The following is a 288358-nucleotide window of genomic DNA, read 5'->3' as shown; positions in this document are numbered from 1 at the left end:
GCAGGGAGGAAATTTATAAAATGTTAAAAACTTTACAAGGAGAGCATATCTTAAAAAAAAAAAAAAAAAAAAAAAAAAAAAAAAAAAAAAAAAAAAAAGAAAAAAAGCCAGGAGCACAAACTGAGTTGTGCCAGAATCTGTTTGCTTCATGCAAGAAACACGGTCTCTGCAGGGCTTTGTGCTGGTGAAAAAGGAACAGCTTGGAGATGAGGATGGTGCTCATCCCCTGTGCACATACTTAAGGCATCAGGACGTCCTGTATTTCATATTTTAATTTAGTGTGTGTACACGGCCTGTTTAGGTGAAACAGGCTCACCCTAAAGAGCAGAGTGAGATGCTGGAGCAGGCAATAAACTCATTTAGAAGGAGAAAGGAGGCAGCTGGAGAAGAGGGGAGCGGATGTGTGAAACTCTGAATCCAGCGGTTGTTACCCCAGCATTCTTCAGGAATTGCCGTGGTCTGTATAATGTGGGTAGTTTGGAGCACTTATGCAGTAAATATTTTTCCCCAAGTACTTTTCATGCTCGAGTTTTAGGTTTTCAGAGGGATTTTTTTTTATTTTAAAATGAAAATAATTATTTTTTTTTGAAGGAAGATCAATGACTTAATGAAAAAAGTCTGAGATGCAAGAGCGAGGCTATCGCTTCAAGAGTGCTTCCAGATTTACATAAATAACATTCCTGCTGCATAAACATCTTGGCAAAGGCAGAGCATCTAACCCCCCTCCTACTCTATTGGCCTCCACTAAATTCTGCAGAATATTAAAACCCCTTGATGGTAACGTGTTCTCGGCCAGAAACAAATCATTAGTTTGGATGAGGGCATCAAACTGCATCTGCTCCGTTCCCTGAAGTTCCAAGTGCAAGAGATTTAGGAGGGAGGGGAGAGGATTTCTTTGATAGAAGGATTTAGAAAAATGGCAATTGATAGAATTTTAAAGCAGATACAGAGATGAGGGGACGCATCTTTCCCAGAGACACATGGGAATGGTCTGGAGTAATTAAATGTGGAGATGGGCTCAAGCTGTGCCTTTTGGAGGTGGATCTGAACACTCAGGAGCTTTTGTTCTGCCCACTACACATGGCTGAGATGGACTATTGGTCAACTTTATCAAATGCCAGGAAGGGGTAAATCCAGGCTCAAAAAATGGAAGAGGGGAGCTGTGAAATACTGCAGGGGACTGACTCCACCTGGCTGGCAGGGAGCTGCAGTGATGGAAGGTCTCTCCATGCTGCAGGGCCATCTCATGGGCCTGGATGTTGCCCTCATTGCCAAACCCCCTGTGGAAGGCAGAGAAGAGGGATGGTAGAGATAAAGCCAGTTTTTAACTCACCTTTGAGTTTTCTTACACAGAATGTATTATTCTGGCATCAGTTCTGCACTTCCAAGAAAACACCACATTACCAAAGCTACTCAGAGTAGCTCCTACCCATCAGGGCAGCAAGAGATTGATTCCACCAAAGGAACTCTCTTTTACCAGCAATATTATTGAAAATTAGGGAGACTTGAGGGTCCTTTTTCTCTTTTCGATCCAGTCTGTCTCTATGTCATGTTTTCTCCCTCCAGAAGGAAGCAGCTTTCTGCCTCCTCAGAGGTTCCCCTCTAAGCCCACAAGAACATCCTGCGTGGATCTGCAGGGACAAATGATTTCTTGAAACACCCTGGTCTTAATCAAACCTAATCTCTCATGACAGGGCAGAGCAGCCTGGACATCCATTAGATTTAGCACAGCTACTCCAAGCAGTGCTGTTATGTCAAAATTATGCAACCTAGGCTTTGATAGGCTTTGGGGATTTTCTCAATGGTTCCTTATGAGCCCGTTGGTGCCCCTCACATTTCAATGACCACAATATGAACATTAAATGTATTTCCTTTCCCACAGCTGGATGCTGTCCCATCTGTTCTGAGACAGCCAAAGTGTCAAGTAAGCCAGGCAAGGCAGACAATTTTTCATGCAAATCTGTTGACTTTAGGATTTTTAAATATATGTCTTTTTAATAACCCACAGATTATCTCACCAAAAAAAAAAAAAAAAAAAAAGGGGTCATTTGCAAGAGTTCCTCCAGCAGTCCTTGGCATTGCTAGCCAACATTGCAATGCACATATATTATCCTCAGAAGAAAATCTGGCAAAAGGACAGAGAGAAATGCCATGTACAGTCACTCTAATGGCTTAGCCTGGGATGTTGTATCCGACAGTGCTCGGCCTGGATGCTCCAGAGGGATGCACAGAACCCCCTAAACAACTGCACCCTCCAATCACTCTCCAGCTGTGCAGCACAGGTGGAAGGGAGAAAAAAAAAATAAAAAAATTAAAGTATTGCACCAGCCCCAGGCAGGGGGATCAGGATTTGTTACAGACTTGGCCTCCTTCCCTGGCACCTTCACCATCTCTATGCCCCGTGTTCCAGGGTGGGCAAAGCCAGGCACCTCCTCTGACAGCCCTGCGTGGTCAGGAAGCAGCAGCAGCACCCACAGTCAGGTTTCAAAAAGATTTGCACAAAGCCAAGGAAACAACCAGTTAAATCAACCCTTGTCAGAGGTGACCTGCTCAGTATAAGCACAAGTGATTTAATTCCAAAATCAGCCAATGTCTCAGAGCAGGAACAGCCTCTGCTCAGCACACACTGCCTCATGTGCTCATCTGAGCTCTTGGACAAGGCAGGGATGTGAACAAATGAAGTGACTTGTGCCCCTGAAACACCACACCAGAGACACAGGAGAGCCTTTCTCACCTCTGGTTTTCAAACCACCTTTTCAATTCCTTTTGCTTTTAATGAGATGCTTCACAATAAAACGGGCTGGAGGAAGCAGCTGGCGAATCATCCTGTGATGAAAGCCAAGGATGTTAATTGCCTTCCTGCCTTACTTCATATGACAAATTTGCCATCAGACCTCCACCTGGCAGGAGAGGAAACCCAGAGGAGTAGCTTCCAGCCTCTGGATTTCATGCTTTTTTCCAAGAAAAACGTGCTCTGGGGACTGCCCAGAGCACACCTGGTCTTACCTGGAGTCTGGGGAAGGACCAAAAGGAGAAGCAACAGGAGAACAGCAGAAACCAAACCTACTCCAGACCTACACATAGCTGTCATTCTTTTAAAACTTAGGTGTATATTTGACTTACCCAGGTGCAGGTCATTTCTCCATATTTAAGGTGTGATTTATCAGGGTCCAGAATAACTCTGGGAACCTCACACAGCCAGGACAGCAGGACACCACTGGAATAACAGGAGGAAAAGGGAACTTGCTGTATTGGAGACCTCTAACTCTTCTAGCAGCTTCTGCTGGGGCAGCTCTGCAATTACTGAGGAGGAGTTTGCCATTTTAGCACCAAAATTGCCATGGAAGAGGCAGTCATGGGCTCTATGGGGAGCCACAAAGCATCATGCAGACCTAAAGCTCTGTTTTAAAAAGCAAGCCATTGCCCTTTCCCTAACACACATTTTACCTGGGAATGGAGAAACCACAGGTCTCTGGACAACTTGGGAACTTTGCCACTTCCTCCAATTCCCTCCTTAAAAAAAAAAAAAAAAGAAATAAAAAAATTTAAAAATCCAGCTTGTTTTCTGAAACTCTGCTTTAAAGAGCTGAGTTCCTAAACCCAGAGTGCGTGATGCAGAACAGCTGACTTTATGTAAGGCTGTTATTAGAAACAGCCCATTGCTGAGCTGGGATTTCGTGGGATGCACCTCGTTCAAAGCCTGGGCAGACACACCACGAGTGTGGGTCCATCCACACAGCCTGGCTGAGAGTGAGGAGTTTGATGCCTTTCAGTGCCTGGGGCAGATCCTGACTCAGAGATTCCTCCACGTTATTTTCCATGGGAGGAAGCAGGAGTTATTTTGCAGAGGGTCTGAACAGACAAGATGCCAGTTTCTTGCTGGTAAATACCACTTCCAACCTCACTCGCAGGCTCCAACAGATGTTTCTGCTTTTCAGAGTAATGGAAATTTTATGGACCATTTTCTCCTCCTTCTCCTGTTCCCTGGGATGGAGCAGCAGATCCAAAATGCCCTGGGAAATGCAGTGGTCTCCTCCTGAGACACACTTCAGAGCAGTGTCTCCAGCAGATCAGGGAGACAGAGTCAAACCACTCAGTTGTGGGTTGGGTTCCTCTGGAGAACCAGACATCCTCTGCCACCAGGCAGCTGCACAAAGGCTCCACTGTCCAACAGTTTTCACTGGAGAAGCTCAAAATCCTCCTGAAGGATGAGCTGCTGCCTCCCAAGCTGGGTAGAAAGCCCAGGGGTATGCACAAAAGTGGGTTAAAAAGATTTGTGAGGTATGGTATTATTTTTATGCCCTTGTGTTGGTCATCATTTGTTACAGCTGGAGAAACTGAGGCAGGTGAAGTCATTCACTGAATCAGAGCAGAGCTGGGACTGATTCCACATGTATGAGGTACCAGTGTGCTCATCACAAGACAGCACTTCCCCAAAAACACAGAGTGATGGGACACAGAGAGGGAAATTTTTTTCAATGCAGACGAAATGTGGGATAAAAGGGTCTGATGTGCATCCTGAGAATCCACATTTTCCCTTGCCTCCCTCTCATGTCCCTGGGCTCAGCCAACTGTGTGAGAACCCCAGCATCCCCCCAGATTGCTCAAATAAACCCTGTGTTGCAATGCTCCTTAAACAAAAACCAAAAAAGAAACTTGGGGAATCCCATTGACTCACAGCTGTATTAATTATTATTTTTTTTTAAGGGCCCAGGATTTAGTGAATAAGAATATTATCCCATGGGGATTGAGAACACAATGGAAACAGGAAACTTTTAAAAAGCATTTCTGTGCAGATATTATCTCAGTGCTGTAGGACACAGGATTTACTTAATTGCAGCCAAGGAAGTTTTAGATTACGCTCTGCAATGTCTGCACGAACGTCTCAGCTATCACAGGGAAGGCTCCTTGCATGGCAATTTCCTTTAAGATATGTGCCTTACCCTGAACACGTTCACTGGAGGGGATTTGGTGATAATGCAAGAGGGTTTGGAGCACTTCAAAGCCTGAAATGAGATTCAGGGCATCACAGCCCATGATAAAGAATATGAAATTGCTTTTCTAGCAGATGACATCCTGCTTTCTCTTAGTGAAACACAAGCCTCTATTCAATGTCTTGGAGAAGTTTGAGAGGCTAACAATCCTGTTTTGGGTTCTTTTTGTGTGCATAAATATGACCAAGACAGAGGCAATGCCTCCAGGCACCTCCCCAGCAAAATCCCTCTTAATTTTCTATGCTGATAGTTCCTAGGATTCCAACCCATAAGAAGCCAAATCTTTCTTCACTTAAATAAACTTATAACAGTAAGTCTCCAACCCTTTTATGTGACACACATCATGATTTTCAGAGATGGTCTAACTCCCCATTATCTATGCTTGATTAGGTCCACTTAATGAAAATGGCCATCCTCTTGAGCACTTCATTTTCTGCAGGGGCCCTCAGTACTTGAGCCTTTAACAACACTTGAACCTAATCCCACACCCCATTCCTCAAAAAAAAAAAAAAAAAAAAAAAAAAAAAAAAAAAAAGGAGAAAACTAAGTAGAATACTTGTCTGTGATGGAAACACCACATTTGATTTGGGTAACCCTTTGTTCATTCACTTGCCAATTCTACTGAAATCTGCTGAGGAGCTGGATTGGAACCCTACCCTTCTCACATTGTTGAACTTGGTTTGGTGGGTCCAAATACCTTGGGAGAGCAGATGGATAGAAACAAACCCATTTGATATTGGGTTTAAGGGAAAACCCAGATTGCCTCCTCAGTTCCTGCACTGGAACTTTCATGTGCTGTTTTTTGCTCCAGCAATGTGGCCGCAGGGATATCATGTCCACAGGGTCATTCTGCAGGTGTCCTGGCAAATGGACAATATGGAAAGAATAACCAGGTCTCTCCATGCCAGGGACTTCTCCAAAACACCAAGGAGACACTGGCACCTCCAGCAAATCTCTGCTGACAGGTGTTCAAAGGAACCAGCAAGATCCCGTGTCAGCTTGCCACAATGGAAGACCTGATCCTGGCATTGGAAGATTCCAACTCCAGCCTTCAGAGACTTGATGCCTTGTTAAGGAAACAACACCAAATTAAGCAACCCAGCTTTCTTGGATTTCTGTTAATTTAGGAAGGATGCCAGGTAATCCAAACAGCAATGAGATGATGGCTTCAATAGCCCAAATTCTGTGCACACAGAGCTGTGTAGTACAACATTCCAGATACATTCCATATACAACGGGCATAAGCTCCCAGAATCTCCAAGGCAATCACTCCACATCTCTAGACGGAACAGTTTAGAATTCAACTAAAACGCCCAAAACTTTAATTGTACAAGAGAAAATGAAAAGATGCTTACATGTGCTTGTTTTGGAGCAGAAAGAGAGTGCTTGCATGCAGTGAGTCCTCCTGGATCCATTACTACATCTGCTCCACCAGATTTCCCTGCAACTGTTCCTCTTCTTTCCCAGGAACAATAAAACCCATGAGCTGCAGGCCAAGTGGCCAGTGTCCCACAACCTGCTCCAGCTACTGAGTTTGAAGCTACTGAGAGGTTTTGACATGATCCATGTCCTGGCTTTCGAGGTATTAAAAGAAGAACTATCTTTCAAGTAACATCAGAAGAGTAAAAAATTATTAATTTTTAATCCTAATTAATTCTTTCTTGCTGGAACAGCAAGATGAGATGTTTGTACAGCTTCTTCTGTGCCTTTAAATGTACCCTTACACCACAGGGAGGCTTTGATTGTCCCACAGAGACCTTAAAGTCTGACCAGGGTTATCTACTGATAGTTGCCCAAAAAGATCCTTCCAAGGAGCTGAATCTCTGAGCTTCATTTCAAAATGTGGCACCACCACACCCCACCACTGGTGGTGCTGCTACTGAACAGCCATTTAAATAAATCAGAACAGCCAGAAAAGAGTGTTTTTCTATGACACAGCCCAGAGGTTGTCTGGAGCTGAAGGTCACTTCCACCAGCACTACAGCTGGAGCCTCTTGTTCATTTTAAGCTTGTCCAAATGTTGCCTCCTGTCACCTCCTGGCCTCACATCCTCCCTCCCTCCAGCCAGCACCAGCCCTGGCCCAGTCAACCCCAGAAAGCCAAGCCTAGCACCAGCCCTCTGATGACTTCACAGATTTTGGTGCTGTCATGAGAGCATGAGTGGTAACCCACAACTGGGAAGAAGAGGGGATGTGAAACCTTTCTTCTGGCAGAATCTCTATTTCATCAACTTGGACTGCTCACAAAACACCACCTGAGGGACTAAAGTCAGCATCTGTTTTTTGCAAACTCAACCTTCTGCAAAGTTATGCAAACAAGAAAAGACTTTGAGTGGGGATGTAACAAACAAGCTCATTTTTTCCGAGCCTCAAAATAAACAAAAATTTGCTTCTTTTTCTTCATGTTCCAAACCAAGATTCAAAGAGATCCTCTTTCATCCATCATCCAGTTAATCCATCCTTGCTGCTAATGTGAAGAGATATGTCCTATGGGAAAGCACATGCAGCTTTTTAAGAATATTGTGCTTTTTAAAATTTATTTTTAAACTAAATCAGAGATTCCTGAGCATTTCTATGGTGACCTGGACAGCCATGCTGCCCTGGCTCATGGTTACGTGGCTTCCATCAACATTCTCAGTGGCTTTAGACCAGAAGGAAGACACAAAGCTATTCCCCTTCTCCACTGAACATTGCCCAATAGTTACCTGCTTAGTTAAAACCATTCTGACAATTTCAGTGGATAAAAATCCTTTTCAGTTTCTGCACCAACATAAGTTTGTTAAAGTTCGTCTTAAAACTAAAAGACTTTCTATAACAGCAATCACTGAAATATCTCAATGCTTGAGCCCACAACACCACATCTATTATTAATACAACCATCATTTAGAGCTACAATCAGAAATGGTAACAAAAATTTGCCACAGTAGTTGTTCATCTGCAAATCATATGTATTTCTCCAAAATAAACGAAGCGTACCCTGCTCTCTCTTCCTTCCAGCCCCTCATCACAACCCCCACAACCAACCTCAAGCAGAACAAGCCATAATGCAGAACAAAAACAAAATAAAATTGAAACCTGATAAGGCCACATTCTCAGGGAGAAGCCATGTGTGAGATATTTTTGCTTAATTATTTCAAGCAATGTATGGCCCCTTGGCTGTCACCAAGGTTGGTCTGTCAGGGTAATATCATGAGGAACTATTGTGCAGAGAATCATTAGATACTTCAAATCTTTGAGACCCTGCTAATCAGCTCATATTTCATATTATTTTACCAACTTTTACACAGAAATAGAGCCCTTACTGGTTTGTATCAAGCCCTTTTCTCCTCTTGTAGGTGTTAGAAGGTTGGGAGCACAGGTGTGATCCTTTGCCAGTTTGCATGTACAGACATCACTGCTGCCACTGGTCCAAAAACAGGTTTTCAGTCTCACCCACAAAAAATGCAGTGTAAAGTCAGATTGCAGATAAACAGTGACTGTTGATTATGGCTAAAGAAATAACTCAGCAGGAGGGAATTCCAGTGCCCGGGCTCCAGCCAGTCACGCCTCAGTGCCTTGTGGATCTGGCTGAGAAGACAGGTGCTTTCAGCCCTAAATTATCCAGGATATTGAAAAAGCACCCACTGATGATACTAGAAAGGGAGCTGTTTGCTTTCCAAATAGTTTCCCTTTGAGCTGAGCTGGGGTTTATTATCTGGAGGGAATAATGACATGATTTTTCCTCCATTACACAGTGGAATACATAATACACATTGTGTAAGGAACCTGCTGGATGATGTAACTCTGCTTCCACGAGAGCTCCAGCACCAGAGAAGGCAAAGGAAAGTCTAATTCAAACATACCAGAACACCTTGCTGGCTAGAAAGTTTCCAAATAACTTTATACATGCATTAGCAATAACAAAAAATAAAATCCTAACCCCAAGACAGAGCTCATTAATGAGGTTTAATATTTCTAAATGAAATAAATGAGAAAAGTAAGGATAGGGCTGGTGTCCTGAGTGCTGCAATACAGGGACAAATCACTTTATAGAAAATAAAGAGAAGCTGCAGAAATCCCACGAGTGAGAATTTCAGGCAAGCACAGAAATCTGGCAGTGCTTTTAGATGGAGACACAGAACAGCAGAATGGAGCTTCAGATGGCACAAAGACCCATCTTAAGGAAAGAGAAAAGAAACCCAGAGCAGCACTCACTGCAAGGGCTGACTTCAGATGATCCATTCTGGGGAGGAAAGTGCTGGCCAAGGGAAGCAGGGATTGTGCAGTTGTTTACAAACACCATGTGAAGAGGTAGAGCTCGTCATGGGAGCAGAGCAGAACATCCCCTGCGGAAAGGGAGGGGGTGGGAAATGAAGAAATTTGGTAACTTAACTTCCTGGAATAATGCTTTTTAAATCTCTTAACAAGGCATAGATCATGACTTGTAAAATGTGAAAATGATGCCTCTGACAGTAAAGGGAATATGAACATCAGACTGATTCCTCCTGTGAAGTGCTATGGCAGAGATGCAGCAGCAGCCTGGGGAGCTGCACGCATTTGAAAACAAAGCCAAACACAGCTGCCCTGGGTAAAAATTGTATCCTGTGTTGTATTTTCAAACCAAACATTTAAAGAGGCTGCTGGTTTTGGAAGTATTTCGTTTCCTTTGCAACACAGTAGCAATACCGGCATTCCCAACAATACAAACAAGAAATCATGATCACAGAATGGTTTGGGTTGGAGGAGACCTTAAACCCATCTCATTCCAGCCCCTGCTATGGGCAGGGACACTTTCCACTATCCCAGGCTGATCCAAGCCCTGTCCAGCCTGGCCTTGGACACTTCTAAACATGGGGCAGCTACAGCTTCTCTGGGCAACCTAAAATTAAAGCTAATAAATGGAACTTGTAGTTAGCCAAAGAACAGAAGTGTGTCTCAGGTAACAAGTCGGAAGTTTAGCAGCAAGGATAACCAAACCCAAGTTTCAGCAGCAGGTTCAGCTCTGCCTGTGTCAGAGCATCCCTCCTGCAGGCACAGGCAACACCCTACAAGCTCTTGTGCAAAGGGATATCCTTCATTATTTTCCATCTACTGAAAAAATCAAGATGTGCAACACCCAGTCTGATTCCTTTCCAATATAAAGTCTAAAAGTCTTCTGTGTTGAAGTGTCCAGCTACTGATCTTACTCTTACTACTAGGAGTTGGAATAGCGGTATGATGATTACTATATTTTTGGAGACTTCTTCATCCCTCAAGTTGTGACTTTCAAACTACTTAAATCCCACAAATAGTCCCATTAAAATGTTTATCCAAGACAAAGATTAATCAGTTGTTTCTTCACTTTGTTTTTAGGGCTCCTCTTAAATAGATTCCTGTCTACCACTGTTCTATCAGCTCAAGCGGTCATCCAGAGGGGACTGGACATCCAGGCACTTACATTCCAAGCTTCACTCCTTGTTCCATGTACATGTCCTTTTCTTGTTTATATCTCAAAAGATGAATTTCTACCCCAATGTACATTTAGTTTGTTTATGAGAAGCTGCTTCTGTCTGCATGATTTTCCTTGTAGAAATTTAGAAGAGGTCCTGCTGTAGCTGCTGAACTGTGAGGGGTTTGAGACGGAATGACCAAAGCCATTAAACTTTAACTGACTGAAACCAAAACACCCCACTGGAACAGCAGCAATAGTGCTTGAAGGAACAGATGGAGCCCCTGGAGTGCAGAAAATATCTTCACCTTGTGACTCCAGTGGCTGACTGTATCTGATGGAGTGAAAAACAAAAAATAGTCAGGTATGTTTGTCACCAAATAGTCCTGGTTCTGCCCCTTTCCCAGAGAACTGAGCTATTTGTTTCTGGCTGAAAACACCTCCTTTATCCCTGATTCCCTCCTTCATCTGCTTGTTCAGAGGCTTAAATCTCTGCTTCACTCTGATTGCTCTTAATTTTTCAGTCCATTCCTTTAAAATTGATGTGCTCTTACCAAACTGTGAGAAAAGCTCAAAACTTGGCATGAGACACTGTGGATGGTCCATATTCATAACTGGCTCATAAAAGTGACTACAAAAGGAATTATTTTACCAACAGTGCAAAATCCTTCAGGGTATTCAAAAGTGGAACTGTGGAGTGTTGCAAGAACAGGCTGCCAGGGCAGTGGTGGAGTCCCCATCTCTAGAGGGCTTTAAAAGATGTGTGGATGTGGCACTTGAGGACATGGGTTAGTGGTGGCCTTGGCAGTGCTGGGTCAATGGGTGAACTTGATGACCTCAAAGGCCTTTTCTAACCTAAATTCTTCTGTGATTCCATGAAGATCACACCGTGAATTTCATCAGCCTTTGAGCCATGATGGTAACATGAGGTAACAAAATCCACAGCTCACCCATGCTCTGAGCATCCAGCTCTGGAATTGCCCTTCCCTACATCTCAAGAGTTTGTAATAAAACCAGAAAAGTGATGAAAACAGGCTGAATGCATAGAAAAGTGTAAATGAATGACAACTGGAGGTAAAAGCATGAAGACAAATGGAATGGAAAAGCTGAAGAGACAATGCATTCCTTTCTCATTAAATCAAAAAATTAGGGTAAAACTCATTAAATAATCAGTCAGAAAAGGAAAGTGTGTTTCCTGCTCAACAGTAATTTCATTGTGAAACTCATTGTCTGGGATGTTTCAGATCCCAGATTATGAGGGATTTTTGCAAAGAGCAGAGGAAGCAATGGCAGATGCTGCAGTGGGATGGAGATGCAACAAACCAGCAGCAGCCACCAGGAGGGATCAGATATGCTTATTTCATTCTTTTCAATAATGTGCAAGATTTCAAAACAACTCTATTATAAAAACTATTAGCCCCATAATCAGGTGGTCTGGTTCTTGGCTTTCTACTTAAGAGTACTTCAGAAAGTAACATAGACATTTCCAAAGTTGTTCTCCTGGAATTTAAGTGCCTGGTACAGAACTCCACATATTTATATGTTCAGTGAACTATTCCAGGTCTTCTTTCCTACCTGATACTTTTTCTAGGGCAATAGAAGCATTATTTACCTTGACTTTCTTCAAAGCTTTGGCCACAACTCCTTACGCCTTCTCAGAGTGCTGATCTGCTCCACCTCCATTCCTGCCTCCACCTTGTGTAACGAGAACATCACGTCATTTAATATTTCTGGATTCAGGGAAAAGAAAACCACATTTCCTAAGATCCCACATGACAACACAGCTAATTTAGTGATAATGAAGATGACGCACAGGAGGTTGGAGGGGGCCAGGAGGTTCCATCTGCCAGGCAACTGCTCAGACTGACTGAGAGCTGCTGGTTTGAAATGAAGCTTTGAACACTTGAGAAGGATCCACTTTATTTGCACCTGCAGAAAATTCGATAAAAAACCAGAAGTAGAGCGTGTTGCATGTATTTGCCATCCCCAGCCAAGCTGAGATCTCATTACCAAATACTCCACTGGGATTCTCCTGTGGGCAGCTCCCCATCCTTTGGGACTGATTTCCTTTGACATTTAGAAGACACTCAATATGGATCATGGGACTTCACTCTTACAAAAGGATTAATTTCACAAAGACCAGAATATAGCTTGTATTCAGTCCCAACCATCTCTCTTGCCCTGCCTGACCTTCATCCACCCACACTCCATGTCTCCTCCTAGGAGACAGTCTGTAAACACCAGGTCGAAACAGTCAATAAATATCAAGATAATTAGACACTTGCGATCGAGATAATTAGACACTGTTGACCAACTGATCTCACAAGAATGAGAAAGGACAAGCTCACATTTGCCAGACATGCTGAGCACAGGCTGCTGAGAGGGTGACACACATCACAGGGTGGGTGGGAGCATTTTTTGTCTTTTAAAGAGCCTCCCAAACACAATTACCTGTGAGCAGCCCAGACAGGCAGGTCCTGTCTTAACACACCAGCACCTGGACTTCAGCAGCTGGATGAGGCATGTACTGCCCTGGTTTGTATTTATGATTCTGAAGATTTTGGTGGAAAGCTGTTGGATGTGTTACAAAGGTTTATTTGTGTAGATATTGTGTGTTCTTTTTGTCTCTATAATTAATTCTAAGTTTTTTCTTGGTTTCTTTAGCAGAGGAACTCAAACCAGCTTGCCCTTCTCAGAGGATCTGCTTCAAAAAGAGTGATCCAGGTGTGTCTCCTTATGAGCATTGTTATCTCAGTGCTGGAGCAGTTCCTCCATCCTCCCACTCTGAAGTACCAAACCTTGTGCTGCATCTTCCTTATATTCATCACCAAGGAAATACATGTACAAATTCCTTGTCCAGTATTTGATTTATTTTCAGTTTGCCAAGCAACTGGCAAGAAAATCCCTCTTGGTCTTGAGCTGTCTGCAATATCCAGCAAGTCTTTTTCCACCTTCCAGCACTGAGGCTGAGCCTGTCTCTAAGGTCTCTGTCCTTGTGTTACAACTGGACATAAAAATCAAATTCACAGAAGGTAACCGAAATTAGTAACCAGAAATCATCTTCCCCACTATGCAAAATGCAAGAATCACCTTTTCCAAAATCTCAGCAATGCAATCTTCTTCCAAACCATGGAAGCTCTCTGCTGTTCCCTAATCTTTGCCTCCCTTGTGGAATTTTTGGATGTTTCAATACTTCCAATTCATGGGTCTTCCTATAGGGTGGGAAAAAAATCTTATTTAGAGCTCTCCACTCTCAACTGAAAAAGGTTAAATGATTTAAAATTTTCTCACATCTTGGCCATCTCTCTCAGCCTCCCTCTCCTTGCCTGTGATTCTCACTGGCCTACAGAAGAGTTACCAGAAATCCTCATCTTGACTCATATTTTGCTGTTACTCATCCTTAATCACATTACACCTAGACTACTGAAATATCTGCTTAAAATATTCCAGGAACTCTCCAGCTCACTTAAGCACTCGGGGTCTGGAATAATTTGGCCAGAAATGTCTCATTTTCCAGGAAATGGATGATGTCATCCCGTTATCTGTCAGCTGCACTGCACTGCCCATCATCCTGGCCTTCACAGCTCTCTGCTGATTTACTCTCCTCATCCACCCACTTCACCTCAAAAGACGCAAGAAGTGACGACAGTTTGGACAAAATTCTGCCATCTTCAATATTTTGCTGAAGCCATCAAAATGTACCCCTGTTGATGATCTTTGTTTTCCCTGGAGCAGAGGAAGAGTGAGAACTGACCTCCTTTGGGACTCTGGAACGGTTGTGGCCACCCCAATCTCTTTGATCAATTCATCCAAGAAGTTTGTGCCAAGAAGGGCTTTGCTAAGGTACAACTCACTTCTGAAAATCCAGTTGTGAGAAAGGCAAGGCAATGGGAACAGATCAGTGACAGCAGGAAATGGGGTCATAACTCCTTATCTCAAAAGGTTATGCTTTTTTTGGAATAACTAACTAACTAGACTTTACTCACTGAATTCAGGACAACTAAACCACAATTTTACTCACAAGGAAGCCAGATGTTCTGGGCTTTCCTTACCTAGTAATAGCAGCAGCATCTGGATTCTTGCAAATACACAAAATGACAGGGAATAGTGGGGAAGCCTGGAATTTATTTTTTTATTTAATTTGTAGGGTTTTTTCTCTACAGTAGTGTGTGTGTGGAGAGAAATAGATATCCTTTGATTAGGACAAGAAAGCATGACATGCTCAGGCAACAGAAGAGATCCTGAACTGTGGTTTTAGCAGAGATTAAATTAAAATACAGCAATATATCACCAAAGAAGTAAGAACAAAAGGAAGCATCACCAGGCAACCACACTGGGTCAGTGGGGCACCTACCCTACTGCTGGCCTTGCAGAGAGCCTACGCAGCACAGAAGGAAAATCTTGGGAAAGCCCCGGGGAAGAACCAGAATGGGATAATTCATTAAAAAAACATACACTGCAAGCACACAATGATCAAGTGTAGCGAGTTCCATCAGTCATAGCTGCAGTCCCTGACAGCCGAGCACAGAGGGAACCAGCTCCAACACACGTGGCAATGGGATTACCAAAGTGCTTCCTTAAAAATGCTGTTTAAGACAACTGCACAACTATCAACAAACAGAGCATCACCATATTTCTGAATACACCTAAGGCTCACATTAGGACAAGCTACCCAGCAGCTGTTCTTCAGGACAGCTTGCCTAAATAATTATTTCTGGGTGTATTGCAGATCTCAGTTTTTTTGTTTTACCCTTTTGGACCAAATTCCTTATTTATCCTCCTACTGTCCACAGCTTCTCTGGAAAGGTCCCCTGCCACTTGAAGCCAGCTGGTGTGACTGTGAGCAAAACACAATGACTCCTATTCTGGATCAACTTTTACAGTCCCGCCCTGGAGGTCTTTCTCCTTTATCTCCAACTCTTCCTTACTTCTTTTCAACATCTGGGTAGCTCTCCTGAGGCTCCAGAAATAAGCACACATTTTACATCCTGTTCCTCCACCCCCCAAGACATATTGTAATGAATACAGAAAACACATGCTCCAGGATAATTTGTTATCTCATGCAGAGCCATTAGCATCAGCTTCCTTCCCTGGATGGAGTCAAGTCAAGCTCGGAGACAAATTTTCCAGGTTGCACATGCCACATGTCTTCTTGTTCCTTCCTTCCTTCTCCTCCCATTAGGGACCATCCTTCCTGCTTATCAAGCCCAAGAAAGGAGAGCCAAACTTAGGAGGTCTCCTGAGATACTGATCTGACTGTCCTATAATGCAAAGCAGCTTATTAGAGTCACTGGAACGACTCAAAAGCCATATAAAAGCAACACAGATTTCACTCATTCCCAGCAACACAACAGCACCTTGCAATTCCTGGTAATAAAAACGTAACGGCACTGGCGGGACAGAGTCTGGAAGTGCTCCAGCTTGTCTCAGCTGAGGAACAGAGGGATTTCTCAGGGCTCTCATTGCTTACACCAGACACAGCAGGCACGAGGGATGGGGGAGAAGAATGGAAATCACCTACTCTGAAAACCTCAGGGATAATTTACGGTGAACCCAACAGACTCATAGGCTGTACACAAAGAAACTGAGCTCTGACACACTGGTCAAAAGGCTTCCTGTCCTCTATTTTTTGCCAGAAGCTACAAAAACTGCTAATCTGTCCCAGTTCCAGCTCAAGGGGCTGCTGGCTGTCTCATGCAGCCAGAACAGGTTCAATGCTTTCAGCTCTTGAGGTCACCAGATCAAGCCAGTGGCCAATACAGGCGACAACAAAAATTTCCAAAGCTGGACTATTCTTCTTGTGAGTTGGTTTTATTTCCAGCACAGGAAAATCCTTCCCAATACAGGGAAGCTCCTGACAAAATCAAAGTGGCTGGTAACAATTTGCTTCTTTCTTCTCTCAGACCCAAGTCCAAAGCCCACCAGCAGTGGTGGGAAGTCCCACTGGCTTCACCAGGCTTTGGCACAAAGCCTCAGCACAAAGAGCTGATGGGGATGAAGTTTTGGAAGCATGGAGGTGGCTAACAGATCCCAGAACATGACAAAGCACTTAGAGCATTTGCATACAAATGCTCTTTGCTTGTTTATTGCTTCATCTGCTGCTTGTAAGTCCTTTTAACACACCCTCTAATTCTGTTATTACAAAAAAAGAGTGCATGCAAATAACTGCCTGAAGTGAACTCAAGCAGAGAACAATCCATTAGCCACTGTGCTTATATTCAAAAAAGTGTTAGAAACCCTCAGTAAGGAATAGTGGTTTGAGGGGAAAACCCTTGGTATTCAAGCAACTGCTGCAAACACACAGCCCTGAATTACACGAGCTAGAAGGCAGAATTCAAAATGCAAATATTCATATTAAAACAAACTGCTAATTAAGAGCAGGCTTCGTTATAGAGATTATCCATCTTTAAAGACTCTACCAGACATGCACATCTCCAACACAAACCAAGAAGATACAGAGAAATAACTCCCAGGCTGAGCCCCATTCTCTTCTTGTCCTTCCTGACCCTACAACGGCCATTAGACACATCTCGAATGTTTAGTCTGGAAAACTCGGGGTCAGCTTTCATGGGGAGCCATGAGAAAGGAGCAGCTGTGGCAGGGCCAAGTGACACTGTGCCCTGTCCCCTGCCTGGGCGAGGACCCCGGGAGCGGCTGCCAGCAGCGCTCCAGCGCCGATTCCCAGGCCTCCAACGGGCTCCGTGGGCTATTTAGCAAAAACAACTCACTCTAAAAAATACCAGAAGTGACCCTGTCCAAGGATTATCTACAAAATCTCTCCTGCTCCTTGTATTTTTAATGAAATAAAAGTATTTTCAATAGTGGGAATGTCAGGGTTTGGGCCAGATAAACAAGTTAGAGAGACCGAGTGCCGAGTTTCACCGATGCAGACTGGCATAAAATTAGGAAAAAAGTGCAGGAGTCACTTGTCAGATTTTAACCCTGGAGAAATAAACTCAAATGTTGACGTAAGAAAAAAGTATTTCTCAAGGCATGGCCTCATATAATTTCCATTATTTGCCTTCCTATTGCCACCTGTTATTTTGAGAACTGTTTAAATAAAAGAAACACAGCACCAGCCCTATCATACATTATATTATTTCTCTAAATATGGCTCTAAAAATGGCTTTTAAAAACATACAGTTAATTCAGTGTAGAGAAACTTGTTTTACTGAAATAACTTGACAGCCTGAACTCCAAGAGATTTTTCCAAACTTCAGAGATTACCCTGCTGTTGAACATTGGGTCCAACACCTTCATACTCATCATGCCCAAAAGCAGGTGGACATCTTTTAAAGACACATTAAGTTGCTCTTTGGAACTTGTGTTTCAATACAATCAATCCAAAAGGGGACAATGAAGATTTGCCACATTTTTCTGAGTTGTATTAACTACAAAAAACTGTTGGTATCAGCAACAGTTGAGCAGAATGAATTATGGAGAACAAATTTTGAATAACTGAATTCAGAACAAGACTTGCAAACCTGATGGCCACTCAAACATTAATTTGTGACAAGGGCAACCAGAGTTTCTTTTGGGATAAAGTGTCCACTGATGCAATGTCAGTTTATTCACAGATGCACCTATTCTACATCCATAATGTAGAGATAAAACTGCTGCTCTTGTTTTCAGCACCCTGCATGTTCTCACATCATGCTGAGAATAGAGAATGACCATTTTGCTCCTGAAACACACGTACAGGACTAAGAACAGGCATGTTTTCATCTCTGTATCTGCTGGGGGCTTCTGTTTCAAAGAAGAGAAAAGAAGTCTTTCTTCTGAATGCATACGATCATCATTGAACACATTATCAAAACTGAAAGCTGAATACAAATTCCTATTTAGAAGAACATTAGAAAATTCGTAAAGGCACAGGGAAATAAATCATTGCATTCAGCCAGTTCCCTCTTCTCTCACCTCCAAACAGAGGTTTGATTCGTGCTGGCTTTTTTTTGAGATTAGCTAACAGTAATATTTCCTTGTATGGTAGAGATTCCTACAATTACAGCTATAGAGGACTTAGATCCCACAGCAAACCTCCAAGAATGAGTAATGGTCTCATTTTCCGTTTGCAATACTGAGCAAGAGCCAAGGGCAACCCACTGATACCAGAGGATTTGGACCATGGGTTTCAGTTTTGCCTCCTGCTCTTGTCAAAGGCCTCTGCTGAAAGCCTCCTATAAACAGGACTTTATAAAAGCGGCTTTTCAAGGTTCCATAGAAATTCAAATGAACTTATTTCCTTTGTCATGGATTTCTGAGTCATCTTTTCTAAGGGAGGGGAGAGGAAATATAATCAGAAAAGGGAATTATTCCTATTTTACTAGAGGGAGCAGATCTACACTAGTCATCCTTTATCTTGTCATCTTCCTGACCACAGTATTGTGAAAAGCCCACAAGCAGAAATGGCAACAAACATCAATGAAATACTGTGCTCTTTATATCATTAAGTTCTGCCATGAGGAGGAAGGGAACCCATGGCATCTTTCAACCCTGCCTTTGTTACTCACACCATGCCTTCTGGAAGGCACAGTACACAAAATGTTATGCAAAACCAAGCCATTCCTGGTAGCTTAGCAAGAAGCATTCATTACACAGCAGAAAACTTTCGTTTCAGTGTGTCCTTGTTGACTGAGCTGACAAAATCCGGAAAAAATCTGTCACGAGGCCAGAGCCGTCCAGTGGTGGGGGCAACAAACAGTCCTGCTCCCCTTTCCCACCACCTTCTTCAGTGGGATACACTGTAATTCCCAAGAACAGAAAGTTGGAAGCATGGGGAGATGGGTTGTACCTAGCCCTGGGTACTACCAACATGTCAAAATGGTGAAGTCACAACCTCCAAAACATGCTGCTGCTCTTCTGCAACAGGTGGTGAAGCTGCTCTGTGCTGAAACAGGGGTTATGGTCACAGCTTTTGAACTCTTCTCTTTAAGAAACATTTTATGGGAAATTGTATTTATGGGAGCTGGCTATCATTACACCAGATCTTGGAAAAGCACAGTGCTTTCTAGTGAAAGCTTAAAAAAAATAGCTAAATCCCCAAAGCCCCCCTTTTTCCAGTAACTGAAAGGAAGACCCATTTGAATTTCTAGTCTGCACATTTCCTTCACTTTCCATCTAAAAAAAAAGAGCATTTAGATACAAGGGTGTCAAGTGATATGAATCATCTTTAAAGCATTCAGTTTAATTAGACAAGGATAAGGAGGTTTAAACAAAGTCACTGAAATCTAATTCTCTGTATGAACTCCTATCATACAGAAGAGTGAAATCAGTAAAAGTGGAAAAGCAAAGGTTTAATTGAGCTTATTTGTTACAGTCACTACTCTTGAACAAAGTGGATTTTATGGCCATGAACCTCTGTGGGAGCGTAAGTCAAGGTCATGGTGACAATCCATCATTTTGGGGAAGAACCCTACTGTAACCTCACATCTGTGCATGGCAGGAATAAAAGGCAGCTGTGAGCAGCTACTCTGAGAATAAATCCTACTCAAAACCCACAACATTATCTATGCTGGGGTATGTTCTGGTAAGGCAGATGAGTCAAGGGAACTTCAGCTCATCTCCTGCCTTCGGAACAGATGCCACCACCCTGACATGGACAGCCAGCTGTGGAGCCAGACTTCGTTTACACACTACAGTAAAACCCCTAAGTTTCTTAATAGTACACAAAACAGACACTCAAGGTTTCAATTCCAAGTAGATTTTTTTTATGCAGAACAGTTCACGTTGCAGATTCAGTAATAGATTTGGGAAAAGGGGATTGGAGAGGACATGGATGAGGACAGAGAGAGCCTCATGTCATGTCTAAGAGATATGAGGCTTCAAGCTGTGCTTTTTCCTCTGCATGGACTGAAAAAGACAGCACCTAATTGCTATCTCAATTCAGTATCAGTCCAGATTTGTTTCAACAAGAGTGTTCCCTCCAGCACCAGCTCTAATGCAAGGAAGAATTTAACATCATTAGAGCAACCATTCCTGCTGACAGGGGCAGTGCCGCTTGGAGCACTTGATGGTCTCTTGACCCTTAAGGTAAGGGAAGAACAAGAACCCAAACAAACACCCAAATCAAAGTCCATACATTTTTTGTGTTCTTCTCTGGGCAACCAAGTGGCATTGCTTCTTTGTTACTTCACAACCAAGAGAATCCTCCAGAGAAGGGTCTATAGTGCCTTATCAGAATCAAAACAGCCTCAGGGAAGACCTGGTGGGTCTGCAGCAGTGAAGAGCATGGCAGCAGCAAAAACAGTGAAGGGAGCAAGGGAATCTCTAAGTCTGATTTTAAAGAGGAAGTCTGAACAGGAATCATTTATTACCCCCATGATTATACAAGAAAATGATATTATCAGCGAGATGAAAGACTGTACAGAGAGACAGCAACATTCATTACTTCCCAGCTGAAATCAGGACTCAACCTGGAAACAAAAGCTTCAGCTCCTCTGCGGTTGGGTAATTAAACACAGAAGGGACTGAAGAGAAAAGGCTTTTCATTCACCATCATACAGACCTTAAAGGTGCATTCAAACTTCTTTCCTGAAGCTGAACTTTCATCCAGCTACCAGGATAAAGTATTTGGCTCAAGTAGATGGAAGTCTGGCCTTCCATCTCCCACTGAAGAAACAGGACTCATCCACATGGAGGTTTACTGTAATACTTTGGGCTGTTAAGAGTTAGGGTCATTTCAGTTTTGGAGGTTTAGAGCAACATTTTTGTCTGACCAGCAGCCTTACCCACAGCAGAAAGGGAAGGTGAACTGTGGCACTTTTGCCAGAGGAAAGAGCTATTCCAACTCATCGGTGAGGTACAGTTCTCACTGAGCCACGGGCACAGACTCTTTGTAGTGCAACACACAAAGTATTACACAGTCCAGATGTAGCTCTTAACAATGACAACCAAATTCTCACTGGAGGGATAGTTTTGCATGGCATAATTCACTACAAGTGAAAACTATGCGAGCCAAGAGAAAGATATAATCTAATTATTTCTGGTTTCTCAGGGCTGAAGGTGAGAGGAAAATTTAAAAGCAAACAAAGCTGCATTGCTCAACGTGGAATGCTGCAATATAAAGAAGTGAAAATTAAGGCCCTGCACAAAACATGTCAATTTTCGATAGATATGGCACTAACATATATTAATATTTTTGACAAGCCAAGAATGTCAGATTTCTAAGCACAATATGAATCACATTAGAATTAAGAACAGCTGAGCCTGCACAACAGATTATACAAGTATTTATGAAGCACAGGAAATACTCAAAGCCAGCAAGTTCAGCTGTATACCAATATAACTAATAACTGTTATGCTCCATGTATCTGCTAAAAAGCCACTTTATTGACAAGATAACTTCAAATTAACAAAATACCGGATAAAATATTGACCATCCAGGCAAAATATAGGAGGCATTAAAAATGCCCTTTAAAAGCCTGTTCTCATTAAAAGTTGTTCTCTTACCAAGACTGAAGGAAGATCAATGAATCATGAAAGCAATTCAAGTTGAGCAAAGTTCTTCTTTGCTCAAAATGGCAGATTTAAAAAAATGCTGGCAAAATGGCTGGAGGAAAAAAATAATCAGTGTGCCCAAGCTCGGGAAGAAGAAAACACAAACCGCAAGATTCAATTTGCAGCAAAGATGATCTGAAGCTATTTATCAGATAAGATTGAAACTGTCTCTATCTGGACACCTTTCAAAGAACTCTTATTTGGAATCATGAAAGTGTTTTCGACTATTGGCTGAAAACAACTGATGAGACTCCTAAAACAGCCCCTTAATTTAATTTATTTGGACATGAATAAATTAAAAGCAGAGTTACAGGATACAGTACTAATAATGCAGATATGTCATGGTAACATTTTTTGTGCCCTTAATCAGTTTGATTCATTAAAATAGTAACTGGTTGTGATGTGAAAGAGCTTTGCTAAGTGTTAGAGTCTTAAAAAAACATAAGATAAATCAGTGATTTGGAATGAAACACTGGAATTGAAGTCAATGAAAATGTGGGGTAAGATATTTTGGTTTTATAAAAAAAAAAACCATTGAGTCTTTAGCCAAGAAAGCTCAGAAATGTCCTGAGCAGTATCACAAAAAGTGACATCACATTAGATTTTTTTCACTTGGACACCTTTCAATTCACCTGCTGCAATGGTCTCCTCTGGAGCAAGGAATGTCTCATTCCCCATCTTCCTCAGTGAGGTGTGGAGCACAAGTTGTGAAAAGGGAGAGAAAGTCAGCACTGATTCCAAAGACAAGAACTGGAAGGAGGTGGGTGCCCACAGAATCACAGACTGGTTTGGGCTGGGAGGGAGCTGAGAGTTCATCTCATCCCACCCCCTGCCATGGGCAGGGACACCTCCCACTATCCCAGGCTGCTCCAAACCACCCAGCCTGGCTTGGGGCACTTCCATGGACATGGCACCCAAACACAAACACACCAGAGCTCAAGGTAAGGTGCTCAGGGAACCAGAAAAGACCAGAAAAAGGCCCATGAGCTTCAGTCATTTGTTCACAAGAGCAGGAGACATCAGGACTGGGCTCCATCCAGCTGGGAACCTGCTTTGAATGACCTTTTGGGGTCAGCCTCAGAGATTGTGTAACAGTTTTGTTATTTTTCTCTCTCTGTGGCACAGTTTTAACAAACCTGTAATCACAGCACTAAAAAACGGGAATGTGAGTACAAATCCCCATCCTTAATTGCTTTGCCTGGTTCAGAGTGGGAACTTTTAATTCAAGTCTTCCACTCATCAGGAGGGTGCCTGAACCATCAGAAAACACAGTGACTTTTTTTCTGGCTCACTAACCATTAAATAACTCACACAAAGTTGAAAAGGAACAGACTCAAATACTCACACAGATTATTTTATATTAAGGACGTTCAAACTTCTAAGCCCAGCAACCCACATACCAAACATTTCTGTAAGATCAAAAGGCACATTTTCTGCTCTCTCCCTCACACAAATCCCACACACATCTAAACTTCATCCTCTTACCAAACATCCTGGGCACTTTATTTTCAGACTGACTGCTCTCTAAAAATTATTTGGTTTTGCTTCCTAGCAGCTATATTAAAATCCATTATGAGATGAGCAATATCCAAGAGAGCCAGGGGATGGATCTCAAGTTGGGCAGCTCGAGACAGACACAGCTTGGAAGTGATTTTCAGTAACCCACATCCTGCAGTCAGGTACTCTGAGGTTTGAAAGCATTAGATGAAGCTGAATTGAAATTTCTATTACTCTATGGAAAAGCTATAATCAGGTAGGAACAGATGAGAACCTAAAAATCCCACTTGTATTGGTTTGTAGGTGGACAAGACGTGGACAGTAACTTTTCCCAGCATCACCTTTGACTTATCATGGACGAGGGCAGATCTGACAGTTCCAAATCCACAGCATCCAGAGATGCTATTCAAACTCACCACCTTGTATTTTAAACACACTGTGAATGCAGACTGCAAGTAATCACACACTCAGGAAAGAATATATGAACCTGGTGTTGTGCTAATGTATATAAAATTTAATCTCTAATGGCTTCAAAATTAATTAAGTCTTTAAAATAAAATAAGTTTACATTTCATTGCAGATCTACTTCAATCTGCTGTATTAGAGAATAAACAGACCTGTTAAGTTTCTCAAGATATGGAATAGAACATCAAACTGAAATTTCTCACCAACTAGGTATCAGAGTTTAAGTAACTAGTAAAACAGGCAATGTTTTCAGGAGAAAAATAAAATTGTCTGCTGGTTGCTTATAAAGTTGGCTTGAACTACAGAATCCCTCCTAGTGCTCTTTCACAGTGTTTCACAAATACCTTCCAAAAATACTCTCCTCATTAGACCATAAAAAAGGGAGCAGGACTGCAAGCTGACCATTCAAAGCAATTATTTGCTCTTTCACACCAGATTAAATGTTGAGTAACCACCACCTTCAGTGGAGTTAACAATGGTCCAAGTCAGAAATTAGGACAGAATTTAGTAGAACACTTCCATTAACTTCCAGTTACTTGTGACAAAACAAGAGATGATCTATTTGGAGTCTAGTAAGACTGCAAATAAACTCAATTTCTGCTATTCAGAATAGAAGAGTTATGGCAAATTTTGTAGTCTTTAAGAAAGAATAGATGGTTTTGCTGTAGATCAGTTACTTACAGACCTATGTTTTCTCCTAGAAGTGTTTACTCTTGTAATGTACTGCCTGTAAACTTCTTTTCATTCACCTTTCTCACTCCTTTTAGGACTATTTAATGGATGCTGAGGGTTCTGTAAAAACACTGCAACAGATCAAGTCAAAAGTGAGGGACATACAGACCCTGTAGCACCCACCATTCTCAAACCCACTTGTTTTAAGAGTACACCAACTCTACCATGTGAGAAACCAGCAAGTCTGAAGAAGGCTCAGAAATACTTCCAGGCCCTTTACAAGCACCTCTGGAGATGCTCAAACATCCTTCTTGTAAACATGACAACATTCAGAACTTACCTGGGACCTCACAAACAGCAGCCAGCAGCACTAGAGAGCCCAGATGTGGAGGAAACAGCTGGAGCTCTGACTTCTTCACTAGACAGCTGGAGACTTCCCAATAAAAGTCAGCGCAGCTTTCGATCCCAGTTTTTTTGCTGTTCCAGCTGCACGTTGTGGTGCCCTGGGGAATAAACTGGCTGAAGAACTCCTGGTAGCATGGTTTCATAAAGCAGTGTATACACCTGCTTTGTTTCTTATTGCCCTGGGATTAAATCACATGCTGAGCTTGACTTTGGCTAATAAGTCAAGGAGTAGAATCCTACAGCAGAGACTCAGTGTGCCAGTGATAAAGCAAAAAGCACATTTTAGTCAATTCCAATTTCCAGGAATGGGATAAAACCTTTGAGGTGATGGTAGCCCCAAACCAAAGCAAATGGGAGAGACTTGAGCAAAGAGAATTTAAATGCTTCACTCCAGCCTGTCTGGGAAAACACACAGCAGAGCCTGTTCTTTGCTCTGATAATTTCTCTTTCAAATACTCTAATTTTTTTTGTTATTCAATATGGTAAAACCCCCCCATGTTTTGCCATATAAAATAAGTACACTTCTCTATCACCCACTTCTACCAATATATATAAAGATTGTATATTCTAAACACATCATTTGTCAACAGTTTGTAAATCAGGTTTTCCCAAGTAGTAACATTAGCCATTAATTGTTTTAAACTTCACAAGTGAACACTCAAACAGGAAATATGATACATAAACAGGAACAAAGTCTTTAGCACAGCATTCAGTAAAGTCTAGCCAAAGTCTGGCCAGTCTGCTAGAAACCATCAGCAGCAGCTCTAAACACAACTGCTGGTTGAACAGTAAATGTTCTTCCAGTGATGTTTGTGCAGTTTGCTACTGAGCCACGAAAACAGCATTTTTCCCCTACTACCCTTTAGCAGTTATGTCTTGAAATCTAGTCTCCTTCCTCTCCAAATTTTTAAGAGCCCAAAACTCTACTGCAACTTTTGGTTGTACATTTTTCTCATGAATGAACTCAAATGTTCCAGTTTCTATTTGTGTGTCAGGAATATTCATACGACACCCCCCCCCCCTTTTTTTTTTTTATTAGTTGTAAATAGACAAATAGACCCTAAAATGCATCCTCTGTTTGGTAATTTTTGTACCTCGGTCAGTGCATGAGCTTGAGGAGAAAAGTGAACCTGTCAGCAAATGCTGAAGCGGCTGTGCTGGAATCTGAGCAGGGAAAACCCAACCACTCCCAGTTTAGGATCAGTTTGTTCCCCCTTCCAAAGCCCAGCTCTAGAATGAGTTTTGTTTTACTGGGAGGGTGGTGAGGCCCTGGCACAGGTGCCCAGAGCAGCTGTAGCTGCCCCTGGATCCCTGGCAGTGTCCAAGGCCAGGTTGGACAAGGCTTGGAGCACCTGGGACAGTGGAAGGTGGCCCTGCCCATGGCGGGGGATGGCACTGGAGGAGCTTTAAGGTCCCTTCCACCTCAACTATTCGATGAGGGTTTTGTCCATATTTACTGGTAAAAAAAATCACATTACAACTCATGAGACATCTGAACACCCATGTGAGGGAGCATTTTGAGTCCCAAATGCATTACAGAATCATGTACCCCAGAGAAGGGAACAGGAGTAGAAGAGACAGACAAACATTGAGAGAAAACGTGTAAAGTGGTATTATGTTATTAAAACATTACATTAGAAATAAACAGAACATAAACCCAAAATAGGTTTCAACCAGGTTTAACTTTTTTCTTTTTCTTTTTTTTTTTCTTTTTTTTTTTTTTTTTTTAAATTCAAATTGACCCAAAGCAAAAAAACTTACATTGCAAAGGAAGAACAAAATACATGATGGTATTGGTAACACAGCATTGCATGGAAGATGCACTTATGGACAGGTTTTTTCCTCCAAACCAGCCCATCTTGGTAAAGATGCCACATCTTTTCTTTTGCCTCTGGGTATTTATCTGAAGAGTTTGTCCAGATGTGTTCTCCTATGATTGCCAACCAGAGCCTGAAAAACTGAATTTTCCACGCTATTCCAAGGAAGCCAGAGTTATTCCAAGCATGAGTGATAGTGAATTTAAAAAAAGAAAAAAAAAAGAAAAAAAAAAAAAAGAAAGAAAACAAACCCAAAACAAAACAACCCACTCAAGCTTTTCAAACTAACAAGTATTGTCTATAATGTAAATAGTTTAGAAATATGGTAATTAAATAATCTAAAAAACACTCTTACTCTGCTGTACATTTATAAACATAAATATTTACAAAAACTTTCTGCTTTGTTTTAAAGGATGAGGTTTGCAGTTTGTTAATGATCAGAGTCTTTTACTCATATTGATTCTTTGGTGTGTTTGCCAATTTTTTAAGGTTTATTAAAAGTGTTCAACCGTGAATTTTAAGGTAACGGAACGAGGCTACATCACAAGTCTCTATTGTGGACTTCTCCTTCCACGTTCTAGTCCGAATGAAAAACAAAGGTCAGTTTGTTCTTCAAAGTATTTGTGCACAATATTGAAAATAATAATTTTTAAAAAAAGACCAAATTCCTCTTTATTGAAATTTGGGTGGGATTATAAATGAATGATCCTACTTTATTCTGCACTTGAGCACGTGGATAACCAGAGATAGTGCACAGGACTATCAGGAGGTTCAGATCCACTGTGGTGCTTTGCAAGAATTCAGGTGAGAAACCAGCTACAAGAGCATTGCAAAAAAAGGGTGAGGAATTCCCTCCACCCCTGGGAGAGGAGAGGATGAAAATTAATTTAAAAGAAAGGCTTTCTACTGGCCTGAAACATATGTGTGTTCCCTTTTAGATGTCAGTTACTTAAAAGAAATAACCAAAAAACAAACCTCAAACAATAAATAATGGAATTACACATTTCTTCATTAAATAGCATTCTTGTTACCAACAAAGTCTTTCATAATTTTCTTCAGTCACAGCAACAGACAGAACAAATAATTTGCCTTAATATAGATTGCAACTAAAATATACTCTAGATTACCTTAGAAAATATTACTGTAAAAATTCAGTGGGGAAGGAGACATTGGTTTAGACCAACTTACAAGTGTAGTGAACAATACTAAGTCTGTTTTGTATTGGTTTTTTTTAAAGAAAACAGTTTTAAGATCCTGGTTTCATGTCAGAAAACGGAAGATTTGTGTTAAAACCTGCCAGTCTGCCCTGTCTCAGCACTGGAGAGCTCAAAGATTGGAATGGCTGATCTTCCCTCCACAGGGGCCAGGAGACTCAAGCCACACTCGAGCTCCTGCTCACACCCCACAGCTTGTCCCTACTCCACAGATACAACCAGGAGGAAGCACTACAAGCTCTACAACCCAGTGTTAGGCTGGACTTGCTTACTCACATTGCTGAGACATGAACTTCTGGTCACTGCTGCAGCAGCTGGACTTGAACCGGTACAAGCTGGAGATAAAAAGGTTCAACACCCCATTCCCAACCCTCTGAGCCATGAATCTCCAAAATCCCTTATTGTTTGGAAACCTGATGCAATGCCAGGCACAATAGGGACAGATAATCCTCCTTGCTTGCCACGGTTCCGGTGCATCCATCAGCAGTGATCAGGTTCACTCTCAGGGAGCTGCAGTCCAGGGTTACCAAACATTAAAAGGAACTAGCAGAGTTAATTAATATGAGTTTACCTGCCTTAACCTTGCTTTTCCTATTTTTAATACTAACTATTTTGAAAGTGACAGTGTGAAACTTAAAAGCCATCATCATTCCTTTCATCTCCCACTCCAGTTGGTTCAACTGGTACGAAAGCACTCCTACTATCAGAGGGGCTCTTTTGGAGCCAGGCAGATGCCAAAATAAAAGTAGAGAACACTGGTAAGAACCTTATGCTGAGTCTGTAATGCCTTGAAAATAAAGAGAGGGAAACAACTGCACGTTTTGGCCCAATCTTTTGACAAGAAATTAATTTTTTTCCTACAATTAGAAACAAAACTCTGCAACAGATCTTTTGATACCTGGTTTCACATTCAGTAGCCAGATTTCAGCACTCCTCTCAGTTTCTGCTTTCAGATTAATTGCAAAATTTGAACGTTCAGTGTCAGTGGGGCTTTTCTTCTTAGTTAATAACTTATGTGCACTTCCAGCTCTCTAACCTGAAACAAACTGAATTTCAGAGCAATCAAAACAACCCCCGCCCCCTGCACTGCTTTTAAAACAAAATAGTTTGGCCAATTCACTTTCTTTTTTTTTTGAAGTGGACACAATTTGGCTTGAGAACCCGTAGATAAAATCTCAACTGAAAGTGAAATAAAGCAGGTTATACATTCATGAAATTCAGGGAGTAATAATGAACAGCAACTGCTGCATAATTTCTGTAATGTCACATCGACACTACAGGGAAGCAGCAGCTCCTGCTCTCACAAATAATGCACTGAACCTAAATGAGGAATAGTGGGGGAATCACACATCAAGGGAAAATACATCAGAGAGATTATTGCACAGGAGGCACTGTATGAGCAACAGAATACATTGGCTTCAAAAAATTTAAATTTGTTTCCTCTTAAGTTAATGTAAAAAATACAGAGGCTATGCCTCTCTGTAGTGTACTGTCACTGGTAAAAACAGACTTACAAACAGCCCATTCAACAGGGAATGTTGGGGAGGAGGGCCTGAATTTCCTGGGCATCCCAACTACAGTAATTAGGAAAAGAAAAATACAAAAAAAAAAGAAAAAAAAATTTAAAAAAATAAAGAAAAGCCAATGTATAGACCCTCAAATTGAACAGGGTAACTGCATTCTTTTTCCTCAATTTCCAAATTATATTCATACAGTACCCAAGGACATGTCGATTATCCACTCTTCCCTCTGTCCTGCAAAAACAAACAGCTGGCAGAGACAGGGGTCCTAACAGACAGGGCTCTGGAGGTCTATCTGTATCCTTTTGCAGGACTGGTGCCTTGATTTCCAAACTTTTTATGTTCTTGCATCATTGCTCAGCATGCCAACTCAAGCCAACCGCTTCCCTCGAAGGGGCTGCCTTCCATCTCCACGGCAAGTCTGCACACATAATGTGAAAACAAACAAAAAACCAACAGCAATTCCTAAAATGCAGTATTGTATAGAAAGCTTGGACCTTGTAAACTTGGACCAAGAAACCAAAAATTAAGACCTTCTAGCGTGTGGTATAAAAAACCCAAGGAAGTGTATACCTGCCTTCTGACTTCACAGAAAAATCAGAATTTGCATAGGATATACTTTATGCAAGGCAACAAGCCTCTTCAGTATCTGGAATAGAACTAAACTTGCTTAGAGTTCCTCTCTTCATGGATATCAGATATCATCAAATTTGTGTTTTAAGTAGTCTTTCATGACCTTGGCAATGGGTAGTTCATCAAGTAGTTTGAGGTTTTGAAGGCCTATACACTGACGGATTTTAATTCGGCATAGATCTTGCAAGTTTCTGGGCTGTCCTGAAAAGACAAAAGGAACAGATAAAAATAAAATGATCACATTTTAAACGTATTTTAAAGACATCATTTACTCTGCCAAATGACAGGGGTTTGCTGTTTCCTAAGAGGGAGAGGGAAGGGAAAAATTACAAGAGAATTACAAGTTAACACCTTTTTAATGAACTCAATGAAACCAAAGGGTGAATCCTAAAACCATTTTTACATGCACATAATCTTACTGATGCCAGTGTAAAGTGATTTTCACCCATGTGAGGATTCCCACCAGGTGGCAACATATGCTTATGCATTACAGAACAGCAGAACTCCACCATTTAACTTTTGTGGATTTTTTTTTATCCTTGGGGGAAAACCCCCTCAGTCTTACAAAAAAAGCCCTCTTCAAACAATGAGACAAAAAGTTCTAAGTTCAGCAGTAACAGGACTAGGAAGTTTCCTCTCTGAGGAATCAGAGAGTGAGGATTTATAAAAGTTATTCCAGGATCTTATGGCAGAGTTAAATAATGGGGTTTTCTTTCCCTTCTAATGAAAAGATAAAGCCTTCAAGCTTTGGATGCAGCCAAACCCTTGTCAAACAGAAAGGGATGAAAATGTGAATTAACCACTGTCCACAGAGGAAAAGCTTTACTGACATCACACAAACTCCAGCATTCCTGGCAAGAGTTTTCCAAAATAATCAATTCTATTTCAAGCTCATTCTTACTAGGAAACTACTCAAAATCAAACACCTTGAGAAACAGTCAGGGTTTGGTCTCTCTATCAAAAATAATCTTAAAATTTAATCAAGTCTTGTATCTGAATGTACCCAGCAATGGATCCCAAGGAAGAAAGAAAGAGAAAAAGAGCAGAACAAGAGACATTGAGAAATTCTGCCCCAATAAACCCTTCTAGCTTTCAGCACTGGTGCCTTTGGGCCTTCCTAGCCCAGAGATTGCACACAGATCTGTGTCTTTAATAGCTTGCCCTTAGTAAATCTGTCTAGTGTTTTTTGAACCCATTCATACTTTCAGTATCCAAAACATCCTGTGGCAACAAATTTCACAATATAATTAGGCGTTGGCTGGAAAACTACAAAGTAATTTTATTTATTTTAGATCTCCTTCCTGATGGCTTTGTTGCATGCCTGCCATTCTTTGAGTTACAAAGAAAATAATGAATAATTGTTCCCACGCCAGTCATGATTTTACATACCTTTATATAAACCTCCATCCTCCACTCATGCTCAGTACCTCTTCCCAAAGCTGAAAACTCCAGTTAATAACCCCCAACACGGGAACCACTCCAAACCTCTGAACAAACTGCCTGCCTTTGTGCTTTTTCCTCATTCTGCTACAGCTCTTTTGGAGTTATTCCAGTAACACATCAAAGCTGTGCTAATCAATATTTTGATCATCGACTTAACTATGTAAGCCTCTTTTTCTTTCTTTTTTTTTTTTCCTTCCTCCAAGCCAAGACTTGGTTATGGGACCTGATGACTGTCAAATTCAAAATACTCAGCACCCTGAACAATGTAGGTGCTTCTGTTGGTATCCATAGAAATGGGCTGACAGACAGGTAGGGATTTTTTAGACACTGGGATTTATCTTAAGCACTAAAATTATCCAGGGCAAGCCAGCAGAAGTAATGCATGAAAATAGTCTCAGTCTGCTTTTAAAGAAATTAGGTTTGAAATTAAAAAAACATGAAAATTTGAGTTTCCTTTATGGAAGTTGAAAATACTTTTATTATACTTATCACCACCTAAATGTCAATTTATTTTTAGTTAAATCCTTCATCCATGACTTAGAACACAGAGCAATGGTTACTTTGCCCACCAGTGGTTTCTTCTTGGCAATTTTTTTTTCCACCTGAAGGAAAGAATTTAGGCAACAGCAGAATGTTCAAACTTCAGGGAAAGAAAAGTTATTTTGGTAAGAAACGAAGCAATCTTACTGGTGATAAAAGAAATAGTTCTGATTCTTTCAAATAGGGCTCAGAATGGATGCACTGCTTCAAAAGTTCACTGCAAACAGCAGCACTACAAATGATAAAGGACTAGAGGTCTTTGTGTATTTTCTGTAGTAGAGTACACAATAAATCAGCTATGAGACACTGATTTCTGGTTTCAGAAATAAATGCCTTTTAATTAACATCCTATGTGGTTTTTGGGAACATAAAGGAACAGACAACTTAAAATACCCAGAAGAAATTGGTCATCAGTTAATTCAAAAAGACCCGATTATCAAATGTATGACATTTTCCCCCTGATAAGCCTAAAAAATATTTCCTGGGAATGTGTTAACAATGGACATTTCCAGTGTTAAGCACCAGTTGCTACATCTAGTGGCTGCTGGTGTCTTAGGTCACGCCTTGCAAATTCCAGGGTTATTAATGCATTTGTGATTTATTAGAAACGGTGTCTGGAACACTTACTCATTCTTGGTTGCATCTGAATGAAAAAGAAAAAAAAAATAAAGGATTACGGACCGATGTCAGTGAACCTTAGTTTGGCAAATGAAAAATGTTATTAGTAACTTGGCAAAGTAAGACAAGCTAAATGATGAATAAAGTTCTTTTTAAAAACAATTAGGAAGTAGCGACTTTGGTTATATCCTGCACCACAAGTTTGGGAAGTTACTTAGGCAAATATGCTGGAAAGGAAGAGAATTAAAAGAGAAAGAAACAAAAAAACCCCACAAACATGAAAGGTACAACTGGCCTAATTACCACTATCATGCAAAACAACCACATAAAAGTTCTGATCACCTTAAAAACATCCAGCACATCCCTCAAGGGCCACCTTGTTGCTGTAATTCTGGATTTGCTCATTTGTTCATCAAATCATTACATATTGCAGTCAAATTATTTTAAAGCAGTAATCAAATAAATTAAAAGTATTAATTACAGGAAAAAGATGCATAGTTCATCTTTTGCCTTCCAGAGCTTGTGCTCTGTGCTGGAAGGGAAAGCAGAAATCCCCACCAGTGGAATTCTGGTGTACAGTGTCCCAAACCTGTCAGAGAAGCTTCTTCCAAACAGAAGAAATGTAAACTATGAGCTTAAAGAATTGACAGGAATTGCTTTTTGATTTTTTAACCTAGATGCAGCAGACTTCAGTATATATAAAATTTAGGCATTTTCCTAAATTAGCCCTTCAGCTGCTAACAAAGTAAGTTTCTGAGCTTTCTCCCACTAAAATAATTATTTTACTTGAATAACAAAATGAGCCTTTTAAATTATTATTAAAAGATCAGCCTTTGCTGGCAAAGCAAAGGAAAAAAACCCCATGTTTTAACAGCAAGAAATTACTACAATTAATCTGAATTTCCACTCAAAACTCCATTCCTTTTCTGCAGCATTAAGATTTTTCTGGTATGATATCTGAGTTTGTTGTTCTGTCCCAGAGGCAGACAAAACTTCCATTTAGGATTTGCCACCTGGCCAAAGAACTGTGGCACTGTTAAAACTGCTCTGCATTTATACCTGTGTCTTCCCTCTGCAGACAATGCTCCCCAAGAAATAAAACACTAATTCACCCAGTAAGTCTATATTCAAGGACCATTAAAGGCATATTTGTGATCACTCTGACAACACTGGTTTTTGGGGACTTTCATCCAGTTCTGTAAAGCTGGAAAAGGGGAATCCCTACCCATTTCCTCCACTGCAAATGCAGAGCAAAAAAATACATGTAATCATACAATGTAAAAATTATGAATTGACCTTTCTGTTACCCAAGACAAAACTTGGGAATAACAGAGATTAATACATTGTAGGCTGCAATAAGATCCCCTCTGATGTATTGTTCTAACTACTAAAAGAAAAGTACTTTTAAAGCAAACAATCAGTGTCATTGGTTTGAGGAGGATAGGCTGTTTCTGAAGAAATTAAAAAATGAAAAATAACATCAGTGACATATTTCAGAAGCCGCCCACAGTTTTCTCTACAATATTAATGCATCTCTCTAAAAAACCTTAGAGTGGAATTTCTCAAACTGGAGCCTCTGTCCCTCCTGGGAATTCTGAAAGGCTGAAAACAGTAGCAAGAAACCATTTGGTAATTTCTTTTTAGCTACAAAGGGAACTTAAAAATAAAAATCCTCTGAAACATTTTACAAAAATATGTCGAAACCAAGCTGATGTATGCTGGCAACAGCTCAGTTCCTCTAGAATATCAGGAAAAGTATTTATTTCTGCAGCAAACCCTTAAATCCATCCCTTATTTCACAGCGGTGAAAGAATGCAGCGACTGCCAGCAATTAAAACTGAGTTCTGAATTTGTTGGCTTTTTTTAAGGGGGGAAAATGAAAAAGATAATTGAACTTATCAGGTGGAAACTCACACCCACCAGCCAGGAAACACACTGGGGAGGATGCACAAGAAGGGGATCACAGGGAAAGGTTGGGATCACCCAGGAAATGACTGAGGCTGAGCCGAACGGGAATTCGGCTGCTCAGCTCAGGTCTCAAGTTCTGGAAATGCACTGGCTTGTACTCTGTAAAAAAACAACAGCAGAATAATTGGAGAGGATATCTGGTTTTCCAGCATTCAAAACCTCAGAAAAAGCTAATATCAAAAAAATCTATAGGTCTAAAAGATTAGTATCAGACAAGGAGGGATGAGTGTGGAATTACAGAATGTTCACCGAGAGCGTGAACAGATTCCTCCAGCTCGACAGGACACGGAGAGCTTTGATTCTATTTAACTGGATATTATATAAGTTATTTTAAAAGTTCTAATTTAATACTGTGTTCAGCATGCCTCTGCTAGAATGTCTGAGCCTGACATATGTTTCCATAGGTCTCTGAAAAATAATTCCCCACAATGAGTTTTAGATGTCTATTAAATTTCAGTCTATCTGGCACAGAAATTATGTACTATTTTGGACTGAAAAATCCTATATGAAAAAGCAGAATGCCAGTAAGGCTCAATGTTATACTTAACAGGTATATTTAGCAATGAAATTAAGATTTGAATATGCTTGCAAAGGTATTTTTTTTAAAAAAAAATTGTGACATCTCTGTAAATTCAGTCTCGCTGAAATTGCTATGGAAATTCAACTAAGAATTTCAACACCATAATGTTTATCTATTTTTAGGAGACAGTAAGTAAAGTGCTCTGAACATCAAGACAAGCTTAAGATGCATTGTTATACTATTTTCAGATTATTTTTGCAGAGTAGAGCATAGGAGTACAAATGGGAGTAGAGCACGGCTGTACCTTAAATGCCACATATAAAATAGTCTTTAATTTTTTTACAAAGGCCTCTTTAAAAATTCTTTCAAAGTAAATTACTGTATATACCTACACGATATGATTCAACTACTTAATATAGTCAGCTGTAGAGTAGAAAATTATAAAATAATCCCCTTATCCTAGTTCCCAGTTTAACTGGATGACAAAGCAGACCTCAATCATCACTGCAAGATTTCCAGCAGCACCCAAGGAAACAAGTAAAGCCTGAGATTCCAGTAAAGATCTCCTATGTTATTACAAACATGAAAATACCATTTCCTTTGCAATTATCCATGAAACAAAATATGTAAAAATCTACTTAATTCACTACGACACTTCTGTACTCATAGAAGTTAAAACTATGTTGAGAGAAACTTTTTAAAACCTTCTTCCAATTAAAGAAAAAAATTCTAGTGAAAAGTCATCTTGATTAAGCCAAGGGATAGAGACAAAGGATGTATAAGGATTTCCTTAACAGAACTTCTGTCTCATATATAAATTTAAACACAAAATTACACTCTCGAGTCAAAGCCAAAGATCTGCCCTTTGAAAAATTTAAAAAAGCAATGCAGCTGAAACATTTGTAGTTAAACTCACTGGGTGACCTTTAGATGTTGTTCCAGAACTGAAGTGAATTCTTTGATACCTGTTGCCACATCACACTGCTCTGGCCAGATCATTTCCTGAGTTCTCTGTCTGGACACAGAGCAGCAGCTCCTCACAGCCTCTCCTGCTCCTCAGCTGAACACAGAGTCAGTTAAAGGAGGGTTATGGGGAGGGGGAACTTTCCAGGCTTTTAAAAAATTCCCTTCCTTAAAGATCCTAATTGAAATTTCTAGTACCTTGAAGTTTTTTTAAATCCTTATGTATTTTTCAAACACTTGCGTTTTTCTACTTCCCACATTAGTTTTATAAGTTTTAATATTCTCAAATCCCATTCAACTTCAAAATAAATAATTTCATCCTGGGCTGTGATTGCAGACTAATTTTATAAATATATACACTACCAATAAAAGTCTCTATGTATGTCTATCTTCATATAAATCATATACACCCATCTCTATTTTAATTTGCATTAGTGCATTCCAAGCTTAACACATTAACACTCCTGAAGAGGCAGGTTCACACCATGAGAAAACTGAAACATTTACACTGTTCCAAACCAACTCTTTATCAAATGATCTCAGGTACTATGGTGGCTGCCAATAAATGTTTTTTGAAATAGGAAAGTGTAATACAGATAAGGAGAAGGAAGGTCATTAATAAAATCATTGAGCAGTTTTCATTATTTTTTTTTCCCCAGGGAGACTTTGCTTATTTTTGTATTGTAAAAAAGAGAGAGGGGGAAAAAGAAAAACACACAAGTCTGAACAGCAAGTCAACAGCAGACTCACGGTCAAAAACTCTGTCGTTCCTAACTTCCAGCTTTGTGCTTAAATACTGAAACACAACTATAGAATAACTTCCTCTTGGAATTATTCTAGGAGCAAAGGAATCTCTACCTGTAACCAGGAAGAATATCAGACCTTCAGGGTCAAACCCCAAAATCCAATATCTTCTTGCAGACTCTCAGGGCCAATACTGAGTATTTCTGAGAGCTTGGTTTCTTGCCTGTCATTCCCAACCGGGGACCTGGGCTAAAGGCTGCCATTATTACCGATTACAATACCTACCAAAACAAAAAGAAATTCACAAATGATGTTTTCTGAGAAACTGAAACTGTACAAAGTATGTTTTCCAAGTATAAAAAAATAAAAATAGCTACTCACATCTTACATGTAGACTACTAAATAGTAACCCATTTGTATGCAGCATGCAACTGCTTTCACTTGAAAAAAGTTTTGATCGGTTTGATAACTATAATTTATAACTATTAATCTTTAGCCTTAAAAATGTTAATCTACTGTAAAAAATAAAAACTATTTCCTGATTTACTATCAAATATACTCTTCAAAACTTCAGATGCAGATATAAAACTTCCAGCTATGGATTTCTGTATAAAGCACTCAGTATAAGAGTCAAATAAACTGAAATTCCCGTTAAGCCCCATGAACAAGGCACAGTTGCCAACCTCAGAAGAGTTTCAGGAAGAATTCCAGTAGAGGAATTGCCCAAAAATTTTGTAAAGTTTTTTTCCTAGAAAATACATATTGCAGCAGACTCATAAACAAGGTTCTTTCCCAAAGTGCTACAGCACGAGATCTCAACAATTCCCTGTACAGTCAGACTTAACTGGAAACTCCACTACCAAAATGCCAGCTTGCTCTTTATCCATCTCATCTCTTACACAGCATCTTATTAAAGTAATTATTCATGAAATGCAGGGAAGACAGTGTTTGGATATTTATAAAAAGGGCAGCAGAGTTTGTTTACAGTGGTTTGTAAACATATATCGATAATTATTTTTGCTCAGAAGCACAGAGCTGAAACTGTTTTTGTCAGCACTGTTTTCCCAGTCCTCCCTCCAACAGCACAAAACTGGGATAGTTCCAACAATGGGCACAAATTAAAGCTACTTTTTTTTGGTAGCAGAATTTGCTTCTCACTTAACATTAAACCCTTAAGATACGGAATCTGCAAGCTGAATGTCACAGTACCTGTTTCCATTGGTCTTTAGACACTGAGGAAACACGGAGCAGCCTAAGCTTTCATGCTTACTGATACATCCTAAGACTGGAAAACTGCAAGTCTGGATATTATATCATCTCCTAAAATCCCTGACACTGCAACTATACAGTCAGAGGTTTCCAAAAAGGAAACCAGAAAGAAATGTGTTTGAATGAGAAAGGGCAGGCAAATTAAACCAAAATTTGCTTAATTGCTTGTATTTCTCATTATCAAGTTTCACCTTTTCAGAGATTCTCTTTCAATTTCAGATATGAACAAAAACAACACCACAAATCATGTAGAAAAAGAAAGGAAATTCCAAATGCTTATTTGTGTCAGTTACTGACAACAGATTTCAGCTGATTCACTTCCAGCCCACACTGAGTTTCAGTTTCTTTATGGAGTATATAGATTATCTAATTCTCATTAAAAAATTACCACATTCAAAAAAATAAAAGGAGCTGTAGGGGACAAAAAAAAAAAAAAAAGGATTTATGAAATACCCCATCATCTGCAGTGCAGAGATCATTCTAGCTGGATGATAATTTACCAGGCCATCTTAACATGTTTGAATTGGCAAACTCTGCTAAAAGCTTATCAGCAATTCCTAACTGCTTTAGGCAATACTATGAATATGAAACGTTAGTACAGCATTCCATGTTGAGAGAGGAAAACTTTCAGTAGATCTAGTACACCAAAAGCTGGTAATCAAAAGTGATTTGGATAATTAGGAGCCCAATACTTTTTCTAAATATCGAAAGTCACGATGAGTTAAAAATCTCTCGTATTTCAAAGACATCAACAAAATCAAATCAAAGCTACACAGCACATGAAACCCCTTCAAGGTGCAGGAATGAACTGTGGCATTTTGTTGTCTGGTTTAGGGGAGGGAAGGAGGGAATGTGGGAGAACACAAAGCAGCCAAAGCTCTTTTCTGCCCTAGTTGTAGTGCAGATGAAAAAGCCATCAACTGCCGAGGATTTGTATGGTAATAAAAAAGCAAAACAAAAGACACTAAAAAAACCCTAAACAAACAACAAAACCAAACTCAAAAATCTTACGTGCTAAGGCCAGAAATAAAATAGATTTTACAGTTAATAAATGTTTCCCGTAGATATTTAAAACAAAGCTAATTTAAATGAGGTACACTTAACATTAGCACCTTTGCCGAGTAAGAGATTCCCAGTATCACAATCCCTTCACCTTCCCAGAAATTTGCTAGTGCATTTAAATAGCATCAAGGGGCAGAGAGGAAGAATATATATCTTTTTTTTTCCTGGGGCTAAATTCAAAGAAGGCTTTTAGAGGACATTGTGTCCTGTGATTAACTTCTCTTACATACATACTTGTCACTTCTTGTAAGAAATCCAGACAGGGTCGGCTACTTCCAGAAATACTTATTGAAACAGCCAGTGGGGTCTGTCCTTCATAGTTCCTTGTGTTAGTGTCTGCTCCGTAATTATACAACATTTGTGCACAAAGCACATCATCTCTAAGAGCAGACAAGTGTAAGGGCGTCTGTCCGTCTTCCAAGCGCCCCAAGTTTGTATCGGCCCCTCTCTGGAGGAACATTCGGCAGTACGAGTGATTGCTTTTGATCACAGCGTATCGTAACAGGAAACCATTCTGAATGTCGATGTTGGCATTGTGGTCCAGGAGGATTTTCACACAGCTCGACCTCTCCCGGATAATGGCCAGCTGGAGTGGTGTAGTACCTTTATCGCTGAGTGGATCAACCTCAGCCTTGAACTCCAGGAGGAGCCTGACAAAGGAGTCTCTGCCGTAGTGAGCGGCGACGTGCAGGGGAGTCCAGCCGTCGTTGCTCTTGGCGTTAATAATGTCACTTCTGTAGTCGGATTCCAGCATCAGGCGCGCGATCCTCGCCCGGCCGTGCATGGCCGCGTAATGCAGGGCGGTGAAGCCTCCGATTAAGTCCTTAACTGTGGGATCAGCTGGAGTTAAAATAAAATTTTAAAAATAATTAGAAGGTGTTATGGTAATCCGGTGCTGGAAGAAAATTTTTTTTTCTTTTTTTTTTTTTTTTTTCTTTTTTTTTTTAAATTCAAACAGTAATTGTTAGTCTTTCCAGGCATAGCATGACAGGATTTTTTTTTTTTTTTGTACTTCAAACTAATTCTTGCTTTTGTGAACATGCTATTTTTGATACAAAGTTAAAATTGCATTTAAGAACGAGTTACAAAAAAAAAATAAATTTCTTTCACATACATATGTTTCCATTTGACAAATACTTTTCCACATCTTCCTAGCACTCTTAGGAATTAATTACTAATTACTCACATCTCTCTGTCCATCCAGTTTCCCCCCAGCTCTACAATATTACATTTTTTCCCTCAATGTTCAACTTTTTATTTTCCCTTGTGTTGCTTCTTGGTCTTAAAAAGAAGCATGTGTAGAAACATCTGCTGTCCCAAATTGCGGATGTTTTGTGGTCTGGCAGCATTGTATTGTTTTTAGGGTGTAATGCTGTATTAGGTAAAATGTTTCTCTGTGGTCTGCAGGATTTCCAAAGCATGTAGGATATATGTTATTTTAGATTATCTTGATAAAGTTTCTTTTCGTAGATGATGAATCTGTTTAGAATCTGTTCTGAATTTATAGTTTCGCAAAAATTTAAGAATGTAAAAAACCCACTTCTGAAAGGAATCAGATAAACTGTTAGTGCAGAGTACAGGTAATTACAGATTTATTTCCCCTTCACGCAGCACAAACACTGAAATTGATTTATTAATTTAAAAATTAAAATAATCCAATCAATTTACCTAATTTCCTCAGGATACCCAAATTTGCATGGCAAGTGACTAATTAATTACCCAAGGCAAGGTGCCATTTCTCAGCTAGAGAACAAGCCAGGCTGTGAGGTTTCTCCTTCCACCATGCATGGGTGCTGCTGTTGGACATTAAAAGGTACAAACCACAGTGTGGAAGTTTGAACACTTTACCAACCTAAGTTAGATACCATCTGCACCAGAAGACCTGCTCTAAGTTAAGTTCAAAATACAATATTAATTGCAGGCTACCCTAGACTGAACACACCTGAACACACAAAGGTGCAAACACAAAACAGGAATAAGCTTCCCAACCCACTGTGATCATATCCAGGTAACACCAAGACAGATATTACACCAAAATGAAAAGACTGGAAGGAAGGAGTAGAGAATACAGCTGCAAAGATGATCCAGCAACTTTAAGGATGTTTTTAAATGGAAAGAGAAGATGGAGAGGAAGGAAACAAATGAACTAACAAAAAAAAATCCAACATACAGAATGCAGCCTGGCTACACAGAAAAATAAGATGTGAGAACTGCCTCTAGTGCACAGAACAGGAATAAACATAGAAATAAGGGGTATATTAAGGAAAGTTTAGTTCCTTGCTAGTGACAGCTTTCCTCATCTCCTGTGAAAAGCAGAAGTTTCAGTGCTCTGAAAAGTCACACTAACCTGAGCTAAAGGAATGAATGAAGCACCCACAGCCCAGCAGGAAAATGCAGCCAGTGACTGAATGGGTGCTCCTAACCTGCACTGTGATCATGCAGTAAAAGGCAGCAAAAAGATCAGCACAACCCACACAAAGATAATATTTCAAAGTGATGCTGCTCCCAGGGTCTCTTTCTTCACAGTGCTCAGAATATTCTACTTTGACTTGTGAGTGGTGATAAATAAAGTGGGTAACAGGCATGAGAACAGGCAGAGGGATGATACAATCTGAAGGGCAGAACTGGGGAGGAAGATGGACATAATGGGAGGGAGCCAACAGCAAGCAGAGCCTTTCCCCACCAATGATTTTTTAAAGAAATTATGTTTGAGTGGTACCTTCTCCCTCCCACACTGCATAAGGCATTCCAGGCATCATTTCTACCCCCAAATGAGGTGCGGGTCACTGTCACAACCCTGTTTAACCAATGTCATTTCCAAATTCAAGCAGATATGGCCCAACTTTTATATGTGCCCCTATATGCACTTTTATACTGGTTGTTGTAATCCAAACCTCACAATTTCCTTGCAACATAAGGATACCTTTTACCTGTAGTTTTAAGCACCATTCCACATCTTCCTTACTCCCAAAATGCCACTGCTTTTGACCACTAAAGTGAACCAAAACATTACTAAGTCACGTAAGAGAAGCTTCTTAAGAAGGATAGGAAAAAAAGCCTCACAGTTGGGCAACCAAGCAACACAACCAACCAATCTTTCCATAACAAACCCCCTAAAAAAGAAACCTCGTGAAAATAGACCGTAATTCCCATTAAGATTATGGATTTCTAGTGAGCCAACAGTCTGCCTCTGGATTAGAGAAACTATTTTAACAGGAACGAAACATCATTTGCTATTCCACCAATGTCCTGCTGCCACCTCCTGGAAAACGTCTGAACTTCACAAGGGCTTTTAGCAGAGGATGGACCCGCATGAAGTTGCCTACAAATTCCATCCACTCAGTCCCTGTCTTAGCAAAACTAACATCCCAAAGTCGATGGGGCCTAAAGAACTTGTGCTGTTCTGGGGGTTTTGTCGTTTTGGGTTTTTTTTAATGCTTCAGTAATTGGTATCATGTTGTAAAGTAAGTTTCTTTCCCTGGAACATGAGCAAGGTAAAAATTAATTTGGAATGACTCTCAGATTACCTTTTAGAATCTGCAGAGGGGTAAAAACTACCTGGCAGTTTTAGCTGGAAAGGGATCCAGTCAGCACTTGCCAGCAGTTCTCTATCTCATCTCCATCCTGACTGTCAAACAGTTCTTTCATTCCAAGCTTCCCATGAATATGGGGAGAGCAGAATGTAGAAACATCAACAACTGCATTTGGTCACTTCTAATGTTCTTAAATATAATGGCAGAAACCTTGAACAGTTTATCAAGGGTACCAATTACTGAAATCAAGCTCACTCGAGATGGAAGATTTGCAGCATTGAATGATACTGAGATTATTTTATTTCATGTGAAAGTTGGGCACCTAAACTAGTTATTTAAAGTCCACTGTTAATAAAACTCTTTCTAATACTGTGATCTAGAGGATATATAGATTTATAAATAAAAGACTCATATTTCAGAGTTTCAATTTACAGCTCAGTGGGACAGTTTTCCTTTTTCCTTGACACCTTCCTTAGGTCACTCTATCACAGTAATTTGGGAAGCCAAGAAAGTAGTGCTTCAGCAATGTTTCTGGCTTCATTGAGTACTTCTATTATTTCAAGCTTATTTCCCTCAGCTAGGGCTTAATTCTCACCACAAGGTTGAGAAGCATGGCTACATGCAGCTTCTGTTTTGAATTTCCTAAGATAACATTGATACAGAAAATGTCCAGGAGAGCATTACTGTTCACAGACAGAAATGCTTTAGGAGCTTTGGGGGGCTGAGCATTTGGCATTCTCTAGATCCTCCCAGATTCTGCTTGACCTAACTAAAATTTAGGTACCTTGAAGCCAAGACTAAAAATAAATAAATACAGCTACTTGGCTACTTTCTCTTACTATTTAATTTCTAGGAGCTTTAGTGAATTATTTCTTCATTTTAATATGAGTAACCAAAAACTGCTCAGTTAATACTGAGAAGGTATTACCAAGGGACAGCTAACTAGACAGTTTCAAGATTTCAGCTTGTTGTAACTTTAATAGTGGTGGGTGGAAATTAATAAAATATATTCTTGTCCAGTGTTGGATTGCCTGTCTCTATATGTCATATTAAAAATTTACAAAGTACACTAAATGGAAAAAAGGCTTCTTACACAAAATCCAAGATTACTGAAAACTACACTCCTTGTTTTGGTCTTGCTTTGTGACTCCAGATCATTTTTATGGCTGGGAAGAGATGGCTTCATTGAATCTTCACTTTAATAAAATGACACAAATACACTTAGAAAGTCAAAATCACTATTTCTTACAAAAACTAAGTTTCTCGTGGTTATGATGAACTTTCTGCAGTTCACCAGTTGCTAAATAATATTTGTTATCTTACCTATGCCCTCTGTATCTAGTTGGTATTTCTGCTGGCTTCATCCTTTAGCCTGGACTGTTTTTTTCTGCATTTTCCCCATCTATCTGCATCTCCTTCCTCAGCAGATAATAAAAAGCTTCCTGCTGTTCCACCACCTCCACTCAAATCAGCCAATCTGCATGCACAACACTGTCCTCTGGCTCTTTTCTTTGCTGGTGAGCAATGATGGAAGAGAAAAAGCAAAAGCAGGAGGCGGACAGGTCATGACTCCCATAAGAATTTACTTTTTATTTCCAGGTCAGTGACCAGATTCCTTCTCAGCCTTTTATTAGCCCAACTCACCCTCTATCCCACCAGCAGGCTGTGCTGGGAGCCTTCCAGCACCTCAGATCTGAGGCACAGCACTCTACCCTCAGCAACAGGCCACTGTGGTTTTCCCAGTCCTATTTTCCCCATAAAAATATTCCCAGCTCTGCTAAGCTCCATCATCCCTTGAGACAGCCACAACCACCAGCAGCCACCTCTCCTTCCCATCTCAATTCCTTCTTTCCCCCAGAACTCCACAGGCTTCCTCTCACTGTCAATTTATTACCAATATACAGTTCAATATTTCTATTTTACCGTAAGATTCACAACAGAAAAGGACTTTTTCCTTCACCCCAGTATCTTTTTCTTTTTCTTCAACAGGGATTAAGCACCAGCAGCAAAACAATCCACTCCAGGGGGAGAAAAGCAGAGACAATGTGAGGAAAGGTAGACACAAACCTCTCCCTAATGAGGGTGGCATGATTAACTCAGCTTGTGAGAGTCAACTCACTCGCTGCTTAATAACTCATTTGTGACATTATTATGTGATAAATACTCATTATTTTTATGCCTCTGTTTTGAGGGAAAACGAGGCAAAGCAGCAGGCAGTGCCAATTTTGGGGAGTGAGGCTCAGCTTCAGGGAAGCTGCTGTGGATGACTAAACCTCACACTATTTGTTACTCAACTTTCTCATCCCAGTGATTCAACTCTAAGCTGCCTCAGGACAAAGGTGTTTCATTACAGGCAGTTTTCATGAGGCATCACATTCAGCTGGTACTTAGTATGGGAAAGAGTAACAACAAAAATAAAAACAAACCACTGCATCAGCAGCTACGTAATATGAAAACCTATAAGATGAAAATGCATAGTAATACAGAAGGCATTGGGGGTTTTATATCATCTTTAAACTTACAGATAAAAAGTTAAAAGCAGTGTATGTGACTTAAAGCCTTAAATTTTTGATTTATCAAACTGAAAGCTTGAGATTACCTGTATATATTAGTTTTAAAAAGTGGAATTTAAAGTTATATATATTTGTGCAATTGAGTAGCATTTTTCCCCTCTTCCAAGAAGAGCATCAGGGTTTACCCTTTTTATGTAGGTACAATCTGTAGTAGGTGCATCCACAGAGTAGAGTTACTCAGGCTGTATTTCACCACTGCTCCTAAGGAACAAATCACTGATTGTGCCACTACCACAGCTTGTTAGTGCCACTCCACTTCCAGGATGATCCATACAGCTGACAAACCCAGTGACAGACACAAGGGGCCCATATGGCTCAGATACACACAGCATCAGAAAGATCATTTCAGTTTCCTTGGGATTGAAAACCTCATAATTCATTTGGTAAGAACAGTGCTAGAATAGAGGATGCTGCTCTTTAAGAGCACTAATCAGAACATGGAGAACATCAACTGATTTCCTCTCCACTACCTCTTTAAAAGATTAGAATGATCTCTTTCTAAAACTTCAGGTGGCCTCGGAAGATGATAAAGCAATGAGAAATCCTGACTGTACCACCTGAGGGATAATAATCATCACCCACATGAGTATCACTTAAATCAACAAAACTCAGTCAGTTCTTGAGATAAAGTTTCATTGTGGCTGGATGCAGGAGAGCTGTAAACTCATCTGGATTAGCTGACATTAAAGTCCTTGCACAAAGAGGACTGATTTCATAAAATTTAGCAGATGCTGTTAAAGCCTATATTAAACTTAGTCTTTAATGCAACTGGTTAACCTGCTTTAGAATTCTGAAACAAACTTCCCCAGGATTTCAATTCAAGGATCTGCCTTCCTCTAATAATAACCCCTAACAGAGAAGAAAAGCCTGTAGTGAGTGCTGTGAGTGCATTTTATTTTATAATGAGTCCTTCTGCCCTATTTTCATAATGCTTATTCATTCCTTGAACAATTCCTAGGCAATGCTGTGGGGAGAAAAAGTTATTAAGATGTATAGCTAATCTATGATGTCATTCACAGAGCATGCATCAGAAACAAACACAGATTAAGAACAAAAGAATAAAAAAACAACTACAAAAGATAACCAGAAGTATCTTTGATATCTAATCAGAAAGCCCTGCGGTGGAAATTGGGATAGAAAGGTGCCAGATGAGCATAAATATTTTTCTCTGTGGGTAACTCACCTCCATGCTCCAGAAAAACACGGACACATCTCTCCTTGCCTCTTGCTGCAGAGAAATGAAGCAAGGTCCAGCCGTTGGCGTCCCGACCGTTTGGGGAATATCCCTGCTCCAGCATCTTGCGCACGGTGTGGACATCGCCGGCGGCCACGGCAGCCTGGATCTGCAACTCTTCCTGCAGCTCAGGGTTCCTCCTGCAGTGGTGGTGTAACATCCTAGCTGAGTCTGGCCTTTACAGGAGCCTCATGAGCTCACACGAGTCACCTGCAATCAGGGGGAGGCAGGAATCGATGAGGATTGGGATCAGAAATGGGGCGTGCAGGAAAAAAGAGGATTAATGAAATGCGATGCTTGAGGCTTCTCTCTGTGTGCTGAGGAAAGTGATGTTACACAGAGGATAAACCCCAAATGATCTCACTGTTATTAGCAAAATCACAGCACACGGTGACATCACTGAACTGCAAAAGAAAAGGACACTTGCACATTATAAATAGTAAATGTCTTCTTCAGAAATGACAGCATCAAACAGAAGTTCAACAATTAAAGCAACTGAGCAATGAGTAAAATGAAAAATCTCCAGAACCCACCATTCACTTCAAACTCCTACCTATGGTTAATATCACTACCTCCAGAGGCACTGGTTAAATGGATGGTCCAAAGTATGGAATGGACAATCCAAACTGTTGCAGGAAGCACCACTGCACTGATACAGTAACTGAACTATGCTGCTCTTTATTTTTCTAGAAATATATCCCTTGTAAGCTTCAGTGAAAATATCTTACCAATAGAATCCTGTGATCTACAGCATGTGAGTATTAGTAACGCTAATGTTCAAACTGAAAACTTTAATTATCTTTATTCCTTTTTCACCCTTCTTTTCTTAATTAGAGTCCACTGTTTGTATTCTGGCTTGAGCACTTCTTAATTAATACACGAAGGCTGCAAAGAACTTCTACGTTCCAAAAATCAAATACAAGGATAATAATATATGAAACCTCAACATTTAAGTGCAGTTACTACAGTCCTGTCAAACACCATGAGAACATATATCAGAATAATTCAATTTATAATTACCTTGATAAAGCATATGAGAGCTGGGCCAAAAGGGTATCTAAAATAGCCACTGTAAAAGAGCCTAGAAACAAGCACACACTGAGGAAAGAGAGAAGTACTGTGCTCTGTTTGAAAAGTACCATCTGCAATTCTACTTGGGGCAAGAAAATGAACAGGTATTTAGGGATTGCAGCACACCAAGTTAAGTGATTGCATTTTCACATACATTGTGTATTATATCCCATAGTCCTAAAATGGAAAGGAATATCAGAAGAAAGAATAAAAACAGGGTATGAGAAAGGTAATGCTGAGCAATAGGAGCCCCAGAAAATATTCAAACATGGATGGATGTTAAGAGAGACCTAGAAGATTAAAAAGAGGAATGTATTTAAACTCCTGCAAAGCTAATCAACATTAAAGTACAAAGAAAAGTTCTAATGATGAAAATAAAATTCAAGCAAAACTAAAAATTTACAGTAATTTTTTGGTTTGTTAGGATGTCAACACACATCATCACCTAAACCTTCTTTCAGGTATCACAAGGATTTCCAAATCCTCCTGATCCACAGGTCATTCAAAAGACACTGCAATCAACTCTCCATATCCCACTGGACACCTGTTTTCCTGTGAACCAGATATACCCACAGTCAAGAGAAAAGTGAAAACATCAATCACTGCCAACTTTGCAGACAAAGGCACAGCGTGTATTTGCTCTTCTACAGTCTCCTTGTGCCCATGGTAAAGTAGTTATTTATCTGCTTTTTGGAGAGAGAGAAACTCATAATTAACAGGTGCCCCAGTGACCCTACTTACCCTGCAAATATGGAAATTACACACAGCAAATGCCTGTCTTTGACATTTATAAATGCTTCAGCTTACCATGTATGGCAACAATCACTACTTCAGCATAGGGTTATTAAAGAAGACTTTTTAGCTCCATATGTTATACATGGCTTAGAAACTGGCTTTGTTTTGTTTTATAGTGTGAAGTTCATTATCTGAGACTGGGAGGAAAGGGGATTTGCAAAGCAGCAACTGCCAACTCAATAGGTCAACTTTTGCAGCATATTCCAAAAATCAGACTTGGTTAATCTGATGACAATGGAACTATTTCTATTGACTCTAATAAGCTTTTGCTAAGCTCTTTTCTAAACTCCAATTAGCACTTCAGAACACGCTCACCTATAAGACAGAGAGCTTGACTTCATTCTGCCTCACACCACTAACAGCACTGGGGATGAAATTCCAGCTGAAGGAGTAAGATCCTCCTTTGGATTTGCAGGTGAAAACTGACAGTAGAAACTGATGATGAGTCAAGCAAAACCCTTAAAAAAATAATAATTCAGACTATGCCCCTTTTAGCCCTAGTTTCTGAATACCTACAAAAACAAGACACGAAAACTTTTTTTCCAAACTGAGAATATCTGATCAAAACTTTATGTAAACAAACTTTATGATGTCATTTTTATAGTCCTTTCTTGTAAAGGACCAATACCTGCAAGCCCTCACCTGGTGCTGAAAATGAAGGTCAGGCTAGTTGCTCAAAATGCTACAGGAAAGAGATGGGATGACTAAAGAGATGAAGTGAAATGGGATTTCTCATTTGAAGGGCCAGCAGTATTCCCCCTGCAACTCTCTGTGAAGACAGTTGGTTGAGGAAAAGCAGAGCTCTCTCTCTCACACTTCTCAGCTGGTGGGTATATTTGTAATGCAGCATTATAAAAAATTGGCATTGGCTCCATATGTTGCATGTGACTAGCAGAGCTTATTCAAATTAGCTGGTACTAAAGTACATAAGTACTAAAACATACAAAGCAGAAGACAAAGTCAGGCAGCTCCTTTTATCACTTGCACAGTTTCTGTAAATATCCACTCTTCCATCTCACCCCTATGGCAAGCAATGAAATTCAAATGACAAGAATACTTAACCATAACATTAAAGGTTTCAGGATAGTTTTAGGTACACACCAGCTTTGAAAACATTTTTGCTTGTGCTCCATAGATCATTTAAAACTCCTGTTTGCAAAGCCCCATTTAAGACATCAATCTTTGGAGAAGAGAAGGGGAATACTGGAAGTAGCCCTTTGGCATTTAATATTTAATGTTTTGCAACTGTAATCAATCTCATTCAGAACTCAGCATGCATTTGGGTTGTTACATATTGGCTTTCTGCATGCAAGTAAAAAAAATGAAAGGAAGCACAGGGGGAAAAATATACCTATATATTCTTGGTTATAATGATTTTATAGTGCCATGAAAATGGAGGACAACAACAGTTACTTAATTGATTTTTCAAGTACAACAGGATAAACTCAATGTGGTCCTGAATTACCTTATAAGAGGTTGTTACTCTTTGATGGATGTCCCACTCTTCATTGTCTTCACTGTTCATAATCTTCTGTGCCCATGTGTGTCAAACAACCTGCTACCCCTTAAAAAAAATGGTATTTCTTGTTAGTTGTAAAGAATAAAAACGAGAGGTTTACTTACTTTTACTTTGTTCTTGTGTGAGAATGCTACATTTTAATGCAGAAAAGACCCAAAGTGTGTTTTCCATCATTATCAAAGAGTCCTCTAGAGGTTAGGGTGGGCAGAGTTTGCTTCTGCCATATGAGGAAAAGGCTACAGAGAATATTTTATGGAAGACAAGAGAAATGAGAGATGTGCTTCCTCTCTGGAGTAAATCTTCAAGAAATGGTCTACACCCTTTTCTAATAATTATGTGTATCTGCTGCTCCTGTATGGAACAAGAATGGATGCAAAGGTTACAGTAGGTATTTCTGCCTCACTGATCAACATCTCCCTGTGGGAGTCAGATGCCAGGAAAAACATTCAGGATCCATTTAGTTCTTCCCAAACTACTTTTGTGGGGTTTTTTTATTTGTTTGTGGGGTTTTTTTAATTGTTGTTTTCGTATGGGGTTTGGGGTTGTTTTTTTAAATCTCCATCCCATCTCTGCTTCCCTAAGAATAAAACCTGTGCCCACAGAGCATTGAGTTGTGTCCTTCAGCTGGATTTGCAGAGCCACCAGCCTGTCTCCTCTCTCTCATGTCAGAACTCAAGCTGGCACATGCTGAGTTCCACAAACAGGTAAAGCCACCTCCACAACACAAGGAAACCACCAGCTCCAAAATCTTCACCCTTTTCTTCAGAACTATCTTTTTAGAATCAAAGTTTACCAAATGCCAGTTCCAATCTCTGTGCAGGTTCCTCCTTCAGACTAAACTCCTCCTTATCCCCCCTGTCACCTGCAGATAATGGGATCAGTCCCAGACCATTCCTCCTGTACTCATCACTGTTATTTCAGTAATTCTTTGTACACCTTTATCTGACCTTTCATTTCCTTTGGCTGCAAACTTTTACTGAAAGGCCTCCTTATCTCATCTGAGCGCTGCAATAATATAATAAACAATAAAACCATTAAATACTTAATTGTACAGCTGATCACACAAACCCAACTGTGACTGGTTTCTTCTGCAAACAAGTTGCACCAGGGCAGTTCCATGAACTGTGCTGCTCTTTGATTAAGTTGAAATTTCTGCCACTTAATGCAACATAAAATCATGCTTTTGCAATGATAGCTCAAAGAGGATGAAAAAAAAAAGCCCTTTTTATCCCTCTTATGCACATTTTCCAAGAGCTTTGCTTCCCAAGATAAAGCATACAAGGTCTTCAGATATGCTTACAGCCCTGCACAAAACTGTACTGCCATGACCTAATTTGCTCACATTTCTAGCCTTGTTTTTTTGCATAGATGATCAGTCGTTCACCTTTTTTTTTTTTTTTAATTTTTGCATGATTTTCACTTTAAAACCCACACATTTTTTATTAGCTGATGCAAATTAGAATTGCACTGACTTCACAGACTACAGACAAGGTAACAGATTGCTCCACTAAAAAAGTAACAAGCTTTTTCCCCCCAAAGGAAAATTAGCTGCATATGGCAAGAGTAAGAGCTGCAACTTTAATAAAAATAAGTCATATTTAGTGAGAGTAAAGATCCCTCACTCAATGACTTAACAAAGTTTGATTAAAACACTAATAATTATAGTAGAAGCAGCACTAAATAAAAATAATAACACAAACATCCTCATTATCTATTGATAATGTCTCATGTTGTCAAAGAGATCATAAGACTTTTCCACATCAATGTGTCACTTCTTTAAAGTCACTGCAAACACTGTGTGGAAAATTAATTCCAACATATGTATACACTTACTTTAAAGAAAGTTAAAGGTTGGTACAAAAAGCAAGACCTCAAAACTCAGTATTTTGCTCATTCACACGGCCTGACAGAAAGACCTGATTCCTAAACTCTGAGATTAAACATCCAAGAGCAGAATAAGGACCATAAGTTGCTGATGTCAGCCTAACTCTGTACAACAAGGGAAGTGTACCATTACACATGACATTTAGTATCTGGCATAGACCTAATCACTGTAGATCTGAGTTGCCTGTGGTTGAAGTATTCCAAGACGTTTAAATCAAATAAACAACAGAAAAAAGGAAAGCCCTGTGGAATAAGGATAATCACATCAGCCTTCATTAGTCTCACAACTCACTTCTCCTACCCGTTTCAAAGCTTAAACAAGCTAAATGTGTTCTCACTCAAATGGCATTTTAAAAATGGTCAATATATTTTTGACAAACTAAACAAAACCACCACCTTCAGCTGTCACTCACGCTCCTATTCCAGGAGCTCTTCAGACAAGAGGAGCAGGGCAAACAGTCGTGTTGTCATTTGCATTCTCACATCACAATCGTGGAGTTTGCAAGCAACACGTGAAATATCAAAATTTCACAGAGCCTTATAGCCCCAAATATATTTTCTGCTGAATGTCCCATGCTACAGCCCAGACAGACCCCAAGCAAAGTGTTCCTGTGGCTGAGATGAAAATCACCAAGCAACACATGCGACTTGCTGGGCCTGAACACAATGAGTTAACAGTGCATGAATCCAAAACATCAGAGAGGAACTGCTGCTTCAAAGGAAAGAAGCCTTCACTCCTCACAAGCTGTCATTAAAAGTTACACGTTCCTCATGAGAGCTCCCTTAAGGCCAGCTGGTAGCTCGGATGTAATAAATTTAAAATAACCAAAAGAGTTAATCTATGAGTGCCCCACCAATCTCAGGTGGTCACAGAACTAGAGGTGGTGTTGTTACACACTAATAAGCAGCTGTTGTGTTGTTACATTCTGCAGGTGGGTGAAACTGAAGCACAGAGGTGTCATTTTACTACAATTATTCACCTCACGGAGGGTTGTGAGGTCTGACTTCGGGCCTGGTGGAAAATCAGAGAGATCACTCAGCTCAAGCAACTTCAGGTCTGCAAACCTGAGGGAAACTTCATCTTCAAAAAACACAGCAACTACTCAGCACCCTCACCCATACATTAGCAACCTTAAGCACAAGCAAAGCCCCATGAATAAAACCCTGGGATTCCTTCTGAAGGCAGGATCTCAGTGCTGATGCTAAAGCAAGGCCTTTACAGCTCTTTTTTCAGTAGAGAATGCTGCATCAGGTTCACACAGCCAGAACCTCCTCCCTCAAGATGTGCACTGACAAACTGCAGGGAGCTTGTGCTCTGCAGCATGCTTGGAGATCCTCGTGTACCAAATAAAAAAATACCACTTCTCCTGCAACTTCCAGCAGTGCTATTACCAAGTTTTAAACAGCAAAAGTCAGATGGAAGCTCAGCCTTTTAAGTAATTAATTTGTAGCAAGCGTTAATTGCTAAGATTTATGTATTTTCACATGGCTTATTATCATTAGAGAACCCAAACACCAACATTGCATGGGATGACAGAAGCAGGAACCAATGGTGAGTTCAAACCACATTAAAGGAGTCACTTCAGCCCTAATTCTCACAGCACAGCTGATAAACCAACTGAGTGCTGCTCACAGAGTTTGTGTCATTCAACAATCTGTAGAAGTACATTTGATATGTATTTCTATTTAATACAGCCTAAAGGCATCCAAGTGGACAAAATTTGTTGGATGTCTTTAGGGGACAAAGCAAGATTTTCACTGTGATAATATCACTCTGTAAGCATTGCTGGAACAAAACAAAGCCATCCCTCAGACAGCACACTTCCTTTAAGGGCTGAGAATTCACAATGAGGAAAAACAAACCCAAAATGAGCCTATAGCCTGAAGACTAAAGCCTTCTCTAAAGGGCTGCTATACTTGGAATATGCTGCATTTCTTCCAGGGATCAAGAGCAAGATTCCAGCATATCACTGATCTCTGTGCCTTGTTTCAGCCATGTGCAAATTTCTGCCAGAAGTTAATTCCCTGATTCCTATGAACTCAATTCCAGTCTCTGCATCTGAATCAAACTCTGCTGCACTGGCATTTCACACTAGGAAGAAACTTCACAAATCAAATGAAAACTTAGGTCTCCTGTTGTGAATAAATCCCAAAGATGCCATGAATTGTCAGCACCAAGAGGTTTCCTGTTGGAGCAGCTACAGACAGCCCTGACATGAGAGGCACTGGGTGGGTTGGGAAAAGGGAGTTATAATAAACTAAATTCAGATGAAACAGCTGTGCCATAACTGCACTGGCAAGTTCGTACTGATGCACATCTGTCTCACCTATTAGCAGGAAAATCCCTCCTGGAATCACACTGGCCATGTCCACATGTTCTGCCATTACTCGTGGGTTATCAAAAGAACATGGAAAATTTCTTCCCTGCATTCCCAAAGAGTAGCTCAGAATTCCTTGCACTTGTGTTACAGAGGGATTTTCTATTTAATCTTTACACAGAGAGCAACTACTTTTTGTCTTAATCTAAAGACATCTGTATTGGAAAAATGCTCCAGCCTTGACCAAGGCCGTTGGCAACAAACACTGCTCTTTCTCCTGCAGGCTAATGGTCAAAAACAACCGACTGCCAACAATGAACAACGTTTTGGTACAGCCAGTGACATCTCTGAAAACACGACACAGACCAGAGGGACCTCTGTGGAGGGCATCTTTGCCAAAAAAAAACCCAACTCACCTACATTTGAAACAGACTAAAATGGCTTCAGGACAGACTCTGTGTGAGAAGAAACGTGCAGAAACTCCATCCTTTGGAGCACGCTGACAGTAGGATGCAGAAAAAGACTGGCTGACATCATTCAGCCCCCCACTCTCTCTGCAAGGATCCATCTCCTCATCTCACCACGTAAGACACGCAAATTCCCCCTACGAACAGCTCTCCCCCGAAACAGAACCTCCCTCCTACCAGCAGGATTGGTTTTGATGACTCCTTTCATTTTTTTTCCCCTTAAGCACCCAACAGCATCGTCTTCTTCTGTGATCTCAGCCCAAAAAGTAAGCACTTGTAAGCAGACACCATCCAATTAAGTTAATTTCAATTTTTGCAGCTCCGTTACAACACAAACACAAAAAAAGTGACCCACTCAGGAGTGAGTTATGACTAAACCAACAAAATGCAATTACCACGACCCAGCCCAATGAAGATTTTAGAATCAAAACAGAAACAGAGGCAGTGCTGAACTCATAAATTTATGGAAAGAATTCAAAGAAAAGATCCTTTTAACGACCTGGAGGAAAGTAATTTTAAGTGACATCCCTGAGACACAAAAACCCCATAAAGTAGCAATCCATAATCAAAATAACACTTGCAGAACAGTTTTGGAAAATTATGAAGTGTTACAAGCAGAACTGTACTTCAAATGGGATTCAGAGCTTTCAAACTTTAAAAGGTCAACCATAAGTAGGTTTTAAGAGAACAAAGAAATCTAATGCTACCTATTCAAATCCAAAAAAACACAAGAGGCCCCAATCCCAGCCAAACGATGTGTCTAGGATGACTCTGATAATCTAAATGAATCATCACCTTTCTGAGGGTTTTGTGAGTGCTGTTTTCTCTCTTCTGTGTTATTTTGTTCTTTGGAGTCACTATTTTTAATTCTCCTTTAAGGCAGCTTAAACCTAGGGAAAAAAAAAATAAAAGTAGAACTGAGCCACACAATGACATAAAAGAGAAAAATGAAGAACAGAATTGGTTAATACAAAAGCAATAGCCGGGCAAAATAGGAAGAGCCTTCACAAATTTGGAAGGAAAGAGGTTATTCATCAAAATCAGGATCTCTCCTGGAAAAGGAGGACACTCTCTCAGGATACCAAGGAGTTTAAGGCATAATCACGGCAGGACCGCTGCCCTGTCAAGGCAGCTCCTCCAGGGAATGGAAGTAAAGATAAGTGCTAAAGAATGGGACAGGAAGTAACCCAGAAAGCTGAGCTGCTGGGAAACCAAACCTCTCCCTCGCAGGAGTTCACGCTCCAGGAGCCGTCAGCCGCACACACACACACACCACACTCACACACACAAAAAGCCGGCCAAGCCCCGGCGCACAGCCCCAAGGCCCGGCGGCCGCCGAGACACCCGGGGCGCCGCCGGCTGCCGGGGACGGGGACCCCCCTCCGCGGGCAGCCCCGGGGGCGGCCCGGAGCCCGCCGGGGGAGCGGGCAGGGGCGGCGGGGGGCTGCGCACCCCTTCCCAGGGGGAGCGGCGGGGGCGCCCCTCACGGCCCCGCACCCGCCGGAGGGGCTGCCCGGTGTGGGCGAGGGGAGGCCATGGGGTCGCGCACCCCCCTCCCCGCGCCGTGAGGGACCCCGGGGCAGCCGGGGTTACCTGCGTGACCCTTGTGCCGGTGCGGGGCGGGCCGGGGGCCCCGGGCGCGGCCGCCCCCCGCGCTGGCGGCGGCGGCGGGCGGGGGGTCGGGGGGGGGGCCGAGCCGAGCGGGGACACTTCGCTCCGGGCCGCCCCCCTCGGCTCGCGGCGGGGTCGGCGGGCGGGGACTGACCCGCGCCGCGGCCAATCCCCGCCCGCCGCGCCGGCCCCGCCCCCGCCCGCGCGCCGCCGCCGCGCCGCCATTGGCCGCCGGGCTGACGGCGGGCCCGCCCCCGCCCGCGCGCCGCCGCCGCGCCCCATTGGCCGCCGGGCTGACGGCGGCCCCGCCCCGCGGCTCCTCCCCGCTGCCGTAAAGCCGCGAAAGAATTGGGGGGGGGGACGTCTTTGCGACAGGGGGCGGTGGTAGCGGTTCCGGCGCTGTGACGGAGCGGAGTTTGGGCCTCGCAGTCCTCCGGGGGAGAGTGAGTGGCGAGCATTGCCGGGCAGCGGGGCGGGGACGGGCCCGTGCCTTCCGCCGCTCGGGGTGACTAAGCGGGGCCGCGGGCGTGCGTGTGGGGGGGCGAGGGGCGGGGCCTGGAGCAAGAGAGGCGGGGCCAGCTCGTTAGGGGCGGGGCCGTCTCATTAGGGGCGGGGCTCTGCGATATGGGCGTGGTTTAACCGCACCGGGGCGGGAGGGGCTGAGGGGCGAACCCGGGGGGCGCTGAGGGGGAGCCCGGGAAGGGCAGAGAGGAGAGTCCTGAGGGTACTGAGGGACGGGCGGGTGAGGGAAGGGTTGCCGGGTGGGTCTGGGGGCTGCGGGGGTCTCTGCGCTGTGCAGATGCCAGGCCGGGAAGCCGCGCTGGTGGAAGGGACAGGAGGCCTCGGCTGCCCTCAGGATGGGGCTGTGCGGGCTCTGGAGAAGCGGCAGCTCCGAGCTCGCTCTGTCAGCCCCGAGTGTCGCCTGTGCCGGGGGTCCCGATGGCCATGAGGGGCCAGTCCGGGTCTGCCCTGCCGGCGGTGACTGAAGGCGCTCGGCTGAATTGCAGCCAAAGCATCCGGCGTGCTGAGGTGTCACGGTTAACAGGGATTGCCCAGCTAGGTCTGTTTGCAAACTCTGGAAGGAAACGAAACTAATTTAGAGGCGTTTACAGTATACTTCAGCACTGAGCAGGAGCTTATTCTTTATTGAGAGATGAGCCTACGAAGTCGCTGCAGGTACAAGGAGTCCAAAGGGTATTTTTATCCTTAAATGCTACAATCATTTTGTTGTAAGGAGATCCAGAGCCTTCAGATTCATACCCGAAGTCATGGACTGAGATTTCATTTTGCTGTATCAGATTTAACTCTTTAATGAAAATAGGCTGGGGATTTATGTAGTTTTTCTCCCAAAAAGAGCCTTAAAGCTCATCTCATTCCACCCCTGCCATGTGCAGAGACACTTTCCACTGTCCCAGGTTACTCCAGGCCCTGTCCAACCTGGTCTTGGACACTTTCAGGGATCCAGGGGCAGCCACAGCTTCTCTGGACACCCTGTGCCCCACCCTCACAGGGAAGAATTTATTTGTAATTTGAACATTATTGATACCTTTTTTTTTTTTTTTTAACTAACACAAATGACTTAAAATGACACGCAGTAACTTGGAGATGTAAGTAAAGAGGCATATGTTAGAGTTTGATTTTAAATCATTATTCATTGTGAAAATAATATATAAAACCCCGTTTATTTGGGTTTCTTACTTTTTTCATAGTTTTCTGTGTTTTGCCTAATCACTCTGTATCTAAGGTTTTTAGAGCTGTTTCCTGTTGTTCATGCAGGAGTCTGGCTCTGTGAGGTGTTGCCTTAATTGGTTTTTAGATGTTGTCATGAATAACTCAGATAAATAATACAAATAAAGGTTGGAGTTTGTCACTGCTTTTCTTTACTCTTCAGCTTTGAGCTTTTCACTCTCGTGCTGTGTCTGAAACAAATTTAGCCCTTGTCTGATATTTTCTCCCTCTTTGAAGTAAATGCCTTCAAAATAAACCCCCTCACTTTTCATTTCCTTCAGTGACTTGTGTTTGTGATCTGTTGTCATGTGTGAGTGAGACATATCTTAGAGATGCTTTTGTAGAGTTTGCAAATTAATGGTGTAACATGAATGTTTATGGGAGGATCCAGGAAAGCACAGCCCAATATCATGTTAGTGAAGGTGAAATTTCATAGTGGATGTCCTAGAAAAGTTCTGATTCTCTTCTGCCTTCACCACCACGCTGGATTGTGTGAATTTGTGCATGAGATCTCTCCATTTACCACATAAAGTGATAATTCAAGTTGATCTCCTACACAGAAGTAAATGTGTTGAGATGATTTTACTCTATTAGGTATTCATTTAGGAAGAAATAAAACTCAAGGATAGGAACAATAGCTGTATAAAATATTCAGAGTGATTTCTGAAGGAAATTTTATGAGGTTTCAGGTCATAAATTTCCACCTCAAGTAGAATTCTGAAAAGATTCTGCAAATGGAGAGGAAATTTATTGCCTGAAATACCAGATTTATTCTTAACATCCAGCAAAATGTGGAGTATGGGAAAGGATGGGGGAAGGGTTCTTGGTGCTATCAGGTGAGGAACATGCTGTAACATTTTGGAGTTTTTCAGGTCAGCCCTTGCTGAATGTGTCTTTAAAAATACCACACCAGAGGGAATTGTAGATCATTCCTGCAGGCAACTGCATGCTCTCAGATTTGAGCTGCTTTTCTGAAGGAAATGCTTCCTGATGGTGGGAGAAGTGATGAGTTGGGGTAGCACATCTTGGTCTACCTCTAATCTTTTGTGCCTTTGGGGAGCCATTTTATCAATACACACTTCAGTTACAATGAAAAAATCAGGTTGTAAAAACGAAGGTGTGATTTCCAATGTTTGATATTGTTTCTAAAACTTGTGAAGATTATAAGCTAGGAAAAAAAAAGCCTCATATACTGACTTTTACAATTTCATCGTTTTCTAATATTCTGCTAAAAAGAAGTAGTAATTTTAAATATTTGGTCTGATGACAAATTCAGGTAGAATTGATACATAGATGGGAAGGTCTTTAGCAATGAATGTTGCCAGTTCAGAGGAAAATTTTCAGCTGAAATTTTATGCCTTTTTTTGAGGCATCTGTCACAAAAGAATTTAGATTCTAGTAGTTTTAGCAACGTAGAGAAAGACTTAATCCAAGTCCTCATATCTTTAGAAGTAGCCCCTAACAATAGTCATCTTTGGGTTTGTTAATTCCAGCAATGAATTTTGGTGCTGGTAATACAATACTGGAACTGTGAACTCCTTCCCAGCATGGTAATTCTTCATTTTAATGTCTCACTGTGACAGTTTCGTGCAGCTGAATTTGCATTTTCAAAATAAATTTAATAATGGTAGCATTAACTCTAAAAATGTGTTGTTCCTTTATATCTTCTGGTTGCTTGCAAAGTAACAGCAAAATGTTTTATTTATAGGTGACTTAGAAGAGAAATGCCCAGTGGTGCTTCTATTTCTCTTACTGGATGCAAGTAGCTTGGAAGCTGATTTGGAAGTGAACAATCAGTGAAGACACACAATATTCTGGAATATTACATGATCTCATAATGAAGATCTCTCTCCTGCAGCAGATGTATAAGGATGTGCTGGCAGGCATTCCCCTGGCCAGGGAAAGCCATCATTATTCCTCTTTAATTAATCTGTGTGTTGAGCAGCCACCAGAAGGAGATGGATCCTGTCATCAGAAGCCTCTGCCCTCTCCTGCTGGTGGCGTTGAGAACCATCAGGACACTGATATGTCAGATGTTGTCCCTGCAGCAGATGATTTATCCAACAGCTTTGCAAACATGAGCTCCTCATTCTGCCCACGGGAGGTGATGCTGCTCCAGCTCACCTTGATCAAAATGATGGTGGCCAAAGCAGAGTCCCAGGAGATTGAGCTCCACATGAGACAGAAGTACTGTGAAATCTTTGTTCTTCTTCTGAAGGAGGCAAAAATTGACTCAAAACTGGTAACTTCTGATTTTTTTTTTTTTTTTTTTTTTTTTAAGAAAGGAGGAAAAATAAGAAGGGATGTACCTTAGATCTTTTTCCTTTTTTACCTGTCTCCAGATTCAGCTGCTGGGTTGTGACGATCGGCTGTTGTCTCACATGGCCTCACAAAGTTTAGCATCCCTTGTGTATTTCCAGCTGAAGGAAGAGGTGAGTGTGGCATCACTTCACAGCTCAAAAAATATCTCAGTGAACCTGTGCCTGCAGGTTGTTCCATTTGACTCTACACCAAGTTTTTATAGCATTTGTATTTTCTGAGAAACCTTATTAACTGTGTGATGAGCAGCCTGTGAGGAGTATGGAAGGCAAGAAGATCTGATGTGCAACAGAAATATGGAGTGTCTTTATATATAAAAATTGGGAATTTTATGAAACTCATTTAAGGTAAAATGGGTGTAGGTGACAATAATCTCTTTAAGGTTGTAATACAGATATTTTAAAAAAGCTATGATCTAAACTATCAGTATTTTCTACAGTTCTTGGTATCTCTTGTGTGATGCAGTAGATAAAAATAAATAATACCTTCTTGGAAGTTAATCACATGCTTTGCTGTATCTTCCTTTTGAATATCCCATTTACTTGAGGGTTTTTTTATAATTTGCTGTGTATTTAGTGAATATGTATTGCAATCTCCATAGTAGCATCCTGAACACAGATTTATTTCATAATTATGTTTGTAATCTTTCTTGCCAAGTTGTCTGGGAATTATGAATTCAGATCTGGTCTGTCTACAGAATTATCTGATTTTGGGTAGCTCACATGACAGTAGGTGGTTTGGCTTTCCCTTTTTGGAACCTACAGATAATTTCTATTGCATGCACATGTTGCTTCATGTTTGTAATTAAAAACCTAATTAATGGCCCAGGACAGACATTGTTTCTACCTGTGTTTTGTCTGTGCCTACATTTGAATCCTTTTAACGTACAACTTCAAATCATTGTATTATGATTTAATGTAATTTACATAACAACTGAGCGCATACGTGACTGGCTTTTTGAATTACTTTTCTTAGGACGCCTTAAACGTCCCGTGGCTCAGCTTCAGCCTGAACGCGCTGCTGGGATTCCCCGGGAATGCCGGGGTGGCCGCTTGCCTGTGGACTGTGGCAGCGATTCTCAAGGAGACGCTGAAGGACGCGCCCGTGCCCAGAGCAGGTACCGGCCCTGCTGCCGCGGGACCGACACCCGGGTGCCGCCAGGAGGAGCAACTCACCCGGAATTCCTCGGGAATAGTTCGGCTCCAGGGCAGCTCTTCCATTCCTTATACACGGGGTGATGAAGTGCTGTTAAAATGTAGTGGTTTGAACGTATTTATATTGTGGAAGTAGTCACAGCACCGATTTATTTCTTATTTACTGATTTATCTGTGTCAATAACGTGCCTCTCGTTGCCGCAGGTTTTGTGAAGAAGCTGTTGGCTCCTCTCGATGCCGTGCTTGAGGGGTTTTATAATGCCATCCTGCTCCATCATTTTGACAGTCACCACTACACTTCACCTTATTCTGAAGCCACAAACAATCTGATCAGTTTTATAGATCTGCTTGAAGCGCTTTTGGCTTCCAGGATTGAACTGGAATTACCACTCAGGTGCCAGAGAATTTTATTTTTGAAAGTTTCTTACATCCTCAACATTATTAGCTCGTCAATTCCTTATGTAATCAAGAAGAAATTCATTTTGCTCCTTAAAAAATGTGTCCTTTACAAGCCCAGAGAAGATGCTAAAAGTGGATCACTGTTCTTACAAACTCCATCTTTGGGTGAGGACATGCTTGCACTGAGTAATGCTGTCCTGCAGGTTGTGAATTTGACTTGGCTTAATCAGCTCACACTCAGTGGAAAGTCCAGCTACTTTGGAAGCAGTGAAGCTGCTCCTGGACATGATTCTCAAGGTGCTTCTGACCAAACTGTTCTCAGAGCCTTAAGTCTGGTTGTGCTTAAAGCTCTGGAATTCAAGATTCACAACTCTACAACAGAGGCAGAAATCAAAGGTAACAGTTCATTTAAATTTTGTTCATTAAGCAGCAAGAGTTTTAGAGCTTTCAGATTTTTGTAGTCATAGCTCATTAAGATTGTAAATAAGTTTCAGCTGAGTTAGTGGTGGTGGGAGGGAGGAAGGAGAAGACCCACCCAAGAAACTGCCCTTGCTGTGTCCTGCCTAATTAGTTGTCTCCTTGCATTTTATTAAATCCTTAGCCCTGCAGTATGTTGGGCTTGAAACAGCTGCATTTGGGATTGAAATTTTTTTCCTGTTACGAACATTAAGCCAGCTTGAGAACACCAGGCACTTCTTCAGCTGGAAAAGAAAAAAGTCCATAGCACAAGCATCTGCTCTATTTAGGGTGGGGAACTGAAAGGAACTGCAGGTAACACTCTTCCCTTTTCTAAGGTGGAGGTAGAACTTTAGGCACCATTACGCATTTATGTTATTGAAGGTACAAGGTTTGTACCTTCAAGCCAAGGAGTGTTTCTTCTTCACTCTAAGAGAGCACTAGGGTGAGGCTTTTTGCCCCAGAGACCTTCCTGGAATCCCATCTTCCCACTGCCCTTTTCCCACTGAGAGCACCTGATGCACATCTGATGCTCTTTGAATGTGGATGTGCAGATTCTATGATCAAAGCAGTGTGCTATCCCTGGATTACAGCCCTCATGGGAAAAAGAAATGGAAAAGCACTTCAGAAGCAGCATTTCTAGTCAGACACCAGTGAGAATGGGCATTCCTGTATTCACTGATTATATGGCCAAAAGTAATTTCTTTTTAAACAAGGATGAAATTTTACAGCACTTGAAAACCATTGAGGCATTTTAGTAGAAGTTCCAGATGTAAATATTGTTTTCCGTTTTGTATTTCTATGCTAGGTAGCAAGCCTAAAATCAATTTTTAATTCATATGTGCAAAAGAGCTACAACTTCCATAAGACAACTTGTGAAACTTTTTCCAGATTTTTGGAAGATGTTGTATTTGTGATGTCAGTTGCATTCTTAAAGATTAAGTATTTGTAAAGATTATTTTACTTGTGATCCACCTTCTGAAAAATGTTTGGAGACTGAGATTATATAAGAACAAGTGAAAAGAAAAAATGTAGGCTATATCCATTTTAGATGTCTCTATGAAAATTCTTTCTCAAAGAAAAACATTCTCTTTTTCTTTTTCAGAGTCATGACACAAAAATGAGTTTTTTAAATAGGTTCAAACACCCCAACTGTCAAGAGGAATTTCAATTTGAAAGGAATGAGACTTCCTTGTTTTAGTGACATTACAGGAAGTGTTTAAAGCAAACACCTAAATGCTTTATTATGCTGACTTCCCTTCCGGGAAGCTGCTTGATCTTCTTGCTATTAACATGGATTAGAGTGGCTTAACTTTAATTAATTTCAATTTTGAGATTTATAGGGAGGATTTTCGGTCTGAAGAGTAACAATTAATAACAAAGATAATTTGATGTTCCCATTATTTGCTAGAAGGAAAAATGAATCTTAAAGTCAAATGTTAAGGAAAAGCACGTAGTGATGCAGTAAATAAAATTTATTTCAATATTGCAGGAAAAATTCCTGTGTTCTAAACTTTGAATGGGTGTTACATCAAAAACTGTTCTGTAGTATCTCATTAGTATTGAAGGTATAAGTTTTTTAACCTAAAGCAGAGAGTCTCTCTGTCTAATGAATACAAAGTGATTTTTATGAGTAAGCTACTGCACTGAAATGGCAAAAATTAATCTATAAAATTTGATGCTGTGATAAATCAGTTTAGCTAAGAAAAAAACTGGATTTGTGAACTTTTATGCACTGTTAATTTAAAAAATAAAGTCTGTGTTGTTAGGCAATAAAACATGTACAGCAAAGTTCATGGTTACTTGTTTTTTTTTTCAGGAGACTTTGAGAGTTCCATGTCCCAGCTGTTGGTGTTCTGGAGGAGTCATGGAAAGCCTTCCCCACAGTCTCACCCAGTTGTGCATCCCTGTGAATGGCTCTCCTTGGTTTTCATGGAGCAAGATGATGACATGTGGGAAGCTGCTAAAGCTTTGTTACTCATCTATTTAAAATTTGATAGGTCAGTGGACTTTTTTTTTCTTCTGACAGAACTATGAAGGTTTGTGCTTTAGTGAGGTTATTGTGATGTTCCCACTGGTTGCTTTTGTTGGAAGGGAGATTATTTTTTAATAATTTAAAACTTCCCAAACCTCAGGATGATCTAATAATGTGTGGTGTAAGAGCTGATAATTTAAGGTTTTTTTTGGATGGATATGAGAGTTGTGAAAGTTGCCTACTAAATAATTTATCATATCCTGTAGTTCAGGATAATTAACTTCATGTCTAAAATAGTGGTTAGACAGATAAAAAGCAAGATTGCTTCCTTACAACACTGAAGCTTTGACAAGAATTGGATATTGGAATTAAACTTCAATAATTCAGGTACTCCTGGCAAAGTTTTTAAGGATTGGCCCTATGGGAATTCCAGCTGCTTGCTAAAAATGGTTATTACTAACAACTGAAAAGTGTTCTTCATGGATTTGTCCTGGATGTACAATGCTTCATTGTTGTTTAAATTACCATACAAGATGTTATCTTGACTTACACAAGGCCCTCGAGCTTCAAGTGGGAAGATAGTGCAGGTAATACCTTAAATACACACAGTTCTCAGACACTTAACTACAAGTAGGCTCCTCTTCCAGTGTGTGTAACACACTGAGTTAGTCTGAATTCAGGTTAACAAAAATATTAAAATAAGACCGTTTCATATTTATATTAAAGTACAGTTTGTGTGTTGTAAGTAACTTTGTTAATTGCAGCAGGTTTCCTAAGGAGTGTCCTTTAAGTGCCTTGGCTTCCTGTGCTGTCAGATCTCCTGGCCCCACCTGCCTTCCTTCTTTCTCACTCTGATACAAAAACTTCTTTTTGTTCTTACTTTTTCACAAAATCAAAAAAATACCAAGAATCCGTCTTCTCGATATTGCTGCTTTTTTTAAAAAGTGTAAACTTCCCCTGAATTATTTCCTGGCTTACTTTTCAGGTTACAGTGTGATGCTGCTGATAACCTGAGCCAGAAAGAGGAGGAATCCTGGAAGTCCCTTGTGCATGCAGGTGGATATAACCCACATTGTATCTTTCTATTTTTTCTGGAAAAGATTGCCTTCGATTCCACAGTACTTCTAGATTTTTTGATTTCATCAGAAACTTGCTTTCTGGAGTACTTGGTCAGGTACCTAAAGCTCCTTGGGAAGGAGTGGCATCAGTTCGTAGGTGTCTGTAACCATTTCGATACCAGGCACGGCACTTCCCACCCAGTTTGTTCTGTCGAGCCACCCCACGGAGAAGAGCAAAGCTGCGTGACTGGGGAGAGTTTGCAAAACGCTGTTTGTGAAACAGAACCGCAGACTGAGATGTCTTTGGCTCCTTCTCACAAGTGCCCGGTGTTTACAGCCCGGCAGGGTGATAATGGGGCTGCGGAGTGGAGCCGCTCTGACTCACTGGCCGGCGCTGATAGCGCTTCCCCGCTCGGCTCTCTTCAAAGCCTGGTTAATTATGACAGCTCAGGGGACTCGGAGGTGGAATCAGATGGAAAAGGGTGCTTGGTAAACACAAAACAATTGCCTTCAGACAATGAGGATGAGGTGAGGAGGAGGGGAACTGGTTGCAGCTGTAGAGGTGATGATGGGAATGCACCAGCACCTGAAGTGTCGCCTCCGAAACCGAAGGGGTGTCATACATCATCCTGTTGGACTTGTATGGCACCTTCAAGTGACATTGCTCCCCTAAAAGTAATGCTTTACAAATCAACAAAGTGTTTGGAAGAGCTGCAAGAGGCTGTTTCTAGGTTGCAGAGAAGGAATCTTTTCCCATATAATCCATCTGCGTTGTTGAAACTGCTGAGCCACGTTGAGAAGATGAGTAAATCTGTGAATCTGCAATAATCCAAAGTGTTCTTGTGGGGTTTTTAACAAGTGCACCAGGGAATATTTCCATGAGATTAATGACGTCTAAAACTCGTGCCTCTTGCACTAGTCAGTGCATTTAACCTCAGGCAGGGTAAACATGGATTTGGCTGGCACCCTAAAAATCTGGAATTGCATCCAGGGATAGGATCCATGACCTGAGGGTCCTAAGCTCATTCATGATGTGTATGTCAATGTACAGTATATAAGGATTAGTTTGTTGGATATTCAACATTTTATAATAAACAACTCATGTGAAAACATTTCAAAAATATATGAAAGTGTTGTTAATTATACTTAATGTCATTCTATTCTTGAGTTCATTGCCAGATTGGTAATGGTTTATGGACTACAGGGCAAAGTTAATGCAACACTTGACTGCTTAGAAGTTGGGCTAAATAATATAGTTGGGGGAAGTTTTCTGTTTATCCTGTGTGTTCTGCATTGGTGCATTGCTCAAAGTGGACCTTCAGATTTCTATAATCCTTTAATTAAAAGAAAAGGTTGATGTGAAATTAAAGCATAAATTGTCTATGGAAAACTTTAGTTCAGCATTATATCTTTAATTAAGCTTAGGTAATGCAGAAGCGACATTCCAACAGAATTTTTTGTATCCATCATGCATTTCCTAGAAATATAGGATGTACATTTAATAAACTGGAATCAGAAAGAGAATTAGAAAGGACGTGACTCCAGTGCAGTGGGACGGATATTGAAGATGTTAAATTATTATACTTCTCTATTTTATTAGATGTAATTTGAATAACCTGAAAAGTAAGTGTCTGAGAGTTTGCCTGGGGGAGTGAGTTCAGAGCAGGATCCAAGGCAGCTCAACCTGCAGCTTGTAATGATCTGCCAAGGGTTAGACACTGGGAAAGTACTGACAACAGAAACACTGGAAAAACCTCAGACCTCTTCAGAACTGTGGGAAGCAGCTTTCCTTTTAGGATCTTCTCTTGAAGGTAAGTGCTCTGTTCTGACTGAGAACAAGTAAGTGCTCTCTTCCCTTTGAATAGAAATTTTGTGTTAAATTAAAATATATCCTGAGCTAAGATGAGCAGTCTCTGGAGCAGGTTGCTGACCTTCAAATCTCTGTAGCCATCTTCTAGATGAGTCTTTAGCCCTGAACAGGTGAATTGATGCATTTGGGAAAGGAAGAAAACTGTGTGTAGCTTATGGGATCCTTCAGCTGGCAGTTCCAGTGCTCTCCAGTGCCACTGAAATGGTGTGAATTCACAGACGGGGAGGTTTGCACCTCAGTCTTACTCCTTGAGGATGACAGCAGTATTTTAGGTAGGAAGGAATGATCCTCTTCACTGGCATGAAGGAGCCCTGAGTATTCTGGGTGTTTGCTGCACCGTGGTTTCTTCCTGAGATCAAGCCAGCTGTAGTGCAGAGGGGTGGGTGGGAATGTCAAGGAATGGAAAACTTTCCATTCATGCCTGCGGTTACTGTAGGTAAGGATTAACCCTGGAGTTGTCCGGGGCAGCAACATGCCTGGCTTCTCTTCATGTTAGCAGCTCCAGCATAACTGAGCTCAAAGTTGCTCATTTCTGTCAGGATAAAAATCCCCCTGGGCATGTTCAGAGATGCAGCTCCAGACAACTTGGGAATTTTTTCAGTTCAAATACAGGAAATGCCACAGGTGAGGTGCTTGAGCAAGAGTTTCTCAAGTTCATGATTTTCAGAGTAGGTAGGTACTTATATTTCTTCACTCCTTTTCTAATTAGCCTTTGCTGACTAGTTTATTTTAATTAATTCCTTTGTTTGCACTGAACATAGGATTGTTCAGCATTTCTTGGTCTGTATTTTTCTAGTTGGAAGTGTCTAAATTGCAGCAATATCTCTGAACTGATATAATAAGCTGAGTGGGAAAGGTAGAATGGTGTGATAATTTTGGATAAGTCCTAGTCTTATTTGTCAGTGATTACGATAACTATATAAGCTTTTATAAAGAGTTTAGACATCTCAGAACAGTGTATAGAATGTAGCAAGGAATGCAGAAGCCCATAACCTGATCTTTTAAATACAGCAAGTCCAATTGCAGTCCAATTATATTTAATTTTACAGGCTTGAGGCTGATTGTGTACCCACCTGGTTAGTAAAAGTGGTCATTCCCATGTTTCCCTTCTCAGAAAGCCATTGTTTTAATTCTCAGAATGTTTTAGTTGTAAAAGTGGATAAATATAGTTTGTATCTGGCAATTATATATGTTAATGTGTTGATCTTTTACCATCTATGACCTGATATGGAGTTAAATTGATGAGTTATTTTTTTTTTATTGCACGCAAATTGAGCGTGAGCCATGAAGGTGAATTGAAGTTCTTTGGCTGCATTGGGAAAACCAACCACAAAAGAAACACCTTCCTAAAGAATTTGTATTTTAATCAATTGGTGAGTATAGAAAGTGGTTTGGTTAGGTGTTGTGGTTGGGTTTTTTCAATGATATAAAGTTTTTAGGCACAGCTGTTATTTCGTGTGCTAGAGCAAATTAATTAACTGCAGAACCTGTTACCAATGTTAACTTAGAACTTGGGAATTAGGGCAGTGATTACCAGGACATCAATGTGCCTTACCTTTGGGTATTGATAGCTGTCAACTTTTCTTGTATTCTTTCAAAGCAAGACACTGAACAAATCAGGTGAGCTGTGTGGAGACAGTTTTTGATCTGAAATGTTCACAGTTTGCCATTAATGCACTTGTTTGCTTCAACATCAATAGAATAAGTTAAGCTTTAATGAGGTAAGCAGTTAGCACTAGAAGTTGCTTACAGGATGTGCTTTTTAAAAAGAACATTTTTTAACTTTGTAACTGATGTTTGTAGAGCTTGACTGCAGCTACAGTTGAATCCAGGTGGTTCCAGGATTGTGGTTCTTCAAACTGGATTTTCTCCAATATTTTTATGGCTGCTTTCCATTCTACTTTTAAGACTCGTAGTACAAGTTTTAATCCTGTAATACAAGAATAAAAACCAACCTTGGGAACCTCTATGCTTGCAGTACCCTTGTAAAGCTGGGAATAGGGAGCCTTGGTTGTTCCCTGGTTTATCACTGCAGGATAAGCTTTGTTTGTACTTCTTCCAGAGTCAGTCTGGGGTGGTTTCTGAAGTCAGTATCAGAGATTTATCACCGTGTCAGTAGGAGTGAAAATATTGTGGTCATAACAATGTTACTTCTGTGTGTTTTGCCTTAGAGCTATCCTAATGAATTTGTAAACTCTTGCTGTATTTTCTTCTGGGCTGCCTGGTTCACTCTGAAACCTTGTTAGAAGCCAGAATGGATGGCAGGGAGTCTTTGACTGTCCCTACCTCCACAGCAGGCATGGACCTGGACTTAGTTGAGAAACATCTCAGGGATTTAAGCTTTTCTCTGTCATTACCTTCTTAAATGTTGTGTAAATTAATTTATTGCTGATAACTGACAGACATGCTCTTAAATGGACCAGCTGGCTTGGTGCTGGCTTACATCATGAATGGAGGGGATAAAATGTATTTTATGGTAAAAATCTTGCATGGAGAATTACGATATCCTTAGTTATTTCTGGTTCCTACTTTGCCTGTACTGCAAAACATGACAGTCAGCAGTGTCCTTCTGGGGGGGCAGATTTGAAAAAGAAAAAAGTGAATTGTTGGAAAAACAGCCCACACAACATCAAAAGTGAGCACTGCTGAATGTTGACTTCCTTAAAGTTTGTAGGAAAGGTTTGCAAGTCCATATTCTGAAATTGCCAGGACTTGTAGCTGCTAATTGGAATTGTCCAAGTATCTACCGCATCTCATCTCATTTTAATTCTTGAGAGTTAAAAAATAATATTTTCTGTGGAATTTAGAAGTGGAGGACGTAATAGCCATATATTAGTGCATGAATAATAATTTGAAGTCTATTTTACAAAGGAATATAAATTGATTAAGTAAAAAAGACAAGTTACAAAATCCTATGTCCTTATATCTTTCCTTTCTGGAAAGAAAAAAGCTGTATGTTCAAGTGTCACCTTCCAGGGTTTGTCAGATCTTGGAGTAACTCTGTCACTACAGACCTTTCATGGCTCTTTCATTCAGCGGTTTAACTGAAACAGAAACTAATGATATCTATCTCTATCTCTAGAGATAGATAACTCTATCTCTAGTACTTGGTTTCCTTGATAATATTTATATTCTTCAAGAAATTTTGCCTTTCTGCTGACACCATTACAGCTACTGTGAAAGTTAGGCAAGGACCCATTAAGCGGCAAATAGCAAACTCAACCAAATTTTTAAAGAAATTCTTTATCTCCTCAAGGGAGAATCCAGTACTTGGTTATCTTCAACAGAGCACTGGTCCCTCTTAATTCACCTGAGCTCAAATTACTGACCAGCATGATGCCACTGTTTGCTGTAATTGTCACTTAAGAGCTGATGCAGAAGTGTAGGAATTGTTGAGTGTGAAGCATCAAAGGAATTGTCTTTCAGTGTCACCAAGCAAATGCTCATATTTTATGTTTTCTGTGGATGGATAAAGATTATTGCTCCAAGCGTCTCCAAGTAATCTGCTCAAACAATGTTTGCAGCATTGTCTTACGTGCAAGTCTTACAAATTGTTGAGGTTTATTTTCATACTGTTGTTAAACCAGTGCTTCCAGCTCCAAGGATCAGCAAGGCATCTTTTTTTTTTTTTATCCTATGTTGTTGGAAATGGATTAAGAAGTTCTCTGATTTGATTGGATTATTTGTTAAATCTTATTGTTGCAGCCAGAAGATTGTGTGATTTAGTCTCCTGCATTTTCAGACAGTGGGCACACAGGAGTGTTGTCTGGGTGAATTGGCAGTGCTGTAGGTGCAGAGGAAAATGTCAATTTTGCCTTTGCAAATGTATTGGAACAAAATTGGTGGAAGTTCCTTGTATAGATAAGCAGTTATATTTGACTTTTCTGGTGTTTCTGGTTAACAAAGGATTTTAGCAAGTATGGACAGGTTGTTGCTAAATCAAGGGAAAGGAAAATAAGCCTTCTCACCCAAGATTATTTAAAGATAAAACAATTAGGATTTTGCATAAAGAGTGTGTCACAACCAAACTGAGCAGATGAACTCTTTAGCAAATCACATTTCTGTGCCCCTGGGTGGGAGAGGATTCTTGATTCCTGTCCAGGTGGCTTATTGATAGACAGTGTGTTCAGAATTTAAATGGAACACAGCCAAGGGTTTGTGAGAGCATAATTGTGGTGTTCCTGGCCCTTGGTGGTTGAGAGTGGGAGAGAAATTGGTTGGAAGGCAGTCCCCAGGTAATAACATTTCCTGGAGCCTTTTTTCCTAAGGCAGAGTGGATCAGCAGTAGAGTATGTTCCTTCTCTTCACTAACTTTATCCTTCTAAGTATTGCTCCTGACGTCCTCTCTTCACCCACTTCATCCAACTCATCTTCCTCCTTATTTATTATTTAAAGCCCAGATTCTCAAAGTAGCGGATTTTCTTTCTGGCTAAAATTCATGGGAATCAAGTTCTGAAACAATAATTCCAAAAGATTTAAATTATTATAAGATTTCAACCTGTGTGTTCAAGTTTTCCTTATTTGGTCCTGTAGTGGCATTCATGGATGATGAATATTTATTGCCACAATGGTTGCTGCATTCAAAATCAGGTATCTGGTCTTTATTTATGATAGATGGCATAACTAATTGATTAGTAATGAGCCTCTCCTTAGTGAACCTCTCCCTGTAAGGATCTGGATTATGAATCAGGTCATACTAGGAAGAAACATCTTGAGGAAAAAGCTTTTTGAAAGATTTTTGGAGACTTTTTCATTCCTTTTACGTAAGGGAGGGCTGGTATATTAGGAGAAGTTGTGAATTCCTGTGAGAAGAAAGATCTTGGGTTTTAAACTAAGATTGCAAGGTTTTGAGTTATGATATTGTGACACGTCACTTGGAATGATTCATTTTCAGGTTTTTGTTGATTCTTGAGGAGCAGAAGGTCCAGGAATGTCAAGGTCAAGGTTTTTTATTTTAATCTTGAAGGAATTCCTGATGGCAAGGAGATGGTGGTGAAGAGAGAATTCAGAGTGCAAATGATTATTAGATCAAATTGATTCCTACTTCTACTCCATGTATACCTATGACTGAAATTTGATTAACGCTCTGCCATTGAGATAATCAGTTAGAAGAAATGGTTAGGTACAAATAGACAATATATTTAGAACACTTATTTTTGGCTCCCCAGATTAATTCTAGGATTTTTAAATTTTTTTAAAAAATATATTATTTATTTATTTTTAATGTGAAGGGAAACAAAATAAACCCTTAGGGTTTTTTGGGATGGTTTTGGTGGTTTGGGTTTTTTCCTTCTCCCTCTGCAGGTGCCATCACACACAATGGCTCTGATTCTAGAAGTTTAAGATTTAATACAGTCTCAAAGATTTGCCAAGAGGATTTTTTTTTCTAGTGAGAAAGTTTACTAATACTATAAACTCTCTTGTGTAACTGCTTGGAACCTCAGCTGAAAGCTCACACCCACTCTGTGGATTCACTGTAATTTATTATATGAATTCAGCTGGCTGGAAAAGAAAGAGGGACATTTTGTGACATTTGCTGAAAGAAGGGAATTTTTCTTACTCTGTTGTAATGCTTTTTTACTGAGAACATACATAATTCCTGGTGATACGTAAAATAATCGAGTCAAATACACATCTCTATTATCTGGTTATATTTAGTTATATTATTGTATTTATTTATATTTAATTGTCCAGTGAATGAGATATTATGGTGTGAGTAAGAAATAGGTTTTAAATTTTTATTTTCTCAGTGAGATGTGCAGACTAAGGTGTTTTTTGGTTTGATTTTTTTTTCCCAGCATTCAAATTTAAGACTCCTGAAGGATAAGCACTATGGAGGTGCAGAGATAATTGTAAGGTCAGTGGGCACTTTAATCAAGGGGGTATGATTAGCTTGTTATTTACCATAGAATATCTTTAATCTTGTAATAGTATCCTATGTAGGTGGTGCCAGCCTAACAAATGCAGCTCAAAGAAGATATAAAAACATGTATTCCCTTCTTTTTTTGTAGCAGTCTCACGTTTGCTCCAGTCACACAAACTTTTTTTTTTTCCCCATTTACCGTAACAGTGGAGAAATTGTGGTTTTAGGCATAAGAAAGATATTGCTGCCAATTACCTCTTCTATTCCTGGCCCAGTGCTGGCCAAGTGATGTATGAATCAGTTTGCTCTAGGCTTCCCTAATTGGCACAGGGCTCCTAAATCTTCTGCTTGGTTCACAGCAGTGCCTGGTTCAGATGTGGGAAAGTTTGGAGATCATTTAAAGCAGCAGCCAAGCCATAATCTTTTCTGGAATACCCTTTCATGTTTAATGTTTCTCTGGTGCATCAGGTGATTGAACACTGCTCCCAGTTTTATGGGAGGACCAAAGACTTGCAGTAGCTGCAGGATAGAAGACCTAAAATTAAAGAAATGCTGTATGAAGAAACCCATGCTTTTCTCATGAGGGGAAATAGATGAAGAGGTTCCAAATATTGCCTGAGTCACATTTTCTTTGGTGGCAGCCTTATAGATTCAGATGAAGTTACAATATGCTCAGAAGGAGTTGTGGGAAGGAAGGCCTGCAGGAGGGAATTTCTCTAGTATTATTTCCACAGACGCCTTCTGTGGTTTAAGAAGTCTCGGAGCCCCAAAGGACTGATGGCTGGGGGCTTTATCAGATACTATTTTGTGTTTCTTCCATTCTTGTGTTCTTCCATAGCCATCTGCTCCTGGCTTCCTTCTAAAAGAGTGTTGGCTGAGAGGGAGCTTTGGCTCAACTCTGACAAGTCTGGTCCCATTTCCTGGGTTGCTGTTTGCTGACTGCAGGCAGGAAGAAAAGGCTAATAAAAGGTTCTCTGCTCCTGGCTCCTCTGTGAGGTTCTCTTCTCCCTTTGCAACAACATTAATGTGTCCACCAGAATGCAAAGTAATGCCAGCACTTCTGAAGGCTGTTATTTGGAACTGGTGAGAGCTGCTGAGGAATGACTTTCAGCGTGATTCCTTAGACATGGAATTAGAAAAGAAATTAAACAATCAGATAGGTTAAGTGAAACTGACATGTTTCTATGGTATCTCTAACCAAACACATGCTCAGTGTGCGCTTTCTGAAATTCCTAAAGCAGAAGAAATTCCATTTTAGATCTTCTGAGGAACTGGAGCACTTGTAAAACATTCAGTGGCTTGAGGCTGGAAGTATTGCTGAGAGTGGCCAAGAGGAGTAGAAACCTTTCTCTAACTTCATTAAAAACCCCACACTTGATGTAAAACTTGTCAGAGTGCAGTGATGTTTTTGGTGCTCCCTTTTCTGCACCCTCAGCAGGCTCAGCATCCTCCAGTGTGTGTGTGTGTGGAGCAATACACGGTGAGACAAATTCTCATCGTGCAACAAACCCCACGTGACGTGGAGCATTTCTTCATTTGCTGTGTTGAAACCAGCAGGGAAGGCGCTGGGATTGCTGCTGCCGAGTTTCACGGAGTGATGTGGATGACATCAGGATTGCCTTCAGTCAGAAATCTTGAAGTGCAGCTTTGCTGGGTGGGTCTCAGAAGAATTTGAAAGGGTTCTGGAGATAGGGCGTGTTTACCTCGATCAGAGTAGTGAGTGTGATGCCTCTTCCCTGCTAATGTACTTCTGGTCTTTTTGACTGCAACATCAGAAAGGTAAGAGTTCCTTTTTCTGCCCTTTTTCCCTACCCTGGTATGTTTTGTTGGATTTTTCTCCCTCTCCTTACATCAGTCTCTGTTCTGAATTGTCAGCATGTGTTGGTCTCTAACCTTGTTTTATAAGGGAGGAGTAGAGTAACTCTTATGGGTAGTCTTCAGATAAAGAATGGAATGACATTAATGAGATTTTGTATTTTGCCATTAAATATTTCAGCCTATGAGAACTGCTTTCTATTAAAGGAAAAAAAAGACAATACAGGTTACAGTAGTAGCTTTGACTTTCTACTTCTTGTACCATTATCCTGTTAAGTGCTTGTAAGAGCACTTCATTCTGAACTAGAAGAGAGGAAATTTTCTTAACAGGAATAAATGTTAACTAATGATATAGGCAAGATTATAGAAGAGAAAAAAACCCCCTTAAATCTGAGTAGCTTAAAAAAAACTACTTCTAAATTGTTTTTATATATAAAATGCTAAGACAAGAAAAAAGTCCTTTAAGAAATTCAGTTTAACAGACGCTTGGTGGTTCTTTAAATAAGACTTTTGAAGCTCTGAAAAAGCTATAAATAACACACCTAAAGAAGCTGCCGGAAAGGATTATTTCATAATAACAGCACAACATTCAGATGGAAGAAGCCCAAATCATGTTGTTGTAATGTATCTCTATTTTTCACTACCTTCCTATCTCAACTGGGTGCTTCCACTGATGAAGAGGCTGTGCTTTAGCTGAAAATTTCTCTTTGTATTTGTTAGGACTTGAAAAGGATGTCAGAGCAGCTGAAATAATGAAAGACCAGTTCCGTTCTGGCTCCTCCTCCAGTTGTCTTTGTGGGTGGGGAATGTCTGGGCAGGTTGAACTGCACAGGAGGGAGCTGGGAATGGTGATGCACAGCAGACTTGGCTCAGCTGCTGCTGGCTCAGGGTGGTGTGGAGATCATCAATAGATGGCCAAGTGTGAGCCCCTGTGCACACCATGGCTGAAGATTCTGTTTCAAAAAGCTGCAAACAGAGTTCTCCAGAGTGCAAATGCACCAAACCTGTCCCTTTCCTGCCTTCCAAGGGCTAATTTAAAATCTTGAGTCATTCACTGAGGGTGGAAAAGCCAAAAGCTTCTCCACCCTCAGGTCACCTCTCTGGTTCTCACTTTTCTGCTGCCTCCACACGTTCTGTGGTACCTCTGTGCTCCCACTGCTTGTCCTGGACTCTGTGCACATTGTGCTGCTCAGTTCTCCTCTGCCCTTAACTCTCACCTGAAATAAGTGACACAACTCTGGTAAAATCTCCATTATGGATCTTAGCATTTTAAGTTAGACTTCAAGCTTGTATTTCAAAGGAAGTTTTGGTAAGCTGCAAAAAATAATTATTTTTGCATCTTTCCCCAATGGTAAAAATTTGAAGACAAGTCTCATAATTTAAATTCTGATAAGCATTACTAAGTTCTCAAAGCAACAATTGTTGCTCCTTTAGGTTTGTTCAAACTTTTTGTGAATTAATCATCTATTAAGAACCTCCAGCTTGGATAGGGTTAGTTTTTTTACCAACAACTACTTTTCATCTCAGAATTCTTGCAATTACTTGAGTTATTTCATAGCTCTTTATTCCACTCTATTCATGTTACGGATTTTTAAAGCTTAAAAGTGGACATAGTTTTCACTGTAACTGTACAGTGAGAGAACTGTATTTCACTTTCCTCAGAAGCCTGCCATCACCTAAAATCATTTTAGCTGCTCAAAAATGATTTACCTTTAAGCAGAGAAGGAGCATGGTGACTTTCACCCAGAAAATGAATTATTTCAAAGAAGTCTGGTTCACTTTTTTGTGGTTTCTTTTTTTTTTCCTCCCAGAGAACAGGGGAAAAATAAAAACTCACTTGCCACCTTAATTGAGATTTATTCCAAGTGCTATTTTTGCTTGCTCAATATAGTACCCAAGTTACAAGGTAATGTGAAAGAACAGTAAAAGAAGCAAAATGCTGTAATTGCCCTGTAACGAGGCACTTAAAGTGTTTACAGTTGAGATTTGTACAAGCCAGGGAGTAAATGTGACGTTAAAGGTCTCACAGCAACCTTAACTCAGCTGTTTGAATTCGATATTTCGAGATTTTGTTGTAAGAAACTCTGATCCAGCAGCTCCTTTATCCCGTGCTGCCACTGCTGCTGTGTGTGGGCTGGGAGAGGTGTCAGCCAGCCCTGCCTCGGGTTGTGGAGAATTCAACTGGGATCGTGTTTTGCCACTTGCACAGACAAGATAAGACAGGATGCCGAAGAGGTGGCAGCATCAATGCAGCATCCTTCCTTCAGTCCCTCCCTCCACAAACCACAGTTCAGTGTGCAGGACCCACATCTGTCCAGCTGTTTCATGGTGTAGATGCAGTTGGGATTCTTCACACAATGTCCAAAAGAAAGTCTGTCTGTAGTAGAACACAAATCTGCAGCTGGAACTTGCATGTTAACTCCTGGAAATATTGCTGAGTCTTTAGCAAAACCAAATTCTGTGATATGGTGGATCTGATCTCTAGTTGCTCTTTTAAACCACTTCTATTTCATGTTGAGGATGAACAGCCTGGAACAGCTTTGCTATCTGTTTTTGTATCTGAGGCTTGATTTTTCCCAACTGTCACTGCACCAGCTTTGCCAGTTCTGCCAAATTATGAGGGGAACAGGAGAATTATGTTCTTCTCGCTTTTTGCTGATTTCAGTCTTTCCCTGTTACACCTCTGGAGCCTCACTGAGGAGACTAAAGGGATGCTTAGGAGAATTAAGGTTACATTCACTTCCATGTTTGTGTTGTTGATCCATTGGGTTTTGTAATTCATTCAGTAAATAAGGATAGGAAATCCTCCTAATACATCCTGCAAACCTGGATATTGCCTTCTCTTAGTCCTGGCTTTGGAAATGCAGTTTTTGCAAGCAAGAGCTTTTGTGCAGAGAATACAATCACAGCTTTGGCTCAGTTTCTTTTTATTAATTCCTCAGACTGCAGCAGCCAGAAATTCCACTTCAAAGCAGCTCCTGGATTTGTTTTGTAAAATGCAGCCACATATCTTTGTCAAACCTAAATTTGCCCTTTTTTTTCTTTGCTTAATAACATTAAAAATATGAGGGCTTTCTTTATTGAATATATCCAGGATCCAAGAAACAGAGCTTTGAAAGAAACTTCACATTGGTACTTCCCAGCTGTGTGGGCTTTCCTTTAATTATAAAGGATGCAGTTCTTGAAGTAATCATTCCTGATTTTCCTGTTTTGCACTAGCCCATTAAAACTAGATTAAGCTACAGAGGTGATCCTTCTGTAGCAGGGAGGTGATTTGATTTCTTTTCTGAAAGTATTTAATCCCTGAGATGCAGAGGAACTTCAGTTTTTAAAAATATCTTTATTTTTGACTGACTTTTAGCCCCTTCCAGAGCAATGATTCCAGTTTTTTCAATGCAAATGCTCCTGGCAGTGCTGGTCCATGGGTAGGGATCTGGGAAGAGGCAGAGGTTTTTCACCCTAGGCTGGGCAGAATGAGTCACTCACTGTTGGGTTTCTCAGCTTGCTTGGTGCTGCCACAGGCTGTGAGGAGCAGCTCTGAGCTCAGCACTCAGCAATAGGAGGTTTAGGCTGAGTAGAATTTAAAGTTTTTAGTTAGAGCTGGTCCCAAATCAGGCCAAGCTTGACCTTTGCATCCACTGCCCGTTCTCTGAAAGCCACGTTTGCAGGAGAGGAAAACAACCAGTGACGGTGCAAGTGAAAAACCACCCACTTGTGAAATGCAATATCTTCAGCTCTGGGACTGGTGACCACGGCTGCCTCCCTTGCTCCTGCTCAGGTCAGTGTTTGTGAGGAATTCCTCACCTCCCAGGTGCTCCTTGTGAGGAGAGCTGAAGGGAGGCAGGAGAGCAGCCCAACTATTTCACTGCTGCGGTTACAAAGATGGAAATCTTCAAGATTTCCCAGGGAATGAATGGCCTGATTTGCTGCAGTGAACACATCCAGTTTAAGGGTAATGAAACCTAAGAATAGGCTGCAGACAGATTTGGAATCTCATCATTTGTTTTCTCATCATAAGTCAGAATTACTTGGGCAATGTTCATCAGGGATGGTCAAACCCTCATGGGCCAGGCCAGTCCAGTCCTGTACAAATACAGGTATTACAGAAGGAAGAGTTTCAGAGAACCCACCTTTTGATAAATCTGTGAGGAAAGATTTCCCCTGAAATATATGAACTCTGGAATCAGTCCTCAAATCCCAGAGTTCCCTTATATTTTAAGATTAACCATGTACTTATGAGCTTAGTTTAATAGTGCTATATTAGCTAGTTTAAGAGGTAATCATATGGTGAGGCATCCATGTGTGGAAGAAAACCATCAATTAGTGAGATCCCAGGAATCCAATAAGAAATTATGCACTACTGGGGTTTTCTAAGGTTTAAATGTTTTGGGTGCATGTTCAGTCCCAGCCCAAGTCACCACAAGGCAACTGAGAGTGCTCCTTCCACTGTGCTGTAACAGACTGGCCTGTTTTTATTACAGTTTGTGATAGCTTGCAGTGCACAGTCTAGTTAAAAAATATAGATATATTAGGAAGCAGAACTGTGTAACAAGGCTCTCTCCCCTGGTCTTCTATTGTCTGCAAGCCTTTCTGTCTGACCCAAAATGTCATGTTTCAAAGCCTTGCTTCATTAGGATGGCGCCTGCAAGCTGCTGTTTAGGGTCTGTTAGCAGCCCCGGTATAAATCCCCACTTCCAGGAGTTTATAATTCAGCAGTAAAACATTGCTCTAGGCTGAAACTTGGCATATAAAGTCTCAGTGCGGGAACAATTGTGATTTCTCCCTCCTTCATTTTTGCATTTGCTTATACACACACACGATTCATTCAGGAGGTTTTTACTGTCCCCTTCCTGCATTTAAAAAAGATTAAATGGGCTGGGTTATTAATAGTTCAATTCTGACTACTGTGCTTGGCCAGTAAATGGATTTGCAGTGTTGTTAACCAGCTCTGTTTGATGGGTACAGGTCACTGTTTCACAAACCTGCTCCAGTGTGGATCAGCAATGGTTGTTTGGCTGTTAATTAACGTGGGCCCCAGTGTTAATTAAAGCTGTGTCCAGGTCTGGAATGCCAGTGGGATGCTCTGGGCATGGTGTCCTGGGCCAGCTGCAGGCACAACTAAAATCCTGTTCTTTGCTCAGATATGGAAGAACAGGAAAAAGCCTGAAGTGCTGCCTGACCTTGGCATGGTTTGATCTTGTCTCATAATCCTGTACAGAGATATCACTGGCAGATCTTCTGATGAGACAAAGATTTGGTCAAAATCATCCTCTGAGCTCAACTGTTTCCTCATCAAGGCTATGTCTCAATGAAATCAGTTATTTCCTCATGTTTTTCCTGGTTTACGGAAAATTTTAGCATGGAAAAAGTAATTCAAATTTACTGTTTCCTAGAAATCATGGAAAAATTGTGTTTCAGCCTTATGGAAAATGTTATAGTAACTTCTATTTTTCTTCAATGTTAAGATATTTTTATAGGATGTATAATATGTTTGTACTGTAAAGTCATTACAAATAAATGAGAGAGAACAGCAATTTCTAAATATATAATGTAGACCACAAAAGTTGTTAAAAAGTAGGCTTTTACAAGAATTAAATACTTTAGTCAAAGTGATTTTTTTTTTTTTCTTCCAGAACTGATTTTAGACATTTGTTCCTGATCTAGGTTTTGGTCACAGTTAAATCATTATTTCCCACAATTCCCAGAAAACGTTTGCTATGCACTATTGGTTTTTTTTCCCTACTTGTTCCTGTGCACAGGTGTTTGCAAATTCAGGGCATATATCCATTAGCATATTAAACAGCAGTAATTCATCAGTGAAATGTCCTCATTACTATGGAATTGAGGCACTCCCTGGACTTTCTCATCTCTTTTCCACTCTTCCTCCCACTTATATTTAATTTATAGAGGCAGGCAGCCTCAGGAAGATCAGTTCTCATTAGTATTAATATGATAGATAATTAGTGTTGCAGGAGATTTGACCAGGTACTAATCAGTGCAGTGTGAGTGACTGAAAGGAGGCAGCAGGTACCTCCCTGTGCAGATTTCAAAGGCCCTGTATTCCTTTATATCAGATCAAAATTTGGCTTTATTATTTTATCTTCTGCTGGGTTATACTCCCACTCCTTCCTCTAAACCAGGAGGGTTTTAATTTCCTGTATGGTTTTTTTTTACCCCCCTAAGAACACTGACTTTACTGGCTTTACACAACAAGGTTCGATATGGGTTTTTCATAAATTTTCTCTTTAATACATGAGGAATAAATGAAATTCTCTCTTTATTTACTCAGCATGGCATACATACTAAAGACCCTCAACAGCTGGTTCTGGTGGGAGAATATCTGGATGCCCATCAACTGCACGTGGGCAGATTTTGTAGACCGTGATGGACTTGTCTTTCCCAAACCTCATCAGTTGTATGCCACAATCCCATATGCTCTTGTATTGCTGATCATCAGATTCTTCAGTGAAAGGTAAGAAACAGAAATGCAACTTGATGCTGATGTTAATCCTCATTAATGCTGAAAATGAGAGATCTGTAGATGAATGTTATGTTTTATAAAGGAGGATTAGTTGGTGGTTTGCTAGAAAGATCTAATACAGATAACACAGCAGGTGAAAAATATTTTCATTATTAGGTGCGTGTGGCTGTGGTCCAATACAGAGGGAAAATATTTCTATCCAGCTTTTCTAGAACAGCATTTGGATACTTCTGATTATCTCCTTTCACCAGAGATACAATTAATTCTAAACCATTTGGGTTTCCTTTTTCTCTTTCAATGGAAGGATGGAGAGATTGGTCCTCTCAACCAAACCTCTCATTTGGTCCTGCACCAGAACATTCGTGTGAGGCTGATGGATCCCAGGTGTCTCTCTGTGGCCAAGCTAAGCAGACTGGAGGGATCTCAAAGTTTCGTTCAAAGTGAACATTTCATGCAGATCTAGTAAAGCTGGTTCCTTTTTTCCCCCCTCACTTTGGCACCAAAAATGGATTGCTTCTGCAGCTGGAATCTTAGGGGACAGGCAAAGGTTGGCTGCACAGAAGAAAGCTACAATCTTGTTAAGATTTACAGTGTTTTGACTTATTTATTTGTACCTTTTTTGCTTTACTTTCTTTTCCTCTTAAAAATGTGATTAGTAAGTTTTTATAATTATTTCAGCACAGAATGAGGAAATTTGGAATGTCGTAAGTTGGACAGACTTAAACCAGAAGCAGATAAGATCATTCATGCTGGAAATCAGAAGTAATTTGGATCATATGTTCATAACCAATTCCCAGTGTCCCCTGAGCAAACTCTTGCCCAAGTGTGTCTCACTTGCAGTGCTGTTGGAAAGGACTGCTGAGGGTGATTAGCCCACACATCTGGCTGCAGTGAGCCTGAGGGAAGCTGACCACTGCTCTGAGCAATGAGGAATCAATGGCTGAGAGCAGCAGGAGGGAGGGAGCTTTTCTGAGCACCCTGCCCAAGCAGGAGGGCAGAGCTTTGGCACACTCTGCAGCCATTTGGGCTGGAAAAGGGAAGGGAGAGAGAATCCACCAGTCTCAGGGTATGGCTGTGTGCCACAGGCTGGATCCAGCCTGGGTGGGGGTGGCCCAGTGAAGGAGGTGCCAAGTGACTTTGCCACTGGGAGGAAGTTGCCCAGTCTCCCTTCACTCAACTCCAACACCCCTCTGATGGACACAAAAATCAGAATGTTTCCTTGAGTTTTATTGAGCATTTCATGGCCACAAACTGGAGTCCTTGAGTTTTGTTGTATAGCTGCTGATAAGCTGTGGTTCCCTCTTGGGATTAGACAGAGGGAGATCCCTTTTCCCCAGTGCACTGGCACATTCTATGGCAGATTAAACTGTATCAGATTTGTTTTCTTCATTTCTTGGCATGAGAACAGCCAAGGTCTTGTAACTGTGTTGTATTTCTAAAGCTTTTCCTGATGTGTCTTTTCAGATATATTGCTAGGCCTCTAGCAAAAGCCTTGGGCATAAAGAATGTAAGACGTGTGAAGCCACAGCCTAATCCCGTGTTAGAGAGTTATTTCCGGGAGTGCTCAAGACATCCATCCCAAGTAAGGATTCTCATTCTCCCAAACTCGGTTTGCTTTTGGAAAATCCCACTCTTACTGTTTCAATCAACTCTCAGCAATGACATCATGGGATGTGTTCCAGCTGATTGACAGATGACTTAATTTATTTGGGTTTTTGTTGCTGTTCTGCTGACAAGGGTATATGGCATCTGAAACAGAAAATACGTTTAAGATGTTTAATTTTTTGGCATGCTGTTCTAGGTTAGACTGTTAATAATATTTCCAGTGAAGATTAGTGTTCCATCTTTAACTCATTCTGCCCGGAGGAAACTTCAGCTGATGTCTGTTGTTGGAAAGCAGGGTCATATTGACTGCAGGCAATAATATCAGAATACTGGCATGGAAGCCTTTTGATCCATTATGTTGCTGTATACTTACGTAAGAAAGAAATGGCTTATGTGAGAAAGAAAAGCAATCCTTCTATTACCATACTGTTTGTTTTTAAAATTGAGCAAGGAAAAAAGACTAGCCAATGCTTGTCATCTCCAAAAATGAGGCAACTTGGTTTTTGATGGGAGCCAGGTACTTTACTGTGAGTGCAGCCTCAGGAAATTCACTTACATGACTACAGTCCCCAAACAATTGCAGTTTTCCTACACTGGTTTTGAAAAGAAATAGGTGCTTTCTAGTAATAAGAGATTTTGATAATTATTGATAGTGGAACTTGGCATCCTATCCCTAACTCTGCTATTCTTTTATTGTCTTTTGCCTGATAACATCAGGAATAGATGTATGGGTGTTCACACACGAGCTCTTCTCTCCCTGGGCAAGTATCCCAGTCTCAGTTTCATTCCTTCCTTCTGCCTGAGTACAGTTGGACAGTTGATTTCTGAAAGGAAGCACAGCATTTTTTAGACTCCTCAGAGCATGGGAAGGATTCCTCTGCTTCCTTTAAGTGTCCAGCTTGGGGTCCAGAGTGCCTGGGAAAGCCTGGCTGGCAGTAGAGAGTGTGTGGGCTCCCTTGTATGGAAACAGAAGAGTTCCTCTGTGGCAAATGGAGAGCTCAGAGCCAGCAGGGTGGGCTGGACACAGCAGCTGTTTGCACTCCTGCCCTCCTTGGCAGCTCAGGTGTTTTTTTCTCACATTCCAGAGGTTTCCCCCAGGGTAGGAGGCTACCTGGACTGGCCCTGCTGCCACCCACTATTTGCATCCTGCCCTTGGGAGGAAAGAACTTCCCCAGAAATGAGTCAAACACTCTCCTTGCTCCTGAGGCAGCCCTGGGGAGGTCATCCCACACCTGCTGCACTTGCGGATGGAGGAGAGGGAGGAAACCCACAGGCTGCTGCAGGTGGGGGCACTGAGCACCCCAAAATGCAGCTGGAGCATTATTTTTTGCTGGGTCTGGGCTGGCCTGGCCACCTCGGGAGCACAGAGGATGCAGAGACCCCGAGGTGTGGCACCCCAATGGCTCCAGGCTTGCTCCACCCCTGGTTTAGTTCTGCTGTTGGAGGGGCAGGCTGTACCTTGCTCAGGAGGATATATTGACTTGCTTTGGATTTGAGAACAGAGCTCAGGTCACTTTAATTCCAGGCCACTTTTCATCTGCAAGACTCATATGTAAACTAATTATTAATATTTATGATTAGATAAGATTTTAGGTGCCACATCCGTGTGTGTTCATACATGGCACTTTGCCCTCCAGACTAAGCTCTCATCTAACAGTAAAAATTGCATCTCTGAATCTCTCAGGAGTAACCAGAAAGACAATAGAACAGTTTGTGGATCTGTTCATTTTGTGCCTGCTTTATTGATGTAAATAAAAATCCTGGGTTTTTGTAAGCATTACTCAAAAATACCCCCCCATGCATATTTAATATTGGTAATATATTTAAATGAAGACCTTACAACAATGAGAAGCTGCTCTGTGAAGTACAAAATAAATGAAAGTGACGTTGGAGTGTATCTACTGCTAACACTGTTCCATTTCTTACAGTCAGAGATCAAAGGCCTTGCCAAAAAGTGCAACTGCACCGTCCATTTGGTGGAGAAATGGTTCAGGAGACGGAGGAACCTTGAGATCCCAACAGTGCTCCAGAAATTCCAGGAAGCTTTGTAAGGAAAGACAATGCTTTTGGTTATCATTGCTTTATTCTTTTAGAAAAAAATTATTGAGGTTCCCACTTTCCAGAAGGCTGGGTCTGCCTGAGGAGGGTTTTGGTTTCTAAAAGCACAAACAAGTTGTGAAAGAATTTAGTAGCATTTCTCCAAATGATGGTTAAAAGCTTAGGTTAACTGTTTCTCCTGGAAGGAAAAACGACCTTAAAATATTTTACAGTTTTCTTTTTTGTGGAATAGTGGATTTAAGGGCTCCTGGTACAAAGTGTAAAATGAATACGTGCAGAGAATAGGAAAATATTTTGTGTGCCAGTAATCATAGGGGAACAACAATGCTTACCCTGGTTTGTTTGTATCCATGCTGTCATTTTGGGATGTTGTCATGTTTACCAAAGTCAGTTCAAGAGCAGGAATTGTGGTATCCAGGCTAAAGAACAGGTGCCACAGCTTGATCATGGGATACTGTGTGAAACAGGAACTCAAACTCACTGCTGAGAGTGGGCAAGTGAGCAGCTTTGAGTGATAGTAATGAATATGTAACAAGTTTCAAAACCTCCTGCATATGATTTTTCACTTATGTGTGAGAACTTCCTCATACCTAAACACTTTAAGTGTGATCTAAAATCTCATACAAATTGCAAATCCCCAAATGGGCACAGCTCATCCCTTTTGGGTACTGACACTAACTGTACCAGTGGAAAACACTTTCAAATGCTCTGTGTATTTGGCTTTCATTAGCATAATTTCATTTGGCAAAAATTCACCTGATTATAATATCGAACCTGTGTTACTGTGGATCAGCTTAAGGAATGAGGGTTAAAAGTACAGCACAGAGCTCGAAGTTGAGAACTTTATCAAGATTATTTTCAGTGTTGATCAGTGTGATGATGATTTAGTGATGTCCTCTGCCAGACATAAGCTTCAAAGAGTCACACCTCTGTCTATCATCTGGATTTGAGTTAAGTAAACTCTCCTGACATGGTTTATTACTGCTGTTGTTTTGGGGATCAGTTAATTTGGTTTCACAAGTGACAATAAGATTTCATGCTCTTGCTAAAAGACCTGCCTGCCATGCATGCCCGTCTCTAGTAACACACAGCTAAAGACTGAAATTCCAGCTTGTTTGGCAGCTTGAGTGAGAATGAAGCAAACAGGTTTCTCTTGTGCAATTTTGTGAACCTTGCACTGCTCTTTGTCAGTGAATTTAATTGAATATAATTCTCTAGGCAAAAAAAAAAAGAGGAACAGAGTTATTCCACTCTAGTAGTCAGTGTTATGAGGGTTATGAAATTTTTTTTGAAAGCCTGCAATCTCCAGGATCTTTTTTCTGAATCACAAGGAAAATCTGATGAGCCAGATCTAAGCCATACTTATGCTATTAGTGCTCCCAGTTAAGCAACACTGGGGATTTGGAAGCCCTTTGCATGAAACCTTCACTGCCTTGTAAGACTTACCAGCCTTTAACTTCCCCTACTAAGCTCTTTTTTGTTACATTCAGTTCAAGAGAAAAGTTTCCTGAAGTTAAACCAGAAAATCCTCTTGCATAGCTGTTGCTCAGTGCTCTCTCTGGTGGCCAGGATCAGAGTTTAAAAGGCACTTGAGTAAAATTTGGTGAATTTGGATGAGTTTTACTTCAGGTTTTAATCACCAAATTCATAAAGAAGCTCATCTAAATGCAGAATGAGGCAGTGCTCTGGCAGTCTTGCACATAGAATGAGTTCATGTGAAGTGCTGTTTATTGCCAGATGTATTCAGTATATATTTGTAGGGCTGGGGACTAATGGCACATTCTGGTAGGTGCTCTGTGCTTTGAATCCAATTCAGAAAACCACTTGCACTTTAGAGCCAACACAGAATCAGTTCTGTCATATCCACTGCACCACTCACACCCTCTTGTTTGGAATGGGAGGCATGAGGGCAGAAGCAGCCCCTGTGTAAAGTCTGTCCCAAGCCACAGTGTTGTGTTTTCCAGCATCTCTTGGTTAATTCTGAGCCAGGTATTACTTGTGGGTTCCACTCTCTCCTTCTATTCACTCTTTGAATTTCCACCATGGACCTCTGTGCTTTTCCTGTCCAGGCAGTGCTTGTTGTGTAGTGTTATTTTCAAATCATCTGAGGAGAGGTAGTTTAAAGTTGAGAAGAAAAACAGTTGTTTATCACATGTGTATCAAGTGGCAATTTTATAATTATTTTCCTGACTTCTTTCTCAGGTGTGAGACACATTATTTTGTCTCACCTCCAACATTCCATATCCTTATCTTTTGTTTGTTGTTTTTCTCATAAGATACTCTGTCAGTCTTTGAACATCTCATTCTTTCTCCTGGAATATCAACCTCCAGGGGATGTGGGACTCAGAAAGGAGAGGCTGCTTTTACCAAACAGGTTCTCCTCCTCTTCTCTCATTTGGCATTTCATTAACACTTGCCAAAGACCACAATCTCATTTTATACATCTCTCAATCCTTTGGTGCAGTGCTCTTGTGGTGCTTTCTCCTTTCCAATGGATGTAGGTTTTCTGGGAGCTGCTCCTGTGGGATCCCTCTTGTTCTAGGACAAGTTCTCACCAGATCTGGGGCCCTGTGCCTGTCCCTGTGGTCACAACCTCTCTTTGCTTGTGAAGTCCTGCAGTGTTTTCCTACTGGTCTTGCAGAGCTGCTAAGGGGAAAGGTCAGACTTGTTGGTCCCGAGGGGAAGAGTGGAAAGCACGGAGTTTTCCATCACCTGTAGAGGTGGGAGTGGGAATGCTCGGGCTGAGGCTGCAGCCACACCCAGTCCCAGGGACAATACCTCCCACGCAGGCTCCAGAGTCATTAGGAGCCAATTGCTGACTCCAAATCACTGCTCTGACACGTAAAAGCAGCAGCACAGTTCACTGAGATGCTCGAGTTTTTCCCTTTGCTGAGTTAGCAGGCTGATGGTGCAAACCTAGGAGGTTTATCTGCCTTGCTGGATATCCATTTGATGCACAAAACGCTTAGATCAGGCTGAATTCTGGCACACCTAGGCAAAGATGAGGTTATAGTTAATTGAGACCTTGTAGCAAGATGTAAACTAACCCAGTAGATGCTAATAATTCACAAGGCTCCCATGTTGTCAGCAATTGGTGTTGAGAGAGATGAAGTGAATGAACTCAGGAAAATGTTTGTGTTCTCAAACATTAATTTTTAAGGGTCTTATTACATCGTTGTGGTCATTCTCTTGATCAGTTCAAGCCTGGCTGGAAAATTACTGCTATCGTGACAATTAGAATATCTGTATTGTGATAATGTAATAGAATTTCCTAATTTAGCTGTTAATCAAACCTTAAATACTTAAATATTAATAATTCAGGTACAGTTAATATGTGGCAATTGAGTGTGAGGCCACATTTATGTGAGGATTGCCTGTGATATACAATGATTTGCAGTAATTCTGGCCCAGGACAATATCTTTACAAAATATAATGATTTGTTCCTTATTTTTTGATTTCAATTTTGCAGCTGGCGATTTTCATTCTATCTGACATCCTCCATTGTTGGATTTATATTTCTGTATGATGTAAGTTAACTTTTTGCAAGATTGATACTCTGTTTTTAACAAAATAATTTCTACATTTTCTTGAATCCCACTGGAAGACTCTGGTTTCAGTGGCTCTGTGGGTCAGATCTTTGGTGTGTGTAATCTGGATGATGGGCTGCAATATGCACTGAGATTTAATTTTTAAGTTAACTTTTGACCTTCTATGACAAAGGAATTTATGAGTAATCAGTATTTTTAAGGCAAGCTTGAAGAAGTCACGCAGATGGTTTTACAACACGCCTTGTTAACACCTACAAATGCATCGCACGGCCAGGTTTTCCTCAGAGGAGGCCATAAACCTTTTTTTATTTTATTTTATTTTATTTTGGCAGCATTTTTGGGGCTCACAGCTATTTATTGAGGTGTTGCTGCTGAGTCAGAAGTTGGGAATAACAGAGAGAAATGATGCTTGTGAGTCGGTGAGCCCTGCCTGGGGTGTCATTAATGCTTCCCCCGAGCAGCGGAACAGATCCCGGCGTGTCTCTGCTCATCTGGCCCTTCTCCCCAAACACTGTTTATCATCCCCAACCACTGCTCCGTGTGTGACTGGTAAACACAGCGAATTTAATCACTGTGGCAACATATCTTGAGTAATTGCAGTAATAAAACACACACCCACTGCTTTGGATGATGAAATTGTGAACTGGAACGTTTCAGGTGTCCTGAAAAGAAGCCAAAAAGCTGGGAACAATATAATAAATCCGAGATGTAAGTTCCCTTTAGAAATTGGTGGAGAACAGTTATCAGGATTACAGCTTCTTAGCCTGCTCCACTTAGAGAGGTTTTAAGTAGTGAAGCTTTTGAGTTAAGATGATAATTGCTGCTGAGCTGAGCAGTGTCTGACTGCTGTGTCTTCCCCAGAAACCCTGGTTTTACGACATCTGGCAGACGTGGGTTGGTTATCCGTTTCAGGTGAGCTTTTGGGCATCGGGCCAGTGGCCTCCAGGCGTTCCAGGTATTTCCCCATTGGCAGGGATAATCCACAGCAGCCTTTTCCCTGCACACGGGCACCGCCTGAAGAGGTGTGGCACCGAAGCCTCTCCTGCCTTTTTTCGGGAAGTGCTGCTGATTGCTGCAGGACTTCCCTGGGATCTGCCTGTGCTGCAGGACTTCCCTGGGATCTGCCTGTGCTGTTTCCCCCTCCAGCCAGACCACTGCTATTTCCACCCACCCCAGGATATCAGTTCCTCACTGGAGATGTTATCAGGGTTCCCAGATTCAGTGCAGAACTCCTGCACTGCTCCAGGCCCCATGGTTCCTTCAAGGCACTCTGATTTTAATAACTCTGCTCCATCCTGCTGCCTTCTTATTCCTGTGCTAGGCAGGGGCCAGGAATACAAATAATTCTGCCTCTTAGCTGAGTTTTCCCAGCTCCTGGTACACACCTGGGAAATGTATTTACCCAAGGGAGCAGCCAAGCTCTGCTCTCCCCTGGGCAGATCCATGGGATTTTAACATAAATAACTGACATTTCAGTTTATGATGTTAATTGTTCACCAAAACAGAGGAGGTTTATTTGCAGTTGTTTGTAATTAAATGCAGAAGGACTCTGCGTGTAGTTCTGTGACAGAAACATGGAGAAAAAGCATGGTAAAATCCAGAGGTGGGGGAGGAACTGTGGGAATTGAGAGTTTGGGCTGAGCAAAGGTTAAAATACTTGGCTCATAGAACACCCTTCTTAATGAAGCCCAGGACAGGAATTTAATTTAACTTAATTTTTTAAGCAAGACTCACCAGAGAGAGCAGAAGTCAGGAAAGGAAAAAAGTAGTAATCTCATTCAACATTTAATTTTTCCTGCTCTCAAAGTTAACTGTGTTTTTTCTTCATCACAGACCTTGCTGCCATCCCAGTACTGGTACTACATGGCCGAGATTGGGTTTTACTGGTCTCTCATATTTACCCTTGGGATTGACATCAAACGGAAGGCAAGTGCTTGTGCTTGTTTGTGACTTGAACCTGCGCTCCTGTGAGTGGAGAAAAAGGTGTTTTTTGTAAGGAAAAGCAACGCCTGGAGCCTGGATTTGGAGCAGCCACTTGAGGGCAGCATCAGTCTGTGCCTGGCACAGGAATCCCGGCTGCCAGGGCAGCGCTCGGGAAATGCCACAAGTCCAGGACTCTCAGGGCTGTGCTCCATCCGCTTTATCTTTATTTTTCTTCTGTCCCCCCCAGGATTTTATGGCTCACGTCGTCCATCACCTGGCAGCCATCGGGTTGATGAGCGGCTCTTGGTGTGGCAATTATGTGCGGCTCGGAACCCTGGTGATCTTTGTGCACGACACTGCAGATTTCTGGCTCGAGGTAACCCTGCTATCCAGTTTATTTTTTTATTATTATTTTTTTCTTTTTTTCCTGTCCTGAGGTTTTTGGTTGTTGGTATTTTGATTTTAGTGTCAGTGACATTTTAGTGTTTTTGCCATGACTTTGGTATGATCCCTTGTTATCCCCACAGGGATGCAGATTTGTAACTTGCAAGATAAAAAAGAGCTTCTAGGTAATTTATGCTTTGTTACAGAATCCTTTATGAGAAAAGAAAACTTCCTCAGTACAGAACAGGGACTGGAAATAAAGCTGCCTCCCTGGGTTATTCTTGTTTCACTGATAAAATTAGACCAGGTTGCCCACAGCATCACAGAATCACTGAGGTTAGAAAAGGCCTCTGACATCAAGTCCAACCTGTACCAGGTATCTTCTGGCAGAAGGAAAGTTTCTTCTCCTGGACTGAAAGGAAAGTCTGTTCCCTGCACTAAATATCAGTAGAAATGTTTAAGAAGTGTCCTACTCTGCACAGAGCACTGTGATCAGAGTTACTTCTGGATTTCTTGGAAGACAAACACAGTGTTTCCTTCACTAGAACTACCCTGAGTTTATTACACCAGCTTTGAGAGCACAGTTTCATCACCTCTTTTGGTGGCAGTGCCAGTGTAAGCAGCCCTTGTAGGCTGTTATCTGTCCCTGTCCATTTCTGTTCCTGATACTCTATCTTATTGTATCAGAACAACTAATTGTGGGGTTGTGCACCTGGGATTGGTCCAGATTGAACAGGTTTTCTTGCTGGGTTGCTTTTAATCCTGAATTGCTCCTAGGTCCAATTAACTGTGTGAACTTACAAGCAGTTGACAACTGGTAGGACAGCAGTTGGATGGAAACTGGACTTGAGTACCAGAACAACTTAATCCACCCCTGCCACTCAAAAGAAGGAGAAAAAGAAAATCAAGATGCTGTTTAAAATTTAGGCTTGGCATCTGCAGCTTTGCTCACACTTGAAAACTTTGCCCAGGGTGGATCCTAATGGAGAGCTGGGCAGTTCATTTAGGGGAGAAGCAGCACTTAGAGCTTTCATTAGTGGGGTAGAGACCAGCACTGAGATCTCCTGCTCTCAAACATGAGAAGACAGGAGCTGAATTAGGCCCAGAGGAGGGTCAGTAATAGGCATGTCCTGTGTTTAAGGGGTCACTGCTGCTCCTGAATGTGCAGGTGTAGCCAGCAGCTTCTCTTGGAATTCAGTCTGTTTGAAATCTGGTAGAAAAATGAGGAATTACCTCTGTTCTAAAGAGCACTTTGTGTTTCCATTACACTTTATATTCTGGTCTGAGAGCTGCTCTTCAGGCCTTTGCAGAGTCCTTTCCTTCAAGATAAAAGGAGAAGTATAAACAAAGAATCTGGTCTGATGCTGCTTTATTAGGTATCAGTAAAATGATTGCTTTACATGTCAAACTGGGAGGAAATACTCTTCCTGCTTAGGTGGAAGATGAGTCTTTATTTATGAAAATGCAGAATTTATTTCAGACAATATTTATAATATGTTTGGGGGTTTTTTATCCACTGCAGGCAGCCAAAATGTTTAATTATGCTCGCTGGGAGAAAACCTGCAACATGCTGTTTGTCATCTTTGCTATTGCATTCTTCATCACCAGGATGATCCTGTTTCCCTTCTGGTAAGCAATATTTAATCCAGTCACAGGCTCTTACTTCATTCCTGCTCCCCCTGAAAGTTTAGTGTTGGTTATAATGGAAAAATGACCTGAAAACTGTGCTAGTGAGAAAATAGACCAAAACCTGCCATTTTCTTTAAAAACTATTACATAAAAATAATTTTGAATGAGCCTCTTGAACCTAAATAAAAACTTTTATGTGTTATGTAACTTGTTTAGTAAGTAGTTAAACTGCATTTTCAATGGGACTGAACTCCTTAACTAGGAGAAATCCTTTTCACTTTCATTCCACCCCTTCTGCTGTAGCTGCTAAGTCAGAGTACCTGACTGTAGTTAATTTTTTTTTTTTTTAGAGCCTTCTTTCTGCTACCCAGTCCTTGGGTAGTGCCCCACCCTGCTCACTTGAGGAGCACTCAGAGAAGTTTAGGTGAACCAATTAATTTATGAAGTCAGGACAAATAAATCTTAACCTGCTAAATACTTGCATGCCTTTGGAGTGCTATGATTTAATCTGTTTTGGAGTATCCACATGGGTGCTTAACATGTTTATCTTTTAAAAAGTGTTTAATGTGTTTCACATTCACAGCCTCTAATTTGCCCCTCCCTGCCCACGGACAAACCCTTAGAGACTCAAGCTGGTTAAATTAATAGTCCTGAACATTGATCAACATAAGGCTTTAATTTCCTGTAGTATTTTCTTTCAGAAACGCTGATGTCTCTTATTTTATTGTTGTTTTTTTAATTAACTGTACAAGTGATCTGCAATCTTTCTGCTTCACTGAGTTTCTTGTTCTTTAGTTCTTGAGCTTGGAAGCGAAACATGATGAGATTAAAGGGACTCAAAAAGCCCCAAATAATATAGAAGTAGGGAAGTCTGAAGATGGACAAAACATATGTTAATTAACGAAAAGCCCTGTTGCAAAGCCTGTAGGATTTTCTCTGGAGTGTGGATTTGAGATTAGGGAGAATTTACACTAAAAAAAGGCATAGGCAAGCTCTGAGTTGCACAGTATCTAGACCACACAGAGATGAAGATCAGGGCCTGAAAAACAGGGACTTTTTCTAACCTCACTCAAAATACTTTCATGCCAGACTCGAATTTCTCATCTTCTGAAGTCTGTATTTCAACAGAGATGCCTAATATAGTTAAGACAGGGCTTGTTAATTAATCTACCATCTTTGCAGAACTTTTTCAATATTAATCAGCTTGGAATATGAGATTAGACATAAGTGTAAATAGCATAAGGAAGAGATCTTGCACCAGTAACAACGATCTTTATTTTTTAGGATTCTTCGTGCCACTCTATACCAGCCTACCTACTACTCCACGACTCCTGTCATAGCATATTTTTTATTCAATGGGATGCTATTAACCCTCCAAGGCTTGCATATATATTGGGGCTACTTAATTTTCAGGATTCTGAAAAGATTCGTTTTCCTAAAGGTAAGAAATCTCGTTTCTTCAGAAAGATGTGTGACGTATCAAACAGATGCCAATACCTCCGACAGATTTACTTGGAATTTTATTGCTTCCCTGACCTTCCAAGTCAGCATTTCTGAGAGAGATTTACAAAGAGGTGTTCAAACATACTTTGCACCTCCCATTGCCACACCCCATGTCTTGGTTGAAATATAAAGATTTTAGCTAGAATGGGGGGTTTTTTTGCCTGTATTTGATGTTTTGTACCAATAGTAAATGAGAAATGAGCTGTCCCAAAACCTGAAGCCCTAAGATGGTCCAGAACTCCTCAGGAATTCCTGTGTTCTGAGTGAAAACAATCTTTTGTCACTGGGCTTTGTAGCAACTCACCAAAAAAGAAGTGAGTGATGAGGGCTTTGACTACAACTTTTCTACAGTATTTAAATTTCTTCAGGTTTGCCTAAATCTGAGGTCACCTAAACTTGAGCACTGGTTTTGGATCATGAAAACCAAATGAAGCATATCTGGTATTATATATTATGACTCATTGAAATACTGTCATAATCAGCTGGAGCAGAGAAACAGTGCAAGTCTGGTGCTGCCTAACCTGCTTTTACCTTGTAGAGAAAACTCAAATGGGAAAAAACTCTGAAGAAAATTGACATTTATGTCTCGTTTGATTGCCTGAAGTAGTGACATTTTCACAAGGTCTTGTGCCATGAAGTGTGCAGTGGTGCAGGGTAGATAAAATATTTAGCAAAAAACATTTAAGAGAAGGACTTTGGAGAATGTCTCTAAGATTTGGCACAAGTATTGACAGATATATTTTTCTAGTTAAGAGGAAATTTAAGTTGTGCTGTTGAAAAAAGATGGTTTTTCTGAGGCTCAAGAAACAAAAACTGATTTAAACTGACTGTCCTTTTATCTGAAGTAGTTTATGCTGTGAAGCATCTTAAGGAAATAGAAATACTCCTTTCTCCCTGTTTTTAATTGTTGTTTGAGTGCTAACAGGAACCATCCTGTAATTATTGGAGTTTTGGATTCCATCAAATCTTATGCAAACAGACAGCTGGGTGTCATAGAGAGACTCAACATCTGTCCTAGAAGTTACAAACCCAGCCCTTGTAAGACAACAAACAGCAGCACAGAAGGGACAAATCTGTGGAGGAAATGGTTTGTGTTGCTCTGCCTCTAAAACAAGCTTTATGTTCCCTTGGACACTGAGAATCTTGTATTTCTTGTGTGTCCTTTACATCTGTTTGACTAATTACTACATTATTTCTGGCCTTATTGAGGTGTAAAGTGCTTTACTACTTGTTTCTTTTGTGATTTTGGCTTTGTCTCTGTGCTGTCCTTGTTCCCTCTGCACAGCCCCTCTTATGAATGCAGAGACATCCCTCTGCTTCCAGCTGAGGAAGAGGAAGCCTTGACTGAGCTCCCCATCCACACTGGTTGAGGTTCTGAGAGCCCAATGCCAGAAGGTGCTCAGATGGAGTGGTGAACAGGACATTGCCAGGCCAGCTATATAAGGCCACTCTGCCCTGCCTGTTTATATGCCTTTGTAAGGGGCAGAAATGTTTTATTTTGAGATAAGACCTTTTGTTGTGTTCGTCACTGCTAAAAAATGGGAAAGCACCAAGCCCGCGTCCCTACCGCGGGTTTTTGATTCCTTATACAGCTCTCTGAGAGGACAGTTTCCAAATAACATTTTTACAGTGGTAGCAGCAGCAGCCTGGGCCCTTTTCAGTCTGGATGACTTCAGCTGGCTTGCATGTGCAGCCTGTTTTCCATAGCAGTGGCAAACTTGGCTGTGAAAGCAGCCAGTGCCTCCAGAGCTGGAAAGGCAACGTTGAAAAGAATGGTGTTGGCAAGGCAGCGTTTTTATACCAACATCTTTGTTATAGACATGCTGCACACAAATAGCTGCTGCTATTTTAGGGAAATACCAGTAGACCATCATCCTGGTGTTAGAAGGGGTTTGTTTCTCTGCCCAGGACTGCCTGTTTTCTGAATGAAAACTTAGCAATTTTTGATATTTTTCTTGAAGCGAGAGTTTAGCTACTTCAGATGGAAAAATGAAGTCATGGTGTAGTGGGTATAGAGACTTCTGTTGTTGTTTAACTGAAGGAAGCTCTGAGCATAGAAGGGTGTAAGGAATTTTTTTTTCAGTGCCCTCTGTGCCTTGATCCTGGAGTTTTAGGGTCACTGCAGCCTCGAGAGTTGGTGGCTTCTTCCATGTTTCCCTCTTCCCCCTGAAGATAAGATGGCTTTTGACTGAGAGTAGCTGGTCAGCAACTCTTTATCTCAGCTGTCACCTCCCCCTTGCACCAAGAGAGGGGACAGTTACCCTCAGCCCTCTGGGATGACAGCTCAGCCAACTGACTTGCTTCAGCAAAAAAGAACTTGGACTAAAAATCTTGAGTTTTTCCTCCTCCCAAACACTGCGGCGAGAGATGGCTGAAAATGAGGGGGAAGGAAAGAAAGGAGAGGATCTTCTGCCATCCCTGTGTGCCCTGTTTTCCCAGCCATGGGACTCTCTGGCACAGGGACTGGTGGCACAGAGCAGCACTGGTGGCCTCCAGGCTCATGGGACTTGTGCCACCTTTCTCTTGACACTCGGGGAGTTCTCCATCCACGAGCTCAGCTGTACTCAGCTACTTCACATTGAGAAGCTTTTTATTTTTCATAGGGGTAAACTTGGGGATATAGAATTTTTTTTTCAAATCCATTTTTTCTTACCTCTGGAAAACATAAATGTTCCCTAAATGTCCTTTCTCATGTGACATTTGTGACCTTGTGTATGAGCAAGGCCTGTAAGAAAAACCCTTCGAGGTCAGACCTGAAGCCATGTACCAGTTCTGCTTTGAGAGGAAGGAGGACATTCTTCAGTGTAATTTCTTTTCAAGTTAGGTCAGGCAATTGCAATGTTAGCTGCTGGCTGCCATCTTGATGTCCAAGGCCTTTTGTTGCTAGGAAACTCCGTGTGTTTCTGTAATATTGTTCAATTACATGGTTAAATTACCCACTTGTATCAAGTTTCAAGCACCACTGAAACATGTCTAGTCATCATGTCTGCACATATGAGAATATTTTAGGAAAATTGAAAAAGCATATAGAGAAGTATGTACATATGCACTGATTTAAAACATCTCGCCAGGAAAATCCCGTGGAGATTAAACATTTTATTTCCAAGGTCAGAAAAAGGGAGTGAATGACAGCAGCTTATAGCCACATTATTATGGCAAATTAAGATGTAAAATATATGTTAAACCCATTACACACTGAGTTAAGGTTTTGAGACTACGGTGCTTTAAATCTTGAAAAATGTGTGTAAGTTGTAGGAAATGGGCATGATGTCCACATGTCTCAGATACTTCAGGGCTGATGCAAAGTCCATCAGTGGAGGGTAATGGCAGGTTTCTAACAGACTGTAATGTGTCCAGGAATAGGTTTTCCTGCTCTTGTAATTGTTTTGCCACCATCAGACCACCTTCAAGGAAGGCAATGAGCTGCTCACTAATGGCTGCTGTTATTTCAGAGCCATCAGCAGCAGTTTTCTTGGATTCACTCTGGTTCTTTCCTCTTCCTCAAGCAGAAAAGACCCTGCACTGCTGTAGATCAGGATTTTGGACTTGTCACTCTTTAAAATCCTATGCTCAATATTCCTTTGGCATTTTGTACTTCGTGAGCTTTTTAAAGACTGGTTGGGCGTATCCTTGTCCATGGTTTGTTCATTCCTTATTTGGCCCAAATTCCCAAGGCAACAGTGAGAGTTAGTGTTCAAAGAATGACTAAAAACAGAGTAGGGGAAACTGAAAATGATAAGAAAATACTATTTTGGGTCTAAATGAGAGCTGTGAAGTGCTTGTTATGATACTTCTGCTGTTCCCAGCCATCATTTTTCTACTGCAGCATTTTTTATCTTTCTTTTTTTTATGCTTGATCTGCTTGCATCAAACAATTTGACTTTTAATGAGAATTAGCACATTCAGTGAGAAGTCATTTCCTTCAGAAAAATCCCATGCTACAGGAGTTAAACAGAGGACAGGGTTTATTTCCTTATCTAGTGGCCCATAAGATTTTGTTTTCTTTTTACTTATGTGTTTTATCAGGCCTGTTCTGCCCAGTGGCTGTTGAGGTGCTGGTAAAACAGACCAGGAGGTGCACTTGCCTTAATTCTAAGTGGCTTTTTAAAAAGCAGCAATACATTTGAGAGGATAATGATAATCTAGTGAGTTAAATTTTCATAACTGGGAAGTTGTGGAAAAGCTTTTCCTGGATATTTTGTTGTTCTGTTCTAGATTGGAGAGGACCAGTTCTGCTTTGGAGTTTGAGTTCTTTCAGTGGAGGTTTAGCACCAACATAAGACAGGTTGATCTGGATTAGTCAGGTTTGCTTTTTCTCCATTTTGAAGGAAAACAGGTTGAGGAGAAGTTGGGATTTGTTGGTTCTCAACAGATGAATATTTATAGCAGATTTTCTCATGAGGATAGCTTACTAGGGGAGCAAAATAGGCCAAATGAAAGCTTTCCCTCTTAGACATGAAAACCAGTCAATTTGGGAGCCTTCCCAGTTGGTTAAAACGATTGCCCTGGGGACATGAGTTGTTTAACAGGCTGGAGATGGGACTTTGCCAGCCAGGTCAGCAGCGTGGAGGCTCGTGCCCCAGTAAAGGGAAATTACTTCCTGTTATGACTTTCTTTCATCTGCATATTTCCCACTCTGCTCCAGCAATCTATTTAAACCCAAAGCCTGGCTACATGTCTCACTTGGTGCTGCCAAATTAATCTGAGGGAGGAGGGTAGGAGGCAAGCAGAAGGAGCACAGAGGAGTTTGAGGTTTGCTAGGGAAGGAGCAGAGAAGCTGAGGAGCCCTAGAGGGGCTGCCCTGCCAGGGATGTGGAGTCAAGGCTGCCCCCAGCCATGGATATTGTCAAAGTGTGCAGCCCAACAGAGCCTGTGAAAGAGGAAAAGCCACCAGTTCTTCTCCACTGTGCCAATCCAAGTGGTCTCTGGGGCCTCAACCAGTTTTCCTGGCACTGGGAGTTAGAAGGCAGATTTCTGTTTAAATCTTTACATTTACTCCAGATTCTGAATGGGTCAGCAGCTGAGCAGTGACTTCCAGGGAGGTGTGTTATATGTGCTTAGTGGATTGTATGTTATACCACACACCAAAATATACTTCTCAGGTTGCAATACAGCAACAATATTCTTTGCTGGAATTTTTAATTTATTTTTTTTTTTATAAACTCTGCTTAGAATGCCCATAATTCCACAACATTTTTCACTTGAACATTATATAAAAATCAGGTAGAACTTTGAAAACCTGGGTTAAAGGCTGTTCTGACTATTGTGGAGGAATGAACTAATGAGAAACCACAGAAAAAAAAAAAAATTGTGAGGGTTTGATTGTAATAGATGGGTGGTGAAGGTCTGCTGGGTGGGAGCACTGGGGCAAAGTACCCTTCCACAGCCCTGCTGTGCACACACAGGACTCTGCAGAAGCAGCCTCAGTCCCCAGGCCAAAGTCCAACAAATTTGGGGTGTGGATGCTCCCCTTGCCTGTCTCAGGTTGGCCGAGCCATAAACAGCTCTGATGTGCTGCAATAAAAGCCTGCTCTTTCCAAAGTCACTGAGTTTGAATTCAGTAGGAGCTACAGATGACCAGTGCCTCTAAGAATAGAAACCCCAGGCTCCCTGCAATCCTGAGCCTTCCTGGCCTGGCCATTCCCGAGGGTTGATCCAAGGCCAGGCTCTCAGCTGGGAGGAATGAGCGCGGCTCAATGGGATTGTGTCAGTTTTCACCAGCAATGGATCTGGCCAAACAAGCACCCCCGCCCCTCTCTGCATGTTCCCTGGCACAAGGCAGCTCCACTTCTAGTAAATCCCCCATCCAAATGGTTCTTTTGATGTACAAGTTCCTAACTCGGAGGAAAGACAAATGTTGGTAAAGTTTTTTTACTCTAAAATTAATTGCTTTACCTTGCTGTTCACAGAAGGGCATTTGCTGACAGATTTTCTGGCTTCCCATTTTAACGGCTTGTATCTTTTAATTTTCTAGCAGGATCTTTATGAAATGTTCCATTTCTTGTTAGTTTTATATAGACACCTATATAAAAATTATATATGTGTAATAGTGTGCATATGTATTTATTTTTTCAGTTGCCAAAAATCAATTCACAGAGCAAACCCTAAGCCTTTACAGAACTTTTGATGCCTTCATTTACTATTTTTAATATATTCTGCAGAGGTTTGAATTGTGACTGTGTTATGAGGTGAATAATTCTTATATTTTCAGAGGGAGTTACTGAACTTCTATCTGGTGAATCGATTTTTAAAAGAGATTGAAATAAAGCTAGTTAATGATAGGTTAATATCAACTGAGAAAGAAAGTTGTTCTGTCTTGTATTTAAAGAAAATGTTTCCCTAGGAGGACCTAGGAGTGCTCCATAATCATAATTACATGGCAAGAAGGGAGGAAATCCTTTAAAGGAGCAGTTTGTCCTCTGTAACACAACTGTAGTGAGTTTGATCAGGCACAGGACACTGCAGGGTCCCCTGAGCAGGCAGGGATGGGTGTGAGGCAGCTCCAGGGTGGGATTTGTAATGTGTAACTTAGATTGTGTCTACCATAATTTCCAGGGTCTCTCTGTAACCAGTGGAGGAAGAGTGGTGTCCCCATCTCTGTATCATTTGGCTCAGTAAGGAAACTGCATGAAACTTTGCTCACTTGGTGCTACTTAATGGGAAGATTATGGAATATTTAAAGTATTCCATACCCAGTCTTGATATCAGAGTGGTAACAAGGACTGTATGGAAATTATTTTGGATATTGCCATTTGAATATTGGAAATAAAACATTATTTGCCAGCTATGCCACTGAAAATGAGACTGATGTTTAAGTGTGGATAGAAAGTTTAGATGCATCACAACAGGAATGGAATGGTCTCTAAGGATGTGGAGAAATGGCTCTGCTGGACAGAAGTGCCTGTCACACACCTGTGTGTTGTGGTGTCAGTCCACAGTGCTGCAAGGCTTCTGCAGGAATATTCTTTAGCAGCTGTGTTGTTTCAAAACATTAATTGAGTGCAGTATCATACCTCACCGAGAACAGCACGAGTGTCTGATCAGCTGTTTTGCAGCCAAAGCAGCATTTCTAAGGAGTAAAAGTGCATGTTCTGATAAAAGTTCATACCACTGAACTCCTTGGCTTAAAGCGAGTTCTGTCCTAGGGTAAAAAAAAGTTCACCATAGAGAACAGCATCAAGTGCCTATTATATTGTTCTTTGTTTCTTTGCCAGCTGTGGATTTAAAATTGGAATAATTCAAAAAGCAGTGGGACATTATGACTCACTCGGTACCTCCTGGGCTTTTGACATTATCGTAAAGCCCCGCAGGACGCGGCGCGAGGTTCAGTCCCTGCATTTCAATAACTCAGCCAGCAGACTCGGCTGGAGCCACCGAGAACCTGATTAGCTGTAAACAATGACACAGTTCCTCACAACACTCAGGGCATTCCAGGTGTGCTCTGCTGAGTGACACCACCAGGGAGGTTTTCTTGGGGTTAAATTGATCCCCTCAGTCAAAATCAGGGATGTGTTCTAGTAGCAACATCTAGTTTTATAGGGCTATTCTTTTTGATAATTGTGGAATTAGTGGAGCTTTTAATTTGTTTTTTTTTTTACAAGTCTTCTTTGAGTTCCCTCTGAAAACTGTCAGTGGAAGGCTTGGGGAATGGGTATTACATAGATGGATTAAATAAGAGGACTTTTTGCCATAAGATGTCCAATACAATTAACTTAGAAAGTCTGCATCTTCATTTAAAAACTGCAGAAAGCTGAGTCCAACTGTGCATCATCCATGGAAGATAAACATTATTTATGTTGCCTAGTGTGCATGAGCTGAAAAAGGAAATACACTTTCCAATAAAATCTTCCAGGCTGGAAATACAGAAGAGTTTGCTTGAATCCAAATGTATATTGCTTAGTCTCAATAGGAAAGTAAAGACTTATTAAGTCATATGTCAGCTGAGTTGAATTATTGATGTTGAATTCAACATGTTGAACTCAGAGATTCATCAACTTTATAGTATTATTTGTTAGAAAAGTACTCCCTTCTATCTATTTGGACCGACTTTTTATAATCTCTCTTGTTTATTATCTCTTTTATTTGAGGCAGTGGTTGCTGACCTGACTAATAGCTTTCATCTTTGTACTTCAAGCTGTTTCCATATGTGCAGGTGCTGTGGAATTTACTGTCTTTACATTGAAAAATCAAGTTCTAGTCAATGTGTTTGTGGATGTTTAAATGAAAATATTTTTAAGGTAGAATTAAGGTATAAAGTTCTGATTTTAATAGAAGATATATTTAAGAGTCAGAAAATTCCTACTATATGTTAAGAATAAGTATTTGAAAGTCCAAAAATCTAAATTTAACCAGATCAGAAAGCAAAATTCTCGCATCAGCTCTGAATTGTTTTGATACATCAGTACTTGATAGGAGAAATCCAGTTAACTGTGTGGGTGTAAACTACGCTTAGCCCAAACCAAATTAATTGGCTTTAGTCTTGTCCAGTCAGGAGCCAAATTGAAATCTTCTTATGCTGCTGAGAAACCTGGAGTCAGTGTTGGTCCCACCAGGTGAGTTAGGCCTGGAACATCCCCCACCACTCACACAGTTGGAATCATGGAATGGTTTGGGTTGGAAAGGCCCTTAAAGTCCATCCCACCCCACCCCTGCCATGGGCAGGGACACTTCCCACTACCCCAGGGTGCTCCAAGCCCTGTCCAGCCTGGCTTTGGACACTTCCAGGGATCCATCCACAGCTGCTCTGGGCACCCTGTGCCAGACCTCCCCACCCTCACTGACATTTGTTAGCAGGGGCTCTTCCCCTTCTGAGAAAGCAGAGGCACGTTGCTAAGCTTTCCTCTCTGTTTGTAGGATCAATCCACATTGCTACAATTTATTTCTGTCTTTTTAATACTGCCTGGCTCTGTCTTTCCCTCTGCTCCTACACTTTCCACTTGAACTGCCCTGCTGTGGCAGATTGGGAGCTGTGGCTGCAGTGTGACCTCAGTGTGCACTGGACAAAGGTGCCACATTCCCAGAAAAGGAGGGGACAGGAGGGAAGGGTGGTGACTGCCCAGCCCCACTTCAGCAGTGAGGTTCCCATGGTGTCACCAGCCCAGGGGACAGGAATCCAAGGCTTCCATCAGCTTCTGCTGCTCTCCTCAGCTGCAGCAACGTGCAGGGCCAAGGGCTTGTCAAGAGGGAAGTGATCTCTGAGTGCTTTATTGAGAGACAAACTTGTACAATTAGGAGGGAATTCTCTGTTAGTTTAGATGGAGATTTGAGCAGTATTTTTTCTGCTTACAAGAGGTTGAGAGGTAGCCCATGAATTTTGTTCATCTCTTAACTTCAAGAACTCTTTTTTTCCATGGTGAAGTTGCTTAGAAGGTCCTTGGAAGATTCATGTAGTGCTAATGACCAGTGATACATGTTCTAATAGCAGTGAAATGCAAGAAGCCAAAACTACCTTAAGAAATACGGTTCATTTAACTAAAAGAGGCAGACTGAGCAGCAGGTGGAAGGGTTAAACAAAAGGAAAAAAGATTATAAAAGTTTGCAGCTTTGGCTTCACTACAAATAGCTCTCTTGCAGACTTTATAGCATTAGTGTTGCTTCTCATAAACCTTGAAACCATTCATCCATTTAGAAAGATTAAATTGGTTAGTCATCCAGAACAGAAAATGTACACATCCATTTTGTCTGTTACCCAAAACCAGCTGAAGTATAATAAATGCAGTTGATGCCATTAAACTAAAGCATTGAGTATTAATGATGGCCTCAGCTGTGGTATTTACAGTTTGCCAGCTCTTGTGTTCCTGATAGTATATTCATCTGCTGCTGCTCAGGGACAGTCAGAGCAGAGCCTTTGAGCTGGAAAACATGAGTGTAATAGATGATGTGAGGGGCTCTGAGAAAACATCTTGGTATTAAAGCAGGGGAAATCCTAGAAATGTTACAATTTTTGTTATTATTAGAAGGCCAAAGTTAAGAGGCACTAACTTCACTTAGGATATCTTAATATATTTATAATGGTCTGTTAAACAGTTTGCAAGGACAGGTTTGTTTGGATTTCCAGTTACAGATGAAGCTATTGCTATTTCAAGTTCTGTCACTTAAACAAGCCAGACAAAAATGGCTAGACTCTCCTAAAGCAGGAATTTGTAGAGGCACTTGGTCAGGAAACAAGTTGATTATCACAAAATATAATAAAAATTACGTTTAATTTAGCAGCATTTTTTTCTTGATTAATATCAGGATTTCATAGGTAACACTCTTTCCCAGAATTAAGAGAATTTTCAGTGATTACTTCAAAATATGAAGAAATTTAATTCTGCTGCTTTGAACTCTCTAAGATGTTCTCTCAAAGGCAGGGATTTATAGTGGGCTGGAAAAAACACGACATGTTTTTTAATTACTACTTATAGTGCCTTTAATCAGAGCATCCAGCTTGACAGCATTAAAACTGGGAAGCCAAACTCTATCTGAGTTTCCAGTTCCATGCTGGAAATGCCAGCTCATTCCTATAGGAAACAGGAATCAATATCACATATTGGCCATCATTCAAAGCAGAGCAGTTTGCCAGCTGTTCTTAAGCACATGCTTGAGCACCAGCAACTTGTGTACAGCACAAGGAGGGACTCCAAATGAAATTATTCCCAATGAGTCCCAAAGTGCTGCTCCCTGTCACTGCCCACAGTGCAGCCTCAGGGAGACGAGCACTTCCAGGGAGTGCAGTGGATTTGGCATCAGACACTGCTTAGGATTAGTTTGCTTTTCTTTCTGAAACATTTTTGGTAGCAGAAAAGCAACTATCTTCACCCCACCCCCTCAGCATTTGTCTTTTACTGCAAATGGCAAAAATACCAGGAGGGAGTGAGGTGATCTGAAAGAGCCAGAACCTCATAAATTGTGTGGGAAAGGCTGTCTTGCCTTTTCTCTAACTGATGGCATGCCAAGTTTATTTTACAGTATTTACAGTAAGATTTGTTTGTTTTGATACCCTTTGTAAGTTGTTAGGGAAAAAGCAAAAGAAAATCTCCAGGAAGTTTATAGTTTGTGATGAGCCAGAGCTCAGGCTTTAATTTGCTTTCTAGCCCTATACCTTTTACTACGAGTGTAATAAATAAAGGGATATGAGATTGCAATTGGATGAGTTATTACTGGGCTGTTATTTATTTTCTCTGTATGAATTTGGTGCTTAAGAAAGACTCAGAGCAGCACGCTAAGGAAGTGGAATTGTTGGTTCATTCCAAGAGCAGATACAGGAGGGGCAGGAACAACCCTGGTTTCTCCTCCCTGTGTCACTGCTCTGACCTTGGCACATCACAGGGACAAGGAGCAGCCTCTGCCTGTGTAGCTGAGGTCCAGATGGAGTGGTCTCAGTGTGGCTGTGCAGGCAGGGGATTGTCTGTGCTGACATTCCTGCCAGCTCCAGCACATGGCTCAGGAGGCAGAGCTCTGTCCTGAGGAGAAGCCACAGCATCCTGCAGGACAAAAAGACATATAAAGTGGTGCTTGTTCTCAGGATCAGGAAGTGTTTTATGAATGTACAACATCTCTAACTAGAGCATCCTGCCCTCAGTCTGTGGAGCAGGTCACCCATTGATGTGGAAAGTCTTCCAGGCAGGTGCTGCTCTCGTGAGCTTGTGGCACTGAAGGGAAAAGAGGAATGTTTGGATTTAATGCTGAAGCCTTGATTGTTTGAAACAAACTTCTGAACACATTGTAGGGCCTTGAGTTATGGCAGGAGTTGAGAAATAGGAGGCTAATGGTGTATTTTATGTGCTGTGACAAACAGCACAGTGTGGTGTCACCTCTCCCTGAAACATGGGGTGGATGTGATGTCTGTTCTCTGCGTGGTGGAAACATTCACTGTTTCCATGTTTGACTGTCTGGGATGAAGCATGATTGCCAAATGCTGGGAGCTGTCGCTATGGAGCTGGAGCTGGGGAGGGATTTTCCTGTGGGCAGACTGCCTCACTGACCCCTGCCATCCCTGCTCATGGAGCAGCCGTCCTCCTCCCTGGCACTTCCCTTAGCAGGGTGATAAACCCAAGATGCACAACAGCTGTACAGACACAGCCTCCCCTGTGCCAGTGTTGACGTGCTGTGTACACCACTGAGCAGGAAAGAGCATTTTAAGGTCAGCAAGTGTCTTTGAGCAAAGTTGGTGCCAGGAGATGCTGGCACAACTCATCACTGTTAAGTTTACACCTGTCAGAAGCAGGCAGCCTCTCAGCTCCTGTGTTTGGGTGAGTGAATTCATCATATTTTGCTTTTAAACAATATTCTTTTCATCTTCCCTGCACTTCACAGCTGTTAATTAATCCCACAGCACCCAGGGATTAATAGTCACACTTTACAGGGAGAAGCAGAAATGAATGAGAAGAGGTCAAGTGGCTGGGCCGAGGTCATGGAAACAGTTTTGTCTAAAGAACATTTGGTTCTGCAAAATTAAAGTGTTGTTAATTGATCTCCCATCGGATGTCAGCCTCGATTTGGGGGGCAGGGTGTGTTTCTGGGGGGCAGTAGGATATGTTCACAGTGCTTTCTTCTCCCTAGGACTTGAAAGATGAACGGAGCGATGAAGAGGAGGAAGATTCTCTTACAGACACTGAGGAGGAGTCCGCAAAGAGTGGCAACAAGAACAGCAGTGGGTCAAGCAAACACCTCCTAAGCAGCAGTCACCACTAGCCCTGTCCTGCCTCACCTCCTGCAGTGACTCCTGCTGGTTTTCAGCCCAACCTACAGGACAAGATTTAAGTCAAAAGGCTTGTGAGAGACTGTGATTGATTTATTGTTGGCTACCGGACCTGGAAAAAAGCCCAGTTTAGAGGGGAGGGAGGAATTGCATAACATGACAAAATGTGTTAATGACCCACTTTCAGAATCGTTGTGGAGTGTGTGGAAAGATGTTTGGACTTGCTGACTGACAGTGCTCCACAAGGGCAAAGCTCAAGAGAGTCAAGTAATTTAGTGTCCCGTTGATTCTAATGTTATTTTTCAATCTGATATAAGATATATTTCATCAAACGATTTAAATCACAGATGTTTTGTGGTAGGTAGGTAGTGTGAACTCCATTAGGAACCAGAATTACTCAATGTGGGAAAAATTTGACAGTGCTGAACAGTGGACTGGCATTTTATCTTTATTTTTCAGTTTAAACCCTCATCAAAATGGGTATTTTTCTGAGTTATATATCATTTCCTGGAGGCCAGAGGAAGCAAACATGGAGGAATTCAAATTACTTGTCTGTGACGGGTTGGCTTCAGTGTAGAAATATAGTCCTTCTCTGAAGTGATAGAGAGCTGAAATATTGTGTCAAGGAAGTCACTGTTAAAACAGCAAAACTCAGCCCTAATTCTCCATTGAGCTCCAGGCTTCTCAAATGTCTTTCAGTCATTTCAGCCCAGTGTTAGAACAGAAAGTGCAGTGGGGATAGAAGAGGGCAAATGGAAATTGGGTCTTTTCACAGGTTCTTGTGCACTTATCTGTCTTCAAAACTGCCAAACACCCTCTGCTCCTCGCTCATCTTCAGACCAGAAAGTTAAAACCAAATCTCATCTATTTCCTTCTCGTGACCTTGTCTCAAGGAGCTTTGGATACTGCCCACTCTGGAGTGAGGCCATCAAGTTCTGATTTTTGTTTCTGGAGTGTTCACTGCAGGTATCAGGGTACTGGGGAGCACGGGACTGGCACAGAATGTCAGTCTGGGAGTTCGTTTGGTACCAGGATCTGTATTTCCATCTCTGCTCTTTTATAAAATGGGGAATCACATCAGCTAGACCCAAACTTGGATGTGTGTGACTTCAGCCACATGCTGGTTTTTATGCTGTAACCAGTAAGCAACAGCTCCTCTTACCCAAAGTGCCTCTATCCTGAATTTGCACTTCTGTTCTAACACAAGTGGGGCTGCAACAGCATTTTCAGTGCTGGGACTCTCCATGGAGAGCCCAGGCCTTGTAAACAGGGCGGTGCCAGTCCCATTTCCCTCTGCATTAGCTCACAGGGTCATAAAGGATTTGTGTCATAAGTTTGGGAGGTGAAAGGCTCTGCATGTGGTTCTACAGTAGCTGAGATCATCTGGGGAGCTAAATCCAGTAGCTTGATAGAGGCCAGGGGACCACTCCTAGAGCAGCCTCAGTGCAGAGTGTTCAGTTCAGAATGGCTCCGTTCCCCTCCGGCTGCTCCAGCAGGAATTGGTGACCTAAGGGAAGCCTTACAGGACTGCCTTGTTTCCCCAAGATTTCCTTGGCAAGTGGGGTGTAATTCAGTGACTGAAGCATTGAAAGAATGGGAAATGCTTGGGATCTCAGATATGAAGAAAGCAGTGGGTTTCATTCAGTTACAAGAAGCTGTACGAGGGGTTTGTTAAAGAGGCTTTTTTTACAGTGTCTGATTTTTTACTTGTATTTTGGACCATTTTGGACCCAAATGTGCATCTTTTGCCACAAAGGGAATTACACTGAGGAAGGAGCATGGCCTACAGTTTCTGAGAAGGAAGATGGATGGAGGTGGAAAAGGACCCCTGTCCTGGTGCCTGTAGTTCAGTGGTGCCATTTGGGCTGAGTGAGCAGAACCCCCTCAGCAGCCTTTGGCCACCAGTGCCCTTCCTGCACACATGAGGAGAACACCTTAAATACAGCAGGGGGGGGAGTATGGGGAATGTAAGCACTGATAGCAACATGAAAAGCAACTGGAGAGTTTGGCAGGGGCACAGTTCTTATCAGGGCCTGTTTATTGCCTCCATGAAAAACACTTTCCTAACAAAACGTGGAAATCCGGCGTCTTGGAGGATTTACACTCCCTTGAGAGAGACAACGGTGCTTTCTTCGAGATGTAACAGGGTTTTGGGAGGTGGCCAGGGTATTATCATTTGATTTTGGTGCCAGAAGCTTTTCTCCTATGACTAAGAAAGGAATTTAGGAGAGGAAACACAAAGAATGATGTTGTCACAGGAATGAGCCTCTGTAAAACTACTGATTTTTAAACTGGAATTTATAGTCTCCTTGAGGCCAAAACTTGCCTTTCTTACTCGGGACAAGTCTCCCACTGAAGCCAATTAACTCTATTGGAGTCTTGCCTAGGAAAAATTTTGGATTGCAGTTATCCAACCTAATTGCAAGAACTGTTGTTCCAAGCTGATGTGAAACTGAGATCTTAAGGGAAGAACAAAAGGTAGATAAATACACTCAGATATAAAACTTTGAGGCAAATTTTGGGTGAGTATAGAAGAATATGGAAGAAAGTAACATCCTGAAGGTGAAGATTAAGTCTGGGCAGAGTAAACAACCAAATAACAGTGCAGTGGGAGGGGGTGGAAGGCAGGCAGGCCATGGAGGGCCCTTCCCAGGAGTTACTGTCATGGGCAACCAAGGGGATTGGACCTAAAAATTCTGAATGTAATAAATACCCACAGCACAGAAAGAAATGGGAATGGGCTGTCAGTGTCTCCTGTTAACATCAGATTGGTCATTCCTAGAGTTATGTGCATTTAATTTCCCTCTTTTTACTGATGGAAACTCAGAAACAAGGAGCTGACGTCATGGGGGCACAATTTCTGCTAAAGAAATTTAGGTCATGGTGCTTCAAGATTTTCAGTCTATTCAATGCAACACAATGAAGATTCAACGTTTTTATAATCTTGTTTTTCTAAGAGTCTCAAAGTTCAGGTGCAGAACAACTATAGGTGTATAAGGGAGCACAGATAGACTCTAACTTTTTTTTTTTTTTTTTTTACCATTTCATCAAGTGTGTCCTGGTTCAGTGAGTTCACACTTCACTTTGACTGTGCCAAAATATTTCTGATAGAGCTATAGACTGAAAATCAAATCTTAGTCCATAAGACTCAGGGGAAACTCTTCTGTTCCATTTAATTTCTCTGGATTTAGTTCAGGTACTCCTGTCCATGTGTACTCTGCTTTTTCCATACTTGTGTCATACTTAGATTTACCAGCCTGCTCTGGATTGGGTTTACAGATTTCCGTTACCCCACAGAACTCATTTTGTCAATTCATGTTATTTGGTATCTTTTTTTTGTTCTTAACACCACAGACTTTGGTCAGTTGGAATACACACTACAAATAAATATTTTTAAAAAACAGGTGTCTAGGTAAGGATTTCCTTGTTTTCTCTGCCTTGCAGTGTCCTCCTCTCTGCTTTCCATTCCCTCCAAACTTTTCAATGGGAGCATCATTTGTTCAGGAAATAGTTCCTTACTCTTCCAAGTTTTTCCATTGCCTGGAAAAAGCTGGATGACCCATAATCTTCACCAGACCTAACAGCACTGTCTGTAAATGAACTTGTGTTTTTGTGAACAATGAACAAATGGGGAGACAAAGCAAAATTAATGGGGGCATCACCCATCCTTTGTATTATTCAAGGTTTATGCTTTGATTAAAGTACTTGCAGGTGCTCCTGAGTACAGCAGGAATGTTACACCTGTTTGTATCTCTACCCAGCTGGGTTTTGAGGTGCACGTTAGGGTTGCTTAGGAAGTTCTGTGTATTAGGACTGAGGTGCTACTGCCCAGCAGGTTGTTGTGGGATCATCAGTGGCTCATCACAAGCACCAGTGAGACAGCTCAGGCATGGATCTTCAGCTGGAAAAAGCAGGAAAGCTCTACAGAAAACAAGGGATCTGTGCTCATTTGTATCAACTGAAAAACTGCTCCATATTTCTTCTTTCCATTTCTGCCTCCCTGGTTGGGAAGATCACAGAGGTTCTGACTTACCATCCCTTCCCATGGGCAACCAAACAGAAGGGAAGGTGTTTCCAGCCCAAATAATGAACTGGAGCAGAACACTTCGGTTTTATTAGCTGATTTTTTTTAAGCTTATGAGTAAGAATAAAGTAGATGGAAAACAAACCGAGCAGGGCTATGTGAGTTTTGGCTACAAACAACTTGCAAACTGTGAAGAATTAAAAAAAAAAAAAAAAAGTTGCTGAATTTGGAAGAAAAACACCATCTCCACAGGCCCTTCCCCCAGCTGTGGGTTTGGAGAGCAGCAGATCACCAGGAATGACAGTCCATACTGAGCACAGGGATGCAGCCCAGGTGTGGGAGCTCCAGGGCAGGTCCAGGGCTGTGAGCTGAGAACCTTTGGTGTGGAGCAGCACATGAGCCACAAATGTACCCAGGAGCTGATTTCACTCAAAATCACTGGAAATGATTGTCCCTGGTTCAGTATGATGGGCTCCCTCCAAGGAAAAGGAGGTGATCAAAGCAGTGTGATCTCCACCCAGGCTGGCTACAGAGAGCTTCAAGTGGGGCTCTGAGAGGTTACTGGACTGGAAAACCCTCTCTGGGGCTACCTGAAGTTTCTACCATAACAGAAGACAAGGCTGAAAGCACAAGCCTGAGCCTTAACACACAAATCTGCAAACACAGGGTCATAACAACCCACACAGGATAATGTTGTTGATGTTCCAATAGCCTGAAGATTTATGAAAATAGCTTCTATTTATTCAGCTGGAGTGAGCCCTATTCTTCTGAGTTTTGTTACCCCATAAAGCATTCAGAGGAGACCCCATAATCATTTCAAAGTCAGAAACATTAAGTGGAATAACAAGTATAAACCGTCTCCACAGTGACTTTGAAGTGCAAGAAGCATGGCCTTGTAGCCATGGAGCTCTGTTTTGAGCTGGGTGGGAAGAAACAGGTCCCAGGCCGTTGTTTCAGGTGGTGAAAAGTCCATATTTTTCCTACTACAAAAGAAGCTGGTCTAAAAAAGGTTAAAGTTGAGCAGGGAAATAAGTGATTAAATTTCCACTGAAATTCACAGGAGTTTTCCCCATGATACTGGGGAGAATCAGACCCATATCTCATGTGAACAGTTACAACAAGGACAGCATGGCACTGCATTCTCCAGCCCCAGGATTTCCTCTTCTTATAGCCCAGAGCAAAATCCTCCCTGGAAAATGAATATTCCTGTTTGCAGGACACTCACCTGAGCACAGCTCTGCCTCTTCCCAAGCTGGGCATGTATCCTTTGAAAGACATTCCTGGGAAAGCAGTCCTCCCCTTTTCAAAGCAGAATTCTCAATTCCACTGAGCACTCTGCTTCCTGTCCCCTGCCTGCTCAGGATCAGAGCAATGCCTGGGCTGCTGATGCTAAATCCCACAATCCAAAGCCAAATTTACCAGGAAGAGGCAAAATAGGAGCTGTGGTTGTCACAACTGCCTCAGTATATGGGTGCAGCAGGAGAGGACTGCTGAGCCAGGGGGGTGAAAGGAGCAGAGGGAAAAGCTGAAGCAAAAATGGCTGGGACAACACAGCAAGGGCTTAAACACAGAACTGACATCACCAAGAATCACAAAGCAGAGCAGTAACAATATTAGCAGGAAGAAGTCTCAAGAGAAGGAGGAGGAAAAAGACAGTAGTTCTGCATTCTGGGGATCAGCATTCCGAGCAGAAGCAGCCAGGGTTGCCTGGACTCAGAGATGAACTTTGCAGCCAGGACAACTCCTTTTCCCTGAGCACCGGCGGCTTCGGACTGAGCCCAGCCAAAGAGTTCCCAGGGCAGGAGCAAAGCAGGAGGATCTGGGAAAAGCTCCTTTACAAAGTTCCCAGTATGTGAGTGAGGGGACAGGGCTGGGGCTGGGCCAGGGCAGCCATGAGTAGAGCCCAGCAGACCTGTGGCTGTGGCAACGACCCCTGACTCCCCCCTGGACCTCAGAGATGGTTTTGTGCTTTTCCCATCTGACTGCAAATCCCAGGAGTCCTAGAAGAGCTCCTAGAAGATTTGTGTGTTTGCTTTCTACAACAAAAAGGAGGAGAAAGCTGCTAAAAGGCCTGCCTACTGCACCCATGGGTAAGTGTCTTAGTTGTCCTTACAACAGAAGTCCTAGGATTTCATAAGAATCTGTGGGAAGCAGGAGCTAAATCTTATCAGGTTGTGCTAAATCTTATCAGGCCATGCAAATCCTACCTAGTTCCTTTGCTGATTCAAAGAAGGAATTATTCAGCAACCAAAGAATGTTTCATACAACTCCCCATTACAAGGGCAGCGAGGTCAGGTAGCAGTTGTGTGTTTGCAGCTTTTTTTTTTTTACCCCTTTGGGTCCTGCAAGGACAGCATTTGAGCAGAGAACAGGACTCTGTAGTAATGTCCCCTTTGGCCTAAGGGCAGGACTGTTCTATAACCCTGACTGTTCTGCAGGGCACGCACAGCATTTAGTGAACTGGGGAATTGCTTCCCTCTGGTTCTGGTTGCAGCTGCCTTTGGACCCGCTGCGATGAGAACGCCCCGGGGCCCTCCCGTGCCACCCCCCTGTTGGTGACCTGGTCATTGCTGCGAGGCCCCACGAGGTGGCAATAGCAGGACACGGCTCCCGCCGGGACACGGCTCCGGGGAGCGTTGCTGTCCATCTTTCTGCCCCTGAAAACAGATTCCGATGAATATTGCGGTGTACAATTCACGTAGCTGGTATTTCCACTTGATCGGTCTCTGACTGTGAAAGAGGGGTCGGGGAAAAAAACACTTAAATTTTACTGAGATTGAGTGTTTGGTGCCAGTCCAGAGGCTCAGCGTGCTGGTGTCCCAAGGGCTGGCATCTGCCTGGTTGTCACCACTGGCCCTTTCCCTGTAGGTGCAGCACTGTCCTGATTTCTCTCCCGGTACCAGAGCTGTACCTGGTGTATCTGGGGTAGGACTGGAGAAGAAAGGATGTTAAATCTGTTCTGACACTGCTTTACTGCCCGTAATTCCTCATATTGTCCCTTTAACCTACATATTTTTCAAGCCACAGGGTTTGTGGCTGGCGGTAAGTGAAGTCCTGTTCTCATCTAGATCCTTAATGTCTGTAATGCAAATAAGGATGACAAATCTCTCAGAATAATGAGGCCTACACTGCCATTCCAATACCATTCTGATGGTGCCATTCCACCTCAGGAGACAGGCTCTCCACCACAAGCACGAGGTCCACACTCCCCACCAGTATCAGGAAAAAGGGGCCCATTGGTCCAAACAAGCTGCTTTAATCCCCTTTGGCACAACCCTCGTGGTCAGGCTGTGCTCAGCTAGGAGAGCTGGGATTTGGTTTGCTTTGACAGCAGAATGAAAACTTTCCATGAGCTCTCTGCATGGCTGTGATGGACAGGAGGTATTTGGATGCTGTGGGTTGTGGGTGACAACCTCCAAGGTTCCCAGCTGGCCCCAGCTTTTCCCTGGGATTCTCACTCAGAGCCAGGAGACAGCTGGATTTGACTTGCCAGTCCCTGCAGATTGAAGCTTTGGGGTTGCCTGCAGGGTTTCCATGGGCTGGTGCCCAGCTGACAGCACAATTCCCTCCATCCCAGCTCACAGATGGGGCTGGTGGGGATCCTCTGGCACACATCTCCCCTCCTTTCCTGTGTGTGTCCAGCCCAGAATTCCTGACACACTGTGGTTTTTACAGTCCTAGAGTGACACTGATGTTTTGCTGTTACGAACAAACACTTGCAGCCAAGCCAAAGTCAATTGTTAGCTCTGTTGGGAGAGAGGATCCAGCAGCAGAGGAGCATCTCAATTCTGTTCCTGGTTCCCTGTACGACCTTGCAAAAAATGTCAATATTGGCCCCAAATGGACTGGGATGAGGTATTGGTGGCTGTTGCTGATTAGGAGCAGGATGCTTCTGCACAGCTCTGCACCCAGAATGGGAGCAACCAGGAAAATCAGCATAAACTCCAGTAAAGGATGGAAAGGATATGGGGGAAATAGCTCTGAATGTTGTTGGGCCTATGGAGAAAAGGTGTTTTTTGATTGCTGAATTTCTGTAAAAGTTCAAATGGTTTGACAAGCTTGGAGGCAAGCTTTGAGGGCAGCTTGGGAGCAGCTTGAATATGACACAAAAGAAGGGTTAGAGGGGCTTGGCTTTGGGGCACAGCCTTTCCCCAGCTCTGTGTCACCATCCAGCAGTGCCTGTGCCTGGAAGGACACCTTGGCTTGTCCCTCCACTCAATGCCTGGCTGGGGTCCACCCTTCCAGGGATGGGAAAGGGCCTTGGTGGCTGCAGGAGAGCTGCTCCTGTGGTGTGACCCACCTTGGAGCCCCCACTGCAGCACCTGACAGAACCCCTGCAATCCCTGCTCCTGGGGATATTGAGTTTTCTGTTTGTTTTGCAAGTGTAATTGGCCAAGACGCTGTGAAGGGAGGAGAGAATGTCCAAGGGAGAGGAGTTAAAGAAATAGGAAGACATTATTAAGAGTGTTTTAAGTTGGCAGTTTCCCTTATTAGTACTTTCATGGGGGAGAGCAGCCACTCTAGGTCTGTGCAGTTGGATTGGACCAGCTGGTCCAGGCTCCAGTAGCCATCCATGCAGATGGATGAAGTGCCTTGGCATCACCTCTTCCAAGCCATGCACCGCCTTCTTGTCTCACAAATCTCCCCCTCTGGCTCCTACTGCAAGGAATGCACAGAGAAGGAGGAACCTTTTATGAAATATTCGGTTTGAGGGGATGATCCTCATCCAAGGCAGGTGTTGGATACAAAGGGAGATGATTGAGAGGAGATGGGGAACACCAGATGTGGGATCTTGCCACTGTCAGGGAGGTGGCACCTGCATGAAGGGCTTTGCCATTGTTAGCTCCAAACATTCAGAGCTTCTGCCTCCACACAAAAAAAGAATCAATAGCATCATTTTTGAGAAAGGATTATCTTAAACAATCCCATGGTTGGGAACTTCTTCATTTGTTCCTGGACAAAAAACCCTCTAGGCTCCTCCTAACTCACTTTCCCAGCCTGTCAGGGGGTCAAACACAGAGTTAAATAGAAATTAATCTCATGATTGCCAGAGCCAAGGAGAGGAAAAACCCAAACAAACCATAAATCATAACAAAAGAGAGTGCCAGCTATTCCCAGGTTGCTGATAACATCATCAGAGGTGGCAAGGCCGGACTCCATAAAAAGCCTGGCTGAACTTTGGGGTCAAACAACGGCAGCTCTTTGCTTTGTCCGTCTGTCCCCGCATGCCTGGGGAGTGACGTGTGGCTGCCCCTTCTGGCCTGGCCGATGGTATCTGTGCTCCCATCCCAAACTGACCTGGACTAGCCCTGTCTGTGTCTGAAAATCCCAGCCTGGCCTGCCTGGAGGTGCACTTATATTTCTGATTTCTCTACACTAAGTGCTGCCTGCCATGAGGGAGTGGGTTCTCCCAGCAACACCCTGAGTTGCGTTGCTCAGCTGGGAGAATGTTCTTTTGTATTCCTGACTTTCCTCACCCACTGTGGCCTGTGTGCAGTTATTTTCTGGTCCTGACACTGTTGCAAACTGGTCCTTCCAAATCTGCACCAAAGTTACCTTGGAAGGTTTTGCACAGACAGCAGTGGCACCGGGGTGGGAATGGAGCCAGACGTGAAGCAACTTGGAATTTCTGGGGTCCATTCCTCAGCCCCAGTCCCACAGGAATATTTTTCTTCTTGTTTCTCAGTATTCTATAGAGACAGAGTGTTTTTCCCCATTGCAGCTGGGAGCCCCCTGGAGAGAGGTGGGGGGGGAGTGTTTGTAGGGAAGATTTTCAGGGAAAACTTCATGTGATGCACTCACTGTGACAGACACAGCTCAGCCAAAGCAAATTCCCTGTGACAAAAGGGACCCTCTGTCAGCCTGTGGATAAAGTTCCCTGCCAGGAGAAAGACAAGGACAGCTCTCCTGCCATAGTCTCAGCTGAATTGGAACAGGCCGTGTGCTCCCCTGAGGACACAGGTGCTGGTGGCTCAGCTCTATCCCTGGACACCTCCAGGGTCACTGTCACTTTTCTTTCTGCTCTTCTATTCCCAGGAGCTTAGGAACAGACTTGTCCATTTTGAGCCAGACTTGAGAGAGATGTCCCACAGGGAGTTTTTCCCTTGCAGACTTGGGAGAATTCAGGTGCTGTAAGGAGAAACCTCCTAAGTGACTCTGCGGAGGGCTGCATGAACAATACACTCCACTTAGAATCGTTTAGGCTCAAAAAGACCGTAAAGATTGTTGAGACCACCTGTAAGAAGTGAGTCCAACATGAAGCAGCACAGCCTGAAATGTCTTTCACCCAGAGAAGAGCTTTACTTGAACCTCTGGTTCAGTGCGTAAAGCCAGTCTGTAAGAAAACCACTGTTGGCACCTCTGAAACTACTTGTATTTATTTTTTTGATGGTTTGAAGTGACAAATGAGCTTTTGTTGGTTCCTCCTTGTCACTAAACTGTCTCTGGCTTCTTTGGGGGGGTCATTTGCACAGGTAACAGCAGCACCTGCCAGGTCCGAGCCCGGCCAAGCTCTGCAGCCTCCGGAGGGGAGGGAGGGAGGGAGGGAATTCCCGATTCCCAAAGGCTGCAGAGAGCGGAGGAGCTGCGGTGAGAGCAGGAAAAGCATCGGAGTGTCCCGGCAGGAGAGAGAGCAGCACTGTGAGGTCGGGGAGAGGACCAGGACAGGAAGGGTTTGGAGAAGGGTGGCTGGAGAGAAGGCTGACCGGTGGCCAAGTTAACCCTTCCCATGCTGGCATTTTCCAGGCGGTGAGCCAAGTGACTGCTCGGGAAGATGGATATAACACATGTCTGCAGTCTCCAAAGGGTTATTAACTCTGCAATAATGGCCATGAAACTTGGCTTCCTCGATGTACATTTAAAATTGAAAAAAAAAAAAAGAAAAACTCACCCCAACACCAGTTTCAGAGGGGGAGAGGGCTTGTTTCCTAGGAACTGCAGGGCCAAATCCACCTCTGTGATGGTGAGAGGAGAAACCCCCCCTTCCTCACAGCCTGGGAACAGGGGAGCAATGCAACCACAACAGGACCACAGCTCCCTCCTGCCACACACACCTTGTCCTTATCAGTAAGAATTTCAAGGCATTTCTGAAAAGCTCGTGGTGTTTAATTAACAGAGTCTGTGTCTCACTGGAACTTTGGGATTCGGATTCAAGAATACCACCAGTGCTGCTCCTAAAACAGATTCCTCTTTTGTTGTGTGGGTACCACTGTAGGGCTTGTCCCTTGCTCCTGGCTCCAGCCCTTGGCAACACCAAGGCCTGCCTGGGATGTTGCCCCTGTCCTGGGGTTTGCAGCCTCTTGGGCTCCTGTCCAAATGCTCTGGAAGTCTGGGATGCTCCACTGGGATTATCCCTACCCCAGTGCAGTCTGTGCCAGCCAGCCCAGCCACTGAGCAAGTCCTTCCATGCAGTAAGTTACAGACTTCTCTTTATTAGTGCCTCTCTTTCCCCACACTATTAAATTTATTCTTTCTCTGTATTGTTATTATTTTTCTGGCAGAGGACTTTGGAAGGTGGGAGAAAGGATCTACTAAAAAGTTACACAAATCTAAGCCCCCTCGTCAAACCCTTTGGAGGCACCAGCTCCAGTCCCTCAGCAAATGAAGTCAGCTGGTGGTCTGGGTTTAAATGTGCCTGTTGAGGGCTCAGGCCAGGTTTGGCAGCTCACAAATCAAATTGCCTCGTGGTTCTCAGGAGCAGAGGATTGCCACGGGTGGAGGAGCTGTGGGGGAGCTCTGCCCAATTCTGTGCCAGCCCTGGCCCTGGAGGGAGGCACTGAAATCACTGGTTCACAACAGGTCAGGAGGGAAATTCAGGCTCTGAGGTTTTGTTTTCTGTGTTATGTTACACTATTGACACAGAGCAAGGCAGCCCCAAACTGAGATTTTGTCTCACTCGAATGGATCTGGGCCAGTCCCTTTGCTTTGGTAAATTCTTATTAGGAGCAGAGTGAGATTTGAAAGAGAGAGCAGGAAACACAGAGCTATTAAATCTCATCTGATCTCATGTTAATGAAGAGTTTGAGCCACGGGTCTTTGCTTGCTCTGATTTTGCCTGCTGGGAGCTGCTTTCAGGCCCTCGGTTTTGCCTTGCTACTGACCACAGGTAACATCCTCCAAGTGCCACTCCACTGGAGGGATGAGGGGCTTTCCTGAGGCCACAGCAGGAGCTGGGACATGCTCTTGTGTCCATAAGGTGCTGCAGAGGCCCTGTGCAGGGCAGGTCTGTCTGAGGTGCTACACCTGTCCATGGTGTGCCATGGGGTGTCCCCTGGTGACTGGGAAAAGCACAGCCAGCAGGGTGAAGAGCTGGAGGCAGCTCCAAGATTCTGGCTCTCATACAGCCTCTCTCCTTGTACAGGAGCAGCTCACTAAGAAAACATGGCTCTTGCTGCCTGATCAATGCCTGGAAGAAAGAGAATGGTGTTAACATCCTCATGTCTCTCACTAGTCTTTTCCCAGCTCCAAACAGCCCTTTTTCTCAGCACCCCCCCCAGTGCCTGCCCTCCCTGGGATGAGCATCCAAACCTAATTCCACTTGTTTCCAACTCAGAGCCATTCCTGTTGTCAGTACACCTCTAGACAATTCTCATGGAAGTGCTGCAGGGAGATCTGCCAGAGTCATTCACACCCTTTTATGGGTCTTCCTTTGAATTCTTCTACAATTTCAGGAACAAAGTTGCAGATTTTTGCAGAAGTTTAAACTCTAGGACACCGCTCTGCTGGGCCACCACAATTTAAAGCTGCTAACAGGTTGGGTCTTGACTGCTTTCCATGAGTCAACCATGCCAGGAGCACAGGATCCCATCCAAAGGCCACCAAAGGCAGTGGAAACGTTTTTGCTCTTGGAAATCACCCCACTGCTTTCACCAGCCCTGTCCAAGCTGAGCTCTGACCCCGGCACAGCTGAGGACACGCAGGATGTGGCCTAACCAGGTGAGGAGGAACTCCAGCGGCTGCAGGACCTCCGTGAAAATGGGAAATGGCACCAAAAATCACTTTTTATGTCTCTTAAGCTTTATGCACTTGTTTCTTGTTTCCATCCATGCAATGAAGGCTTCAGGAGTGTGTGGGATCATTGCCTGGAATCTGTGTGTGTGTCCATGTACTGTGGTCTGGGATGAGCAGGGAGCTTTGCCCAGATGTGCCTTCCACCCAGGTTACCCATCCTGTGATATCGCCAACCTCATTTTTTTTCCTGCTCTTCCAAGCCCTGGCACCGGTCCTGCGGATGGCGCTGGGAAAGGAATGGGTGACTTCCTCAAGGGAGCTGCCGCAGCAGTGCCTAAACTCAAATAGTGATGAAGAAAAGGAGACTGAGGAAGCACGACGGGGCTGCCCGGCGGGGGGATTTCGTCCCTCAGGCCCTGACCCGGCCGGAATGTTCCCGGGTTATTCTCTAATGGTCCCGGAGCGGCCCCGCGGGTCCCTGAGGGGCAGGAGAGGGCGCCCCCTGCCGGCCGCCCGCGCCCACGTGCGTTCCCCCCGCTCGGCGCCGCCGGCGCGCAGCCAATGGGGAAGCGGGGGGGTGCGTCCCGGCGGCCGCCTCCGCCAATGGGGGCGCGGAGCCGCGGCGGGGGGGCGTGGCCGGGCGCGCGCCGCGGCGATCCCCGGTGCCGAGCGCGGGCAGGGCGCACTCGGGCCGCGTCCTGTGTCCGCGCTGCGCGCTCGGCCCCGCCGCCGCACTACCATGTTTGACGGCTGCCTCCTGCCCCTCGTCGTGCCCTGCCTGCTGCTCTGCGGACTGGACGCCGGCACAGGTAGCGCTCGCCGCCCCGCCACGGCTCCCCTTCCCCGGCGGTGCTGGCAGAGTCCAGCCCCGGGCGGGCGCGGGGCACGCAGCGCATCCCCTGCCCCGCATCCCCCGCATCCCCTGCCCCGCATCCCCCGCATCCCCTGCCCCGCATCCCCTGCCCCGCATCCCCTGCCCCGCATCCCCCGCATCCCCTGCCCCGCATCCCCTGCCCCGCATCCCCTGCCCCGCATCCCCCGCATCCCCTGCCCCGCATCCCCCGCATCCCCTACCCCGCATCCCCTGCCCCGCATCCCCTGCGTGCTCCCAGCCCGCGGGATGAATCGCTCCAGGCTTTTGTATTTGCTTTTTCCTGTCCTCCCGCTGCTGCTGTAGCGTTCCATGTGGAAAGCTGCTGACTGTCCTTGGCTGCTGCTGCGGCTCGCTCTGCTTTTCCCCTTCTCCCTGCAGATTTTTATTGGGGTTGGTGAAATGCGATGCTTGTGTCTGAGCTATATATATATATATATATATATTTATTTTCTTTTTAATGATACAAGTAGCTTTAGCGTTTTGCTCTATCCCTCTCTTCCCTGCACGTTTCTGTCTGTAATGTAGGTGTATATGGAGATAAGTAAACGGCCGTGCCCCGCCGGCTCCATTGTGTGCGCGGCCCGTTGTGGTTCCAGCGCGGTGTTTTCTGCGCTGAAAGCCGAGCGCGGGGCTGTCCCGGGCGCGGGGGGTGCCGCACCCCCGGCCGCCCCGTCGGGCCGCGCTCGGGGCTGCAGCGCCTCAGCCTCTCCCCTTCTCGCCTGCAGCTGGCGGAGCGGAGCTGGAAGTGGTGATCCCGGAGCGAGTGCCGCTGGAGAAGATCCACCTGCTGCCGCCCGCAGGGGAGCGCGGCGGCCCCCGGCGCCGGCGGGCAGCGGCAGCGGCGGGACAGCAGCAGCAGCAGGAGGAGGAGGAGGAGGAGGAGGCGGTGCTGCTCCGCCTGCCCGCCGCCGGCGCCCAGCTGTACCTGCACCTCCGCCGCGACCTGCGATTCCTGGCCCGCGGCTTCGCGGTGGAGCGACAGCGAGGGGAGGCGCGGAGACCCCCGCGGGAGCGGCTCTGCTTCTACTCGGGACACGCGCTGAACCGCAGCGACTCCTTCGCCTCCCTCAGCACCTGCGCCGGGCTGGTACTGCCATCCATCCATCCATCCATCCCATCCCACCCTGCTCCCCTCCTTAGGGCTGGTACTGCCATCCATCCCACCCCCTGCTCCCCTCCTCAGGGGGAGTACTGCCATCCATCCCATCCCACTCCCTTCCTCGGGGCTGGTACTGCCATCCATCCCATCCCATCCCATCCCATCCCATCCCATCCCATCCCATCCCATCCCATCCCGCTCCCCTTGGTGGGCTGGTACTGCCATCCCATCCTGCTCCCCTCCTCGGAGAGGGTACTGCCATCCATCCCATCCTCTGCTCTCCTCCTCAGGGCTGGTACTGCCATCCATCCTATTCCCTTGGTGGGCTGTACTGTGAGCCCCATGGGGCAGGATGTCTGTGCTTCACCTGCCCTCAGCAGTGACCCTCCTGTCCCCTCACCTCGTGTCCCCTCACCTCATGTCCCCTCACCTCTCAGGCCCTGCCCAGCACCGCTGCTGTCCCATGGTGGGTGCTCTGCCCACCCCGGCTCTCCACTGTGGAGCTGCCTCAGCCATCCCTGAGGGCCCTGTGGTTCCATTGTGGGTGGGTGGCAGAACCTGAGGGTGCTGTGGAGGAACATCCTGGTGGAGGGAACATCTTATCATGGGCTGAGTCCAGCTGGGGGTGCTTTGGTGCCATCCTGCCTTGATCGTGTGGCAGCTCTCAGCTGGCACTTCCCAGGCTCCTGCCATCAGTGTTGGGCTGTTCACTGGGAGCTGTGGTCAGGGAGCAGCCAGTGCTCCAACATTGTCAGAGGAACATCCCACTCAGGGCTGCTTTTCCCACCACAAGTGTCGAGATTTCCCTGCCCAAGGCTGTAGTTTCAGGTGACTCTGCAGGTCCTGGCTCTCCCCTGAGCATCCTGGCAGGAGCAGGGGATCTTGTGTGGGACAGAAAGTCTCTCAGTGGTGGAGACTGAGATGCTTAAGACATTGAGTAGTTTGCAATTATTGTTGATAACTTGAAAGTACTTTAGGAAGTCAGTGGGGCATTAGGCAGTGATTCCCAGCAGATGGTCCTGGGAGGTGTCCCTGTCAGAACAGACCTGATGATGGGGATTTATCCTTCAACCGTAGTGAGAGGCAGTTCATGCTCTGCCCTCGGGGCTCCAGCCTTCGTTCCTGAGCCATTTGAGGGCGCTGTGCCTCAGGATTAAAAAAACCCCCAACAAACAGAGATGCTGAGGTCTGAGTGACACTGGGAGTTGAGCTGAGTTCCACCGAGGGAAGCTTAAAACTAATATCTCTAGTTCAAGCCTTAAATCACTGACAGCCCTGTGCTTTTGTCACCAGGCATGTTTTGTTAATCTTGCTGGGCTTCCAAAGCTGGAAAGCACAAACAAGCAGAGGAGGATCCTTTTAAAAAAGAGGAATGTAGTTGTAGGCATAGTATTAACTGCCTGAGATCAGGGGATGGAGGAGGGGGTGAAAAAGCTTGGCAAAATTCCCAGCAGAAAAGCTGAAAAGGAGACAAGACTAGTTAGGCTTTGCTCACTACTCAGCAAAAGTAAACAGCAATATTGCAGTACCTTTTTGGATCATGGGAATTCTAAGCAATGGCTAAATTGACATAACTGAGCTGGATCAACCTGGGATCAGTGTCAAAGCTGCTGTTTTGTGCCACCTCTTGGAGACCAAAGCCCTGTGTTTGTGGCAGTGTTGGTAAAGCTCTGCTTGCCTTTGCCTGTGCACCTGGTCCTGGGAGTGCTGAGAGTGGTGAGGGCAGATGTGTTGGGAGAGAGGTGTTTGTGCATGTTGGGATATCCCTTTCCTATTAGAGGAATCCATCCATCCTCTTCATTCAGATAATCATCAGGAATGGGAAAGGGCTAAAAACCAGATGCGTGGCACATTAGATACCCTTGTGAGCTCAAAACTAGAGGATAAAAAACTCCAGTGTCTTGAGGATGAGCCTGAACTTCAGATTGGATGAAACTAAATTTAAGATGAACCTCATTAATTATTGAAATGGTTTCATTAAAATAATCCATACCACCATGTAGGTGAACCTTCTTACTCTAGCTAAGTGGACCATTTTGATTTCTTAAATCTGTCTTTAAACATGAAACATCTCACATTTTAGGCTGTTTTCAGTGTTCACACAGCCTTTTGCAGTGGCCACACTAAACCAGCATACCTGTAGTGAAAGCTGTGCAATTTAGTGGTAAGATTTTTTCTGGGATCAGAGGAATCCAAAGTTTGCCCCAGATTGTCTAGGAAGTCTTTAATCTGCTATTAGTTCAACTGAGAGCAGGTGACTGTAGAGCCCCAGGTTTTTTGCTTTCTAGACCATCACTTTTTATTTTTTTTTTTAAATTTATTTTCCTATCGCTTCCTCGAGCCTTGTTTGATGCAGAAAGAATAAGGCTTTGCCCTCAGCAGCAGCTTCACAGGTGGGACATGGGCCAGACCTGCTGGGCTGGAGGAAAGACCTTGGTAGTGGAAACCTGTTTGTCCTGGCATTTGTCTGCTGAGCAGTTCTAGTTTTAGTGGGGGTTTTCCTGAAAATCCCAGCAGGGGAATGCTCATTGGACTCCAGCTGGGTGATCAGGACTTCTCCTTCAGAAAAGCTGGTTGCTAAGAAGTGGAGTGGGCAGTAATGCTGAGTCCTGATCTCCAGCTGGCTCAGGCCTTGCTGTAATCATATTCTCAGCCATGCCATAAATCATACCAAAAGTGATATAAAATGATCAGGGCAAGTGGAGTTCTAGTAAAAACAAAATCCCTGACACAGTGGCATGAAAACTGAGCTGCAGCCAGACTGAGCAATTGCTTCCTGGTGATGATATCAGATTCCCAGTGTGGCATCTGAAGGTTGGGGTCTAGTTTTTAAGCTCTGCTCACAGATGCTGCTGTTAACCAGTGTGTGGCTGCTGCAGTTTCCTGCTTTGGGGAAGGGTGGCCGTGCTCGTGGAGCTGTGGGAGGTCAGAATGAGGTAAGGACTGCTGTTCCCACGGTCTCATCATGTGAGGATGCTCCAGTTCCTTGTGATAAGCTGGGAATTGGGAATTCAGCACAGGTAGGAGGCTCCCTGTTCCTGGGAAATGCTGCTGCCTTCCTCTGGGCAGCACCATCCTCTGGGGATGGAATTCTGGCCACAGCTCAGGGCTGCACTGCCCTTCCCTGGTGCTGAACACTCACAGGTGGTTCTGCAGCCTCTGGGACCATCACTAGAAGACAGCAGCCAATACAGGAACTTTATTTTTTTTGGAAAGTTGCAGCTTTGTAAGGCCACAGTTGAGTCACTGTCAGATGCTGAAGTGCTGGACTGCAGCATCAGGCCCTTACAGCAGGTGTGTAGGCTTTTCATGTTTCTTGTACCTACATTTTGGAAACAGTTGCAGTTTTAAGAGGGTCATGAGTCCATGTCGAAATAAACGTTACGCTTAGAAATGGAAGGAAAGTGTTGAAAACTGTTCAGGAACCAAAAGGTGAAAATCCCTGGGATGCATTTAGAGGCAGAGGTTTGATTCTAAGTAAGTTCTCTACCATTTTAAAATCCAGAGTCTTTGATCTTGGGTTCAAGATTGCTCTTTGTCTTGTCTCTAAATAAAGTGGCTTGTCCTCCTCAGTTGAAGTAAGAGAAGAGTTTGTGCCTCCCTCCTGTTCAGGCTAGTTCACATAACATTTTCACACCCCAGTTTTCTCTCCTTTGAATTTTCTTGTGCAGGCTGGATTGGTGGAAATGGAGGATGCACATTAAAAGGGCTCATGGAGTGAGAATGATGATTTTTCTCATTGTAGGGTGGAATAGACTAGTTGAAACTTCATCTTAAGAGATGCATACTGGATGTTGGAAAAACCTAAATATTTTGTAGTAAAGAAAAGGGCTACTTTTCTTCCAAGCTTTGTGTGCATTTGCCTTTGTTAAACTTCCTGCATCTCCTGGTGGACAGATCTTCCAGCTTATTGAAATATTTCTGAATGGTGGCTCTTCATTCTGGTGTGTCCTGTTCACTTGGGATAATCCATAAACTTTGTGAGGCTGTAGATGTAGACAAGTTGATGAGAGCATCTATCTGGACTTCTTCCTCTAAGGTCTGAAGTTCCACTGATTTCTAGGTGGGTGTAAGTGCCTTGCAGGATGTCCTGGTGTGGGTTTGGATCCTGTCTGGAAGGGCAGTGAGAGCAAAGAGAACTGAGTAGGTTGGACTGCAGCCTCCAGGGAATGAGCAGTAACTCCAGGGACTCCTGGTAAAACAGTAAATCTGCTCTGTCCTTGGGAAAAGAGGAACAAGAATGCAGACAAGGCTGCAATCTGTCAGGTTTAGGCCAGTCTGAGGGAGTGATAAAGTTGAGCATTTCCCTGATGGTTCATTCTGTGCCATGGGTACCTTAGGCTGGTGAATTGCCCTTCTGGAGGAGTTTGCCTTCCTTCACTCACTGCACAGGGAGGTGGTGCCTGGTTCAGAGCAGATGCTGCAGCTCAGTGTCTCCATCCCTGGCCAGGGAAGTGTTTTCTGTGTGTGCACCAGGGCGGTGCTGCCCTCCAGGTGACTCAGGAGCCTCTGCTGCTGTGGGGAGCAGGGCAGAGCAGGCGTGTGGGGATTATAAGATGATACAATTTCCCCTGAGGAAACCTTCAGCTCTGCTGAACTCTCCTGTCTGGGAGAGGAGCTGTCTGGCATTCATCCATAGCTGGGCCATGAGCTGAAAAGTTAAACCTCTTAAAATTACTGTGCTGGGTTTCCTTGTGCTGGGGTTTTCTTTCCTCTTCCATAGTGGACAAGAAGGGAGAACATGTTGGGGTTTCACTTGTTTAGCAGAGTTGGAGGCCAGGACAGATATTCCTGGCTATGGTCTGCTCTCAGAACTGAGTGTAAATCTGAAATGACTCTGGAGCAAGATTTAATTTAAAGCTCTTCTTTTCAGTTTGGTTGAATTGCACTTTTAAATAACAACCAACCAAAGCTGAAACATGGTTAATAAGGGTGGGACTGAAACCCACATGAAGTTTATTAAACTGTATTTGTGGGTTGTTTTGTTCTTCACTTTAAACATTAACTTCCTTTTAACTTTGAGGAAATGGTTAAACAACGATTTACAATGTAACAGTTGAGAAATTGAGAAGGGGATGGAATTTGTCAGATGTTTAAATCTGTTCTCTTTTCAGTGTGTTCGTATGTATGTAACTAATGAACACTTAGGAGCAAGAGAAAAATCTGTTAAAGATTCAGCATTTCACAAATCTCCTTCAAAGATGTTGTGAAAATAAAAAGGGCTGGAAAAACAGTGTAACTGTTGGAGAGTACTAACATGTGGGAAGGTCGAGAACCATGTGCAGGGAAGGCTGAGAATTTGGATCCCTGTTCTGAGCGAGCCCTGGAGCTGCAGCAGCTCCACCAGCACTACCAGGGCACAGGGACAGAGCAGTGAAGCCAAGAAGGCAGGATGGGGTCATACAAAGGCTGTGTTACCACTGTCATTGCAGTGACACTGTGTGAGGACCTTTCCTCCTTTCCTTCCTGTCATTTAGCCCAAGAAAAGCTCCACTGGAAGGCAGTTTGTAGCAGAGGAGGGAACTATTTGTAGTCCAGGAGTAGAACAGAGAGTGAGCAGGTTGCTTGAGTGACCACTGGGAATGTGGCACCCTGGATAAGAGCACATGGGAATGTTTTGGTGGGGAGCAGTGTTGAGCTGATTTCTAAAATAAGGATATGAAATATCCTTAGAGTGAAAGATCTTGCCACTGTTAAGCACAGTGGTGAGTGGGGCTGTAGTGGGAAGTGTGGGTTATTGTTTGTTTTAATCAGCTTGTCAGTTTGCCTGCCTTTGGAGCGGGCAAATCATTCCAGCCTTTCCTGTCAGTGAGTGGAGCTGCAGGGCTCTGTCAACATGGTCTGGCCACACCAACTGTAGAATTAATGCAGATGATGGTCAACTCCTGCACTCCTCTGAATTTTTGGGTTCCTGTGTCTCAGGTCCAGCAGGATGGTGGGGTTGGGCAGCAGCTGCTTTTCCCAAAATTCAGCTACCCCAGGATCTGACACAGCAGCAGGTCCTGGACTCCCACAGGGAGAGAAGGATGGGAGGGAGTATCCCAGCTTTTGATATGCATCTCCCCAGGGAAATGGGAATTGGCAGATCCAAAGCATTTCACTTAATTGGAATGATTTCCAGAGATGTAGGTAAAGTAGGTCTGAGGGTTATGTGGTCTTCTGTTTTACTTCCTTATCTACAAAATCCAAAGCCTTCTGCAGTCCCTCAGCTCCTACAGGCAAGAGAAGAAAAGCCCAGAGCTTTTGTCCAAGGCTGATGTCTGATATGTCATGCTGGGTCAGCACAGGGCAGGATCTGCAGGATTTGAGGAATGGAAATGAGGAATGCATTTCTTATGGAAAAGCCAAATAATGACCAGACTATTCAAGTCACAGGGTCCAAAAAATCTTCTCTGGACCAACAGGTTTGGGGACTGTTCAGGACCCAACTGGCAAGTCTGAGGGAATTTTTAACTCCCCAGGAATACTTTACAGGCCCCATCCTGCAAACCCTTCCTGCTTGAAACTCTATTTGCCTTGTCAGATTGAGCTTGAGATGTTTCCCAACTTATTCCAGGGTGAAGACTCATGGCTCTTTCTCTCCATAGGTTTCACAATTCCACAGCAAATATGAAACATAAGTCTTTTCCAATGGTTTAAATTATTTTCACTCTTGATGCCAGAAAATTGGGATAATGTAGGGTGGTGATGAAACTGACTTCTTCTTACATTTTTTTGGCACCAGCTGAAATGGTTGGCAGTCTGTCAGGAGCTCTGGTGTGGCTTTTAGTACCATGGCACCAGATTTACAACCCTTCTTCTAAATAATTAAAACCTATATTAAAAAGGGGGGCTGGGGCTACCTCCCAGCTGGAAGATTGGAACAAGGAGGGGAAGTAGTGGAGAGCATCATAAAGGAGGCTGGAAGAACAAGTCACCAGAGCCTTTGGTGTCTCTAAAACAATTCTGGCAAAGCCCAAGTTGTGATTTAAGTGAACAGGCAGCCCTTTGGAAACTCCAGGGCAGAGTGGGTCTTGTGTACTGGTGAACATTCTGTAGGGCCTGGCAATAATGTTGGGTTTTCTCTGTATATAGGAAGTGCCAAGGCATTTTATCCTTGAGCAATTCCCCTGCCCCAAGAGCAAGGTCTCTTTTGGAAAGCTCCCAAAGAGGTGTCTCTTGTCTCCTCAGAGACAGGGGGCTGATTGTCTCTGCTGTGCTTTGCAGCCATGGCCAGGGGAGACACCAAACTGTACAGTTTTATTTTTGTCCAAGCACTCTTTATAAATCAGTCACCCTGGCTGAGACACCCTGCTTTCTCCTGAATGCTGCTCAGTCCTTGTGGCTGTCAAAAAGAGGAGAGCTCTCATTTCTGCTAGCAGAAATTCCTCTTGCTGGAAATACTGGGCCAAAGGGATTTCCTGGGTGTACGTGAGGACTGAATTTGGCAGGGAGGTGTGGAAATGTACAATATACAGCATGTATGTAATGTATATTATAAATCATATTAGTGCAGTCAGCTGTTGAACATACAGCACTTGGATGTACGTGCAGAGCATTTCTTTGGAGAGTTGCCTGGCTGGCACAGAACGTGGGGAGGGGGGGACCAGAGGAGTTTGGCCTCTTTTTATGTGCAGGATGAGTGTTGGAGCTCTCTGGAAGCACCTTTACCTCTCAGGTGCACAATCCTGGCAGACCAGATGAACCCTTCTGTTGTTAACAGAAGTTAAATCAGACCTCAAGGCTTCTCTCAAGGGGGAGGTACATGGCAGAGCTGTGTTTGGAGAGTTTTAATTGCAATATAAATGATCACTGGATTAGTACAATGAAAAGTAAGAACCCCTCACTGTAAATACTCACTTTGTGCAAAGTGTTACAACCTCGGTGTTGATTACTAAACCTGGAGGCTTTGTTAAGTTTTAAGGTGATAACTTTGCTTTCGCTCTCTTCTTTTCATGCCAGAAAAGGAGTGGAAAAAGCATAAAAGAACCTTAAAAGCTCTGGGTTGTGAGCAGAGGAAGGCTCTCCTGGGGCAGGAGCTGGCTTCCAAAGGTGTTCTTGCCAGCCCTGGTGTAAGCTCTGGACTTGGTGCAAGGAAGGCGGGGATTTAGTGCTCTGACCTGGACCCTGTGGAGTAATTTAGGCAGGGTCTTTACCTTCCTAGTGTCACTTATTCCAGGGATGGTGGAAAATCCTGAAACTGGGGCAGTGCAACAGGCCATTCCTGACTTCACCTCTGAAACCCAACCCGAGGCTTGCAGGGAGAGCAGAGCTGACTCTGTGGCCCTTAATGTAGACAGGAAAGAGGTATTTGTCCCAAAAAAGGCAAGTCACACTTGCATCAGTTCACTCAGTGTTCCTGGTGAGGATGGTACACACAGGGGCCTCCTGTGTGCAGGCAGTGTCACCCCTGTGCCCTGAGGCTGTAAATGTCATTCCATAGCAGGGCAGTCCTGGCACTTGGAGAGGTGATTTTGAAGGGATTTCTGTTAACAGGATTTATTTGTCCTCATGTGAGCTGAGCATCTCGTAAAACACTCATAGGAGGGAGGGAGGGAGAGGAGGAAGGGAAAGCAAAAGTGTTGACAGGAACCCTCACCTTTCCTTTGTGCATGTACAGTGCATTGTTTCTAAATAGTGATATAAAAAATCAATAAGAGAAGCAGATGAAGTTCTTTAGTCTGTATTACACAGGCTGAACACAACGTTAGTCACATCATTTCCTCACACTGTAAATAACTGCAGCAAAATGACCTGGGTTTCACACCAGGCTGGATAGACAAGCCTTGGGTACCAAACTGATGGGTTTTTTTTGTTCTGTTTTATGGACAGGTTGGCTACATCCAGCTTGGATCAGAGCAGCTGCTGATCCAGCCCGTGAATGCATCTGAGACCTCGTTCAGTGGGAAGGAACATTTCATCAGGCGGAGACGATCCACCAAACCCACCCAGCCCACCAAGGCACAGGGCCCTGAGGAGCACTGCAGGGTTGTGGCAGGTGAGCTTGGAGGGGCTCCAGGGAGCAGCCATGGGAATTCTGTTTGTATTTTGTAGTTCTGGTGGTTGGGCAGCTGGAGCTGGGGAAGGATGGCAGGTGTGAGTGAATCCTGCTGCTTCTTCAGGGAACAGCACAGACATGAAGTTGTCAGAGTAACACTGGACACTGGTAACTGCTGTAACACTGGACTTGTGAGATGATAAATTCTGCTCTGATCTTGCAGTATGGCCACTGCTCAGGAAGGAATTCACTGGGTTTTTAGCAAAGATTCAGGTTTTTTTAGCTGAAGTCAGTGTTGGTGGAGCTTCTTCCATCTCACCTTTCCACTGGAGTCGTGCTGAGCAGGCAGGGATAGAATGGTGATCCTCACATTTCGGAGTGTAGAAAACATAATTTCAGCTACTTTGATATAGTTTAATCAGAAATATCATCTGTGGAGTCCAGCTCCAGGGATCCAGCTCATAATAGGATAAAGGGATATCTGGAGAAGGAGGAGATGCACCAACAATCTGCTTTCTTTTTCAGCTTCTCATGCCATTCTTACTTCTGTCTAGCAGAGCACACAATCCATATCAGGGTCCACTGAGCAGACTTTGTATTATTTTGTGCTTTTTAATTGATTTTGTAAGGGCTTATGTGCATTTGGAACTACCTGGTGTAGTTCAGCAAGGTGATTTTTTTTGAACTAGGAGCTTGATTTTTCTATGTGGTATTTGACTCGTCAAACATAAGCTCTATCTGATAAAACAGCTGTTATATTATAATTTGCTATCATTTTTCGGGAGAAAATGGTCAACTCTGTTCATTGATCATATCCTGTCTTCTCCTTCTCCCACTTTCAAAGCCACACAGTCAGATTACCAGCTGGTATAAACTATTTCTCAGCTTCTTTGGAACAACTGAATTTTATCCTTTCAGGAATTCTCTCTGGGTGTGTTGTGGGGGGGAGGGAGGGGTATTTTTAATATTTTTTTATGAACTTTCTAAAATCTCTTCATTAGGCTGCAGTGTTCCTGTATTTTCTGTTCCCTTTGTTCCTCTCCTGTCTTCTCCTGGATGGATTGTATAAATGGAACTTGGGCTGCTGGGCTGCCAAAGGGGCAAAATGGGGAGCAGGGCTGGGAGGTTTTCTGGGTACAGGAGTGAGAATTACTGGTGTGGGAAGAGCTGAGTGCTCAGGGACAAGGGCTGCTGTTGGACATGGAAGGATGTGGCAGCAACAGAAGGCACAAAAAGCTTCCTTATGGGAGCAGCCACTGGAACAGGCAGCCAGGAGCCTGAAGTTTGCCTGTAAGGCTTTGTATCTCATGTTTTTGTGTTTAACCAGCAAAACAACCTGTGCCTGCTTCTAAGCTGTGTGTCCTCCCTGGCAGTGCTGCTGGTAAATCCTGCAGCCAGGACCTTTATTTTCTCCGGTGTGGAGCTGAGCTCTTAATAGTTCAGCAGGTTTATCATTCTCAGGGGTTCAGACTAAGCCAATCTTCTTTCTGATTCTCTGAGAATGAAATCTTGGATCTGGTTACAGTTACAGATCCCTTATGTCTCTTTTCAGAGAAAACATCAGAATTCAGCACTGCTCTGATTTCCCAGCCAAGTTCCGTAGGTGCTGCAGCCCTGTGGTCACAGAAAATGCATTTCAGAATTCTTACACTGTAAAATGAGACAGCCATTAGTTAAAATCTGAATTGAACCAGGGTCAGTCCAGGAAATCAGCCTCACCCTTTGGCCACTGAACCTCAAGGGCTTTTTTTTCTAGGGGCAGGATGCTCCCTCTCCTTGGCAGAGCTGGAATTCCCTCCCTGAGAAGAGGGACTAAAGGAAGGAAACTGGGGAGACACTGGGGAATAATTACATGGGATCACAAAGGGAAAGAGGAGCTGGGTAAGCACGAAGACACTAAAAGAAGACACTGAAAAAAAGGAGTTTTTCCAGTGGCACCTCCTGCTTCCTGAAGGCTTCTGGGCACCCACAGCTACAGCTGGGAGCAGAATTCCCATCCCTTGGGTGCTGATTCCTTCTGCTGTGCTGAGAAAGGAGCCAAGCCCCTGCAGTGCTGCTTGGCAATAGCCCTGTCCTAAAATAATGCAATTTCTCATGGGCTTTCCCACTTAAAGACAGACCCCTGGATGTTTGTGGTTGTTGAGAGACACAAATGTAAGTCCTGACTGTTAATAGGCTCAGCATGTTAATGACCTAATTGCCTCCTGTTTGCTTTGGATTAACTTTTGTGCATAAAGGGTTTAGAAATGAAAAAAAATTAATCCTTGCCTGACGCACAAAAGATGCATTTCTAATAAAACTTTGTGGTAGTGACCATCTAGGAGTGTGCTTCTGAAATTTCTCCTGGGAAAAGGTCTCTTTACAGTGATACTCACCCACATGGACTGGTCAGATTTATTCTAGAGGTTGTTTTCCACTGGCTTAAAATTTGGCTCACCCAGGCTAAAACTTGGCAGGAAAGGTTGGAGGTTGTAAAGACATGGGGATATTTCTATGCCAGACATCTTAGATACAAACCCTGTACTGTGGAATGACACAGACAGAAAAAAGACAGGTCTGTGTAAATACATATAAAATCAGTATTTTCAAGGGTACAGAACTGCCATGCTTGGGCATTTTCCAGTACTGCTGCTCTTGTATTTTCTGAATACACAAGAACCACCTCTGTATGTATTTTCTTCTTAAAATTCTGTAATTCAGAGGTAGCTGGCATAATCTGGGGTTATTTGGGAATCAAAATACAAAACATCAGCTGAATTTTTAATGCTAATTATTGATCCTGCCATAAAAATTTAAACAGAGCTAAATTGCCCAATGACAAATTTCCTGTGATATATGAACTTAATTACTTGTAAAACAAGGGTGGTTGGTGATGTAATGTGTGAGTTTTTGGAGGAGGAGCAGGAAAGCACTTTAAGAAAGCAAAATGAAGTTAATTAGGAATTGCTGCTGAGGGGACAGAGAGCCCAGATTTCCAAGGGCATTGCCTTTGGTTCCCAAGAACATTTCTTGTGTTCCACCCAGAAATGTGGTGCTCTCCCTGCAGACCCAGCCTTGGGAGAGGGAAAGTGGCTTGGGGCCAGGTAATGCCAATCAGGCTGGTTTGATAAGGGCTGGTTAAAATCTCTAAAACAATTCTTTTAGTCTGAGTGGTGTTACATGTCCTGCAGCACTCAAAATTATTTTTAGGTCTGCAGGAGAAGTTTGTGGGAGCCAAATTTCTCCTGGAATAATCTGTATAAGAGGATTAATCTGGCTGAAGTCAAGAATGGGAAAGTACTTAAGGTTTTGCATGACTGGATCCTTGAGATTTGAACCTGAAAGTGTCTACTAATGGGTTAAAAAAAAATCCCAGGGCTGATGTTTTAATTCCTTTGTTTAAATTCCAGAGTGCTCCAGCAGCAAAGGAGGGCTCCCATCACCATGGGCCAGGTGCTATTGTTAGTTATATGATACGTGAATATGTTTTATTTTTATCACCTGTCATCCAGCAAGAGAGAGAGAGCTCAAGTCACAATGCACATTTCTGCTCAGGCATGAACATGAGCCCCTGTGAGGCAAACAGAAAACCTATTAAAAGGTTTCCAGGTGCACATGCAATGAGGGGGAAGGAAGGGAAGGTTGGGTTTCACTTGCTCTGGAGCAGGGAGTCGTGAGGAACATGGGAAATAGCCCCACACCAGTGATGTGAAACGTTTCTCATCTCTGGGCTCTGGGCAGCATCTGCACAAACCTCCTGTCACACCCTGCTCTCATTTGAAGGACAGGCTCTGACAATTTTCTTGTCAAAGGTCCTGGAGAAGTGTGTTTGCTGTGGAGAGAGTGGAGTCAAAGGGAGTTCTGTTTGCAGGTTTTAATACATACAAGTAAGAATTTCCCTGCAGAAGAGCCAGGCAGGAGAGAAAGATCTCTTTTAAGGCATCATACATGATTTTTGCAGTGCCCAAGCCCTGAGACAGAACTCATTTCATTGCTCTCTGTGACCTTGTGGCACACAATAAAGCTGTTTCCATGTCACAATATCCACCACAGCCTCAGCTGCAGTAAATGGATTTATTTTTTTTAACTATCATGGAACAAAAGTAGTTTAGTTTATCTATTTACTGAGATTTGGACACATATTTTACATGTTTTCTTTGCCATCAGAGTCTGTGGATGGGAAAATTTTTCTTGATTTTGAGAAAATATCAATGTTCAAGACAGAACCAAACCATATTGTGAAAGCACAGGAATCTCCTCTAACCATGTCATAAAACTTTCTGTTTCTTTGGGAAAAGTGAGTTCTGTTACAACTTCTCCAAAGGTCTCCAGTGATGTATTAAAGTCACCTTACATAGAAAGGATTTGATGAAAATATGGTCCAGAAGCATGAGAGAGAGCAGCTTGTCTTTGGAGGGAAAGTTGTTATTTCATGTTTATGATATAGACCTCATAAATTACTCTTAAATGTGGGTTTGCTTTAAACCCTTTTGTCAGTTTAAATGAACCAGTTTTCCTTTAATGCAAGTGTGCTGCACATACAGTGAAATAACAGGAAGATGGATGTTTTAATTCACAAAATAACAACGTGTTGCTTCTCTGCATAGTTACTTTGCAACCTGTTTTAACAATTTATCAAAGCTGGTAATAATTTAAGTAAGTGCTGGTTTGCAGGTATCAAATGTAGGGGAGGCTTTCCCTGAACAGGTATAAATCTTTAACACATGTTACTGCTACGTTGCATTTCCCCATCTTTAATCATTGTCTCTTAGCTGTGTTTTCTCTGCAGGTTTGACTTGGCCTGAAAGAGCAGTTGTTATGGCCAAAAACATGTGCACTAAAAATAGAGAGATGTAATGCAACCTGTATTAGTCCATATTAGGAAGCAGCTGTTGGAGAATTAAAGCAGGATTTCAGCAATGGGCTCCACAGAAGATGTAATGTGATTAAGTGTTTGCAAGCACAGGAGGATTCCCTGTATCAGGAACTCAACACTTTGCCCATGGGAGTGTGTCTCACTTCTGTGGATAAATCCCTTGGTTTTTCCAGGTCCCTTCTCTTCCAGAGGAGGAATCTGGGTTTTCCCTGCAAGGCTGTGATTGTTTCCTCATGGCTGATAAACAGCAGCCTCCTGGAGCAGCCTGATGTTCACAAGTGTCCTTTTCCATCACATGTGGCAGGTGAGGCTTTACTGCAGGTCTGTTCTGGATGATTCCCTCAGTGTGGACCATGAGGAATGTGAGGGACTCCAGGTTCTTCTCCCTCTGCTGTCAAGGTGAAAAAGAGACAGAAAAAGGAAGTGTAAATACACGTAGTGGATGTATTTCTTCCCCTTCCAGAGCAGCTGTTCTGCTCCTTTGTTTGGTTCCTGATAAAGCTGAGTGCTGGTTTCCATTGGGACCCAGTGAAATCCAGCCTGGCAGGTGGTGATGAGCTCAATTGTCAGTGTCCATTGTCCTTGTCTTGGGATGTTCATAGATATTCCATGGTCATTTTGGCTAGAAAAGCAGAGGGATGGTTCCTGGGCTAAGATAGATTGCTCATCTTTGAGGTGTCTTTGCTTCTTCCATGTTATCACTGTCCATAGCTCAAGCCACGCTCACTGTGCATGCCCATGCACCACTGAATTGTTTTATTTATTTGCCGTGAATCCTTGGTTGTGCCCCCAGGAAGGTGTCCTTTCCATGGGGGATGGGTGTACATAATCCAGGAGATGGGAATCTTTGAATCCTGGTGACAAATTGAACCATTGAGCAGAAATCACAGTGCTGCCATTAAAACAGAGTCCTGATGAGTTGTGTTGATGACTTTGTTTTGTAGAAGAAGAAGATTTTAACTGATGTGTCCAAGCCACAGACTAACTTGGATAACAATCCTTGCAGTGAAATCTCCGTGGTGTTTTGAGATGCTGCTCAGAGTTCATGACTCCTGTCTCAAGTTCTTGTTTGCTGCTGTGCCAGAGAAATAGTCATGGACTTGTGATTTGGTTTGAATGTGGCTGTTTGGGAGAAAAAAAAATAAACAAAAAAACCCCAAAGCAAAACAAAACCATTTTTGGAAGGTGAATTGGAGAATAATGGATCATTCTGCTCTGCTATAATTTTTCCTATCAGTTGATGCCTGATTTTGTCTGCCATTCCTGTCGGAGAGAAATTGGAAGTGCAGTTTTTAAAAATGAGAGGACAGCTCTGAGTCTGTAATCAGCTGTTCTTTCAGTGAGCAACCATTTGTAATTCCTGAGCTTCAGGTAACCCACTGGCATCAGCTGGCTGTGGTAAATCTGAAATTCCAAGGTTTTGGTGGAGGTATAACAGGCCAGGGCACAGAGATAATTCTTGTGCTGCATCCTGGCAGAGGCAAAGGGGCTCCATGTCTCCATGTCTGGGATAAATCACCTTTTGAGAGGTGCTCCTATCCTGCTGCTGGTACCAGGGACATTTTGTGGCATCCTGTCCCTCTGATAATTCAGCAGTGACAGAGGGTTTTAGGCTGAGTAGTAAGAACACACCTCAAGGACTTCCTTTCTTTAATTTCCAGGCTTGGTTTGTTTGCAAAATCTCCCTTTTCTTTCTGTTCTGCTTTGGAGAGGTGATGATTTTTACTTTTAGGTGAAGCTAATAAAACCTGCCTAATGTGAGTACCAGTCAGAGGTTCTCTGGAAACTCCTGGGGCTTAGGGAGAATTAATTTTAGCTGTTTGCCCCACTTGGATACCTTCCCTTCCTTTTTATGCTGCTGAAATAACCAGGACATTGGAAAACAGAGCTTGCCCTCCATCCAGGGTATGTGGTGGTGTTTAAGGGGTTGTGGGAGGAGGGAAGGGAGCAAAGGACTCCTAAGGAAGAGCTGGAGAGGGTTTTTAAGGCAGCAACAGAAAAGAAGCTTCTAAGGAGAAATCTGGCCTTGCAGAAGGGATTCTGCAGTTTAACTTTTATTTGTGGCTTTTGTTGAACGGCATCCAGAAACTGTCAGTGGGTTTAACAAGAATGAGGTAGCTAAAATTACAAAGGGAAAAGATTAGGCAGGAAAAAATAGTGGAAGGCTGTAGGAGAAGAGGTTGCTTTTAGATGAGTCTGGGAAATACAGTTGGAAGGGAGGTAGGAGGAACAGGAAAGGACTCTGCACTTACAGCAGAAATCTGCCAAAAGCCAGACAGTGCTAGACAGTGCTTTTGGTGTGTAATAGGAAAAGGTCATTTGGGGCGGTTGCTCTGGAATTGCACATCTGTTGAGTTGCCATAAAAAGCACTGAACGTCAGGAGCTTTCTGCAGAGGCCTCAGAGGAGCCTTCTTGTGCTCCTGATCACAGTGGGGACTCTGGTTCTTGCCATTCTGAGGGAGACTTCAAAGACTGCAGGACGTGGTTGAAGGTGATGAGCCAGGGAGGGGTAAATGAAAGTCACCCAATGGATTTGTGCAATATCACAGCCAGTTTTTGCTGAGGATCTGGGGGTGTTTCACCCTTCTCCCTTCACCTCACAGTCCTGGATTTTGGGCATTTTTTGGCCCAATAGACTGTATAACACACTGTCAGAGTGACTGGCCAAAGAGTAATGTCCCCTGTGCCCAGTCACCTGCAGCATGGACGTGCTGCCTTGTAGATTGACTGTTTCAGCTCATATTTCATACTAAATTCTCTGACCTCTTAAGCAGGGAACACCTGACTCCTAAAACCATGTGCTGTGTGCTCCCTGCAATGTAAACTCCTCTGACAGCTCCTGCCCATGCTTTATGGCCTCTTATGCCTTCACACTAACACTTAACATCTGCAGCACAAAATTTGTAACATCAGTTTGTTCAAATAAAGAATCCACCAAGCATTTAATCCTTGTTTTAATGGCTGATGTTTATTTTAGTTTGGGGTTTCATGTACTCATGGAGGGATTCTCTGCCCATGGTCCATAAATCTTGCAGGGCAGCAATGAGACTTCTCTGTGCTGGCTTGTTTCTTCTGAAGTGAGGCTCTAGAGATGGGGTATTTTTATTATTTGGATACTCCATAAAACTGACTCACTTTCAGATATGAGCTGCAAATGCACTTAATGAGGATTTTTCCTGTTGGTTTTAGATCTTTCTCTTCATTAAACATCTGTGATACCAGGACATGTGCATCACCTTTCTCTTTGTTATGGTTCATCCATGCAAGTGCCTTGTTTTCTCCATGTGCTTGATTATTCTGGAAAATTATTTTCACTTGTGCAGGAGGATGCAAAGAGAGACCACTGTGAAAGTGGACAGAAAGGATAAAATAATTTACTCTATGGAGGAGCTACAAACTTGAAAAACCTCTCCTTTTTTAAGTAGCTGGTGTTGCTGTGCCTGTTCTGGAGGGTTCAGCAGTGACCTCCTGAGCTGTTTGTGGGCTCCCTCGAGTCCTGTTGCCTGTTTTAAGTGCAGGTAAATTTACACTTGGGCAGTGTGAAGGTAAGAGCAAGAGCCCAGATTCTCCCTGTCAGGTCACTCTGGCTGTGTTTCCAGGCAGCCTGTGGGGTGCTGCTTTTCCACACACACCCTCCAATCTAATCCCAACCCCTTGGTGGAAAGCAGCCAGTGCACAGGAGGAAAGGGGGCCAGAGGCTGTGTGTGAACCAACACTGCCCAGCCCTTTGCCAGGAGTCCCTTTAGGCTGCTGCTCTCCAAAAGTCACACCTTGCAGAGTTTTGTTCAGCTGCAAAGGGATCCCAGTTCCTTCATCTGCCTCTAGAGGAGGGACCACACTGGCAGATGACCATGGCATGACCTTTTCTCCCTGGAGTGCAGGCTCCAGTCCAGCGGAGCGGGTTCCTCCTCTGACACAAAACTCTTCTTTTCCACCAAAAAAGTGGAAACCCAGAGAATTTCTTCCTTCCACTTAAACTTTTTTGCACAGCTTATTCAATGCCAGGCTGAGACTTGGTTGAATCTAGGCTTAGACCCCCCATAAAAACAACTTCTCTACAGGTAAGAGATTTATACCACCTGGAAACATTTATTAGGGAATTGCCAAAATAAGAATTTGATGGGAAATGCTGCTGTTTTCAGAAGGTTCTGACTGATAGCAGTAAGACCCAAAATACCAATATTTTTACTGAAATAATTCACCTTCTTTTCTTTTTTCTTTGATTTCTCCTTGGTATTTAAATGATAATGTTGAGGACCTGTAGCTAAAGATGTGCTGCTGTGCAGAGGGAGGGATGGGAAATGAATGGAATGAAAGGGATAAAATAACACACAAACATGTGAGCTGTTCCACAGGAGTTTGAAGTCATCTCCATCTCATAGTTGGCAAATCAAAGGTGCATTCAGCTCTCCTTCTTTCTTGTATCGTCAGTCTTTTTAATTATATTTATTTTATTTTTATCGTAGAGATCCTCTGCTGTGGGGCAGCTTAGCCATGATTGTGCACTTTTCTGTAGCTGTCCTGCAGCCCATGTGAAAACAGGCCTTGAAACTTGGTTATTTTCATCTTTGCTGCTGGCATGTAGCTTCCATTATTTATGATCACCTCACATTTTCTTTTTTTTTTTTTTTTTTTCCTTATCCATAGACTCCTGTCTGTCTCTTTCAACGCAGGGGGATATTTCCAAACTCTCTTTAAAAAAAAAAATCAAATCAAATTTCATGGTTGTTTTCTCAGTTTAAAATATGTACCAAGTGTTGACAGGTGATGCCTTGGGCAGAAATGCACGTGCAGAGTTGTGCTGAATGTGAGAAAACCAGGAATGAGGAGATGGGATGGATGTGTGGAAATGAGCATATTGACAAGGCAGAAAATGCATGAATGGGTGAAGGCAGGGAGTCCATTTCAGGTGGGTTTTGGGGGAGCTTGCAGCTGATGGAATTTGTCACCCTGAATGCAGGAGGATCAGTCAGGGAAAACTGATGATCTGGGAAAGAAGAGAAATTCAGGCTGAATTATGTCAGGGAGCTGGTAAACAGGCTGTGGAAAATCAGGATCAGTGAAAAGCAGCTCAGCTCTGGCTGCTGCTTTGCTCAGAGAGGGTCTCGGGTTAAATCTAGAGAAAATTAAAAAGTGATTCTCTGCTCTGGGGAATGAGCAGCACGTGTTGTGTGATGTAAGAGGGATTTGTCTGATCATCCATTAGGGTCTGTCCCATGTCAGTTTTGTACTGAATGTTGTGTTTGGGCTGTTTCAGGACTTGAGTGTTCTGTTCCCTTTTCCACAGGAAAAAATCAATAGTAATAGCAGTGTCAGTATTGTATCCATAGTATATCACAGGCTGAACAGCAGGCAGAGAGAATTTCAGTGAATCTTAGAAGTTTATTTCTTATTGCAAGAATAAATCTGTTTCAATTACTTCATTTGCTTCTTTATTTTTACAATTGAAAGCATGAACACAATTTTGTGGCTGCAGTGAAGTGGGCAGGTTTGAATTCATATCTGAACTTAATTTCTCCTTTGGTCATGCCTCAGCTGCTTTGCACATCTGCCTGTGAAACGCAATTCACCTTTCAGCTTAGAAGAAGACAAATTATTAATACATCAGTTGGGAGGAAGGGAAGTTTAACTTATCCTTAACATTTTGAATGAGTTAATTTTTTCCTTTTGTTGACCTTATGTTTTTTCCCATCCTCTTCCCTCTTCCCACATCATCTGCTGCTCTGTGCACCCAGAGGAGAGACACAGATTTACCTGCAGCGAAACCTCTTTGTTTCTTCTTTACCCAGCCAAGAACACTTCAATTTAAAGTTTGTTAACAACCTGAATATGCACGAGAACATTCACTGAAAAGGCTGAGAGTGCTTTATTATGCTCTGCCAGCATTAAAAGGTATTTTGACTTTCCAGAAAAGAAGAGACAGAAGAAAGTGAAGCCCACGAGTGACTGGCGAGAGAGGAGGAACGCAATCCGCCTCACCAGCGAGTACACGGTGGAGACCCTGGTGGTGGCAGATGCTGACATGGTGCAGTACCACGGAGCAGAGGCTGCCCAAAGGTTCATCCTCACTGTTATGAACATGGTAAGTAGGCACTCTGCTCTCAAAAGAGGAAGCAGCAGTAAGCAGGACATACCCAGGGTAGGATAAAGCTGATTTGACAGCAGAAATTGAGAACTGGGTTGACCTTCAGGTACGAGAAAAGGTTTTGCTTTTCTTGTGTTATGTTCCTCTTCTCCATTTGTGTTATTCCTGGTATTTGCCACAATCAAAGCTCATTTTTAAAAACTGTAAATGTAAGTTTTCACTTAGGAAATAGTGGTTCAGGAGTGGTGTTTTCTAGCAGGTGTTTGGTGCTGCTGTGGTTTAACTTGGAGGAGGGTAATCCACAGTGGACAGTTGGTCTTGTCTGACATGTTTCTTGGGTTCCTGAAGATTCCTATGGCACACCTGTTTCACAAGAGTTATGGGTCATTGTCATACAGATTTCCAGCAGAAGACCTGGCTTTAAGTCCAGAATGATTTCTGTCTCTGATTTTTCCACAATGAAAATGGCTGCTTCCTTTGATGTAGAAAATGGGGCAAACTTATCACCAAACTGCTGACTGATCCCACTCTTCACCCCATGACCTCTAGGGCTGCATGAGCTGGTGCTGATCCTACTTATGAGTAGTTGATGGAGTTGGGCTTGAAAATCCTTTTAGAAATCCTAAGGACATCTTTTGGGAGTGAGGGGAACCTTTGGAAATTTCAGGCTCATGGGAATTGTGGGTGTTAATTTGTGAGCTGTCCCTGTAGTGAGGGCCTCTGTCTTAGCTGATAAGGGAACACAAAGGCTCCCACAGGGAATGTTCACTCAGTTGTTGGCAGTGCCAATAAGGAGGTAATGGCTAAATTGGATGTAGACATGGAAAACTCTGCTCAGAGGCTGCAGGGGTCCTTGCAGACAAGAAAGTCTTGGAGGAAGCTCATATTCCTTTGCCCATGCTATTGTAATATCCAGGAACAGCTCATTCTCCTCACTGTGCCTCTGTTGGTGTTTATGAGCAGCAAATTGGCTTGGGAAAAAATAACAGTCTTGAGTAGTAATTGCCTGGTCATGCTTCCCATGCAGAGAAGGATGCTCAGCATAAAGCAGCTATGGAACAACAGCTTTTTAAGAAGTCTTGTGTTCCTTCATCCAGCACTGGTGTGAGGAGCCCTCCTGGAGGCTGATTGAGTTGGGAGTTTGATTAGTCTTTTCCATTAATGAGCTGCTTTTCTGCATCCCTTCCTCTACCTTTATTTTGCCTCCCAGTGTGCTCTGACAGTTGGCACTTGATGGGGCTCCACTGTGGCTCTGCAGTTACTTTTGATGATCCTCATGCCAACAGATGAAAGATTTCACTGGTGCCATTGGGGATCTCTGTGTTGTGCAGCTTTTTCAGCCTGTGAAGATTTTTAGGGATGAACACACCAATGGACCAAGTCTTAAACAAAAGGTGGCTTTGGATCTTTGGAATCATGTTTCTCTGCAGGCTGAGATCCTGCAGAACATCTCAGCAACATCAGCTTGCCAGGTGTGAATAAATCTGTGTGGAGAGGCTCTCATAGATGGGTTGGGTTCTCCAAACCCATTTATTAAACAAATATTGGAGGTTAGTTTCCAATGGATTAGGCTGATGGGCTTTTAAGCCTGGTTCTGATGCTGTAGTGTGAGCTCAGCTCTTTATTAGACACCAGAGAGAGCACATGGAAGAGGAGACTCTTGGATGAGGAACACGTTCCTGTGACATCTCCTCAGGTGCAGGTCCAGCTGAAATGCTTCCCACTGTTAAGTCATTGCTCCTGGGGGCCTCACTCGTGTGAGTTTTTTCTGTTTTCTGATAGGATTTGAATTCATATTTGGGGTTTTCAGCCTTCAGAGGGGCAATGGGAGAGTCTCTCCCTTGGCCACCTACATTCCCACATTTGTAGGAATATTTTTCAGGCCTCTGAAGGAAACTGCTTTGAGAGTGACTGGCAAGACCAAAAGACAGTGAGGAATAATAACAGGCAAACACATAGATGGCATCATTGCATAAATCCTTTATTCTGTGGTGATAAAACCAGGTGAAATTCAGGGGAATCAAAGGGGATTTCAGTGTTACATTTACACAATGAAAGCTGACCTTCATCCCAGGAAAAGAAGCTGAAGGATAATTCAGAAAAAGGTATTTCAGGGAGATAAAAACGTGGGTTGGGGAGGCCTTAGCCAAGCTCTTGACTGCTTGGGATCTTTGTTTCTTACCTCCCTGTCAGCCTTGGGTGACTGTTAGCTGGGGGACAGGATTTGCCCCATGATATTAGGCAGTGCTTATTCAGCTATACTGCAGGATGGCAGGCTGCCTCTAAAAGAAACCAGAATGTTAATTTTGGCTTGGGTGCTTGCATTTAAGCAAATAGAACATTACTGGTCAGGGGTATATTAACTTAACTCCTCTCTGTAAGCCATTACGTTTACTGTCAAACCACAAAACAAGCATTAAGAGGTCTTATTAATGCATTTTATATTTATAGACATTTTAAATAAAGTGATCTGCCTTAAAGTATTTAATATCTATTTATGTTACAAGAATTTCTGAAAGGGGGGAAAAAAGTCAGCATTGCAAAATACGGGTTTATTGCTCCCTTGGTAAATGAGAATCTTAGAGGGGAAAAACCCACCACCCTCTTCTAGAATAACAGCTAAAAAGCACAGCAAACCCATTTCGGAGCCCAGGAATAACAGGTAGCACTTTATGTAGCAAATGCTGTGTTTTTAATGTTATTCTGTAGTTCCATCCCCCTGAACAGAGAATAGATTCACATTAAAAGTGCTTGTTTTTTGTCAATGTCACTGTAGAGGTGCAGGCTCTTCCATTTACTAAACTAATGCTTGAAATTATAAGACAGATTTTTCCAAGATCATGGAAGAATTTCACTCTAAGGTGCTCTGTAATGTATGAGTAGACTCATACAAGCACAGCTCCAGGGATTTGAGTTGGCTTTTTTAAGTCACCACTGCTAAAAAGAAGTATTTTCTTGTTTTCTGGCAAGGTTCAGCATGATTTTCCAAACAGGTGATAAGGTTGTTGTCAAATGCCACCATGCACAGCTGCAGCCTTAGCAAGGCAGTGACTGTGGGCATGAGGAATGGAAGGACGTGGACAGCAGAGCTGTGGAAATGCAGAACCACCTACTTAAATATGAGTGCTGAGTATAGCTGAATATAGATTTAACTTTTCTAAGTTAAACTCCCTTGTTATTGAGCTTTGTTGCAGTGTTTGCATTCCAGTTCTTGCCTAACCTTTGGCTTGAGAGCATCTTCTGTTCCTGTCCTCCTTCTGTAGTGACCAGTGTTTAGAACTTCTCTGAATTCCAAACCCAAGTGCCTTTGTGGTAAATCAAGCTTAAAAACATACTTATTTTGCTCACCCATTCTGTTAGTCTGCATCTGGCAACTAATTTCTCAGTGCATTTCTTCCACATGGAGCTGTTAGGATGGATGTTCTGTTCTTGCAGGAGTTTTATGTTTTTATTTGCCTTTCATCTGAAAGAAGTGACCAGTAAAGGAAAAAGGAGATTCTAGGAACTGCACTGATCTCTGCTGTGTCTGGTTTTCATGGTTTAGGTTTTCATCTTTCTGGAGAGAAGTGATTCAAATGGTTCTGGAGAAAACTGGTTCAAATGGTGATAAAGGAGGATGAGACTCTCTGGAAGGTCCTGTCCATGGCTGTTGTGTTGCTGAGGATGAGGAGAGACTGTTTTCAGGCAGGCCCTGAGCAGTGAGCTGTGGATGTTGGCTCCTTGCAGAGTGCAGAGCTGACTTTGCAAACCAAGTCCCACCCAGACTGACCCTCTGAGCATTTAGAGACAGAGACGTCTGAATTTCTGAATTTCCAAGACCACAACACAGCCATTTAACAGCTGCTTTCTATGGGTTTGAAAACCTAAAAAAAAAATGAGTTGGGTTAGTTTGGGTTTGGGGATTTTTTTTTTTTGTCCCCTAAGTGTATTTTTTTGGGTTTTGCTATAAATTACAACTGTGGCTTGGTTTGGAGCTTGCCTTTTTCTGTGAAAGTGCAGCAAGAAGGGAGAATTTGTGCAGTGTGTGTCAGTTCTCCTGCAGCTGTTGCTAAGCCATGCGATTACTGTGGAAGCTCTTTGCAGCAGCAAGCAGGAACTTGAAGTTAGTGATCTTTTGGATGTCATTAAGAGGGAAAATTCTTATGTTATTCTTTAGGAATGATACTGTTTTACTCTCTGAAGCCTGATTTTACGCTCCACGGATTGTTTTTCATTTTGGATTTCCCCTGTGAGGGTTTTTTTTTTTTTTTTTTTAATGCTAAAAAAGCAGATAAAATCATTTTTATCATGCTTGCATTGATGGATTTATATGTCTGTGCTCTTGGGGGCTGGCACATAAAGGCTCCAGAGCTGCCACTGATAATCAGCTCCCTTACCCTGGTCTGGAATTTTCATGATGGGAGCAGGGACATAAAGGAACATAAGGGAAAAGGATCTGAGTGTTTCATCACTGTCTACAGATTTCTCTTTTCGCTCCAGCAGCCCCAGGAGAAGGAGTTATGTCAACTGTATCTTATAAAGAGCTATGAATATGTTCTTTTTCATAATGTTTAAAGGAGTAATTTGAAAGCTTGGCTTTAGGTGGGTGTTAGAAATCCTATAGCACTTTTCAAAACAAGAGAAAGACAACCTCAGTAACCTGACTAAGGCTTCTGCTGTCCAAACCTCATCCAGCAGCCAAGGCAATGGGAAGGCTCCTGCTTGAGTGCAGTGCTTAGGGAAGAAAAGGGGGGAAAAAAAAGTCCATTTACCCTCAGGGTTGCTGTTCTGAACTCCAAAACATCTGAAACACACACGTCTCCCTCCCACCGTCCACCTGCAGAGGAAGCTCTTGAGAATTAAAAAAAAAATCAAAATGATGTAGTTTAGTTCCTCTCTCAGCCCAATTCTATATGTCTGTGTTTGCTCTGTGCGTGCTGGGGCAGGCCTACACAGCTCATGCCAAAACTGCATTTGTTCTGCCCCTTCCATGTCAGAGCTGTGAGGGGAAAGAAAGGCAGGAGGAATGCAAACAGAGGAGGATGGTCCAGCCTTCAAGCTTCCCTGTTTTCTTTAGGGCATTCTGTACAGTAAAGCTCTGTCAGGGAAATGCAGATGAAGGGGGAGATGCCAGAGAAAGGCTTTATTCTTCTTGTTGTTCCATGACACTTCCCCTTCCATTTTTTTTTCTGTTTTGTTTGGTTCTTTACCATATCTCCTGTTTCCAGAGCTCACTCTGCTTTTGGTGACTCCTCACAGAGAAGTCAATACAGAAGTGTAGAAGTTCACCTCACTGCAGCAGGGCACCCACAACACTTCAGTCACGCTGACCACTCTTCCCATCCCTCCCTTTCATCCCAATGATCCAGAGCCTCCATTTCTTACCCATCCAAGCTGCTTTCTGCCACTTGTGGTGATGTCCTAAACAAGTAACCTTCGCATTTGGTTCCATAGCAGAGTTTCATGCAGCTGACACTCCTGTTCCCAGATGCCTTATTTTATTAAAAGGTTCTAAAACACCCAAATTTTTTTTTTTTTTTTTTTTTTTTTTTTTTTTTTTTTTTTTTTTTTTTTTTTTTTTTACTTTTCCCCTGCTGGAAGTAGTCACAGCAGCCTGAAGGGTGTGATGCAGTTGCAGGCTTGAGGAGGGGATGGCCCATGGTGTTGGGAGTGGGCAGGGAGGTGTCTGTGAGTCAGTCTCTCTGTCCATGCAGCAGGAAATCTTGAGAACATCTCAGCAGTGGGAAATCCCATTCCTCATCCCCTGGACCAGTTATCCCAACCACCTCACTTGGCATGTGCTGCTGGTGCACACTTGGATGTGGTATTGAACAGCTTGGACACACTGAGTCTGTGGGGTTTGGTTTTCTTCTTGGCTGGGTGAGAAAGGCAGAAGGATGTTTCTGCCATGATGGAATTCCATTCTTAGCAGGAAAGACCTGTGTATTGGAATTCTTTTATTTTAAATTCAGCTGGATTCTGTGATGATGCTTCCATTGGGCACAGCCTACATGGCACAGCCTGGTTTAACTCCAGCTGAGAACAACCTGAGCTGTATCAGGCTCATATTTTTTTTTAGCAAGTCATTTAAAATTCTGTTTGCTTTCCCCATGGGATTCCTTCTAGCCTTAAAACCCATGATCTGAGAGAAGTTCCACTCTGAAAGGATGTGGGTGCAGCTGGCAGTGGGGCTTAGACCCAGAGCTGCCCCATGCTGGACAGGGATGGTCCCAGCCCTCACCACAGGGCACAGCAGAGCCTGTCGGGAGAGCCTCTGTGAAAACTTCTTAAAAAGAGGGGGAAAAAGCTGAATAATGAAAAAAAATGGGGGAAAAAAAATCCATATGAGCACCAAGATCAGAGCAGGAGGGTGAGGTGCTCCAGGTGCTGGAGCAGAGGTTGCCCTCCAGCCTGTGGGGAGACCATGGTGGGGTAGGTGCCTGTTCTCATTGTGACCTGAGGAGAGGAGCCTGTGCTGGAGAAGATTCTGCTGGTGGGAACTGCAGCCCATGGAGAGGATCCAAACTGCAACAGGGGAAAAGTGTGAGGAGGGAGCAGCAGAGAGAGCTGTTCCAGGCTGAGGTCAGTCCCCATTCCCCATCCACCTGCATGGCTCTGGGTGAGTCAGGAATGCAGGAGTAAAGATGAGGTGAGAGGAAGGTGTTGTTTTAATTTATCTTTTTTTCTCTGTATACAAATAATTTTAATTGGCAAATTAAATTTTCTCCAAGTCAAGTGTGTGTTGTCTGTAACTGTTAAGTGATCTCCCCTAAGAGGGAAAGGTTAATGTTCCTTTTAGGCAACACAAACTGCCATCAGTCTGGGGCTCCTTTGGGCTTCATTTAAGAAAATAAGCAAACAAAGCTTGAATAAACAAGCAAAGTGGAGCCTCTTGCAGTCACAATGACTCTTTTTTTTTTTGATTTAGTATCCAATTGCTGCTGCTTGAGCTCTGCTGAGATCGCTAGTGGATGGGAATAAAAGTGCAGTCAGAGTTATCCTTGGGACAGAGAGCACAAGGGAAAAGGAGGAAGGGCTGGAAGCTTTCAAGATGACATCCTGAACTCTCCAGCAGCTGGTGCTTGGTGGGCAAGTTTTGCCAGGGAAAGCAGCCTTTGGAAGTTGGTGGTGTTTGGATATGTCCATACCAGGTCTGGAGGCAGCTTGACTGCTCTGATGGGAAGCCAAGCACCAGCACCAACCAGGCTCAGTGATTAGGACCTGTTTGCTGGATTTATTCTCATTTCATGAGAAGGAACTTCATGGGATGGCCAGAGGTAGTGGAGAGCTTGGAAACCAAAGACATTCCTCCACCCATCCGTCCCTCCATCCGTCCATCCCTCCATCCGTCCATCCCTCCATCCATCCCTCCATCCATCCCTCCATCCATCCATCCATCCATCTTCCATCCCTCCATCCATCCATCTTCCATCCATCCCAGGGATGTGTTTGTCAGTCTCTGTAGTGGTTGACCCCCTCAGCCTGGTGCCCCAGTGACCCTCCCAGCTGAATGTCCAGGTCTCCACTTACCTAGGGGTCACCTGTCAGAGCCCTTCTCTGCAAATGTCAAGTTTATCCCCCGCCCAGGTCTGTAGTGAGAGGCCTGAACTGCTCTACCAACACATCCCCAGGCTGAGCAAATAGTGCCAGCCCTTGTGTGCACTTGTACACCAGCCCCAGGGAAGATAAATGGCTCATTGTGCTCAGCTGAAGGTCACTGGGTCAAACACTGAGTAGCTCTGTCTTGCAATCTCTGCCTAAATTGTAGGAAACATTTACGTGTGTGCTTAAATCCAACCCCAAACACTGGAGAGCTTCAGAGTGCTCTTCCACTGAGCACATTCCTGAGTATTTGCACAAATAGGAAAAATACCAAGCGTTGAAAACATAATGTGCAAGATGTGCTCGTGTCTCGGGTTTGCTGTAGGAAGTTTCTGAGCCTGGGTGATGCTTGTAGCCAAACGAGCTGTGAGCAAGGAATATTGCTTACCTGGGGCCAAACCTGCCTCCCATTTGTCAGGAGTCTCTCTTCACTGGTCTTGATTTTGGATTTTTTTGGCTAAGAAGGGGGTACAATATTCACCCAAGGCCTTTTATGTGGCATTTTACACCTTTTTTAAGTAAACCCTTCACTCGCCTTTTTTGATTCTGTCTAGTTAAAACATTTGTACACGGAGAAAGGGGTGGAATAAAATTCTGGGACCAATTAAGATCTTATATTCTAACCTATAAAAATGAGGTGAAGTATCAGAGCTGGAATGCAAAATCTGGAGAAAGTAGTAAGGTAGTTTCCGGTGCTATTTTTGTATTTCCTGAGGCTTGTGTCATTATGTGCTGCCTTATTACTATTCTCTTATATAAGATATGAAAATAACAGAGGGAAATTGCTTTTCCATTCTATTTCCTGGAGTCTAAAACACGCCATTATTTCATCTTGCATTCAGATATCTCTGATATTTAAATGCTGAAGATCCATGTTAGTTGGATGCTTCATAACGTATGTCCACGTTCCTGAGACTTTATCTTTGGAGTTCCTTCGGAATATTTTCCTCCTTTCCACAGTAACTCTTAAAAATTCTTTATTTTATTGAGTGTAGTAGCACAGTCCCTTTGGGGGAGTTTTTTGTGTCAATTTTTAAAAGGAGAAATGTCTAACTTTAGTCACAATTGGTTTCTTCAACTGTTACAAGATCTTGATATTTCTGCTAATCAGCTCTGTATGTTTTCTTTGCTTTTTGACAGGTGTACAACATGTTCCAGCATCAAAGCCTGGGAATTAAAGTCAACATTCGAGTGACCAAACTAGTCCTGCTTCACAGTCGCCCTGTGAGTTCCAACCCCTTTGTCCCCTGCTGCTGGAATTGCTGTGTGGTGTCCCACAGGGTGGGAGGGGGATGTGGGGCATATCTGGCCCCAGGATCACAAATTGTGGGGAGTTGCTTGTTCCACTTCACCAGGCAGCTTTAAAGATGGGAAGTACACGGGCTGTGGGAGTGAAAGGAACCAGAATCCTTTTATTTATCCTTCCTGGTAAAGCTGTCTTCTTGTAGCTGCAAATCAGTCTGGAGTTAACTGTTACATCAGAGAGATCAGATGCTTTATCTAAAGACTGGGATTGATATTTCTCCTTTTATATATCTTTTCTTTTCTCTCCCCCAAAGGCCAAGCTGTCCATTGGGCATCATGGAGAGAGATCTCTGGAGAGCTTCTGTCAGTGGCAAAATGAAGAATATGGTGGGGCAAAATACCTTGGTAACAACCAGGTTCCTGGTGCCAGGGATGACACCCCTCCTGTGGATGCTGCTGTTTTTGTCACCAGGTATGGGAAGGTCTGTTTTATCAGTTTTAATTCAACCAGTATAATGCCCGTGGTCAGTGATGGGGTTATCTGGTCAAGCAGAAGTCTAAGAAAAAGATGCTGCATTTGCTGCTCAGATGCCCCAGGTGAAAATGATCTGTCTTATTTCTTGTGCATTCTTACAAGGTTGTACAAAAGCACCTCTCCTCTTGAGCCAAAGTGTCACAGCTGTGGTCACTGTTCTGTGTCACAGTCAGGATCAGGAGGTGCCTGAAGCACAGGGGCAGCTTTTTTCTCACACCAGCTGGCCGGAGTGGGAAAAACTGGGGAGGATTTGGAGCCCTCCTTCCTGGGAGCAAGAAGGTGTGGGGCTGAGAACACAGCTGAGCTCAGGTGCTCTGTGTGCAGTTAGGGATGGATCAGCTGAGCAGTCTGAGAGGAGCAGACAGTGTGTCAGCAGTGGGGAGGGAATTAATCTCCTAAAGAAAGTGGGAGAGAAATACCATAAACTAAATTAATTTTCTCTCTCTTTGCCCGAGGAAATAACCACTTCAAGTCTGTCACAGGTGAGATAGAGAAGGGGTGTCATTCCTGATTGGTTTGTGTATTTGAAAACTCCTGCATTTATTTCAGATGTGAAATGATCTTTGTAGAAAAACTTGGTCAAAATTCTTTGCACCATGGAGTTCTGAATTTACTGATGTGTCAAACACATCAGATAAAGCAAGAAAAAGGGTGTTGTAGGGACAACAGTCATTTTTCCTCTAACTGCCTGAGCTCAACCTCACAATACAATGCAAGTCCCATGTTCCCACAGTTACCACAAATTTTGAGTATCCATGGTGGTTTAGGGTTTTTTTGCATCCTTTAAGATGTAAAAGAAGTATTCATTTTTACAGAAGTGATCTCTGAATAATTAAAGTGAGCACAAAATTATGGTGTAATGTGGGTGCTCATTTTGCTAGAAAAGCACTACTTCCTACCCCCTTCTTCCCCAGTTTGAGACAGGAAATCTCTGTATTGCAGTTCAATATTACTCACCTCTTTCACTTACTTTCTCTGCCAACAACATAAGTAGAAATACATGTTTTTGCATAAACTGCCATCCCGATTGTAATAATCTCTTGTGTTAGATTTGTGTTAACAGCCCCACTGCAAACCATCCATGGGATTCTGCTGAGTGTTCAGTGAAAGAGCTGGTGAGCAGGGCATGAGGCCAGCAAAGTTCCTGAGAAATCTCCTCCACAGACGTGTGTGCAGCTCCCCCAAAGCCTGCTCCCTCGTCTGTATTCACTGCACTCCACCAGGCACTTGTGCAGATACTTAACAGTTTAGACAGAGGGAATAGTTCCTTTGAAGTCAACGGGCTGCACATCCTGGTTATAGTTAAGCATGTGCTCCACTGGATCAGGGCCTAAATAAATAACTAACATTTTTGTTAAACTCATCTGGGTATATCCAGTTGTCCTGCATGACAAGTGAGGCAGAGAGAATCTTTTCTGATGGGCTCTGAGTGAGCAGAGCATTTCATCTCTGCAGCTCAGAACTGAATGCACAGTGTCAGGCTAAATGAGCTGGACTCAGGCTTCTGAGAAAGAACTGCAGAAAGAATTTGTAGGAGGAATTGTGCAATGGGTTTGCAGGGTTTTGCAGTGGGGATAGCTGGGAAAGTACAGGTTTGGTTGGGTTAGAAACCAGATTCAGCTTTGGTGAGAAGGTTCAGGCCAAGGAGCACATGGCTGTGCACAGGAGCAGCATTTTTGCTGCTGGAGAGGCCAGCAGTGTTTACTTGGAGTCTGTCCTTCCTTCTTGCTGTGTCCTGTCATCCTTAACCCATCCTGCTTCTGTCTCATGGAGGATGCTGCATCGTTTGGAAGACTTTTGGGACAGCAGCCCCATTCCTGTGTCAGGGAAATGAGTTTTTCTCCTTTTGGCTTTGGAAATGAGTGTGTGTGTGTCCCTGGACCCTCCCCAGACTGTACAGATGGACCAGTGGTAGAGGATGTGGGAGCAACAGCATGTCCAGCACAAGCAATTGCGCCAGAAAAAGCAGAAGCTGAATTTTCAGCAGCTGCAGCTGCTTTGAGGACTAGAAACAGATTCTTTGGGGTCAAGCTCTGAAGAAATCCCTCTGGTTCCAATCTGGCTGGGTTCATTTGAAACACCAAGGCACGCTTGCCTTTTGAAACTTCACCTCTAAGTGATGTTTCCCATACCCTCATATGCAAAAGTAGATTACTTAGGTGGCAAATATCCATCTTGTGAGATTTTAATGGTATCCACCTGATTTCCAGGTAAGAGACACACTCTGCCTGTGAAATAAGATGCATTGTCCAGCTCAGTGAATAAGTGAGACAGTGGGAATAATGTGCCACAGCCCTGAAGGTCTGACTATAGTGTTGTGGTCTCTATAATCATCATTTTCTCATTCAGATTCTGGTTTTGAACTTGCAGAAATTCAGGTCTCTGCCATCTTTGGACAGTGTATTTCATATTTTAACAGGCATCTGACCAGAATAACTTCTGTCTGCAGAATCTGTATCTTAGTGATTTTAGAAGCATGTCTCATTTGAAACACATTCCGTCTCTTGATCCCTCTGTCTTTTGCATTCCCTGAGAGATCCTCAGGCACACTGATGTTATCCCAGCTCCTGGCTGGAAGTGTTTGGGTCACCTATTAGAGAATAGGTGATGTGACAGCAGAGCAAAGAATGTCCCAACACTGACAGGAACAGGATTCAGAGCTGTCTTTAAGCAAAGACTTGTTTTTTCCTGACACAGTGGTGTAGTTGTTCCATTTACAGCCTGATCCTCCCTTCCACATTTCTCCAGCTCTTTGCCTTCCCATTAAATGGGCAAATGGAGGAATTCACTGTGCATGGAGGAAACTGGGCACATAGTGCTGCTGAATGTACCTCTGGATGTGAAAAGTTTATCTTGGCAGGCTTTGGACTGTACCAGTTTCCTCTGTCCTTTAGCTTTATGACCCTGCAGGGTTAGACTGGTCGAAAGATGTCATTTGAAGGATGCTGGGAATGGCCATTTAACAGAATGCTTCTTATTCCTGTTGCACAGTTCAACTACTGTCCTCCTTTCTCACAGGAAGGACTTGAATTGCAGAGTTTAGCTTAGCACAGTTAGATATTTTTTTCCAGTTGGTGGGAGCCAGATGGAAGAGTGACTGGAGGAGGAGTTTTGAGGTCTTCTGGCTATTTTTATTGAACTAAACAACTGACTTGTTGTCATTTTTTTGAGAACTGTTGCACTCTGCTAATGGAAACCTCTGCAGGGTACCAGACATGATAATGACTGAGAATTTCACAGGTCACAGGATGAGAACTTGTGTCCTACTTGATTCAGGCTAAAAGTGAAGAGTAGAACTGGTTCACAGCTAGAGCTGTGATTTCAATATATTATCCAAGACCTCCTGTTATAAGGTCAGATGTTGGATTTGAGCTGCAGCTCCTGGAGTAAGAATTTTATTTCAACACAGCTCTGTAAAAAATTCTGCTAACAGAGCTACGTCTCTGTGATAAAAGACCTTTGCACATGCAATAAATATTAAAATATCTTTCCTGCATTGTTGAGTATCATTACAGTATCAGTCATGTCAAGCACTCACTTCAAAATTACCCATGCAGTCCAGCTCAAAAATGTGCCAGAGAGACACCTGTGACTGAAACCTTTTTAAAAGGAGATCAGTTTCAGGTGCCAGGATGGGGCCATTTAAATCACTGGTGTGACTGAGCACAGGTGAGACAGATCATTCTGAATACCTTTCCGTGCTGTGTTTTCCCTCTGACTGCCAGGGAAGGAGTTTTAGGAATTTTAGCCTTGTGATGGGGTGTCTCCTTGCCTTTGGAAGAAGACTGAGACCCACCAAGCTGGTTTGTGACTTAGCCTGGATGTGCTTTTCTGTTTGGCCACAGAGTTTTGGGATAAAATATTTGCAATGGTCCAGATGGTTTAAATCCTGGCATTTTTGTACATATATTTGAAGAGAAGATGGAGTCTCTTGGTCTTGTGTTTATGATGGTTTTAAGGATGAGCTGAGCAGGTTTTGCACTTGAGTTGCCAGCAATGTTCAGTTCTGCTGCTGATGTGCTTCAAGCCCTTCCCTGACCAAACAGCATCACAGGACTCTCTTCACACACAAAGGTTGTTCTGCCTCTGTCTGTTCTGTCTGCAAGTTGTGCTGGATCATTTACAGACTCTGTATTTAATAGCATGGTGGTAATTCCTCTGTTGAGCTGCCAGAAAGTGCCAGACACCCTTTGGTGTGGGACAGCGCGAGGAGCAGAAATTCTGTGCATTATTTGCAGGGCTGGACAGGCTCTGGAGAGAAAGAGAGAGGCTTTTCTAGCTGTGGCCTCCTGCCATCCACTAATAGTTCAGCTATCTGTTGTCACAGGAAAAGCATCTGTTTGATTTAGCAGTTTATATAACATAATAAGTCCTTAAATAAACCTCTGTCAAGCTGGCTCTGGGAAGTGGAGCAGGAGTGCTGGTGCCAGCTCCATCAGGAGACTGTCATTAGTCTTCCTTGGGAAGGCTGGAATGCCAAGGTGTCCAGACACAGGCTGCAGTGAAAAATGAAAGCTGGGGCCGGTGTGTGGTCGTAGCTTCCGATTTTTGTTTGGTTCCTATCTGATTTTTTAACACTTTGATGGTTGTTATGGTTTTTCTGCACTGAAGCATGGTTGGTTTTCAATGTCTGCTGAACAAGAGCTGGTAATGGCTGTTTGTGCTCTCCTTCCAAGCCTTTGACAGCTTGATTTGTGGCTTTCAAAGGAGTTTGGTGTGGAGGGTCTGGATTCATCAGCCACAGTCCTGGGCCTTAAATCCCTTTTCCCATAAACCCCAGTTTCATTACTTTCTTCAAGTAAAGAGCACTTTTAATACTTATCTATTTTTATACTTCTCTTAAGTATTTTCTTTTTCTAAGTATTTATCTTTCTCTAAGTATTTTTGATCTTCCTCCTGCCAAACTCTTAAACTCCAGATCCCATGGGGACTCAGGCATTTGGAATGGCACAATCCAAATGCACTAATAGGATTCTCTCACTTGCCTCCTCCCAGGGTGAGGAAAGACACGGTGATAGAGACTACAGTTCCTCAGCTTCCCTTGGGTTAAGAAACTTCTGAAATGTTTTAGCACATGTGATGTTTCCCTGCAGCTCCTCTTCGTTGTGGATTGCACTGCAAAGCAGCTCTTGTGAAGAGAGCTCCTAAAGAGAGCACTTAGACCTAAAAGTTTAAGTCTAAGTGCTTATTGAAATGCATTCCAGCTATTAATTTGGTTATAAAACACTTCCCCCTGCACACTTGTTTTTCTGTCATGAGGAATCTCACGTACAAAATCTTCTCACATGAAGTGTCAGTGCTTTGAGAGCTTCAAGGCTTTTATTCTGTTTCTGTTTAATACAGCTCCATGGATCCTCATTGATTTGTGGGCATCTGTAGTGTCTTCCCCTGCCTCAATGAGATGTGGGGAACCAAATGGAGTCACTTGAACCTCTCTGTGTTGGATTCAAACCATAACGTGGCAAATCTGACTGTAATAAGTTTATCTGAAGCCAATTTACCCATTACCAGGAAAATCCTGAAATTCTCTTTCTTCTTCCATGTCAACATCTGTCTTTATCTGTTTAGTCCTGATTTTTTCATGTTCCTTTCTGTTCTAGTGAAGAATTGAGAATTTCTGGGTACATGTTATTAGTTCTGTGCCTTTGGGCTGTGCCCCACACATCTGCTACTCCAAATATCTTTTAGGGTGCATCACAGGGCTCCTGCTCCTTATTGTTACAATTCTCTTGTGGAAAGAACTTCAATTTTAATCCAGTTGTGGAAGAGGTGTGACATCACAGACTGGGGCAGAGCTCTTTTAGGTGCTGAATCTCAAGTCTGTTAAACTGGCCTGTGGTATCTGGGGCTGGTTCCCATAATTGCCTCTAATCTCAGTAGCAATCAGGGCTGTTATCTGTGTTGTCATCGTGCAGCGTGCACAGCAGCCTTACAAAATCCCCAGACCTCAACACCCATGATCTGTGAGTCATGCACCACTGCTTTTTCTTAGTCTGGAGGCACAGGATACATTTCACTTCTGTTCTGTTTTTCTTTCTAGGACAGATTTCTGCGTGCACAAAGACGAGCCTTGTGACACTGTGGGTAAGTGCAAGAGGCAGGGGAGGGTATTTTGATAGCCACCTCTGTGCTAAGAGGAGTGTTCTGGGTAATCTTTCACTCTTTGGTTTGCTGTAATGTTGGTTTTGCTGCTCTGTGTACCTCTGTCATGCAGATATGGATTAGCTGAGAAGGGTATGAACTATAAATAAGCCATTAAATTTTAACCCTTTTTAAGCCCTGAAGATCTCTGGGTTCAGGAGTTATTCTTAAGTATTTCTGCTTCTTTGGAGTGGGTGCAGAAGAAACTGCCTCTTGGTGTGTCTGCATAATGTTCCTTTCAGTTCCCTCTCACCTCAAACAAGAATTTGCTAACTAAGGAGTGTATTTCCCATTGTAAGAACCTGTGTGACATTCCCAGATCAAGCTGGCACTCAGACACTGGAGAAGAATACCTCATTGTAGGAAAGCCAAGTTAAATCTTCTTTTTAGCCTCCTGCTCCTCCTACTTCCTAACTGCCTTTACTTGTATCCAAAGCCTGCATACACAGGGTCCTTACATCCCACACATTAAATACTTGGTTTATTTATTTCACTCAGGTAGCAGTAACCTTCACTGTGTTCTCCTGGTTGTTTTTTCTTTTTTTTTTTAATCCCCACAGTGGCAGCAGTGTTTGGAGACACAGCTCAACATCCTCTCTGTGATGATAGCATGGATTTTTTTAGGCTCACCTCAAAGTCAAGTGGCCCCTTATCCTCCATTCTGTGTAAACTTGGGAAGGATCCTAATTTTCAGCTGTTCTTACACTCCATTGTTCAGGGAGAGACTTGCAGGGGTTGTGGACAGTGGGTGATGCAGAGCAGGGAGGGAAGTGCCTTCAGCAGGAGCCCTGTGGAAGGATCACCTTGGAATGCAGCTCTTTCCCTCCCTGGTGTGGGGATCAGGTGAAGGGAGGAAATACAGAGCTGGAGGATGCACACACATGAGCAAGGACTGGCCTTTGTGTCCAAGCTTTTTCCATTTGGAATCCCTCACAATGTGTTTATTCTGTGTCCAATGGAAAACACACTTCCACTGAGGAAGGTTTTTACACCCCGTGCCTGCACCTGGAGGTGGATGTGGCAAGATAAAATAAAGAAGTTTAAAAAAAAAAAGAGAGAAGCTGATGGAAGACACATGCTGACTAAAGTCAGAGCTCTTTCCATATTTAAAGAGAGTATTGTTGAAGATCTCTATTCAGGGAATTATATTACCAGAGACAGCATGACTAAGGAAATATTTTTATGACTTCTTTTCTGTTCTTACAATACCCAAGTTATTTCTTGTGCTGCAACTTGCTGCAGGCTGTGGCTGCAGTGGAGAAAGCAGAGAATCACAGCAATGAGGATTAAACTCACTTGTTACTCTTTCCAGTGTAGTTTTCCAAGATATTTAGAAGGTGAATGTTCCTGGGACAAAACCAGTCTGGCCTCTTTGCTCTCTTCAGTCCTGCTTTTCCTGCCTTCCCCTGAGAATTTCATTTGGCAGCAAAGCACTTATATCTTCATTTATGCATTTTCTGTGCCCCGTTTGGCCTCGTTGTGCCACTTGAATTTTTTCATGGCAGAGGAAGAAGAAATGAATAAATGTTCTTCTGTGACACATAGCTGGTTTGAAACAGTGATTAGTGTTGGTAGTACTAAATTTTAACCATGCAAAAGATTCTCCAGTTTTCCTCATTTGTCAGGATTGGGAAAAGCAGGTGTCAGTTGTAGATAAATATGTTTTTAATAGCCAGATTTCCATGCCATGTGCACACACCTGGGTGATATGAGCAGCAGTGTCATGTGGCTTTAACTTGGGCTTAATATGAGTGCAACAACTGAGACAGGTGGATGCCCACCCATCCTCCATACTGGCTTAGGAAGGTTTATCTTACTGTTTCAACCATCTCTGCTGTTTCCAGATTCCTGTTTCTCATTTCAGCTCCCAGATATTCCTCTCCAAATCAGCAGGACTGCCTTTAGCAGCACGAAGTGAGTCCAGCCAGTGACGCTGTGTTTGGTCCTAATGATTATGCTGTGGTTGTTGCGCTCCCCAAAGTTCTCCACAACAGCAACTTGCTTTCATTTCTTGCTTTACACCTTAACAGATGCATCAGATGTTTTTACACCTGCTAATGGCTGAGGTTGGCCCTTGCAATGCCAGTGCTGCCATCCTGTAAATGCAGCGAGCAGCTGCTCTCCCAAACCAGGAGACTGAGGCTGCTGCTCTATATAAGGCAGAGAATCTGGACTCTCAGACTCCTGATTTCTTTTCCCAGCTCTGGCACTGACTCATTGTGTGACATTTGGCAAGTCACCTACATTCTGAATGCTTCTGTCTACCTCTGTGAAATGAGGATTTTGAGTGCAAAGCTACAGAAGATTGCATGGCTTAGGGAGGTCTCCTGTAAAGGGTGTGGGGTTCTTGGGGATGTGATGCAGTACAAGTCCAGAATCTAATGTTGCTTAGTCTTGTTCAAGAGACTCTAAGGAATCTGTTGGATTTTATGTCCTGAAGTGCTGTAGGTAATGTTATTTTCAGTGACAGTGCCTTGATTTTCTTCACATTGTGAGAAATAAGGAAGCAAAACTTACCCTGGTGGAAGCCTTGAGGCCCAGCTGTTGTTGGGAAGTGGGATTATGAAGTTTAAATGGCTCATAAGAGGTGTTCATTTGTGCTCTGAAAGATCCATATTGAAAAACCTGTCTGCGGTCTTTGCCTGCCATGCAGACACAGTGAGAGAACAGCAGCAGGAGGTTTGTATTTGTATTCTGGCAGGGGCCCCTCACTGAAACCAGTTGCTCTGGGGACCTGGTTCAAATTTTCTTGGCCCAGCTGCCAGGGTAGTGTGGAGGGTTACATAATGGCAGAAACAAGCTCAAAAATGGGGGAAATGTGTAGGTATGTCTTGGTGGGGTGATAGCACTGTCTGCACCACAGACCAGAACCACCTTTGTGTAAGAAATATTTGTTAATGCTCATTGCCCACTCAGTTGTGTAAGTTAGGCCTGGGAATGGATGGATGGATTCCAAAGGAGGTGGACAGAAGGAAAACAATATTCCTGTGTGGAACAGTTGTGTTCCAACAGCCTCTGCTGTGGGATGCTCTCCACAGTTTGGGCAGGAAGGTTCTCTTTGTGTGTCAGTCAAAATTCCCCGGTCTGCTTTGGGCTCATCCCTCGTGCTGTGACTCCAACCAGAGCTGCCGTTTCCTGCAGAAAAATCGGTGTTCCAATGGAGCTGCCTCCCAGCCAGCCAAATTTCGAGTTTAATGTCTTGCTATTAATATCAGGCTGCAGCTTGGAGCCTTGCACGCTGTCAGAATCCAACCTTTCTGTGACATAAGCAGATTGAGAATGCCCCTTTCGTTCAATATTTCCACTGCCAGTGCCAAATAAGCAGCTTTACGGTTAGTTAGGAATGATCCTGCATATTTCAAGGCAAAGCTTGGCCTTCATTCCTCAGTGTACATGTTACCCCAGATCCAAGCTGAAGCTTCCCTGTATTCAGCCTAATAATAAAATCGGGGGCAGTGTGGAATTGGGAAATGGAAAATGAGAATGTGTCTTAAATATCCTTAAATTGCCCTGGTTAAAAATTACTTTAGCTCTGCTGCAGTCATGTGTGCTCCTCTGTGCCTCGATGTCGGGGAGGAGAAAGCAGAGTAAGTGTGTGCACTGCAGAGGGGCAGGCTGAGCTGGGGGAATGGCTGCCTGGAGAAAACCAAGCACAGAGTGGAGGTGATTGAGAAACACAGTTTTCCAGACTCTTTCCATGAGTGAATCAGTGTTTGGAGAAAAACATTCCCATCTCCTGGCTGCTTATCGCAGTGGAGTGTTTTGAAATATGCCCAGGTTTGGCAGAAGAGGATCTGTGGTCTGTGTCTCCAAGTAGGCTTTTTTTATTCCATGTAAAACACCTGAATAAAGGACTGGACATTTTTTTTACCTTTTCCTTGGCCATTTGCCACCTCTGGCTGGCCTGTCCACAGCAGGAGACATTTCTGGTCATCCTGCCTGAACTGCTCATTTAAATCTTCCTCCCTTGTGTCATATTGATTCCAATGCCCTGTCAGTGTCACAACAGAGAATTCATCCCCGAGGAAAGGGAAAAGACTAGCTGCTTTGCTCTGAGTGGAAAAGGAATTCTCACATTAAAAACATTTTCCATAGTGGTTCATGTTGAATGTTTCTGTATATTCCAGGGCGGGTTTTTATTTGATGCCAGAATAAATAGAAATACCTGCTGCTTAAAACAATTCATTAGAGCAGCAGTGCCTGGCTTTAGCAAAAGCCTTGCTGGGACTGTCCTTCGGACCAAACCCAAACACAGCTTAATGCATTCAAATGAACAGACTGGAGGTTAAAATCTCTCTTAAAGAAACACCATCAAGTTAATTTGGTGTTTGGGAAAGCAAGGCACCTCACAGCACTGCAAATTTGTGTCACTTGTGGCTCTGCAGGGCAGTGGAGTCAGGCTGTTGGCTTTAGGAAACCATAGGGAGCTGTGGTCCAGTGCAGTTGGGAGAGTTTTTCCCTTCCCTTTTGGTTGCTAGGGAATAAATGCTGGCCTGCACAAGCCAGACAGGGCTGAGCTGTGCTATTGGGCATATTCATCACTACCATCTCCCAGGCCCCACCCTACCCACCACAGCCTTCCAGTTTCTTTTCACTGGCTAGCAATCCCTCCTCTTCCAAATTCCCACTGAAAATTCCTGTGCCAAGGAAGTGTAATATGAGATTGCATAAATCTTAAAAAGAGCCCTGGGATAAGCACAGCCACTCAGGTAACTGGGAATTCCTGCTGCTGTAACCCTTGCTCTGCCTCATTTGGTGTCCTGTCTGTACTTTTCCTTTTCTTGTTTTGGGGATGTGGCTTCAGCCAGGTTGCCTCACTGTGCACTGAAGACCAGAGGAAAATCCTGCTTACACCAGACTCAGAATCTTGGTGGTGTCTTCATTTGGGGTCAGGATTCTGGTCCTGATCTTAGATGTTGCCTGAGACATGCAACCCTCCATATTACCATCTTACATTCTGGTTTTATTGTTAAGAAAAGTAGAGCATTTGAATTTTATTTGCCTTTGGGTTTGTTCTGCAGCTCAGTAGTCTTGTTTAGGTTTGTCTTTATTCCTTCCATGTACTGAGAGCTCTGGTGGATTCTTGATCTCCTTGGCTGGAAAAGGTACTGTCCTTAGTTGGGAGCTCATATTGTCCTGCTGCAAGGAGTTCTTGTAGAAAATAGGTGGTTGATCACTCTTCTCTTTGGCAATTTATCAATCATTGAGTGCTGTAGACTCACAGTTATCTCAACTTTTTAAATTTTCTCTGTTTCATGTCTCGGATGAAAGAAATAACTTGGGTAATTAAAACAAATGCAGGTGTTTAGTGGAGAGAGGATTAGTTACAGATTTTCTGTATGTTTGTCATTTTTCCCTCTTCCATGTACTTCCAGTTTCCAGCTCTGAGGTCTTGCACACCCTCAGTTGCTCTCATGATTAACTCCCTCCCCTTTCCTTTTTCCCAATTTCTCTTTGTGGTTAGTTCAGAGCTCATAGGAGCTCCTGCTCAGTTTTGTTCCTTGGTGTTGTCTTTGTTGAGCTGGGCCTGGGCAGCCCCAGGCTGCTGTTCCAGAGGCCCTGCAGGGTCTGTTTTCCATCACTCCGAGCGCGGGACGTGCCCACCGAGGTCACGGAATTTCCCTACGTTTACTCCACTTCAGTCTTCATAAACCTCCAGCAGTTCCTCATTAGTTCTCCTCAATACATCATCCTCCTTTTGCAGCCCCCAAAATGTGTTTCAGGCCCTTTTATTTTCCCGTTATTTATCTGTCTGTCATGCTGACCCATCCCAGCAGATAAAACAGTGGCCTCGCAGTGTGGTGTGTGTTTGAAGCTTGTTCTCAGGGAGCTGGAACTAAACACTGTCAGCAGGGAGGAATAACACACTTCCTGCTCTCTACCTGGCCTTTCATGTCCTCTATCTGACTGCTGCTGGTAATTAATGCTCAGAGATATTTAAGGTGGTTTCTGAAATATGTTCATAGTCGTTGTCAGATGTAGGGCAGCGTGTCCAAAATCTTCCCATCAACTTCCCACCCTGCTTTAGTTTGTTAGGGTGTCTCTGCTCATCCTAAATCTTGCTCTTCTTGTTGACTGCTCCCTTCTGACCTTCAGACTTTGACAGAGCTTTTGTCTTTGTTGTGGCTCACCCCAAAGTTGGGGTTGGATGTTTAAGCTGATTTAAGCTTGAAAGATCTGCCTCCTCCCATGGCTTTATTGATGGTTCGTGGGGATGTGTTTTGATAAATGCAAGTGACCAACTGTCTGAAATGCTGTGGAGAGAACCCAGAGTACTTTACCAGGCAACATATCATTGGGTAAATAATCTCCAGGCCATCACATCTCAGCATTATGCAGGGTGATGCTGATTACTGTTAGAATGAAATGCATCTTGATAGAATTATCATAGAATTCTAGAATGACTTGGGACCATTAAACCCCAGCTCATTCCATCACTCTGCTATGGGACATCCTCCACTAGACCAGGTTGCTTCAGTCCCATCCAGCCTGACTTTCTTCAAAAAATTCACTGGCTACCAGAACTATGGTTCTTTCTCCTCAGGAATCCAGGATTCCAGCCCAAATCCTACCCATCTCCAACTGGTGGGTAACTAAGCTGCTTTCTGCTGTCCTTATTGAAAGGAGTAAGTCACGAGGGAGAATATTTGCCATGACTTTGTTGATATTTTTTCTGATACTCTTAACTTTATTCTTTGATTTCAACTCCATCTCATAAATCACTTTATGTGCTAAATCATTGTGCAGCTTGACTGGTGCAGGTGCAAACACGTCCTGCATTCCACTCCAGGGCCATTTCTGTCTGTGTGAAATTATAGAGACATGTACACAAAGCACCTGGGAATTTTGGTCTCGTAGCTTAAAGGGCAGATACCTGCATGTGATGTTCCTTTCCCCATCTTTTTACCCCTCACCCCTCTTGCTAAGTCTGGGGCTTTGACATACAATCACTCTGGGGGAAAAGGACTTGTTCGGCCTGTTTGAACTAACAATTCCCAGTGAATTTACAGGATAGTGTCTTTCAGAAGCAATTCAGTACATTTTCATGCTGGCATGGAGAAAAAAAACAATCAGAAGCATAATATTTTAATATTTCATTTTGTGTGACAGGCAGGTCTTAGGGTTTTGGTTCTCCTGAATATACTATGCTAGAACTTCTGAATTACAGTTTTATTTCCTAGACATCTTTGTGCCTCAATTGTTTTCTAAATTAGAGATGATTTGTGGGACACTGCTTGAGAACCAAGGCTTTGCTTATGGCTAAGCAGCATTTAATGATGATTTAAAGAAATCTCTGCTGTTTATCTCAGAAAGGGGTCATTGTGTTTGCAAACAGAGAAGCAGGAGCCTAATTGATGTCCAGCTAAGCCCACACTGCCAAACAACTGTCAGGAAAAGCTCTGGAACTGCTCCTGGCTACTGTATGTGTGAGGCTGAGAAGCCTTTGAGGCAGACACGAGCAGAACAAGCTCATTATATTTGGTCTGTGGACAGACCATTAGTGTCTTTTGGGGTTTGTAGTATTTCTGCTCTTGTCTCTTGCCTCATCCATGTAAATGGAGATTTTCCATGCTTGCTGCACTGCTTCACTCTGCAGCTCCATCACTTCCCCTTGCTGAGGGTTTGTTTCTCTGGGGGATTCCCACCAGAATGATCATAAAACAAGTGAAATCATCAATTCTGCTTTCATAGCTCACCCTGCTTCTTGCTTCCCCTTTTGTTATAAAGGGTTGTGGAAAGATAAATAGTGTTTGTTTTCCACGGTGTCAGACCTGCTGTCAGTGCTCTATAAATAACCCCTCTGGGCTGGGAATGCCAACCCCAGGCTCTCTGCAGCAGAAGGCAGGATTTTCTGCTATGACACGCTTCAGGCCAGGTGGACAGGGGGAAAATGGGGCTCATAAAAACCGTTTCTCACTGGTTCTCATCCAAGAACATGGAATGATTTTGCACATCCCGATTTCCATCCCGGCGCCTTCCCCGTTAATTCCCGGTGGCTCCCTGACAGACCATGAAACAACACATTGATTCAGGGGGTTTTGCACTGTATTTTATTGGCAAAAAAAGAGAATGTATTGAGAGGAGAAGGAAATGAATTTGTAAACAGGGCCTTTCCTCAGTAAAATCCAAAGAGATGAGAACTGTGATCCCCATGGTGCTGGGAAGGGACAAGCCCAAGGTCAGAGCTGGCTGGGGCTGAGTCTCAGTCCAACCCCCAGCTGCAGGCAAGGCTACCAGAGGCAGCTCCACTTCCTTGGGCACCAGCCAGTTCTTCAGGTCAGTAAAAGAATGGTTAAATCCTTCAACAGGCCAGAATTTTATGTTCCTTCTCTCCAATGCCTGGGTCCTTATTTCCCCCTCTGTTTGCACATTCCTGGTCAGTTTGCTGCAGCACTTTCAGAAAGCTGACGCGTTTAGAATCGAGAAACCTCGGAGGTTTTTCTTCTCCTGTCAGACATAGATGGCTTTTATCCAGTTGACTGCTTTACAGTGCCTTTATCCTTCGCTGGCTTGAAAACATTTCAGATAGTTCCTATTGTTTTATAGACCCTGTAGCTAGAAAACCAAGCTTGTGTAAAAACATCTGTACATAGCTGTGCAATAGGCTGCAGACATGTAGGGTAATAAGGCATGATTGCATTCATTGTAGCATTTGCTCCACTGGATAATCAAATAGAAGCATTCCAGTTACACACAGGATATGTAAGAGTAAAGGAAGGAAATGAAGGACAGTTGCCTACTGTACTTTTACATTTCTTTTGTTTTGCAGCTGCCAAGGCGAAATGCAATTTTGAGAGCGAGTTTTAAATAACATAGAGATGAGATTTTACTGGTGATAACCAAGAAAACCACACTGGGAACTGTGCATAAAACTTTCCCTCCCCTTCCCCAAGAAGGAGGTTTGATTTGTGTGGATTTTTTTTTCATTTGAATTGGTTTTTTCCCAGCTTTGGTTAATCATCTGGTAACATGACCTGGTATTATACCTAACCCATTTTGCAGGGTGTCTGGTCCTGGCAGGATTTTGCTACACCAAGTGCACTCAGTAAACTGAAAGTCACTTTAAATCCTTGGAATGTTGTTGGGTTTTATTTAACAGTTCTCCCACTGCCTGAGCACAAGCTCCAAGCTTTTCAGCTGGGATTGTGCTCCACGTAATGCAAATAGGAATTGGGTATCTAACAGTACTTTGCAGCACTGAAAATCTTCCCTGTGTTTATCAGTGTGCTGAAAATGCAGTAGGGAGTGTGCTCCAGCCAGCTGTGACCCACTACAAGCTCATTCCATGGCTGGAAATATTAATGGCAGGTGCTGTGGGGAAGGTGATGAAATTCTGAGCTGACCCAAGAATGCACAGACACATTCTGGAAATAAATTACTGTCTCGAAATGCATGGCAGAATACTTTGAATTTTACGCATGTGAATTTGACCAGATATTCCTTGTAGAAAATACTGGCGTTTCTTTATCAAATTCTTGCCAGTTTAGATAAGGAGGTGACTATAGATAGTGAAATTTTAGCCAAATTATCACTGTATATATATATATATATATATATGTGTGTGTGTGTATTTGTGTATAAACTGTCCCTTGAACAGAAGTGGATTTCCTTGACATTTTATTTGGACACAAGGGTTCTGCTATGTTCGTTTTTAAATTTCAGAACCTTATAATCTGCAAGGGGTTTGCATGGATCAGTTGACAAGTCTTTTTATTTTTTAGATCAGCTGATAGAAACACATTGAACTTATCAGAATAATAATAGTAAAACCATAGGCTCAACCCATCCAATTTTTCTTCTCCTGTAGTCTTTCAGCCTGATTTGTAGAATGTGAAGGATTTCTGTGTTTGCTTAGCTGAGAATTAGCCTTGTATTCCTGCTTTGGTTGGTGGTCATGAGCAGTCAGCAGGTTGAAAGCATTTATTGGTTTTGTGTGGTTGTTCCATACATTTTTGTGTGGCTGCTTTGCCTGAGCTGTTTGCACTAAGGCTCTGCCTGGCCATAACTGGGCTGCTGGGTACACATGAATGTTCTGCTGAGGATCTGCTTGTTGGTTTTAGTAATATCATCCATCAAGCTCCAGCATGTACAGCAATATTTGTGCTGCAGCAGACAAACAGTGTAAACACTGCAGTTATTTATAAGAAAACTGGCCAGTGAGTTAGGGAACTCTGTGTGCATGTTTTTATTTATTGAAAGTGAGCCCATCAGTCTAATCAGACTTTGTTGTTCTTGAAATGACAGGAAAATAGAAGACTGAAGTTGGATTTCTATTTAGAATGTATATTTTATATCTCTGTTTAAGAATTTTATATCTCTGTGTGCTCACGTTTCTTGTGTTCTCCAGTTTGTTTGCTTTTCTGGCTTCATCAGTCAGAGAGCAAATGTTGCCTCCAGCTTGGCCTTGTCTGGATCCAAGAGTGGATGAAATTCGTGCTGTAGCTCTCTCAACCTGTGTCCTGGCTCCTGGGTGCTCCTTCTGATCCCTTTGATGACTCTTCCAAGAGTCTGTTGACTTCAGAGGGGCAGAATTGTTCACTGGAGCTGCTCTGTCCTTCCAGATGGTTTTCCCTGTGATTCCTGCCTGACCTTCTGTACCATGTACTTCAGCAGCCTCTGAACAGACATCCTTTCCTGTGGGAATCCTGGGGTCCTGCAACACAAAAATGTTGCTTAAGGGCTACTGAAGTTCTAAACTTTGTAGTTTCCTTTCAGCAATGTCTGTTACCTCACCAGAGTTCGATAATTATGTTTCAGTTTCATGCAATTCCTCTTGGTATCTTATTCCTTCTTCCGTGATGTTCTCTGATTTGCCCCAGACTATTTTCTATGGGTTATCTGTCTCACTTGGATCTTCCCATTTCCCTTCTCCCTCTGTGGAGCCCAGTGAGGGGCAGAGGTTCCTGGCACAGCCCTCCTGTGTTGGCATTCCCTGGGATGTCTCTCTGCATCTGAGGAACTGGGAAGGGTGTGATGCTCCTGGCTTAGAGCAAAGGTCTGGATTCTGAGAGCATTTGGCCCTTTCCATGATGAAGAACCCCAGCTCTTGATTACTGCAGCCAGGATTTTGTTCCATACACTGATGAGTTTAGAGAGGACACCCACATGTGTGCTGTGTCTGTGAGACACAGTGTGGTCTGAACACAGAGGGAAATAAAACTTCCTGGCTTTACACTTAAGAAAAAAGACAAAAGTCAACCTTCTGGAGGTGGAAACTGGGTAAAAGAAGCCAGGAAATTATCGAATGCACCTTTTCCAAGGCTGGGGGTTATAATTTGTTGGTTCCAGTGAGACTTTGATTAAGCCTGTGCTGGTTTTGATAGCTGGTTCTGTTGGAGTGAATGTAAAACACATCCAGCTTGTTCTGTGGGGATGCCATGCAGCTGATTATGTTATTAATCAGGTGGCTTTGCTGGGAAATGCTTCTCCTTTCACTGGGCTCCCAGGCAGGCTGCTTCAAAAATACCCAACCTGTGTAGCTGGGAAGTGCAGCTGGTCCTGCTGCAAATTCCCTCCAGGAGTCCTGAGTGGGGTCTGACAGCTGAGGAGACTCTGCAAGCCATGCTGCACTCTCAGGACAGGATTCTCAGTCAGGGACACAGGGATTTGGCTCAGAACTGGAAGTGTCACCCAGGCAGGTATTGAGGAGCTCCTGCATTTCCTGGGGGTGTTTTATTTAGTGGGACTAGAAGAGGCAGATCTCTCCATGTTATAAGAACTTCAGCACAAAGCCCTGGAGCAGTAACATGAACACAACATGCATGAAAATGTCCCCTGGCTCCTGCAGGATCCTGTGACGATTTTCTTTAGTGTTATCACTGTCAACCTTCCGGGCTGTCACTTCTGAATTCAGTCCATAAAGGCCCCAGGACTGGGACTGTGCCTTGACTTGTGTCTGTGAGGCACCAGGGACTCTCTGGCTGCTGTCAGTCAGTGCAAGGAGCTCAGTGGTATTCATCCAAAATTGTGTTTTCTTTCACTGGAGCTCAAGTTTGAACATGAGAGATTTCTTTTTATTAAGTGTGAGAAAAGCTCAGGCTGGTCTTTTTCAGAATGAGAATTTCTCTGTAGCTGGTGTGGCTTTAAAGGTGACATTTTATTTTTGAGGAATCTAGAGAAAGAGGCACTTTAAAAACTAGATTCAGGACATATTAAAAATATCTCCAGCCATGTTACCTCTGAAATTAGCCATTACTTCTCATCAGCCAGGCTGATGCTGTGATGTGGTTTTGTCTGCATAAACTGCCCTGTGGGTCATTCCCTTCCTGGGGAGTGACAGCCAGAATGGACAGCTCTGTTTGGGAACCCAGAGGAGAGGCTCTTTGGGTTAGTAGTAACCCAAATATTTTAACCTGATTGCTGAGTGTGTCTATGTCCTGTGTGTGCTTTGTGCCTGTGTCTGTCTCCTCCAGTGATGGTTGTTCCCTACTATTTTTATAATCCATTGGCCAATTGGAATCAAATTTGAGGACATGGAGCTCAGAAATATTAGGCCTTGAGAAGTTTTCTGAAAATTAGGAAACCAAGTAGAGGAAGGAGCCGTCTCCCTCTGATGCTGCCAGTGAGGGAAAGCTTGCATCAACCATATTTTCATCAGGAGCCCCAGGTGGAAGTGGTGATCGCTAGGAAATCAAGCCATTAATTTTGCAGTAAGTTTAGGGAATTTTTTATTTATTCTCACCTCCCTTTCCACCCTGCTATCGTGCTCTGCCAGGACAAATGCTCTGCCTGTTGGTAGTGTGTGAGGAGAGGAGCAGAGCCATGGCACTGCCCACTGCCATGGAAGGATCATTTTCACTCCCCAGCCCTGGCAGCAGAGGTATCAGCCAGGGTTGGAGCTGCTGGGGACCAGCTTTTCAACCCAAGTTCTGACTTAACAGAGTAACTCAACCCTATTAACCTTATCAGGCACAGCCCTTGGGTTTGTCAGCCTTGTCAAGTCAGGCTGTGAGGTTAAATCAGCACTCAGCAAAGAATTAAAACAGAAGGGCTGAATCAAGAATTTCTAAATAAGTTTATCAGTGCTGCCTGGCAGCTCACCAAAGTGAAGCCAGGAGCTTCAGCAGCCCTGGAAGTCAGGATGTGGGAGCTGCAGATGAGAAGTATCACAAGAGCAATTTGGAAAAGCATCTGTTTGGAGTTTGGTCATTGTGCCTCATCCCATTTGTTGGCCTGCCTTCCCTGCAGCTCACCTGAGCTGCCAGGGGAACATCTCTGACATGCATACAGCACCCAAAAATAAAATGCACTTTAAATATTAACGTGTTTCAAAAGTACAGATTCATTCAGGCTTTGAGAGTAATGATTGCTGAGTCATTCTGTCAGAACATGGAAAAAAATGTCCCGGGGAGCTGTGGAAGAATTCCATTCATCAACAGCACAGGTGTTCAGCCATCTCCAAAGCATTCAGCAGACTGGGCTGACACTCTCCAGACACTGAAATACTGTTCATTGCACGTTACTGAACATTGTTTAACCATTTCAGGACTGATCTTTGGTCATGAAGCCACCCCTGACCAGCACCACACCCTGGGCATGGCTCAGGAAAGCTCTTGGAACTGTTAAAAAAATCTCTTAGTTTATTTGCAAAGCTTTATGAGTTTCTTAGTGTTTGCAACTACAGGAAGGGAAAAACTGGAACTGAGTGCTGGACCCTGACTGTTTGCTCTTAATGCTGTTTGGTACAGACACTCCAAATATTTTTTCTGATTTATTGCCAAGTCTGACTTTGTCTCTTCATTCTGGAAGGGAGATAGTGAGGAATTTAAAGGCTCCAGAATCCCTGCTGCTGAATTCCGTGTTCTTCTTTGTTTAGCAGTCTCATTAAAAGCTCTGATTTGATATTTTTCTTCCTTCTCTCTGAGTTCAGGCCCTCTGTTGAAGCAGGTGGCTCAAATGAGTTACAGGGACAAACTGATAAGTCCAAAAGTGGAATTCACAGAACTCATGTGAAAAAAGAGAAGATGAAAATAGCCCTAAGGCTGGTTTTGGAACCTTACACAGTTTGCAGAGCTGTAGCTGTGGCAGGCAGTGCCAGGGTTGCTTTTCCATTCCTTGGGAGATGGTAACCTGCAGGTGGGAATCCATCCTGAGGACAGGTGGTGGCAGAATGGTGAGAATGGAGCATGGGAGACCATGAGCACTTTCCTTTCTGATGGCAGAGTTGGTGGTTTTTTTAGGGTTTTTTTTGTTTGTTTGTTTGTTGGTTTGGTTTGGTTTGGTTTGGGGTTTTTTTGGTGAGTTATTTATTTCCTGAAAGATTCAGCTTAGAGGACAACTGGTACAATTCTTGAGTTCAGGCCTCTTCCACCAGGCAGCACAGGTCAAAATGAAAATACTGAAATACTGATTTTTAATAACATCTGGGAAAGGGAAAGGTGAGATTCATAAAGGCTATTTGGAGCAGGAGCAGGTGGAGCTCTCTCCTTTTGTCAAGTCATCCAGCAGGTGGGAGATGTGGAATCATTTTTATCCTGTGTCTCTGTGCTGCAGCCACTGCAGTGAAAGAGTTACTCCCCCAGCTCCACAAAGCCTGAATCCAGTGCTGAGTCCTGCTGCTGCCTTAAGGGGTTGCCTGACTCTTGCATATTGTCCTGCTGATGTTTCTGTGCGTGTGGGAAGGGAAGGTCCTGCTGAACTCTACAGCAGTTTGTAGGAAGGACTGGCAGGTTCATCCACTGAGCACCATGAGTCCAACACAAGATATTCAAATCCAAATGCCTTTGAGCCCCAGGCAGAGGTGACTTGAGGGCCAGGATCCAAATCCTGATTTGCAGCTTGGTTTCACAGTTGTTGGTGATGTTTTCTTTGAGTTCTCAGTCTCTATTCCTGTAGCCTTTCACAAGCATCAGATCTCTGCTGCCTTCTGCCAGATCTGATTCCTTTCTGGTGTGAGATATCCCTGAACAATGTTGTCCCCTGTGCTTCTCTCTTTTTCTCTCACTATCTTGTATCTCTCTGATTTCCATCCCTTGTTCCTATACCAGTTCCAACAGCTCTTCCTCCTTTATGCTCAGTGCCAAGTATTGCCCACCCCTCCCTGCCTGAATAATTCCATGCCCTCAGACTTGTTCAGTAATTCCTCAAGTGAACCCATGATGCCCGAGACTTCTGACCCAGGGGTGTGGGTCCATTTTTCTCCAGCAGTAAGTACACACAGACATTCTCAGGGAGCTCATCTTCCCTTCTGATCTTATCTCCTGCCCTCCTTGACCCCTGCCTCCCTCAGAAGCGACTCCCTGCTGCCTACGAGATCAAAGTCATGTTTCCTGAAGCCTTCTGGAAAACCCATAATATCTCCATTTGCTACTTTTCTGTCCCTGTCTCTTCTCATTCCCTAATCTCTTCCCATTTCTCTTCCTGCCTTGTTCACTACATTTGAATTATGCTAGGCTTCTGTATTCTTCCCACCACTGTGTGTTAACTCATTCAGCCCAATCCCCAACTGGAATCCCTCTCTCAAATGCACCTGGCCAGCTCTTCCCCTGCCTTTCCTCTCAACAGCTGCCCTAATATATCTTACTTGGAGTAATCAAGCCCATGTAATTCCATGTGTGTGAGCATGGAGACTTTCAGCACCAGGCAGTGATGTCTATAAGCAGATGGTGAATTAGCTGCCTGGATTTGGGATTCAGCATTCAGGAATGGTGGTCTGATTTGGATTTAAACCTCCCAAACTCTCTATTTAACTAGAGAAACAGGATTGCAGGAAGGAGCTGTGTTTGAGATCTGCATTCAGCAGCAGCCCAGGCTCTGGGGGAGTGTTGGGGAGAAGCTCTGTGGAATGTGGCTGTTAGCATATCAAAGTAGAGTAAACATGGAGATGATACCCTGCTTCCTCTGCCCCAGTTAATTAAGGCACTCCTCATGTCTCCGTGGATGGAGAGGATTTATTAATGTGCTGTCATGCAGGGAAGTGATGGTTTGCTGAAAGGGAGGAGCCATGAATGGCATGGAGGATGTCACGCTGAACAAAGAGCAGATGTCAAAGAGACAGGGAATTTCTTTTATCTCCTGCTCTGCCGAGGTCTTAGATCCTGGTGTTTTATCATAAAAGCTTAGAAAAGTAGGGCTGCAAAGAATTCCAGGTGGGCTTTTAGTGCATTCCCTTGCTGCAAGGCAAGATCAGTGGTACCTGTGTCACTGATGGATATCTGCTCCATGAGGTTGAGCAGGGTGCCTGTTTCCAGTGAACACCACACTTCTGCTCAGGTATGGTCAGTGTGGTGAATATTTATGTTTGTGGTCACAAATCCTGGTGAATGGCACAACTGGAAAGAAATATGGTTTCAGAGATGCCTGTGCCAAACCTCTGGGGGTTTCCAAAGGTTGTCTGCTCTTATAGTGCAGCATGAATAATGTTTTTGTAGGCCTTGGTTAAAGGGGTCTTCTCAGCCTAAAAAAGTGTTAGGACATCTCTCAGCTTTCTTGTCTCACTGCATTTGGTGTCTGAAACAGCTTTTGCTGGTGTGGGTGAGGACAGATATCCCTGAAACTAGAAGGAGTCTCAATCTCTAGAGCTTTTCTGTCTGGACAGCCCAAATCAGTGAATTAGCAGAGTGTAAATCCAATGCAAATACCACTGGAATAAAGCTCTTGCCATCTTGGGGAATGTCTGTGTGAGGGCAGGTTGGTAAAAGAGCAGATAAATGGTTCATCCATTAAACTTGTAAGACCTCAGCAGGGTTCCCAAGGAACAGAAAAGCCCTAAAGAAAGACTGAAAGGTAAAGCTGAGGGTTGGCAATTCCACGTGTTCCATTAATTGCTGTCCTGCAGGGTAATTAAACAGAGAAAAGGAAGATAGCAAAAGCACTCCTTTAAGCTCTGATGATTAAATCTTGCTGCCTCTGCAGGTTTACAGACATGAAGAGGTCTGGCCTCACAAAGGTATTTTTATCAGGAAGGTACTGAGGAGGGCAGCTGCTTTAGGTGTCAGGTAGTTTGGAAATGGGGCAGTGCACTCCTGCCTGGCCTCCAGTGTGGGATGAAGGAATTGTCTGAGAAGTTCTGTTGAGCTGCAGTGGTGCCATAGATAAATTTTGGGTGTTTCTGCCTGAATCCTTTCACAAACATTAAGGCATGTGGTTGAATCTGGCTTGTTCAACAGAGCTCTGGTTTTGTGAAATGTTACCCAGGGCGCTCATCAGACCCTTGGGTGTTGTATCAATATTGAATGCCAAGTATCTCTAGTCATTCCTAATAATCAGAAAACTATCTCCTGCCAAAGGTATTGAGCATTTCACTCATTTGGGCTATGAGGACCTTGTGTTCTGAGGAGTTTAGGCTGGTGAGCTCCAGAAACATCAGTTGGTACTGTGAATATCAGGGAGAGATTGGATCTGGTAGTCTGTAATGAAAATCAGGAGATTCAGAAAGCACCTACACTTTGTGTTTCAGCTGTTTATTTTTTCTTGCTGGGCTTTTGGGATTCTGGCAGCAGTTGTGTACACTGGAAATGACAGTGTTTTCAGAGGAAGAAGTTATTTTGTTGGGCACTACAAGACAACTATCTGAGTTCTGAGAAGGTTGTGCTGCATCCCTGCAGGTCACGATGAACAGAGTTTTACAAGGGTCATGTTGAAACTCAGGACAGGCTGTATTCTCCAAAGGGAGAAGAGGATTCTGTGCTGATGGGCACATCTACAACAAGTTGCCCAGGTACAGAAAATCAAGATCTGGTGGATATTCTCAGGAGTCATGGTGCCTTCCATTGGGTGCTCCATAACATCAGAAGGTCTTCCTCTAAAAAGATTTGAGTTCAAAACATTGTGACTTGCATTGATGTGATTATTAACTTGTTTTCCTACCTGACTGTAGCTGTGTCTCATTCACTGGGTGGTTGCACTGTGATTTCTGGAGTTGTGGTTCATGATGAGTGTGTTGTTTCCAGTGTGGTTTTTGTTAAATGCAGTAACAATGAAAATTATTGCTAAGGGAAACAGTTTCCATATATGAATATTAAACTCTAATGGAAACTATGTTGTTACTGCAGGATTAACATAAATTGGCATCTTGGGGGACTACCCAGCATTAAGCCAAATTAATCTGTACCACTAAGATTGCATGTCCAGCTTTGAATTAGGACGTTCTCATAAAATGAAGGAACAGCTCACCCTGTTCACTTTTCTGGATGATCCCAATAAACCAAACTTGGCCTGGAGGCTCAGTGGTGACAGCCTTAGCCTGTCTGTGAGGGCCCTTCCATGGATACAGTTCTTTTTCACCTGGATACCACTGACTCTTGAGACCTCTGTTTATTCAGCTGTAGAACAGTGTTAGTACCTATCTTGGAGGCAATTTAGTGGGTTTCTTCTTTAATGTTTCTGAAATTTTGGAACCTTTTCTATGTAGGCTTTATAGAAAGGGAGAAGTATTTTTCATTTTAAGTATCGCAAGCACTGAAAGATTCCCTTGGTGACTGACTTGATGTGTATATACAGGCAGGGCATCTCTGTCAAACATATCATTGCCATTGAATGGAAAGGCAGAGCATGAATCACTTCAGGGTTTCCTGATTTTACTCCTGTAGGATGTTAAGAGAGGCTGGAGGAATGTAATTGATGGCAATGTGCGAGCTGCACAAATTGAAAATCATGGGAGGATGAGAAAAACATCAGCTCAACACCAAACCAGTAATGATGGGGAAAGGGAGGCTTGCTCTGAGCATGTGGATATGCAGGGAGTCTCTGTCTGTGCCAAGCAGACTTCAGGACTGGGAGTTTGGCTCCCTTCCCAACAGCAAATACATTGAGCAGGAGGAGAGCCAGCCAAGTTTTAATCAAGTAAAAGTTCTGTATCCAGAGGTGGTTGGCAAAAGAAGAGATTAAAGTATTAGGAGTGCAATGAAAACAAGACATTAGAGAGTTGAAAGCTGGAGTACCTGGACAAACCACTTGCTGAGTGAATGCTCCAGAGCTGTCAGGAGGAAGCCCCAGGTGTTTGGGGTAGGACAAAATGGGAACTCAGGCACCAGGACTTGTCTTCTCCCAGCTTTGGCCATCCCTGTGGCCAGTGTGTCATATCCTCATGCCTTGCTGGGATAGATGGGATCATTCCCCTTGGAGATCCTGCTGGTGGAGGGCTCATAGCTGGCAGGAAGGCCAGCAGCTGCAAACTGTTTATGTATGACAAGTTTTTGGATAAATGTGAGTTTACACAGTTGCCTGTGTCCCAGGGTTTGCTGGGGAAGTGCAGATAGCTCTGCCTGTCCAAGCCCAAGCACAGAAGTTATGGGCTGTAATTATGTAATTTCTCAGGAGAGAAAGGAAAAAACCCCTTGTGCTTGGTAATAGTAAAAATAGTAATTGGCTTTCCTTTTCCTCTTCCGCTGAGGTGCTCCTGCTTGACCTTTTTTATATATTAAAAATAGATTTGGAGTAATTGCTGACAGCATATCTGAAAGATAAGGACATTACTTCCCTCAATGAAAGTCACTATCTCTATATTTGCAGAAGCACGTGAGAAGCGTGGGGTTTTCTCAAAAAATAAACAAAGATCCCAGTTCAGCTTCCTTCCCTATTTTTCATTTTCACATGCACACACCTGTCTCACAGACAAGGCCAGAAGCAAAATTGCCAAAAAAAAGCATTTCCTCTTACATTATTCCCAGCCTGGTAGAATCATGGCACGCCAGGATTTTCACAAACGTGTCTGAGTTCATGAAGTTTTTATTCCAGTTCTGCAGACTTGAAAGGCTCAGATAAAAATCTGGACATTTAAGAGGCAAACAACAGTTTCCATTCATCCCAATGAAGACATAAATCATGTTAATGCAGCTTCCAAGGCATTGTGCTACTATTATTGTTGGTTAAAGGTGTATTTTTCTCTGCATATCAGTTATGTGGATCGTTGTGCTGGGTTACAAAAAAGTTGCATTTATGGTAATGGTTCAGATAGATTTGCTAAGAAACTGAAGTATGTTTGCAGATCAATAATTTATTTGCTGTTGATATTCTGATGAAAGGAATTAATGCTAAAATGTATTGGTCCAAAAGAAAATTATAGTCTTAGGAAATAGTTTGATAGAAAAAATAGATTTCAAAAACGTTTTTTAGGCAAGCTTTTTCAGGTTTAAAATGTGATACCAATTTGTTATAACTGGCTTGCTCTTCCAGAATGACTCTTATTAATAAGCACTCAGCAGTTCACGAGCTGGACTTCTTACTGGGTTCATTCCATGTACTCCAAAGGTTTCTGCTCCTCCAGGATTATGAGTTTCTCTGCCCAGTCCATTTCTGTAATAATAAACTAATTTTAAATGGCTACATTTTTTAATTGATCATTTCAGATATTATAAAATGGCCACACAGGATTCACATTAAGCACTGAAAATAGCTAATAAAAATAGATGAGTAATGGTCTGTAACTGAGCCACAGTCACTACTTCTTTGACCACTGGTGGATGTACAAGTCCTTAATCATTACTTTTCCACCTTTGAATAATGAGGGTTTTAGCAGAGAGCAAAAGCCAAAATAATAATGTGGATATGCAGTGCCAGGTTCAGTGGGGATTAGAGCCACTAAACAAAGACTTGGGAAGAATTACTATTTGGGATAATGTATTTGACATCTTAATTGGTATTTAAGATATTTTAATATATTGGCAGCATTCTAGACTGTTTTGCTGCACCACACCTCCCAAAAATGGGAATGTTGCCCCCTTCCATCTCCAGTGATGGCAAACATAGACCCAGCCTCATTTTATGGAATCTCTCAGAAGGAACTTGGCAGGAATAATTTCAAGCAAAACTGACTTTCCTGATGGACCCCTGAGCATTAAATGCAATTGTTGCTTCTTAGTTAAAACCTCGTGTGTCAGATACAACTGAGAGAGATCTTGGCACAGGTTAATGGAAGATAAAGGTGGAATAATCAGGTTTAGTAGCAGGAATAAAACACTTTTGGTGAAAGTCCTGTTCTGGTAATTTCTGCCTAAAACTGCTGGAAGGGAACCAAAATATCTCTCCCTATTCAGTAAAATTGTCTTTCAACTGACTCAAATATCGAGTTTTGGCTCTTTAACCAAAAAGTGGCCCATTCATTGGGCCACCAGGTGTGTGGACTGAGCTTGCACTCTCAAAACTCTTTCGCAAAAAAGTCTGTTACTTCCTGAGCAATTCCTTGACATCCTTTGGACTATTCTGCATTTAAGAAGCAAGTCAGTCCAGGAAAGGTGCTGAAATCCAGCCTTTTTATGACCATTGATATAAAAGGTTAAATCTTGATCTCATTTTTTTTTATATGTGGTATGAATCTGCCCTTTCACAATCAGCATTTTTAAAGCAAGAAAGTGTTAGTGCCTGATTTCAGCCTTTTACTCTTTGCTACAAGAGCTGAAGTAAAAGGCTGTTGCCCATCCCTTTATCCCTGGGCAACAAATATCCACATCCTTAATGTTGCCAAAATTCATAAAAACAGAGCTGGAATTCTTCCAGGTCTAAGGTTTTACATTTGCACACTGATAAACACAGCTTTGTCAACTCTGAGAGGGGAAAATAAAGGAAAACAGGGAGATCCTGATTCCATTGCATGGTCATGGTCTGCTCCATCCAGCCACCCCTCCATGGAACCCACCCTGCAGTGAGGAAATAATTCCTTGTGTGCTGTTAAATACAAATAAAAGCAAATGTGGCACCCTGAGCTAGCCTGTGATGCCACCACAGCACTCCCAGGTGCAGTGGCACTTTGAGCAGGGGACAGCCTGGCTGCAGGAAGGACAGATGAGGACTATTGTTTTTCCATGGCAGAGGTTGTTTCATGCTGTAACTTTTGAATTCCTTTTTGGCCTCAGCCTCAAACCGTTCGTGGTGCCCACACAAACAGGAGAATACTGTGCATGGATCAGATCCTAAATTCCACTCAGTAATAGGAGACTTGTGCCACCTACATTGGCTTTGTGACTCACCATCAGCACTTTGCCAGCTCTCCTGGCTCTGACACTCTCGCTTTCTCCTGAGCATGAAAGTAAGGGAAAGTGTAAGATCTTTTCAGAGTTTCTGCTTTATTGTTTTATTCCTTCTCCCTGACTTCATTCTGAAAATTGAGAGATCTCCATTTAAGTGCTTGTTCAGGCTCTTTCACTGCATCTTCTAATGCTGTAGTAGAGGCTATAAGTAGGCAAGTTGAGATGAATTTTTGGGTCAGTGAATATATTTTCCAACGAAAGCAGTGAAGGTGAGTGTGTTTTACTTATTTCCTGTCTGACAAAACTCTGGACTGATTCTTCACTAGGGTGGAAAGATTCTTCACTAGGGGAAGAAACTACTCAGATGATTTTGTATGGAAACTGCTCTCATATTTTTCATTCTGGTTGCATTTTTTGATCACTTTGGTTGTTACTGCTGTATGTTTTGAGTGAATGAGCTGTTTCACTGGTTTTGATGGGAACATTCTCTGTGTTTTTGTTGCAGGGATTGCTTACCTAGGAGGTGTCTGCAGTGCCAAGAGAAAATGTGTTCTTGCTGAAGACAACGGTCTCAATCTGGCATTCACAATTGCACATGAACTTGGGCACAAGTGAGAACTTGTCCTTCTGTTTCTTTCTTTACTTATGCCACTGCAGGATACTTTCATTTAAAGCCAGACAGGTGCAATTACTAGTGTGGCGTGTTTGTTATGATTTCATAAATGTAGCACATTGATATATAACTTAATTTTCAGGAGGCTTTGTTGGGAAAGATGAGGCTGCCCCCACAAGGCTTGTGTAAATACCCATTTTAGCGCACATAAATCTTTCTAGCTGATCTTCCCCTGTTTCCAGCTCTCTATTCTGATTCTGAGTAGGACAAAGAGGCCTTAATCTCTTAAATGACTGATAGTAATAGAGGCAAATTCTGCTTTTCTTTACTGCGTAGAATAGGTCCACAAAACCAACATGAGCTTCAAAATCTTTGAACTTGCTAAGTTTTCTCTGAAGTTCAGGTGAATGTGTCAAGGACTTTAATAGTTAAATAGTTTGGTAATGGTTTCATCTCTGCATGTGAAGTAATCTGCTGTGACTGAAATGGTAAACATCAATATTTTGGAAATGCCCTTAAGCAGAATTATTTGATCAACAGAAAGAAATCCTATAATTTGATTTATCAGCTCAATCACACCTAAGTAAGACACTTTGAACACACTGGAAGAAACAGGAAAGAACATGATAAGTCTCAGTCAGACAAAAATTTGCAGAATGAGATTGCTGGCTGCTTTCTGTAGGTGACTTTGGAGACTCTTTAAAGCTGCCTATAAATATCCCATGGGCAGAAGAGAACAAAATTGACTGGAAGAATCAGCTGCATCCTCTTAGTGCAGCTAATGAGTTAACCAAAGGTCAGCTCCACATTCCCTGCTCTCCAGGCCCAGTGTCACTGCACTTACTCATAACACTGATGAGCTTTTCCCCCTTTCCATTGACATCACTCTGGTTGCAGTGTCTCAGACTGTGGAAGGTACAGAATTAGGCCAGGAACAAAGTTAGACAGGGGGCAGGACTCTGTTATACAGGAGGGGTTTCAAGCACTCCTTCCTTCAGCCTCTCTGGATGTAAAGTGTGAAATCCCACCTTTGTTCCTGTAGTAAGAAGTTGTGCCTGAGTTCTTTCTGCACCTTTCCTACAGCTCATGTGTCTGGTGTATCTTCCTTTCCTGCAGTAAGAAGTATTTCACAGCTAAGTCAGAGCCAATGAAGCGTGTTCAGGTTCTGGCCAATCTCATTCCATGACAAATAATTACTTTATGGCAATGTATTTCAAAGTTGCATGGAGGATATTTAGGTTACCTACCAAAAATGAATCTCCTGTTCACCCTCCAGTGACACCAAAGGCAGCCGAGCCAAACCGAGGGTGGTTTCAGCAGAAATGAAGGACATTTGGTTTTGGTTTTATTTAGATTGCATGCCAAGATGTTAAACTGAGCCTAAACTTAATAACAAATTAACCTGTGGGTAATGCTAAGGGAAATTCAGCACTCATCTTTGGATGGGCCAAGAGCAAGAGGGAAAAATACTTGAGCTGCAGAAAATCCAGCTGTGTGAAAGAGTGAGACTGGTCTGCCCTGGTGTTTGCCAAGTTTCTCAGCAGAGCTGACAAGCTTCCTTCTCATAGTGCCTTGCAAAAAAATCCCCATCATAAATAGGGGATGTAATGCTTTCAGATACAGCTCTCCATCTGTGCACAAAATTGCAAACTCCATTTTCTTTTCTGAGGGCAGTTTTGGTGGTAAGACCATAATTTCTTTCCTCTGCAGTTTTCTTTCTTTACCTTCATCTTGGAAAACTATTTCAGGAGTTTGCCAAATCAAAACAGAGATGGAGGAAATGCCATGGTTGTCCCCTCTCAATCTGAGCATCAAAATCCTCCCTTTGTGCTGTCACCCACCAAAACCTGGGGGTTAATTTCAACCTCTGAGCAGTTGACTGGTGACTTTCTGGAGGCCAACAACAATCTTTTCATTGACCTTACAAGGTGTCAGGCCTTATTCTTCTGGTGTTAAACTGCAGTAAGATGCTCTGAGCAATCCTGTTTCAGCACATCTTGTGCAAAAAGAAGAATTCTTTGCAGATTTTACTTAAAAACTGAGAGGTTTTGAGTGAAATGTAAGGAAACCCATTGCAGACATGAAGACAGAGAAGCTGACCTGAGCTTTAAAAATGAAAACCAAGGAAAACTAGGTGCAAGTTTCTTAATTTAAAACAAAATCCAATCAAAACTTACATCCATATTGGCAAAAATAGAAATTTTGGAGAGCCATAATTTTGAGCTTTATTGAAGTCTGATTTCCTTATGAGTGTAGAAAAGCTGAGATTTATTATTCTTTCCTTAAGACTAACAAATGTCTGTGGAGATCACAAGCCCAGTTTGGCATTCACAGATAGTTTCTGATGTGGACTTTGGAAAAAGTGAATGGATTACTAATTGATGTGTCAGATTCCTAATCTGCCACTAATGTCATTTGGATTGGCTGCAAAAAACACTATTCCGGACAGCTGCACTGTGAAAACATGGAGACACCATTAAATAGGTCCATTAGGAGGAAATAGTTCCTATGAAAGTTGAAGGATGAAAGTTCATCTTCAGGTTTAACCTGTGGGGTTGTTGCTTGGTGATGGGGTGAGAGACATGACTTTTGTATTTAAATCTTCAAGTGTGTACCGATGGTTTTGGTCCATGGATGCAAAGGGAACATCCATCTGTATTTAGATACAATTTTTTTTTACAGAGGATCCAGGAGAAGAGTCTTCCCAGGGAGCCCAGGGAATGTGTATTGAGGCTGCATATCATAAACTTCTTCCCACACAAGACAGGGCCCTCAGCAAGCCTTGTTCCTTCAGTCAGCTGGGTCAGTAGTGGATGTCTTTTAAAACAGCACACTTGAGTGTAACCACAGTTTGTTGGACTTTATCCAGGGTTTGCTAGGTGGAGTCCTGACCTACACAGAAGGGAAGACCCAGAGATCGCAGTGGTCACTGAAGTCTTAAAATGTCTGAGTCTGAGATCTTCATATTATAAACATAATATGAGCACTGAGCATTTCTTACTCTCATCTTTCCTCAGACTAGCAGGGCGAGTCCATCAGTAAAAGCTTAAAAGTGCCCCACTTTTGTCACCAGGATCCTGACTGGTGCTTCCCTCCTCCTCTCCCTCTGTAAACTGCACCAATGTGAGGCTGATCTGAGATTCCCACCCCAAAGACCACCCTGAACAACCAACTTGGATTAAAACGGTGCCACTTCCCCCCCTTCCTAGTTCCCTCTTTGCCTACAGCAGTGACTTTGTTACCATTTTCAAGTCCTTCTCCAAAGAAAAAGTCAAGTAAGTTTTTTGAGACAAAAGCTGGGATTCATCCGTGTATCCGTTATCCCCGAGCGGAGCGGGGTGGGCTGCAGCCAGTGGTTTTTCAGGACAACAATGCCAGCTTTGTTGCCATCCCTGTTTCTTTCAACAGCCTCAGCTTTCCTGTTGTGGGACGGGGGGCAGGCTTGGGTGAGGAGGGAAGATTCCCATTCATGAGCCAGCAGAACCTGGCACTGCCTGGATGGGGAGGGAATAGCCCGAGGTGGTGTGGCTGGGAGCCACGCTGGGGCAGATGCCCTTAGGAGAGGGGATTAAAATCAACTGACAATAAGCAAGGAGCTGGCTCTTGCCAACAGCCTGAAACCACATGGCCTCAAACTTGAAGCTGAAACAGATGAGGACAAAAACGAGTCCAAAGGTAAAAGCCCATAATGCACAAACCAAACAGCTCAGGGCTTGGAATCAGACAAGAGGAGGGTTTGGAACCAGCAGGTTTCTCTCCAGTGTGCTTATTTGCTTTAGATGTTAGGCATTGATAGCTGTAGCTTGGTTAAAATTACTTCAGGGTGCTTAATTATTTGCTGCATGATGAAGTATGGCCTTTGTGGTGTGTCTCAAGCATTGTGGTGTTGCAGGTAAGGGAAAAGCACTCTGGATGTTCCCTTTGTGGCCCTGGGATTTGTGCTGATGGATTTGTGAATAGCATTGGCCTCCCTGATCTGTGTAGTTCTGCACTCAGCAGAGAGATTCGTGCAGATGTGCCAGAATGTGAAAACATGGCTGAGGAGGAATGTCCCTGAGCAGATCCCAGGGATGCAGAATGATGCCCTGTAACAATTTACACCAGCAAAGCTCAGTCACTGTGGTGCAGCTGGTCAAGATTCCTGAGAACCAACCAGGAAATTACCCCCCTTCTCCCCTGCCCCACAGTTTATAAAAAATCGATCATAATGCATTTTAAAAATGGAAAGTTCCATGTGGCAGCTGAGGACCACCCCAGTAAATGTGACAGATCTGTGCAGACAGGTAATGCTGCAGAGTGCACACTGTGCTGACAGAAACCTGTTTCTTTTTCTGCATCAGCCTGTCCTGCCGTTCCAGTCAGAACAGTGCCAGCAACATTAGAGCCAGACAGCCAAATCATGGTGGTCGGGCCAAGGCAGTGGTCCTGGAAGCCATGGAGAAATGGAGAGACCTCTGCTAAAAATTCTCTCCTTTTATCCTGGGGTTGTAACATTGGGGTGCAGGATGTGGGAGCTGAGGAGCTGTTTTGAAAGAAAAAAATGCCAATAACCCTCTGTCTTTTTCACAGCAGAACAGCTCAGCAGTCTAACCCTTGAACTCAGGGTTCTGCCAGTGGAGGCTGCCGAGTGTAGTTTCTGTCCTGACTGACTTTAAACATTAACCCTTCTTTTTAAAAAAATCTCCCACCTGGGCTTCTTTTTCTTTTCTGTGTTTCTTTGAGTTAGTCCCACATTTATCAGGCCTGACCTGAATTTCTGTGGAACATTTTTCTTTGTTGCTGTTGCAGGAATATACCAATGTGTCCCCAGGTTACTTCATACCTCCCAAATGGCACAAAACCCAACATTAGTTAAGCTGTAGAATCAAACATGCAGAAGCACCAAAGTCTCAGTTTCAGGGTTATCCAGACAACTTCAGTTATAACTCTGCTCCCTCTGTGCTGCAAATGAGGCCAAACTTCTATTCACAGGGTAGGATTTCAGCATGTAGTTAAAGACTTGACTTTAACACATGCCCCACAGGCATCTTATTCACTCCTGTGAATTAATATTTTACTGCAAGAGAGAGCTCTTGCAAAGAGATGACCATCCTGTGTGTCTGTAGGGTAACTCCAGTGATGGATGGCTCAGGGGTGTAGCCTGTGGCTGCCAGGATCTGTCCAGTGGCTGGATAAACCACTCCGGTGTCACTGCTGGCAGTTTGGGTGTAGATCCTGCCTTGTGCTGGAGAGCTACAGTTCCCTTGGTGCCTTCATAAGCCCTGTGTGGCCCTTCTGACCATGCTGAGTGTCAGAACTCACATCTCTACATTTGGAGTGGTGGAAAATCGAGGTCAGTTGGACCCCAAGGAGCACTGGAGCCAGAGGCAATCCTGGACAGGCTGTATTCTAGCAAGCTTAGGTATTAATGACTTTGCTGCACCACGACTTCCTGAGTAGCCGGAGAGTTGGACTCAGGCAGTGCCTGCCCCCAGCTCTGTTCTCCTGTTGCCAGAATCCCCACTTGAAATCTCACAGGAGGATGTAGCTGTTCCAGTATATTGCAGTCTCAGGGGTACTGGGAGTGACTGGCTGCTGTGTAGACATACCCTGAGGCTGGCCAAAAGTGCTGGCAGCAGTCCGTACCCACCCTGGAGTTGCTAATTTTATTTTCTGCCATTTGTGTTGTAAATCTGTTGAGGAATGTCTCTCTCTCCGTGTTCCCAGGCTCCCTTCTCGTGCTCCCCTCCTCCCAGGTTTCATTCTTCTTCCACAGATAATTGCAAGCACATTTTCACAGTTAAGTTGCCCTTCTCTGTACAACTCCAAAGGACATAATGGAACACTGCCTATTTCATCATATGTGCTTGTACATCAGAGTGGTATGATCTAACCAAAGCAGTTATTTAATAACAGGTTCTGGTTCAGGGAAAGAATAGATATATCCTAGAATTTCAGGAGATGCTTCTTCCACTTCTGGTAACACACTGAAGGATCTGTTTTTGATAAAATAGATAATTATTATTATTATCTACCTTAGTAGCTTGATAATAACTTTCTAAAAACCATGTTCTAAGTTAGTCAAAAGGAAGCAGAGATCAAAGACAGGTTTGAACATATTAAAAAAAAATCAGTGAAGACTTCTGCCAGTCTGAATGATTTAACCTGGGGAGGAGACAGTGGTGGAGCAGCACTAAACAGAAAATGTCTTGGTCCACTGTAGGACAGTACAGGATGCCTGAGTAAGTTAATCTGAGTCCCAGAAACAGAAGATCCCTGTGGTACTGACCTTGTCTGGGCAATTTTGTTTTTGCAATGGCAGTGGGATTACAGAGAGAAAAATTTTAAAATAAGAAAATTATGTACAAAAATCACAAAGAGGGAAAAGAACATTAGGGAGGAGTAATGAAGAGGTTTGGTGGGACCATGCTCTCTATAGGTCTCAGTTTGGGTGTTTTTTTAGTTTTATGTAAAGCTGCAAGATATTTCCAGGTGCATTTACTGAACCTGCTAATCCTGGCATGGTATCAGGATACCTTCCCTCTATCATGATTATCTGTTTCACCTTTGTACCATCCAAACTTAAAAATTTATTTGCAGTACTGGAATGTAATAACATTGGAACTGGGCGTGGGAATGTCCACGTCCCATTGCTTTCTGCACTCTTGTGGCAAACATTAGTTCTGGGCAAGGGTTTCTATGGTTTTACTCTCTGCTTTGTGAAGTATCTCTGTGTAATCCCTAGGGAAGCAACATTCCCTTGCAGTCCCTCTAATTTCTTTGTTTTTGAGCATCTTGTACAGCTTTACTTAATAAAACTGCACCAAACAGGCGAACGACAGCCATTTAGGAGCACAATTTTTGTTTAATCAATAGCTTTGTAGCTTTGCCAGCTCTGCTTTTCTTTCTGAAGGCTTACTCTGCTGAGTAAGCCAGGGCTGTGTTAAGTAGCTGGGCCGTAATGATTTGGCAAACCTTGCATCTGCTTCCTGCCATGAGGGTTCTGGTTTCATACTCCACTGGCTTTGCTGGCAACAGCCTGGTGCACCCAGTGACCCAAAACATGGGGACAGTACAAGTCCCCATTGTGCAGTCTCCCACTGCACACCAGCACAGGAAATATTAGGTTTGTAAGTGCCATTTACCAAATATTAATTTGTTTTTATACAAGGGCAGCGATCTAGATGAAATATTTACTTTTCCACTAGCAGTTGGGTTCCAATAGCCTGTAACCCATGCTGTCTGCCTGGCCTGCTGAGTTCAACAGGTTCCAGGTGAAAATGACTTCCCGAGCTGGGGAAGGTGATAAATCCCAGACTGTCACTTGGAAAACCCTTTGGTAGTAAGTCAGCAGCAGTGAAATGTTGTTGCCTCGAAAAATGTGGTTCCCTTTAGCTGTTACGTCAGTGGAAGGCTGTGCTGGGGTGGAAGAGGGTTGGCTGCCTCTTGGCCAATAGTTGTGTTGGGAAATAAAATTCAGCAAAAAAGAGTTTACTGGAGAAATGAAATAAACAGGCCTGCTTTGTTCTCAGTGATCCCTTTCCATTTGCAAAATCCTCCCTACATTGGATGCTGGGCCTCTTTCCATTGCTGGATCCAGCCCAGCAGGAGTTTGTTGTCTGTGTCTTTACTTCAACCCCAGTTTCCATAAAAAAAGAGGAGAATAGCCCACAGTTTTCTGCTTTTGTTTTTGGTTAGGTATAACAAATCAAAGCAAAAGGAATCTGATCATAATGGTTTGGTCTGACGTTCTTGGAAAGTTTCCTTTCTGCTAGGCTCTAATTAGCTCAGGGCCTTAAAAATAAGTATTTGTCAGTGTACTTTTTTTCTCCCAGCCCACTGGGATGCTCATCTTATACACGACATCTTATCCACATTTGTGACAGTTTGACCTGTCAGGAGTTTCTCATGTCCACCCTGTGGTGCTGTTTCTCACCTGCCAGTGACAGTCCAAATCCTGCCTGGCTCTTCCACCTGCTCCCTGCTGGGCTCCTTTCCTTCCTCCCTCCCTGCTGTTTGCCAGCGTCACTCCGGAGACAGCTGATGAAGTGGCAGTTTTCTAATCTGGCTTTTAAATATTCATTTTAATTGCACAGAGTAAAACTAGGCGGCAGGATAAAGAAATGTTCCCTAGAAGCAGTTTGCTTCTTAGTTCAGGTGGTCTCTGTACTTAGGGGAAGTATCTTTCCTTGAAAGGAAAAGCACAATTTCCTTTCTTCCTCCTGAAAACACAACCAGCAGCACTTTTCAATGGGTGAATTCTTTCCTGTCTGGTTCCTCCTTTATCTCAAGTAGAGCTGCTTGCTGTGTAACAATGGGGTGGATTTTGTCCAAGAAGTCAGAACTCTTCCCTACCATGAGTCACCATGGTTAGAAGTGGTCAAATTTTGATGAAAGTGCAGATTGCCTGCATTTAATACCTTTAAAGAAATGCTGCAAACTGAATTTTCCTACAGGAGCATTATAAGAATGACTTTGTCATCAGCTTTCCTGCCTGTGTGTACAAGCATCACTTCCCATCTCTTCATTTGAAATATCACCTCCACTAAGTATATATTTTACCTCTTTTTCCATTATTTCACTGTTATTGACACATTTCCAGTACTAATTCAGATATGATCCTGAGGGGTTTCTCCAGTCAAAGAAAAAGCCAACTTGTTTGCTTAGGAAAATACATTAATATTTTCTTTTTATACTTTAAGTACTACCCTCCAAACCTGCAGCTCCTTCTGAGCTGTTTGTGGTGTGTGTTGGAGTAACCTTACCAGGTTTGCCAAATGTGTGATTGCAGGAGCCCCTCTGAGCACAGTGAACAGAGTAACATGAGAAAAGCTCATACACATCTTGAGAAAGCTGTCACCAGTTAAATGACACACACCCTGCGCATCTTATCAGCTAGAGACCCTCTAAAACATCTTCTTATGAAAATAACAGACCTTTTTCTTTCTCTGTAATTTGTTTTCACATTAGCATGTTCAAGCCAAAGCTATTCAAAGGAAGAGTGTCTTTTCAAGTTGCTTTTTACTTTCCTCATGTCCCTTCCTTAGACAATATGAAAGCAAACTTGGCTTTATTAGCATTGAGGTTTGTAGGCAACCAGGCACACCCACTACCCAAAGAATTTCACTTCAGTATTGGTCTGAACATATAATTTCCAAACTGCTTTGATACCGAGCCATAATTTGCAACATTCCTGTTTGATATCGAGTCTCTCCCTGCTGATAAAATGAGTGAAACTGAGATAACTTGCTGAACTTCTACAATCATTTACGAGCAGCCAAGGCCAGGTGGTTCTGGTATTATGAATTATTTTACCAGCTGAACCATTATGAAAAGCCCCAGGAGTTTAGGGAGCTGGTGTATGGAAGTGCCACTATTGACAACAAAATTTTAGAATTGAATCATGCATTTCCTGTGCAGCTTTTTTCCTAGTCAGTTCTGGTGGGTCTTTCTCATTTTTGGAAGCAGAAGCAAGCCCAGAAGACTGTCCACTGCAGTCACCTGTTGTGTTGGTGAATCAGTGCAAGAGGGTCACATAAGGATGAATTTCTTCTTGCACTGAATCTGTGAGTCCACAGTGATTGACAATGCAGACCAAGAAAGAGGATAAAAAATATTCCTGTGAGAAGGACTTCTGCTGCTCTGAGAGCCATAAAACACATACCCACTGCCTTGTCTGGGGACTGCAGAACGCTCGATGCTGGTAGAATTCATATATTGCATTTACTTCTCACCTTTTTGTCTTTTGATGTTGGCCATCTCCTCCTTCCCACCTCCAGGAATGGAGAATTCATCTCCCAGTGTGGGGAAGGCAGCCAGCATTCCTGACTCCTACAGTGCATTCCCCAGGCTGTCCCACTTCCCCAGCGCTGGGCTGTGGGTGGCTTCCTGATGGGGCAGGGTGTGGGACATCTGGGTTACTTGTGTTGCACGTATTTGGCAAATATTCCACACCATCTCTCCCTTCTCCTTGCTTTTTCTTTGAAGGGCGTCTTGTGTTGTAGCTCTGCATTCAGGTTTGGCACTCGGTCATTTAATGCAGTTGACTGGAGGCTTTCAGTGGTTTCACAGGAGTTTTTGGAAAAGTGATTGCACACAGAGCTTCCCCTGGGGTTTCTGACACTGTGAGTGACAGGGCCGTCAGTGCTCACTGAGCTTTTGTCTCTCTTCCCTCGTGGGTGGGAAATCCCACCCAGCCATCCCGGGGTTTGGTCTTTTTTCCACCCTACAATTTATATTCCCTTTTCATCTTCTGAGGAAATGCATGTCACATTTTCGGAGGTCTCGTTCTCACCCACTTCAGGCAGTGCTGAAAGCAAACAGCTTGTTACCCTTCAGCTTGTTCCTTCTGCTGTGCCCCGGGGTGCTTTCCAAAAACAAGGAGCTACAGATGGAGCACAGCAGCCTCTGTGCAATGGGCAGTCCTTCTCTGCCCACCACTGGTTCATTCATAGTCATTGTGCTCCTTCTGCACGGCTCTCTGTGTTCTGAAACCAGGCTGAAGCAAGTGAGAAAGAAGGAATTTTGTATGTCCAAGAAGTGGATTTAGTTGCTTTGCAGGGCAAGGAAACAGTTTAGTGCAAATATTTTCATGGAAACATCCTCAAATAAATTTATTCTTACTTTAGGGTCACAGCTCAGCTGTGATCATGACAAACAGCCAGTGTGAGACAAGAGATTCCCATAGAGAGTCACTGATCCGTGTTGTACAGTGAGTGTTTTTGGATATATTTATATTCAGCTCTTCAACAGGGATTGATTGAAGGAATTAAAGCAATCCTTGACTCCTGCTGATGCTGTTGTGTCAGAAATCTGCTGTGTGTTGTTGGCAGGTATGAAAGAATGTGTGAGTGTAGAAATGCTCAGGATGTGGTTGGATGCCTGCATGGAGATGGGGCAGAGCTTTAAGGAAGGAGATAGGAAAAATTCATGTAAGATGCTAAATGGATCTTGGAAAGGAGGGAGTATTGACATCAGAAGACAGAAGGGTGTTTTCCTGAGGTAATGCTACGTCATCAATGCTGAGTTTCTGCTGAATTTATTTGTATATATATTGATCAACTTTAGCATTTTGTAGGACTTCATATTTGGTGGAGCACTCATTTTTCTGCCCCTGTAGCCTCAGAACCTGCCAGTTCTTATAAGAAACTGTGAATCTTTTTTCAGGAAAAGGTTGAAATGCAGAGGCCACATCCTAGAAATCAGAAGCAGTGGAGGGAGGCCCTTGGAATGGTGGATGTTCAGTTGCTTTGCAGCTGGATTCCTCCATCTCACCAAAGGTGTTGGAATGCATCAGGCAATGCCCTGCTGTGAATCACACACTCTGTGAAACAGCAAGGGCTGCTCAGAGAGAATCCCATGAGTAAAGTGGCTGTCAGAGAAAGGAGTCAATAATGTCAGCATGTCGTGTTGCAAGTGGCTGCTGGAGAAAGGAGTCAATAATGTGAGCCTGTGATGTTGCTGGGGAGAGGATCCTAAGGTGATTCACCCTGTTCTTCATGGCCTTGGTCAGACTTCCATCAAACCATGTAAAAGTCTGGTGTTTATACCAGTGAGCTTCTGAGTGCAAGACCACAGTGGGTGTCCCTGCCATGTCACTCTAATGCTTCCTGTCCCTGCCATGTCACTCATGTTCTGTCTGTCCCTGCCATGTCACTCTCCTGTGCTCTTTGTCCCTTGCGGCACAAGCTCATACTTCGCTGCCTTCCAGATTCCAAGCTCTTCCAAAAGAGCTAATTCTTTTTAAATGAAAACCATATCATAAAGGGCTGGATCTGTCATGCAGCTGAGTAAACCACAGCTTTCCACACTGTTATTCACCATAGGCGTTCGTGTGTTCTCACTCGCTCTTGTTGACTTCTTGGCTGCTTGATGAGTAGATAACCATATAAAATATCTGGTTACTTCATTATTGGAGAGTGACATAAACTTGGTTATGAAAACAAGAGTCCAGTAGTCATGGCTCCCTTTAAATGTTGACTTTCCTGATTAAAAAACCCCAAAAGTACAGCACCCGTCCTGAACATCACTGTTCTAGATAACACCGTGTACACAATGACCAGCCTCGGTTACTTCAAATACTTTAAGTAGGATCATCTCCCTCTCTTCATCACAGCTCCCCTGACAGTTTCTGGAAGAGTCAAAGCATATTTAAGAAAGAGTGTTTGCGTGTTTGAAAAGCAAAGGGTGAAAAGCCTGCTTTCCATTAAGCCAATGGCCTCAGTGGGCGCTGGTTATGTAGGAAGGTTGCACAAGATGTTTCTGTGCCTCCTCCCTTAGTTGAGAGCTCAGGTCACCTCAGCACTTTCCCAGGATTTGTTAGTTTGTCCAAGCCTCCCTTGGCCCTCTCTGACATCTCTGGCCATCTCTGCCTCTCTTAGAGGCATCACCTTCCTGGGTCACCCTCTCAGAGTTACTGTCCTCACTTTGCACTGCAGCTCCTTTTACAATTCCAGCTCAAATGAGCACCTCCACTTCACTCCTTCCTCTGTTACACCTTTATTCTCAACTGGATGGAAACCTCATAACTTGCAAGATAATCAGCATTTTAATATTGAAACGTTCAACATGTTGAACCAGTTCAGAAGTAGGCATCTTTCCAGTGATGCAGCTTCGATTTCAAATGTTAATAAAAATTCCTAACATTGAACTCAGTTTGGGAGTGGACATCTCACAGGCTGGATGATGTGGGGTGCTGTTTCCCACTCCTGGTTCAAACCCAGCCCCAGGCAGGAGTTGCTAAGAACTGTTGATGTACATCCTCTGCTTAGTGACCTGTTGGGATTTGAGTTTAATGGCCATGTTTAACTTTTTCAGCTGCCAGCCACACATCTTGTGTAACCTCCTTCCATACCAGCATTTTCCTTTGTGGTTGACCTTGGATGCCCTGCAGAGATGGGTTTCCCTTCTCAAACCTTCATTGAGACCTGATATGAGGTGGGAAGGGGAGAAATTTTGTCCTTCATATGGAAAAACAGATGGCATTTGTGCATGTCTAAGTAGTTGTCCTTCTGTGGGGCACGGTCATCCTGCCCACACTGACATGCCAGAGCAGATAAATTACAGCTCCCCTTCTCCCTTACCTCTCCCACTCTGTGAGAATGTTGTTCAGTTTGCCCCCCTTTTGCATTTATTTTTCTCCAGTGGGCTTTAGAAAAAAATCTTGTGCTTAGTCCTGGCTCTGCATTTAATGCTGGATAACTTGTGGGTGAGTCATGGCAAGCTGGGTCACAGAGAATGACTTCTCTCCTATTCTCTTTTGAGGTCAGTTGTGCAAGGCTGGTACTGCCTAGCTCATAGCAATGTTCCCTTGCAGAAACAAAGCCTTTAGGAGAACATCTGCAGGGTAAGGCATGTCACAGGTAGAGAAAACATGCTGTCCAGCAATCCAGTATCAGCCAAAAATGTAAAAACCTTAGTGGTCCCACTGAACTTTTCACTTGGACCATGAGATATCTCTGCCTTCTCCTTTTCCCCATGTATTTGGGGGAAAATTTGTATTTGGGATTTGAGATACAGCTGTAATGGGCTCTTTGCTCAGTTCTCTGAGGCCATGTTGGTCTGCAGGGCTGGCCCCAAGGAGCTCTTCCTATTTAATGCGTTGCTGAGCTTACACAGTTACAGCTCTTTGTAATTTGGTTCTTTGGAAAGACTCCTTTGGATTTCTGTCTGTGGGAGGGAGAGACAGCCTGCTGTCCTCATTTCCTTCTTGGCAGCTGGACATCCTCCCTGCCCTTTGGAGAAGTGGTGGCTGAGGTAAGTGCAGTTGTATGGAGAGCAATCAATTGTTTGTCATGCATGTTTAATAAGCAGCTGGGGTGACAGCCAGGACACCTTGGGTAGCCTTGATAGCCACGAGTTTCTAAAGTGATCCAGCATTTGACTCACTCCAAATTATTTGCAGGCAAATGGAATGGTTTGATTTTCAGAGGGAGGTGATGGAGATGGTCTTAATTTGTGGCATTTCCACTTCTGGGGGTCTTTTTTTCAGGCTTCCCTTTTTTCATATTTCTTTCTTTCAGTTGCTACCCCTTTTCTGAAGAAAAGTGCTGCTGGTGGTGCTGCTGGTGTTTTCCATCACACCTCTTGTCCCAGCTCCATCTCTCTCCCTGAGTGATAACAGTCCTGGGGATTTCTCCAGTGGTCTCTTACCAGTCAGAGTTGCAGCTGTTGAAAAGATTTTAAGCATCTCTTAAATCAGTTTCACCCAGCCCTTGGCATTATCCTCTTACTCAGATTTGGGTTTTTTATTGAGGATCGTAGTGGTTTTGATGAATATTTGTGTACATGACCTCAAGAACCTTGAGGTGCAGCAGTGCATTGGATGCTGTAGGAGGCTTTCCACAGGCTTTGGTGCACTTTGGCTCAGGCTTGTAAAGAATAACAGGAAACCCTGGAAAACACACCAAGGGTAAACAGAGCAGTTTAGTTACATTAATTGTCTAGAGGAGAAACTCCACTAATGACCCAAACAAACAAAGCAAGTGCATTTGTTCAGCATCGCAGTGGGAAAACAGAGGACTGATGATTGAGTTTAGCTTAAAAGAGTTACACAAGAAATTGGCCAGCTCAGGCCCAGAGTGTAATTCTGGCATCCTGACCCAGTTCTGATTGCTGCACAGGCTTCAGGGAGGCCAGAGCTCCCAGACACTACATGCTATTTTTTATTCATAGCAGTGCTACTTTAAAGCCTTGCTCTCCAAAAAAACTGCATCAAAGAGATCTGTTGTTGCTGCCTCCCTGTGACTCCTGATCAGATTTGCCTTGCTGTGATTATGTTAACAGTCAGGACTCAAACTGGTCAGTCAGCTTGTTTCTGGCCTCACACATGATGAACAACAGTAAATGTGCTGCAGGACTCCTCCAGTGAGGCCGTGGTGTGTTTGACTGGTAAGCAATGCATTATTTATATTAGGAAAGAAGCTGGAGTGTGAAACCAGAGTCCCAGGGTGCTTACTCTGAGTAAACATTGAATGAAAGGAGTTGAAGAGCTGAAGGACAGTCTGAGCTGTCCTTGCTTGCCTTTGTGGAATCTCATTGTCTTCAGGAGGGGAATGTGATGAAGTGAAAGGCTGAATTTTCCTTTGGGGTTAGGATGGAGGAGTGACTCTAGTAGTAACAGCACAAAGGGAAACTGAGTCCTGCTCATCCCTAATGGCTCTGTTGGCTTTGGAAAGTGTAACGGGCAGCATCTGTTTGTGGCTTTTGATAAAATGGACATTTATGTCTCAGGGAGCACAGAGGGCAATGGGTTTGCAGGGCAGTGCAGTGTCATTTTGACATTGCTACTTCTAATCTAAGAGCTTTTCTTATCAACTCTTTGTTCAAGATCAGTTTATGTAAGAATAGAACTTCCCAAGGCAGAACATTTCAAGAGACTGATTACCTGCTTCTAATTCCATGTGAATTCTGAATAGCAGGTAAGATTAGATGGTCACAAATGAAATGTAAACTATTGATTCAGTTTGCACTAGTGTTTAGTACAAACACACACTGCTCTGTCCCATTTATTTCTGTTAAAAGGAAGGGGACTATTCATTAGTGAAAAGAACCAGCATGGCATTGCATTTACTACGTGTTTAGGAAAACCTGGTCCCTTTGATGTAGCTGGAGACCCTTGAACTTCAGAAAAGAATGTGTTAGCATGCTAGGGTATGCCTTAGTCCTGCAGGTCATTTAATCATTTTCTCAAGTGAGTCATTGTAAGGTAAAGTAGATGCTGAGAAAAGTTCCGCATTGCCAATTAAAACAGGCTCCAAAGGTGTTGCTGGTTTCATTCTACCAGAAACTCATCACTGAGAGGCCAGGGGGGGTTGCCTGTGTACCTTGAGGCCAGATCTCAACCTATTATAAACTGACAAAGCTCTTTTGCTTTATACCAATAAATTCCTTTCAGGCTCAATTCCTTTATGCTTATGACTTTTAAAAGTATTTCTGTTAAGGAAACAGGAATGATTCTGAAATGGGTAGATTTCCACACATGTAAGAATTGAATGAATTTCAGAAGAAGCCTGTAAATAACTTGAGGTGTGAGTTTTGATTCATTCTTTATAGGCAATACATTTTCTGCCTCAAAACCCCTGCAAAATAAAGCATCCCACAGAAGACTGGCAGCCTCAGCATTTGTCCTAGGCAAGACATCTTCCATGAGATCAGGTTTAAAATAAAGTTAAGGACAGGAATGTACTAATTAGTAAGTGTTACCCTTGTTTTCTCACTTTTAACATGTTTGACAAAAAATAATTGAAGCTAATCAGAAAGTTAAAGCATTTCTTAATTAACAACCCTAGACCAAACACTGGTCTTTTCTGGAAGGAATAAAATCAGGGAACCTAAAGCACTTGGAAAGTCAGGAAGATGATTTGTTTTCAGCCTTTTGAGGTGGAACAGCTGATGTGCTGACCAGGAAACCATTCAGGAAGCTGCCAGAACAGGAGAGCTGCCAGATCCCATCCCACAGAAACAGTAGAAACCCAAAAAGACCCAGCTTTGAGTCTCAGCACTTTGACAGTCACAAGGCAGACAAGATGCAAGAAACTGGAAACCTGCCTGGTCTCCCTTAGAAAAGTTAACAGGATTGCTGCATGCCCATGACCCTTCTAAACTGGCATTTTGGGGCAAACTTTGTTCTGGAGGATTCCTGAAAAGCTCACATCCCTTGCTTCATGGTACTGAGCCCTTCCTTTCCTGACTTTTAGGAGCACAATCTTTAGATGGGCTTATTTGCATTGGAGAAATAGTGCTGGAACTTTCATCCTAGCATGTGAGGAGTTTTCTCTGTGTGCAGAAACAACATGGGTAAAATATTTGGAGTGAAACCCAGGCTCCATTGAAGTCAATGGCAAAACTCCCATTCACTTCAGTGGAGCAGGAATTTCACTCTTTACTGTTTTGAAGTTAGAGTTACTAATAGACTGTTAGATTATTCTTGCATGCATCAAACAAAATATGCATTGATGTTAACATTTCTGCAGTGTTCAAAAACCACAAAGGTTCAAAAACAAGAATAACTATGAACTTCTGAGTCTAAAAATTATATTAAATGTAGTTTTGCTAGAAATAATAATAATAATGTCCCTGGAGATAAACCTAAAATAATAGACTCCACCATATAATCTTCACTGTAAGCTAAAAATAGCAGAGATGGTGGTTTAATCTAAGCCATAATTATCAAAGTGCTGAAGTGGGTTTTGGTTCATTGCAACTAGAAATGGATGTCGTGTTTGGGCTCTGAACAGTCGAGTCCCAGGACTGGGGAGAAGCAAAGCCAAGAGCACAGTCAGAAAGCAAACAGCAGCCTCAGATTTGTAGGAAATAGCATGGATTAAACAGTGCATATTTAAAGGGACTGCTCCTGGCTTGCTCCAGCCAGCCAGCTGGAGACCCAGTGAGTTCTGTGTTTTCAGCCCCAAATTGGTGATGTTTTGCTAGAAAATGACACTGGCCATAGAAGGCAACATCACTTCTTGAGGTTCACTTTTCATAAACCCTGTGAGGAAAGTCCATAAGAAGCACATTTAAAAGTTTCAAACACACAAATACCAAACACTTAGTGATATTAAGGCAATGGGTGAATTGAAGGAACCTCAAGTTCATTTATTTAACAGGTGCCCAGGGCAGTACATGGCTGGTTGTGTGTGTATGCGCAGCCTTGTTGTCCTGCTGTTAATTGCTGAGAGTGTCATTGCTAAGGGCAGTAGGAAATGAGAAACCCACATCATAACTTGAGAGGTTTTTTTTCTCTTGTATTGTTCTAATCTAACAGCATGGGGATGAGCCACGATGATGATCATCAGCCCTGTGCTGGGAGGTCTCACATTATGTCTGGAGAATGGGTGAAGGGCAGGAACCCAAGTGACCTTTCCTGGTCTTCGTGCAGCCGAGACGACCTCGAAAACTTCCTCAAGTAAGGATTGTGCTAAGTGTCAAAAATCCTACCAGGCAAGAATCCACTTTGTTGCTTTAAAGTATTAACAATTTTCCTTTTAAAGAAGTGTACATGTGTCATTAGGTTGTGCAAATTTGAATCTACCTCCATTGCAATATGCCCTTGAAACTGAGGATTGAAGAGAGGTAGAAGAATTATGTGCAGTTGTCAATGTGCTGATAACAGCTTTAAAAAAAAACCCCATATCACCTTCTTCTTACAGAAAATGCCCTTCAATTTTGCAATGACAGAAATCTGTGTTTAGGTGGCCTGCAGAAGTCTCTGCTTAAAGATGCTGCAGCATTATGCTGTGGCTTTTACTGCCTTGTTATTAAATAGTTTTTATTTTATTGAAACTCGACTTTGCCTGGCGGCAATTCTGATGTGTTTTCTCACTCCTCAGTTGAGTGTTGGTCTTAAAACAATTCACTATAAACTTCTTTGCCACTGCATCCGTGTTTCAGCTCATCATATTCAGTTGTTCAGGAAGGATTTCTGTCCTGCTGCTTGTTAAATCTTGTGTACTACAGGAATTGTCTGAACTCTGCAGTTCTAATCTTAAACCTACAGTGCAGCTCTGTCAAACAGTGCCTGGCACAGTGCTTTGTGCTAGGAGTGGGTTCAGCATGGAAAATTTCCCACTCTGAGGGTTAGAGGTGGGAAAGAAAGGAAATTAATGAAAGAAAATGGGATATGTAGTGCCACATTAAAGGCATTAATTAAAAAAGGAAGTTGCATCTGAACTCATCTGGTTGTGTCCGGCCCTTGATATGACAGTGATAATCCAATTTGTAAAAGATTGTTGTGAAGGAAAAGAGAAAAATCTTCCCTTTATGCCTGTAAGAAAAAAGGCAAGGGCTCAAAATTCAGCTGAGAGGGGATTGAGGTGAGACATGATGGAAAACTTTCCAGCTGCCATTTCAAGGCTAGTGAAGCTTTGGGCTGGATCTCCTGAGGGCCAAATCGAGCCTTTGTCAAATTTCTAGGAACAATTCAGACAAATATTTAACCCAGAACGAATATTTAATCCAGAATGTTGTGAATGTGTCTGTCCTGCCTTGAGGCCTGAGGCCGTGCGTGAGTTCCCAAGGCCCCTTCTATCCATAGAAGATTTAGGAGCCTTCCAGGGTAAACCCGCTGTTACAGAGAGGACCAGCGGCTCCTCTGCAGTTCCGAGGTGCTTTCCCTAAAGGTAATTTTCCCTTCCTGCCGTGCCAGGTCCAAGGTGAGCACCTGTCTGCTGGTGACGGACCCGCGGAGCCGGTACTCGGTGCGGCTCCCGCACAAACTGCCCGGGATGCACTACAGCGCCGACGAGCAGTGCCAGATCCTTTTCGGCACCAACGCCACCTTCTGTAAGAACATGGAGGTAAGAGCCCCCTTGGGTTGTAGCTTGAAACAAGGTGGGAAGTGGAAATAAGAGCGGCCGAGCCCCTGGGGGAAGAGAAAAGGAGTTTGTGGTTCCCTCAGATTCCCTCAGTGCTGTGGGGAAATGGAGCGGCCTCGTCCCTCTTTCCCCACATGGCCCTTGGTAATCTCCCAGAGCAGACTCAGAAAAAATTGGTGTTTGCACTTTGTTCCCTTTTTGACGTTGTTTTGCTGAAATGCTCCGTAGAGATTGTTTTCCTGGAAGTTCAGCTGAGGTGAAAGTCTCTCCTCACAAAAGCGTTTGGCCACTCTCACGGAGTCAGCTTGGACGGCTGGGCCGGGGTTTCACAGGCTTCACCTTCAGAGCACTGCGGTGACTCCTCACTCCGTGCTGAGCAAACACTGATCTCTGCTTGTTTCACAGAATTCTGTGCAGAATCCTCTGTGTTTTCTCAGCCACACAATGTTTTATCAGGATTTGGGTGCAGCCTGGCTCACATCATTGGGGTTGGTTGGCAAAATGGAAACACACTGATGGTTTCTCTCTCTGGAAGTGTAGGTTGTGTTTGAGATGAGGCTTGTTGGATTCATTCTCTGGAATTCAGACAGCCAAACTTTTCATAAGGTCTTGCACATAATCAGATCTTTTAATTTTAAGGAGATCTTATCCCCTGCTTTAGGCAGGGAGTGGGGTAGTGCTTCCAGTGTGATACAAAAAAAAAAAAAAGTTATGAAGCTGTATTGGGTCACCAGCACCAGCTGGCAGCGCATCCTCCTGTACAGACAATCAAGAAGCAGGTTTCTTGCTTTTAATAACTGGCCATTTGTAATTTTAATTGTCCCTCATTTCCATTCTGAACAAGCTTGGGATCTTAAATCAGTGTTAAGAAAAAAAAAATAATAATAATCAGAAGTAACTGAGGTTTCTAACTGCCAAATTACTAACACTCTTGAACACATGCAAGTCCTGGGAAAATGCTCTTAGTTTCACATTAGCTGTTTTATTTATCTTGGACTTGGAAAGTAGCTAATATAAAACAATAGGAAAAGATTCTGGATAGGTTGTATTTCCCAGCTCCATCAAGAAAATGCAGACCACCAGGACTACTGTACTGGAAGCAAAGTGTTAGAATATAGATCTGTAAAGAAAAACCTCAGATCTACCCAGCATGACTCAAGTTCTTCCACTTGTGTGGGTGTCACCCAGCTGGACTGCTCTTGGAAGAGATTTTTGCTATTTTCCCTTGTTGTGATAAAAAAACCATTTTGTTTCTGGATATTCCAGTGCCTGATGAGAATGTCAGCCCGCTGGTAGGTGGTCAGCATTTCTCACACAGGAGTTTTGCATGTCCAGTCTGGAATTGCTTCAGGGACTTGGTGCTTGCCAGAATAATGTGCCAAGAGGCACCATTCTCTGTCAGATACAGACAGCAGGTGTTTGTGTCTCCCAAGATTTTTCACCAGTCTAATTATTTGACACTTTAGAACACAATGAAAAATGTGCTCTTTTTCTGCCTCTCTCCTTTCTCCCCAAAAAAAAGCATATTTTGTGAGGATATTAGTGCTTCCTAACAAAAAGCCTGATAGAACTTCAGCAGATTAAAACAGATTTGCAGTCCCTTATTTAGAATTATTTCTGTTACAGATGTGCATTAAGAATTAGCATTCACCCTGTGAAGTTCTGGATCAGTTATATCACATGCCATTAATTTAAGCAAATATTTACATCCTGTTATGCTGCTCTGAACTGGTGTTTGATGGCAAGGAGAGGAAATTCTTCAGAGGAAATGCTCACTTTTGATTTTTAAACCTCTGAAGTTTGTGTTCTTTTCACCTTTGTGTTCCTCAGGCCTCATCTGCAGAGTACTTGTATCATAAGTCTCAAAGCTGTCTACAAAAATATGAACCAAAAAAAAAAATTGGCACTGGTCACTGGCATTAGCTGTAGAAATTATTGGCAAATACAGCTGTCTCCTCTTTTAGCCAATGGTAATGTGGTATTTTTAATTCAATAAAGTATTAAAAAAATCCAAATGTAAAAGCAATAAACATTTGACAGTAAATATTTGTTCCGAAAAGGAAATAAACTTCAGGAAATGAGCCTGCTCAATCTTTTTATGATTACATGTGTCTGCTGCCTATTTTCTTATATAATAAAAGAGTTACATTACAATATTTCTTTGGAGATAGTTGAGCTACATAATTATATCAGGCAAACTAGAGGCCCTATATTCAAAAATGCCGTGCAATTTGGGTTAGAGCAAACTTCAGAGGTTAGATGATTCCAAAATTTAAACATTTTTGAGAAACTGCAGAAAATTTCTGTGCAGTAAGCTCTCTCCTTTAACAGCATCAAAGCCCAGATTTTTGAAGGAATATAATCTTTGCTTTTACAGAGAGTCAGGTCCCTCAGTGCTTGGCAGTGGCTGGGCCTCCAACACCAGTCCAAGAAGATAGTTAATCCATGAATATTCATCCTTATCTGAATATTTGAGATTGCATCCCCAAAATTCTTCTTCCATTTTGTTTTTATGGATAACTCAGATGCCTTAGAACAAAACTGTAGCTCTCAGGTCTATAAGTTTGCCAAGCTGCTATCCTGCATCTATTCTGCTCCAAATTTACAGAACAGAAATTAAAACATATGAGGAAGGCTCAGCTTTACATACAAACCTTGACATTCCTTTCTCCTTTCCTTCTACATTTTATTATACAAAAAAACGAGTTTATGATAGTCAGATGATCCATAGTCTGTTGTAATCTATGACCTCCAAGATATGTAATTCAGGGTCTGGCTCTGTAATATCAATGTTGTGTAGGATTTTCTAGTGCATGTCACCTCTTTAAGGAGCTGTGGATCAGGTTTTTAGCCTGGGTTCTTGTTAGGGCTGGGAACAAGTGACCAAAGCCAGGCTGGACAGGGCTTGGAGCACCCTGGGGTTGTGGAAGGTGTCCCTGCCCATAGCAGGGGGTTGGAACTGGATGAACTTTAAGGTCCCTTCCAACCCAAACCATTCCGTGGTTCTGTGATTTCACTCATCTCGAGACCCTTCAGTAGATCTTCCTTCATATTCAAGTTAGAGAGATTTCTCCTGGAATATGCAAAGGGAACAAAGTGCTTTCCCATGGTGATTTCAGTTCATCTTCCCCACTGCAAATGTCAGGCATTATGTGATCAATGCAAGTGCTTGTCTAGCAGGATGTGCAGGTGTGCTCTGCCATGCCAGGCCTCCAGCTGGAAAACTGCACAGTGTTGGCAGAGCTTTGGCCCACCTAAGATGTGACAAGTGACCTTTATTTTGAGGGAGACAAATTGCTTTTAGCCAAAATTAAATAGATGACTGTGTCATTCTGAAGCTCTGAGCAGCATCGTGATAATTGCAGGAAAATCTGGACAGAAGAGCAGCTCTGGTGCTGCACAGGGTGTTATCAGTGCTCCCCGAACACAGAGATCCCAGGGGGCTCTGGCTGCTCAGGGCTGATGTGAGTGCAGGAGTAGCATGGGAGCAGTTGTGCAAATTACAGGCAGTTCAACCTGTCTGACCTCTGTCCTTCAGCTCCACACTGGGCTATGAATCAACTATTGTGAATTCATTTGACCCTTCCTAGAGAGGAAACAGAGAACTTCAACCCCAAGAGTAGGAGTTAACCCTTTGCTGTCCCTGTGTTTGCTCCAAGAGGAATAGCATGGGTGGTTTCTGCTGAATCTCTCAGGGAACAGAGATGATGTTTCTCCCGAAAAAAATCATCAAAACACATTTGAAACCTCGCACGGAAACATTCCGCGTGTTTAATCTTGATTTTTCAGGCTGGCACGCCTACCAACAGAGGCTTTTGCACTAAAATCATATTTATAGGGGAAAAAAAAAAAGTGATTTCTATCTCATGTATCCATTTGGCTTTTTGTTTTATAAGGCTTTTGGCTTATTTATTATTAACACATTTTTGCGGGTTTTTACGTAACCGTTATCGTCCAGCGTTGTTTTGAGTCAAAACTGGGCTGAGGCTGGAGTGGCACTTGGAAGGAGATTAGCATTGCTACAAAGGGATTTTTAAAATTTTTTTTCTGACAAGGGACACTGTCAACTCAGCTGTAGCTGGGAATGTGAATTTTGACATGGCACTGTTTTTAGAAATACTAAACCAGCTAGAATTGGCTCCAGTGTTTTCCTTAGGTTCAGGTTGTTTTTACACAAATGTAGGTATTTTCCAATATCTACAAGTTACAGAACAAGAGGGCAAAGTTGATTGCAAGCCAAAGGAGACAAAGTAGATTCTTGGGTAATGTGGAAAAGGAGAGGAAGCAAAAAACAAAGTAAAGAAAACCCAGCAATTGTAATGATCAAGTGGATTTTATGTACCCCTTCAGTTTGCATATTTGATGGTGTGGTGGTGAGTATAATTCAGCAATTGTAGGTCTCTCTGTGGTCTTGATCTTGCAAAGAAACTGCTGGAGTGGCCTTTTGGGCTCTGTGCATGGGAATCAATGAGCCTCTGTTTGCCTTTTCTCTGCAGGGCCATTTGTGAGATGCAGACCATGATAGTGAGCCCTGTTATTTAGTAATGTATAGAATATTTACAAGAACGTGGTAATTAGATTGAAAACTGGTTTATCCTGAGAATAATAGGTTGCATTGTCATTTTCTGTACAACCAAGCACTTTGTCTACATAGCAATACTAATAAACCTGGAAGAGGATGGGTTGGGTTTTTCTTGAGGCTTGCAGAGTAGAAGCCTGACAATTCTAAAATAAAATGAGCAGATTTTTTTTTTTTTTTTTGAGAAGTAAAGGTAACAATTAACTTAATTGCCATTCTACAGTTTATAGTTTTCCTCATGTAGGTTGTTAGAATTCAGACTATTTTCACATTGCCTGTTTCTATGAAGCTGAAGTGTCCTATTTCACTGCTTCTGTATGTTGCAAAAATACCTTTTTGTCTTTATTTTCAGTGGAAATACTTTTTTGTTTAAGAGAGAGAAAGAACGAGAGAGAAGCAGAGTTCCTGCCTGGGCAGCACAGCCCAGTTTACAATTATTGGAATGCTTCAGAAATTTTTGTACGTGTTTCAGTTTGGAAGATGGTCAAAACACATTCTGGTGCAGTGGTTTAAAGAAAAATAAAAAGAGAGAAGGGGAACCAAAATAAAATTATAAAAATACAACGTGGAAATTTCAGAATATAAACATAATAAACTCTTAACAATAGTAGGGAGAGCCTATTAAGAATTAAACACTTGAGCTTGGCAATTCTTCATTTCTTATTAAGACAAGGGGAGGGAGGGAGGAGGAATTAGTGTAGCCTTGTGATGTGGCATCTACAGCTAAAGCCTGAACTTTACAAAATTAGCCAGAATACGATTGAGTATCAGCCTGAAAATAGTGTATAACAAGCTTGAAGGGCATTCAGGCTTCTCCCACTGGCCTGCTGGGAACTTCCCATCTGCAAAACACTTCAAGAGAAATTCCATATATTTCACAACCACATCTGAATGGTGTGTGTACATATTTATATTTATTTTGCTGTCTTTTGCCTCTCTTTTCCCATGGCCAAGAAACACAATCCATGATTTCATTCTTTTAATTTTCCTGTTTTTCTTTTTTAATGGACAACTCTGCCTGTTGTTAAAAAAAAAAAAAATCAATATTTTTCATATCCAACAATCAGGTGTTAAGGCCTGAGGAGTTCACAGGAAGCTGTTGAGTGAACATTACTCTTAAGAACAGCTCTTTTAAACATTGGTAATAAGTCCCAGTACAAAATTCCAATCATTTATTTCAAAGACTCTGTTCCAGTGCTTTGTTCTGTGTGTCTCTACTTCCAGGTTTGACCATATAAAGACACTTCCATGGCTCTTCCAGCTGATATAGCACGTACATGTTGTGTTTTCTCATTTAAGATGCTGAAACCTGGGCTCAGCAAAGCCAGAGAAGAGCTCACACAGTAAGAGCTCTGTGTGGGTAGAAAAGTGCATAAAACTTGCCCTTTTCTTCTTGGATTTGTCCATGTCTATGGATTCCTGGAGCTGGTGCCTGAAAGGCATTGGAAAGATTTGTATTCAGCATAATGTTTTGCCATTAATTAGCTTATGATCTTATGAATGCTCTCTTTCCAATCTCTTTCTTTTGACTATTAATTTAATCCCAGGTACATGAAAAAATGAAATAAAACTGGTGCTTTGCAAAGAAATACTTTAGACAGTGAAGGTTTTTAGTTTTCCTTGAGAGCACCAGGGACAGCTGAAACTAGAGACAGTGTTTTCCCGTTTCATTGTTTGCCTCCCCATGTACAGTTTTAAAAAAAAACCAAGAAGTGTTTCTATGCCTTTGTGCCTTCCTTGCGGTCTGGGAGTCTTCCACTGCTTGTCTGGCACTAGTTGGGAATATCAGCTCTAGACACAGATCAGCAGTTTGGCCACTGAGACACAGATCTGAGTTTCACAATTGTCTTGTCTGGGTCAGCATGTGGCTCCTTTCCAAAAGTGCCTTCCAGTCTTACAGGATTTGAGTTTGGAACACTTTTCATCTCATTTTCAGCAGCAAGAAGCTCCATAGAATAAGGCTGCTCACCTCCCTGGTGATTGCTGTGGGTTGTTCATGCACCCCAAAATTAAAGACAGTGATGGTGTAGAAATTTGGGGCGTTGTTTTTGCCTCACTGTGTAAAGAATTGCTGCTCAGAGGTGTCCTGTGAGGCTTTGAAAACATTTGCATTGTGCTTTGAACAGGAAAGCAAGAGTAAATTGTATATTTATTGTACCGAAAAGGTGTTAATTAGGATTCCATTCATAAGCACATTTTCTCTCCTGGTTAGCAATATGCTGAGTGAAGACCTTGGCAAAGACAGTTCTGATACTTCACTGAAAATGAACCTATTTTGAGGCAAGCCTGTGTGTTATGAGGTCTCTCCTGTCCCTTAAAGATATTTACTCTTCTTAAGTTCTTATTCATAGTCCCCTTATCTTGACAGAAAAATTGCTTTCGTGGTGGTTTAATTCTGCTGCTAGAAAGAAGAGGCTCCTCTTTCTAGTGGGGAGCAGAAACAAATTCATCTCCAGGAGAAATCAGTGTTTCTTTCCTTGGATGCAGACAAGGTGAGGGCGTCAATGTGTAGGGAATGAACAAGCTTCTGCAGAGTTGTTCCATGGTGAGAAGGACATCTTTATTCATTGGATTCTCGTTATGTTTTGGAGGGTTGGAAGCTCCCCTTGCAGGTAATAATCTGAGGGTTTGAGTTGAGGGAGTGTTGTGAGCCCGTGTGAGGTCACAGGGCAGGATCACACAGATTTTAGCAGCATTGGTGATGCAATTGCTACCCCAGAAAGAGCTCCAGACTTGCTGCCCGTGGGCAAGGAGCTGGCTGAGTTTACTCTGCCTTTTCCTCATTTCCAGCTGCAGCGCTGAGCTCAGGAACTTAAAATTGATCCCTCCACTGAGCCACACCTGAACTCCGAGTCTGGATGGGGATGGAGCCCCAGGGCAGGGAAACACCGACCTGGAAAAGTGTGAAAAGCTGAGAAAGGTGGGAAGGGCCAGAGGCAGAGCCTGGAGCAGGCAGTGACACAGGAGCCTGTGGCTGTGACACTGAGCAGAGAGCTCTGAGCAGCTCTGGTTCAGCTCGTCTCCCTGCAGACTTTCAGCAAGACATTTAATCCCTCTCTGTTCCTCATCTTTCCTCCTAAAACGGAGTGATAAAACTTCCTTTATCCCCAAGCTCCCAGGGGTCTGTTTAGATGGTGAGATCTCTGAGGGAGAGAAAACACCTGGCACAGCGAGGCCCCCATCAAATGGATGCCATTGTGACCCCTGTAATCGGAAGCGCCGCTCACCTGCCGAGCACATCTCTCCCAGCTTGGGAGTTTCCAGATCCTGACCTCTCCCAGGACTGGTTCCTAACAGCTGTGCAGACAAGCTTTCCTATCTCCCAGGAGTTTCTGAGAGTCTAAAATTTGCACCTTTATAACAATTTCATTTTATTTCAGTTTCTAATTTATTTTTTTCTGTATAAATTCCTTAATACTTCAGTTGAAAAAGCATTTCTTTCTTTCTCTTTTTTTTTTTTAAGTAATTTAAAATTTTTATTGAAACTACTTCTCAACAGCCAATCTCGCTTTTTAAAATTTTATTTTGCTCTTGGAAATATTTCAAACTGGGAGCTGATCCAAAGATGACCTTTCCCCACAGACAGTTTCAACAAATCAATATTTTTCCAGTGTGAAATATCTATCATTGGAAAATCCTCCCTGGCACTTCTTGAACACTGTAGGGAATGCTTTGCAGGCAGGGACCTGCCATCTGAAAGCTGGTTGCTGAATGCAGAACTAGCACTAAAACTGTTCTTTTGATGGCTTCTTCTGTATCAGTATGAGCTCTGAGCTGCCACTCACATACATCAACTTCCTTTCAAGTCCTGCCATTTCTCACTTGGATATTTCCCCACAAAGCTGGCTGTTTAACCATTAAAAAGTCACTGCGACTGCTTTGCTGTTTAATGGGGAGTTTTGTTTGGGTTCCTATTGTAGCTGAGGAGGATACATGATCTCTTTTGAAAAGAGCTATTAACATGATAAAACATCTTGGGAACACACAATCCCAAAGCTGAGGGTTTCATCTTTGCCGGGGTATCTGAACACTATTAAATGCAGGGGACTGGGCTAACGAGGGGCTGGGCTTTGTAGTGGTGTGGCACCAGAACACAGAGCTCAGCGCTGTTACCAGATTTTTCTGTAACTGTTTCCTGAAATATGCTTTGCATTTAGGATTCTCAATCAAACACAGGGATGCTTAAAAAAAAAATATCCAATGTTTTTCATACCTCAAAGATGGGAGATTTCAGAAAGGTTGGTGTTGCTGAGAGAGGTATTTCCTGTGTTTATCTCCCTACAATTATGTGTGTGTATCCGTGTACATGTAGGCATAAACACACACATATGTATATACACACACCACACCCACCTGTATGTGAATATTTACACACTCTGTAACCTTACTCTGGGCTGTTCTGCAGGTGCAAACACACAGATTTGAGGTGATCTCTGCCCACTGCATCCCCATGCCAGGGCTCAGACTTGGCCATGTGTCTTGGCTTTATCACCTTCCACGTTCTCGTGGACTATTGGAGGGATTTTTGGTTGCCACCTAAAATTGTACAAAAACCTATTTCATTTTTATTACTTTGTTTCTACCACCACCCACTCTGTCTTCTCAGTTTTACATCAAAGAGCAGAAATTAACCCTCATTTATGTGCAGTTTATGATCCAAGATCCTGAAGCTGAACAAACACTGGTCTTGCATAATGCACAGATATTTAGCAATGATGCTCATGTGTGTCTAGAACAACTTCTTTAGGGATGTAGTGAATTCCAATCACATCTTCAGCCAGGATGTTGGTGGTTCCTCTGACAGAAAGCAGAAGCAGAAGGTTTCCTTCTGGGGGCAAAATTTCTGTCTGGGTCATTCAAGAGATCTGGTCAGAATGTTTCTCCACACATTCTGCTCTGAAGCTTTGTGGTTACATGCAAGAGAGGGGCCCAAGACTGGAAAGGTGGAAATACTTGTCTGTATCTTTCATTTCCAAAGCTTCCCTTCATTTTACCTATCAATGTTGTCCCCAGCCACAGTTTGGAAGGAGGTTTTGCTGGGAGTGCTTTCACACTGTGGTTCATTGCCCAGATTTGTGTTCTTCCTGTTCATGGATGGTTAATTGAAGTACTTTTTGATTTTTAGTCCTCCCCAGAAGGCAGGGCGTTGAGAATCAAGGAGTTACGGGGTGGAACAATGAATTTCTCAGTAAGCTCTGAAATCTCTGCCTTGTCAATCCTTCTGCCTCAGTGTACCTATCAATAAAACTGTGTGTGATGTCCTCATGGCTAATTGGTGCTTAAGTGCTTTCAGAGCTGTGGGTAAACCACTAATTAGTCACAGTCATTTAGTCAAAATTACTAAAGACTGATATTTACCCATATGCTCTATTTGTTCAGAGAAAATGTCTTGAAAATTCATTGATTTAGGTTTCCCTGGAGTATTTGCTGTTGTTTGTTTGTTTGACAATGACTTTCTGCATTGTGGTTAATGCAGATTATGAATTGTGCTGTCTGCTTCCAGTTTTTGTGAATGTTCTTTGGGTTTAAATAATGCAAAATCCTCTTTCCAGAAAGAAATGTGGAAACGGAGCAGGATGCAGATACTGCTGTGATAACTATTTTGTGTCAGTATGTTCTACATCATCACTGGGGCTGGGATTTATCTCGTCTGCACCCTCTCTTGTACAGATCTATTTTATAGAGACATGATCTGTTTTATAGAGACATACCAACATGCCTGTACACAAAACACACATGCACCCACAGTCTCTTACATTACATTGGGGAGGAACCATGAGGCTGAAGCGTGTTGACTCAACTATTTAATGAGGTGCAATAAATCTTGACAAGACCAGCTGGCACTAGAGTCAGGTTTCTCATCTTTTTACCATTACATTGAAATGTGAACAATAGTGGAAAGAAATGTAGCTCTTCTTTGTTGTTCTTTTGGTACTCAGCTATGTAGCACTGTATTGAAATCATCCACTTCCATGGAATGCAAAGCGTGGTGGATGCTGTGGAAAATGTTACCCATGCAAAGGTCCCTTTTCCTGGTGCTTTTTCTTAAATTCTGAAGATGTTTTGATCTGGCTGGACACAGTTGTGGTCAGCACTGAGATCCCCACAGCACACTCTGGCTGAGCAGAGCAGCAGCACTGGGGGATGATCCCCAGAATATTCCCAGTCTTTGACCCTGCCTGTCACCAAGCTCCTCCTTTGCTGCACAGCACACCATGACATCCTTTCCTCTTTCTCGTTCCACCTTCTCCCCAGGGGCATTGCTGGCTGATTATTGCTACCACCAGCTGCAGTTACTTGAGTATCTTTTTTTAAAAAATAAGAGTAATTAGGCACCTTGGACATTTGGCATGGTTCCAAAGCACCCAAGGTGGCCTCCCATATAGGATTCCTTTTTAATGGACCAGATTTATCCTTGTGGAAAGAAATCTGTTTAAATAGCACACTTTTTGTTTGGGGTAGATTTTGTTCCTGACAGTGGCATCCATCAATCTCTTTCATGTTTCCAGCCTCACCACTTAATGCCAATCAACCCTTAAAAAATAATTGCTCCCAAACCAACTGGATGCCTCTGGATTCACTTGAGAAAGGCTGCCTGAGCTTTGAAGCGTATCCCATAACGATGGCTGGCATCTCCAGAAGTACTAACTGCACCTCCTTGCTTTGTGATTACAGCATTTGATGTGTGCTGGGCTCTGGTGCCTGGTGGAAGGAGACACATCTTGTAAAACAAAGTTGGACCCCCCTCTGGATGGCACCGAATGTGGCGCAGACAAGGTAATCAGAACACTCAGCAGCAGTCACTTCTTGTATCCCAGCATTGGCAATAATGTTTCCAAGATGTTCAGGATTTAACATAAACCCATAGCTGGTCGTGTTCTGGGTTGTATTTGAAGTAGAAAGTGTGCAGAGCTTTTAGCCTGGCATTTGGGGAGTGGGGGAAGATGGGGAAAGAAAAAGAGGCTACTCAAAAACTTTCTACAAGTAGCTCAAAATAATTGAGCTCAAATTCAGTGATGTTCTGTTCTTTTTGAGGTATAATTTGCTGTATTTATTTATATATGTATTTTTTGCAACTTGGCTGGTTTGGTAATTCTCAGCCCCCTACTTACTGGTTTTGGACTCTAATTTTTTTTTGCCTATGGTATACTTGGGGAAGTAAAGAAGGATAAGATTAAAAGGCTGGTTGCTGAAATCAAGAATTGGAACTTTTTCTTTGCTTGCAAATAAAGATAAACAATGACAAGAAAAACCGGGTCCTGGACACCATGACAAGGAAATGGAAAAAATGGGGGGTTTAGGTCCATGTTTTTCTAACTGGAGGAGTCCTGGTGACTCTTTCAAAAGGTTTTTTAGCAGTGCTCACTGTGTCACATCCTGGACAGGCCAAGTTTGCTGCTTGGTCAGGAGCCAGCACAACCTATTAGAATCAGAGGGATTTGAGGCTTTAGCCAAGTTAGGTCCAAAATACTTCAATCATTTTGTACATACTGGGAACAGTGCTGATGAAGGCATTGCTTTGGGGTATAATTTCTTGGACTCCGTTTCTGTGAATTGTGGGGTTTTAAGTCTTAGTGCTTAGATAATTATCTGCTTTATAAAGTAAGGGGCTCTGTTCCGTGATTGTTTTTTTTAATGACAGAACTCCCTTCAGGGGCTTGTTGAGAGCGACACTTAAATTTTTGCATTTCACCTCCTCCCCTCCTCCTTCTCCTACTCCCATCTCACCAAATCCTCGAATCTCTAAAAACTTAAACGTGGGCTTGTTGCAATCCTTTAAAGTCCATTTGTGCAAGGTCAGGGCTTCTTCCCAGGCTGTGCTAACCTTGATTGCCTTGCAGTGGTGCCGAGCTGGGGAGTGTGTCAGCAAAACCCCCATCCCTGAGCACGTGGACGGGGACTGGAGCGTGTGGAGCCAGTGGAGCATGTGCAGCCGGACCTGCGGGACAGGAGTGCGCTTCAGGCAGAGGAAATGTGACAACCCCCCGTAAGTCCTCACACCAGCCTGGCTCCTTTGGCCACGCTGGCAGCCTTTTCCCTCTTGGGCAACCCTTGCTGCAAGAGTACAGGGGAGAAATGGGCAGCAGAGCTGTGCAGAAGCCCTGAGGAATTTCTCATTCACAAGCTGTGATGACCAGGTCGGAATCCTGGAGTGACTTCAAGTACATTCTGTGGAAGTGGCTTGAAGAGTCACCTTTGGAAGTTTCCAAAGACAGATACAGTTGAATTAGATACTTGTAATTTGGCAGAAAAAACTGATGCTGTGTTTCCCCTCCAGCATTACAGTGAATGAAAAGGGGCTGATCTGGGTCTGCAGACCAAAGTGAGCCAATGTGCCTTAGAGATGAGTTTTGCAGGGGGTGCTTGCTCAGGGCTTGGGATGCAATGCAGTGGCTGACAATGGTCAGAGTGTCCCAGAGCTGTGTTGGCAAAGCACCTTGAGATGCTCTGTAGGTCAGGATGTGCTGTATAAGAACAGGAAGGTTTTCATGCATGCAAAGAGCCCCAGGTGCTGTTTAGTTCCTGTACAATGACTACAAACAAGCCAATGCTCTCTGCGTGGCTTTGGATTTTTTCTGATTCAGGATGAAATGTAGATGTTGACCATCTCTCAGGTCAATCGAGGCCCATCTGGAAGTCTCTTCATCATTTTGGACTCCTGAAGAGGTTACAATGGTGCCATTTAACTGGCCACCCCAATTGTGTTTATTATAACTCCACAGCCTTGGGAGCAGCCCTTCAAGTGGAATATCTCAGACTTTATTCAGATTTTATGTTTTCTTCTACACACAAAGTACCCAAAGTTTTTCTTTTTAAATTGGGGCTGAAATTCTGCATAGCAACACAGTCACTTCAAAGACATGCCCAGATGATGGATAGGCTCACAGTTGCTGCTGTTGACCTGTAATAATGTCAAAAGGATATTTTTGTTTATTCCTCTCCTTATCTGAGCTGCAGTTGCACGCCTGTAACAACCAGGTTTGATTTTTACCAACTCATTTTCCTGAAAAGGGGACTGAGCTGGTTTCTTTGCTGTCAGCTACAGTGCTGACCAAACCTAAATCCATTCATCATCATTCCTTAAATTACAGGAAATGCTCCTTCCAACACTGCACACTGATTTTAAAATTCTCTTGCTCATATACATTCTTGGCTGGAGATACACACGTGATCTTCTTTTGCTTCAAATTCCTGGCCTCAGCCCACTGCTGCAGCTGGTTTATTCACTGTCCAAAAATACTGGCTTAGGGATTTATCTTTTATTTTGTATATATTTGGTCTTGGGATTTTTTTTTTACAGGAATCTTTGCTCCTGCCAGCTGACTCTTGAGCCTGTGGGACTATCATTAAACCAGTTGCTTCACTGTTTGATTTGGTTTTTCCTCTCTGTAATTTCTTTGAGCATTTACATGCATTGCCTCCCCATGGTTGTAAGGAGTGTGTCATAGGCCAGTTTGCACGTGCAGAGTTCTGAGTTGTCCTGCCTTGTGTTCTTGTCTAGGCTTTGGGCTGCTGTTGTACAATTGGGCTGAGGAGAAACCCACTGGCTTAAACAGAGCATCCCTTCTCCAGTCCCCTCCTGTCATGTAAAAAGGTCACAGCAGCAAAAATAGGCTTTGATTTCTTCAGTTCCATTAGTGGGTGGATTCTCTTGCCATAAATACAGTGAAAGGTGGCTGTGGGGTTGCCTACCAGAAGATTTCACACAGTCACTGTTTCAGACATGGGCCAGGGTGGGCTTGGATTGCACTGTTTGTTGGAAATCCCAGGCAGTGCTTGAGCTCACAATTACAAGGCTTGGGACCTGGAATTCCAAACTCCCTGCTTGTGTTTTTTTGTTTGTATTTTATTTCGCAAAGAAAATACAGGCTATTGCTGAGAGTTTGAGTTTTCCTTCTTCTCTGAGGATTCATAAAAACAGATAAGTTTTGCAGGTGCCTAATTCTGATGTTGCATTAGTGGCCTTTCCTGTAGGTTTAAAAACAAATGTGTGGAATGGCATGGATTTCATGGATGGGATATCTGCAGCACAGGTTTATTTCTGGGTACCCTGCTTACACTGCAGTTATAGCTGCTTCTCTGGTAGTTTAATTGCAAGGAGAACACGTGCTGAGAAGATCTTTGCTGTGTCTCCACCCTCAGGAGTGTTTGAGGCAGGGGGCACAGCAAGGCTGGGAGGGGGAAGATGGAACATTCTGGGTGTTTGGGGCTGACCCTGGTGTTGTTCCCCGCTGCAGCCCAGGGCCAGGTGGGAAGAACTGCCGTGGGGCCAGCGTGGAGCACACGGTGTGTGAGAACCTGCCCTGCCCCAAAGGGGTGCCCAGCTTCAGGGACCAGCAGTGCCAGGCCCACGACAGGTACACCAGCAAGAAGAAAAGCCTCCTGACAGCTGTCATCGTGGATGGTGAGTTTTTTCATCTCCCTCTGTAATTCGTCGCTGTTCTCTCGCTGCAGTTTCTCATCTGCAGGGCTCTCATTGTTGTTGAGAAGGCTGCAATAGGCCCCCTTTAGCTACAGCTGAAAGACTAATTACAATTAATTGTTCTTGGTGCTGCCCTGCTGTTCCTTTAGCCTTCTTAATAGAACATACAGACTTGTCAATGCTTTACTCATCTTTTTGAAATGCTGGGAGAGAAGTGCCTTAACTTGATTCCCATTCTGAAGTTGGGAGTTCCAGACTGGGAGTCGGAAAGTTGGGAATTTAAATATTAAAAAGTTCCAATTAGTTTGGAACTGAAAAAAAAAAGGTGCATTCTCTGTCACTTTGGGGCTTCTCAGCATGATTGCCTATCTCACCTACATTCCTTTAGTGCTTCCTCTGCTGGATCTTGCTGTTCATCTGCTTTTTAGCCAGATGTTGGTGGGATATGAAATGGTCTGGAGAACTTGTTCTTCTAAAAGCACTGGCTGTAGCCTGAATTTTGTGAGACACAAAGACCTGATCATTCTTATCAGACTGATGAATGTTCCCTGTAACAAACATCTTCCCTTTACAAACTAGATAGACAAAAGTGTATTGACTAATTGGTTTTCTGTGCTGTTAAAGCCCAGTCTCATCAATGTAAGACTTTAAATAGTAATATTTTAAAGTGGGGAAATGACAGGCCTAAACTGAAAGCCTCATATTCCTTCAAAGATGAGATACCCAAATCCATTAATGTAGAGAATGCATCACCATTGCCTCAAACACTTGATTGTGCTGTTCCCAAGGGCGGTTGTTGTATTTCTTTTCCCAGATAAGCCATGTGAGCTCTTCTGCTCCCCACTGGGCAAGGATTCTCCTGTGCTGGTGACAGACAGAGTCCTGGATGGAACTCCCTGTGGGCCTTACGAGACAGACCTCTGTGTACATGGCAAGTGCCAGGTGGAGTAACTTTCTCTTGTTCTATTTCTGGTGTCAGGTTCAGCCTGGGGCAGCACTGTGTGGGTGGCTGGGTGGCTGTCCCTGAGGGGAGGGGACAATCCTGTTTTACAGAGCCCTCTACAAGTGCTCCATGGCCCTGTGTATTGGTCTGAGAATCTGAATGCTCGAGGTAGGATATTATTCCTGAACAGCTGGGAATGCTCAAAAATCACATTTGCTTGTGTGCATGGCTTGGGTGGGAAGGGACTTCTGTGAGGGGAGCAGATGGGAGGGGAAGTCTGGCCTGCTTAACTGCTCTTATTTGGCTATGAGAGGAATCACCGATGAAAGCACTGAAGCTGCAAATCAGCTTACAAATTGTCACTAGCCTGTTACAACCATTATCTTGCCAGAATTATTATGCTTTTCAGGTCCACCTGATTCCTTCTGAGAAATACTGAGGAAACTTTTCTGTACCAGTTGCTCCTTGGCTCCTGCAGCTACATGAGCCAGAGCCTTCAGATTGAATTCCCTTTTCCTTACAGTGATGGCCTATAACCATTGCAGTGATTATTTCTCTCTAACCAAATTACACACAGACCCAAAATGAGGAGTGGGAGATCTCTGTAATAAAACTTCACGGTTTGCTGAGAGAATTTGTAAAGCATTGAATGCTAAGGAGGGCAGCTCTTAGAGCTGGTGCTTCAGCTTGCTCATCTTTAATGGAGATGTGTAGACCCTGTGTAAGATGGAGATTTAATGTTTGGACAAGGGGAAGGGAGATGAGAAAATGTATATTTAAAGATCATAAAAGACAGGAAGATACTTCGAGTGGGTGCTCCTGGTGATGGGTTCAGGTCATTTGTTGCGGACAATTTGACAAGGCAGACCCTTCATGAGTTTCCTCTCTCCTGATGATGGAGCACGTGTTCAACGTGTGCTGCACACACCACAGTAGTGGGAAAGGCAGTTCACTTGGCTAAAGCAGCCTTGCCAGGGCTGGATTCTTCCTGGAAGTTCTTCCCTTTAAGTTTCTCCTCATCTAGATTTGTATCCTGTGGATACAAATACCAGGAAGTTGCTCTTCCTGGTATTAACCAGCTCACTGTATGCACCAGAGCAGCTTTTTAGCATCACCCTTTATTTCCACTCCCTGGTTTGCCCTGGGGCACAGGGCACACCAAATTTGGCATTGTTTCTGGTTTCTGTGAGTGGTTAAGAAATGCCAGTTTTTATTGCTTTGAGCCTTCCAGGCAGGGAGATAAATGAACACAATACTCACTTGGGTGTGAGAGAGGCTTTGGGGGCATAAAGCAGCAATGCAAAGAGAGAAGTGAAAAATCTTTGGATTGAATTTTTCACTGCTGCAGGAGACGGTTCCCACTGTTTCTTAACAAATGATGCTGAAGAGGCATTTTTAATTCACTCTTTCTAATTTATTCCAATGAAGAATATGAATAGCAGCAGTCTGGGGAGTCAGTACAAATTTGATTCTTTATAATACAAAGTGCTTTGCAAATAGAGCCAGGTTCATGGTGCATCCCAAGTTACTTAATTTTCCCCTGTTTTTGGCTATATCTGAAAAAAGCTAAAAAAAGCCCCATTAATAATCTTTTATAGTCAGGCCAGCTGTGCACCTCCAGCTGTGTGCCGTTGACCATTACTCTGGGCTGGCCAGTTTTATTGCTCCAAACCTTCAGAACTGCCACAAATGGTAAATCAGGCATCATGGCAAGGAACATTTTTTTCATCCAGGGAGGATCAGTAGCCAGCTCCCTCCAAATGAATTCCTTTATGAGCACAGAGCACTGGAGGTACATCACGAAAAGCAAATTGCACTCTGAGTTGGGGGCAACTGCCTTTAACTGTGCAGAGAGGTGATGACAGCTGCAGAACATTCAGTCCATTTGCATCTGGCTGAGAAAAAATGTGAAATGATCAGTTCAAGCAGAGCAGATTTGAAAGCCCTGTGAACTCATTTATAATACTCCTCTGCCATATATATATATATATATATCTGCAGTGCAGTGCTGAAAATTGCCATATGTGCCTGTGTACCCCATTTGCCACAGATACTTGTCTAACTAGCTGCCTATTAAACCAGTTTAATTGCCATATTCATTTAATTATTCCTCTCCTTGTTTCTTTACCCAGTGTAGACAAAGCCTGGCAAAAAGCATTGCAGGGGGCCTGGAGAAGAGAATAAGTGCTGAAATCAGAGGGTGGTATTACTGTTATTTATTTTCTTATGTAATCCTTCTAGTTAGAGGCTCTCAAAGGCAGGAATGACACATTGTCAGTGCAACAGACAAATTAGCAGTAACCATGCCTATGAACATCTAGCCTAGGAAATGTAATAGATCTTCTCCCTTCATTAGATGCTCCTAAATGCAGCTCGTGAATCGTTCTTGGATGATGAATGGATGTAGATTAATATGGCAGAGAAAAAAACGTTGCAAAGAGAGGAGGGTTTTGAGAAGGAAAGCAGGAACAGATTCCGTTTGGGCACTAAGGGAATTTTCCTTCTGTGGTACTTTATGAAGTTACTGCAGTTTCACTTTAAAGCTGAACTCCAATCTAAAAGGTGTCAATGAAGCCTTGGGTGCCAGCCTCACTATTCCTGAAACAAAATCATCAAAAGCAGCAGCATCTCTGTATTTATCCCTTACACCTGAAGGCAGCTGGAGTGAGTAAACTTGGTTATTACTTTGATCATGCATAGAAGCACCAAAGAACAAAGTCAGCCCTAAATTTAGCATAGGGGTTCCTAAATCACCTAGACTTTTTCTAGCCTTACTCCATGTTTTTGAGATGAATCATAAGGTCTTTATTCAATTTCTTCCTTGTTTATTTGAGTTGGTTTTGAGGTTGAACATTTCAAATGCACCATTTTTTACCAAACTAGATCCCCTGTTCAAAGCATATGTAGGTCTTTGACCTTTTCTACTCAAAATGCACATGGTCTTCTAGCAAGGAGAATTTATTCTCCCCAGAGACAGAAAATCTGTAGCAGGCTGAGAGGCAGGAGGAGGAGGAGGAGGGTAAGTGTTCATTTAGGCTTTGCAGCAGTTTGCTTTCTCTGTTGTGGACACTGCAGCCATGGGGAAGGTGGGGTAGGGCACTGCAACCTGTACCTCACACTGGGTTTATCTTCTCCTATTTCTCTTCAAGGAAGAAGTGGCTTTCAAGGAGGGGATTTTGTTCTTCCCTGAGCCTGTGGGGTGTGTGTTTGATGAGAGAACACTCATGAGAGCAGGACCCTTTCTAACCCCTTACAGTGCTTTGCTCTGTGCTGCTGAGGTTAATTCAAAACTGCTGGCAGAAGTGGAGCTAAAAAAAAGTGTCAGATGTCACAGAGCAGAGGGGTGAGGAGAAGACAAGCTGCTCAGCTGACTGTTATGATGCACATGACCTTGTGCTGGCTTTTCTCAAAGGAGGATTAGTCTGAGCCTCATGACAGCATGAGAACTTTCCAGTGGGGACTACAGATTGTGCTTCAGGATGTAATTTAAGGTCTCTGTGAAAAGAGAGACCTCCTGTACAGCAGAACTGGGCTAGAGATCAAGGGCAGTCTTTGCTGTGATTTAACAATTTAAGAGGTGAAGATGTTTTGGCTCTGTCTGGAGTTTTCTCTTGAGTGTTTTGTCGTATCACACCTCCTTTCAACTGGCTGGTGAATCCCCACGGTATGTTTAGTGATAATAAGCCACATATTAGACTATCCTGGCACAACAAAATTGTTACAGAACTACTTTCTTCTGAAAGTGATTGTCACACTCTATGGATGGGGAGGACAAGTTGGAAAGTGGACAGATTTTCAAAAATAGCTTCTGCAAACTGGACAGGCAGTGTCAGGAGAGTGCCACAGGTGGCAGAGGAGAAATTGAAGTTGCCTACTGGACCAGCTGCTGGCAAACAGTTTTTTAATACTTAGTACCCACTTTTTGCATTTGATTGATGCCTGCAGTTCTGGCTTTGTCTCCTCACTTGAGTATTTTCCACGTATTATTCATATTCCTGCATTACAAACTGTGGTACAAGATGTTCCAGACTGGGTAGCTTGTCTCCATACAACAACTTGGCTTAGCACTGAACTTTGATAAATTATTTAGTGCATGTGCACAAAATCCAGAAGGATTGTCTGAGCTACAGAAACCTGTTGTATAATTGCCTTTTTTTGTTGTTTTTTTTTCCATGTCTGGATCTGTAGCAATGTAATCTGAGGTTAAAAGGAGTATCAGGGATTTTGGTGAGTAAGGCATAGTGACAAAAGCAAGTCCTTGTTGATATCCAACTAGTTTTTGGTGTACTTTACAGTGGGGTATGAAAACAAACAAACATACTATTTCCCCCAGTTTTTCTTCCATGTTATCCCATGGGAAGCATATAATAGAACAGAAGCAAAGGAGTTCCTGTGATGGGAAAGGGCTTTGTATTATTTGCATGTTCTCTCATGAACACAGAGGTTTTGACACATAACCCTCAAGATCTGTATGTGAAAAATCAAGAATTATTGTGTCTAACACCCCCATGAGCTGCTGAGGGATCTAAGTAAAAAGTCAATGGCAGGTGGCATTGCAGATCTAAAGCAGATCGGATAATTCTGATTTAAAATAGGAGGTGTCTAACTCCTGATCCAGCAGAGCTGCTCTGATTCAGAAAATATCAGAAGGCTTGGGAAACAACAGGAGGATATTTGCTGAAGTAACTCCTGCATGGACTCCAATCCTTAGCACAAAATTTGCTGTGGAACAGAAATTGGAGGAGCTCAGAGATGAACTGGTTGATGAGGGACCCTGACCCACCTCACCCACCCCTGACAGCCACCCACAACCCTCCTCAGGGGCAGACGTGTTTGGAACAACAAAATAAGAATTCTCTTCCCCTCAGATCTGAATGTCACTTGCTCACATCTGTACATTCCTGTTTCATGTGGTTCCATCCCTGGAGGTATCAATGGACATTGGATATTATGGACAAAAGGAATTGGCAGTATAGATGAATCTGTCATAACCAGCCTGCTCTGTACATGATTAATTTGTAAAGTGGCACACGTTGCATCAATATTTATATTTGATCCATTGAGACAGCCAGTTAGTTCAGCATATGGGAAGCATTACAGTTTTGTGAGCCTACAATGTCATTTCTTGCACAGAGTGGGTGTATATAACAAAAATAATTGTGTTTATGTAGCAAAACATACCCTCACAAGCTGTATCAATTGAGCTCTTTCACAGCCATTGAAAATACAAATAAAAATATCATTAAAAAATATCCAAGCAATACAGAGAATAGTTCACACAGAAGAATCCAAGTGATATGTATTCAAAAGAGAAGAGTTTTCCTATGCTGGAGCCAGCTATGACTGAAGCTGGAAATACCACCCAACAAGCAGACTTTCAGATGTTTAATTATAAAAATGAGAAGAAGGGGGAGGGAGAGAAGGAAGGGTGGATGGAGATATCAGCTTAAAGAGAATTAATTTCAGGCCTTTGGCTCAGCGAATGTGCAGTTACCTGCCAATTTAAAGGTCAGTGGCTAGTTCCAAAATGTGGTGTCAGAGCAGGAGACTGCCTGGGTGGAAGAGCCTTAAGAAACCTGTGGACACATTTCTGACTGTCCACACTGAGGACTTGAAGCCCTAAAAGACTTATTTTCATGTTTCTTGCCAGAATTCCCATGTTTTAAAGCTGCTTCCCTTCTCAGCAGTCCATTCAAGACTGATGGAACTGAAAGTATCCAGCAATTGCTGGATGGGCTGGTCCATGGACTTTGTTCGCTCATCTGCAGGATAACTCCTGGGTCAGAAAACACACAGGATGTTATTGTTACTTACAAGCTCTTTCTTTCCTCAGAATGTAAAGCTTCCCCTTTCTGCTCCTTAATTTAATAAATCCCCTTACCTTGATTGGTTGGACTGGACAGGAAGCAACACAAAGCAAGTGTGTTGATGAAACAACTCCCTTAAACTGTTTAGATTTTAAGAGATTCTTTCTGCACTGTGAAAACCTGACTTTTGAGCAGTGAAACTTGGGATTTTCCCTTTGCATATGATGAATTAAAGCCTTCTCAGTTTGGAAAGCTTTCTGCAGGCTGAGGACAGCTCTGTAGATAAAGGATGGACAGTAGAATAAATACACAGAGCATACTGTCAGTGGGAAGCTGCTGATGCACACACCTGATGGTTTTTCCAGCCAGTGCTGGAATCTCAGGGGCTCTCACACCTTGGAGAAATCTCAATTAACACCCAAGGACTGCTGGCAGGTGCTTTGTACCCACAAAGGGGATAACCACTGTGTTCTGCCCTTCCAGTCCTGTCTCTTCCTCTTTGATCCACTTGTTTTAAGAGTTGCCATGGTGGTGGTTTTAAGAGTATTTTCCACGTGGGGAGTTCTGAAAGGATCAGAGTGACCAAGGTGGTCACTGCAATGTGTTTCTAAATGACTTTGCAGCTTTTGGAATCCACTGTCAAATCTTACCCAAAGCTGTTTCATTATATACTGTTATTAAATGTGCTGTTATTAAATACCCTTTCACTTTGGAAATGATTGGAAGGCTTGGGGAGAGGGATACAGGCTCTAATGTTCATGTAGACAACACTAAAGTGCTTCCAAGGTATTTTTCCCCCATAAAGTAGCAAGAATGCACCAATTTTCATCTTGAAGCCAAGAAAAAAGTGTTTTATTCTCTTAGAGATATTTCTTTCTAAGAAGCCATTTCCTGGCCCAAACGTGATGAGGACTTTAACTCTCAAGACCTGGATTGAGGGAAAAGTCTGGTCTATGGATGGGAGCAATGGTGCCATTGAAGAGGAGGTTACAAGGGCTATTCCAGTTCCTTCACTCACTAGGAGTAGGGTGAAGATGAAAGGTAAAAACCATTAAAGATATTGGGAGTTACATTTGTGGATTCAGTAGGTTCTTTCCATGCCCTTCAGAGAGGGTCTCTCTGAAGGGCAAAGGGCCCTTCAGTGGCCAAGTAAAGGTGTGAGGAAATGGCTTGTCTGAAGCCCAGTCTCAGATGAGGGGGGACTCAGCTCTCCCAAGCTTTGCTGGCTTACACTGGTTTCCATTATCTGGGAAACTCCAGAATAAATGCAAAGCATGTGATTGCCAACTCCCCATTCTTTCCCTGCCTCCATTAAGAGTCCTACAGACTCCTCATGTAGCTCTGGGAATAAGTGTGGTTCAACACTCATTATGTTCCCTTTATTCATCTGTGTGCTCACATAGTGCTAATAACAATGCAGCACAATAAAAGATAGCACCAGAGCCTTAAATTAAACACAGCCTTTCCAGTATCTCAGCAGGGTGGCAGGCAGGAGTTTATTTCCAGCTGCCTTTCAGCAACCCCATTAATAAATCATCCTGATTTTCCTGGAAGGAGAACTGCTGGGACATCCTTCTGTTCTGGGGGCAGAATCACGTTCAATATCCCAAAATTGTTTGTTGGACATGGGCGTGAAGTTTAGGCTTGAGAATTGCAACTGCCAGAAACTCCGCTATCTTCTTCCTACCTCTTTTAAGTCCCATTTGTACATTTATACAGCTTTTTTTCCTGCTGTTCCTGTGCACCAGTGTAGGTGCTGTGCCAGTTAATGAGCACCATTTCCCTGGTATGTGTTTAGAATGATCATCCTCTCTCAGCAGGGCTGTCCCTAATGATTTACCCAGACAAGCTCTGCACCAGCACACGGTGGAACACTGGCAGTCTTTGATTCCTGAAATACATCTGGACTCAGGCAGTGGCCAGGGTCTTCTGAAACAAGGGGAATGTTGGAGTTCTGATCCAAATTGCATTGCTTACACACAGACAGGCTCAGATAAACAGCCTGAGTTCTCTTAATATTTCCCTGCTTACTCTATTTTTCAAAATGTTTGTTGTTTTGATCATTCCCTAAGATATCTCTCCAACTTTCCTCTGGCTTCATCATAGGAAGGCAAAAAAGGGAGAGACCCAATAGCCTTGTTCAAATAAGTCTTCCTAGTGACAGTCTTGCTACTTCATTTGCCAAGAAACTGTTTATCTATGCAGAATAAATCTTAAACTCATTTTTAATAATGCAATGTCCGCTAATAACTTGCATCATGACAACGCTTATTTCAGTAGAAATTTATGTTTTAAGAGCAAATTGTCAATCATTTTGAGGGTCTTATATGGACAGAATACAATTTATCTAGATTAATGACAGAGTTGTCAACCTCAGGATCTACATATGTGGAATGTTCACCATCATAACCTGTGAATAAGGAAGATTATGGTGATAATCTCAATAGCTACAGGGATAGTATTGTGACTCTTCCCATGTAAAAAATTTCATAATTGCATAGGCAGTGTTGTGGTAGAAATTGGCTAGATATGAAACTAACCTGCTTCCATTGAACTACTCTTTCATTTCAGGTATCTTGAGCCATCTGATTAATTTTCAGGTATTTCAAAAGTTTAATTAAGAGTTCAATGTTTTCTCCCCATTCAGGTTTTCAGGCACATGTCAGTCTTGACCTCACTGCTTAGAGATGCTCTAACCTTGCAAACAAAGTAATGAGGATCTCTGGTTGTTGTCATTAGAAAATTGGCTGTGATGGGATCATTGGCTCAGCTGCCAAAGAGGATCGCTGTGGGATCTGCAGTGGTGATGGGAAAACCTGCAAAGTGGTGAAAGGAGACTTCAACCACACCAAGGGCATGGGTGAGTAACACTCACTGGGGTTCTCTGACCTCCTGGAGGAGAGTTGGGGTAGCAGTAACAGCTCTTCTTCTTGGATAGCACTGGAGTCACCTAGCAAAAGACAGCTCTAGGAAGCACCCAAGAAACACAAAACAAACCCAAACTCACTTCAAGTGTGATACCCTGTGTGCTTCTTACTCTGTCACCCAGATACCAGCCACTGCCTCTGCCTGAAATTCAGAGTGAAGTTGTGTTTCTCATTTTGACTGCTACTGGTGCTGATGATTTTAAATAGGAGACAAAATCACAGAATCTTTCCCAGCGGGAGGGAAGTTGGATTTCAGCACCATCTTTGAGGTCTCAGAATGATGCATGTTGTATATTGTAGATGATTCATGTTATAATCAGAATATCTCAGCTAAAGGAAAGAGCTGCACTCCCCTCTGAATATTTTTACTGATTCCCTGCCAGCAAAAATATCCAGTATAGGATATAAGAGCTTGGAATTAAAACTTTTCCTTTTCTTCTTAAACATTAATGTATGTACAGCTTGGTGCTTGAATTAGTCTTTGTTCCAGGGTTTCTGTACTACACTTCGGAGAACCCTGTTATCACACGTCCCAATTAACCAAAGGGAGGGAAAGCCATGTCCAGAACTTGGAAGCTGCTCTAGGAGGAAACAATTGTCCAGAAAAGAATTATTTCCCATTCAGTGAAGACAAAACTGGCATTTCTGTATGGAGAAATACATTCAACATGTGCTGCTCCAGGACTGAGTTCCACAAAGCACATGAAAATCCCCTTTAAGCACACACTTGAATTCAGTTTAGTAGCTAAAGCAGCACCAGTGCTTAGCAGCTCCCTTTAGTCCAGCTCTCAGCTCTGAAGTCTGAGGCTCTGATTTTGTTCACTGACCTCTTCCTCTGCACCCTCCTCCTCCTCCTGACCTGTGGGGCCAGCTGGAATCTGTCACCTCCTGTGAGATGCAGGTAGGATTTCCCACCTGCACCACATCTCTCTGGAGCACATTTGTGTGCTTGGCCAACCTGTTGAATGATTTCCTGCATTTGTGCCTTTGACTCTTTTGTCCCAATTATTTTTCCACCCACTTACATCAAGTCTTTTGCATTTGATCCAAGTGGTGGGAAAAATTCCTCATTTCCATTGAAAAAAACTCAGCCAATCTCCATTTCTGTAGCAGGTTATTCAGCTTTCATGAACTCCTAACATGCTGCTAAAGAGTAGCTATCTTTTATCTTTCCCAATGAGTCTACAAAACATCTTGTGCAGATAAATACAAAATTTCTGGGTCGCTGCCAGGAGGTTGCACCCGTTTCCAGCTACACAGACTGCTTGAGGTGGTGACTTTACAAGGCTGTAGGAGAAAGCAGCTTCAGCCTTAACTGGCTGCCAGGAGTCTGCAGGAGGTTTTCACCCCCAGTACCCTGGAACCTAATCAGAAAGAATTCCTGATGATTCGTGGACAATGTTCAAGCATTCAGATTCTCTGCTGATCATCTCAGATGCACAAACCTGTCAAAGTGTTGCTTTGTCAATGCAATGTTTCCAGGTTTAGCCATCTCACATAATCTAGAAGATAATTGTTTTTGCCAGTATAACCTCATAACCTTTTATTAGATGTGTTGTTTTATTTTTAATTTAATTTGGAAAGTTAATTATATTTTATGTGTGCTCCCATCCATTTCTGCTCACACTCTGCTGTTCTGCAGAATCAGGTCCTCAGGTGAACCCACTGAATTTCATGCAATAAGCAAAGCTCTGGGTCTGGGGTATCACAAGTGAACGTGGTGTTACTGAAGGGAAAAAAAAAAAAAAAAGCTTTCTTTTTTTAATTGACAGTTAAGCAAAAATGTGCAAAAATTTCATGGAAGCTGGGGCAAAGAAAGAGCCACAATATTCTGGTGATAAGCTCAAGGTTTGGGTGTGTAAATGATTGCACAGTTCAGTGGCAAATCCCCAGGACCTGGCTGCATTCCAAGTCAAGGCCAAGACCCCAAGTCCAGTGTGCTGATTTCTTATTTCAAAAGAGAATAGACTTCAAACATCAGGACATTGATTGTTTTGGAGTGGTATCTGTTTGGGGAATTGCAGCTGCAGCCTTGGGCCTTGTCCCTGCCCATGGGACTCCTCTGGTTGCAGGATTGGTCCCTCTGTGTCCTGTGATTGCAAATGATGTTGTGGAGCCCTGTGAACTGAACTAAACCCCTGCCAACTCCTTTCTGTTTCTTAGTAACCAATAGTCATTGTAAGAAGGTTTCCACATGTGTGATGGCAAAGGCAAAGGCTGTTCCCAAGTGTTTCTCGTGTAAGATACTTGAATGCTGTTTGCAGTGTCAGTGGGTGTCGGTGAAATCCTTTGGTGTTGGTTCTTTATCTTCTTTTTGTCGGATTAGATGGGGAAATTTGGTATCAGAAGCCATGGATAAACTTCAAGTCCTTTTACTGTTTTACTTGCCTTGTCAAAGATACAAAGTACAAATCCTTTCCTTTCAGGGAACCTGTGTGAAAGGAAGCCAAATTTTCATTCACCAAGAGAAAAGAACGAGGTCTATTTTTTTCCCCAACTTTAATGTCACAGAGGTTCTGCCACGCTGGTGGGAAAGATGGTGGAACCTTCAAAGTGCCTCATAGGAGGTCCAGCAGTTCAGCTCTTACCACCTGTGATCCAACTGGAAATGGACTCCATTTTTCTGCTGGAGAGGAAGTCCCAAGCCTTTATTTACAATGCTAAACATCACATACACTTGTGTGCAGCTGGCTGTCTTCAGCAGACCAGCTGAATGCACTGTTTAGACTGAGGTTTCCTTTTGACTGGCAGCATGCCCTGTACCTATTTCTACAAAATGATTTTTCAAAACCAAACACAGAGTTGTTCTGCAGTCCACCTCTGTCACCCTGCCACTGGACAAGGGACCTAGAAATGAAGGACAACTCTGTGACTCCTGTCTGTTGGGGAGCTGACTTCTCACTGACAACTTCTCCAAGGCTGTGCCTGTAATGCTCAGAGACTTGGGTCTGTCTCTTGATTTTTCTTGGGTTTTATTGCATGTGCTGTTTGTCCAGCACTTATTAGAAGAAATTTGATCAGTAGTGCTGTTGTGCTGGCTGGGAAGATCTTTAGCCAACACAAAAATGACTTTTTTTATCAACAGGGTGCACATGTAAATTATGAGAAAATAGAACTCTACCTAACCTTTAACTCAGAAATTCCTTATACAGGTTTCATCAGAACATGCAAGTTAGAAATCCCAGTAAACAACTTTGCAGCAATGGTCAGAGGCTTTGAAATTTATCCATGGCTCTTCAGAGAATTGATTTTCTTACAAATGAGCTATCCCATGGCTGGAAGTGGACAGGTGCCAATGCAGGACTTATTCTCAAGCTAAAAGCAAAGGAGAATCATCACAGCTATTCAGAAAATAGACACAGAATTTGCACTCCAGTGTAACACAGCACTCAGCAAAAGCTGCAACGTGGGAAGGAGATGGAGTCTGAGATGCTCAGCTGATGCTTATCCCTGAAATACCATGGAGGTTATGCTGGCCTTGGCTGGCAGGTAGGCAGGACAGCCTGATCTCCTTGGCTTCTACCGTGAGGTGTTTGCTCAAAGCACTTTTGGGAGGTTTAATAATGGGCTGGGCACTGTTGACTTTCTCACACCAGATTTTGGTGTGTACAGGGCTAAGGTAGGAAGGTGCAGTGCCCAGGGATTGGTACTTTCAGCCATGGGATAATTTTTCCTTCACTTCAGAGTCCATGTTTCACTGCAGTGTGAACCAGAAGAGTTTTGCAGTAGATCAGTGGCATTCTGAAGTTCACACTAGACTTTCTGTTCTTTCTGGGAGTAATAACAATGGCTAACAATGGATTTTTCTGTGTGGGCTGCTTTCCTCTTGCAAATCTCTCCAGCATTTAAATGAAGATACAGTAGCCACTGTTCACATATTAATCTCCTTGATGACAAAGCCACCTCTTTGTTCTGGTGTCTGTCCTAATACGAGTTATACCATAAAATTTGTATCTAGGATTTGCTTCAATCACAGTCTTACATTCCTGAGACACTGATGTAATGCAGATTATCCAGAAAGATTGGTGTGTGCCAAAGTAACTGTTCCCAAGGTGGACTACACTGCATACAGCACTATAAATTATCAAATAATGAAGTTCTCCTGTTGTATTTTCAAAGCTTCATCTTAACAGGCTGATTTATGGGTGAAATTACTAAGAACACTGCCTGATAGTTGCCAAATCTCATCAGTCCTTAACCAGTTCCTCATTTAAAGCAGAACTTTAAGCCCAACCTTGCAAACCTCAGCCTTGCAGACAATTATCCTAAGACCTAACAGAGCTTTGAGAGTCCTTGACTCGGGGCCAGCTCTGAGACTTTTTTTGGTCGTTCTAGCTGACACTTGATAATCTTTCTGGCAATCTGCAGTTACAGTTTGCTTAATAAAATGTGCCTGGAAAACACTGGAGGTGTTTCCTGGTGCAGTTATCTCAAAGATCAGGAATCTGTGACCAGAAGCCTCCCACCAGCTCTGAGGACCAGAGTGGAATGGTGGAGACAATCCAAGTTTGTACCTGTGGCAAATCTGCATGGGTGATATCCAGTCTGTTTGCTGCAGAATTCCACCACTAACTCACCCAACATTGCTGGAGATAACAAATGAGAGTGTCCAGATGCTCCTGGTGGGACATGCCCAAGGATTCTGCTGCATCTCTGAGAGGACAGGTCAGATCCAAACCCCTGCAAAGCATTTGGCATTTCTCTAACAGGAGAGTGAAGGTCACCAGTCAGGTTTGTGGCACAGGGAGTTAACACTGTGTTTCTTCATATTCAGGAGCTGTGAGTGCAGCCCCCTAAAGCCATCAATCAGGATTAGAAATTACACAAGGAGAAAAAATCTGGTGTGAGACCAAACCAAACAGTCTCCAGAACTAATACTCTATTAATAGCTCACACTTCACTATTTACTATTGTAAAAAGTAACATAAAAATCACTTTTCCACGTGGTATTGCTCTCATGGCACAGTGATGAAATGAGTGTATTTATGGCTTGAGCTGAGCCTCCAGCACAACTCCAGAGTTTGCTCACCTCTAAAGCAGTGTGACACACTCCTGGCTGCAGGGGACAGATCCAGACTTCACTGAACTTAGTAACTGCTGTCCACTAAATTCAGAGTAACTTTGTCTCCAACCCCTGCATGATTTAGCTCTGGACATTTCTATCTGCTTTAAAAAATAAGTAAGTAAATAGTCCTTTAGTAGGTACATTAAATTACCTGAAACTTGGGCATGTTCCAGACTGGCTTCCTAACAGGGGTGTTCAGGGGTGTCTGAGGAGCTGTTTCCCTATGACAGACTGTCACTGGTCACACTTTTGCTGTGTGTTCATGTCTTGAGTAGTTGTTGGTTGGATTTATATGCAGCTGCATGGGGTGCAGTGGGGATATCTGAAACACTCTGTATTGACTGATTTGATATCTCAGCTGATGGAAAACCAACTCCTGGCAATGTCTTAAGATAAACCCCAACATCTGTTTGCTCTGATTTCATAACAGATTTCAGTATTGCCTTTGAAAAATTGATCCTGGAAGTAATGATTTTTCCTGGTGAAACCCAGGCTGGAACAGCAGCTGGGAGAGCCTCTGCTCTGGCTTCTGTGCACAGACAAGGTTTGAGCTCTTCTGCCCCTCTCTCTGGTTTTCCTGCTAGGGACGAGTGACTATTTCTGAGGTATAAAGGAGAAGTAAGTGATGAGGAACAAGTGCAAAGAGAACTGAGCTGAAGGGTCAGGTGAAAGTGTCATTCAGATACAACAAATCAGGGAAAGAGGGAGCCTGTCTGGCCCAAGTCAGACACCCACCCTCTGCACCTGATGAAACCCAAGAGCTCAAGCCTTACTCATGAAATGAATATTCAGGAAATGAATCCACTGTCTGAGACCCCAAATCTGTCTCACTCCATGTCACAGTGGCAGGAGAATCACTTAGTCCTGAGGTGCAAGAGGCTGTCACCATACTCCTTTGAGTCCTCCCTGTATCAGCACAGCAAAAGCAAGGCTGTTCAGCTGCACTTTAATCCCTAAAATAGCTGAACTATAGTAAGTGCTGGTAAGTGCTAAAGGAATCACTGCTCCCTGTGCCAACACTTCTCCAACCCATTGCTCTAGACAGCCCACAGTTCCCATACAGGCATCACTGATACAGAACAGCTTCACAGAGCCCTTTAAAGCAAGAAAAGTGGATGAGGGAACATACAGGATAAGCTGCTTAACATCTAAAAGAAAGAGGACAGCAATAACCCGAAAAAGGTGCCAAGTGATACACTGCAAAGTAAACTGGGTGGCCAATTAGAAGGAATCAAGTCATGGTTGTGATGAGATTAGTGTCATCTACAGAGGCCTGATTCAAAGTCCAGTGAAGCCAGTGGAAAAACTCTGCCTGGCTCTTTGAAATGGGTCCTGGTGTTCCTCTGCTTTATTATTTAAAGACATCGCTTCCACCCCATGGAGCAAGTCTGTAACTCCACGTCTCCATAGTGGGAGAAAATAGGCTACATTTCCTTGTAGTTCCTGCTTATTCTTACTCTATTCTGTGAATCAAAATTGGTCTTCAAAAAAATCTTTACAAGTAACCAATGGTCAGTCCTGAAGAAATTTCCAGCTCTGTTATTGCATTAAATCTGAGCTGTTGAATTCTTAGCAGCCCAGTGCAAGGAGGTCATTTCAAATGTCTGTTCTGTGCAGTGTTGCTCCTGGCAGTCACACTTTGCAATGTCCTTGTGCATCCCTGTCAGTACTGCAGGAAAACCAGAGTGGTTTGAAGGGTGCAGATCTAATAAGAGCTAATGAACAAGCCTGAAGTCACAGCTGAGCAGCACACACGCATTTGAAATGCTGAAATAACTGCTGAAATGTTACTCATGACCACGCCTGTCACAGCAGTGAGAATTGGCTGCCAGCACAGGGATCTCATCTGGAGTGTTTCTCACTCAATCCCCAGCCTGGAGTTGAGTTTTTCACGGGAGATATGGGATGGCTGATCCTGCCCTGCCTTAATTCAGCCCTTTTTTGTTGCTGTAGGTTACATCGAAGCCGCTGTGATCCCTGCAGGTGCCCGGCGGATCAGAGTGGTTGAGGATAAACCTGCTCACAGCTTTCTGGGTAAAAAGACAAAAGAAAAAAAAATGTTTTGATTAAAATTTAGCTCTGTTTTCCTTTAAAAATGACCCTTCTCTAGGTGACCTGTAAGGTTTGTTGCTGCCAGAGAGGGGCTGGTGATTTGAGTCTTGCTGCAATCTCTGCTTTTGTGGCTCAGGGTCATGACGTTTGTGATGTGATAGTATGTGACACTTACAGGCCCTGTGCAACCTGGAAGGACCAGAGAGTACTTTTATATACAGACAGAAGAGTTCCTGAGCAGAACTTGGCAGTGGCTTGCACAGAGCTGCCAGGAGCACACAGCACTTCAGGAGGGAGTGGGGAGGAGAACAGTGTGTTTAGAGAAGGGAATGGCAGAGGTGCTGATAGGAAGGCGCCCAGCTCAGTCTGAAGCAGAGGCAGGACAGGGCAGCTGATATCCCTCAGTAACCTGCTGCCATTTCCTACAGCAGCACATTATTTCTCTTTGCTATACCCAAGACCTGATCCTCCACTCTGAGATGGGCTTAGCTGCAGCCTCTAGTCCACTTGCCTCTGTTTTATCAGGCAAAAAAATAATTGTTTAATCCTCTTGTCATTTCTACTTCTGCATTCCTTTAGAGGGGAACAGGCATCCTCTCTTCCTTTTCCTATTGGGAAAAAAAGGGTTCAGACTTGGCTAATGGGTAAGATTTGTATGTGAGGTTGTTGTAGGGCAGAGTCTGTCAATGAATTTGTTGTTCAGTTACTCACTGCATAAAGGTCAGAATGGCACTTGTAAAGTGTAGCCAGTCAGTTACACTGAGGATCTGTCAGTCTGGTCTTCTGCCTCTTCTCTCCAATGTTTGGGGCATTTCTTTCTCTGTCATTATTGTGCAATAGATAAAGGAGTTTATCCTTATCTACTTCTAGGGAGTCCAGGTCACAGAAATGCTCATACCCCATAGCCCTGAATTTACACAGGAAGCCTGTGGAAGAGCAGAGGCTTCAAGGAAAATTGCCCAAGATACAAAAAACCCCAACATGTGAAAGGTCCCTGGCACAATCAGAGCTGCATGGCCATGGAATTACTTCCAGAGAGGCAGGAACTCTGAGAGGATTGCAGAGCTTGTCACACTCTGTTTTATGGAAGAGAAAACTGAGGTGTTGCAGCTGCTTATGGCTATGCAGGGAGTCAGAGCAAAGCTCAGACCTTGGTTTCAGATTTCCACATCTTTTTGCTTATGATTCTTCATCTCCAGCCAAAAGGAGATGTTAATATCCAGCACTGGAGTATTGGATGCTGCTGAAGGCATTTGCATAGTGGTTGTTTGAGGATTTCAGGTCTAGTGCTATTGGTTTTCTGCCTTGAGATGTTGCCAGAGTTGGCACTGTCACTGGGAAAGATGCTTTTGTTCTCTTTCACTCCAGATTCAGGGGAGAAAAGGAGGGCAAATTATGTAATTCAGCTGCTCTTTGATCAAAACCATTGGCATTTGTGCCACTTCTTGGTAGGAAGGAATATCACCACTGCTCCTATTTCCATAATGCTTTAGCCAAGCCTGCCAGAGGATCCCGCCTACACGTGAGATGTTTGACATAGCAAAGCCTGGTGGAACAATGGGAGCCAGTGTTTCTTTGGGTTTTGCAAGTGCTCTGCCTTCTGGAAACCAGCCTTTTTGTTTGTCTTGGTGGTGTTTGCACAGGGTATTTGGGCTTTGGCAGATAGCAGAGCACTGAAAGTCTTACGTGGAGTTAGAGACTGCCCTTCCTTGGGACAACATAACCTTGACTAAAGCAGATGGTTCCCCACTGAGTGGGGAAGATTAGGATTGTGTATTTTTGAGAGCAGGAGTTGGCCCTGTTTGCATCACATAAAGATAGATAAAAATCTGGCTCTTTTAAAGCTTTGAGTGCTTTCAGCCCTTTGGTTCATGGTCAGGAGCCAGGAGAACCTCTCTAAGCTTTCCAGGGTTTTCTCTTTCAAGGAACACTCAACACAAAGAAAAGATACCAAATGTCTTGCTGAACTGAGATGAAGAATAGCAGCAGGGGGGTTCCAGTAGGACAATAAAGATGACCAAGAAAAAAAATTCCCAATCACTCTTAAATTCAAGTCTGAGTGTGGAAGGATTTTCTATTTCAATAGCACTGACAAAGCTGAGTCAAATCAGGTCCTATTTCTGCTCAGAACCAGGTACAACATTTTGGAAAGAAGCCCAGCATAATTTAGAATCATTATTCCATGTGCTGGGAGTAGTGCCTGAAGAATTTCCCTCCACCTACAGGCAACCCACGCTGGCTGCCTTGGCTGGCTGTAACTCTTAAAAACCACCTTGAACAGGAAATGCCTGGGCAGTTTGTGTCCACAGGCTGGGAGGCAAGGAGGGACCCAAGGTGGAAATAAAGATCTGACTAGGTGCCAGGTTTAGAAGTTGATTGTCCAGTTCCTGCCTTCCAGCCAACAAGAAAAACAGAAGTTACAGGTTGTTGCTGGGGTTCCTATTCCTCCTACTCTTCTACTGCACAAGTTTGAGTTTAATTCTGTCACTTCTGGGGCTGGGCAGAGCCAACCAGTGGTTGAGTGTGACAAAAGCCATTGGAGTTCCCTGTGTCTGAGACATGGAAGGTTTTGTAGCTGCAGCAGTGATCTTGCTGATGGGGCAATGGAGGCAAACAGCAGTGAAAACACTTTGGCCCAAATGCTCTGCTGAGTATCCAATGCAATTCCTGCAATCCTCAAGGAGCACCTTTGAGAACAGGTGTGTTTCCAAACTCTCCATCTCCTCAGCCATAAGGGACCAGTGCGTGCAGAAATCAGAATCAAACCCTGACCAGGAAAGAGGTTCACAAAGATGAAACATTGGTTTTCATCAGCAAATTATCTCCCTTTGATGGTGAGCTGGAACCAAAGCATGACTTAAGTCACTGAACCTCTTAGACAGTTGTGAACACGTACTGGGATATCTTTCCTAGTCAGCCATGCTGCTTGGAGATAGTTCTATCTCATGCACAACTTTGATTAGTCATGTCCATGGCTCCTCAGGGCCAGTGTGGTGGCTGCTTTGATCTGCCTGGAAGCCACTAGGACTTGGCAGAGGAAAGCAATCCTGCTTCAGAATTGTGTCTAGAGCTTGCAGAAGCTACTTTGTAGACTGAGGAACAAAGCAGAAAGAGAAGTGAGCCACAGGGAGAGACACATTTCTGCAGCATGCAAATGCCAGGGCACCATCCTACCACTGGGCTGTGTGCCAGAGGAAACTTTCCTCAGAAAAAAATATTCTCCCACTTCAGTTCCCCTTCACCCTGATTTGGAGCCTCTGATGGAACTCTGAGAGCTGTCAGGAAGGTTGTGTGCAGCAGGACAGATATCTACCTTTTTCCAGGAATTCCCAGTGTACAGGTCCTCAAAAAGGCACACACAGATGCAAAGAATATTGTGACCTCCACTTGCTCTAGATTCCCTCAGACTTTAGACATTACAAACTTTTTTTACATATATATATATATATATATTCTAAGCACACCCAGGAGGGTTTGCTGCCTATGGAGGCTTCATCCAAAGGGATGACAATAGGAGATCTCCTATTGACTTCCAAAGGCTTTAAACAGCTTCTCTTACCTTCTTCCAGCACACTCAGTTAAGTGAGAGTGAAGTTGTGTCTTTTACTGGAAGAGGATAAAATAGGCATGAGATGCAAGAGGTTAAAAAAACATCTTGTTAAAGGCTTAGCCAAAAGACACAGTTAACCTTGAACTAAGGAAGCCCAGTAACACATGGGATATTCTGTCTGTCTGCTGTCAGGGCAGATTTGATCATGGTCAGTGGATCTCCACAAAGGGGCCTGGCACTTTCTGCTGCAGCAGGGTCTGCCAATTTTCTCTTCCCTCAGTGCATCACACCAACATCTGGATAACTCTGCTTCCGTTCTAACACAGAAAACACATCAATCCCTAAATCAGCTTCCACTGGTGAGTCAACAGTAATGTGATGCCCTTAGGGCTGGAGTTGTCTTTGAGTGGTTGAAGGACATCAGTGATCCTGATGCAATAGTTATGCTGGAAGAAAGGGCATACAACTCCAAGTATCTTTTCTTCTCAATATTCATCTTCCTTCTGCAGTTGAGCTTTCCATATTGGCCTTACTGAGGCACAGAGGCACAGGATGGCTGTGACCCTACAACACCTGACCTTATGCATTTGTGTCCAGCATTTGGACTCTGAAAAGAGGGTGTCCAAGTTCACGTTTTGGCCACTGACCAGCCCCTGCTTTATGACTTGACTTCTCTTTACAGCTGTGACAGCTGAATGTTGATTTGTTCAATGTTTGGTTATAGAGCACACACAAAACAGCATCAGTTGCATTTTGCACTTGCAAATCTTCACATATGTATCCACAAAGATTTGATTGATGTTTTTCTCAAGGAGAGTTTAGGAAAATGTGGTCTCAAAATCTGGAAACTGAAAGAAAATTCTGCTTGGAAACTAAATTGCAGAGTCGTTGCATTTAAAGGGAGAGTTTAGAGATAAATGATCTATGAATTTTATGTTAATTCTTCAAAATACCTTCATCAACTGAAGTACAGAATATATTCAAGTTAGGAACATTATAATGAGCCATCTAAAAGTGGGGGATTTTATTCTTTTCAACTCGTTCATCCCTTATAAGGTTTCTGCATCTTATGCTTGAGGTGGCTCGCAACAAAGGCTCAGTAGTCTGTATTGTAATTACAGATTTGCTTGCATTTCATTCCGTGGTGTTTGATTCATTCCAGCTTTAAAAGATTCCAGTAAGAGATCCATTAACAGCGACTGGAAAATTGAGCTTCCTGGTGAGTTTCAGATCGCAGGCACCACTGTCCGGTACGTGCGAAGGGGGCTGTGGGAGAAAATCTCTGCCAAAGGACCAACTAAAATACCACTGCACTTGATGGTAACTTTATATCCTTTGTTTGTGTTTCTTAAGTGATGCAACAGAAAGGATTTATATCCTAACTGAAAGTTAAATTTTGATTGCTTGCTTCCTCACCACAGTGTTCTTTTGCAGCATTGCAGGGGCTGGACAAGCCCAGCTCCCCACTCAAAGAATTATTCTTCATTCTGGGAGAACAGGCAGTGTCCCATTCAGCTCATTTCCAGTGCAGGATGTCCCTGTAATGTGTCACAGACAGGTCCATCCTAGAGGTTGTAGGTTCCCAAGGACCTTTCTTACTTCTTGGACATACCTGATCACACACAAAAGCATTTTTGCTGAAATGTCTTTTCATCTTATGCCAGATTGTATTCTATGTTTAAGTACTCTGTTCTCTAACAGAAGAGGTGCAGATCTAGCATGCACAGATGATATATCTGAATTTGAATCTAAGTAATGACTTAATTACACACAGAAATCTTCTTTGTTTTCTCTATATTGTTTCTTCAATTGTATGTCATTTAAGGTGTTTTTTGACATTTTTTCCTAATGTTCAGCATAGCCCTTCTGTTAACCCAGCTTGGTATTTTATGAACAGCCATGTGGCTGAACATGAATGATAAGTCCACAGGGGTGAAAAGAGCAGGGCTGTGGCCCAGAGCTGTCAGTGGTGGGTGATGGGGTGACCCATGGGCCAGTCCCTTAATGCTGGTGTAACCTTTACATTTGTATTTGTGAGACAGCTGTAATAGTGCCTGTCTCGTATCTCTGTTCCTGTTTAAAAGTCTGCAGAAAGCTTTACAGGTTCTGTGGCAAGGTTTGCATAGAAAGTATATTAGTTTTTTCATTGTTTCCTGAAACTTTTTTATTGTATTCCATTTTTTTCTGTGCTGTTTCTTTTCCTTGTGACTTTTTGCCATGTTTGTTCTCTGAAAGCTATCTGTAAGCACTGCTAAAAATCAGCATTCTCTCCCTTCCCTCACCTGATTTTTTTGGCTTGCTGGTGTTCATTGTGCAACACTTCCTGACCCAGTTTGAAAAGCTCCAAAGACGCCTGAACTTTTCACATGCACAAAAAGCTGACAATAATACTCCACTTTGTCAGTACCTTCTTGGTGTCAAAATCTGCTGCACAAGAACTTTTTGTCTTTGCTTTCTCAGACAGATGAGTGAGTTTACAAGCTCACAGACCAGTGATTCAAAGAGGTTACAGCTGGAATAGTCAGAGGTGCAGGGTTGGGCACACCAGCACCTTCATGGCTCACCCATGTAACCCAGGGTGTGCCCACTCAAAAGGAGTGTATTACAGGCACCTTCTTCAGAAACATCAGCTGCTGCTTGACTTTGGCCTTAACACAAGTCTTCCCTCCTGAAACCAGGACTCTGACAAAGTATCTTGTACTGCCAAGGTCTTCCCAACCTCATGAGAGAGACAGGAGTTGCACAGGTACCGTTTGGGAAGATGCTGTGCAGGGTTCCTTTGGCAGCTCTTGGAACCTTCCAAAGCATTACTTAGTTGAGGTCCACTTCAGTAAAATCTGGTTATTGGTATTTTGTGAACCTCCCCATCAGCAGAGCTTTGGTTTTAAAGAAATGCTCTGTTCCCCTTTGTTAAGGAGTAAGTAGCTAACATAGGAAAGGAGTGATTTTGAACTTCTCCATGAGTGTCCTGTCCAGATACAGACAGGCCCTTTCAGCAGGCATAAGCAGAGGAAATGTTCCTTCTTCACCTTCCTTCACAGAAATGATTAAAAATGAGGAATGTAAAAATTACCAGACCATTAAAAAACATGTGGTTTTAAATCACTGCCAGTGGTAAACAGAGCACACATGAAGTCTTTGCTTCAACTCAGATATGAATCTTTTCCTTGATACAGGGTGGTAGGTTTCATTCTTTCAACACAAAAAAGGCAGGATGGTTACCAGTTCCCTCTAAATAGAAAACTGTTGTTCAAACAGTGGTGGAATACACTGGACTGACAAAGAGCCAGAAGCTTCAGTCAATCCATTGTGACCTGCATTTGAAACCAATTATACACACCCCCCAATTATATATGGCTACGAAATTGCATGAAATTGGTTTCATATGGGCCTTTAGATTCACTAGTCTTGCACCCATATTGAGATAATAAGGATTTCTTTTTAGGAGCTGGTTTTTAATACTTGAGGCATTTCTCCAAGTGCATTGCTGTGCGTGTTATTTCTTGGAGAAACTGATGTTTGTGTAAGTAGGCCTGTGCTAGTCCTCCTTGTGCAACAGAGGACAACCAAACACTCCCAGAGCAGAAGGGGGCTTTAGACAAGGCTGGCTGATCAGTTCTGTGGAACAGGAATTCATATCCCCTGCACTTCAGGAAAGCCAGAGCAGGGCTTGAGCTGTCTGCCTCTGAGTGCCTGGTGTTTGAATTGTGTTTAAAAAAGCCAACATTCATCTTTGAAATTGTAATGATGGCTGGCAGGTTTCAACCCTGGTATTCAGTCCTGGTAGTGAGGTTCCCTCTGTAGCTGAAGCAAAATCATGTCTTTGTTCCCCACATCCTCTGGAAGAGGCTCATCTGCCCAGGGTTCTGTCCTGTGCAGAGCAGCCCATGGGTGCTGAGTTTGTGGAGCCCCCCTCAGTGTTCACAGCACAGGCTGCCAGGAACCCTTCTTTCAGCACATTTGTTTGGTTGAACGAGTTCCTGACAGCTTTAGTGAGATTATTGGTTAAGTAGGAATGATTTGTGCAAATCTGAAGGGGAAACAGTTATTGTTGGGAGAAAATAGCATTTGCAAATTTGTCTTTTTTTCAAAGTGGCAGCTGCTGGCTCCAATTACGAGAGAGACCCCTGCTTAAAATACCTTATTTGATAAGGCATTGCTCCTATTTTGGTAGGTGACAAAAACCAGCACAATTCACCTGTCTAATGCTGCTCAGATCATGGGATAATAAGTATTAAGTTTAAAGCCAGAGCCTGAACATTACAGTAGTACTTCCATGGCATTTGTTAATACTGTGGTAACTCAGATTCCGTGGACCCCATCCTCCATGGGATGGATATCTTCCAATCACTTCTGACTCAAGCCAGGGAAGTGAGAACCAAATGAAGTCCAACATGTAAATGAAAACAGGACCAGTACTCTCATCTGCCTATGGTGAAAACACAAACATTTTTCTCTGTTCCTTTGTTAATAGTCAGGGAATTTTGGAGTAATGACACTGGAGACACCACAAGTGGTTCCATAGGAAATAGCCTGCTGTTGGAAGCAGGCTTCACCTTCCTCTAGCAATATACAGGGATAAAAATGTATGTTGCCAACAGCTGTATGATATGACTTTTACTTGTCATCCAGAGTTTTCTGAGACATAAAACCCCCACTGCTACAGCTTGTCAGCAAGAATAGTCATGCTTACCTTGAGTGCCACATTGACCAGGAGACAAGGGACTTTTTGTGCAGTAGTTGTTTTTGCACTGAGAAGCATCACCTTGTTCTTTCAGATGTTTAATTCTAGATGCTCTTTAAAATAGTTGTTGTATGAAAAGTGCTGATTTAATGCTTCCTGTCATCTTTTTCTCTGAATAGCCACTATCCTGCTGATCACATGTGAGGCTAAAAGTTATGCCTTGAATTGCAGGTTTAGACATCCCTGTGACTGCTTTAAATACTTATAAGTCATAAGCAGTTCTTGCTCCTGCAGTTGCCCTTTTTTACCAGTACCTTTGTAATTTAAGTTTTCTAGATAAAGGTTTGGTTGCCTTTCACAAGATATTTATATTTCAGGATTTTTTTTTCTTGAGCCAGCATTTCCAGCAGTGCTATCTCACAGCCTGTTGGCTCTCCCGGCACAGTGTGTTGCAACAGCCTCTCTTTTCCTGCCGAACCAGGTGCTGTTATTCCATGACCAAAATTATGGAATTCATTATGAATACACCATCCCTGTAAACTATACTGCTGAAAACAGGAGTGAGCCAGAAAAGCAGCAGGATTCCTTGTACATCTGGACACACAGCGGATGGGAAGGATGCAGTGTGCAGTGTGGAGGAGGTAGGGACACTCTGGGAATCCCTGTGGATGGGAAGGATGCAGTGTGCAGTGCGGAGGAGGTAGGGACACTTGGTGGGAATCCCTGTGGATGGGAAGGATGCAGTGTGCAGTGTGGAGGAGGTAGGGACACTTGGTGGGAATCCCTGTGGATGGGAAGGATGCAGTGTGCAGTGTGGAGGAGGTAGGGACACTTGGTGGGAATTCCTTCATAGGCTCCAGCCACAGGAGAGGTGGAAATTTGCCATGAAAATGGACCTGGCCCTAATGAATCCAATGAAAGCTCATTCTCAGCAGCTCTCTCAGCTCTGATCCCTCTCCCCACAGTTCATTTCCAGGCAGCCTTTTGGCAGGGACACTGCTCTGTCACCGTGGGCTGAGCTGCACCTGGATTGCTGCAGCAAGGATGGCTCCGGGTGCTGTGTAGAGCCCCTGCCTGCAGCCCCAGCACATTCCTGGAGCAGCACCTCCACAGGTGTCCAGGCACATTCAGGGAAAGGCACTTCCCTCCCCAGGAATGGAGCAGGGCACTGCTGCTGTCACAGCTCCTGGAGATTTGCATCAGATGCTCCCGTGTCGGGTGGACGTGCTGCAAGTCCAGGAGGACATGGCAAAGCTCCCTTCCCAAAGGATCCCTGTGTGTGCCCAGACAGATCCTCTGGAGCCCCAGGGGGGAGTTGATGCTGTGAAACCAGAGACTGGTCTGTCAGACACTGTCCGTTGCATTTTCAGTGCTGGAAGAAGGAGGTTGTTCCCTGAGGAAAAGAGATCGTTTCCAAGTATTCTGGGCAGTCTGTCTTCACCAGCAGACTCAGTTATTTATGATGTGACATGACAGAAGGAAAGAGCTCATCTTCACATTTGCAGGCTCACTGCCCTCAGTGCACTGAAATTACTGATTTTTTCTGTAAATAGGACTCACTTTAGAATAGACACTTTTACTCGTGCATTAAAATAATAATTTTTAAGCCATTAAACCCTCACATGAGTGAAAAGGAAATTTATTTGTGGCTCTTCTGATTTTTGTTGTAAGCCTGCTACGAATCTGAGTCAAACCAGTATCTGCCAGCCTGGGTCCCACCAGTAGTAGCTTGATAATTGGTATTTTATTTTAGTTGTCCAATGCTTTTGCTACTTACCCAACCTGAGAAGGGCCTTTTTCCTTTCCATACAGATGTTTGCATATTTTTTATAAACAGAACATGAGTTATTTTTTATTATCAGCTGCAGATGGTGAATAAACTCAATCTGACACAGGGTTAGAAAGTGAACATGAGGAACCAAAATAATTTGCAGTAAGGCAAAGTCACACAGTGCAGGAGTGGCAATTTCCTTGTCACATCTGGTCACTGTCATGCTCCCTGTGGCACAGCTTTCCTGATGCCACTCAGTGGAAGGCTGAACCCTGAGGTCCACAATTTGTGTGAGAAATGCTGGCTCCTCCTGAGATGCCTCCTGCCACAGGGATTTTAAAGTAGCAGATCTGGAGGAGCAGGAGATGAGAAATAATTTATTTTGGTGGCTTTATTTTCTCTTTGTGAGATACAAACAAGCCCAGTTAATGACTCTTGAACTTCCGTCACTCCTTTTCATCCTGATTTCCTGCCTGGAGAGCAGCAGGAGGCAGCTGTCCTGTCATTATCAGTCACATTATCAGGGGCTGGGAGGTTGTCTGATTTCAGCACATCTGCCCGAGGTGATGACAGGGCACAGCTACCTGTGGAGGAGGAACCAGAAATGAAAACAAATTGTTTTAAAGCTCATTTCCACGTTAAACACTATAAGGACAAAGCCCCACTTGCTGCTCCTGTGAAACAGTCAATTGCATGATTATTGAGGAAAGATTTGTAGCTTTTCTGAAAAAAAAACCCAAAACATGTCAGTACAAAGGTCAGGCAGAGGAGAGAGTAAGATTTCTTGCAGAGGTGGTAGAGTACATCTAATCGAAGGAGCAGGGAGCTCCAAGCTTTTGAGTCTTGGTTGATGAGTGGACGTGGTTTTGTTCAGAGTTCCTTTTGATTTGGCTTTCAGGTGAGAGGAGAACCATCGTGTCCTGCACTCGGATCATTAACAAGACCATGACTCTGGTGAATGACAGTGACTGCCAGCGAGTGACCCGCCCCGAGCCCCAGGTCAGGAAATGTAACACACACCCCTGCCAGTCACGGTAAGGAGTTCAAAAACACTAAAACCCAATATCCTTTTCCTTCAGAAACTGCCCCTTCCCAAAGCCTCCATCTGGTGAACACAGTGAAAATGGCTCAAAGTATTGGGACACATTGTTAGCCACAGTAAGCAGCTGTAATATTCATTTCCTTTTGTTGAGCAGGTCAGATTTTCATTACCTCAGACAAAGCCCATTTAATTTGTGGTCAGTGAGGCCAGATTCCATGCAGGCTGCCTTCATGCATTGTCTGGGGATGGTTTTCTTTTCCCCTTGGTTGCCTCCTGGGAGACAGAACAACTTACAGTATAAAGCTAGACAGGAGTACAGTGACTGCATATCTAAACTTTCTGTTTTCGAATCAGCACAGAATGGGGTCTGATTAACTGTCAAACAGTACTACAAAAACCCTGATGTCAAGAAATTAAATTATGATAAAGCACATTTTAGATGCTTTCCTCAGTAAGGGTGCTTTTCTCCTCATTAGTTATTAGATATCTCTAAAAATAATAAAAATATCCTTTTCTTTTAATTTGGCAAGCACTTTTAGCTGAATTAATTTTGATCTGTGTTATATTAAAGGAAGACATTTCTGGCCAAAATGACAAAAGACAGGAAGTTAAATTAATTTGTTCAGTTTGTCTGCTAACAATAAAGCTTGCTCCTGTTCTGCAGTGATATTTAGCATTGTAGAGTAGTGTAGAAACTGCAGTTTTGATAGCAGTTAGAAAAACACCAAGGTTTGATCCATGTATGGGCCATTCACTTCAGAGGTGGACTCAATGGTCCTTGTGGGTCCCTTCCAACTCTGAATATTCTGTGATAAAATCAATTTCAGATAAAGCTGAGCAATACCTAAAAATGCATCTTCAAACCAACCTACTGGCTCCTGCATCTTGAATAACCAGACAAGCCAGGGAAATGCAACTACAAAGCTAATCCTGCTGGCAGAAACAATGGGGGAAGCAACAAACAGCACACTTCCTTCTAATTAGACCTGCACTCTGATTAAAGTGCCCTGGAGCAGGGAAATGCAGTGTCAGCTCATCCATCAATGTGGCTGGTTCAGGTTTCAGTTTCTGTCTGCACTGTCTGTTATTGCTGCTGTTCAATACTGTGGCTGTACAACTTGCAGTATTGAAAGGGATAATGAGATACCCTGGTGTGTGAGGAGAGCCAAAATCCCAATGGCTTCGAGGAAACAACTGTCATTTCCATGAGGAAGTCCAGTGAGGCTGGGATTTCTGTCATGTCACCCTCTCAGAAAGAAACAAGAAGCATCTGCTTGTGTTGCTGCTCTGGCATGAAGAATTTCCTTTTGGAAAGCTGTTGGGAGTAGACTGGATTGAGCCCAGGCAGGTATAGGAGGGGTTCCAGGTGGTAGAGATGAAGAGAAGCAACTTTAAAAGTTCTGGAAGACGTGGGCAGCTTCTGCCTCTACCAGCAAGGATGGGAGGTCCTGGCCATAAGGTGTGTCACAGCCCTGAGACCCACAGTGTGCTCTGAGGGATCTCCATGAGGGATCTCCCTGGAAATTCTCTTTGGTGCCCTCCCACCCTGGCATTGCTGCCTGTCCAAGGCAGTGACAGTGGGTGAGGTTAAATCACACAAAACCTCCTGAGAAGGGATTGTTCTCCTCCTGTATCCAGCCTGTGTTCCTCTGGGGAATTGTGTCCAGCCCTTAATGTTATTCCAAGGTCTCACTTCTTCTGTGTGGAGTCACCAGGCAGTTTATGGGCTCAGTTCTTCCCAGCTCCAATGAGCTCTGGCACAGGGACACTCTCGTTGGCCCATTTTTTTCAGAGCAATGACAGCAGACACTGAATGTGCTTAGAACCTGGAAAGGCCACAGAATCCTTGCTGATGATCTGATAGACCACACTCCCTCACTCCCTCCGTGTAGACTACACTTTCACACTTAACATGCTTTTAACTGGAAACATTTTCAGAAGCACATTCTCTGTGCCTCTGTAGAATTTAAATTTCCACTTGCGTTTGCCCACCCAGACATTAGAAATGCATGCTTAGCATATTCTCTGACCAAGAACATCTTAAAGAAACCATTCTCTTTCACCATGTCAATGCTTTTTTTATGAGCCCTGAATTTGTTTTAAGGTTTCAAGTAAAATTATTGTAGCATCTTGTTACAATAAGGTCCTTTCCCGTTTCCACTCAGACCTAAGCCCTTCACCTGAGTTCAGAAGAAGGAACAATGCTCTCCTTTCTCTAGTAAACCTGCTCTGTTTTGTGCATTTTGAATTGCATTTGCACTTTCACTCAAAATTTAGGAGAATCACCTTTCAGAGTATTTATCTCTAGAGGGGGGTCTTTTGGCCAGCACAGGACTGGGTCAGAGGACACTCAGTCTCTGTTTCACTTCTGGATGGGCTGTATGACTTTAATTCACTATCCCACACTGTCCCTTTGTTTCTTCTCTCAATCCATATATAAGCTAGATTGCAAAGTCTTTGAGATGGGGTGAGATCATATTGTTTAAGTGGAGGAAGAGGCTGTTGCTGTTGAGATTGTATTTAAAAAAAAAAAAGTTACCCACATTTATAAAGTGATCAGGAGAAAAAAAAGGGTATGTTATTAATAACAGTGTCTTTCTTCCAGCACGATCCCAAAGGGCTTTGTAAATTATATATCCCTTTGAACTTCAGCCACCTCTCAGGAGAGCCAAATAATGTAGGGCAGGGGACAGTACGTTCATGAGGCCAAAGAGAAGATTGGAATTCTCCAACTGCAACCCAGCATCTGAGAAAAACAAAGCAGGGTTTAAAACTTGATTGGATACACTGACATGTTTTAAAATTAAACGTCAGAGAAGAGAATTTTCTTGAGGGTTTTGTTGAAACTGGCAAAAATAAAAGAATCTTTCATTCTTTATTATTGTTACTCTTTCACCTTAAAAAAAAAAAAAAGCCTCTTTTTCTTCCTATTTTATTTTTTATGTTCCTTGACCCTCTTTTTCCATTAAATTCTTTACAGCTTCCTTTCCTGTCCCAACTGCACCCTATTAGCACCTCTTTATTCTAATCCTTTGCCTAGCTCTTTAGATATTTTTTACAAAACCCCCGCTGTAACCAGATGGAATCTGGATTCCTGCATGCAGCGCGGATGGGTCGCTTCCAGCACCCCGAGCACCAACCCAAATACAGCGGCAGAGGCAGCCCTGGGGCTGGCACCACCCTCAGAAATCACAGATCACATCAGCTGTTTTCACTGAAAACAAAACTCGGCCACTGGCCACACACTTCTGCATGCATGGTTGGGTCTGTGGCTATGAAACTGCTCCCCTCCAACGCAGGAAAAGCACCAAAACCACATGAAATTCCCCAACTGTTGGGCTTGTCGTAGGCTGTGTGCAAACGCTGGTAATTTTTCTTGCCTTTGCTGTAAGAGATTTTTAGGAGAGGTTGAGTCCTTTCAGGGGCCTGCTGAATATTTGATGTTCTTACGTGGATGCTGAAGAGAAGCATAAATGCCAGAAATCCCTGGCTGCATCTACAGAAAACCACAGGAGACCCTGATCCCTTAGTTTCACTCTTTAGGACTTGGAAATATCTCCTGAGCCCAAGGGTTAGTTTTCTGCTACCACCAGCAGCATATCTTAGACTCCTTTCTGTAAGCTGAGTTTTTTTCCACAGGCTCCTGCCCTCACTAGAAGGCTCTCCTGTGACCTTGCTGTTCATGTGGGTCAGAATCTTTTATTTCCAGCCTAAGTTACTCGTTGTCATTTTTCAGCCCTTTTTTTGTGCATCAGCTCTGTTGCTTTTCTTACACAGTATTTTCCCTCCCTTCCTCTCTGCCTTGGGCTGTTTGCCACAGGATACAACAAACCATTGTATCTCCTTCTTCCATCATTTTTCTGGGCTAAATCCATTACTTTAACTTCTTATTGCTTTTTTTCATGGCTGCATCATATTTGTGGCTTACAGTCATTTGAGATGTTTTCCTCCTCATTTATTTCATTGTATGAACTCTACTTCAACACAGAAATTCTCAAAAAGCACTCAGCCTTGGAGTATATGCTGTTTATTTCCATCATAGCTTTGTTATTGCAGTACTCAAGGTTATTCAGTTCTTCCTGTATGACATCCTAATCCTCTGAGGCATTGACACTGCTTCTAGGCTTTGTATTGTCAGCATTTTCCTCAATTTTTCAGCAGTTTTCTTCTTTTTGTGCCAAGGTCATTAATGAGCATACTAAATTAGATCAAATGCAAGACGGACCTTTCAGGAAGCCCCCTAGTAACTGATCTAATTTCCTTTCATACCTGATACTCCTTTGCAGCACTAAAGGTAGATGGGAGGCCAGCTCTCACCTCTGTGTATGAATTACACAGATCTGTGTTTCCCAGCATGTCACCAGTAAGAATTTCCCATGCAGCAAAAGGAGTTCTTCACCAAACAGATCAAATCTACCACATTTCCTTTGTCTGCAAAACCAGTTATTTTAGTCAGAGAAATGCAGCCAATGAGTTTTGCCTGGAGGAAGCCTATCTTGCATCCTTTTACCACTGTGTCCTTGATTGTTGTTGCCCTCCAAATCAGTTCTAAAGCTGGCACGCTGCTGAGGTCAGCTCTGCGGTTACATGGATCACTTCCTTCACTCTTTCTTCTTGTTCCCTTTCACTTTTCCATCCATGGGCTGGAATCCAGCACCAGGTTCTCCAAGGGCTGACACATCACAACAGTGCCCACTGGGGAAAAATGAAGCCAGTTCTAAGAGTCAGTCAAGGCCCCAGTCAGCTCAGCACCTCAGAAACGTGTCCAAGGGCTGGGGAGTGCCAAAATAATGGTGCCTCGGTGTGTGATGGTTGGTAGTGCCCATTGCTTTGATTTCTGATCTGATTTAAGCTCAGGGTGTGTATCCATGTGACCCTGCTGGCTGAAAGTCCCTCTAGACTCCACCATATCCCTGTGACAGGGCTCTGTTTAACAGCCAGGGAATACAGAAATCAGAATAATACAGAAATCAATCTGTCTCCCTGATTCTGGGCTATTTGCACCCCATTTCTGTGTGTTCTCATCACAGGTAGATGGGGAGCAAAACAATTTCAGATTTGTGAGGTGGTAATCTTGCAAATAGTAGAATTTGGGGGGAAAAATATGATGGAAAACTATGAGAATGTCAGCAAATTACTCACAGGGCTGTATAGAAATTGCATTAAACTGGAGGGATGTGGGTGTTTGTTAACTGAAGGGGCTGAGCTGGACATTCAGTGGCTCCAAATGGGTCAGTCCTTTCATTAATGCAGTCAGGCTCTTCTGGAATCTCTACAAATGTTCATCATCCATAAGGTTTAATGCCAACAGGTTCAAATCCTTGTCTGTGCCTTGTGCTGAGAAACATCTTTGATGTGCATTGGATTTGGTTACATGAAAAAAAAAAAAAAAAAAAAAGAGAAAAGAAGGAGCAGCCGTGGGGAGGGTTTCATTTTAGCCTGGAAATCTGGCATCAATAGTAATGTTAGCACCCTCTGATCCAAGGAGGCACCACGTAAGAGCTCATTTTGAAGTACTTCCCAAAGCTGGAGTTGGGATCTCCAGAATCAGCTTGAGCTTAATGAATTTGCCAGGACTGTGCTGGACCAGCTGGAGCAGGGAATGCTGCGCTCTGGTGGCAGCTCCTCGGGGGCACTGCCTGCAGCAGGGCTCCCCTGGGCCTTGCAGCAGCAAAAGCCAAAATTCTGCAGACCAGAAAACCTGAGACACTCCTGGGCACCTTTGTGAGGGGTGGCTGATGTCCTGCCGTGGGCACAGCTGGGGCCCAGGTCAGTTGATGGTGATCCCCATCCACCAAAAGGACACAAAAACTCGTGTGCTCCAGGTTGTAGGCAGCTCATCAAGTACCAATCAGTGGCTAATTAGCCACTGAAAGACAGTTTGATTGTATCTTCCAATAAATCCAGCAACTCGACTCAATGGAGCAGTTCTGGCAGGGAAGGCTGGGGAACAGACAGTGTAGAATGTAAAGTGCTTATTGGCTACTGCTAAATGCATTCACATCAATGTATTAACATCATCAATGCTAAATGCATTTATATCAATTAATCCAAGATGACTTGCTAGGGCAGGAGTTAATTTGGCCTTATTTTCCACATGGAGTCATGAGACAGGTCCCTCAGCTTTGGTGTAAACACCCAGGCTGGCTCCCATCACGTTCTTTCCCAGTGCAATGTTTGACTCACCAACCTTGTGGTTGACCATTGCCTTGTTTTAAAATGTTACATGATCTGTGCTGCTTTGTTCTGAGGCTCTTCGGGCCAAGTGCAGTTCTAACCCACAGAAAAGGCTTAGCAGGATAATCTAGCAAACCATTTAATTGTGAAATCCACTCCTCCTGCTGCCTGCATCTTTACAGTCTGCATCCTGTGGTGGGAGCTGAGAAGAAGGCACTGCCTTCCTGGAAAGGCAGGGAATGGAGCTGGAAACCAGTTGCCCCATTAAAGTTACCCCTGCCATGGAGGTGGGTAGGGGAAACTCACTGTAGAGGAGCTCTGAGAGTGCTGAAATTCTGTCCATTGGCTCCTCACACCAACCCCACACCCTGCAAAACAGAGATCTGCTCATCTCAGGGAGGAGGAGAGGGAATACAATGGCTTCCATTTAAAAAAAGAACTTCCCAAGGTGTATTTAAATTATAAAACATTGTTCCATAGCTGATCTTACTGGTGGGGGGGGGGGAAAAAAGCTGTCAAAATGATAATCACTAAAGAAAAAAAGAAACCTGTGTGAGTGAAAGTTGGCAAGTCTGTTAGCAGAATGACTACTGTACTGGAAAATTACTGAGCACTGTTTATAAAGGCAATCAGACAGGAATGTTAGTCTTGGAGTCCTACTTTCGGCATCAGCAGCTGTATTATTCTACTAGATTCCTTGTACTTTCCTCCAAAAAAATTTTAAAAAAGCCTTCTAGTGACTGGGTGTGGCACAACCTGTTCCCAAAAGACAAGATTCACCTGATTGTTTTGAGCCCAGTGCAGCAGAGAGGTGGGGGACAACTTCAGGAGTATGTGAGGAGAGGACAGTCCAATAGCAGTGTGTGTGTTTTTTTCATGGAAAACACAATTCCATTTGTAAAGAGACTTTTCTTCTACACAGTCGAGCATGAGCTTGGTTTGTCAGCTGTAAGCAAAGTATATCTGTCAGTTCCACATGACTGATTCTCAGAAATCTTTTCCAATTCTCCTTGCTAAAATTATCCATTGTAAAAGCCTGGCCCTGCTGAAAGTTGGTCAGAGTTTTGCTTAAATCAGTAGAGCCACAGTTTCATCCAGGTGCCTCAGAAAACTAAGAGTGATTTTGAGATGATTTTGCATCACAAACTGGTGCTAAAGACAACCAGTGCTAAGTGGGCATGGAGTTATCTTCACCTCTGCATTAAACCAAAAGGTTTTCAATAAAATCTATTAGAAATAGAGCCCTCAGATGTGTTTCTGTCACAGGACTTTTTCAGACACGTTTTTGTAGCAAGTTTCCTCTGATGCTTTTCTCAGCAGTAGTACAGGCTCTAAACTGGTTGTAGGTAAGAGCCAGCTCTAAAAAACCAGGTTTAATAACAAAAAGTGTTATTGCAAACATGTCTTTGGTCATATCCAAGCTATTACTGTGAAAGCAGGGAAATAAATGTCACTGTAGCATTGGGAAGGCAACAGAAGTACCCTGTAGGTGGTGAGGGGATGTGTGAACATGGCATGGATGTGTAGTTAGTGGAAGAGAACACACTGTTCTTCTACAGGGCTCAGGGCAGAAACAACCAGGAGAAATTTAATGGGCTGCAATTCTTACCTACATTAGAAGATGTAATGACTGTGTTATAAGAAGCTGCAAATCTCTGAAAAGTGACCTCATGTCATTTGATTGCACTCCCTCACTCCCATCCTTCAGCCTTGATCCATTTTATCTTCCTAACATTTTTTTCCCCAAATCTTTAGCTACAAGCCCTCATTTGCAGACATTCATCTCCCCTGGGTTTATATACGTTGTGCTGCAGGCATTTTTTTTCCTAGAAAATGTGGGAGTCTTAGGCAAGTAGGTAGAGTAGATAATTCAAGGTTAATGACTAATCCAGACCATGGAAAGATCAAATGATGAACTGAATCTCCAAAAGATATTTCAAATTTGCTCCAGGGGCCTGCCAGATGAGTGTTGCCAAAGCAGATTAGAAGAACTCCCAATTCCTCAGAAGAGATACTGAGAGGTCAGAGGTTGAGGAAGACTCAGAAGACAAAGATTTAGAGGAGCCCTCTCAGATTGCACGTCCTGCCCATCCCAGCTTATTGAAGCTTTTGAAAATCACACCCTTCTGGGCATATTTTAGCTAGAAAGACAGCCACTGACTGGGGTAAAATCTCTGCTTAAAAGCTCTTCACTTTCTTCCTGTATCTAACCACCAGCAGGGATCACTTAGCTCTTGAATCTTCTGTAGAGGTAAGATTACAAAAAAATAATACCAGGGATGAAGCCATCCCTGTGGTTGTGAGAAAGATGAGTGTGTTTGTCACGTAAATCAGCACTTGTTGGCAAACTGAGAGGCTCTCCTGGGAGCCCAGCTGGAGCATTCCCATGGTCCCACAGAAGACAGGTTATAACCTGGGAGGGAAAGACCAAACTGCAAAGAACTCTGGTGTCAAGCAATCCCTAAGATCAGTTTACAGGCTTAAAGTGTAACTGGAAGCCAAATGCTTTATATGATATACACAGGGCTTAGTGTACAGCAGTTAATTGGCTTAGTTAATAATACAGAGCCTGCCTGGGGTTTGGAGTTAGAACACTGGAGTTATTTTTGACAATGTCATAAGAAAAATACCAACCCTTTTTTAAAGAAAATCACCCTCTAAGTAGGTCTTGTTGTTAAACACTCAGGTGTGTTCAGAAGGTGTAATGACAGTGTAGAGACAAAAATCTGCCTGTGGGGCAATTTAATAGTTACCATAATGGCGTACTATTTGCACATCACATTTTTCTCCCCTCTGTGTATATTACTTGCAGATAGCAATTCTGCTAATATCTTGCTGCAAATTCCTTCCAAAAAATTTAAACTGGCAGGAATTTTCTTCTTTAATCAACTTTATCCATAAATCCCTTGTCTTTCCACATTGATTGTGAGCATTGTTGAAATACAGTTGCAGTGTTCCTGTGAGTTACAGGCACTAATACAATATTTTCAGCTGCCTTTGAAGAAGAATTTGGGGGAACTGTGGGGGTTCAGGGCATTGCCAGGACTGTATGTAGGACTCACTTTTACTTTTTTGCCAGATTGTTTTTACAAGCCATTGATTCAAGCATAGATTTCACTGAGAGGATGCAGTTTAGTGGTCAAAGTAATCATCCTCTTGGTGCTTTTGAAAATAACCTACTTTACATATTGATATTATAAAGACATTTAATGCCACTTGTCTCCTGTATGGGAAAGTAAAACCACCACTTTAAAATAGCCTTTAATTTCTAAGTATTTTTACTGTCACAGGCAGGGCAGAGTGGGCTATGAGGCTTCAGAGATCCCTTCCAGCATTGCCCCACCTGATTTGTGAGCACAGAGTTGGGATCAGGAGTGGATGTAGTGGATGGTGGCTGAAGCTGACCTCTCCAAGGAAAAGGATAGAGATTGTTTTCACCACAGACACATCTTTTGTGTGCCCTGGGTTTCACCTCATTCCCTATGCAATCATTCTTCTCATGATGATAATACTTGTTTTTTCTGTGCTAATTTTCTAGTTACCTTCTGTCATGTCTGTGCTGGTACTGACTAGAGACCAGCAAACAGGGTAGAAACCAGGTGATTTCTCCCCTCCACAAGAGCAAACAAACAAAAAAATTAGAAAGGAATTTTCCTTCCTAAAAGGAAAGCCATAACCTTTCTTCTTAAGGCATCTTGGAAATAGTTGGCATGCTGTGTGCTGCCCATCGTAAATGCAAGCTCACAGCCAGCCTCTGCCAAGAATGTATTTTTATCTTTCTCCTTTGCTTTCAGCCCCTTTCTCTTTTTCTTTTGCCAGTAGCTGTAGATCACGGTGAGAGCACAGTGCTGAAGTGAATATTAGCTGAGTGGAGCTTGGACAGAACCCTTTCCCATCCTTGTGACTCACATTCAGCTCATAAAGCACAGTCATTTTGTCCCTTCCAGGCTTTTGTCAAGAGGTTCCTTCCCCCAGGTGGATAATTCCCTCATGTTTGCTCCAAGAGGGCAGAGCCCTGCTGATTCCAAGGGAGCCTGGCTATTCATTTTCATGAGCACTGATTTCTGCACTTCAGGGCTATTTTTGTCAGTCTTTCAGCCCTAGTATTCAAATTCCCAGCTGACATTTTCCCATTCCATAAGAGAAATACCAAGCCCTGGGCTGTAGAGATGCACCAAAACTGCAGTCTGGAGAAACAGGTTTGGTGTCTCACCAGCTGTTTTAGCCAACAGAAATTCACAGATGTGTCAGTCAACTGCTTTAATGCACAGGAACATTTGAGCAGGGCCTTGTTCCACAAAAGACAGGTGGCCAGTCGGTCCAGTCCTGCTCAAACCAAATGGCTTCTGCCTTCACTGTGAGCACAGTCATCAGTGCTGTCACACCAGTCATGGCATTTACAAATTAATTCATGACCATTGCAGCAGGTGAAGATGTTTCTACAAATGGTGCTGAACTGATTTTCCCCTCTTCAGGAATGGGAAGATGGGAAACAGTTGTTTAATTCATTTCAGAGAAGTAACACTCAACAGCTTCAAAAGAAATGTGGTGAAGTTGCTCTACCCAGATTACAGGAGCCTCCAGCAGAATGAAATAGTATTTCTGAGCAGACCTATTTTTGAGAAATCTTGTTTGGGCCACTTAACATAATAGACAGCCCAGGGCTGGGTGACAAGTAAAAGATTCATGGTGTAAGGATACTAATCTGGATGACAGTCCTGAATAACAGGCTAGAAGGTCAATTGCCTGGTGAGAAAGGCACGAGAGCCTTCTGGTGCTCAGTGGCTGCACAGTTATTGCTCCAGCCCCTCACTCCATCCAGGAATGCCTGTAATTACAGAGAACATGCTCCTCACTGACAGATTGCAGGAAGCTAAAGATTGATGCTGCTTTTTTTTTAGAAAAAAATGTCCTTCCCTCCATCCTTCCTCCTTCAGATCCTTCTCAGACACTTTATTCACTGCCTTGTAGCCCTGCTGTGGTGCTTCCAGCACTTGCAAGGAATGGTCTTGCAGAACAGTCTGCAGACAAGTCTGTCTTTATCTGAGGGAAAAAAAATAGCCCCACTGCAGAGAGTGGGAGTGATGCAGAGTTTGGGGTTTTGCCTGGTGTGGAGTCAGGAGGGAATATTCACTTGCATCCTGACCCTCCTGCTTTACACACTTCAGCTCCCAGAGGGGATCAGTGAGCTCGGGGTGCCGACAGCACAGCGCCATCAAAGCACCCCCAAATCCAGGATGAGCTGCCCATCTCTCAATGGTTTTAAGTGAAGCATGATGTTTCATTCCAACAGTTTGCTAACATTTCTCCTCTGGCTCCTTCCTAGGTGGGTGACTGGCCACTGGAGTCCCTGCTCTGCCACTTGTGAGAAGGGTGTGCAGCACCGGGAGGTCACTTGTGTTTATCAGCTGCAGAACGGCACCTACGTCAACACCAGGGACCTCTACTGCCTGGGCAACAAACCTGCCACGGTGCAGAGCTGTGAGGGACGGGACTGCCTGTCCATCTGGGAAGCATCAGAGTGGTCAAAGGTAGGAGCTTCACTCCAGAAAGGAGCCAGATTGCTCAGAGCTCCAGATACACTGGCCTCAATCCGTGGTTCTCATGGTTCTCACAGCATTAGAGTGCTGGGCAGGACTCTCATCTGTTGAGATGAGCAATGAGGAGCTGACATTTGGTTTCCAGACTAGATGAGTTAATAAGGCAGGGTTTAGATATGCTCTAGTGGCTCTATCTTTCCATCTGAAAACTCTGACCAAGAAGGAAAAACATTTCACTGACCTGAGGCCAGAAGTGCAGTAACCCAGGTCTTCTGGCTCCATTTAAATGTGGTGTGAAGAAATACCAGGCTCATCAGGCATCTACATATTGCAGAAAATGTAGAGTCTTTGGGCCCTATCCAGCCTTCTTTCCAGGAACATGAAAAAGCTGGTTATATTTTGTATAAAAGGTGCATCTCAGAGAAGTTGCAGAGTTAAGAAGTTTTCCCCAAGAGTTATGAATGCATTTCTGATGTAAATACTGGGAGGTCTAGACAGTTAGCCTGTGTTTTGTTTAGCAGCAGAGTGTTTAGCACTCCACATCTGGAGGTGTGCCTGCAGTTCATGACCAAGACTGAGCTAGTGCAGGACAACTTTGTCTGTACCCTGTGAGTAACAGTCCTTACAGGATGCCCATGTTCACTTTGATACTGTATTTGCTGGGCTCACCTGAGTGATAAGCTCCTTTTACACTGAGTGCAGGTTGCAACTCCACCAGCCTCATTCCAGCCTGGCTGTCCAGCAACAGCCCTTCCTGTGGGAAGGATTCCTCATTATTCACCTCTACTTGGAACAGAGAGCTCCTGTTTTAAACATTGCTAAAGAGCTTTTGCTAAATATTATTGTTAGAAATGTGCTTAAAAGTCACAGAAGCTCAGGATAGGAGGGATCCTGAGGAACAATGTCTCCTCACAAACACAATGGGATTTCTCTGTGCACCTCCTGGACAGGAAATCTTAGTTTGGCAGGAGAGGTGATGGTTAAGTGAGAGCAGTGTTCCCTTTCAGTGGGGTGCTGGATCTGTTCACTGGTGCATGAGATTCTTGTTCTTTCTGAGTTCTTTCATTACAAAAGATGTGCAGAAACACAGCAAGGTTTTAGGAATTGTCTGGTAAGTCTTTTGTGTGCTGTACACATTCCCCTTTCAGATGGTGCCTTCTTTATTTCTTATAGCTAAACCAGCTGAACTGTTTATAGCTGAGATTAGGGTGCAACTCCTGCCTGGTTTACATGTGGATTTTTTACTTGAGTCTTTTGTTAAGAATCCCAGGTACTTCTGTCTCCCTTTTATGGAATAGGGTAAGTCAAGTTACAGATCAGTGGAAATCTTCCATATCCATGACCACGTAATTCCTTTGCAAATACACAGCATTTTTAGATAATTTTTTCAATAGCTGGTTTACTTTTCCTTTTCTACATTTATTTACTTTTGTTGTGTCTGTAACTGTGCACTTGTGATTTTAAATTTGTTATTCTGGCCCATTTCTGTTGTTCTGGAGCACAGCTGACTCCAGGACAGGTTTGATGTTCTGCCAGTGTGACCCCTTCTCACACCTAGGACTTTCTTCAGTGGTAATCACTTTTTCCTTAGCATTTTAATCTGATGTCGAGGAATAAATATCACTAATTGTATAATTTTAAAAACCAGTTTTCTGATGTATTTTTTTAAAACTTCTTGCTTATACAACACAGTTGACTGCACTGATGTCTGGTCCCTGGTCAAAAATGTGTGTTTTCACAGCAAATTCCAATGCAATCTTCATTGTGGAAAAAATTAAGTTCCCCTTGTATTGCCAAACACTTGAGATTGTTTTGGACAACGTACTGCTCAACCCATTTTTAATGATAAAAATAGAGATTGTCAGGAGAAGGTGAATGTTTCTACTGTTAGAGAACTAGAGTGGAAAAAAATATGGATTTCCTTCAGATAAAGGAGTTGTGTCTTAACTGCAAAGTTGTGTTGCTCCTTTGCAAAGCCTCATGGGATCTGACAGAGTAATTTGTTAATAAAATAAAATGTAATGATCTCAAGTGGACACACAGAAACTGTGTGTGTATATTAATTTGTGGACTCTCTGTAAAATCTATGTATTAAGAAATTCTTCATGAAAACAGATGACTTGAGGAAAGGAAAAAAACCTCTTAAAGAGGGTGATTTATATGTGACCACCAAAGATCTGTTGGAAACCTTCTTGCTCATGCTGTTTTGTCTAGGAAAGTATATGCAGTATTAATCTGTGAATGACTTAAAAGCTGTGGGAAGAACAAACAGTTGGTGTTTTTCCCAGACTTGCTTGTAAAACCCACCTAGAGATTTCTCCTACTGTGAAAAATACTCCCACTTCAGCTTGATTTACTTCGAGTAATTTGGACCCTTCCAAAGATTTTTATATATTGAGCTTTGTAGTTTGAGATGAACGAGTCCACCCTGGAGCCTGAGGGAAAATGATACATAATTTGGGAAAGTCTGCCCAACTTGGGGCAAATTCATGGTTTTAAGGTACCATTTAGGGAGCTCCAGCCTGGGATCTCTGGCAAGCCTCATGCTCTGAGCAGCCCAGCAAAGCATTTTGTGGAATTGTGCAAAGCTGGGAAGAATCCACCCCCCTGTCTTAGCAGAACTATGGATTGTGCTCCTTACAAAGATGTTACATCCTTAAGGGGGTCACGCCGTGAGCAGCACACAGTAAATTAAGTGGAAGGTTTCCCAGATTTTCAAGAAGTCACTTTGTAGTGCTGTGAAGTATTTAAAGGCATGTCTGTTTGCTTGCCAGCTCATAAACGCTTGTCATTCATGTCCTTAACAAGGCCAGCAGGTCAGAACTGCCTGGATTGTGTTTTTAAGATGGTTAGACAGGCATGCTGAGATTTGTCCATTTGATGTAATTTATATCAAGCTGACGCTTGTTTCCAGCATGGACCCCCTGGATGGAGAAGCTTCTTGGAACACGTTCAAAAGACCTCACAGAATATCTCATATCTTCAGTATTTATTCAGTGTCAAATCAACTGTCTTTTCCCTGCTGGCCCCCCGAAGGGGAGAACTTGACATGCCAGAGGAGGTTAGTTTTTATCTCAGCTGGTACATAGATCATTTTTCCACCCACCTGTCCCCAGTGGCTCTGCAAGACAATTTCTCACTCTTAACCACTGCAGTGGCATGAGAATGAGGAGCAGGCAGGCTGGCTGTGCTCAGGGGTGGTGACAAGGACTCAGGTGGCTGTGACAGCAGGTGCTCTATTACCAAACTGGTTATTGAAAACAGAAATTTGGGTTCAGTTCATGCCTTTTCCCACCTCGTGCAGCCAGTAAAATCATGACAAATTTTTCATTAAACAAGAACTTCCAACCATTGGCAAAGATAACAAGTGACTGACCAGATATCCCTGCTCTTTAGGTGCTAATTCCATGCAGCCCAGGCACAGAAACATTTGTGAATAATTTGTGCTCACTCAGTAAATGGTTATTATTTTCAGAATTAAGACAGCGATGGCAAACCAAAATGTGAACGTGATGTGTGTGTTTCACATGAGAACGTGTGAGAATTGTGACTTTGCCATGATGTGCACAAACTGTACTACAGAAACATGTTTATACCAATGGTCTCATGCTACTGTGATTTAAAATTACATTTAACACCACCATTTATCACCCTTGATGTATCCCCTGATAAATCAGGCAGTTCTGTGTAGTGAATCTCAGTGTGTCCTTCAGTATGAATGAGGAGCTCTTCAACACAAGATTTAGTGGCACCAATTGTAGCAAAAAGCCAGCTGACATTTTTCAGAATTGCCATTTTTCAGAAGTAAAATATTTCACAAGCAGTCATCATGCTTTTCAAATTACTCATGTATGAGTGGCTTAGATTATTGTAATAAAATCTTATGGATTATCATTTTCCTCAGTGTTCATAACCTCAGCTTTTCCTTCTGAGCTGCGTTACCAACATAAAAGCCATAATTTCTAAGCACTATGTAACAAAACCCAAACCCCTGTTTTTTTGCAGTGCTCAGCAGACTGTGGCAGGGGAATTCAGAAAAGAACAGTGACGTGCACAAACTCCCAAGGGAAATGTGATGCAGCCACCAGGCCGAGAGACGAGGAGGAGTGCGAGGATCACACGGGCTGTTACGAGTGGAAAACGGGAGACTGGTCCAAGGTAACAGCAAACACTTGGTGGTGTTTTCTTTCTGAGAGCAAAGATGTTCAGGGTGCTGAGCTCCCGTGTGCTGCCTGCATTCATTTGCAGTTTAAATATTTAGGAAGCAAAGGTTTAACTTCGTCCAGTTCTAGGCTCATTCCAACCGCCTGAAATGAAAGAAAGGCTTGAGTTTAAAGGCAGAGCCAAAACCACCAGGGCTGGAGCTTACCTTCACTTAGGCCTGTCTGAACTTTGTTTCTCCAGTGACATCAGTGGAATTAGTTCCTGAATGCAGTGGATTAAACCAGAGCAGAGTCTGCTCTGTATTTGCATTCTGATCTTAAAGTAATACAAGGTTTTGCTCGGGGTGGAGGCCTGGGAGTGTGAGAAACTCAACCCTTGCCAGTGTTGTTCAGAAAGCATCCTTTACATTACTGACTTCATGTTTGCATAAAGGACTGAAATTTCCCACCAATATTATATTCCAGTTTGGTTTTATCTTATCTTTCTAACTGTGCTGTTCTTTAAACAGAAAACCTGCTTTCTGTTCTGGAATGTACGGCATGTGCAGAAACCACTGGGATACAGTAGTTGCACATTGCTTTCCAAAAACCAAAACTCCAGCAAGCAAAATCCAGTGAAGCAGAGGCCCAGGATGGGCAAATTGGCTTATCTGTGATTGCATATTTTTTTTTAGGAATTACAATTATGTATATACTCTGTCATAGATACATGAATTTAATGGCGTCAGTGCTGGAGAATGCAGGAAGATCCTGCCACATACAGAGTGTCTGTATTTATGCTGAGCCAGGAATTTATGTCACAAGACGTTTACAGTATTGAACATTATTTTATTCATAACCTGGCACTCAGAGTCCATGCAGGCTGGCCAAAACAAACAGTCCCCATGTGTTAACAGGTGAAATAACACTATTTATTTGTTTATTTGTGGAACATCAAAACATTTTGGCAGGCAAATGGACCCAGATTCTCTTGATAGGGAGGAATATGAAATAATTGTGTGTTCACCAATTACATGGATTGAAAGTTCAGTGTTGTGTGAACAGTTCCAATCTGATAAAGGCCTTGGCTCACTGCTGGGAGGGCTGCAGTCTTACATGGGTCACAGTAAACAGTGTTGTTTGATGGGTTTAATGTCTGCATGTGAGCAGGGCAGGATCAGTGCAAAAATCACTTGTTATTTGTGATTCTTAACTCAGGATCAGGATCATCCCTGTGCAGGAGGGCACAAAAGCTTGTGTGCTGCATATGTGGCCTGCTTCTGTCTGCAGAGAGCTTGTGCCAGTGCTCTGCTTCCCAGGAATTTCACCCTGTGTGAGTCCAGCAGGATGTTCTTGGACTTAGATTTGGTTTGTAATGAGCATTTAAAATTCTAGACATATTGGTTAATTCTGACCGGACACTTAGGTCACACAGATTCTTATTCTCTGAGTAGAGGGGGAGAGATTGCTAGAAAAGGGTAGGTACAATTCTTAGAAGAAAATGTATTGTTCCAGAAACCCAGATAGCTGAAATGTTTGGTGTGGAATTCAATTCTTCACAAATCCTCAGTGAAGGATTTTCATCATGAGGATCCAGAAGCTTTAATACAAGGCTTGGACTTAGGAGGGGAGCCTTTACAGCTATCAGCAACTCTGGCTTAAAAGAGTTCCTCCTTTAAGGAGGAACACAAAGTCTGTAGCAATTAGATTATAGTGAACTCTTTAAAATTCATCCTTCCAGGGCAAAATTCCACTGTTAAACATTTGTTCCCAGCCCTGTAAAAGTCACTGTGAGAGAGCTTTGTGCTGACTAAGATGGAAACATTTTCCTGTTGATACAAATTGATCTCAGAACAAGCAACAACTTTGTGCAATTAATGTGTTGTGCATTTGTTGCTTATTGTTGAGAACCATCAGGGAAGCACGATTTAACTAACAGTGGTAATTATCACAGATTAAAATAATGGGCTTTGATGCTTTCTGTGTAAACAGCTTGCCTGGTGACTTGGCCTCTGATCCTTAATTTCCCAAACCAAGATCCTCTTTGAAGATGCTGGGATGTCATGTAAGAGAGAGGGAAAACCTCATTTAAAAAGTCAAGTCCAGATAGAACTTGTAAATAGAGCAGGCTCTTTGGGTGGTATGACAGTGTTATTTTTGTGTTAGTAGTGGCAGTATTTGGAGAATACATGGACTCTGTGCATGAGGAGATGGATCAGCTCCCTAAAGAGCTCCCAGCAGCAGTAAAACCTGAACACCTACTCCAGACAAATTGTGATTTTCAGTTCTCAGCTCCCATGTAGAAGAGGTGAGGGGTGGAGACAAGGCCATGCTGATCTGAGACCTGCACCCAACAGCCAAAACTCACCCACTGGCCTTAGCAACAGCTCTGTAACCATTATCCATGCTTGAAAAAAGGGGGATTTTATCCCATTTTCTGTCAGGTTTATTTGCAGCTGGTCCTTGCTGTGTCCTGTAGCTGTGGAAAGCATTTGGACCCAATTGAGCAGATTCAGCAACACAGTCCTGGCTGTCATGTTTGTATGTTCTTAATATATTTGCAGCATGTTTCAAGTGTTGCACAAGGAACTGATATATCCAGTTCCCTTTGCAAACACATAAGGCCAGGTTTGTAAAGTTATTTTAAATGGCTCTGAGTTTGCCTTTGTTAGCCCACTGCTTGAGATTACCAGACTGAACTGGAATTCTAAAGACAGAGAGTGGTTCTGTTACTAGACCTGTTACCACTGCTACTAAACTTGCAGCTTCTCTGCGCTGCTGCCACTTCTCTTTTAAAACCATTATCTTAAAGGGATATAAGTATTATTTTTAGCATTTAACTCAGCATTGGTGATACAAGTTTCATAAACTGTTCCTGGCCCCAGAGTCTTCAAACCTAAAAGGAATGTGAATTTCACAATGCAAGACCCACTGAAGGTGTTAACCTGAAATAATTATTTTATTTTTGCCTGGATTCTTCAGAATTGCAATTTGTGATATCATCCTTTTTTGTACATGATGCAATATACAAAAGGGAGTCCAAGCCATCTCCCATTCAGTCATCTCTTCCAAGAGGAAATTCCACATCCACTTTGCATTCAGTTAAAGAAACAAACATCTCATACACTCGTTCTACTTTGAAATAGTTCCTCCTTGTTTGAAATCGGAGCAGTTAAATGTTCTAGCACTGGAAGCATTTTTACATTTTTGTTGTAGTTGTGCTGGTCAGAGGAACAAACACAGGTTGCTCAGTTTCCCAGCACTTGCCTCAGACTCCCAGACTGCTGAAAATGTGCCTCTTGATGCTTTAGCAAGACAGTAGTTCATTCTTTCATGGTGAATTATATTTTTGCTGACAAACTTTACATCGAGGATTACATTCCTGCAAGAACAGAGCATGTCTTTATGTGTGTGGCTCTCTGGGGAGCTGAGCAGGACACACAGCCCAGCTCCACACCATTCCCTGCTCCAGGCTGTGCTGGAAGGAGCAGCTGCAGGACTTGGACTTGGCATTGGAGTCACTGGAAGCATGTCCCAGATGATGTGGGGAGCTGGAGGTGTTGGCAAGTCATGGTGGTGACATTGATCTTGTGCTTGAAGGTGAGCAGCACCAGGGGCTGCTTTTTAGCCACCCAAAGCTCCCCCTCTGTCCTCATCTCTCTCCTCTTCTGCTCCAGCAGTGATGGGGCAGGAAAAGATGGCCCAGGGGAGACTTTATTGCTCTCCACAACCACCTCAGGTTGTGTTGAGGTGAGGGTCAGGATCTTCTCCCAGACAACCAGAGATAGCACAAGGGAGGTTCAGGTTGGATATTAGGAAAATGTCCATCACTGAAAGAGTGGTTAAGCGTTGGAACAGGCTCCCCAGGGAAGTTGTGGAGCCACCATCCCTGGAAGTGCTCAAAAACCAAGCAATGAGGCATTCAGTGTTAGAGTTTAGTGGGCAAGGTGCTATTTGGACAAAGGTTGAACTGAACCTTGGAGGTCTTTCCCAACCTTAATAATTCTTCAATTCTATACAGACCAAGACTATATTTTTTGAGTTCCTTTCCTCCAGTTGTCCTTCGGACTCTTCTATGGTATAATTGAGGAGGCAAGGTTATATAGCAGGAACAATTCTCCAGAAGATTTTTATGGATTTTACTTAATTGTTTCTCTCTTTCAAATGCCTCAAAATCTGTCCTGACTGAAGTTCTATGTTTGGAGCCAATAGCACAGAATGGTTCAGGGCTCCTAGTTTCATTTTTCCTGACTATTCTCCATTTCACTGGTGTTATATCAAGAAAGGTGGAATTACAAGCCAGACACACAAGCTCCATCGTTACCTCTGACTTTCACAAGGGGCATTTTCAGCTCTGTGGGTGGAAGTTTAAATATGCAATTTCTGTCCCTCAGGCAACAATTTAGCTCATTAACCTATTATATTACCTAGCCCAATGAAAAGATTTTTAGAAGAAGAAAGACACATAGAGGCCTTGTGGCATGTTGGCTTTGCCATATTTTTTTCTTTGCAGTTACAGTAGGTGCTCTGTAAATACTAAGGCCTGTATTAATCTCAGATAACCCAGTGTAAATCCAGGGTAACTGTCTTTCATTCTTCCCTACAACCCCCTGGCCACGGGCCAAGGATCTCACTCAGCACACTGGGTCAGATATCAGTCTCTCTTACATGAGGGTAAACCCAGATTAATTCAGGCACTTGAGTTAATGCAGGTTTATGGCAATGCCATGCAGGGCAGGGTCTGACCTGGTGGGCTGTGCAGAATCTTTGGGTCTTGGGTAGGAACCATCACATATTGGTGCTCTCGGGAGAAAGCAAATCTATGACACATCAAGCTGGGCTTCAACTAGCAGAGAAAGTAGAGGAAAAATCTATTTCTACCACTTCACATCTTGTATAACCACCTGGCACAACTTTTACTGGATTTCAGAGAGATTGTGCACTCCAGGAACTGGAAAGCACCAGTAAGGATTAGCTTGGCAAAGTGTAATGTTAAATAATATTCTTGTTGCCAAATAGTGTCAATAGTGATAAAGCACATCTGAAAAATCACCCATAGCCACCTGCCCTCCCTGAGCATCAAGAGCTGCCAATTCCTTTACAGAACTTGCTGAGCCTGTGAAATCCTGGAGATGGGTTCTTATCCCAGGAGGACATTAACAGTAGGGAGAGAAAAAAAGAATCTAATTTCCTATCAGAAAAACACTGGCTTTGTGCCAGACATTGAGGTGCTTCACACTGAAGATCAGCAGTCATTCATCACAGTGGGTGGTAACAAGGATTTGTAATTGCAAATTAATTGTTTTGGCAGGATTACAGGAGGTCTTATTCTCTGAGAGATAAACCCCCAGCCTTGCAGTACACCAAAAAACATGTTGGGGTTTGGGGCTTTTTTTTTTTTTTTTTTTTTTTCAAAAATATTCTACAATCTCCCAGTGCCAGGAAGGCATATTTTCCAAGCTCCAAATGATTGGGAACATCAACAAAATCCTCTATGTGCCTCACTTTTAATGATTAATTCATATTACATAATAAGAAGAGTAAATCAATGACAGCTGTGGTTTGAGAGGTGTATTCAAAGCTGTTATAAATATAGAAGCAAAACTGCCTTTTGTTCTAACATTCATTACAAATTCATGGCTTGACCTGACATCTGTTTATGATAAGCTATGGACAACTTGGTTATTCTTCATAAAGGTCAGAAATAAGTTCATCTTCTTCCACCTTGGAGAAAATAACTTGTCTTGTTGGATTGAGAGAAAACTCTGCAGGAGAGGTGGTAAAAAAGCTGCAGTGGCACGTTAGAGCTGACAGACCCTTCCCTGCCACTGAACAACTTTGTGATTTATGGCTGCTCACAGCAGCACTGAAGACAAGTTGTCCACAGGCCTCAGTGATGCACATCAGTTATTCTCCAGAAGGTGATGGAGCTGGGTGGGACAGGAGAGGATCCAACAAGCTTTAGTGGTCAAATTCCCTGCTGCTGTGGTCCTAGACGTGGCCAGGAGCCAGAGCATCTGTCCTAAACCTAAGTGCTGCCCCATGGACTGCTCTGAGTTGTGCTTCCCTGTGGTTTGTGGCTCTGGCACACGATCACTGATGTGCAAACCAGAGCCTTTCTTGCCAACAGCTAAATCTCAAAACAACCCCTCCCTACAGGAGATGAGATCAAATGGCCCAAAATTGGTTTTACCAGCCAGGGACAGTCTTGAATTTGAACCAGGCTGGTTCAGTGATGAATCCCACCCTTTTGCTCTGTGATTGTCTGCCCCACATCTGTGGAATGTCTTTAGATGTGGCCAGAGGTGGAAATGTTGCATAATGGCACTAAAACAAGGTCAAGCCTGTGCCTGGGCTTGGGCTAAGAGCCAGCCCCGGTGGCTGCAGCTCTGGTTGGGAATTGGGCATGGAAAGAGAAGAGATGCTGATTGCAGTGCTGGCCATATCCCTCCCCTGGGCCCTGCAGGCTCCAGAGACCAAGTCCTGTCTGTGCCTTTCAAACTGCTCCCTGTTTGCACAACAATTTGCACAGCTCATCTCCACTGGAGTTTCTGGGAACATCCACAGTACAAATTATTGTGAAGGTTCCATAGTAAAGGAGAATGTGCTGCAAAAAGATCAGATTAATCTGTGTTTTGTTTGAAGTGGAGCACGCTCTACCACAGTGTTACTGTCTCATATTCCAATTCAGCCTCCAGTGATCCTATTAACTGGAAGAGTAACTTCTCTTTTTTGAAATTTTTATTTGAAAGCCTGGTCCATTAAGTGCATTTTTTTGTGATGGAGGGTTAAAGCCTTCCACCAAGACCTGTGGATTGGAAATGAAATTACATGGTGATTTTTTTTTTACTCTTGTTTTTTAAAGTAAAAAAGAAGAAAGAGTGAAAGATGAGCCTGTTCAAGTATTGGCATTCATTTCTCTGAGTTACTCTGAAATGTTACAGTGTCCAGGATCATGTTTTTGAAAATATGGAGAGTAGTAATTCACCATTTAAACTCTGTAGTACCTGTCTGAAGAGGATTTTCTCCTTGAATACTTACAGCATACAGAGTGTACTGCTAGCAGGGACTGATGTAATTTCACAGTCTTTTCAATAACCTTTTGAGATTTATAATGACTGCCAAGGCATTAAGGTGACAATCTCCCAGAACACCTTTAAGGAGGTGACTGACTCTGCAAAGAGATGAAACAGTGTCAGCCAGCATTACACGTCAGACTGGGTAGCTCCATATCTAGAAAATGCTCAGGCAGGACTGAATGAGAGATGAGCAGCCTCTTGCTGAAATTAAAAAATCCCAAAGGAGTCTTTAGTTTAATTACTTTCTTTAATAAATTGCACTGGGGGAGCATTGATCATTAACTGATGAATAACTAATAGTAACTAATAATGCATTCAGTGGGTCTTCAGTTCCCAGGATATTCTCTCAGGACAACATCTGGGGCAGGAGTCAGGGTGGGGACAGAGCTCCTGAGAGCCTGGCTCAGCACGAGCAGGTCACAGTGCTGTAGGAGCAGGGGGGATTCTCCAGCATCCAGCCTGACATGAGTTCTGTGGTCCCATAGCTGTCCATTACTACTGAGGCTATTTAAAATTACCTTGATTATGCCTTTTGCATTTGGTGTTTTTCACCATCAGGTCCTTGCAGCTGTCCTAGTGGAATAAGCTCTGGAGTGTTGCCACTTTCTGCCACAGGTCCAAACACAGCACAAGTGCAGTAGGAGACCTGCTAGAATATGGTCACCTATGGGCAGCACTGTATCACCTCACAGTTCTGCTTGTCCCTGCTCTTGAAACAGAAACCTCATGAGAAGTAAATTCTGCCTGATTGGAATTTTGGATTAAATGGCATTTTCTCATCAGCATCCACCTGGGCTCCACTGCACAAGTACTTTAGGGGCACTGTCACAACCCAGAATATTCATGTGTTCAGCCTTTAATCTCTGAACTCTCTGTACACAATGGAACTTTTCAGAATAGCACAGCCAGGCTTAATTATGCAGTGAGACATGCTGGATGTGCTGGTCAGGTCTTGTTCCTTGGGGTCGTGCAGTTTGAAAGTACAGCTGTAGGCAGTTTGCAAAAATTGCTTCTCTTTTCCTGCTAAGATACTGTCACATCAGCCACGAGCATTTGCTGCCATAATTTATTGTTTCTTCCCATACTGAGTCAGAAGGGTATGCATTTTTTTCTTCTTGGCTAAATTAAACAAATCAGTCATTTCACAAAAGTTTCCAAATGAAAGATTGTTGTAAGCAAGACCAGATATGTTCTTTTACAGATCTGGGGTTCAAAAAGAAGGAAAAAAAAGAAAAGAAAAGAACAAGGAAGCTTGAAAAACAGCTTACAGTTTGCTTTGGGCTAATTAGATCTTATCAGTGAAAAGACAGATATTTCTTTCTTTAGCATGATGCCATGGTGAAAGTTGACCTGGTGTTTATGAAAGAGTATTGCACACTGCTTTTTCAGCTACAACTATGGAGTTTAAATTAGTGATCCTCATAAAAAGCCTGATGTGAAGGTGTGTGGAGCACTGGCTTTCAGAGCACACATGTGTGTGCTATTAAGGTCCCGGGAAGGGAGCAATTACAGGACCTTTGTCATTCATCTCAGATGCTGTTAGAATGTTTTTAATAGGAACTTGTCTTGCTTTCTTTCTGACTTTCATAGAGGCAAGAAATAAGACCCCCGAGGGGAAAAACACTCTACCCTAACGCCTTGAATGCTTGAACTCTGAAGTCAGTAAAGCATGACTCTATCTCTCAATATTGGAGCTTTAGCCATGGTGTTATCCTTGGCTTCAGCAACTTCGGCAAACTGGGTACAAACCAGTGTCTTTAAACAGCAGATGACTGCAGACTGATGAATAAAGAGAAAACCCCATCTTGCCTGCAGTTATGACAGTCATCTAGAACTGGATCTCCCTCTGACAGATCAGCCCTTTCCCTGCTGCAGAGTGCTCAGGATTGGCTGGAGGGATGCTGTGACCTCCTGCTTCTGCTGGAAAAAGTCTCTTCAAAAAAAAAAAAAAAAAATTACATCTATCCTTTGGAGGTTAGAAAAGTGACATTTCTGAAGGTGTCCTGGGGTCTGAAATGTATCCCAGCCTCCCAGGAGTCCTCAGCAATATCCATTATCCCATTCAGTCCTGAACCTGTCTCTGTGCTGGTAAATCTGTACTTTCTCTGCCCCCATTAAGCCTCAACAGAGGGATTCTTTGGACTCTCTGCTGTGCTGTCCAACAGCCTCCCTGCCCTGGCTCAAGTCATTCTCATTCCCCTCTCTTTTTCTGACTTTCTTTTTTAGACCAAGAGTTGATGAAGGCCCTGACAGATCTCAGCACTTTCTATAAATTTGTTCTGTTTTAATACCTAATGTTCTCCTGAGGCATTTGCTTTCAAAGCAATTAGACATCTGTCAGCACCTTTGCTAGATTTCAGGCTTTCATATCAGTATCCTAAGGTGGAAATAGCATTCCAGTTGAAAACTCCTAGCTTGCTTCTAAGGTTAGAGTTTTTCAGTGAGTAAATCTTCTTTAAGCTGTTGAATGCAGCTGCTGCCTTGACAATTTGTGAGTTTATTTCCTTCTGGATATCCCCACTGGCTTGCATGTTACTGCCAAAGAATGTGGATGGAGGCATTTTTGTCTTGCTTTTGCCTTCCTAAGCAGTGTTTGAACTGGGGGTTACAGGGGCTCTCATTAGCTTCACTTTTTGTAGCTGTTCATTTACCACCTCTATTTTACTGTGCTGAGCAACCTTTTGATCTTTGCATGGGGGTGGATTTCCAGTTTTCAGTGCTTGTACTGTCAGTTTATGGCATTTTGGTTAAACTCTGTGCATTTTGCACATGCATTTTTGTGATAGTGACACCACTGGCGGTGCCTGGTGGAAGGGAAAATCGACTTTTTTGTTTGGCAACAGCATCTCTGCTCAACCCCTTGTCCCAGCCCCAGCTTCTCAGAGGAGGCAGATTGCTGGTGGGTCTTCTCTGGTGAATCCAGCCCTGAAAATTGTTCTGTGGATATGGTTTCTTGCTCCACAGACATTTGGGAACAGAGAGTCCGTAGCAGTGCATTTAGCTGTGAAAAGAAGGAGAGAAGGTATTTATGGGAATTTGCTGTGCAGTTATAGTTTGATTTTTATGCCTTTTTTAATGAGGTCCTCTTCTCATAGTGCAGCATGAGTAACAATTCCCCCTTTGTATGTATTTTGTATCTATTCCTATTTCCTATTGAAATTCCTAGGAAAGAAACTATCCAAGTACTGAGTTGAAAATTTCGTCTTAAAATAAGCCAGATGTCCAACCTTCCTTTAGCTGCCAAGCCCTAAAGAGTTCAAGAAAGATGTTAAAATCTGTCTTGCTGGCTGTGAAAAACTAATTGCATAGCATAGGTGATGATCCCAGTCTCCCAGGAGAAGGAATAAAACTGCTTCAGGCAAAAGCTCTGCTGTTATTTGTCTGAGGATTGGAGTTGGCAATGTCTGTGGAAACAAGTTTCATTGCTTGCCCTCCTTGCTGGTTAACAAATGCAGAGACAGGAACACAGACAAAGGTAGGTGAGTGTTTGTGTGTTGGTATCTGAAAACCTAATTCACCTCATGAGAAAAATGCTGGGTTTGTCCTTTTTTCCCTTCTTTCTCCCCATGTCCCCCCTGTTAAGAGCACAGGGAGTGAGACAGAGGTTTCAGAGTCACTGTTACAATCATGTGAAGGAAGCCCATGGCCTGAGTTATTTAATGCCAGTGTGATAACAGCCATTCTGTTTGCAAAATGGATGTGCAATTCCCCTCCCAAAGCACAGAGTTTGGGGAGGATTAAGATTAGTAAAGCACTGTGAAGACTAAAAGTGCCACTGAAATCCTGAGGATTAAAGGTTGCATTTGGCTGGTGAAGTGGAAGGGCCTAATAGTTGCATTTATCAGGATGAAAATAGTTCACTTTAAATCCAGTGGCCATGCCTGACTGGCTTCCAGGCTGGTGGAAGTGACTGAGGGCACTCAGTGCTGGGAAAGAGCTGAGTTACATTTCTAATGCCCAGATCTCACTACATAAATTCAGATTGTGAAGGAAATTTAAATCAGGGAATTTATTCCTGATTTTTGGAATCGCTTACTGGGGGCAGGAGAAGGATTCATTCAGCATAACCCTAAATACTGAAACCATTGCTGAGGTATTATTTGACAGTGATCAAGTTTTTATGTAAATTCAACACCAGAAAAATCTAAATGTAAAAATATCTGTCATAAACTGGTGTGTTGAACCTAAACTGAAATAGGAAGATTGTAAAGGAAAAAGCCCCAAACAAGCAGGGGTTTCTTGTGATACTTCCAGGCCAAAATGACCACAGCTTTGCTGTACTCACCCCCTTGGATGTAGAGGTGGAGCCCTGTGTGCATCCACACGTTTTGCCCATGGATCTGGGTCTCACAAGAACCACACTGCACACACAGGATTTGTGCCTGGACTGCAGTCCAACCTCAGTGATGCCCATCTTCTGAACCTCTCCAGTGTTTGGCATCTCTCTTTGGAGAATTCCCTCTCTGAGGTGATGGTGTTTTTCAGGGAGAAAGCTCCAAGGCCCTGACTTTGGTGAGAAGCAGCAGAAGAGAGAAAACATGACCTTTTTTTACATCATTCTGTTGATACCTCCTGGGCTTTCCCTCACCTCCTCCTCTCCCCCATCGTTTGCTTGTGTGTGGCTTTAGCAGAAACAGGAATCTTACCCAAGTCTTGCAAGCCATTGTTTCTTTATGTTAAATACAAGGTTCTTTTATTGACTCCAGCTGCTGCACCTCCCTGTGCTCACTGTGTTTGCTTTATTAAAATTGAACAGCGTGCAAGTAGGACATTGTAAATCACAAGTGACTGGGCCAGAGGAAGAGGGAGGAAGAGGGAGGGACTCTGATTGTATGACAACAAAGAGAGCATATGAACAGGCTGGGCCTCCTGGCTAATAGCAGCCAAAACTCATGAGTACAATTTGCAATTGCTCCCAGGAGGACAGGCAAGTGCCAGACAGTTAGCAGGGCTAGATGGGAGTGAATACTGGAATACCTGATGTGTTCTCTCCAGAACAGAGCTTCTCAGAGGTCTGGGCATGCAGGAGCTGCCAGCCTCTTCTATAATCCTGGGATTTATTTTATGTCTGTGCCTGGCTGTGCTCATCCTGTCTGTGGAGGAAGCCTTGCTGGACCATCCAGGTCTTGGAGAGGGCTTTTAAACCAAGTACTACCGGGTCCCTCACAGAGAGGGAGGTGGAAGCTGCTGGTCCATAATTAAGCATTACACATTCTTCAGCTTTGTCTCCTCATGACTGGTGGGGGGAAAATGCATTTTTGTCTGCCTGAACCCCATGGGCATCCACAGAGGACAGTGAGAGGTGAACTCAGGGCAGAAAGACAACAGGTTCCTTCCCTGTGCCAGCAGAGTTCCTCTGCTCACAGCACTTCCCTGAGGGTGCAGAACCATCATGGACAACAACAGCAGCCACATGGAGGGTCCCTATCTGCCACCATGACCCAGCTGTGAGCCCTCAGCACCACAGGGGCTGCACCCTCTGCTCCGGCAGTGATTCTTGCTGTGCATGTGCCATGGGAAGCCGTGTGCTCAGTGTGCTCTCTCCTGCAGTGCTCCTCGACGTGCGGCAAGGGGCTGCAGTCCCGGGTGGTGCAGTGCATGCACAAAGTCACCGGGCGCCACGGCAGCGAGTGCCCCGCCCTGGCCAAGCCCCCGGCCTACAGGCAGTGCCACCAGGAGGTCTGCAACGACAAGATCAACGTCAACACCATCACCTCGCCCAGGCTGGGTGAGTCGGGGGCCTGGGGGGAAGGTGCCAGGTGCCCAGGGTGCCCAGTGAGGGCTGCAGTGATTGTCCGGGGCCAGAAATGGGGAGAGGCTGAGCCAGAGTCCAGACTAAAGCTCTGGTGGGGGTAGGTCCTGTCTGAGCCCTGCCTCAGGCTGTGCCCAGCTGGAATGCTTGGCTGAGGGTGGAGCTGAGAGAGCAGCAGGATGGTGGGTGATTGACTGATCGATTTATTGATTGATCACAGAGGTGAGGGAGCTGGCAGGTGCATCTTTCTCCATCACAAACCCCTCCACACGCTGCCTGGGCTGCAGAGAGTGTGATGTAGGATCATTTATTCGTTGTGCCCCAAGAAAATACATGACCCTGACAGGTGGTTTGATGGATTGATTTGCCCAGGGGGGCAAGAGAGCATCCAGCCTCTTCCTGTAAACCCTGTGATCTTCTGTCACTGTCCTCCTCCTCACCCTCCCTGCATTCCTTGTGTCCTTGGCTGAGATGGGAATATGGTGATAACCATCTGTTTCCATACACACTGTAACACTGTACTTAAGCCACTAGTTAAGAATGCCTCTGTTAATACAAATTTGTGGGGATCTCATGATGTTCCACGTTGTATTTCCTTCATTTATGAGGGGATAAAAATATAAATATACTAAAAATATAGTTTTCCAAACTTCAGCCCTGTGTGTTCCACCAGAGCTCCAAGAACCAAGTTCATTTCTCTACATTTCACACATCATCACCAGTAAGATGAAGCTAAATTAAGGCATCAGCTACACTGACACAGCTTCATGAGTGCCTCCTGTCTCCTTTTGATACAAGGGGTTGGGTTGTGAACAAGAAGAGGTTACCAGAAAGAGCAGCCTCTGACACAGCTGAGCTGATCTTAAAGGCTGAGAAACCTCTAACACACATGAAAACACAGAGCTGCTAAATAAGAGAGAACCATTTTCTAATAGTGCTGCCCAGTATTAAATAACACTTAAACTAGGACTGGACTTGAAGCTTCTGAACTGAAATTTGTTCCCCAAAAGTTTACCAGATGTTTTAAGAGAAAATGGGGACTTTCGTTCTTGCAAATGCACTCATGCTGAGGGGCTTCTAACCTCTTCTGGTATGAGAGTACTTCCCAGATATTTTAGCAGTAAGAGCACAGTGAAAGGAAAACATTTCATTTGAGAAGTAAGCCCTTAAAACACTGATGAGACAAGAAATCTATCCTAATTCACATTTTAGGACAAAGCAATAAAATGCTTATGTCTTTAGAAGACTGAGGAGGCTCAAGTCCCTGCTGAAAATAATCTGCAAGCAATTTGGGATGCTTTTGTTTCTAAACCAGGCTTGGAATCACCAGGGCCAGAAACAATGATATTTGATATTAGTAGAAAGACATATCATTGAGTGTTTTGCTCTTTTTGCTTATAAACAATTCTAATTGGATTATCTTTAAACAGAATTTTCTGTTTTCTGCAATGGGAGAATCAGAAGAAGAAAAAAAAAAGGCAGAAAAAAATTCCAGTAGTCTACAGACCCCATGCTGCCATGTCCCTACTTCAGAATGGTTTTTTGTCTTGGATAACATTTCCAAAAATACCTAAGTGTGGAGTTCACCTCACCTGACTTCTATGTCTGTGTTCAATGTCTCTCATTGACAACACATTCTGAGAGATTTATTCTTTCAATTCTTTCCTGCCTTCCTTCACAACCTATGAGGGACATTGGACCTCTGAAATATTAGTCCTGGCCTTGTTCGTGGCTTAGTTTCTCTTATGTGAACTCTCCCATCTCAGATTCATAAGGTCTGTCTCAGGTGTTCTTGCCAGGTGTGTCATTTATTCATCTCCATCCTATTGACTGTGCTGGGAGTTCATGGCCTTAAATCTGGGCTGAATCTTTGGATGTTTAGTTCTTCCGGGCCTGTTTGCCTCTGAGACAAAACAGGTGAACATGAGGAGGTTTTCACTCCCATTCATGTCCAGGGTAGGAAGGAAGCACTTCCAAGAGCTCAATATTTGGTGGAGAGAACATCACCTGCTCTCCAGTGCCTGCAGCGAGCTTTGCCCTCCCTCCCTTCAGGTGCAGGGCTTTTGGTCACACCTGCAGTGCTGTTCCCTGGCTAATCTTGCAGTTTCTCCTTCCTTGTCTCCTCCCAAGCTGCCCTGACCTACAAGTGCACGGGGGACCAGTGGACAGTGTACTGCAGGGTGATCCGCGAGAAGAACCTGTGCCAGGACATGCGGTGGTACCAGCGCTGCTGCCAGACCTGCAGAGACTTTTATGCAAACAAGATGCAGCAGAAGAGTTAATGAACCTGGGCCACTCCTTAGAGTCTTCCAGCTGTTGGTATGTAAATCACAGACTAGTAGGTCTGAGTACTGGAACTTCATGAGTTGCTACAGCGTGGTGGATCCCAAAGCACACCTAATGAGACTTGAAACGAATCCTACAGACTGGATACCAAAGTCATCCGCTCATCCACCTTAAAAAAAAAAAAAACACACAGAAAGGGTCATCTCAAGGAGCCAATCATTTCTGAGTATTTTGACATCCTCACATTTTTCATTAATGCTTTTTTAATATATTAAATCACCAGCCACTGGATGGCTTGCTACCATTAAAGAAAAGGACAAGAGTTGCGAAGTGATTACGTTGGATGAGGTTATGGTACCTCCATGGAGGAAGGCCTCTGGCAAAATAATTCAGCAAAGGTAGAGATATTACTTAATCTTTTAATCTTGGCTTTTATCTGTTGTTTTCAATTCCCAGCAGTTATCCCACTGCAGAGTGGGCTTGGAGGGACATGCATAAATGAAAGGCTTACTTTAAAGAGAGGATTTTTTTGTAAAAGCTTGTGAAAAACTGATAGCAGAGGATGGACATCTCTGAATTTCCTACAGAAAACTCAGTACAATTATATCCAACATTCCAAGTCATATTTTTAGAGCCGCTAATAGGAAGTGCTTTTCCTTCTAATTTTAAAAAACAATCCTCTCTATCTTTCCCCAGAATAATAGAGTTTCTTTTATGAAACCTGATTTTTCTCTGAGCTTAATGAAATGGAATCTTATTAACAGCCGTAGATAGTTACTTTTAAACAAGAACCATTTACATGAGATGGGAGAAGCCAGAAATCATTTCATCCAGTAGAGCTCACTGAGGGATTGCTTGGCCTAAGCTCTCTCCAATTTTTAGAAGTCAATCAGATAATGAGACTGTTGGTTCTTATAAGAGGACTGTGAAACTGGATAGGGTTGGAACAGAAACTGAATTTGGAACAATCTTTATGAAAAGGATGTAGTGGGGAGCAGAACAGGTGTTTCCTATCTCTGGGCTCTTTTATACAGCTGAGGTTATGTAGCTTTTGGAGTAACCAGAAGTAGCCAGAGATGCAAGACATTCAGAGTGTAACCTGGAGCTTGTGGGAAGCCAGAGGGCTCAGACTTCCATTGCTTTCAGGGGCTGGGATTTTCCTCACTGTCTTTGAATGCTCCCTGTCTCACTTCTGTGGTGCTGTCAGGTTTGGTGCTATCAGAGCATTTACAGGTGCTGCACACACAATACTCTCTGCCATGTCTCTGCACTTTAAATCAGACTCCTCTCTGTGATGAGAGACTTGAAACAGAAGCTCTGCCCAGGGCAGGGCTTGTCCCCTCTGTTGTCACACACGTCAGTGTCTCCCTATCACATCTTGCTCCAACAAGCATCATTTCCCTTGCCAGGGCACAAGGCCATGGTTGAGTTTCAGCCCCCTCCTCGTGGCAGGAACAGAGCCCTTTGGATAATTGCAGCTTTGTGCTGCCTCTAGAACTGCGTGGGACTGTTTGACTCCTTGGAGCTGAGCACAGAACCAAGCCCAGCTACTCCCCAGCCCCTGGGCCAGGCTGACTTGCAGCTCACACCTGGCCCAGGTTGTCTTTGTTGCTGTTGTCTCTTTTTGTCAATGCAAGGAAGGATAAAGACTCTTAGTACTTAACATGTCTTAAAAGCAATTTTTTTTTTTTTTTTTTTGCTTAGTACAGTTCTTTCCATATCCAGGACCTCACTGGAATAACCTATTAGCATTTTATTAAGGGCTAAATATTTCAAGCACAGGGAGATAATGTTCCTCAACAGACTAACCCTGTGTGGGCTTCACATTTACATCTGTGCTTGTTAGTGCAAATGAGTGTGTGTGCACCAGGGCTGGCCTGATGCACGAGGGCACATTTGCACACCTTTTTTCCTCAAGTGCCTGTCTCAAACAGATCTGCTTTCCAATGCCTCAGATGATTTTCTCTATCAGGGAAATGATTCCAGCTTGGTTTTTGTCATACTGGATTTTTTTTTTTTTTTTTTTTTTTTTTTTTTTTTTTTTTTTTTTTTTCAATTTGTAATCAGGATTAGACCTCCTTTTTCTGTTATTCCCACCCCGTTGCCCAGCCCAGAGGTCGTGTAAGTACTTAGGAAATAATCAAGGGGAAATTGCTGGAAGGGGTGGCAGGGAAGATTTAGACAATACCAGGTGATACTCAATTAGGCAAATTAACAGATAGAACAACTGCTAATGAGAAGGTTCCAAGAGATCAGATAGAGCCCAGAGGACTTAGTTTATGTTTGTATTTCTCAGTGGTGTTTCCCCCTTAGCCTGCAGTGACACTGGGACTGTCCTTGCTGCCTCCCTGCCCTCACAGCCACCCCTGGGTCCCCTGGCACCCCTCACTCGGTTTGGAATTTGCTGTTTTTCTTCTCATGGGCAACATTTTCTCTGTTACTTTGGCAGAATTGTGTGAATTATCATTGCTGGGAATCAAAGGTGCTTCTCCACAGCAGGGAATGTTTTCCTTCTGGTGCTGATCTGTCACCCTCTCTAGGCAAAAGGTAGGACATAGGAGAGGAAGGATTTTAGGGTTTGTGTTTTTCAGTAATAATTCACTACTGGCCACTGTCCAGAACAGGGTGCTAGGTTGGTTAAACCTGTGGCCTGACCTGGGTTCCAAAGGACACTTTTTTGGAAGTTCTGGGTCCTACCTAAGGAAACAGGGATTTACCAGGATTTTTTCCAACTGTATGAGCACTGAGAAAAAAACCACTTCACTTGCTCTCACAGCTCACAGATTAGCATGCATCAACTTTTTTTTTTTTTTTTAATAATCAAACCCCCCAACGTTGATTAAGAACTGATGGCACAACACAGCTCCATTTTATTCAATCCTCTTACATCACACGGATGACAATCATCCCATCCCATAACAGCCAGAAAAATAATAACAGAAAAATTTAATTCTGTTCAATATTCCTGCACTTCTGGTTTTTATCACTTTATAGGAGCTTTACAATGAAGTCACAGCTATGCTCTGCCCTCAGTTCCCACATTCTGGTGAAAAGAAAAGCTGTTTGTTTCAGTGTATCTATGACAATACTTTTCTTAGTTGTTCATAAGAGATTGATGCTCTTTTGATTACAGTGGTGGTATTTCCATATTGTAAACAATACTCTGTACTGTTACTAAAGTACTGTACATTTCTAGTTGCACAATTGTGTTATTGAGTGTAGATTCTCACTATCTCATGTATGGTGCTATTTTTTGTCGGTGGAAAAGAATCTTAGCAGTCGATTATTGCTTGATATTTTATTATAATACAGGGATATATTCTCCATGGCAATAATATCATTTAAGTTTTCTCATTACAGAGTGAAATGTATATATTTTTCCATTAGCTGATTTGCATATGTACTGTATCCATGGTAATTTTCTTCTTGGTGCTGGTTATAAATAGAAAAAGGTAAAAAACAGTCAAACTGAATGGAACCAGCTGTAAATGAAAACACAAAAAAAAAAAAAAAAAAAAAAAAAAAAAGAAAAGAGGATCATTCCATTTTGAACAAATTGAATAAGTTGAATAATAAATTTATTTTTTCCATGACAACTTTAATAAGGTTTCTGAACTTGCAACAAAAATACAAAGCAAACCCAACAGCATGAGAATTAAGAGAAAGGAGTCAAGCTCTAAGTGGTACATTATGCATCTGTGTAATACTGGACTGAGACTGGGATTTGGTTAAATCCAAGCCAACTGTTTAATTGCTGTGGTCGGTGTAAAAGGTCATTTGGCAGTAAAATTCTGGCACCTCAGAGTTCTCAGTGTGCTAACAAACGAAGAAATGATGGGTCTTGTCCTGGTCAGGTTGCAAAATAAAGCACGGGGATGTTAACATCTGAATAATGCCTTGCCAGGTCTGTGGTCAGTGACAAAACAGTAGAAAATTCCTGTCTGGGAAGAGCATGCCAGGCTCTGTTTGGGATCTCTGTGTGTGCCTGGGCAGTCTGTGGGGAGGGGGGAACTTCTGCTTGGGGAAAGGGATGTTCTGATAGTGCTTTTGGGGAAGGTTGTTCTTGCTCTGGAGCTGGGAAGGGAGCAGCACCTCCACGGGCACCCCCTGACAATGAACATGTGGAAGTTTATATTGGAGCAAAACAATCCCATCCATTGGGAAGGTATCTGCATAACCTAGCTGCACTCTCCCCTGGTGTGAAATAAACAGAATTACTTCAGTGCCATGTGTTCTGGATGTCTTTGTTGTAGGCACTAGGCAGAGTCTTTGTAGTGTTTGGCTCTCCCCCAGCACAGTGAAGGTTGTGTTTGCAGTCAGCTGCACACAGATGCACCTGTAGGATCTTCTCCCAGCCTGTCTTACAAAGATGCCATCACCTGTATCCCAGTGCAGCTCAATTCTTGTTCAAAGAGCACTTGGAGGTGGGAGCAGCATCTTTCTAAAGCAGCCTTAAAACCCCAGGAATATGGTGGAGTGGTGGAGTTGGCAGTGCTGGCTTGAACTTGATGACCTTAAAGGTCTCCTCCAACCCAAACGATTCTATGATTTTATAACAAACCAAAGCAAGGTTGGTGTGAGAGCCCTTCTCCCACAATGATTTCCAGAAATGGAGTTTATACTTTAACACCAGAGCCCATTTACTGATCTCACACTGGATTCATGGCACAACACTGATGGGCTTCCTGGATTTCCGAGGCAGCCTTGGGAGATGCCAGCCCAGCTTCCACCCTGCACAGGACCTTTCACAGCAGCAGCAGCACTGCAGAAACTCCATCCAAGGGGTGCAGTACATTAACACATCATTGTGTTTGTGCCTTGCCTGCAGTCAACATCTGATTGCAATTGTTGACCTGTTTGAACAATAAAATGTAGCTCTAAGCCTGGGGAAGCCAAAGGGCTTTGCATTAAGCTGGGGTATGGCAGTGGGTGGGAGGGGTGTAAGGAATGCTGTCATACATTTGGCTTGAAATGTTCCTGGTATGTGCCAATATCTCTCCTATAAATCCAGGAGGATTATATACTTACTTTGCCTATTTTGCATGTAGCCGTTTGCTGTTTTTCTCTTATTCCTAATCCCCATTTCTACCCAAGCCATTGCCCTTCCCTGTGAGCTCAGTTGGTTTTTTTTATTTAAGACACCTCAGCCAAGGTCACTAAAGGCAGGGGGGTCAGATGGCTCTGGTGCTCTGGCACTCAAGGATCAGGAGGAAAGTAAAATCCCTCCTCCCCTCCTTGGAGCTCCCTTCTGCCTCCACCTGCTCCCTTCACTTTCCTGTTGTCCAGGGCAGCCTCAGCTGTCTCTTGCAGCAAGCTGGCAGCACCCTGCTTGCTCTTAAAAGGAGTTTTCCTTCCAAAATGTGGAACACTTTACCCCCACATCAGCCCCATGCTCACCCAGTACCACTGCTGAGGACTCTGCTCTCTGGTAGAGTGAAAACCAAATGTTCTTTGTGCTTTCCCCCAACACCACATGGAGCATTTCCATGGGGAAAGGAATGTTTCCTTCTTGCTGAAGAGTGTCACTGCGAACACCAGTGTGCTGTGGAGTTCCAGGCAGAGAAGATCTGTGCCAGATGTGCTCTCATTCCATGCACTCACACTTCTGATGGTGTCAGAAAGAATGGGATGGGATGCTGCTCTCCATGTGGCCTGGAATGGAGGAAAACGCTCATTTTTCACCAGGAGAGCACTGATAGCTCATCAATCTGCAGGGCTGGATAGCCCACCACCCCACAAACCACCAGCTGCTGAAGGATCACTGACAGCTTTCTGTCAGGTCACTGCACACTGCAGCATCACTGGAGCCTTTCTGGAGACAGGGACTGCTGAGGGATCAGTGAAAAAGGGGAATCTTCTAACAGAGTCTTTTGTGTTGCACCAAGATCAGTGCAGCCTGTCCAGCAAAACCAGACAAGCCATTCTTTATTAATTTTCTTAGAAAAGACATCATTTGAACATTTTTCAGCTTTCATTTCTTTCCCCAGCTCTGTACTTTTCCCCTTGACTTTGTCTCTGATGACAAAAGGACTCAACCAGACTGCAGCTTTGTTTGGCACCAAACTTCCCTCCTGAGATGATCACACAAGAAGTCTTTTATCACTCTGGAGGCTCTGAGCCAGAGCTGCTTGTGGTGGAAGTGGCTGGGACTGTAACCCCAGGCTGTGGTGGGATGAGGGTCAAGCCTGGGCTGTCAGCAAGGGGACCTGCAGCAGTTCCCTGCCAGGACACATCAGAACTCCTGAGCCTGCTTCCTCCAGTGCTGCTCTCATAAGGAAAAGGTATGAAATCCACATCTAGATTAAATTGAACAATTAGGTGTTGTTTAAAATATAAATCCTGTCCAGAATAGTGGTCTGATTCCTTAGAAAATCACCATAAATTGAACCTCCCCTGCTCCCCACTGCTCAATAACAACATTTGGTTTTCTCATAGAGCTGGTGCCACCTGTGCTGCTCTGGCTTCAGCACTGGCAGCTCTGTTCCATGCCCAGGTTTGTGTGGAGGAAGAAGAGCCCTGCTGGAAGACTGGAATTCTGCTCTCCTCATCCCCCTGGAGCTTCTGGCTGCTCTCACTCGTGGCTTCTTCCCCCCATCACATCGCCGACCAGCAATACCTTGAGGAGGGGACAGTGACACTGAGCCCAAGAAATGCTGTCAGCCACATTTCCCAGAGGGTAAGGAAGATTCCATCTCTTTTATTTCTTCCTAACCATGTTTTTGCTGAAGAAACACTTTTAAAGGGGAAAAAGGAAAACCACATTATTGGTTGATGGAAAAGAGCTTTCTGTGGGTTCCCAGGTATTCATGTGCCATTCTCTCTGCAACAACAACTCTCTGCCTGTGGCTGCCTGAGTGTTCAGCAGGGGTGGTTTTGCAGCAGCTGTGTGCACAGAACCTTCCATCACAAGCCCTGTTCCCTGGCTGTCCCCATGGCTCAGTTTATTTGTGTGCAAGGCAAATGAGAGGTTATCGAGGCTTCCCATCAGCTGTACAAACTCACAGCAGCCCCAGCTCTGTGTGTGTCCCTTTCTGAGAGTCACAGTTTGGGGCTAATCAGCTCTTGGGCAGCAAAGATCTGGTCTTTATGATGGGGCTCTCCAGAGGAGTTGCTGCCTGTGCTTATGCCACAAGCTATGGGGGATCTGGAGCCATATGTGTAAGAAAAAAAAAAAGCTCATTTACTTGTTTTCAGGCTCCCCATAGAATGGTTCTAAAAGCAGAAGTACCCTTCACTATGGAAAAAAAAAAAAAGATAAAATCGACAAAAATACCCTCATATTTGTCAAAATTTTTGTATATGTTTTTCAGGGTATCACTAAGTCTTGCCAGGCACCTCCCTTTCCTCCCCTGCTTTCCCCAAATGCTTCCATTTTTGGCTAAAAAATCCCAAGTTTGGGATTTTTGGACCAACAATGTCAGCCAAAACCCAGGCTCTCTTCTCTAATTTTTCCACTTAATTTTTCAACTATCTTCTGGCAAAGCAGAAGCACTGTTTTGATGGAAAGTTTTTCAACCAGCTCTGCTCATTAATTTCTGCCAGCAGTCACAGAACAGTGCATCTTGCAGGAGAGGAGAGTGTCTGAAGGGCCCAGTGTGAGGCAGGAATGAGTAACACTCCTCTCCCAGCTCTGTGCCCCAGCCAGCTCCCTGCTCCTAATGAGAGACATCTTTCTAGAGAGGTTTCCAGCCTAAATCTCTCTTGGCAAGTCAGCTGAGTAATTCAGGTACTTTGCCAGGTTAGAGGAAGATGTGGGTGGGCATAGAAGGATCTGCTGTGAGCAAAGGACCCCAGAGAAGCCACATTGTCCATCTCTTATCTGCTTGGACTCACTTTGGGCTCCTCCAGGCAAGCACCAGTTGGCAGGGAAGGGTGGGGAGGTGGGGCTGGCCCAGCTCCCTTCCAAGGCAAGTTTCAGTGTGCTTTAATGGTGATGTTCAGATATACCAGCAGCTGAGCCAGGCACAGCCATGAGCTGTCTCTGTGTAACCCTGAGATCTGCAGGGACAAGGTCCTAAAGTGGCTGCTGGACTGAAAGGACAGCAGCACATCCCTGCTGTGTGTCTGTTACCCATCTGTCCATGAGGAAGGTATTTTTTACTCGAGGGAAGCCCAGCTCCTCTCGTTTTTGGGTTCCTGTGATGACAGGAACCTGGGAGGCAAAGAAGGAAGATGTTCTTACAGAGTAGCCAAATTTTTCAGTGTTTGGCCTCAGCAGCCAAAGGAGCATCTGCCCACTGGCTACATGGATAGTCTCCTCAGGGAAAAACCATCCATCAACAGTCCCTGACATTTGCAAAGTGATCTGAGATCTTTCAGTAAAAGATCTTTCAGATGTGCAAAAGTCTATAGCCCTTCTCTGACCGTGGCTGATTTTAGAGGGTTAACTTAGGAACAGGAAATACAGTGACTAAGGGAAAGCCATTAATATTAAATTCTACCCTTTGCCAGATTGTCTTGTGTTATCTTTACTCTTTCATGAAATATTTTCCAGTTTTCCTCGCAGGGCATTCCTCACAGGGGCAGCAGCTAAGGAGCTGTAACTTGGCACATCTCCACCTGCTTTTCTGTAGCAGTGCACATTTGTGCTCCGGGATTTGAAGAATTTCCTTGGCCTCTAGAATTGATATGCAAACAGTCAGCTGTACAGACATCAATCTGTCCAGTAGACATGCCACGTGACCCAAGGAATAATACAGGTGGTCAGCACCATGCTGGTGACTCCTGAATTTCTGGAGCAAGCAGAATGGTTTTCCTACGTCAAGAAGACGGGAGGTCCTGTGTACACCCTCGAGTGATCTGCTGTGCTTGACTGATCACAAAACACCCACCAAGATTTCCCTAACAAAGTCCTTCATTTCTGCCAAGGAAAGCAAAGATTTGCAGGAAATGAGAGACATGACCTTGCCACCTCACAAACAGCTCGGGGGTCTCAAGATGCTCATCTCAGCAGAGGGATGCTCGTGCCAGAGCAAACGTAGAGCCCTGTGTGGTCAGTGCACAGCTCTTCCAGCATCTCTTCCTTCATCAGCTTTGTTGTGGTAAAAACAGAAATGGGCAAACTTAGTTTTCTCCTGCCAGTTTGCTGTGTTGCTGTAAGTTCCACTGTGTCCAGGTGCTGCTGTGTGAACAGGTGGGGAATGAGGGATGCTAAGACTGGGAGAGATGAGTGTTGATAGTTGCATAACTCAGCTCAAACCACTTCCCCTACTCAGCCAAAAGCTGTGCTTGAGCTGCTAGGCACCCTGTGGGCACCTACAGCCTCAGGGGAATTTTTAAGAGAGAAAGAAATGGCTCCAGAGAGCCCCATAACTCCAAGCAAGTTGTTCTCTAGGACAGTCACCATTTCTGTTAAAAAATAAGTCTTTCATTTCCCATTGATACTTCTCAGGCTGCAAGGAGAGCCATTCTCCTGCTCCTGGAGGCTCTAGCTGCAGACACAGCCTTGGAAGGGAAGCTTTGCTCTCATGGCTACGGCAAAGGAATGGGAAGCACGAGATCTGGCATGAAGTCCTGCTCCCATTGAAGCCAGTGGGATGTTTGCCATTGGCTTCAGGGGAAGCCAAGATTTCAGTCTGCAGCCAGATTTGCTGGTGTGCTGTTCTATCCTGAGAGCAGGAGCAGAGAGGGTTCTTGGTTTCCTGATAAAGCTCTTCCTGCCTCGGCTCCTCTGCTGCCTCCTCACCTCACGCTGGCCCCTCCTTGCTTTCAAATCTTAGGCCCCTTTCAAATCCTTGATGAAGAGACTGGTGCAAGGTTTGTGCCTGTGGTTTTGTCCATGATTGGAGCTCTTGGACATCCTTTCCCACTGGGGATTGTGGATAATGCTAGAGAGGGGCATAAGGCAATTAAAGCAACAGGACAGGCTGGGTAAGAGACTTAGATGAAGTAACACATGTGGGATTTGCTGCAGATACATAACTGTGCCTTCTCCAGGCAGCGACTTGGATCAGCTCTAGAATTAACTCTGAGTGGTTCAAGAGAGCCTGGAGAGATTGTGAAGGTGGTCCAAGATGGGCTTCTCTGCTTCATTCCTTCAGAACAACACGGACTGTTGGGAACATTGAAGGTCTAAGCAGCCTCTTTCCTCATCTCCCTCTTTCAGGGTTAGGTGGCAGCCAAATTGTTGTAGTGATGAGCATTGGTGCAGGTATTCATGAGCCTGTTAGTTAGTGAACCTTTCCCAAATTACGCTGTTTCCCCTGCCAGCCCAAAGGCTGCTGTGCTGCTGCAGTGACACAGGTATTAATCAGTGCATTATATAGAGCTCCACAATGTTTGCACACCCAGCACCCACCTCTGGGCAGGGTTGGTGCCCTCCCCGCAAAAGCAGCTGAAGGAAGTGATCACAGAGTCAATCAAGATTCTGCCAAGCAGCCCGAGTTTGGCCTGTATAGATCCAAGCTGGTTTTATTTGAGTGGACACATGCTGGAGTCTCTTTATGCCAAGGAAAAGAAACATTGCAAATAATTCTTGCTCTTAATTTTTATTTCTCCCTGATCAGGACGGTTCCGTTCGTCCTGTGGGCTTGGTCTCTGCTGCCCCTTTCAGGGAACATCTGTAAGCGCATCACATCTGTAAAAAAAGGCAGGAAGGTTTCTCTGCTGGACCAAGAGGTTGTCCTGAATTTCCTCACCTCTCCAGATGGCTCGTGTTTGACAACTCCTGCTTCTGGCCAGCCACAGCTTGTGTTCTCTGGCCACCTGGGGCCTGATCTCCTTCCTCTGACACTTCCACAGAGAGCAGCTGGTGGGAGAGACTTTCTGGTGAGTTGAAACCATGGTGATGTATTTTATCTCCACAAACAAGGAGTTGTAAATGTAGGTGTTTGAAGCTGAGGTAATGATCATACAGCAATCCAGAGCTCAGAGTTTTACTATGATTTTTCTCCAGAAAGTTGAATCAAAACTACCCAGAAGTTCAGCTCTGGTGCAGGAGCGCACCCCGGTGTTACCTCTGTAGGCACAAAGATTTTTTCAGGCAAAAAATACTCTTTATACTGTTCTAATAATAAATGGGGAAGAATGAGGAGGACAGCAAAGAAAAACCCAAACCATGCCATATTCTCTGCTGACAGCTTGGCTTAGCTCTGCAGCACAATTTCCCATCTCTCTTCCATATCATTCTGAGATTTTTCCCCAAGAGGATCTTATCAGTAGATAAGTGGCTGCCTCTGAGCCAACTCTTTTCTGCTAGTTCAGTGGCTGGCAAATGTTTGCATGCATGAACTCTAAACCATCATCTTGTTGCTCTCCGATTTTCTTTGCTGATGTGATCCCCACCAGCTCTCACGTTTCCTAGGGCAAGCACAATCAAGCACAATCAAACAAAACGAATCAGAATAAACAGAATTAGTGCTCATTCTTTCTTAACAACTTGCCTGTAGGGGTTTTTGTCTCCCTTAGCAAATTCAATCCAGCTCCTTTCTCTCATGTTAATTCACTGTAGCTGCTTCCACAGGCTCTGGGTTACACCTAACAATGAGAGGAGAGGATTGTGCTTTGCTTTGAGCAAGAGCTCAGCGTTTGTGTGTTTTGTATTTTAAGGAATGGGGTGAGGTGGGGGTTACTTGATCCACTTCCCAGTGATTCTCTGTGGTATTCCCTCTGCTGCAGGTGATGTCCACCTGGGAACACAAAAGATGACACCTTTCATCTGCTCATGTGTCCTTTAATTCTTCTAATGGTTCCTCTTCCCTATTTTTGTCTCACATACAGGCTGTGATTTTAGCATTCCAGGCACAGGGTCCTGAGATGGCTTTCCCAGGATTCTGGCAGATTTGAATGCCAAGCATCATGGCCAGTATTGCTCCCACATCCCACACTGAGGGTGTCCTTGTGGGCATCACCCTGGAGCCAGCTTCTCATGGAGACCACAGTGAAACTCCCTTCTGGCACCCAGGCCTTGGACCTACAGAGTCTTCCCTGTGTGCCTGGTGTCTTTAACCATTCCCTGGGACTGTTTCCTGAAAAGAAAATGCAGCATTTGGCCCTTGGCTTTTAGGACAGTTTCCTAACACCAACCTCAAAACAAATGGAAACACTTTCCTCCTCTTTCAGACCAGGGCAGACACCGAGGGTGAGGTTTTAAGGCTAAAGAAGCTTTTGGTGTGTGGTTTTTTTCCTTCCTGTCATCTGAGGAGGTCCCACTGCCCACTGGGGCTCCTCTCCTTGTGGTGAAGGTGCTCCTGAGAGACACAAAGATTTCCCCAGAAGCACCTACCCATTCCTTGGTTCCAATTAGAGAAGATTTTCTGTGTTTGTTGCTAACAATGTTACTCCTCACCTTTGGCTCAGCAGGAACCCGATTAGTGACTTCCCAGGGTCCTTGAAACCCAAGGGAATTAATTTGTCTTTAATTCTGTCCAAGCTGATACTTAGAGGAACAGCTGGGAATATTGTAAAGCAGCTTCTGGCAGTGAAGAGTCCCAGCAAAGCATTTCCCAGACCCCTGGTAGTGATGCTCAGCCTACTCACCTGAAGCCAGCCCATGCAGGGTGGTGCAGCATTACCCAGTGAAAGACAAAGCCCTGCTCCTCTTCCTTTTCCTTATGACAGCTGGATTTGGCCAGCTGTTCTTTGGGGGTACCTGGTGACCACACTGTGTTTGTGTCACTTTGCTGCTGTTCACAGCTTTTTTCAGTGTTTATTGACAGCCAGACACATCCTTCATTTCTTGATGGATGCTCATCACAGCTTCCCAGGATCTGGGCTGTCCTGACTTGCCAGCATGTTGTGCAGCCTTGGGTGAAGCAGTTTGTTGCCCTGTAACTGAGGGAACCACTGTGCAATAGGAACCACAATAGCACTGCTTGGCTGGGGGTTTTTTAAGCACTTTGAGCTCCTTGGAAGGACGTAGGTAAGTGCAAACCTCTTCTGTTACTCGGTGGTTAAAAGTTGTCTGAGATGATGGTTTGAAGTGCAGAGAAAACAGCAGCCAGCAGAGCAGCTCACACATCCCTTGGGGTGGTCACTTCATGGTTTGGGGCATTTTCAGTGGCTGCTTCTCTTCCCAGGTTCTGGAAAGGCAGAGGCAGCTTGGGGCTGGGACCCCTCTGCAGGGCTGTGTGCAGGACACAGGAATCCCATCAGGGCCATGCTTAGCCTTAGCTCTTGCTCTAACTATTGCAAGTGATAAAAGATCAGTTTTCCCAATTTGCCTGCCCACAAGTTGGTTTAAAGGGAATGAAGGCAGATCCTGCTATAGCTTAGTGCATTACAAGCCAACTCAAATGACTCCCCACTGTCTTTTCATCTCCATGAGACTTTTAATGCCCTAAGACTTTGCATGTCCTGGCACACAGCCCAATTGAAGCATGAGCTCCAACAGAAGTTTTACATTTAAAGCTGTTCTTTTGGCTTCAGAAATTTGCAGATTGAGGCTGAGAGAAGCAATTCAGCTGTTTACTTGCAGATCTCCACCAGCCCTGCTGTGCTCTTGCCCTCTCCTCTGTCAGAGTTGTGTTAACAGCATTTTCCAATTAAAGTAGCAGCCTCAGTTACAGAAAATGCTTTTCTTATCTGGGAATTTATCTGATTTTACTCTTTTTAAATTACTGATGGAGCACAGGGGTGTTTTGTTTCCCACCCCTTTTTATAATTAATCCATCATCATTTCTGGTGACAAGGTTGGCTTTTGCTGGATTTTTTATTTCTTGCCATTTCCATCAGCTTGTGCCAATACCACTCAGAGTCCACATTACTGATGATGGGGAGACTGATGTGAGCAATCAGGCAAATATCAAGTGGACGAGCAATTCCTGAATTTCTGCTCATTGAGAGCAGGAAAAATGACACCTATCCTGGAGATAGCCCTGCCAGAAAATCTTAGAGCCATGCTGTGTAAATTGTAGCCACTTCCCTGTCTGAAATAGTCCTACTCTGAAAACTTGGCTTTCAAGACCTTCTCAGCCAAGATCAAGGCTTTTTCCTGTTACCTGAAAACTCCAAGTCTCCAAGAGAATAAATGGTAGCAGTTGAAACCTTCATCTTTCTTCACAGTGATGAGGTAAGAGCATCTTTTTTCACTTCACCTCACTGAAAGGGACGTGCTGGGCCCCATCCTGCCTGTGGTGCAACAAGCTCAGCAAGGCTTATCCTGTGGGCTGCAGTGGGATCTGACTCTGGGATTTGCACTCCAGCCAGTTTTCCATTGTGGACCACATTGTGGCTGTCTTCTGGCTGAACATGCTTTGGACATGAGCATGGCAGTGCTTGGGCTGGGCCTGCAGGAACTGGGGCAGGACCAGGAGCAGTGACAAAATGCCAGGATTCAGTGCTGACATCCTGTCCCAGGAGGTCACAAAGCCCCTCTGTCCTACAACATCCTTTCCCAGAGTCTGAGCAGCTGAAGCTTGTGCCCATAACAGTGATCCTGGGAGCACCTTGGTTCTTCAGGACCCTTGCAAGGATGCTCCAGCCACAGACTCCCAGACAAGGAAGCAAAGCCTTTTGCTGCCCCCACGTGTTACTTGTTCATTATTGTTGCCACACACCAGTAAAGACCTGTGAACTTTATTGGGAAGATGAACCAGCACAGCCACACAGCTGTGGAGGTCAAGGATCTTGCTTTGGAAAACTTTTCTGCTCCTTCTGTTCTTCCCTCAAGCTCAGGGTGTTCCTTATACTCAAAAAAAAAAATTGCAAAATCAGATTGGACCTGTTTGGAAGTGAGAGATCTGGAGGCAGCAGAGCACAGAGGTGTCCTGGTCCCACCCAGGACGTGTTGAGCCCTGGGAGGCTGCCAGCGATGCCGAGCGATATCAGATACGGCACTGAGCATCCAGGAGTCTTGGCTCAGGCCACGAGGAGCACAGGGAGAGAGAGACAGCTCTTGGCAGGCTCAGCTCACATGATAAGGTCATTGGAAAGACAAGTGATGCCTTCATCAACCTGCCTCGCCCCAGAATCAGCACCAGCTCGAGCAAGGGCTCACTCTGTGCTCCTGTAATATCCTGTGCTCCATGTAGTGCCAAGGACAAAAGCTTCCTCACAAATATGTTGAAGCGGCTTTTACCCAACCAGTGTCCCAGCCCCCAACTCCCATCCTTCCTGGGCCTGTCAGGTTCCACTTTTGAACCACTGAATAGCACCCTTGGAAGAGTAATTTTCTCTCTGGATCAGTGGCACCTCTCAAGCTGAAGGGAGAGCAGGCTGTAGTTGCTGGCTCTCTGCTGCTTCCCAGCAGTTACAATTAGGGATCTTGTAGTTTTGTCCTTTGTTGGGGTAGCACATGCTAAGTATTCTGGAGAGCATCAGTCCCAAAAGCTGCCTGAAGCCTGGGCTGACAGGTTGGTAGTAGCAGCCAAGCTCTCTCATGGAACCAGTCTGTGGCTGGGGGAGGTCCCCGAGCAGCGTTTCTGACCATCCCTAACACAGCTCCTTGGAATGGTAGGGCTGGCTCTTTGCCATCCTTTCACCAAGAACCTTTTTGGCATGGCACCATGAACAGATGGGCCACAGAGCAATTCCTCAGCTCAGATTGTCCACAGGCTGCCCTGGACACTGCCTAGAGCTCTCTGAGAACATCTGAAGGGAACAGCACTCGCTGGCAGGGCTTACGTGCTCCGGCAATTGGGGATTGCAAACACATGCTTCAGCTATGCAAGAAATCTTTGACTTGTTCTGAATGCAATTCTGCCTGGGTTTCTTCCCAGGAACA

At 43.2% G+C, this 288358-nt stretch overlaps 4 protein-coding genes across 12 annotated transcripts; 3 read left to right on the top strand and 1 right to left on the bottom strand.

The window, feature by feature from the left end:
* Window positions 1-27497: 27497 nt before the first annotated feature.
* On the bottom strand, window positions 27498-56290 carry ASB7 (ankyrin repeat and SOCS box containing 7). 7 transcript variants are annotated; one of them, XM_083870776.1, is made up of 7 exons: window positions 56234-56290; window positions 55436-55530; window positions 49918-50016; window positions 48095-48209; window positions 46536-46796; window positions 39481-40086; window positions 27498-30320 (listed from the first exon to the last, which is right to left on the bottom strand). In XM_083870776.1, exons 5-7 carry the CDS (start codon window positions 46744-46746, stop codon window positions 30181-30183), a joined length of 957 nt encoding a protein of 318 aa, XP_083726902.1. In that variant the 5' UTR covers window positions 46747-46796; window positions 48095-48209; window positions 49918-50016; window positions 55436-55530; window positions 56234-56290; the 3' UTR covers window positions 27498-30180. The 7 variants fall into 7 exon arrangements, 6 of the variants coding, with proteins under 6 accessions (XP_083726902.1, XP_083726901.1, XP_083726903.1 ...); XM_083870775.1 differs by having other exon boundaries at window positions 48103-48209; XR_014591048.1 differs by lacking the exon at window positions 48095-48209 and adding an exon at window positions 37030-37196 and having other exon boundaries at window positions 30218-30320.
* A 296-nt stretch (window positions 56291-56586) lies between these two features.
* Window positions 56587-66436, top strand: LINS1 (lines homolog 1). 2 transcript variants are annotated; one of them, XM_083870862.1, is made up of 7 exons: window positions 56587-56694; window positions 59688-60221; window positions 60322-60411; window positions 61274-61415; window positions 61657-62247; window positions 64127-64307; window positions 65268-66436. In XM_083870862.1, exons 2-7 carry the CDS (start codon window positions 59817-59819, stop codon window positions 66166-66168), a joined length of 2310 nt encoding a protein of 769 aa, XP_083726988.1. In that variant the 5' UTR covers window positions 56587-56694; window positions 59688-59816; the 3' UTR covers window positions 66169-66436. The 2 variants fall into 2 exon arrangements, with proteins under 2 accessions (XP_083726988.1, XP_083726989.1); XM_083870863.1 differs by having other exon boundaries at window positions 56685-56756.
* Window positions 66437-74760: 8324 nt separating this feature from the next.
* Window positions 74761-106695, top strand: CERS3 (ceramide synthase 3; the record flags this gene model as incomplete). Of its 2 annotated transcripts, XM_083871391.1 has the most annotated exons (11): window positions 74761-74852; window positions 81178-81360; window positions 82834-82951; window positions 84903-85021; window positions 88503-88560; window positions 89443-89493; window positions 90415-90507; window positions 90752-90880; window positions 92411-92517; window positions 93802-93958; window positions 106564-106695. In XM_083871391.1, the coding sequence occupies 10 exons, from the start codon at window positions 81179-81181 to the stop codon at window positions 106693-106695; spliced, it is 1146 nt and encodes a 381-aa protein (XP_083727517.1). The 2 variants fall into 2 exon arrangements, with proteins under 2 accessions (XP_083727517.1, XP_083727516.1); XM_083871390.1 differs by lacking the exon at window positions 74761-74852 and having other exon boundaries at window positions 81152-81360.
* A 23113-nt stretch (window positions 106696-129808) lies between these two features.
* On the top strand, window positions 129809-276284 carry ADAMTS17 (ADAM metallopeptidase with thrombospondin type 1 motif 17; the record flags this gene model as incomplete). The annotated part of the gene is made up of 22 exons (XM_083870662.1): window positions 129809-129934; window positions 130460-130625; window positions 141391-141563; window positions 150288-150371; window positions 150707-150864; window positions 156968-157011; window positions 179479-179584; window positions 197330-197470; window positions 198710-198860; window positions 210133-210234; window positions 211299-211444; window positions 213696-213862; window positions 214695-214822; window positions 223370-223490; window positions 230576-230656; window positions 235387-235544; window positions 239390-239549; window positions 241578-241713; window positions 253225-253429; window positions 257444-257596; window positions 270210-270387; window positions 272542-276284. The coding sequence occupies 22 exons, from the start codon at window positions 129809-129811 to the stop codon at window positions 272691-272693; spliced, it is 3036 nt and encodes a 1011-aa protein (XP_083726788.1). The 3' UTR covers window positions 272694-276284.
* Window positions 276285-288358: the final 12074 nt, after the last annotated feature.

Source organism: Zosterops lateralis (assembly GCF_965231275.1).
Source record: "Zosterops lateralis genome assembly, chromosome: 13".
Taxonomy (NCBI): Eukaryota; Metazoa; Chordata; class Aves; order Passeriformes; family Zosteropidae; genus Zosterops; species Zosterops lateralis.
The sequence above is the reverse complement of the archived record's forward strand: the minus strand, read 5'-3'. Positions and strand labels throughout refer to the sequence as shown.

Excerpts from the sequence above, each read along its gene's own strand:
- ASB7 (XM_083870776.1), bottom strand. The coding sequence starts at position 46,746 with ATGTTACACCACCACTGCAGGAGGAACCCTGAGCTGCAGGAAGAGTTG. Across the intron at positions 40,087-46,535 it reads TGTTTTTCTGGAGCATGGAG|CTGATCCCACAGTTAAGGAC; the intron begins GTGAGTTACCCA and ends TTTTAACTCCAG. Across the intron at positions 30,321-39,480 it reads TTTCTTACAAGAAGTGACAA|GACAGCCCAGAAACTTGCAA; the intron begins GTATGTATGTAA and ends TTGTCTTTTCAG.
- LINS1 (XM_083870862.1), top strand. The coding sequence starts at position 59,817 with ATGAAGATCTCTCTCCTGCAGCAGATGTATAAGGATGTGCTGGCAGGC. Across the intron at positions 61,416-61,656 it reads CGCGCCCGTGCCCAGAGCAG|GTTTTGTGAAGAAGCTGTTG; the intron begins GTACCGGCCCTG and ends TCGTTGCCGCAG. Across the intron at positions 64,308-65,267 it reads ATCTATTTAAAATTTGATAG|GTTACAGTGTGATGCTGCTG; the intron begins GTCAGTGGACTT and ends CTTACTTTTCAG.